The following is a 205348-nucleotide window of genomic DNA, read 5'->3' as shown; positions in this document are numbered from 1 at the left end:
AGAAAAAAAAAACATTATTTTGGTTTATTACTTAATGGAGAGGTGCTTATGAACCCTTTCAGTGCCCCCTATAATCAAATCCATCGCCTATCACATTTTAATTAATAAGCTGTTAATGCAAAGTGAGGCACGGAGAGCATAACAGAAGGAAAACAATAGAGAGAGCCACAGTAAGAGACCAGTGAGAGTCCCCTGATTCTGGTCTGCCGTGCTGTCAGGCTTCATGTGGCCTGTTTGTGACGATGCAATGTGACAGCAATGGAGACAGTGTGCTGGGGGCCATGTCCTTGTTGATGACCCCCCACCCCCCCTACACAACCACCACACACACCACACACACATAGACACCACATCCCCCAGCCCCTGCAGCACTCAGCGACCTACATCTGGTGTTGGAGAGTGCAGGGGCTAAGGTTGGCCCAGGCCAGCCAGCCCTAAGCAGACAGTGGAGAGGGTTCATGTAACGTGTGACGTGTCTGAATGGCTGAGTACTCCTGCTCTGCTCTTTCTCTTGAAATGAATGCCCCCAGCTTCATAGGGTACATACAAATATGTACACGATTGCACCCTGTCACATGGATGCACACGTGCAGATAAGCAAACACTAATACGTGCACTTAGACTTAAGAATAGTCTCTTAATAATTGCTGTTGTAGATCAGATTTGATGACATCTTGTCCCTTGCTCATTCAACTGCACGCTCTATAAGTTAATCATGCAGCCGCTCAGGTCATCCATGTAAAGACAGCGGACTGTGCTGCTAAGGGGAGCTTGTTAGTCTGATTATATCTGGTGGTGTCTCCACAGGAACGTGCAGGCAGGCTTCAGGAATACTGCCACACACAGTAAGGTTAGAAGTAGTCTGTCACTTATTATCAAAACATCCGTTTAAATCACCACAACCAAGCCTTTATCCACTACCAAGCTCCCATCAGCTGAGACATTACATCTCTTGTTCAGTCCAGCTACCTCTATCATCCAAACCAATGCTTTGCCCCAAGGACAGGCTGACATGTCATCTGTATACACACAAAACTCCCAGAATCTTTTCAGTGCAGAAATGATGCCGGTTTGTGAGTGATGTTTGATTGTACAAAAACCCATCTCATTAGGAGGAGGGGCATACTTAAATTCAGCAGTGTATTACATGGAAATGTTTCCAGTCTTCAGCGTGTTCTGTGCATAATGCCTACAAGTCTGCAATTAGACTTCAAGATGACAAGCATCAGCACCCTGCAGAGCATCTCATCGATCCACCGCTCAAAATTTACATTGTTGAATATTAATACAACTTGCACTCAAAGGGCACAGGCATAGATTTCCTCTGTGTAAAACAAATGTTCATTTTCTTGAAACCAGTGGACCAATAGAAGTAAACTCAAGAAATTTGGTTTATTTTATTTGCCATTGTGACCCCAGGCATGATGACTAAACTAGCTGATCTGATTTTATTAGAGTAAAGAAAGTCTGAATTACCACGCACTTTCTGAAGGAACATGATCGAAAATGCAACGGTTCAGTAACAGACCTTTGTCAGAAATAAAACTCACTATATGAAATTTCTGAATGATTATTTTTAAACCAGAGCCACAAACTGCAACAACCAATTAAGGAGTCAATTTACACCTGAGGCAATTACGCTATAAATAAAAGGTCTTTTTCACAGAAGACATTTTCACACGTCACAGTAGAAGAAGTACAGGTATATTGTTCATGCTGACTCACTGTCACACTCTCATGGCTTTCTGGGAAACTTGATAAGAACGGAGACATTGTTAATGTTATCAGTAACACCAGTGTTTTTCCTACAATGATAAGTCAAAGTGTCTGCTGTGAAAAAGGCCTAAATTGATTTTTTAAAAATCCATAAAACTAGACAATGTTGCTGAAGAACTGTGGAAAGGGTATGGAAGCCCATTACCGCCAACAAAAAAAGAAATAAAAATGTAAAAATAAGCATAATAAAAATGAAAAATAAAAATACTTCTGTTTAAGTCAAAATTTCACATACTAAATTAAAATTATATGATTAAAATTAATTAAAAACTTGTTTATTTATTTAATGTTTATTTGTATAGGGACAAGTTTATAGCATGAACTAATGCCACATACCACAGCATTTATAGCCTAAGCTAGTTTGCAATGTGCATTCCTAGATGGGCCTTTAAAATACATATAACTCAACAGTAAAATACATATGAAACTGCACAAGACTCAACCATACATACACATACATTTAAGCACAAAACACAAAACTCAATAAAAAAGTACATACAAAGCAGCACAAAATACAAACAACTTACATAACAACTATACCATGAAAGTTTAATTAATTGATTATCTTATTGTGTCATAATTAAGTATCTGATCATTCATCAGATACTTAATAATTAAGATATGAGTATTTTAGTTTTTATTATGCACAACATTATATCTATTCTTTCTTTTTCTGACAGAAATTGGCTTCCATATAATAGAAGAGAATTTGGAAATGGCCAAAATAAGTATTTCCAAATAAGGGATGGGAGGGGTATGAAGCTCAGACAACAACCAGTCTGAGTCTCATATCCAAATTGATAATAATCGTCATAAGCTTAACGAAAAACAAATTGTTAAGTGGATTACTGTGAAAATAAGTAAATAGTCTCATATTACACAACATATTGGCCTGATAAGTTGTCTCAGTGAGCGGGAATTCAGACTTTCCTACACACCTGTCTACCAGATGTGCACTGACATTTCATTTAACTGCCGTCTCCACTGTCACTATCATCATGATAGTATAAAAGTATATTTATGTAAAGCTTATGTTTTAGATAGTGAGACAGGTAAACAGCAGGTAATGACCCTCCTCTTCTCCTCTGAACAATAAAGTTCAGAAGTTTCAGTTGACGTGAACAAAGCACACACTCAACACCAAGTGATTCACCAGCATCTGGGGTTGTTAGTGACACTTACCACACAGTCCTATATATGTGCGTGGTGATTAATTACCCAAAAGTCTTACATCATTAGAATACAGATTACATAACTCCACCAGCTGGACAAGTAGGGACACACACATCCCTGCAGGTTGATGTGTGAAGTGGTCTGGACACGCACTCAGAGCTGGATCTCACACCAGAAAATTATGAATATATGTTTTTTTGTGTGTGAACAGAATATTTGAATAAGCAACCATGTAACAGCTCAGATTAATCACAGTGGTGAATTGCAGGAAAGGTTCCTCACCAAAGTCCAATTTCAGGATGACTGATTGAGCGTGGTCCTGGAATAACTTTATTCAGTTTTCAGGAAAATCTCCTAAAAAAGATTTTACAAATGACCTAATGTGGTTGGTTTAAATTAATCAGACTGCACAAAGGAAGATTGGAGATAAGGCAGGACTGATTGAAGCCTCAATTAACTAAATGTCTTTAGGCTGTAAATGAATATTAGACAAGCCATGGCCCCATTTTTGATTTTTCTCAATTTATGTAAATAATGTGAATGTAATTTAAATCTCTGCTGCAGTGATGTTTGCTTCATATCTGAGTGAATCTGAATGCTTTTGTTAAGTTGTGGGTTACATATACCAGAGGCACCTCAGTTAGTGGTTAGGCTAAAAATCAGGGGCCTGTTTTTTTTCAGCAAAGATATATTTTACAAATGAAAGTTAGATGCAAATTGCAGATACATTTCTGAGTGCTCTTGCATGCTCATGCATGGGCAGCAAGTAACGGATGCTTTCTGATTAGTTCAATGTGTCAAAATCAATAGGAGTAGAAATCTTGTTGCAAACCATAGCTTATATGTTGCAACTTTGGTGAAATGGGGCCCATTGCTTGTAAGACCTCCTCTATATCTAGTTTATACTCAGCTGGCCTCAGTGGTGGAAAGTAACTAAGTACATTTACTCAAGTACTGTACTTAAGTACAATTTTGAGGCATTTGGACTTTACTTTAGTATTTCCATTTGATGCTACTTTATACTTCCACTCCACTACATTTCAGAGGGCAATATTTTACTTTCTACTCCACTACATTTATTTGACAGCTTTAGTTAGTCAGATGAAGATTTGACACAAAGGATAATATAACAAGCTTTTAAAATACAACACATTGTTAAAGATGAAACCAGTGGTTTCCAAACTTTCTGGTTTTTGGTGTATTACAAAAAGCAGTGTGTAGTCGGGTCACATTTCAGATGTCTATGAGTTGTTCACAGCTCCACCAAATAGTGATTTTTCCTTCTAAACTTCTCACATGGTTTCATTTCAATAAATGTTCAAATGATCCAATATTTCACCAAAAATCAAAGATTAGAGAAAAAGTAAAAAAAAAAAAACAAAACTGAAAACAGATTTGTGTACCAGAACTTTGTTTTTCTTCTTTCCTCTCCCATTAATCATCTCACGACCTCTCAGATTTATCTGGTGACCCTTCAGAGGGGCCAGATCCCTAGGTTGGGAACCACTACTAGCTAACTGTATATAATGTAGTTCAGACTAGCTCCACCTCCAGCAGCTACAACAGTAACATGCTGCTTAAACATTGATGCTTCAGTATTGATAATATAATGATGTCATATGTAATAATATATCAGTCAGAGGGACCAAACCACCACTTTTACTTTGATACATTTACATGTTGCTGTTAATACTTATGTACTTTTACTTAAGTAGGATTTTTGATGCAGGACTTTTACTTGTAATGGAGTATTTTTATAGTGCTGTATTGGTACTTTTACTTAAGTAAAGGATCTGAGTACTTTACAGACACATTACAGCAGCTCTGTGATGCAGATACTTGGAGTAAAATGCTAAAGTCAACATGCTAATATAATCAAAAAAATGTGCGCAGGTTCAGGAGGATGCTCATCATCTTAGTTTAGTGTTTTAGCATGCTACCATTTGCAAGTTAGTGGTAAAAGTACAGCTGAGGCTGATGGGAAATTGTTTTATTTTACAAAATTTTAGTCATAAACCAAAAAAATGCTATTCCTCCTGAGTGTGACGTGAATGTTTGTACCAAATTTCATCTATTTAATAGTCAAGACATTTCACTCAAAACCTTTGTCTATTTTGTCTGGTTTGCTTATGGCAATGCAAGTCTGCCACAGAACCAAACAGCAACACTTCAGTCCTGTACAGTCACATGACATAGGTTGTCAAAAACAGCAGAGGCATAAATCCTCTCTCATGATGTCAGTGCTCAAGTAGATGGACAGAGAAAGACAGCCCATACTGCTGCTATCTACATCCACCCACACAAACACAGTCAGAAATACAAACACATACCAGAAAATCGCAAATGACTAATGTGGATTTGTAATCTAATAGCTGAGCTTGAGGTATTTACTCCTCCAAAGCTTCATATTTGCCTATTTAATGCTTCAGTATCAGAAGGAGCTTCCCTCCATCAACCCTATGAATACATTACAGTACTGAATACTTTTTTTGTTTTACACAACACAGGTGAGAGCAGGAGACTGTGTTAGTGCTATAGTCTATTTGTCCTCCTTGCATTTGAGCGTTTTGTACCTGGTGGGTGGAAAAAACCTGTCTCAAACTGATTTTCTTGGTTCTTTGTGTATTAAAGGCTATCTAAGTGGGCAGTCAGCAGAATAAGCTCTCAGGTCCCGGTGACTCAGCCTCTGCGGATCACTCTCTTCGTCAAAGCCCACTCACTGCCATCTAAAGTGGTCTTGTTTCCACCGCCTTTCTCATATGAATGTGCAGATTATGCAATTTTAAGAGCACTTCATCTCTGTGCTGTAGATGCAGCTTTCTTTTCTTTTCACTGGCATTGTGCTGCCAATAAGAACTGAACACATTCAAGAAATAATCTGGCATTAGGCTACTGATCTGGGATTTAGGAGGATCCAACTGAGGCTTAAATGACAATTCTGCTGCTTTTTTGCAGTACTATGATTTGAAGAACACTGTGTTTTGCTGCAAGTCAGGTGTCAGGTGATCTTCACTTGTAACATTCTAATAAAAGGATTTTTTTTTAATCAGACATCATTTTTGAGACACTGCAACAGTCACCTGAGCAAAATGATTCAAAATATTGCCAAAGGTTGATCCTCTATCAGTGATTCCCAACATGTTTGACCTCTTAAATTGAGGCTATTTCTACCTGCAACCCCTAATCATCATGTTTCTATCAGTTTTCTCTGTATAATGTCCCCTGTTGCTCTAGAGGAGTTTTATAATGTCTGGGGAAATAATCCCTAATGATATCATCTGAGTTACCTCGGTTTAGGTATGGAGAATCCACATTTACAACAGAAAACCTCTGGGGGTATAGAGCTTGAAAGGACTGTGCGTTTACCAGACAGGGAGAGTCTGAAGAGGAATTACATTATCAAACTTATAGGATTCAGTGGTTTTGAAGCTTGACTCAGCCTATAAGAACTTAAAGTCAGGATATCTTGGGCTCTGCTGCATCGATTTTTACCGTTCTTTTTAAAGATATGTGACTAGAAAGTCCCCCGACTTTATTGAGGTGAAGTACTAAATCGCTGAAGTGACCCTTTAAAGGCCAGATGAGGTAAAACAACCCAGGGAAGGAAAGTTTCAAAATGATTTTTCAGCAGAAATGTTGGATTGATGGATCAGTGATCCCTTACAGTTGCCAAATGGTGTGTGGAAAGATTTTGGAGTAGTTCAACTAATTTGAAAAAAAGAAGACAAATTATGATTGAATTTAGAAAAAAAAATGTGTGGAATATTTACACAAAGAAGCTTATAAATTGGTGTGATACTGATCTTTATGTTTAGTAAATCTTTTGTTACTAACCAATAAACCACCATGATAGGACAAATTTGAATCAGTTGTAACAGCTGAACATTTGCTGTGACTGAGGGTTTGTGAAAACATGTTAGCAAGTGAGCAGGGAAGTTAAACTGGTAACGGTAATGAATAATTGAAATGTCCAGCTTCTGCCGCTGATGCAAACTTGGTAAAAACCTTCTGGAAAAAAAATAAAGGACCAAGACTATGCAGCTACAATTCCACGATTACTATCTTGCATGAACCAATTATTGAAACAATATCCACTCTTTTTATAATTGAGTTGAATAAAATCTAGTCAAATACACACACAAGATAACAAGTTGGTGTCAAAGGAAGGTTTTATGAGTTCATCTAGATCATTCCACAACCCTCAAGCCAGGAACCATTGAGCTATCCTTCCTGCTCCCCAGTTATTCTAGTGGTGTGATAGCTGGCTGTGTGGAGTATCTGGCATCACCTAGTGACAGAAAGAGGAAACGTATAAACTCCACATTAACATCACCAGGAGTTTATAGAAGGAAACAATTCTGTGTTTTGACATTTTATTGCCAAAAAAACGATCATTTATTTAAACCATAAAAATCCTGAAACTTGTTTTTTTTTTTTTTTTACTTTAATGTAGTGCTAAGCAAACATAAAATCATAAATTACAGCATGTACCACTGACAACGTTACATTACACACATTGATCCTTATTACAATGCAAAAACGAAGTACTTGAAGATACCTGCAGAATAAATGATAACAGTGCACAATAAAAAATATGCAAATATACTTTCGGTAAATGCATCAGCAAAAACTGTGACAAAAAAAAAAAAAAAAAAAAAATCCAAGGAATCACGAGGCACTATATCTCCAGCAGTCCAGTCTTCCCAGCAGTCTGAGGTCTCCCTGGTTCAGTGCACCTGCATGACACCGTGTTAAGTCTAGGTGTAGTAGATGATCTCTGGTATCTGCCCATCCTCCACTGATGTACCATTGTTATTTCCAGGTGAGCTAAAAAAGAAAAACGTCATCTTGGTCCCTGTTGCCAATTCCTGGGTCACTTTCTTCAACCCTTTCGTGCCGTAATGGGAGTCTGGGCCCTGAGTTGTGAAATTAAAAAACAAAACAAAAACATCATTAATCCTCATTAGAGGTATAACAGATAATATCAATTTGTGCAATTTAGGATTTATCTGAAATCCAGCAGGTTCAGACTAACCTTTAAGGTGGCACATGCAGTGTAGCTGACATTAGGTAGGATTTCCACAGGCTCTTTGAACATCACTCTGAATGTGTTCGCTGTGCCGTCACAACTGAAGCCTGTGTCGTTCTGCCCGAGTGTGATGCGTTTGTCGCTCTCGATGATCTACAAAACAGAATAACATGTTAACTGAATGAACAAAAATGTGCAAATTTGCCATTTTGTATTGAAAAATGGGGCATTAACCTGTTTGCTGTTGGGCTAAGATGAAATTTTGTATGTTTAAATATTTTGAAAAGTCAGTTGTAAAGGAGCATATCTTACATATTTTTGTAAATATATTTATCTATTTGGAGAAAATATTGTACTTAAGACTGTAAAAAGATGCTTTTGATGTTGTTTAGAAGGCATACATGTATACAGATGGTTTGTAGGAGAAGAATTATGTGACGTGTTTAATTTTGAGTAACTTCCTTTGAAGCTCACACTGGTCTGCACCTCGACTGTATGTGCATTCTCAAACTTAGCATTTATCATCAGTATTTTGCATCATCAATGACACGTGTGGTGTTGTATGATTGGAATATTCAAATCAATCAATGGCAAAGAAGCACTGCATTGTGGGAATTATTGAGGGCATAAATTTTGTAATGAATATTCTGACACTCAAATAAAATGATGTATATTAAATCTAGTGCAGGAGGTGGCAAATAGGGAGAGATTTCAGATGTGGCTGAGGTCGTTGACCAAGCGTCAATTACCATCATGCACTGGGCCTTATTCAAGTAGATCTGTGCTACAGTTTTTAATAACTGACAATAACACCCTACACAGTTGAACCTTCTTGACCTCTGAAGCACTAGTTTGACAACAACAATCATAACTTGCAAGCTTTTTCCCCCCGAAAGCTTTCAACAGGATAAATAAATATATAATACAATACAATAAATATCAGGTTTTGGTATCTGTAACTCAGAGAGACATCAAAGAGGTTCAACAATCCTAAATCCAATGTAGAAAAAGGCAGAGAGACAAATTTCTTTCCCAGCAGTCGCCTTTATAGACCATAATGCGATGTTGACACAAGAGTCGGGGTAGGATGAGTAGATGAGTAGGACTGAGTACAACTCTTGCTTTTGCTTTTGCTTTTCTAATCTGTAAAAACAACTGGAATGCCTCTGGCTGCTTTGCTCTGTCTACAGTTTTGTCTACAGTCATTCTCTTCATCTTCACATCACTTTCAGCTAAATGCAACAAGTTCATACTTGTCCCCTAAAGTTAGGAATTACACACCACAGATTGAGGGTTCACCCAAAAAAAGAGTTGGGTTGCACCTCAATAGTTTGTTGGTATCTAACACTATCAAGTGCCAGAGCTGGTTCAGACTTGTACTCTTTTTTTTAATGATTTGATCAGAGAGTTTGTGATTTAAATTTTATACTGTATTTTATTCAGGCACGGTTCTTGTACAGCTGCTTGTACTTAGACAACACTCAACACAGGGCTTGACATTAACTTTTTGAGGCACCTGTCCTTTGGACAAGTAAATATGCTTTTCACTTGTCTGGGTAAAAATGACACAGTACAGAACTGGAACTTCAATGCTGCTGTTCATCATCTGTGATGTGAAAACATCAGATTTCCACACAGTTAGAGAAATAAAAAGTGTGCGTCTTGGTATTAGTTGAGTTATAAAATCTAAGTGCACCACGCAGTGTTTCTCCTGCCTGGCTGCTGACAGCGCTGTCAGCCGAAGAGTGAAGCACACTGGGTGGTAGAGGAGGCTGCACCAGCGTCTGGTTCAAACCTAGTTTAGCCGACTTTGCTATTTTATTATTATATTATATTACTGTTAGTCATTGACATTTACATTGATTAAGGTTAAACATGAAATATAAATATGATAATATTACTGAGGTTTCTCATGTCCTAGTCCCGAAAAAAAAATGTAAATGTAATTATTATTTATTGGTCAAAGCAAATTCTGTAAAATGTGCATCTACAGTACTTACTGACTGTCAGGTTTTGAAAGGGAATGGTTTGTCTGGTTGCATGACAGGTTCTATTGTGCTAGACTCACATACAGTTACAGTGCCTGGTGGGATTAATGCAGCGTAGGGGTGCTGAGCAAAACTCAGGAGAGACTCAGCAGCCACTCATTTCTCCTTTCTCTGTTTAGGAGCGGCTGTGATTGTCACTAAAATGAGAATAACTGGTCCACTTTAAAGGTCAGTCCACCTTCAGTGAACCTGGTCAGGTTAGACTGACCTCGGAGCTAACCCTCTTCACTTAATCAGCAGCTGGCAAGCAAGACGTGGGAACTTGGCTCGGGTCTTGAGGAGTTGTAGCATTTATTCACTGAAAAATAGCCTGAACTGTACACACAGTGCTCTGCTACGTTCACAGCTGTACTGCTGACTTCATACTCTCTGCTCCGGTCGCCAGTCTCACCTTCACACACACACACACACACACACACACACACACACACACACACACACACACTCTCGCTCCCTCTCTTTCTCTTGACTGAATGTATTCATTCAAATAAATAGCAGAGTAATGAGTGGCACATAACATGAAGACACAGGTTTTTTTATGACTTTTAACTTGTCCTGTGGGGAAAGTAAATTTGTCTTCCACTTGCCCTACAATAAATCTACTTGTCCTGGACAAGTGGACAAGCCTTAATGTCGAGCCCTGGAACATTTGAGAAGTTTGGCTTCTTTTTTTTTTTAATGAAAAGTGATTTTGTAGAAAAATGTTTATGTTCCTCAAATTAAGATATCGAAAAAGGACAATTTTTGGAATTGGTTCCTAAATTCAGACAACCTTTCAGCACTGGTTTTGAAACATTTTAAATGATTCCCATCCATACTAAAATGTGTAAATTACAAATTTCCATCACAAACACACTGTAGAGGTTTTCCTTGGACATCATGCATTATGCCTTAACGCCAGTAGTTACCTGTATGTTGACCTGATAGTCAGTGGGTCCATGTATTGAACCATACAAGCCAAAACCCACTATGGATATTCTTCTGTTAACATTGAATCTACAGAGGGAGACATGAAGATGGAATAAGAGAGAAAATTAGAAGAAAAAAAATTGCAACTTTAGCTGTCTGTCAATCCAACTGACCATCTCGGTCTCCTCACCTGATTCTGTCGCTGGTACCACTGTACCCCCATCGACTCTCAACCTGCTGGAATCTATTAATACTGCACTCCTCTCCCCTGAGGCAGCAGCGGGGCCTGTCAATGTAGTCGACCCGTGGTTTGGGGTTTACTGTAAAGTGTAAAAACAGATTTACCACCTCCCGATCGAACAATATTCCAGACTGGGCAGGCCCTGTTGCACAAGAAAGAATATCAAACTGGTTTCTGTGGTTTGAGCTGTATGGACATATGAGGAACATGCTGAATATGTTTAGTAATGGCTTCACTGGTCAGTACAGTGTTACAATAATAAAAGAAAAACTGTGCAGAGTATCGCTGCAGCATGAAAAACATGTTTTATGTTTGGGATGCGCTTACCTGCAGCAAACTCCTCAACAGTCATGAGTGGGAAGCGGATGAGCGGGAGGGCTTTCCCCAGAACCTTCTGTTTGTTCTCCGAGGTCAGGGGAAGCTGTTGTCTGTAACACTCGGCCTCTGCCCAGCGTACCACCGCCCCGAACAGACGGTTCTCCCTGATGCTTAGTGTGTCTCGTTCTAGCACTGCACATAAAGTGTCTACACACACACACACACAGACACTGATGAATTCAGATCCAAACAAGCAACAGAATATGAAATGTCACTTTAAGAAGACTCACATACCAAGGTCAATATCTGTAAAGCCCTCTGCGTTTATTGCGTCCGCAGTGCTTTTGTCTATGGTGTCTAGGCAGAGGCTGGCAAGCTGAGGCTCATCGAATAACCTTGCCTGTAACAAAAGCACAACAGAGAAAAACATGAGCTTCTTATGATAGATACAGATCATTTACTTTGCAAGCACCAAAAGAGAATAACAGAAGCAATAGCATTTTTTTACTATCTGGGAGTTTCAAAACATCTTTTCAGATGAACGCAAAAGATGTTAGGAGAAATGATGATTACGAAAACATTTAAAAGAGCAACAAACATGACCTGATTTAGATCATTCTGCATGCGAGTGTCAAAAACTGTCTGAGTTTGAAGCAAAAATGGACTTCAGATTTTATAAAATGAGAAGACAAGCAATGACACTGATAAGAGCACCCTGCTGCTTTATGTGAGTCGTATTAGTTGAAGTCTATTTTTACCATTGCAATGCTGGACAAAAAAAAAGCAGTGACTTTGATCAGAAAACTACTGAGCATGCAGCCTGAAGGCTCAGAAAATGTGGCACAGCCAGCAGCAGAACCCGAACAAATGGCAGCATAAACCAAAAATAGAACAACTAATGTCATTAAAACCCACCAATTGGTGGGTGGTAGATGGTCTGGTGTGGACGTAAAGAGAGAAACGTGGCTTCATCCTCCTCTGTAAGGGCCGAAGCCAGACAGTTTCCAACAGTTGGAAAGACGAGTAGGATGTGTGTGAAATTATGAAGCCACTGTTAACGGCACAAACTACACTGCGAGATTGTTATTACACTGTGACGCAGAAAACGCTTCCCCGAAATTAGACCAAGATGGCATTTAAACTTGCATCGCTGCCCTGACTTTAACTTATTTTATTTTGGTGCCTTATGTAAAAAAAAAAGAGTCAATTTAATTACAAAAAATATATTTTCTCAATTTTTCAAGTGATGTGTCTGGCCAAGAAGAGAGTTTTGGTTTTCTATGTTGACATTTGGAGATACCGGCAATACAAGGAGGTGAATACTGCTCAAAGCATAGAAATAAAACACATGAAAAACTCAACAGAACTGTGTCTCTAGAAAGATCCCAGTTATACATTATATAGACAGAGAGTCCTAGTTATACATTATATAGACAGAGGGTCCCAGTTATACAGACCTTGCAGTTTTCATAAGAACCATTTCTTTGGTAGAAAGTAGTTCCACTGAAAACCGGTGCATTATTTCTTCAAATGTCATTTCTCAATGCTGTGACACACCGCATATTAAATACTGTTCCCTTGTATTGAGGTGGAAGCAGAAATCTTATATATATTTATATAGATGTGTACACATGTTTTTGTTTTTAATGTGCTGAGGTTTCAGGATCTGTATCTGATAAATGTATTTTGGATAAAAACTGACACAAATGTAGATTTAACAAAGTTGAGTTTAAGTGTTTAAGTATTTTCTGGGCGAGTGAACGACATTAACCTGAGTGAGGAGCATGAACGCGTTGTCGGCTCTGAGGTGCTTGGTAAGGAACTCCACACAGTGACCCTCCAGCGCAGGGACAGCGTACTTCTTAGCTGTGTACAGAGTCGTCATCACAGTCTCTGGACCAATGTGGACCTCGTCAGAATACAGGAACCTGGGCAGAGGAAACAGACGCAACAGAACAGTGTTGTAAGTCAGATATTCATGTTGTTACCTGCACGATATTTCATAATGGTTTACCCACCATATTTTAGGCAATAAAGCTGGATATAGAACCTCAATACTATTTTGGTATTGAGGCAACTGTCATGTGTCAATAATCAAAAAATCGGCATTGAACGTCTGGTCAGATTTATAGGCTTGATGACTTCTTTGATGAAATACTTCCTGATTTAAAATCACAATTTTGCAAAGTTTACCCTGTATTTTATTAAGCTGCTTGTGTTCAGAACATTTATAGGAGCTGCAACAATTAGTTGATTGATTAATTAGTGAATTGAACCGTTGGCAACCAGTCATTTTTCAAGCAAAGACTCTAAATATGCTCCGTTTACTGCTTCTGCAATATGATGATTTGCTGCTTTTCTTAGTTTTATATCATTGTAAATTCCACATCTTTGGGTTTTGAAGTGTTGATCAGACAAAACAAAAACATCTGATGATGTCACCTTGCACTCTGAGTGAATTGTCGTGGGCATTTTCCATATTTTGTGGCATTTAATTAACCAACCAAAAAAATTGATTGATCAAAAAAAATAATCAGCAAATTAAACACTAATGAAAATAATCTTTACTTACAGCTTTAAACATTTAACATTTAATATATTTTGCTTCTTTAGAGAAATAGAAAACAATTGATTTAGTAGAAAGAGTTTATTTCAGCACTAGTATCTCTGAAAAGCATGTGAATGCTATTCTGAAAATACAGCTTACTGTATATAAATGATGCTTTTGAATCTGAGAATTTGTCGGTAATGATCACACATTTGATCTCACACTAGAGTTAAGTAAGAGTTAAGTCGTCACTGCAGATATTTTAAAGATGTCATACCAGGAAAAGTTAAGGTGTAACTGGTACAAATCATGGCGGATGCCATTTACGTGTGCAGGTTTCAGGGCCCCTAATCTGCATATTGGCTCACTGGGACACCTAAATGGAACAGAGCCATCATTCATTAGTTACATCTGCGCTTTTCCTGCTACTGTAAATAGCAAATTTACCTACGTCATGAGGTTCCCATTTGGTTGTTGTCAGTGTAAAGTCCAATTACCAAATGGGACTGAAGCTGAATGTTTCTAGAGGTTCAGTTTTTGTCCCCACTGATACTGGGTCAACACTAATACTGATATTTGAAAGTTAAAAACCTCTGATAACGAGGTATCAGCCAATAATATATATTTTTAACATGAACGTATGACATCATCAACATAATAAATCTTGATACAGATCCCTTAGACTATTTTTTTTTAAAGAATAGGTTCACAACTTTTCAAGTCTGTCTTAAAACAACAGTCAGGTGACCACATGAACACTGAAATAGTTTCTTCTTGCTGTAATCATTCCTGTTCATACTGGCTATTAAAAAATCCCCTTCAAATGTGAGTTTATCTGAAGCTTATATGAGGCTTCAGCAGTCTGAGTTAGTCATATCAAGTGGATATCTGCCACATTTACATTCTTTTTAGCATAAAATTCCCGCTTAGTGTTTTCCTGTTGAGCTGCGGTGGAAATATAGTAACAATAAGAGGAACTTTGGCACTAAAAACGCTGTGTACCACTGAGAGATATCTACTTGATTTGACTGATTTGGATGGCTGACGCTTCATATTAGCTTCAGATAAACTTTTAAATACATTTTTGCACAGAAGGAGACGTGTGGATTTTGTCCCCCATCACTTGTATTGTAAGTGCATTATGAAGAGATCTTCTAATGGTCAGTATGAACAGGAGGAATGATTATGGCACGAAAAACATATTTAAATGTTCATTTGGGCTCCTGACTGTTGTTTTAAGACAGACTTGAAAAACTGTGAACCTGTCCTTTAAGTATGACCAGGATACATATTGATCGAGACATTATGCAGCTGAAAAATCAACTTGTGCTCTCTGATGGACAAACTATGTAATGGTGACACCATATCTCAGTTACCTCAAACATAACTTTGTGTTAAAAAGAGCAAAAAGTACAGCTTGTTCTTCTTTTGATAAATTGAGATGCACACTTTGATTATACTGTTATTATTACTATTAGTATTATTTCAACAGATATTCAGAGGCAAGGATCATTTCATTGGTTAACACTACACCTGGCCGTCTACTGGTTGGGGGATTTTGACAGGTTTATTGCACAAACAATCCGAGAGCAGATGTTTTCGTGCGAGAAGGGCTGAAGCTTGAGAGCAGGAAATCATCTGTGCAAGCAACAACACATCTGAGTGCAAACACACAGTTTGCAGAAGCAGAACAAATCTTTAGCGCAAGCAGAGGCTATTTGAGTCAAAGGGAAAATCAATAAATCATGCTCTCAAATTGAAAGACATGAATAAAGATATCCCCATAGTCACCTGTCCTACCTGAGCAGAGCGAGAAAGGCTGCCGGTTCCACGTCGGGCAGCTCTATTTCAGCTGAAGTTGTGGCCATCCCTCCGTTGAACATGGCATCAAACACGGCGCTGCCAGCGGCCAGGACGAATTTATGGGCCGGTATCCTCTGGGCCTGCCTGCCCTTTCCCACTATGAACCTGACGTCGCTGAGCAGTTCGTTGTTGAAGAGGAAGGCGAAGCGCTCCTTCAGGGAGCTCTTCGTAGCCTGCCAGTTGTACATGGGCTCCCTGTGAAGGCCGAGGACATGCGGGGAGGCGGACGGGGCAGCACCGGTGGCGGCGGCGACGGCGACGGCGGGCACCGTGGAGAGCGACGCCGCAGCCAGCGCCGCTGCGTTGGATGCTGCTGCCTCCTGACCGTCATGGTTTGACGCTAAGCCTCCGCCGACACTGCTCCCGGTCGCCATCTGTTTTCTGTTTTCTCCTCTACTTCTATAAGGAGCCGTTCATAACACACTGACATACACCGACCGCTACGTGCCTGCAGCGGACGCCATCGCTCTTTGATGTTTTAGCTTTAGCTTCTTTAGCTTCGGTTGCGTCTCTCCAGAAATGACGCATGCGCACACTTCCTCCAAAACAATTTTTTTCTTCTTTTGTATTCATTTCTTTATTGATGAGTACAGGTTTAACAGACATCCTCAAGGTCTATTCCTCACATTTCCCTGTTTTTGACATTCTGTTGTGAAGATTTGGTTCAACATATTAAAGGAAAAATGTAATTTCAATACTCCCCCTTATTTGTTTACTCCAACACCCCCCCCCCCCCCCCCCCCCCCATCAACACTTCACCCCCCCACCCTCACCACAGCTGGAGCATTGCTGATAACTGTATGCTTCCCTTGCACATCTTAACAAACTCTCCATGTTGAAGGAGAAATAATAACACAAAGCAAAAAGCAAAATAAATTAATAAATTATAGAGAAAGAAGAAAAAAGAAAGGGGGAAGAAAAAGTAATACGTAGTAAGTTAAAAAAAAACTTAAAAATAATAATAACAACAATAATAATTATAATAATACAGGCATTATATCTGTATAAAACATACAAGAAATAATTAAAATAGCAGTGGCCTATAAACGGAATACTAACAAATAAATAAAGCAGCAGATAAAATGAACACAATAAAATACAAATAAAATAAAGATGTATTAAGAAAGAAAAAAGAAAAAGGGAGTGCTACACAAAATAAGACAATTTTCAACTTCAGGTTAGTTAAAACATTTTTTTAAATCATTCAAATCATTTTATCTGTTATCACAATGTTGTTACTTAAGTATGTAAAAAAAAAGGATTCAGTTTAATAATTTAGCATAGCCTTTGTCTAACTCCAGCACTTTAATTAATGTGCACTGCTCCTGTTACTATTAATAAACCAATCCCTAAATAAGTAATGTTAAATTGTTGAAAATCAGGAATTAAATTTTGGTGACAACCATAGAAAATGCACTCTGTATTTTATTTATTAGTTCACATTTTATGTTTATTATATATTTTATGTATATGTATTATGATGATTCATATACATCCTTCCTTTTTTATACGCACTTAATGTCATTCTATTGAAATAGACGTTTGAATATGGAATAACCTAATGAATTTATCTTGTGATCCATGTTGCCTGTATTGTGATATAAAGACACATTATTATTATTATTATTATTATTATTATTATTATTATTATTATTATAAAAGCTTGAAGTTATCCAACCAACCGCCAGATGTCAGTGTCCGCAGCGTCATTAAAAGAACACAAACCTTTTTATTTATAGTGATAATGAAAAGTAAACAATGATGAGGATTATCGATTCCACTAAACAGGATTAGCAGTAATTAAACCTGTGATATGAGAACATGAATCCTCAGTAATGACAATGATGGAACAGGTGTGTGTGTGTGTGTGTGTGTGTGTGTGTGTGTGTGTGTGTGTGTGTGTGTCAGAGATAGAGGGAGGGAGTTACAGCGAGACAGACCAGAATAACGAGACAGAGCATACCTGCTGGAGCTAGTCTGCAACTTTGTGGCGCTTTGTTTACAATGTTAGACACACCGTGACTTTTCCCCCCCATTCCGTGAAATATGAGTCGTAGACAAAATATGAGAGTTTACAGCTAAATTACGAGCCATTATTTGAAATTCTTAATTTTCAGACAAGGGGGGGAAAAAAACCTGGTCCGCAATGAACGCGTCTGCAGGGACGGGGGTGTTTGTGCTCTCCTTGATGTCCATCCCCATCTGCTATATCTTCAACTCCCTCATTTACAGCAACAGGTGAGTAACAAAATCTTACAATTTATGGATGTTACCTCTAATTTTTTCTGCCACCACATGAGCATTAGAGGAAAGCAGACTTCATTAGAGAGCCACACAGACAAACATCAGACATCTGTACACACACTGTGGACACACAATGTAAAAAAAAAAGGTCAATTACTAGCTTGCCTCATTTGAAAAGAGTGTCTGATTTTTAAAATTATACTTCTTGTTTGTTTGTTTTTTACATTGCCTGTAGTGCTGAAGCTTTCTTCTTCGCTGGGTGTGCCGCAGTCATCATCCTGGCCATTTCAGCACGTTTTATGCTCAAGAAGAAGACTCCAGCCGATCCTCTTTTCTATGGTATGAAGTTACTTAATGTCTGTTTCATGTTGGATTCAATTTGGTTTAATTTGAGAAAAGAACTAATAATTTTTCAAGCAAGTAATGAGCTAGCAATCCAAAGTTTTGTGTGAATTATATCTGCGTATTAACAGTTTTTGGAAGTTATTTTATGCTTTTGTAGTGTTTAATTGTAAGAAATCATGTGGGGTTAAATATTAGAAAACATTAAGTTTGTCTGGTGTCCATCCCAGATAAAATGTACAATGCCAACTTCAGCTGACAGTAGACATTAAGTGCTTGCTGCAGCTTTTATCAGCTGAAATAAATAAAATGTCTTCATCTGTCCAGTGTATGCAGTCTATGCATTCCTCAGTGTGGTGAATCTGATCATCGGGCTGGAGCAGGACAACATCATTGATGGATTTGTGACGTTTTACCTCAAAGAGGCAAGCATTGTGCTGCGTGTCCTGCTTGTGAAATGTCTATACAGTATTATTGGCTGATAAATATAACTGATAAATCTCCCCTGTGTTTCAGGCAGATCCGCATATTAATACCGCACATGGGCACATGATCTCCTATTGGGACGGCTGTGTGCACTATCTCATGTATTTGCTCATGATCGCTGCGATTACGTGGGGGTAAGTGCTGCATTGTCTTCAAGGCTGTTTTAAGAAAGTGTGAAGTCTATATTCAGAGGGAGTGTGTTCTATCTATCTATCTATCTATCTATCTACCTATCTATCCATCTATCTAATCTAATCTTCATCTATCTTGCACAGGGACAGTTACCGAGCCATTGGACTCTACTGGGTAGGATCTTTTCTCATGCGTGCCATAGTCTACATTCTTGGGAACGCTGTGGGTAAGTACACTAAAAATAATGGCATGCTTTTAGTTGGCTAGTGTAGGGTAGCCAATATAAACCCCTCCTCATACATATTTTCCCTGAGAATACTAAAATGGTCTGAATATTCTTGTTCTTTGTAGCCTGGAATTGAAAAAGATGCACATTTTACATGCTGCTTTTAGCATTTTGGCTTGTTTCTTTCCCATGATGAGATGTTTGTTATCTTATTCTGTGTTTTTCCAGGGAAGTATGGCACCCAAATCAGTCCTTTCTTCTTCCTCCACATGCTGTATATCTTAGTGTCTGTCTGGGCTTGTTTCCGTATCTTCAGCCAACCCTCCACACAGGACATTCAGTTGTCAGTAAGTCAAGATCAAACAGGCAGTTCTTTTATAAAGGAGACTGCTCCCACACATAGCTTTTAATGGATTGTAGGGAAATACAAAGTACGCAGAGCAGTTTCAAATGTTCAATTATCAAACATTAAAACAAAGCAAAAGACATAATGAAATTATACTATACAACAGATGCACACATGCACATGCAGTAGTAAAAGTAATTTACAGTGTGTCTAAACAGGCCAAGTTCACCTTGATGTTGTGTAAGTCCCCAAATACTTGAGAATTTTTTTCAGGGAACCGGTTCTCATAAACCATAATTTCCTGTCTCTACGATCGAGCCCGTTTCAGTCATCCACCTTTGAAAACATGCAAGAATTTTCAGTCCATTACCGTAAGTCTAGTCTCTCGGCTGTGATCAATCTGAGCATCAGTGTATGGTTGTAGATGCAATGTAGATTCTGAACAGCCAAAAAAAAAAACCCAAAAACAATGCAAGCTCAGCCTCTGGTACGATGTCTTTGTCACATCATGTCTTAAAGAGTACCAGCCTAAAATGTTTGATTGGTACCATGCCAATGTGTGACAGAGCTGTAAAGTGCACACTGTGTCATTGCTTCTTCTCTATCAGAGCATCCAGGAGGCTCAGAGGACAAGTTTGCTCAACAGACCTTTGGACTTAATGTTTATTATCTACCTCATCCCTGCTCTGGCTTTCTGCGTCTTCAGAGGACTGGTAATACGCACCGAGACAATCAACTCATTATCTTCATGTAGAGTGCCTCTCCATTTCAAACAGTTTGTGTTTTAGGTTGTCCTGGACTGTCCCGGTATATGGTGTCAGGGCTACACACAGCAGTATGAACCTTACCTGAAAGACCCTTCAGCCTACCCTAAAATACAGGTAAGTTATTGGCCACTGAAGTTATAAATCTTAACACTGTCATTACACTAATCTGTGAAGTAAGTTGTATCTATGTTTGTCAGATGCTGGTGAGCATGCTGTACTCTGGACCGTACTATGTCATTACTCTCTATGGGCTGTTGGTCCCAGGATGTGAGTGGATGCTGGACCTGACTCTTATACACTCAGGGGCACTGGCACAGGTAGGTACTGTAGTAAGACTAGAGGTCATTTGGGCAGACAAAAATAGTTAAAACATCTATTTTTTTGTGAATATTGTGAAGTATAAAATGACCTCTGTGTCCAATATTTCTTTAAATTTAAATTAGTAAACCAAATCTGTAGACAATGTCTTTAAATATTACAATATATTAGTGAGATACAGACGAAATACTGAAACAGTGAGTGTCTTTGCATGTACACTAGTATTCCAGTTGTAATTGAAGCATTTTGGTCGTGTTTTACGCATGTAAACACTGGTTTTGAGAAACCTGGATATGCCAGCTGGAGCAGTTTGATAGAAAGTGGGATACTGTAGCATGTAAACAACTTATACAGGTTTCTCATCGCTTTCTGTCCAGTGGCAGATCAAGTTATGTAGTAGTTGGTAAAACAAAAATATGATGCTATACAATTATAATGAAGGTCTACATGCTACAATTAAAGTGAAAGTCTGACTCTAGAGGATTCATTTTACTGTTGCTCTCGTTTTTCATTATTGAAAATTGTACTGAGAAGCTAAATCCAACAGAGTGGTTAAAAAAAAAAAGAATCCAAGCACTTAGAAACCAAACAGTCCGTCCTCAACTGTGGAGGAGTCAGTTTCATCAACTTGCACCTACACAGATGATCAGAAACCTGAAAAATATTACAATAATGTCTACAGGAGTATTATAACCAGGTTTTAAACAAGGATACTAGTGTGCATGTCAGCATACTCACACACATTGATTCTCTAACCTGTACCACTGCCAGGGTCAGTTATTCAGACACTGTAGTGGCTTTCATTGTTCACATGTACAGTGAGTCTCCCACATGAAGGATTTCAGCAAGATTTATTTTCCCTCATGACATCATCATACCAGGAGGATTAGGTAATGCTACACTGAGAGTGGGCACCAGCCCAAATCTAGGCTGTTCATTTCCCTAATTATCTCATACAAACATTGGTTTCTGTTCAGGTTCATCCTTAGTGCTTTCAAACACGAGTGTCTCTGTATGAACAGATATGGTATGAAGCATATACACTATCTATTCAAATCTAAACATGGAAACTCTAAAGAGTGGCGGGAGCAACTAGTGCACCAATCACATCTCGACAATATAAATCAGCTATTGTGTCGGAGCTGCAGGCTGACACATCACTCACCGATGGGATAAGGGCAGAGGCTGACTTCAGACGGAGAGGAATGGTGGTATTGGTGGTATTCACTTATACGTCAGCTGTTCCGCCGAGCTATAAATATGACAGCTGGTGCTCCGGCAGCCGTGGTTGCTATGAGACATGTCATGTGTCTTTTTTCAGTGACTTTCTATGAAAAGGCAACTGGCAGAAGTCTGTTGAGACGGAAAGATATTGAAGAAAAAAGAGTGGCAAAACCAGAATTTGACCAAGTTTTATGGTTCATGATTTAATTAGAGGAGTAATCCACCGTAAAACAACAGCTATCTGAGCTTATTTTGTTGTTTTACTTGTGTTTTCTTTGGTTCTTTCTTTGGTTTCAGAGGTGTTCCTTTTAAATCCATGAATTGGCTCTGATGTTTAAAACAATAAAACAGAGAGAAGAGAGAAATCTGTTGTAGAGGCAAAAAAACCAATTTCTCCACAAAAGCTACTCTCATTTGACCAGAAAGCAATGAGTTTATGTATATGATATGATTAATTTTAGATAAGGGGAGAAATAATTCTTTAACTTTCTTAATCCTTTAACTGCAAACATTACAGAGTGATGATGGTTAGTGTAACGGAGATTGAGTTTTTTCTTTATGAGGGATTCAATTCCAATAAGACTTAATTAAAAATAATAAATCAATGATAATGTAATACTTGGAAAACAAAACAATGTATTTAAAGTTTTGCAAGAAAACAGTTTTTTGGTTTCTTTCTTTCAGATATCAGTGATTCATCTGTTGCCTTGCGCATTGTGTCATGAAGTTGTCACATAAGGAGCACAAGGCACCTTTAAAAATAAATAAAATCTTATGAGCAGGTGATACAATGAAACTACAGTACGTTGTGTCATCTTTTATCATTTTCTTTCTGTTCTTCATTTGACAGGCCCAGTTCTCTCACATCGGTGCATCTCTTCACACACGGACGCCGTTCTCCTACAGAGTGCCTGCTGACAGCCAACCTGTCTTCTTGTTGGTCAACCTGCTGTACGCTCTGCTGCCTCAGGCTCTGTGCTACCGCTGCTCCACCACGCCCGCCTTCTTCCTCAGGCCCAAGCCAGACAAGAAAAGTGAATGACAAAGAGTGTCTGGGATGTCAAGGATGCCTGGATAAAAGGCTGAAATACTTGCTAAGGACCACTCTGTGTTTGCAGTTGTTAGCAGCTGCTATATTTGGAGAAGGAGCTGCCACCTGCAACCTTGCGTGGGCCTAAAATACAAAATATTCCAGTGTCAAACAGAGTTTATGTCAACTGGTATTTATATTCTGCTGTTTACTTTGAAAATATGCACATGAATTAAAATTAGGGCTGCAACTGATAATTATTTTCATAATTGATTAATCGATTAATTGTACACTCAACAGTCCAAAACCCAAAGAGCTGGGGAATGTTTGACATTTTTGAACAGTAAATGACTAAAACAATTCACCAAGTATAAAAATGGCTGGCAATTAATTTTCTGTCTAACTGATTAATCGAGTTGTTGCAGCAATAATTACAATATTACAGTTTTTCTCAATTGCTTTGGCACATTTCTCTCTTTAAAGTTGTCAGCACTGAAGATGTATTTCCCAAAACAGCTCATACGTGCAGCAAAACACTATAATTAACCTGCTAAAGGCTGTATCTCACCCAAACCATTAATTCATGTTTCCAAATTAAGCTATTGTGGCAATGAATAAATAATTGCCACTAAAATGACACATTCTGTAAAACCAATGTGGCCGAAATGTGTAGATGTTTTGTCAGAAGGACAGTGGACTCTGGAAGTGTGTTCCTCATCTCCTCATTTACTAACAGTCTCATCCATCATGTTTTCACTGACACTGAATGCCTACTCTACCAGACTGACACTAACTGACTGCTATTGTGTATCAAAGTGAACACTCTTCAGATGCTGATTTCACCAGTAAAAGGTTTCACATTCCACTTTTTAAAGCAAAAGAGCACTAAGATTTGCATGTAATGTGAGGAAAAAACTTTTTTATTTTCCTGCAGTGGTCTCACAACACAGTACAATACAGTAAACTGAAAAATAACTGAACGCTGAAACAACACATAGGCCTACTATATGCAGTAGTATAGTAACAAAATAAAGTTGCAGTGCTGGGAATCATGGGACATCCTGTCGACCTCATGCCTAATGTTCTCCCTTGTAATGCAGCAGGGGAAGAATCGTCTTGTAACCATCCTCTGCACGCTTCTGCTGTTATGTCTTCACAAGCAGCATCCATTACAGCAAGCAAAGACATTTAATTTTGTGGTCATTGATTGTACACTTTACACCTCTGATGCCCTTGTCCAATGTTCATCTCAGCAGGCTCCTCCATGTTCACAAACAGTTGTAACTCTGCTGCCCTCATGTGTTTTACACTCATGACTTACACCTGTAAGCTAACTGGACAAGCAACTGCCATTGGTTGAACAAAGATGTGTGAAATTCCCCATTCGTAAAAGAAGTTCGAGTTTCATCTGACAACAAATTTATCAATTAAGCAGACTTCATGACCACTCCTTTATGACAATTAGATGGACTATTCTGCATGTGATGACTTACACAATTTTTGAGAGTAAAACAGCTGAGAAGAAACATAATCTATTTTGATCTCAAAGACAAATACAACCAATAATTGTTCAAATTGTTGACAATTGTACAGTCATTTGCCTAAATGTGCTAAAACATTTGTAAATAGTAACAAAAAAATGAGAAATGCTCTTTTTGTTGTGCACAAGCAATAAAATGTTGTGAAGAAATTCACATATTGATTTCAGTTGTCATTCGAGAATTGAGCCAAAGCAACAGAAAAACTGTAGAGTGTGTGTTTGTGTGTGTAAAAGCAACAGCAAGTACAGGAAGGCACACACAGCATCACAGTATGTACAGATACTACTTTAAGACCTGTGTATGAGATTCAGACTACCTGACAATATTTTTCCTTTCTTGTTGACAATAAAGTTTCTGTGCAGTGCCTTTCTGCTAATGGGTTGGCAATAAAGGAATCATTCAAATGATTGTATGTGTTTGATAAACAAAAGTGGTGGTTACTGTGATTTTCAGAATTCAGTTTAAGGTGCCACTCACACTGATGGAAAATGCAATTATTGTTGATGCAGTTTCTGTATCTTTCATTTTATTGAGACTAATATTGCTAGCTCTATACAAGCATATTTATCTGATATATTCATATTAGGAATATGCTATATTAAGACAATATTACAATATTACACATAAGAAATGCTTTAAAGTTTACATAGTAAATGTTTGGGTAATCTTTACTTGTTAATATATAGTAGGAAAAGCAATCACAGTTGAAAAATGGGCTGGCTCTGATTGGAAAACACCCAGGTGGCAAATGTGAGTGTGGAGGCTCAGAGACAGTAAGACACATCCTCATCCAGTGCAAGAATTACTCCCACCAAAGGAGGAAGTTGTATAAAGACCCGGGAGCATTCGGAGAAACTGTTTTTACTCAGTTTGGATAACTGGAGTAAGATCAAAATCAGAATCAGAATCTGTTTTATAGGCCAAATATGCAAGCGTTTGCTCCCACAAACGCAACATACTGTTTTACTACTGTTTTACAGTAGTCCTCTGCCTTTTGGGCTCGGTCCCTAATAATAATGAAATAAACAAAGTAATATTAAAATTACATTTTCAATATAAAATCTCTTTAAGGAATGGAATAATAATAGTTTTGAAAAGAGATATAAAACTGAAATGAAATATTGACTGTACAAAGGAAATATGGACTGTGCTATGGACAAAGAAATGAAGTGTACTAAATTCATGAAGGTGAAAAGAGAAAAAATTATATGTGACATGTGCAATAAATAATTAAATCATGTAACAGTGGAGGTTGAATGCAATGTATAAAATGTTAAATCAAGTTTGATGAAATTGCAATTGAGAACCTGCTGGAATATCTGCACAGTGTTGGATTAACACAACAAAATATAAGGAACTGTCGAAAAAGAGCAAGAAATAACAAACAGCAGAGGGCAGCAATACGACACTTAACCAAAATAATAATAATAATCATAATAATACGGAAGTAAAAGGAAACTGTAAAACTGTAAAGGTTTTTTTTTATTTCCTGCATAATCGTTTGTCTCACACTCCAGTCCAGTTGGTGGCGGTAATGCGCCTTTAAGCTAATTTGCCAACCACCAATAAACACTAACGAAGAAGAAGACGGAAGTACTTAATGTTCGCTTAAACGTTTCCTCCGTCGGTTATAACGAAAACAAACCCGCATGCAGCCAACTCAAGTTTACAGCTAACAGAAATTATACAGTGAAAGAAGGAGCTTCACGGACCAACTAACTACAATTCAGAAACAACTTGTCCAATCATAGAGGATATATGGTTTACTTTTTTTTAATGAAACATTGGTAAGAAATAATAGCTAACCTGGCTAACGTTAGCTCTCTTTAGCTGGGATGGCAGCCTGCACTCCTCCACTGATCTCTCCTGCGTTAAGGTGCGTGTCTTTGTGATAATCTCATCATGCTTGTTATAATGGGATGAACTACAACAACATAAGAAATAGCATAAATGCCATTATCATGCCGTAAAATTCAACATATTAACGTCAGTTCTGCAACAGCTAAAAGGACGACTTCACAATTTTTGAAGTCTGTCTTAAAAACAACAGTCAGGAGCCCAAATGAACATTTAAATATGTTTTTCTTGCCATAATCATTCCTCCTGTTCAACGTGACCATTAGAAGATCCCTTTATAATGCACTTAACAATGTAAGTGACGGGGGACAATATCCACAAACCTACAAACATTATCAATGGCTTCATTCAAGTAATAATCGCAGCCCTTGCCCGGGCTTGCTGATCCCCCCACTGCATTGTTCTGTATAAATGTAAATGTGTTTTGTCTCGATGTTGTGTGTGAAATTATCTGCTGGATACACTCTAAAAGCAGCGCAGGGTACAGCTGTGCTCTTCTACTAGTCTTATGATAACTCAACTTCAACTGTCATCTCTTTCACTTCAGTCAAAAGCAACGCAAGGCTGCTCTGAGGAAAGAAAGGAGAAAACGGAAACGACAAGCTTTAGCCCAAGCCAGAGAATGTGGTATGAAGACAGCTGCCATATTGGCCTTCCTGTCAAATGTGATCATTTACACTTTCTACTGTTTCCTGTTACTGATACCCTGAACATTTGCACTGTCATAGATTTAAAAAATGGAGCAAGCCAAGAAGAAGAAGAAGAAGCAAATGATGAAGATGACGAAAATAACGATATTGCTGAGGAGGAAAGGTAAGATACAAATACTAATGTTACTCTGCTGTCCCGCACAACATATTCACTTATAGACAGCGCAGACACCTTGACTCTACAGTTCAGTCAGTCATCTGCGTCGTGTTTGATTCATGTCTCCCTCTTTTTCTCAGGCAGCGGCTACATGACAATTGGTTGGAAAGAGAGAGGCTCGCTCAGGAGGAATTCAGGCTGCAGTCTGAGAGGGAAGAAGCTGCACGGAAAAGAAAAGAAGATGAGGAGGTAATTGCTGTTTCTTTGCATACATCATCAAAAATTGAAAAATATTTGCAGCTTGTTCATGTTGCAGGTTATAGAGCTAGTTGCATAAGATTTTTATATGTTCATACTAATGATGTACTGAAGGTGTTAGCTGATTCACTCGATGTTGTTTCATAAAGCTTTAGCTCTACTTACACATGAACGAGCCATACTGTTGCACTGTGTGAATTGTTCTTTCTTTACCACAAACATAGGCACTGTAGTTTATTTTGACTCAATCCCACATACACAACTATGCTGCTATAAATTCTCAGTCGAGGACCAAATTTCTATTAATTCATTGCTGAATATTGTCCCCAACAAATGCACCATTTCCTCTTGTTGGACTAATATTTACTAAAAACTACAGTGCCCAGCTCTTTTAGGAAATTACAGATCCTTTTATAAAATTAAACTACATATTTTGAGTAGAAACAAAAGGGTTTGGATCTGAGTACAGCAGGCAGGGTAGGAAACTAACAAATTGTTGGTTGTGGTCTTTTCAACAACTTTTCTGACAGTTAAAAACAAAACAAAACAATAACACCAGTTTTATCCATTAAGGGTGTGTGTGTGTATGTGTGTGTGTGTGTGTGTGTGTGTCTGTGTGTGTGTGTGGCCCAAAGATAATTTGAGCTTGAACTTTAAGAACTAACATCTTAAAAAATCAAACTGCTACGTCAACACTTAACAAGGCTTTTTAACATTAGCCTAATTGACCATCATGTTACAGATGATGACAGTGACAATTTATGATTTACTACCAAATTATAACAATAATTGCTGCATCACACAGGGAATTACTGCTGTCAGTTGGGGCTGGTTGCTATGGTGAATAATTGGCTAATTGCTGAGTGCACCTGAGCCTGTTTGACAGAGACAGATTTTAAATAAAATGTTTATTAACCTGCCCAATGTCCTGTTATGTCCACAGCGGATGATAAAGGAGGAATGGGAGGCCCAGCAGAGGAGAGAAAAAGAAGAAAAAGAGCAGAAGCAGCAGGAGAAGCGAGACAGAGAGGTGAAACGGGCCCTAGGAGGATAAAACAAAGAGAAATATATCCTCTTCTACTTAATAAGTATTTACACTGTCCATCCAAAAGTGAAGATTCAGATAATCATACAGTTAAACATATCTCATGATTCATTATTTTGCTTTTAAAAGTGTGTTTTTGCCTTATACCCGATTGTTTTTAAATGTTTCCTTGACTGCGTGACACAAGCAGCCATCACACTCCTTAACAAAGATACACACAAAGAGAAAATCCCTTACCAGCACCTTCAGCTCTCACAACAAGGATGTATCTTTTACTTTGTTTGAAAACAAGTCTGTGAAATTGCTCTCCAAAAGTTCATAAATCTTGAAATTATCCTCCTAAAATGTTGACATATTTTTGTTCATATCAGCCCTTGTGAATGTGGTCTTAACCCGCAGTAACAGATATGCTGCAGTATGTTGACTTCTACACATGTTCACCAGCCGTGTCTTTACACCATTTGTAGGATGCTGTTCAGAAAATGTTGGATGAAGCTGAAAATCAGGTATAACACACATGAATGTCACATTATACAGATTGTTTTATGTTGACATGTTGTTTTTTTTAATTGTTTTTTTATATTAGGTTCAGCGACAGTAGTTAAAACTATTGCAGTTTAATACAACATCTCTGCAATATATTGTGCCCTCATTATGTAGATGGGGTGGACAAAATATGACCTCTTAGTAAGTTGCAATGAAATTTAAAATCATAGAAAGTACAGCCTCTCAACTCCTCTCTAAAACATTCAACAAACTGAAATTCAAAATCAGTCTAACCTTCATCATGATGGGATTTGTCGCAGAGCTGTTGTATTAGTCTGCATTAGTTTGAGCAAGGTGAACTTACTAAACTTACACATGTATTTAATATGCAGGTAAAAAAAACTGTTAGGAAATGTTTCTTGTGTTGCAAAGACATATTTAGCTTAGATATAAAAGTATGGAAAATCTAATGGAAACCAACCTGTGTTTCCCAAATGCTTGGGGTTATTCCATAGTATTTATATGGTTATATATTGTTATATGTAAAATTCAAGCAAGCGTACATTAAGAATAGTGCAAAACTAGGACATTATGTGGATTTTATAAATTCAGCTAATACCAATCAAGAGCATCAGTACAGAACAAACCCCACAATGTAAAGCCTGTCAGTGGCAAAATAACATTAAAATGTAAGTGTCCAAAATCTCAGTTTACTGCTCACTATAGAGTAAAACACAGAGTGTCTGTTATATAGGGAGCAAGGCAGTCTACATCCTCAACATGGAAATAAGGCATCCAGTCATAGATGAAAAGTCAGGATCACCAAAGTGATGCAGTCCACTGCCGGGGTACACACACGTGCCGAATCAATTTTCATGGCAGTCCATCCAATAGTTGTTGAGATATTTCAACCTGGACGGGCAGACGTTGCCATCCCTAGAGTCACACCGCTAGCGTGGCTAATAAATATTATAGTCTCAGGGTCGAGACTCTTATTCCCTGACAAGCCTTGTGACCATAGAGTGACCATGTAAGAGGTACATGGAACTTAAATCTCATTCTAGTGTGAAGTCAAACCATAAATATACTTTTTTTTCCATGTTGTCACTTCCAGCTCGATAACGGAGGGCCGTGGATGAATCCTGAGGCTCCAGTGAAGGAGAGCTCTGAGAATTACGGCACAGAACAGGACGTAGCCAACTGTCCGTTCTTCCTTAAGACCGGAGCGTGTCGATTTGGAGACAGGTGCTTTATTTCTTTCTCTATTTGACTGACTCGCTGAGTTAAATTCATACATCTGCTTCTGTGTGTGATAACTGAACAGACGCACAGGTGCATTAGATAAATCTTCCCTTCCCTTTTTCATCTCGTGAGTCCAGATGTTCTCGGAAACACGCTTATCCAACAGCCAGCCCTACTCTGATGATCCGCGGTATGTTTGTAACGTTCGGCATGGAGCAGTCTCGGCGCGACGATTACGACATAGATGCTTGTTTGGAACACAGCGAGGAGGAGCTTCAGGAGTCTTTCATCGAGTTTTACCACGATGTCCTGCCTGAGTTCAAGAGCGTTGGCAAAGTGTTGCAATTCAAGGTAAGATGGGACCAGGACGAGTCACTGTTCAGGAGAATGTTCAATCCCTGTGTCGTGATTAAATTATTACCACTAAATATGACCAAAATATCTAAACTGAAATGTTTTTTTCCTTTTTAGGTCAGCTGCAATTACGAACCACACTTAAGAGGAAATGTTTACATTCAGTTTGACACGTAAGCCATCGTAAAACTGCTCCACAAACAAATAAACTGTACTTTGATTTTGTTTTTGGGGGGATAAAACTCTTCATTCTTTGTCCTCTTATCTGTCTAGAGAGGAGCAGTGTAAAGAAGCCTTCATCAAGTTCAATGGGAGGTGGTACGCAGGCCGGCAGCTTCATTGTGAGATATGTCCTGTTACACGGTGGAAGAACGCTATATGTGGTGAGTTACTCATTCATACTGATAGAAGAAAGACCTTTTTTTTCCAACAGCAATACAACAATTGCACACGGTGGCGTCACTGCAGAGAGAGGCTGACAAGCAGTTTGGTTTATATATGATTCACATATCCTGGATCTGTCATTTTCTCTTTTCTCAGGATTGTTTGACAGACAGAAGTGCCCCAAAGGGAAGCACTGCAACTTCCTGCATGTATTTCGAAACCCTGGCAATGAATTCTGGGAGGCTGACAGGGACCTGCACATGTCACCCGACCGCAGCGTCAGGGGGAGTCACAGAGACGGGTGGCACTCGGAGCGATACGGAGACCGATCGCGGAGGCAGCGTCACTGCAGCAGAAGCCCGCCGAGGTCGGAGAGATCCCACGGCAGACGAGAAGACGACAGGCGGAGGAGCAGGAGCAGGGAGAGGAGGACCTCCCAGCACACGAGAGAGGACAGATGGTCGGTCAGATCCAGATACAGTGACAGGAGGAGAGACAGATATCGGAGCAGAAGTAGAGACAGGTCGAGGAGTAGAAGTAGAGACAGACTGAGAAAAAGGAGTAGAGATAAAGACAGAGAGCAAAAGAATCGGAGTAAAAGTGAAGAGAGAGATAGAGACAAGTCTAGAAGCACAAGCAGAGAAAGAAACAAGCAAAGTAGAGAAAGGAGCAAAAATCGGAGCCCGGAGAAACCAGATAAGAACGAGAAACCCACCAACGACGATACTAAAACACGTCACCGCTCCAAAAAACACTCCAAAAAAAGTAAGAAAAAGAGCAAGAAGAAGCATAAGAAGAAAAGCCATTTGCCTGAAGGGATGACATCATCAGGAGAGTCAGAAAAAGAGAAAGAATCAGATGAAGAGACAGCGGAGAGACATTCTGCGACAAGTCCGAGTCAAGAGATAAAAGAAACAGAGCTGCTTCAGAAAGACTTAGATGAAAGTGTCGACAGAGAGAAGAACTGTAGTCCAGAAGTGACAAGTGAAGAATCTAACACAGAAATCTCACATGAGCCGATAGGAAATGATGACATCAGTGCTTCTTAGTAGTATTTGAAAATATGTACATTAACTACGTGAATGTTAAGGAAATAGCATACATCCTTTTGAGCAGAGATACATCACTACCCATCACCAACATGTACATATGTGAATATTTTGCTGTTAGTAAATGGTCGATGTCGCTTTAATTACTGAACACTTCACCAGCTGGATTCGTAGCACCACATGGTCGTTAAGTAAAAACTATATTAAAAAAAAAAGATCAACAAGTGGCTTTTCTTTTTTAATACATTTATTGTTAATACCTTTCAAATATTTAAGAAAAAAATGTTGGCAAATGTGTTGGCAGTGTTAAATACAAAAGTAAGTGTTTTCTTTTTGCACAAATTAAAGATGAACATGATATTTGTTTGATCGTTAAACAAAAAAAAACATTTTTCTGATAAAAAAAAAAAAATGTGACTGCCATACAGTTTGGAATGAGCATTGATTCAGAAGTTGTGGGTTTGTTTTCTTGCTTCTTACTGGCAAGCGAACAAGCTGACAGTAATGAGTAGTAATGATGTACCCTGATATGTGCGGTTACTGTTCTCTTTGACTCACAAATAACTCAAGTTTCAGCTCCAGAAAGAAACACCTGTCTTCAGATGGATTGAAATAATTACATAATACTGGTATATTGTGGCCAAATAACCCTCAAAATACATTTATCAATAACACCCTGCAGCACTACATCCCTTTTCTGCCATGTCAGCCTTCCTTAGACACCATTACGAAGGTAAAACACAGTGTTCTTTGGTCATATATGTTAGTCTTTAAGAGTTAAGCCAAACTATCATAATACATACAATAGTGTTACTTTTATTTGGGTCACTATCCTATCCTGACCTAAGACTAAGAGAGGGACTGACCTAAGATATATCACCAGAGGTCATAACACAAAATTAAATGTTTTAACAAATTTTCTAGTCAGGAAAGAAAGTGCAGAAAAATAAAAGACAACTTAAGATGTCACAAACAGAACAATACACAGAAACAGCTAAAATTTTTTGAAGCAAAGGTAAACAATCAGTCTTGGAAAAAGGAAATATGGAATGATTTAACTTCTGGTGGGGAATCACTAAACACAAACTTATACAAATGTATTGATTACGGGTCATTGTTTAATTTCACTTATCTGGTGGGTTGAATTTACCCGTGTAGAATTGATTTTAACAGTGTCAGTGATTCCCATAAAACCCAAGCACCACTTTCTGCCTCATGTAATACATTCACATTTGAGTCACACAGGTAAGCATAACACCTGAGTCTGAATTACTAGATTTGTAAAACCAGAAGTTTTCATTTTGTTATGTAAATTTAGACAAATATAGCTGACTCCTTTCCAAATATTTAATATTTTATGTCATTCTGGCTGCATTGATTAGGTAAACAAAAAAAGAATTTGGCATAAAGCAGTTGAAATATGTTTTCATCCAGATAGAAGACACTTCAGAACTGTGGTAAGTGTTTTTAAATGATCCCCAGGAATTTATTTCTCAGAGAATTTGAGAATTAGACGCTCTGCTCTGTGACTCAAATGTATTGGTGACACATGAGATACACAAACTGGAGCTACTTCAGCACCTTTAAAAAGTCCTTTAAGCCAAACAGCACATACATCTCTGCAGTTGGTGGACGATGGATGATCTTAACGAGATGCTGGAGTCGTCATGTTGATGTCGTTGCTACATTGTTCTCTGTGGCGTTTCAAGAAGTGAGCGTTTCAAGAAGTTTCAAGTGAGGCGTTTCAAGAAGTAGTGGACTAATCGTACTGCAGAATACAGTGAGGGAGCTTTTACATGGGAGACACATTAAACCACGGTTGGCACCACATTCAAAGGACATTACGGGATAGTACAGTACAGAATAATACAGTACATAGATGGTGATTATATACATACAACACTGACACACTGACCAGGAGAAGACAAGAAAGAGACACGAAAGGTTGCCAGATCTGCATCTGGGAGAAAGTACTGCGAGGTAGCGTGATGATCTATGTCAGCCCAATTTCCTCTAAAACACTCCGCGGTGCCTCGGCCTCCTGCAGATGAGGAAGAGAAACAACAAAATGGACGTTTGACTATGTGGTGTTGTCACTGTGTTCATATGTTTATATAGCAAAGTACCCCTCCGCATCCAAATGAAGAACATGTGAGTCATAATTGCTAGTTATTAAATCTATGATGGAGACGGGAGGCCTCTCTAGCGTTATAAAGCTTTGACAGGCCTACAGAGTCAGCCATGTTGTAATAACAACAGTGCTGCATGCTTTGCTAAAAATAAATCACTGAGCACTGATTCTGTCTACTGTAAATGACCACAGCTGGACAGCCAACGCAGACACACAAGACAGCACTTGCTCTGGTGTGCTAGCAAGAGGGAGAGAGGTACTACTCAAACACCGCAGGTTTAAAAATAAACAGGTGACGACACGTGTAGATGGCTGCGAGGTGAAAAAGGCAATGCATAGATCTATCCTTCTGTCTGTAACACAAGTTAAAGCTGCAATGATTGACAGGAAATGACTAAGCGAAAATTAAAAAAAAAAAAATTCAAGCTAAAATGCCAAAAAATTAGCTTGTTTTTGCTTGTAATGAATGATTTCCTGCGTAAAGTAAAATATTTGTGGTCGGACAACAGGAAATAGTGATGGGCATTTTATAGATTAAACAAATCATACATTAATTAACTGAAAAAAAATCATTTGAAGATGAATAAACAGTGCTACTAGCTGCTACTGAGCTGTTCTGATCTGTTGATGAAACACTGTGTGTACCTCCTGCAGCAGGTCGGCCTGCTCGATTGCCTTCAGCACATTCTTCTTGGATGTCTCTTGCGCTTCTCCACCCAGCAGGAATTCATCCAGGATAAAGTACGCCTTCTCAAAGTTGAAGATAATATCCAGCTCGCACACCTGTGAGGCCACAACACCATAAATCAGCAGCAGATCAGAGGAGATCCTGTCCTGACTGGTACTCTTGGATTTTCTGCTGTAAATTTTCTTTTTTCCCTCCCTTCCACACCATCAATCAGAATATTACATGCGTATGACGATTAAGAGACTCACGCTGCCAAAGTACTTGTCCAGCAGCTCCACATATCTATGGATGATCTCCAGGGTGATCAGCTCGTTGTCCTGATCCTCCACTGCACAGCAGAAATACAGGCTAGCATATCTAGGATACAAAGAGAGGGAATAAAAGGCAGCAAAGTTTAACAAGGCAGTGATGTGTACAAATATAAGAGCCTTTGCCCACTTAGAACAGCAAGAGAGATGTATTAGTAACATGGATGGCAAAAAAAAGTGATGTCATTATTGTCCAAATTCAGGTCTGCAAATATTTAATAAAAGAAATCACAGACACTGAACACAGGCAGGTGACAACTGGTCTTTGAAGATAAAACTTTAAGTGTATGCAAGTATTTCATGCTCTTTTGTATTTTTTTTTATTGCATTTAAGTTACGATGAATCAAAAAATACATTTTTGAGTAATTTTTTTTTATGTAAGACTCCTATAAATGCCAAAAAAGCTTTAAAAATGTCTCTTTTCTGACTGCGCCAACAAAAAATGAACATTATAACCTTTACAAAGAGATGCAAGAAAACCCCTCCTCCAGTACTGCAGCACTGTACCGTCTCCTGGCTGTTTTGTTGTTTGTTTTTGTTTATTAGTTTTTTTTGTTTATTACAGTGAACACATGAAGATGTATCAGTTTGTATATTTATGGACCAGCAATCATACAGTATGTCCAGGACAAATCAGGCACTCCTTCCACATTTGTGTAATTGTTCTCCATTCTTCTGCAGTTGTTATGAAAGAGGGGGTGTAACTGGCGTTCACAACACACCAGAAGGTGAGATCTAAATGCCAGAAATTTCAGTGACTGACAAAATAATCACTGAATCATCAGTGGTTTTCACAAAGAACCCACCACAGAGACACAAGTGATGTAAAACGCCAAAAACTGACACATCCCTTTACTAGTATCATCCTTTGAAATACCTGGTATAAGAATCTTTACCAAAAAAATCAGAGTAGAGCTGCAACGATTTATAGAATAATCGACTAGCCGCAAACTATTTTGATAATAGATTCTTCGTTTTGAGTCACTGTTCATTGGGGAACATGATCTACATTTTTCAGCAAAGTAATCTTAACTCAAGATCCACTTGCTAGCTTTTTCCAGGGCTTTTAACCACATCTCACTGCCTTCACCAGCAGATAAAAGGCAGCTGCAATATCTCACAATAAGCAGCTAATCAGCAGCAGTTTACTATTTTTATATGCAAGAAGTGTGTGTGCATAAACAGCAACTTATACTGAACATGCCTCCTGAGAAAGAGGAAGTGAGGGACTGTAGAGGCATCACAGCCAATATCCACTTCCTTTATTCACTCACCTCTTGTACACAATCTTCAGGTCCCTCCACTCCAAGAAGCTGCACATCTTGGGCTTCCTGGCCAGTATGGTCTGGACCAGATCTCTGGAGATTTTCTTCCTCTCCTTGTCAGACAGAGGCACATACCATTTCTGTAACCGCAGCTTTCCCTGCCGGCTGAACAACAGCATGAACTGCATCTGAGGGAGGAAAGTTCAGTTGCAAGTTAATCGTAGTGAGAGACGAGAAATAAACATTAATTTACAATATTTGGAGAGAGTTATGAATTAGGATGAAATGAGTGGAAAGTGAAGAGAAGAGGGATGGAGAAAGGGGAGTGGAGAGGTCAGCAACGAGAAAGAGAAATGCTGTAGTAAGTCAGAAACGCCCGAGCAGGAATTACATGCATTATTTTCGAGGATAATACGACCTAGCCATCTGTTAAAATTTATTTTATATCTAGTGAATTGCACGTCCAAACAGCCCGGAGGCTTTAGTACAAAGTTTCATTAGCTTATGTTGGCTATCCTTGCTAAATGGACACATTTTAACATTATCAACACGTTATTATGTGTCATTTGCGCCCCCTCCCGCAACGCTTAGCTAGCTACAGTCGATAACAGACGTTATACCTTTCACCGGGCCTTCGGTGTAGTCACTTGGACGACAGATAACTTCAGTAAATTCAAGCAGAACGCATAACCAGAGTGTGAACAGACACTCCTGTGTTGTTGTTGTAGGTTAGCCTCCTGTCCAGCTAGATGCTAACGCAGCTAGCGGATGGTGGTTGACGGCGAGGCATCGATTAAAGCCAGCGGCGCTGTGATTGGCTGAAAAAACCGCATCTATGGAATTTTATTGGCTTAAAGATTCCGTTATTCGTGACGTTGCTCCCAGCACGCACGCAACCGTGGCTTCTTGTGAAAGTTTCATTTCTCTAATGATATCCTGAAAAATTACAGTTTACCCTAAAGAATGACATTTTATCTGTCTGTCAGCGTGATATTCCTACTGAAAGCCGCATGTATACTATAAATCCCAATGATGCAAAGTAACTAAGTACATTTACTCAAGTGGCTACTGTATGAGTACAATTTTGTATTTTTTGAGTATTTCCATGTCATGCTACTTTATACTCCCACTCCACTACATTTCAGAGGGAAATATTGTACTTTCTACTCCACTACATTTATTTGGCAGCTTTAGTTATCTTTCAAATGAAGATTTGACACAATGGATAATATAACAAGCTTTTAAAATACAACACATTGTTAAAGATGAAACCAGTGGTTTCCAACCTTTTTGTCTTTTGACATCTTATAAAAAGCAGTGTGTAGTCGGGTCACATTTCAGATATCTATGAGTTGTTAACAGCTCCACCAAATAATTATTTTTTCCCTCTAAGCTTCTCACATGGTTTAATTTCAATAAATGTTCAAATGATCCAAAGATTAGAGAAAAAGTCCAAAAACTGAAAACAGATTTGGTCTTTCTTCTTCAGAACTTTGTTTTTTTTCTTCTGTCCTCTCCCATTAATCATCCCACGACCCCTCAGATTTATCTGGTGACCTATTGGAGGGGCCCGACCCCTGGGTTGGGAACCACTGGACTAAACTAGCTAACTGTATATAAAGTAGTTGAAACTAGCTCCACGTCCAGCAGCTACAACAGTAACATGCTGCTTACACACTGATGCTTCAGTATTAATAATCTAATGATGTCATATATAATAATATATCAGTCAGAGGGACCAAACCACTACTTTTACTGCAATACTTTAACTACATCAAGCTGATGATACGTATGTACTTTTACTTAAGTAAAGGATCTGAATACTTCTTCCACCACTGATAAATTCATCATACTGTGATTATCAGTGGTAGTAGTTAAGTAGTTCAAATTAACTCCACCTCAACCTGCTACAACATTAAAGTGCTGCTTACATGTGATTGCATCAATAATATATTGATACAACACTGACAGAGACCAGTCTGCATAAAAAACACCTTTACTTTTGATGCTTCAAGTACATTTTGCTGATAATACTTTTAATCTTCTAATAATATCCTTATAAAAATAATAATAATAACCAACATGCCTGTGACTGTGAGAAGTGAAAAGCTATATTTACTAACAACAACACTTAACATTTACTCAAGTGGATGGTTGAAGTACTTGTATTTCAGTTTTATACTACTTACTTACTACATTTCAGAGGAAAATGTACTTTTTACTCTTTTACATTTATGTGATAGCTATAGGTACTAGAGGCTACTATACATACTATACAATTACAAAACATAAGAGGAGTTTATAAAATATGATGTATTGCTATATGAAGTGAAATGGAAACTTATTCCCGTGTTATACTGCCTTTATAGCCAAAAGCACATTGTAAGACTTTGTCTCTCTGCTTCTTGTGTGAAAATGTTTCCGACAGGCACCATCAAAGGTGAACTGTGGCACTCGGTCACCGTAACTTTTACTGCTCATCAGACAGAGGCAGGGAGAGAAAGTTCTTAGGGAGGAAAGACAGATAAGGATTTATCTTTCAACTCTTAATTCTCAGAAGGCTGAAAGAAACTCCTTAGAGAGATGGTGAATTAATTAAAAGAAACTTATCAGGGTGACTAATATGGGATGATTGTGACACACACAGTATGAACAAATAAGGACACTGAACTTCATACAGTATTTTTCAGCCCAGCAAACTGGGAGATCCACATTTACAAATATGGACTCTGTTTATTGCAATAAAACTCTGAAAGACAAGTTGCTCTCTGTGAATTCATCTTTAAATTTCCACCACAGAAGTGAGAAAAGCAACTGGTTTTGATTTATTTTAATAAAGAATCTGGGCACATCTTCCACCTCTACTATTCATATAAATGTATTTTTGTCTTCATTTACCTCTTCTCTTCTCCGTGTTTTCCTTCTGTTCTATTGACATATATCGTATTGTGTTTTGTTTCCCCTAAAGCAGCGGTTCTCAAACTTTTTCACATGAATGACCCCTAAACTGACACAAATTAGACCACAGACCGCCATTTGATAAGATTTTTGCTTTTAGATGCTTTATGACAGAAAATGTATGAAACCCATGACCAAAATAGTCATACATTCTGTAATTGTGTTACTTATAGATGAAATTATAGTGAAAATAAATGGTTCCCCTTTTTGCTGGGGACCCACTCAAGGACCCCTGGGGGCCCCCCGGGCCCCACTTTGAGAACAGCTGCCTTAAAGCACTTTGAATTGCATTTGTATGAAAAGCTTTTAAAAACATTCAAACAAACTTGAACTTTTTGAGAAAGGGGCTCTGTCCTTTTCACGTGTGTACCTTTAACCTTTAACAGGGGAGAAATAGAGGTCATTTGGCGCCCTCTGTGGACAAATATCGAAACAACAGGAACATAATGTATTTTTCAGGATGGATGTACAGTTGATCACAGGCTCACTTCGCCCGCAGATCGCTTTCCGTGAGACCTCGCGTGTCGCCATCTGCAAGGCCTGACTTGACTTTAACCGGAAACTCGGACTGTGTGTGTGTGTCTGTGCCTCTGCGTGTGTGTGTGTGTATATGAGTGTGAATACCGGCTGTGACTTTAACGTTGTTGTCGTTAAAACAGCTGGATGCTACGCGGCTAGCAGGCTTAGCAGCTTAGTGTCTGCAGAGCGGAGAAGGTGTCATATTCAGTCCGCGCTGCAGCTGCTGAAAGGATGGATCAGTGCATGGAAGGTTACGATGATTAAGCAAAAATCTACCAGCTGTACTTTTAATAGACAAACAGCAGTGCTGCTGCGTTCAGACATTAACTTGTTGTATGCGCAGTGATCAGTGAGGATGAGGAGCCGCAGTAACTCAGGAGTGAGGCTGGATGGATACGCCAGGCTGGTCCAAGAGACTATCCTGTGTCATCAGGTGAGTCCACACATATAAACAGCTGGATATACAGGAGAGCAGTCAGCTCTGGCAACTCATGCAGGGCGCATTTGCAAGCACATATGCCAGCATGGCAGCTCTAGTTGTGTCCACTTTTGTATGATTTTGCTTTATTTTTATTAAAATCCACCATTTTCTACTGTAGAACCATATTAAATATGCAGGTGTCATGTAGACTATGCAGGTTCAGATTCAACCGGTGTGAGCTGCATAGAAATAAACAAGGCGTGAGCAAAGTTCAGGTCCTGGAATAGGCTGAGGACCAGGAAACTATGCACCTTTATCTATCAGCACTTGAGCTCATTGAGTCACCAGCTGTCGAAGTTTAGAACTGTGACCCAGATGCAGCTGACAGAAACCAGTGTCAGCTTTCCTTAATATAGTATGTCTGTGCAAGGTTATATATTTGGTTTTAGGAGGAAGGGGACACAATGAGATCTTTAACCCACAAAATATATAAAAAATAAAAATTATTAATGTCACAACTCTACTTGAAATCACATTTAGTTTCATTGATAGAGACCTGATACTTTGATATTTGCATCTTCACTGAAATAAACACTGTCCTCCCTGCCTTGTCTTTGATTTATGTTTGATGCTAGTATTTTTTTTTTAGGAGAAAATAATAATTATAAATTATAATACAGATTAGATGATTTAGACCTGAAACTATTAGTCGATTAATTGTTTAGTCAATTGACAAAAAAATAATCTGCAACTATTTAATTGCTGAATCATTTTCCAAGAAAAAATTCCAAACATTTGCTGGTTCCAGCTTCTCAGATGTGAGGTTTATCTGAATATCATCGAGTTTTGGACTGTTTGGTCTGACAAAACAAGCATTTTGAACGTGATGCTTCAGCCTCTGGAAATGTGCAATTTCATTTTCTGAAAGTTTTCTTGGAAAACATGCAGAAGTGGTTTTTCTAGCCCCGAGTAGTGCATTAATGTAAATTTTGAATGCAGTCCCTTCACATGTAATGGAGTATTTATGTAGTTTGGTATTTCTACTTTTATTTAAGTAAATGACCTGAAAACTTCTTCCTCTACCAAATGCCATCTTTAATCTTCTGTCAAAGTTATATTCTTACAGATACTAAATATTATTTGGAAGCATCTGGTCAGTTGGCAGATGAACATAAAGGGTTCCACAAGGCGATAGCTTGTATTGACCTCCAACCAGAAGGTTAGAACAGCCTACGTGAGACACAAAATGCTTATTGCTGTGCGCATACAGTGACAGCTGGAAGTGGTCTACAGTAGATGAGCTTATAAACATTTTATTAACTCTCACAGTCACACCTTCTCCTTATCTGGATCATCTGGAAACACTTCAAAGTGTTGGTGGTGGGGACAAAAATAGGAGTTTGAAAAGTCCCTGGTGGAAATTACACCCTTGTGTGTCTGTTTCTGTGTTTCAGAACCCGGTCACAGGTCTACTTCCTGCCAGCGCCCAGAAGAAGGATGCCTGGGTGAGAGATAATGTGTACAGTGTGCTGGCCGTGTGGGGGCTGGGTATGGCCTACCGCAAGAACGCAGACCGAGATGAAGACAAAGCTAAGGCCTACGAACTGGAGCAGGTGTGTTTGTGACAGAGAGAGCGAGAGAGGAGGAGGAGGAGGGTTAATGTGTACACCAGGGCCTGTTTGTTCTACCTGTTATTTTGGGTTAAATATTTTCATGTAAGGCCCCACTGAGCTTCAGTCAGAGTCAGTAGAATCTATATAAACTATGTAAAACTAAACATTTTGCTCTCAATATTAATGTCTGTTAACATGTGTAATAACATGTGTATATGATAAATAATCAATAGAAAGTAGGATACAGTTCTGCAGTTTTAATTCTTCCTAATTTTTTTATGTTTTGGTGAAGGATTTGTTGATTGACAAAACTATTTGATCGCAATTTAGTTGTTTAAATTAGGTAAAAATAGCATTTGGTGGCTGCAACCTAACTAAGACAAAAAATAGCATTTTATTCATATATTTTATATTTCTAGTTGCATCACTTTGAGTTTGCAGCTGTCGGATTAAGTCAGCAAATTGAAGACATCACTTTTAATTCTTGTGACTTGTGATTTGTTTTTCAATTTAATGATAATCGATCAAGTTACTCAGAATTTGTATATGACTATAATATTATGTTTTACTATAATATCATTATATTATCATGGTTATTGATCTACAAAAGGACAACAGTTGATCATATGGAATAGTACTCAATCTTTAGGACACAAAAACAAGCCACAGCACATACATGTCATACATGAAACGCACAGATAAGAAGGTGAAATGTGTGGAAATGTAAATACAGCCACGAGAGACTATCAGTAGTTGTTTCCTGTTCTTCCCTTTTCACAGAATCACAGCATAGTTTACTGCACTACAAAATATAAGATGCTTTGGATTATATATAGTTAAGTGATGTAACTGATTGTGTCTTGGCAGAGTGTGGTGAAACTGATGCAGGGACTTCTGCAGTGCATGATGAGACAGGTAAGACACACCTGTGTTCGCAGTAAGTGTTTACATGTTCACCTGTGTTGCACATATAAACACACTTTCCACTGCCATGGAGTCTTTTTCGTATTGCTCGATCAAGAACACACAAAGACACAAGAGAGAGCATTAAACATTGTTAACTGTTTAAGCAGTTGTAAACACTGTACAATACTTTACACAATCAGTAATAATTAGATCATGTAAGCCAAATACAAAAATACAATTATCGTGTATTTTTGGAGAGAAAGCATGTTGTTCAGCCGGCCCTTTCTCTGAAGATTGTGAACACAAACCAGACAGCTTTATACCGCTACAGAAGCCAGGTTATAAACAGTCAGGTCCCTAAATGGACGCAAACTGTTACACTTACAACAGATATGGTCATACAATGATCTCAAAGAGACCTCATGGCTGGTCTATGTAGGGGTAGGGTGTCTTCACAGATTTGCAGTTGACCCCAAAGGTCAGTAAACAACCCATAGATAGAAGCATGTTCAATAGTTTCGGAGTAGGATTTCTTCACAGGCATATTACTGTATGCCAGAAGAGACACAGTGACATTAGTATCACATTGAGTTGAAACCAAACAACACTCCTCTAAAAGTTTGTCGGATCAACACATTAAAGAGACATAGATATCTACATAACTATGATTTGTTTTACTACGGTGTCAGACAAAAGCACAACCATATAAACTCACTGTTAAGAGTAGCCTTCCTATAGTCAGCTTAAAGATAGACACAGCAGGTTGATATGTAGAGCAGGCATCTAATGACAGACTAACATTGACCCCTTAGTTTGAAAACATTTGTAAAATATATATACATGAAATACATCAAATGATAACCACTCTTTAAAGCTCTCTCACACAGCTTATCCAGGTTTCTGCTATTATCTGCACAGGCATGTTTTCAACCCAAGTGACATAGAAGTTAGTCAGAAAAACAAACAAGCTACTGTTGAATCGTATGATAGTGATCATATGACTAGGACTTTCACTTCAATGTGGTGAACATGTTGAAGTGAAAGTCATTCAAAGCCTGGCTGCAGTAATAATAAGATGACAATGCCAAATTGACAGCATAGTGTTAAAATACCGCCGTAGTCTACAGGAGCCATAAAAAAGAGGCTTTGTCATCAGCTGCTGAAATATCAACATCAGTAGACCCAAAATTATGACTCTGCAGACTCACTGGGATGTAGATGAGTCAAAAACCTTTATTATGTTATGTCTATGATCAACCATGTTAATGTTATGTCCTGCATATGATCAAAAATGTGCATGTAAACACATCTTCAATGGCTTAATAAGAATAAAATATCCAATAATATTACATGAATCTGATACCGTGCACTTTGAAAACCTTGGATCCTGGATCTGGGGTTTAAGATGCTGCAACATCCCCACTTCAAATCCAGCCAGGAACCTTTTTGTTGCATGTCTCTTACACAATAATGGTTAAAATGCCCCCAAAATACCCAACAAACAAGAAAACCAGCAACAATTTAGGATTCTAAGTTTGCATTCTAGTCCTGCCATATCCCTCGTTGTTCTCTTCTTGCCTAAATGAAAACCACTGAGCTTTTGCATATTCATGTGTCTTCAGGTGGACAAGGTGGAGAAGTTCAAACACACCCAGAGTACAAAGGATTGCTTGCATGCCAAATACGATACTCCCACCTGCGCCACGGTGGTCGGGGACGATCAGTGGGGCCACCTACAAGTGGACGCCACCTCCATTTACCTGCTGATGCTGGCACAGATGACGGCCTCAGGTAGGCTCCGAGTGACGCAGAGTGGTGCTTATGTTTGTGTCTTTTTCTGTGTGTTTTTGTCTTCTCTCAGTGAATGTGTACTTAAAACTTAAATAAAGCTGAACAGAGACTTCAATTAAATTTAAAAGATTCGCTTGAAGCCCCGTATACACACTGAAAGTCAAGTATGTGTTCAAAAAAAACACAAATTTGACATTGAACAAAAGGTGGTGACTGAGTGTGTCGTGTTATCATGCAGGACTTCGTATCATCTCAAACCTGGATGAGGTAGCTTTTATCCAAAACTTGGTCTTCTACATAGAGGCTGCCTACAAAGTGGCGGTGAGTAGCATTTTCAGAGGTTTGGGGGTAAATGATGAGAGAAAAAAGTTAAAGGTGATGAGTTTAGAGATTGGAGAATTTGGTTAGAAATGATGTCATGGCCTTTTTTTCCCCTCCTGAAGGATTATGGGATGTGGGAGCGAGGTGACAAAACCAACCAGGGCATCCCTGAGCTCAATGCCAGCTCTGTAGGAATTGCTAAGGTACTGCAATCAGTCAGTTATTTTCAACATTTGTAAGATACTATACATTAAAGACCAAAGTGTTTTTGAAAATGTGCATATTGCTGCATAGATGGGTGTGTTGATTTGTGTGTGTATATGGGGGGGGGGTTCAGGCAGCTCTAGAGGCCCTAGACGAGCTGGATCTTTTTGGCGCCCATGGAGGCCCGAAGTCAGTCATCCATGTTCTTCCTGATGAAGTGGAACACTGTCAGGTACCGCTGGCTCTGCCTCCAGCCATCTCAGCATAGTGAACATTTGAGAGCCTGCCTCGTCACTGTCATATTTCTGCCGCTCAGTACGTCTTACTGTTTTCCCTCAGTCCATCCTGTGCTCCATGCTGCCAAGAGCTTCAACTTCAAAGGAGATAGATGCTGGTCTTCTGTCTGTTATTTCCTTCCCTTCCTTTGCTGTTGAAGATGCTGACCTGGTGGCCATCACCAAGTCGGAGATTATAAACAAACTGCAGGTACAGTCTAAGCACAGGAACCATTTGTTTTGGCCAACTCTGCACAGAACCACATGTAAGTCTCTTATAAAATTATAAAAATTTCTGCCCTTTGGTGTAATTTCAGGGACGCTACGGTTGCTGCCGCTTCATCAGGGATGGATATCGTTGTCCTAAAGAGGTCAGATATACTGCAATAGATTTATTTAGAAATCTAAATGCTGTTTTTAATATTCACGTTAGTTGCTGTAGAGAACATTTAGCAGTTGATGATACAAATGGACACTCATCACCTAAAGTATGACATGAGAGAAGAAATACACATTTTGAGTGGATGTCTTCGGTGATTTAGTCTGAATTTTTAAAACTCTTTTATGTAAGAGAAATGTGTATTGCCACATAAATTATAATTCTTCTGATTTATTATCTAGTTGGATTCTTGATATCTAATCTGATTTTTCTCTCACAGGACCCGTCTCGGCTGCACTACGATCCTGCAGAGCTCAAGCTGTTTGAGAATATTGAATGTGAGTGGCCTGTGTTCTGGACTTACCTCATCCTTGACGGTATCTTTAATGGAGACCATGTGCAGGTAATTAAATTAAGTCATGGAGAAAACTTGACTCTAAATGACTTGTCGCAGTGCTGCAGTTGTAATGCTGAACAAATTACTGTGTGCTCTGCACAGGTGCAGGAGTACCGTGAGGCGCTGGAGGGCATTTTGATAAGAGGGAAGAACGGCATCAAACTGGTGCCTGAACTTTATGCTGTGCCGAGTGAAAAGGTATCCCATAAGAAAAATATTGTACATATACCTTCTGTTCCAGCCGTCTTCTAGTTGCATGATCTGACAAAACCTACAAACCAATCTGAAGCAATTTCATGAAAGATATTAGATTAAATGTTTTATCAAGATGATGATAAAGACTGGTCCTCATCTTTTTAAATTTATGTTGTGATTTTCGACAGCATATCCATGTTTGTCATGGGGCCACCAGAAGCTAAATTGTACTGCATTGTATTCAATTGCTTTTATATTGTGTCTTAGCCACTGTACCTACATTTATCTTATAAACATGGCAACCATGTAAGAATGAGAGCATATTTCGTGTCTTGCAGGTGGAGGAGGAGTACAGTAACCCCCACTCGGTGGACAGAGTGGCCTTGGGGCAGCTTCCGCACATGTGGGGACAGTCACTCTACATCTTGAGTTGTCTTCTGGCTGAGGTATCTGATCACAGGATGTTTGCACAACACCTCTAATGTTAGCTTGCAACACTTGGCAGCAACTTGATATTACTACAGAATGACTGTCACTGCAATAGACTGTGTCAGAAATCAGGAATAATAAAGATTTTATATTGTGTTGTACTGCTACAAGATGTCCTCTGTAGACAATGGAGCATACAGACCACATCTCTCTCATAAACATATAATAAATCCACTGCTATGGCTTCCTTTTGTGATAATTCACTCTCTTTGTCTCTGTATCTCTTTTTCTTTCTGTTAAAAGGGCTTTTTGGCACCAGGAGAAATAGATCCTCTCAACAGGAGATTCTCTACAAACTTTAAACCAGATGTTGTGGTACAAGGTTGGTTTAAGGGGAAATATCAGCCCAGTGGTTGGATTATAAATAGTTTGCTTCCCAGAAAAACTGTGGAAATCTAGTACAGGAAATAAAGAAGAAGAAAGCAACAGTCCTGAACAGTCCTGAGTTTGGAAACTCATGATCATACCACCTACTAATTCTTGACAGACTTATGAGACTGTTGTGCTCATTTCACTCTAGAAAACCAAATTGTTGGATGGATTTAAAAAAATTAGAGAACTTAGCTTTTTTTATATTGACCGACCAATCATCACTAGCACTTGTTTTGTAACTTAAAAAATGTTACAAAACAAGAATTTCCTCAGACAATAACAGTGATGTCAGCAGTGTTTTATACAAGAATTGACATAGAGAAGACATAATATAAGCATGTAATGTATTTCTTTTCTTTCTTTTGTGTCAGTTTGTGTTCTAGCGGAGACAGAGGAGATCCAGGAGTTGTTGAGTGATCATGGGATTAAGGTCCAACTGATATCAGAAGTTCTGCCTATCAGGGTCATACCTGCTCGCATCCTGAGCCATGTATATGTCAGACTGGGTAAACAAACACCAAGCACTGCTTTCCTCAGTGTGTGTGTGTGTGTGTGTGTGAGTGGAATAATAAGAGTTACATCTTCTTGTGTCGTTGCCACAGGGAACTGCAAGAAATTAAACTTGAGCGGGAGGCCCTACAGACACATTGGAGTTCTGGGAACATCTAAATTCTATGAGATCAGAAACCGGACTTATATATTCACTCCTCAGGTAAAACTATTTTTTTGGTAATTCGTTCATTCATATCACTCTGAACTGTGATGTTCACAATCACCGTGAAGAAGCTAAGCAGACGGTGCTAGCTCTGAAAATGAAAAGATACTGATTAATACTTTGGTTTCTGTGTTTTTCTTTCTTTCTGCCTGTTGCTTTCTTCCCTGTCCTCTGTGCTCGCCGTGTAGTTTCTGGATCAGCACCATTTCTACTTGGCACTGGACAACCAGATGATTGTGGAGATGTTACGCACAGAGCTGGCATATCTCTCCTCTTGCTGGAGGATGACAGGACGGCCCACGCTCACATTCCCCATCACCCACAGCATGCTGGGTAAGAAGCTCAGAGCTCATCCAACTTTAACTCCATCCCAAATCCATACTAAATACTAACTGTATACTGTTCGTATTATGTACTAATCATTCAATCAGTTAATAAGAAATAAGCACACTTAAATGTTTTCAACTAACAGGAAATGATACAAAACTTTTTGCTGTCTGACTTGAATTGAACTGTAATGTTAGAATGACTATGCCAATTAAACTTACCAAAGAAAAAGCAAAATTAATTTACAAAAAAATTAGTTTTTGTTTTCTGTGTTCTTGCTGGAGGTGTTTCAGCACAATGCGCTTCAGTTCTAACTTTTTGAAGCTGTGAACAAGTCCTCCTTTTCCTTGTGTATTTCATTGTGGAACTGTAGTGTCAATCAACAGAACACTCAAAAATGTAAAGGTTTTTAAATTCACTTTTCCATTGTGAACACACAACCTTACATACCTGCATAGATTTATCATGTAGTATGGATTTGGGACACAAAGTTACATTACTGTAACATGTAATTTATTCTCATGTAGCCTTTGATCTTGAATTTATACATCCAGATTGTTATTTTGACAAATTATATCACTTTGGTTCAGTGTAACTGTGTTTTATGTCCAGTTGAAGATGGAGATACGATTGATCCGTGTATCCTAGCAACCCTCAGGAAACTACAGGATGGCTATTTTGCTGGAGCGAGGTCTGTTTCCATCTGTAACACACACACGACATCAAACTATTAGTGTACTGAAATGTTGAGGATAACAGACGCCTATTTCACGTGCAGATGTGGATATTTTGTGTGTATGTTTCTGCAGGGTGCAGATGTCAGACCTCTCCAGCTTCCAGACCACTTCCTCTCACACTAGCCTCAGCTTCCTGGATGAAGACAACAAAGACGGCTTACTTGAGGATGACGATGATGATGAAGATTATGGAGAAGAGTACAACACTTCTGGGCCCTCAGGTACTGTGTGTGTGTGTGTGCATCTTTCAGTAATATTTGATTCATTCAGTTGAACTGTAAGTAATGAAGTGTTATGTGTTTAACTCCAGTGAGCTCAAAGGACTCGTTTGACCAGTACCTCACCCAGCTCCTCCGCAGCACCACCACCACTAAGTGCCATCTTCCTCCCATCCAGAGGGGGCAGCACCATGTCTTCAGTGCTGAACACAGCACCAGAGATATCCTGTCTCTTATGGCCCAGGTTCAGGGCCTCAACATGCCCAGTGAGTTATTAGGAATCTAATGATTCAGCTTAGGTAGCAGGTGGAGCTGGTACAATACCTGAGAGGCACTTTTCCATAATAAAGTTGTCAAATGGAAAAATCAGGAGCCATCTGAACTAAGAATAAGTAAACAATATTCAGAAATTTGACCAGACATTACTTGACAGTTTCTGATACAAAAAAAGTATTGAGATTTGACACCCAACCCTAGTAGTAGGTAGTAAGTTTACAGCTTTATTGTATATTATCTTCAGTCGCTGGTGGTCTCACATAGATTAAAGACATATTAGATTAATAATAGATTGAAATAGAACCTTTATCTAGACCTTATTTACCATTCAAAACACATACAATAAGAAATAAATATTATAACAGATAGGTATACAAGTTTTTCTACCGACAGTAGCCATAATACTCCACAATGTGATGCAGCCACTTTTTCGCCACATGGAAAACTTTTTGCTTTCACTCCTTTCAGTTGCGAGTTTAACCTACACCTGAAAGCAACAAGTTGAGCAAAAAAAACGTTGTCTAGGGGTTGTCAAAAAGGTTACTAGGAAACGAAGACAAATCAGCTGAAGTGTATATACAAGAAATGTAAATTAATTGGCAGTAACTCAAAATTAATCCTGTTGTTTAGTAATACATTGTTTTAATTTGTGTGTGTTTCAGAGTCTTCTATGTATCTACCTGTGGCCCCGGTCATGACCAAACACCGCAAATCTCTCAACCTACTTGAAGTTCCTCACCCTCAGCAGGGCTCACATGCAAAGCAGCAGAAGGTACAGTAGACGCGGCAGATCCTCACACAAGTATCTTTGTTTTCTCTTGTGACTTCACTCTGGCTCTGAAGTGCGTTTGTCTTACTTTGGCATCCCTCACAAGCCCCACAGCGCTACTGATCTGCACCTGCCTCGAGACTCCCATGGCAACACAGACTTTGCAGCGCTGGTGAAGCAGCTGAAAGAATGTCCAACTCTGCAGGACCAGGCTGACATCCTCCACGTCCTTTACGTAATGAAGTACGGACACAGAGGCAACCATACACACACAGCTTATTGGCATGTCTTGGCATGTGTGATTTACATAACTTTTTGTAATTCCCTGTCCTGTGCTGTCTGCTGCTGACCAGGGGAGCTGATTGGCTGGTGGAGTTGTCAGGTCCTGGGCAGGGTGGGGTCAGTGTGCATTCCCTGTTGGAGGAGTTGTATATACAAGCTGGAGCCTGCAAGGAGTGGGGTCTCATCAGATACATCTCTGGAATACTACGCAAGAGAGTGGAGGTCCTGGCCGAGGTCAGTGAGAAGTGTTAGTAATATTTTATAATAGCAGTCAAACCAACAGGTGGCTTAACAGTTGATTAGAGACGATTTTATAACTGGAGAGTCATTTGTCAACAACAACTAGAAAATGAGAGGACCTGTGAGGACCTTTACTTCACCCACAGGGTTTTGAAAGGATGTTTGAAAGCCTGGAGTTTTTTAGGCCTTATTCTTGCTGAACGGTATTTTAAAACTCTTGCAAGGTCACTATTGATAATTCTTTTGGAAGTTTTCTTAGAGATCCCATCTGTAGCAGCAAATTCCACATTTATAGACGCTAAGCATGTTCAACATTTGCTGAGTTACTCATTGTTGAATTATTTTTGACAGCTGCCCGTTGTGATGATAGTGATGTCAGGGGAAGCTCAAAATTGATAATGTTTTACAAAGTGAAATAAAAGGCTTCTCCAGCTATTTACAAAAGTAGCTAAATAAAACACTTAACCATTACATTTTCATGTTCAATTCATGGATAAAATGTTACATTAGAATTAACAATGTTTTTTGCATCAGCTAGTGGTCATTAGAAAAACTGTATCTCAGCACATTGGCTTCAATATTCAGGTGTGGTGCATTGTCTCTGAGCAACATGCTTAACACCTGTCAAATACCTTTACTCCACAGGCCTGCACAGATCTTATTTCCCATCACAAGCAGCTGACAGTGGGTCTTCCTCCTGAACCCAGAGAAAGAGTCATCACAGTGTAAGTTATTGTCACAAGAACTGGTGTGGCTGCAGAGAATTTGTGCTCACTTTTAGGCTGAGTTGAATTAACTACTTGTAAATAAACCAACTCTTAACTCCTCTGTGTTTCTTTTTCAGTCCACTTCCTCCGGAGGAGCTGAACACTCTCATCTATGAAGCCAGTGGTCACGACATCAGTATAGCTGTACTCACTCAGGTACATCTTTAACAATTTCAACTACTACAGGAGTTTTTATGACACCAATCTTACAACTGTGAACTGTGTGTGTGTGTGTGTGTGTTGGTTATATAGGAAATCATGGTCTATCTAGCCATGTACATGCGCTCTCAGCCTGCTCTGTTCGGAGAAATGCTCCGACTCAGAATAGGACTCATCATGCAAGTGATGGCCACTGAGCTCGCTCGCAGCCTGCACTGCTCCGGTAGGAAAACTAAGCGCGCTTACACACACTTGTGCAGTGAACACAAACAAACTATCCTGCACAGTAAAAATGAAAAACGGTGTAATACTTTTGCAGGGGAGGAGGCATCTGAGAGCTTGATGAGCCTGAGTCCGTTCGACATGAAGAACCTGCTGCATCACATCCTCAGTGGCAAGGAGTTTGGGGTGGAGAGGAGCAGTGAGTTTCTCCCTTTTTCTGTGTCTTTCCCTGTTTTTATGCATATATGTGAGTGTGTGTGTTTAGATCATGTTTACACCAAGTAACAAAATGTTTCATCGTTGCATTTTAGTTTTTTTCTTCTTCTTTTTACAAACAAATTGACAGCTGTAAATATGAAGTCATATGGACTGACTGGTAACTCATTCATTGGACAGGTTTGTTGTTTTTCATCTCGCATCATCCGCTACATGGACTCATGTGATGAAATCAAATTTCAGAGACTGGCAGCAGCCCGTGTAGCACTTTACTTAATCTTATGTGATTATTTATATTCTCTGAAGAGCTCACACAATGACGGGCAGGAAGAGACAGGCCCATAATATTACGAGGTTATTGTGTGGTCATTACGTTTCACTCGTGTTTTATTGAGGAATGAATGAATGACTTTATTTTCATGTCATATTATTAAAATGGTCAATCCCACATGAGATTATGTGATACACAATAATACATTTAAATAACAACCTCCGGTGATATTATTATATTTACCATTTATAATTCCGCTTAGGTCTGATAGGCCTGGTTGTTTCTCCAGCTGTATGTGATCAGCTGAAAAACTAAAACAACAAGTGCCATGATGTTGTGTTTTTTTTCTCTGTGCATCAGTGCGTCCTATCCAGTCAACAGCCACTAGTCCTGCAATCTCCATCCATGAACTGGGCCACACCGGAGCCACCAAGACTGAACGCACAGGAATACACAAGCTCAAGAGTGAGATCAAACAGGTGGGAAATAAATATGTATAATGTTATATGTTGTGGCATGTGCTTCATCTCCTTTGATCTATCTATCTATCTATCATCTATCTATCTATCTATCTATCTATCTATCTATCTATCTATCTATCTATCATCTATCTATCATCTATCTATCTATCTATCTATCTATCTATCTATCTATCTATCTATCATCTATCTATCTATCTATCTATCTATCTATCTATCTATCTATATATCTATCTTCTCTGAATAACTGTGCTCTTGCTTCTGGTTGCAGCTGGATGAGTCTCGGCCTCTCAGTGTGGGTTGGGTTTGATAACTTCAAGCATGTGGCTGTTTCTAACGTCAGTCTAATCAACAAAACCGCCGGATAAATCGCGCTCATAAACCACTTGTCGGCTCTTAACATTTTTCGTGCCATAGCGCCCTCCATAGCTGGAAGGACTCTCACTTAATCACCGTCCTCATGGCAGTTGGAGAACCTGCTTTGCTACTGTCTCCGTCAAAGAGATTTAGCATTAGCATTTTAGCATGGAGTGGCACCATGTGTTTGTCGAATGGTCTTTCCTGTGGTTAGTCATCTTTCACACTAGTTGAGTTTAATTACACTTTGCATTGTACAGATCAAACATCTCTAGTTACATTTTACTCTCATTTGGCTGCAGTATCATCATAACTGAAATATGAGAACCATGTGGCATCTCAAACTGTTCTCTGTCATCTGTCAAACATGTCCATGTGTAGATCTTCAGCGGCGGCCATTCCATGAGTAGTAATGTCACTTCGCCTCGCTCCACGGTAAACCATTTCACCTCATCTGCTTCAAATGAACTTGGTTTGTCCGCCTGAAGGTTGCCATAGTTAGAATGTATGTATATACAGAGCAAAGTCGTCCTAAAAGCATTTTTCCACTCAGATTTCATGTTTCATGTTGACTAAAATAGGCACCATGTGTCTTGCTTTATTACCTTACTTAAAGAATAAGGCTGCGTTACTTTATCTTTACATAATTGTCAACAAATCTCCTACAGTGACCTAAACCAACAATGAGTTTATCCTTGTAACACATATTATCTGTGTAGCCAAAGCCTGATCTAAACTAGTAAAAGCTGTACAGTAGCACTGGGCCTCATATTTCTTCATTGTAATAATGGTGTAGTTTATTCTGAGCCTCTAACTCTCCAACTGCATTTTCAAGTCCTTCCTGAGGAGGGACCTCACTCCCTTGCTGCTCCTCTTGATGGTTCTCCCTTTTTTTTTTAACAGTTTTTCCTTAAAGCTCTTTGAGGCAAATTATATCAGCATATATCAGACTGTGGCTACACAGACATCACTTGTTAGGAGGATAAATTGGTGGTTTTAACATCTTAAGTGTAAAGAAGTTGTAATTTTAGAGTAATGACATGAAAACATGAAATAAAACCAGCCTTGTCCTTTAATGTGTCTGCTGAGGTTTCTTGTATTGTCAAATATGATACAGCATGATTAAATGATTGCATGGACTGTGCAGTTATAAATTAGAGTCTAAACTAATTTTCTATGTGAGAAAGAGAGACGACCACTACACTGAATATATCAACCTTATTTACATTTATTTGAAATAGAATGACACACCTGTATACATACTGTAGCTTGTAAACCTGATGATGTTTCTCTTGAAACTTACAAACTAGGACAACATTACATTAATTTGTCAGATGTGTGAGGTACAGACACCATTGACAATACATTTAAATTGAGATAAGGTTGAGAATCGGTGAAGTGGTCCGTTAAATAAATAAGATACCTCTAACAGTATCTTTCCATTGTCTCACCACAGCGTTGCAGCAGCCCCTCCACCCCTAGTGGGATCTTGTCCCCAGTGGGCCCTGGTCCTGGTGATGGACAGCTGCACTGGGAGGAGAAGCAAGGCCAGTGGCTGAGGAGACGCCGGCTGGATGGAGCTATCAACAGAGTACCAATGGGTTTCTACCAGAAGGTCTGGAAGATCCTGCAGAAGTGCCATGGCCTGTCCATTGATGGATATGTGTTGCCCTCCTCTACCACAAGAGAGGTATCTGCCTCTGTTTTTGATAAAAAATTAAACTTAGACTTGTTGCTAACTGGATTTAGGACTTTCTGCATGGATGTGGATGTCGGTTTAGCTCTCTGCTTTCTGTGTAGATGACAGAGGGAGAGATCAAGTTTGCGGTGCAGGTGGAGTCAGTCCTGAACCACGTCCCTCAACCAGAATACCGGCAGCTGCTGGTGGAGACTGTGATGGTTCTGGGCCTGGTAGCCGACGTGGACGTCGACAGCATTGGTGGCATCATCCACGTAGACCGCATCCTACATTTGGCCAACGACCTCTTCCTCAACGACCAGGTACTGTACTGCCACTGGCAAAAGACCAGATCAGTCAACAAGATGTACACGTATTTGTTCATCAGGTTTACTTTGTTCTCTCTCTACTCCCCTAGAAATCCCACAGTGTCAGTGATTATTTCCTTGAGAAGGAACCAGCGACTGGCATCTGCAACTTTTTCTATGATAGCGCCCCCAGTGGCAGCTATGGCACCATGACCTACTTGTCTAAAGCTACGATCACTTATGTCCAGGACTTCCTGCCAAGTACCAGCTGCCTGATGCAGTGAAAACTAGAGTTGTTCACTTCTCTTAAACACCTGAAGAGGCATGTTTTACAAGTGAAAGCTCAACTGTCCAAAAGCAGCAAAGCCTCTTATTATCATCTCATACAATTCATGCGGTGCTCTTAATTATCAGATTATCAATGAACTCTGTAGCTCTCATAATCTGATATAACATCATAGCCTCGGCAGCTGATTGCAAACCACTTCAGTATATAAGAATTTAGTTTTTGTTTGTGAGCAAGGACTGTGAACTTATTTATTACTTAAACATGCTGCTCAAAAGTATGTTTACAGGATTTACTAACATCCATTTCATGTGAACTGATATTTACTAAGATATAAGCACATCTGTGTGCTCTTGGTGTTGTGTGTAATAATATTATATCAACAGTTATCTCTCTTAATAATTGGATATGTCATATATGTTATAATTCTACTTAGCCTGGCAGTTATCAGAGTAAATATGTAGATAATTTGTGTGCACAAATTAGTAATTTGACCTCGAAAACTAATAATTTTGTCTCACAAATGATGAATTACCTCCCTAAAATCAGTAATTTGTAATTTTTTTTTCTTTTTTGTTGTTCTTTTAAATTGTATTAATTAAAACATTTATTGTTCTACATTATCTTACTTAAATATGTTGGAAAAATTATGATATATAATAATATAATATAATTTAAACCACTAAACAATGTTTACCCTCTTATTACTTGATTTTTCTTCACAAATGACTAATTTGTGTACATAAATTCACAAGATATCTTTCTGAAGATATCTGATATCTTCCAGGCTCTGTATAGTTGAGTGTCGGTGATACTGAGATATACTTGTTGTCTTGTGTTAACATTAATCTGTGTACGGGAACAAGAATCATAGTTTCCTTTGAATGCCAAGAAGCTGGTGATACTGTTTTTGTCTTTGTGTAAGTGTTGTGTGTTTAGTACAAGAAATGAAAATTCATCCATCTGCCTGCATATGAATGTCAAAATCTGAAGGTTATACTACTGAGAGACGAGTCAATAGTTTGCATGTACCTCAACATGACGAAGGTCTGACCATCTGTGTACAGTGAAGATACGTTTATTTACAGTACATCAGGGTAGAGGTGAGCTTTAATATACCAGTATATACTAGCGCTTATACAGTGTATATATAACTTATATGCATGATTTATATGCAGAGAATTAAATGGCAGCAGATACTGGTGAAGCACCTTGAAGGTCCAGTGAAAGTTGAAGAGGGTCTCTGTACGTCTGTCAGGAGTATTTTTACCACACTGTGGTAGTTCTGTGCAGAGAACACAGAGAGGAAATAGTTTAAAACTATTTTCATTCAAGTGCTTTAATTGTTTTTGAATGCAAAACAGAAGGAGACATAATAAACTGTGATATATTTTAATGCTAACCCAAACTTGGATATTTTTATGTACTTAAAAATAAGTAATGTGCTTAATTAAAAGAAATAATTATTTTACTAATACATTGTGCACTTTACTCATTAAACATTTAAAGATGTGCTCTGTTATTTCAAGGAAGCAGTTGCCCTTTATTTCCATAACAATAATCTGTTTATTAACACAATGTATAAGTTAATACAATAAAATCATTTGACCAATCATGGTAACTATATGAGTCATCTATTTACTGTTATTTACTGTTACTTTATTGTTATTTTACTGACACGTATCATTTTGAATCCAATCTCTCTCGTTGTTCTAATTTGCTAGTCTGACTGGTCAGACTCCTGCCAACATACAGCAGCTGGTCAATCAGAGCTCCAGATGTTACTCTATGGAGTCAATTTATTTATTATTTGAAAGAGAACTATCTTTAAATTAAAATTTATTGCAAATTGGAAACTGTAAAGGTTAAACAGGAAAGCAGACACACTTAGTAAATGGAATAAACAGTTAAATTTCACATTTTATCATTTAAAGACAGAATAAATATATTTGGCAAATTTTCTGGGATGCAGTGTTATATTAGCATACACTTGCATTAGGTTAAGTGTATATGCTACTGTCCCTGATGCTCTCTGACTGTCAGCTGAAGACATTTTTTCTTCAAGAAAACAGCAACATACTACTGTGGAAACCCTCTCAGCTCATGATATTTCTGCATGAAGGTTAAATAAATGGTTGTGGAGTTTGCATGGTTTCCTCTGATAACAGTTCCTCTTAAAGTTGGAGCAAACTATTTTAAGTTGCACTCAGTGGAAATAAGATATTTAATGTAAGCAAAATCATTGAGAAGCTCAAGATGCTTAGAAATTGTTATGAAATATTTAATTTCTTAATATTTAATTGAGCAATGACAACAGGAATTAATAATATACTTCACATGTGATCAAATTAATCAATCAATACATAATAAAGCATTTAATTAATTATAAAAATGTCTATAAAACTGGGATTATAATTTGCAAATGTATTAGACCATCAATAAGCAGGCAAACATGAAAAAAACAATATATTTATAAATACAATCATTATTAATTGATCAATTAATAACTAATAAATAATATGAATTCTAAGTCAACTGGAAAATAAAGTTTTAAAAGGGGAAATTAATGAATTCTCAAATCTGTTTAACAAGTGTGACAGATGGTTCACTAATTCACTTATAAACAGCCATGTGTTGGGAGCGAGTTTCACGGGTCAATTGGCTCTTCGATGTTTGCAGCCTGCACTCAGAGGATGATGTCACAAAACAGTGATACAGTATTAATGTGTGATTTCTTGTCTCTTTACACATGGAGACGACTAGAGGGACAGATTGTCGTACTCCAGCAGGGAGTCTATCTCAGGCCAGACTGAAGTGCTTTCCAGCTTAACCAGTAGTGTTCACTGTTGTCCTTAGTTGACATTTCTTCCAGCTGTAAGGGGAGAGGCGATGGGAGGCTGGGCAGGCGCATTTATATCCACCTTTTTGGTTCAAACACAGATGGGAACACCCTCCGTTCTTCCGACTGCACTCGTTAATGTCTGGAGAAGAAATGATGGAAATGATTAGGGGTTTCTCATGCACAATACATAATTAAAGTGAAACACATAAACTAAAATTTCACTCATTTGAACTTCCCTGTGGGCAGCTGTAAAGGACAGTGAAAAAACTTCACTGGACTGTAAAGACTGTATCCTGTAGTGGATAAAAGCATCCAGTTCCAGCCTCACTGGATTGAAAAAAATATTTAAAATAACATTGAATTTATTTTTGAATAGATTTCTTTAACTTTTCTACTCAATAATTAAATTTTTCTTGTTAAAGAAAAGCTGCACTTGCTGTATTATGTGGATGTCAATGATAAAGTCCTGCCAGTTTCTGCGTGCTGGGATTGTAAACATCTAACTCTATCAGTCAGCAATGCAAGAAAAGTTCTTATTTTTAACTGAATTAAAAATATGTATGCACTTCACCTATGAGTTAACATTTGGTTATCCTGTCTACTGAGGTGAAACTCATACTAATAAGGTTACTATCTCACCACAAAGCCATGTGCACACAAGGGTGGCAAAATTTGACTACATAATATTTACAATCCAAAGCATGATGCTTAAAACAACAACTTAATAAATCACTATGAAACTAATGGAGGGAATCTCAAGGTAGCTTTACAGTAAGTTATATGCTGCACTATTTCTTAGCTGTCTCCGCTGGTCACCTGGTGACCTCACAGCGGCAACTGGACTCTAAGCTGTTTCCCCGTGCTTCAAGTCTTTGTGCTTAGCTCAGCTAATTGGCTGCTCTGTAGCTTAATATTGAATGGACAGAGCCGAGGGTTGGTATAAATTTTCTCCCCTAACTTTCAGCAAGAACACGGACTATTCCTTTACATGAGTTTATATCAATTAGGCCACTAATAAATAACCATAATTATTTGCAAAACACTCATCTTCACTTGTCTTTAGACACAGTGACACATACGTCGTATCAATATAAATGTCTTAAATCAAGACGTTACTGTAATACTATTTTTTTTACATAGATGTAAATTTTGTGCAGCAAAGGTGCTCCAAAATGTAATCACATCATCTACAATTTTTGAAAAATAATAACCAGTATGATGTTTCTGCTTTGATGCATCATACAGACATGCTCTCATGCAATACAAATGTCCCCCATACCATACACCACACTGTATGCACGACCCCACCTACCCTTGCAACGTCGACCGTCTTTTTGCAGCGTGTATCCTCTGGGACAGATGCAGCGGTGAGAGCCTGGCAGGTTGACACACTGCCACTCACACTTTTCCTCCAGGCACTCATTTATATCTGTGTGGACACGACCAGACATTCCCTGACTTTTAACAGAAGTTGGAAAATATATTAATGATTTCTTTGTAGAAATATAGGAACATACCGTAAATAGTACACCTAAATTACATTTTTGTCCTACCTACACACTCCTCCCTGAGAGCTTGTGATGTTGAATTCTCAGGTGTTGTTGTTGGTTGCTTCCTGTACCCAGGTGGACACTCGGCGATGCAGCTGTGTCCGTCTCCAGCTAAGATGTTTCCGTATGTGCAGGAGCATCGGTAGGATCCTGGTGAGTTGTGGCACTGCTCCATACATGGCCCAAGCCCCTGATTAACAGCACACTCATCTATATCTGGATTAAAAAAGGAAGTTTAGGAGAAGATGACAACTAAGCCAGAATCTACACCTTTTCCATTTTATTTACATATTCTATCTTATTGCAATAATGTTATCAAATGTGCAGAGGCACTGGGAGCAAGTTGCACTAATAGAAAAATGTAATTCTTTAGTGTTAAATAGATCAAAATCTATTTGAAGTAGATAATACTACAATAATTTGATTTTTTCATGTAAAATAACCCTGAATGGAGTCATGTACGGATATGAACACTTTTGTATTAAATTAATACAACCAGTTTTGCTGCTGTACTAATACAATTACTAATACTTTACTAATAATTTAGTTTCAAAATTGAATTTTGAATGATTCACTTAATATTTTTCCTGCTGCACATCGAATTTTCTTTGAATACCTGCTTTACAATACAACTTTTCATATATTTTGGGTTAAGTATCTGGAGTTTTGAGTTATCTGTCAAGGAAACCACAAAAAAATGTCAGGTGTGATTTCACAGTAATATTTAATGAGTGTTTACTAACCTTGGCAGTGGCCATCTGCAGTCTGAAGGCTGTAGCCAGTAGGACACTGGCAGTGGAAGCTCCCAGGAGTGTTAACACAGCCGAACACACAACCTGTTACAGCTGCAGGCAGCAGACACTCATCAACATCTGGAAAGATGGAGAGTGGCAACGTAGAAAAACATTTTGTTCTTAGAAGGAAATGACACAAACAGACACACGTATAAATACACACAGCCAAACACACCTGTGCAGGAGGTCCGGTCGTGAGCTGGCTGATAGCCGTCATCACAGCTGCACTTAAAGGAGCCAAATGTGTTGATGCATCTCTGCTGACACTGATGCTGCCCCTCCACACACTCATCTAAATCTACACTCAAACACAAACCACAGCAAGAACAATTTAAGGTGAGTGCAAGCATTACATAAACAGATATCGTGCAATGGTTTGGATGGCAGGATGGACACAGATTTAATGAAACCTACACACTTGTGTGCAGTAAATCGGACAAAAATTTGCACTCCAGGCTGCATTGAGATGAAAGAACAGAGCAGCAGATGAAAGGTTGCTCTGAATCTGAGACCTCACTGATGTGTCTGCATGTTCGCCTGCTGCTTTAGCCGGTAATGAGCAAATCATAACGCAGATGTTTTCTGACTTCCTGTGTTTCACAGACAGGAAACAAAGGACTCAGTCAGCTTGTGTATCAGCTCTGCCCTTGTTTCCCTGGTTTCCCCAATTGTGATACTTGATATACCTGTCTTCTTTATTTATTCATGGTTCAACATCCTTCCAATTTCTGACACCTCCTTACATATTGACGACGACATGGACAATGTAAATGCTCTTTTTCCCTCAACTGGCTGTCAGATAGGAATGTTTACAAGCCTTTTTTCATCGCAGTGAAACTTTCAGGCTAAAACTAAACTATTACCTATGAGGACAGGGCTATCTGTCAAAGGACACACTGATAACACTGTTCAAAAATAATATCAACACCATCTCACTGATGGCTCTCACAAATGATAGGTTTTCTGTGAGCAGGCACATGTAACTTGAGACAATATATTTTGAACCTAGTAAATGTCAGCCTCCTAAAGTGCTACAAGGTGATCATTCTGCCATAAATTTCACAGTTCACTTATGCTTGTCTGGTGAGCTGTGAAACATGAAACACATAACATGTGAAGGAGATTCCCTGTTGTGCTGTGACATGCCTCGATGCACACTGTGTTGTTATTAGGAAGAGCCCGGGGCATCCACAGAGGATCCATAAAGAATGTTATAGTCCCGGTGAAAGCTTTGACAGCTCTGAGAAAAACAAAAAATAAAAAAATAAAAACATGCTCACCTCGACATGTTCGCCCGTCATCCACCAGAGTGAATCCAGGTCTGCAGTGGCACTGAGTCCTGGTCTGAGTCTGATTAGAAGTCTGGTTGTAGTGCTGGGAGTTAGAGCACAGCTGGGAACAGCCTCCGTTGTTAACTGAGCATGGTGTCAGCTCTGGAGACAGACAGTTGTAAGGATGGAGGTGTTACCAGAAAGAGATAGACGACCCAAACTGAGCAAAGACTCCAAGAAATGAACTCATATCAGGGTAAAATAATTTGTATAACAGATGCATTGATGTCACTGATGTAACTAATCTTTAAAACAGACAACTTGGACAGTGCTGCCCTCATTTTAGAGCAACAAGACATGTACACTTAACAAGAGACCAGAGTCTGAATCTGAAACAAATTTAATTTGTTTAATTTAATAAGCGCAAATGCGTTGCAGTGCACTGCTACCCTATAATGCTGCAATACATAAAATTATTTTGATTACTTTCTACTGCTGTAATAAACCTATTACCTTCCAGGAATCCAAAGTTTCAAATAGTTTTTGTGTTCTGACTTTATCCAGAAATTACTATTTTTTGTGTATATCCATCTTTCCTTGCAAAAAATACAGTTACAAAAGCCTTCAAGCAACTTTTAAAGCATCAAAAATTGTTCTAAGTGACTTGTCAGCTCCTGGATCCAGTGACAATATTGATGATATTAAAAATGATCAACAAAACAAAATTAAAGAAGGTAAAAACTCATATCAGCAGTGAACAATGTTGTTAATGTCTCCTATAAAAGGCCAGTATTAAGTAGTATTGAGGCAAATAAATATCTTGGGCTTGATCTTTCCTCCTCTTGTCAGTGAGCATTACTTCAGCGTATTCAAGTCAATCAAACAATCTAAGTCATGAAGCAGCAGCATCACTTACCCAGACAGACAGGTGTGACTCCGCTCCAGGTGCCGCCCTGCTGGCAGTAGCTGTGTATGTCTCCATGAGCCAGAGTATAACCAGGGTAGCAGGCGTACTGGATGTAATGCCTGTACTCTCTGGGACCTGGATTCTCTACATTACGAAAGTAGAAGGTCCCATGAGCAGGCACGGGAGGGTACGGGCACACAGGTCGTCTGCTGAGGCTCAGAGGTGGTTTTGCAGAGGAGTTCATGGTGACGTTGTGGTATTCAGTCCAGTGAGTTTTTTGCTCAGTGGGGGTGGAGGTGTGTGAAGGAGGGTTGAAGGAGGGAAGTATTTCTTTCGTATTAGACAAGGTGAAGTTGATACTTGAGGAAGTGGATGCAGAAAACAAGGGAAGGGTGATTGATGAGGATTGAGGAGAAGAGGCAGTAAGAGGAGGAGATGAAGTGAAGAAAGAAGAACTGGTAGAAACTGAATAACCAGATGTAGATGAAGTAGATGAAGTCTCTGTGGGCTCCTCTTCACCTTCAGAGCCAGATGGAGATGAAAGAGGATATGGGAGGTCAGTTGTAGCCTGTTGGTCTTCATCTGCACTCTTTGAAGAGCCAGCGGGAGTCACATCATCCTGAGATGTGACAGATACTCCCACAGTCAGAGCAGATTTGGTGTGGTGGAGTGGTGATGTAGGTGTAAACATCACAGTTTCTGTTGGGGGAATCTGCTTGACAGCAACTGTAGCTGATTTATGAGCTGTTGAAAGTGATGACAGTGAAGATGTTGATGTTGTTCTTAACACTAATGATAAGGTAGATGAGCCAGAAGCAGATAGGTGTGACTTAGAGGCAGTTTGTGTAACAGGTGTGGGAGTCACCTGTGTAACCTTTTCTGCTTCCTCACGTGAAGCTTTTTCCTTTGAGCCATGTCTCCCAGTTCCCGTTTCTGGTCCTGTACTGGTCCCACGTTGAGCCTCATCTGCATCCTGAGCTTTGAGATGAGTTGTCTGGACCCTGTCTTTGATTTTAGAATCAGGGTACTGATTATGCTGCTGCAGGTGGACTTTGGGGTCTATCACTTTAACCCTCTCGCTGTTTGACGTTTGGGATGGTGTGTGAGACAACAAGCCGAATTTGAGGTTCACTTCTTTGGAAGCGGTATTAGTGATGGTGTCGTAGTGGGATTGTTGCTGGGTCTTCAGAACTACGGCAGCTTGGTGGTTCAGGTGTATGTTTGCCTTTTGGATGTGGACACCTGAAACAGAGCTCATCATGTCGGACTCTAAGGGAGAGAAAAGAGAGGAAAAAACAAACAGGCTCTTCAGACGCCTTAAAGCAGCTATTATCAATGTTTTATTAATAGCAACATAGAAAATGACCGTGTGTAATGCCAAAGGGGTTGCTAATAGTGATAAATCCACAGTTTTTGTTCAAGCTCTTACCACTCTCATTTCAGATGCTGTAGGCAGTTGTTTTCACCAAAAAAGCTCAAAAAACCCACTGTGCACTCCTGGCTCAGCATCAAAACCACAGTCTGACAATGTTAGCGGCTAGTAGGTGAACACAGTAGAGCATTTAGCAGCTAAACAGCCAGATATTTAAAGTTAGTGGAGACCAAAACTAGAGCTAAAATGAGAGTGAATAGAGGACTTACATCCCCTAAGTGGTCAGAAATACCTTAAAAGTCCAAATGAATGCTAATGTTGCTCCGTATCTGCCAGATGTGTAAAATAGGCAGCTGTTTACTAACAAGCAGGTTTAACATAAGGCAGCAGGGAAAATATTTAAAAACACAACGAAGAGGAAAATAAAATCAATTATACATGAATAAAATAAAATAGACCAAAATTATAGACAATAATAGAGATTCAGTGCAGTTACAGAGCAGTAAAACATCATTGGAATCAGTGACTTGGGGAGAAATAAATAAATAAAAACATGATACAAACACAATTGCTCAACACAAGTTAAAATTTAATAGCTGAAGAGTTTTTTTATGCTCACCTTTGCATACTGGCTTTGTGCTATTCCAGATGTGGCCCTTACAGTACAACATTGAGGGCCCATGGAGCCAAAAGCCACTATTACAGCTGAAGACTGCCCAGGAGCCTTCATCATTCATGCTGCTTGTCCCGTGGGTGAGCAGACCTGGGCTGGGGCATCCAGAGCCTGAAAGAGAGGGAGGAAAACATGGACACTGGTTAAAAGTTGATACAAAAAGGGACGTCTGATGTCATCTGTCATCTAAATGCATCTACAGACAAAAACAGAAATTTAAATCTAAAATAAAAAGGTTTTACAGTATGCTCATGACTCAAACTCCTCACCGACACAGACTGGGGGGTCCCGGGACCATTGCCCAGACACACAACTGTTGGTTTTGTATCCATGGAGCTTGTAGCCAGGGTGACAGCTGAAGATCACCAACAGTCCACCGTAACGGAAAAACGTCCTCCCATTCTCCAGGTGTTTAAAACCACTGCATCCCTCGGCTCCACACACTGGAGACAGTTTCACAATGAATGCCTCCTGTTGTCTGAAAAAAACGGCTTCTCTGTTTGAAAATGAACTTGAAGAAAATACCATACCTGTTGCGTAGGTGCAGAGGAGAGCGACCAGTGTTACCAGTAGCCTCATCTGAGCTCCGATGAAGTGTGTGTACAGGATGGGAGGAAAAGTACTTGGAGAGTGAAAGTGGGAGATATATGAGAGGCTGAAGACTGAGGGGAGGGGAGATGTGGTCTGGGATTACTACAGGGTGGGCAGATGGGAGGAAGGAAGAGTAGATGGCGCATATGCACAGGAGAATACCAAAACAGTCTGACAGATGGGTAGGAAGTATCGAAGGAGCCGCTGTTTTTACCTGCTTTCTGAATTCATAGTGAGTAGCTCAAATTGTACTTGATGTTTTAATAGAAAAGTGACATCATACACTCATAAGAAGCAATCCTCAACAAAAAAGAGGGCAACATATGAGAACCCCAGCAGTAAAACAATCAGTTAAAAATGCTGTCCACACCTCCGTTTGTCTCTCGCTTCACTTCTGTGGCCGCTTGCAAGTGTGTGTGCACATGTTTTTTGAGTGTGTGTGTGTGTGCTGCATAAGAGGTTGACGCCTTCAGTAAAATCTAAACCCATTATTTACTCCAGCTGACAGGATGCCTGGGCCTGTTTAAGTACTTTCACTGGTAATTACAGTGGGTAGGATGCCAGAGTGAACACACACACAGACACACACACACACATTCACTCTCTAAAAATGCACAAATCAAGGATCACAAGAGATCATTTTTTAAAAAGCTGTTTTATTCCTTTTTTTAGTAAACAGTTGAACACACATCGGCTGCTGCACTAATATTAGCAGGAGTGTGTTTCTATTTTCTCTAATGCTGAAGCCTTCAATACTTGTAACTTACTGACTTACAGGTAACAGTTCTTCCACTGCTGTGAGAGGCACAAAGGCACATCTGCACTAAATCAAACTATCTAAAATATAATAACCCCAGAACCTGCTTCAGACTTCTGTATTTTACCTTTTCTAGCATTTTATTTTTACTTGGTAAAGGTTTATGTGGGTTTTTGGTCAAAGTTTGGTGCATCTTTATGCTCAGAAATCCATCCAATATTTGATATTTCAATAGATGTTTCACACTGTGTACATCAGCATGTCAACCTGCTGATGGTGTGAGATGAAAAGTCAGGTGATCACCAAAGTCAGTAGGATTCCTCCTGTGTGGACCATAAATGTCTGCACAAAATTTTGATTCAGTAGTTGAGATATTTTACTTTGGACTGGCAGCTAAAAACATACACCAATAAACAACAAAATGCACCAGTAATTCAATGCGAATCCAACAAATCACTGCTTTTATAATAGTGTCTGAGGGTGGATGTTTCCTTTAAAACATTAAGAAAGCATCTAATCTTAGCCTTGCTTTAATACTTTCCTTCCTAATTAGCTTCTCTACTCATCATCTGCAACACTTCCAGACTTTCATTCTCAGATTCTCCCCTTTACGAATACTTCTCTCCATCAATCTTCCCATTGAGTTGCTGATCCTTGTTGTCTAGTTTGTGTACCACTCTAAAGGCCTCCAGGAACTCAGTGAAGTCTATACTGCCGTCCTTGTTGAAGTCGATGCTGCGGGCCAGGTCATCGATGGCTCTGTCGTTGATGTCGACCCCCAGGTGGGCGCTGAAAAGACGCCAGGTATGACGGAACTCCTCGATGGAGATGAGACCTGAACATGACAACACACATGTCGCCCACATGATTGAATTGATTTTGAATTATTAACCACTTCAAAGAGATACAAGACTTCTTTACCTGAGTGGTCTTTGTCTATAATGTTGAATATGATCTCAATGTCTGTCCTGTATCTGAACAGAGTTTCAGCCAAGTTTGGAGTGACCTAAAAGGACAAGAAGAAATGAAATAAAGAGCAAAGACAGTACACAATTGAAACTCCAATACTCAAAACTCTACAATAGAAAATAGAGCTGCGTCAATTAGTTGATTAATCTATTAGTCGATTGACAGAAAATTAATCTGTTGTGGAATTTGTGGATATGGTTTGGACTTTAGGAATATGCAGGGATAAATGGCTGCGTTTTCAGTTGCTACTTTTTTGTTTCCATCACGTGTATTGTTTGTACAAAGGAAAGTGGATTCATAAACTTTTTTGCTTTCATTAACAAGTTGCTGAGAGCTGTGTGGATCACATGTTGAATAAAAGGTTACACTCTTCACTAAGTTTGGATCCTACATATATACTGCCAAATAGACAGTTTTTTCCCAAAAAACTTAACTTTTAAACAACTAACTGCAGCCATCAGATATTCTATATGTAATGTGGTCATATATACACTATTTTCTTCTGAAATGAAGTAAAGTTGAGGTATACAGTCTCCAAAAATAGAAATTTTCAAGTAAAAGACCAGGATTTCAAAACAGCCTTTAAGGACACTGCTTGAGTAAATGTACTTGGTTATTTTCCACCTTGGATAAGACAACTCCTACATTTCTAACCTGAGGCATCTGTGTCCCTGGTCCCATGTCCTCAAAGCAGGTCTGATACTCCACACTGCCATCTGCTGCCAGGTGGGCTAAGTGTGGGCGAAGTGTCCTCCAGGGCAGGTCCAACCTAAGCACAGACTCTAACACCAGAGCCCATTCACTGACTGACACACTACCTGGAAAAGATATGCTTCAATATAAAAACTATACAAGTCAAATGTATGAAAACATGTTGAAAAGGAAAACAAACAGGTAAAGCTCACCGGTGTTATTCTGGTCGTACTGCTGGAAGCCTGCCATCAGCTCAGAACGATGGGCGAACAGTTTCTCTTTCAGGGCCCTGAGAGCAGAGCCTTCAGCAGCTCGCACTCTGCAGAGACACATACAAGCACAGGTCAGGAACTTAACGACCTGTAACCTGGAGCTTCCTGTACCCTAAAACTATTGGAGCTCAAAGGGTTAAGGTGGCTGGTTCCAGTTATTGTATTTTATAAACCGGGAAGGATCAGATGTCTAAGTAAGACAATGTAAAATGAAATTACAATCAAAAAAAATGGTAAAGACAATGGTAATAAGAGGAAGGAGAAACCCTCACAATACATAAAATAATACATTAAAATAAAAGATTATGTTCTGAATATTTTCAAAAGTGTAGTTATATAACTGTGCATAGACTCTTTTTGTTTTGAGGACGTTTTGTAAAATATGTAAAATCATAGAAAAAAAATTGTTAATCTTTTCGAAAACGACATTGATAAATAAATAAAATAATTCTCATTATAACCATTACATTCACAATAAAATAAATCTTAGGGTCTTTGCATTTAAAATATGTTATATCATCTTTAATACTCAGAAAACAGTAAGGGAGGCGTCGAAAGTGAGACAATTTAATCTTCTCAACGTGAGCATGAACACAGGCACTAAATAGCATGAAGAACACAGAAAAGGTTTGGATCAGCTACTACTCAGGATTGCAACGTGTATCAAACACTTTTGGTGCCTGTTTACACCCGTAGCTTTGCTCTTCCACATGTTGTTGCCAAGTTATGAAGTAAATCCATTATCTTCAGTTCTTGTTTTTTGTATCTTACCTCCTACCTTTAATTTCTTTCATTCTCTTTTCTCCTGTTTCTTGTGCTGATAGGGAGTTAGGTCTACTATGGTAACCTTTTCTGTTGGGTGTTGTGTATTCAGTATTGTGGTTTTGTTTCTATTTCAGTCTGATTTATTTTGGCCAGAGCTCTTCCTGAAATTCAATTCATGCTTTCACATTTGGCCCCCCAGAGCACAATTATATTCCTTATTAATTGATTATTTAGTCTGTAAAATGTCATAAAATTGTAGAAAAAATGCTCACTACAGTTACAAAGGGCCCATGTTGTCTTGCTTGTTCTGTCTGCACAAGATTTTCAATTTACAGTGAAATGACAAAGTAGTGAAAGCAATTGTTTGACATTTGTGCTCGATAAACGACCAACAGGATTCATCAGTTATCAATATTGTTGGCGATTCATTTTCTTTCAATCAACCAATCAATGAATGGACTAACTGTTTCAGCTGATCTGCCCCGTCTCGCACACATACACACACATCAGACATTTGTACCTCTGTGTCAGGGTAAGTTTGCGTGTTGTGCGGCTGACTTGGTACTGGTAGAAGCGGGGAACCAGTTCTCTGCCCACTTTGATGTAGGCACCACGGTTGCTTCCCTCCTCATAATAGTTTGATGCAGAGAAGATAGTGATCACCTAAAGAACAAACGAGGCACAGATTTATTTCTCCAGACTTAAAAATGTGACACTTTTGGACAATTTGGATGAATTTACTTCAGCTTAGTCTACCTGTCCACCATGACAAAGCTCGTAGCCCTCCTGTTTGCACTCATGGGATCTGATGAGCAGCTGTAGTCCGTGCTGGTGCAGCAGTCTCTGGGTGACATCAGGGCCGAAGTAGCAGCCTCCTCCTCTGAATGTGTTGGGACTGCAGCCTTCTTGGGTTTTAGGGTCACTCCACAATATATCCACAATCTGCAGGAGAGAAGAGAAGAAAGAGGACATACAAGAGAAAATATGAAATAACACTGATGTGAAATTTAACAATATTCATTGTATCCAGTCCTCTGACCTGTTTCCATTCCCGTTCATGTTGTGGAGGTGAAGGAGGGGGCACAGAGGATAGAGAGTCCAGAAAAGGCACTTGGAGGACATTAATAGCGTAAGGCATTCTGGGAGAAGACGGGCATGGCCGAGGAGAGAGGCAGGAAGGAGTTCGAGGAGAGCAGAGAGAAGAGGAAGACGAGGACGAGGAGGATGAGGTGGAAGAAGAGGAGGCGGCGCTGTCTTGTCGGCTCAGCCCACAGTGCCTCTTTCTACAATGAAACACAGTCAAAGAAAGATTAATTTTTCACCGACATGAAGAGAAAATATCTGTAAGGGTTTTGGGGCTGTTGTCAGACCTTTGGTTGTGTGATCTTTGGTTCTTGTTGCGGCTGTGACTGCTGCTGGGACGAGAGCTGTCTGTTGATCTCATTCTCTTTGCCTGTCTGCAAGACTGACCGATGTCCAGCTGCTCCAGACTACGTCTCGGAAACCTCAGAGCAGATTTAACCTGGAAGAGCAAGAGAATTGGAGACAAATAAACTGAGAACAATGGTATTAACCTCATAATTGAGGCTCCGACTAACTTTTATTGACAAATTAGTACATAAAACCCTTGTATGAATCTTTAAAACCTTGTCTGGACTAGTTTGATATACATGATTCTGTGATGGTTCTACTTGAAGCAATAATTTGCTGAATTCCCCAGAATTACTTTCAATAATTAATTCAATAATTAATAATAATGAATAATAATTTAAATTGTTTTTTGTCTCTCTGTATTGTGCACATCTTGTCTATGATGGAAAATCTGGCCCCATGTTTGCTATGTGGTGATCTAGTCAGTCAGTCAGACAGAAAGATGGAATATTTTGTAATTCCTTGTTGTTGTTTTTTTAAAATTTAATTTGATTAAATAGAAGTGAAGTTAGGAGTATGCAACATGTAATGCAAAACTGAATTAACGAAGTTCTTGAAGCTAGATGATGACACAAAGATCCTCTTCAAGGCAGGGCCTCAAGATCAGATCTATATTATGGCCATTATCGTACCGGTTTATGTTGTGCTTTAGTGGTGCATGTTTCCAAAATAATTTGTGATTAAATTAGCACAAACAGGTTAACACACAGTAAGCCTCTGTTGTATTGCCACTATTGAATTCTTTGGTTAATTCAGCCTTGCAGCAAAGTTACAAACAGGCTGTTAAAGAAAGTTTAAAAATGAAAAACATTTTACTTTTTATGTTTTTCTGCCCCCTGCTGATCAAAAGAGATGAATGCAGTAAAAAAAAAAAAAACTGGATGAAGATTGCCACCCTCTGACCTTCTGCCTCTCTATGGAACTGAGGAAGTCCAGATCAGTCTGGTCCGATATCCCTCCGTGAACGATCAGGATCTTTCCGTCTATCACCGTGGCGACAGGCAGGAGGCTGAAGACGTCCTGAAACAGCTGGAGGATCTCACGGCCATGAGTCTGCACACAGACACACAGGAAACAAAGGAATTTATTTCACAGCTTTGGGACATTCAGCCACATTAACGAAACCAACAACAACCAGCAGTTACATACTACAACCTACAGAATGTAAGACATGTTTCTGGACTTTACTTTTACCTTGTACTTCTGCATGACTTCTTTTGTGAACCCATATCTGAAATGTAAAAACATCACACTGAGATATTGTTATTCTGATTTTACTGCCCTCGTGTTTGTGGTAAACCTACAGAGATAAATCTAATTTCTACTCTTCCTTGTATCAACCTGAGGTTCATTATGTGGTCTTCATGGTTTCCTCGATTCAGGTGCATGTAGTCGGGGTAAAGCAGAAGGTAGGCGAACAGGAGGATGACCACTTCAATCGATTTTTTCCCCCGGTCCACAAAGTCTCCGTTAAACACATACGGCGTCTCGGCAGAAGGAAGACCATTCTGAACAACATTGATGCAATGTAAAATCAAGGTTAAATGTTGTGTGTATTGTAAAAAATCAGATGTAGCCTCATGAAACATATTATATAGTAAAATAAGTAGTGACCAATGCTAAAGTGATGTTATATTGCCCCAAAAAAACCTAAAAAATTTTACCTTATAAAATATGAGAAGTAAGTCATCAAGCCTCCCATGCAGATCACCTGTACAAAAAAGAAAAATCTCATTAATCCTAACGCTGACAGAGGGTGTTTGGAATTCTTTAATAATATGAAAACGGGACAGTGAATTTCTCCACCTCAACCGCTGAATGGCATGTTTTTTGTTTTATTCACAAGTATTCTTGAGTTTAATGAGATGTAAGTTTACAGGAGGAGGCAGCCATGGAAGAGGAGTCAAGTGCCTGATCAGTGTGCAAATAAACCTCCTGTCTTGGAACGCTGCCAATAAGATTCAGTCACTGTACTTAAAATACGTTTACAGACATCTGCGACCATTTAACCAGCAGGCAGGTCATTAATTTATTCAGTGCCCCATTGTGTTTCCCTACTGAGGTGATGGCTGCCTACCGCATATAGTGATCTCTGTGTAGGATGTAGACAAGTGGATGATGTTGGGCATCTGTTTGAGGAGCTTCTTGGTCTCATACAGCAGCTGCAGCACATATCTGGCATGTAGAGACTGTGTTGAAGAAAAATAATGAGTCCCTAAAAGGTAGCCAAAATCTAATCCAGACAATCAAAAACAGTTAAGACCCCATATTACGTACTTGCTGCTCTTTAAATGCATTGAGGAGGGCATTCGTGTCAGAGACGGAGAGAGGGAACGACAGCCGGGGCCCAGTGTACGACTCTGGAACGGGGATCATGTCGTAGCAGGTCTCTCTGTCTAACCAGGGGTCGACAACAGGGTCCAGCAGCTGGGAGATCAAGTCTGAGAGGCACAGTGTGAAAAGCCGTGAACATACAGAGCTCAAGCCTCATTCTCAGTGATGTCATTTGGATGAAATGAAAGCTACAGATCCATAAAAATAAATGTGCCATTTAATTTTGTTAGAGGCACAATCTGTGACTGGTGTACAGCATCCTGTCTGCTCTTAATGTCGAATCACTGTAGAATCCACAACTAAAATGTTAGAAGGAGGCGATATTGGTGAAATCTTCTTTAACAATATATCAAGATTTCAATTTCACTACATTTTCTGGAATATCAATTGAGAAATTGTTGGATAAAATAGCCACATATGAATGTCTGGATCACAGTAGGCTGATACAGCAAATTTAATACCTGACAAATCAAGGTTATTTTATCACATTTGTTCAAAAATTCTAAAAAAATCCAATTTTGGAGCCCAAAACTGTGTTGTGTCTTTTTGTTGTTAATGTTTCTTGTTTTGTCCATCTTGGCACCTATTGGAAAAGTTGTTTGGATGTGTGCATCCTTCCTCTTCTACTAAAAGAGCTTTAGCTAACATGGGTGAACTAAAACGTTTTGGGGGAAAAATTAGGAGAGAACCACTGAACTAAAAAGGTATTATCCCACTTTTTCTTGCACATATTTTAATTTGTGGTTGACAAACACCATGTCCAGCTCTGTGTGACCCCACTGGCTAGTATTAAAAGACCACTCCAATATGCTAATGAGAACGGATGGCCTCTAATTTATGCCAACAAACAAGACATGAACAGACGTCTACCTACAGTATAGGCCCGTTTCTTTTGTGTATTTGCCTCTCTGTAATTCTTCTTTCCCTCACACACACACACACACACACATATAGATGATGTATATACTAAACAACAGAATCTGGCCTCTTCGCATCACTTATGTTGAGTCGTTGTAAAACCCGTGAAGAGGATGAACTGTGGATGTTTAGTAACAGGGCCGACCTAAGGATTAGCTTGTCAATGGAGCATTATGTTTTTTTAGCTGAATGAGTGGGTCATACACACTTAAGCCACAGCTGTGTCGGTGCAATGCACCAACACACTGTTCTCCACATTCATATTAGTTGCTAAGCAACAGGGTATACGCAATGGGTTTTCAAGACCAAAATACAAAACCATGACTAAAAACCTGGTGTTAATTTGATGGAAGTAAAAGAAATGTCTTCCTATGTTAGAATATGTACAAAAAAAGACACACGCACAGAAAAACAACCACTATAACACTAATTAATGATTCAACAACCAAATGATGATCACATGTTCATCTCTCACTATTTGTTTTCATCAAAAAAATAGTTGAAAGCATCCTTCTTTACTCATTCAACTACACATAATGGCACACTAGCATTAAAAAAAACAGTAAATTAGCATTAAAGCTCTATAAAACATGAATAAATGGCAGAATGCTGGAATTAAGCGTCAGTATATCTGACACACTGGCAGCCTTTGAAGGTGCAGTTATGACATTCACAGAGCAAGATAATGCAGTGTGACAAGATTTGTAGTTCCTGCATTTACAGCAGCACTGACTGCAATAACTTATCATATTTCTAAAATAAAACTAACTTTACCTTCAGCATTTGCAAATGTGAATCATTAAATAAAAGTCATATCACTCAATCTACATTTTGTATGGATAAGAATATTCTGGTTCCTCACCTGGCCCATTTCCATTCAGCTGAGTGAAGTTGTCGAGCATGAAACTGAAGAAACTAGAGAGCTGAGGGGAAAAAAAAGTTTTTAAAAAGCAAAGTTAATTAATTTGATAAAGCTCTGAGATGTTTCTGAAACTCACATACATATTGAATAAATGCCTGCGCTGAGAGTCACCTGTAGCTGGTCTTGCTCGCCCGCATATTCAATGGACTGGAAGATGTTCCAGGTGTACCTGCGCCTCATCTCAAGACGGGCCATGTAGCGCCGGTACCATCCCTGGATCAGAATAGCTGCCTTCATAGCTGCGACAAAATACCAGCCATTGTAATTTATTTACAGGGGAGATAAGTCCAAAAATCTGGAGTCATATACATGCATGAATGAGGCTGAGCACAGGAGGGCGCTTCTCAATTCTGCAAGAGTATCATAGCCACAGGAATAATTTCTTACATCTGTATCTATAATTCAGGAATGGTTTCTGATCTGAGGCTACTGCACCCTCTGTGAATGAGCACTGAGAAAGATCAGCTGGTGTGATGTAGGCTATAACGTCAAAATGTACACAGACACAAACACCACACGGATGGATGCACACATCATCTACAGTATGTCACACACTGATCTTAAGAGATGAACAAGGCCTTACTCAGAGCCGGGGTGGGAGTCTTAGCTGCTTCATCTGTGTGAAGAAAACTACAATTCAGCAGAAGAAACCGGTAATTGAGTGAAATCATTAGCAAGGCAACACACCACACACACACACACACGCACAGAGTTAACAAGACACAGGGGATGACATGAGCAACAGTGGGGCTGGAAAAACTAAGCAAATTAAAAGAGCTTTCGGAAGAAACGGCGCTCATTAAAGAGAGAAGACAGACAGAGAAGAAAGAAACGCACCATCTGTCAAACATCTGGTGTGTGTATTTGTGTGTGTAACAAGTCTGAGATAAATGTAACAATGTACAATACTAAACCATGATGCTACTGCCGTGTCTAGGGACGCGAGGAGGAGAAGCTGTTGTGCTGGGAACTGCTAATGGGAATCTAAATGAACAAAAACAAAACAAAAAAAAAGACTCCTGCTAATAACGAACAATTATTTATGGAGCATTTTCCAAATACTATCAGCAAGAAAACAACATAGCCAGACAATATAAACAATATAAATGGTGCAAAGCACAATTAGGATGTGAATATGTTAGAGTTTTAGTTGCTTAAAAAAGCACACAGAGAGATTTCTTCTGGTAAAGAGGTAAGACATTTTACACGACTGGATTGCAGCCTCACAGTCATCTATCGTGACTATAGCAATTTGATTTTTTTAATCAATGGTTTTTATAGATGTGACTGTCTTTTAATGCTGTTTTTGTCACCCTGCATTGGAAGCAATTTGTGCTCCTTGCTTGAAAAGTGCAGGAACATGAAGATCTATACAGCATTATAACAAAAAGATATACAAGATATTATTACCTAGCGTTTACATGTGATTTGTGAAATCTTAGAGGATGGGTTCAAGCTTGTCCTAAAACAACAGTCAGATGCCCAAATGACACGCTCACACATTTTTCTTGCCATAATCATTCCTCCTGTTTATACTGACCATTAGAAGATCCTTTTGAAATGCACTTACAATTGTAAATGATTGGGACAAATTCCACAGCCCGCCTACTGCGTAATAATGCATTTAAAAGTTTTTATCTGAAGCCAATATGAAGCTTCAGTCGTCCAAATTATTCAAATCAAGTCAATATCTTTCACAGTTACAATCTTTTTAGTGTCTTTTTAGTGTACTTCCACTGCAGCTGAACAGGGAGACACTGTCAGTCAATAGACGGAGGGATTTTTTTTTACTAAACAGAGTTAAATTGTGGAAGAAATCTGCTTTATTTGACTAACACAGACGGCTGAAGCCTCATGTTATCTTCAGATAAACTTTTAAACACAGTTTTTCTCAAAACGAGGGCTGTGGATTTGGTCTGCCATCAATTACTGTACATTGTAAGCACAGAGATCTTATAACAGCCAGTATGAACAGGAGGAATGATTACAGCAAGGAAAACCTCTTTTACTGTTTATATGACATGAAAAATTGTGAAGCTATCCTTTAGAGTAAAAACAACTCGAAATTTATATTTGTACTCGTTGCTAAAAGTCCAAGTCAAATGACTTTGGAGATTTAATTAGAATCTAACACCTGTGGGCTGTTTCTGCTGAGCTCGTCAGTCCTCAGACCAGCAGGTGTAGCACCTTTTATTTGATGCCTAAGCTTTTTTCACACCTCTCTCCTCAGGGGCCACGAGTCCCAATGTCAAAACTTTCCAGCTCGGACAGACAAAGAGGAGGAGAATACAGCCACACTTCTGTACCTGTCTCCACTCTTTTCCCTTGTGTCTCCGTGGCAACTGAGGTGCCGCATCCCATGATGACCAACGAGGAGGTCCAGGGGTCACATCAGTCAGTTTTTCCAGAGATGGTAGCGATGGGTCACATCTGGCTGGTGGCATGTGACTTCTTCTGTGAAACAAATACAGCACTGTGATACAAACGGAGTTCCTAGAAACCCTTTATCCAGTCTATCATCACTGTATGAAACTCCTCAGTTAGTCACAGCTCTCCTGGAAAACTGTAATCAAGGGGAGCGTGTCTTTCTTCCCACAGATCTGTACCCCCCACAATGAGGTGATGTTTTTTCCCCCTATCTGTTTGTTTGTTTGTCTGTCTGTCTGACCCCAACCCTCTAATCCTAACCCTAACCTTCTGATGCTGAGGGAACATATGGTTGACCCCCAATCGAGAACATGCAATTACTCAGATTTGAGCCAACATTTTAGGTTATGGTGTTATTATCTACTTCCATCCATTTCCCAGCTTATTTAAACCCTTTGGTTTCAGTTTACAAACCTTAAACCACTGACGAAGCCCTTCAATTAAGCATTGTAAATGGTTGCTAATCACACACTCATCAACTACAAGGAAAAGGCTGCTTATTGAGCTTCACTTCCCAACAGAATAACATCCAAACGACATCACAGCCAATGCAAACCAAACATCAGTGTCTGTGTGTGTGTGTGTGATGGTGCCCACCTGCAGCTTGAATCCGAGCGATCCGGAAATCATGAATGGGACACACGATCCAAGGAAAACTTGCATCGAAGCTGCGGGAGAGGTTTTGCGCTACATGTGCTCTATAAAATGACCGTCTGGAGAAGCTTTCATGGTAAAAATGGTAGCAGGTTAAAACGGTGAAGTGTCTCCACACAAGCTGCGGACGCTGCAGCTTCAGGATGAGATGATGCGCGCAGAGGAGGCGGAGGCATCAGGTGGATTTACAGAAACCCCAGCATAGTGTGGAGGGGGGGCCGCTGTTCCACCTTTTCTGCTGCTGCTGATGACACCTTTAATGCTCCCAGGTAATGATGACTGGATGCAGTCGGATAATTCATGTTAAATCCTTAATTCCGAGCCATGTTTTAAACTTTTGTGCACCAACTGATCCCTGAGAAATATATGACTTTTGCACAGATGTGTTGGGTCAGCCCTTTATTTTTTGACCAGATGTTATGGTGAGATGATTTTTTTTTGTGGGTAATCTGAGGTCCTCAGAGAATGAATTGCAATGATCTTTCCTCAGGCAACATTTATGTCCTCGTGTGTAAATAAGCATTTTAAATGGCTCCTTGGAGGTTATTACACCTTGTCTTGTTTAATACATGCAGTTCAAATCTGCATTTGAAAGGCAACGTCCACACGTGTGTGGGCACAGTGTTTAAATACTTATAGATTTTAATATGGCTGCAACTAACGATTGTTTTCACGATTAATCGTTTTGTCTATAAAATGTCAGACAATAGTGAAAAAAAAAAGCCTGTTATAATTTGTTTAGAGCTCATGGTGACGTCTTCAAATGTCTTTTGTCCAATCAACAAAGATTCAGATATATTCAGTTTACTGTCATGTATGACACAAAAGGTTTCAAATCCTCAAACTCGAGAAGCTGCAACAAGCAAATTATGACAATGACAAACAATTAGTTGATTATCAAAGTATTTGTCCATTACTTTTCTGTCAGTCGACTAGTAGTTGCAGAACCATAGATTTTAATCTTGGACACAATTGGAGCACCAGACAAACTATAAATTGAGATTTGAGAGGTAAATACTATTAACAGACAGGTTCATGTGAAAAACTCCCGTTTGCAGAAAGCAGAGCAGACTTCACTGGATTTAAACTGGAAGTGAGCTCACTTTCTAACTCCATTTTTAATTTGTCTAAGAGACTGCAAACAACAGCCAGATAATGTGTGTCCTACTGAGGCATGTTATCCGAAAAAATGTTAAACTGATTAACTGAAAAACACACCAAATCTGAGAAATGCAACCAGAGAAAACAGTTGTAAAACCAGCTCAAACAAAATCAAGGAATTTGCATCCAAAACTTTCAACAAAACCTGCCCCTAAACCTTCTTAACCTTTGAAATTTAGATTTTGCAACTTGTGCTAATCCAGTATGTTATCAAAAATCAATCCATAAATCAACTGTGTTTAACTTGACTGACTTAGCATCCACTTGGAAAAAAGGCAACGTATTGTAAGTTAAAATAAACTCTTTAATAAAACAGATAAAACTTTTTGTAGCTCAAATCCAACACTTCATGCAGCAGCTCTTGTACAAATCCTCTGTTGTACACGAGTGACAGCAGCATGGATCTCCTGTGGAGTGATGACTTTCAGTCTGTTGGTTTTTGACAACCGGGAAGCCTCCAGGCTCACCAGTCTGAGCAGGACTGGTCTGGGATAACCGAGCCGGCCGGACAGGATATCTGGACTCTTCATCCCAGCTGGATTTACCTGCAGGGGGAGATGAAAAATCACACTTAAACATTTAAAAACCAGAAGACTCTTGTCACAGTCACTGTATTAAAACCAGATATTAAAATCCCACTATATGTCCTTATAAATCACCACTTCTGCTGCTGTTCTGACCTCTTTATGAGCTCTGTAGATGAGAGTGGAGTAAACTCGAACCCTCCTCTTTGTTTGTTGAGGAATCCTGTGCGCTGCTCGAACAGGAGCCTTCATTATTTTGTTTCAGTTTTGTCAAAAAAAACCCAAAAACCACTCACAGAAAGAAATCAGCTGATGAAATTTACAGCAGCTTTTTCAGCTTAAGAACACCAGGAATGAAAGCAGAAGGAGGAAGGAGTGTGCGAGGGGTGAAAAGGATGTTTTAATGAACACAAATTGAAAACAGCTTCACTTAATTAGGCTTAATTACTCTCAGCCACCAGGCTTTGAAACTGCCAGTGTGAGCTCAGGCGTCTTTTTCATGAGATTTCTAGAGAGAAAAGTTGTGATCGAGTACAAACAGGAAGATTACTGTCACATTATTTTGTTTCAAACATCAAAGGTGATGCCATTTTTTAATTCACATTCACCACAAACACAAATCTAATCACTTAGATGACTGAAAATTTGCCATGATTCAGAGGGAATGGATACAAAAAGACAGAATTTCAACTCTTAATCTCCCTGCTTTACTCTCATCTTGTTATATTGACATTTACTCAACTTTTGGATGCATAAAATGTTGTTATCATTCCCTAATTGTCCTAGTTATAAAAGTGAAAAAGGAACATTAATGTATCTTTTTTGGTATAAAATTATGTGGCTTTTGGAAATCTATTTGTTCAAATCAGTGTCACAGATTACAGGTTAAATTTAGCCCAACACATGATGTTGCATGATCACATACTTTGCAAAGAAATGTACTTTATTATCGTAACCTCCTACACTTCAGCTTTTCCTTGATCCATTAGAGGAACATTTGGGATGTTTGTACTTGTCTGAATTGAGGGTCTAAGTATAGACGGCATGCTGTACAGATTGTAAAGCACCATGGGACATATGTGTGGTTTGTGATATATACTACCAGTCGAAAGTTTTAGCACACCTCAATTGTTCCTCAATGTCTCAATGTACTCTCAAATGAAAGCATTGAACAAATGAACAACTAGAGATGGAAAAAAAGTCAATCAAAGTGGCCACTTTTTGCAGATGTTGGAAAGTTGGAAAGTTGCCACAAATATGTGTTGCACTTGCAGGTTGTTTTGCTTCCACCTTTCTGTCCACTTTATCCCAAACCAGCTCCATGACTCAGACTCTTGTCATTCCATGATTTAAGGCCTACTGTGTTGTTCTTTTGGATGATTATCTTGCTGTGGGATGAATCCCTGACCAACAAGGTGTGGACCAGAGGGTTTTGCATAGCTCTGCAAAATGCTGTGGTAACCCTTTTGGTCACTTTGTTCAAGTCGCCAGCTCTGGATCCAGCAAAAGAGCCCCAGACCATCACACTTCCTTCTCCAAGCTTTTATAAAGACAGAGACGTCGGGACACCTGAAGGAATTGTTTGCATCAACTTTCAAGGCTTCATTTACTTCTATTGCTGCAGAATAGCTGTGAGTTGTTAACCCATTATTTGATTCCTGAGGGCCTTTTTTTTATAACTCTGAAATTATTTCTAATTATTTATTTTTCTTTACCTCTGGCAGTTTACTGCTTACCTTTGTACCATTTAAGGTTATTCACTGGACTTGAAAAAGCTTTGATTTCAATAAAAACTGGAAAAATGGGTGGTGTTCTAAAACCTTTGACTGGTAGTGTATATTGAGCTATATAAATATAACTGACTTGACTTTATCACAAAATTACAAGAGAAATTAACTTTAGAGAAGCAAAATTTGTGGGTTTCTGTCATATTTAGAAGTTTTCAGTTGTGAGGATTTGTAGATTTGCTTAAATGTAGAGGAGATGTTGAACTGCAGGGTGTTATTTTATTCCTTTATGACAGAAAATGAGGCCAGAGAGAGATGGGGCATGTCATGCAATAAAGGTCCTAGGCTAGACGCAAACTGGTTACCAGCAGCACCAGTACATCCTCATGTTTCTGTTTAAATTGCTTTTAATCTCCACTGGCAGTCAGATAACTACATTCTTTAAAAATTTGCTCCTTTATTTTATTAACTTATTATTATTATAACTGCTATATACCTATATCACAATAAATGTGCACCTTCTGGTCAATCATACGGTCCGCTAGGCCCAGCATAAGCCGTCAGCCCCCCCTTCTCTCTCTCTCTCTCTCTCCCTCTCTCTCTACCACACACAAGCACTTGGTTAATATTTTTGTTTTTTTCTGCAGGATTTTCACTTGACCCCTGCGACTGTTCAGTGATTTCAACAAACCTTCAGCAGAAAGCCTGCTGGTGTTACTGGTGCTACTGGTGGGTTTACAGCTGTAGGAGGGGCTTTATCAGATAAGGATGGCATTAGGTAAGGCCATTAGTGTCCTGTGGATTATTATAATCCAGCCTCTCTATCACTGCTGGCTTGGTTGCTCAGTCTACAGTCGGTCCCGTCTGGTTTGGAGCAGGTTGGAAGATGGCTCTCATCGTGCGGCGTTTCCTGTTGGCTCTGCTTCTTCTGGGAGCTAACGGTACGATTTCAGTCTTTACTTCCTGGTCTTTACACTGCTGTTGAGTTGTGAAGACATAATCTGGATTATAGTTAATTTACATGCTTGGATTGAAATTTGTAAAGTCAGAAGTATTTGAAACCATCTCAGATTGGATGATATTTTGAAGAAAACATCTGAAACTCTGGTATCAAATGTCAAACTAGTTGTTAACTGAGAATTTGACTTTTTTTTAGGTTTCTCTCGGTAATCCTTTTGATTATCATGCATGTTTTTGTTTAGCAACATCATACTTTATTATCTATGTCTGTGTTTATTTTACCTATTTTTGAATATGGTTACATTGACAGATTGATGCACAGATTTTGTTTGCTAGAATGAGTGAATACTGTGTCCTGACAGTCTTTTTTTCCTCTCCTCTGTGCTTCCCTGGCTGCTTGGCCCTTTTTCCTCTCTGTCCATCTGCCTGAACAGTGTTCATCAACGTTCATGCTCAAGAGGTACGAAGAAACCTCAGCAACACAGTAAAAATGTCAGGATTAGTTTAAGTCTGAGAGTGTTAAAACAATCAAACAATCTGTATAAAAGTACACAGATTAGAGTTAATTTTTAACACTTTTTGATGAGCTACACCAGAGACATCTCAACTGTTTAACATTGATTAACATTGATCAACTTAAAATAACATTTTCTTCTCTTCACCGCATCATTGCTTTTTTAGTCATTAATGAAATAATATACATGTGTATGTATGTATTTTGGTGTTTCTGTTGCCATGATTTTTTGATTGAGTCAATTTAAATGTTGTTTGTTTATGTTTATAGGAGGCGGAGGTGACAGAGGCGTGGACCAGCAGGTCTTGCAAATGTGATTGTGATGGAGGAGAATCCCCGACTGAGTTTTCCTCCATCGTGTCTCCAGCTGGTTCTCCCATGGTGCGCGGAGTGGACTGCATGCCAGGTAAGAGCCATCAAATACTGTCCTCGCCAAAACAAACATTCTGTTTTTGTGGCTGTGAAAATCTGACAGACATTTGACATTATTAAAAAAGTCCATTCACTGGTGCACAACAAAAGCTTTTGAGTTACTGCACTTGAACTCCAAAATAACATTTTTCTTTTTCCTTAAGTATAAGAAATGACACATTTCACATCACACGTGCAATTTACAACACAATGTGTTAAGTGGATTTGGTTGACCAGATGATCAAATTGTACGATTAAACCAATAATGGTACTTTTAATGCAGAGTATATCGTGATAGGAATGTACCAGATGATCCAAATAATGAGCTGACTGTATGAGAACCTGTATAACCTACTGGAAATGTACAACTAACAATTATTTTCACTATTGATAAATCGGATCATTATTTTCTCGATTCGTTGAATAATCGTTTGGTTTATGAAATGTCACAAAATAGTGAAAAATACCTGTCACAGTTTTTCAGACCCAAAGGTGACGTTTGAAGTTGCTGGTTTTGGGCAAAACTATAGAAAAACCCCAAAGAAAGCCAATTTAAATTAATAAAAGGCAAAATATAAGGCATATTTGAGAAGCTGAAACCAGCCATTTTTGGGGCATTTTGCTTGAAAAATAACCCAAATGGTTGCTGGTTATTTATTAATAGATAACCAGCATGTTTTCATCACCACCTAATCGAAGCTCTACAATGCTGATGAAGGAAGAGTCTGTTTTACTGTGTGTGTGTGTGTGAGAGAGAGAAAATAGATAAAGGGGATGTCTTTATGTAGATGCACATGCATGAGTGCATTAGAGTCCAGATTTGACACTGCAGGGAGGACATGCTCCAGTGGACATCCTCGGAGAAGGCTGATGGATGCAGATGGAGCCATAAACAGTCATTTATATTTGCCAGCTAGAAATGCCCCCACCAAGGCTGCACAGTCCTCTAAATTTACTATTTTAATGACAGAAAATGTAATCTACCGCTGGATCCTAGTCTGCATTCAGATACACATAAGAGGTAATAATAATGAGCAGTTCATGCTTAAAAAAATACCCCAAAATGCTCATGGATTCAGATACACACCCAAAAATAGAGCTTTTGATCATATCAGATATCATACTGTTTTCACTTGCAGATAGGATTGGCCCAGTTGAATTGTAGATGTTTAAATTAAAATGTTATGCTTCAAGGACTTCTCACCCCGTGTTTGGCCCGTGGCTTAACTTTCCACTAAATCTCCAGGAAATCTGTAAACCGATTTCTGAGATCTCTCTCTCTCGCTAAGAAACAAACAAAAAGCACCGAGGACAACCCCGTCGGGCGTTGGATACAAAGATCAGCACGTCAGACTTGCAAAAGAAGCGAAGCGAAGAAGAAGGAGGAAGAGTTTATGGACAGACAGCGAAAGGGTTTTCCTCAGTGAATCAGTGTGTGTCAACTGAGCCACAAATCACATGGCAACCGGTTACGGAGAGGAGAAAGAAGTTCAGAAGATAATCATTATCTCAGAACATGAAGCTCAGATTACGGGGCTTGTAATAGACTGTGCCTATCGTACAATCATAGAAACCAGTAATTACCATGACATGGACCCGTTGATGATAAATGATGAGCGAGACAGACTTTCCTGCACGGCTTCTGATTTTACATCACCTTAATTCATTGTGTCTCTCACCTCTTAGTTTTTCCCATTAATTCAGCAATCTGACTACATTTTATTTTAGTCGGGGGAATATATTAGGGAGGAATACAAATTCACTTGCCTTACTGTTATGTAAACACTTATCTCCTGACTCACACAGGCGCTGCTGCTGTATGCGTTGTAATACTGGGATTAGACAGGATGTGACCCTGTGCCAGATAGGCTTAAGCCAGTTGTAAACAAAAGTGCAGCAAGCTACTTCTGCTACAGTACATGTTTCTGCTCCATCTATCTGGGACATTAGAGTAAAAATCTCACTCGTGCAGCTTTTCTCTCTCCCCTGTTAATATATTTATAGCGTGCATTTATTAAGTCAACAGAGGACTTGTTTTCATGTGTTTTTTCATGGAAGTGAGAGGGCAGATTGACAGATCAAAGCTGTGGAGAGTAGAACACGGCCATCTGTCTGCCTGCTGCCCTAATGGACATCACTGATCTCTCACTGTGGAGAATTAAACTGCAGGCTTTTAGGACGGGATATGGGTCACACCGGGGCTGCTGACGGCGGGGGTTTTTGGGAGCGGGAGGGTGTGAGGATGGGAGTCAGTGGGAGTGAGGAGAGGAAAAGATGGATACAGAGATGGGGAGTTAAGTATCCAGAGAGGCTTAGTGATGATCATTTTCTGGTCACATTTCAGCTCTTCGCCAGGCAGACTTGTTTGTGTTTTCCTCTATCAGGGTTGTGACCTTGACATCAGTATAGCCAGGACGTCTTTAAATGAAAACAATTGCATTAGCTCAAACAGCAAAAGAGATTTAAACGATCTCTTTCAAAGGGAAATCTGTCTGAACTTTGTCTCCGATCCCCCTTGCAGAGTGTCCGTACCACAAACCTCTGGGCTTCGAGGCCGGATCAGTGAGTCCAGAGCAGATCTCCTGCTCCAACCAGGAACAGTACAGCGGCTGGTTCTCCTCATGGCTCCCAAGCAAGGCCCGGCTCAACAGTCAGGGCTTTGGGTAGGTACAGGTTAACGTAGATTAAGATTTGACAGAAGATGTAACGCTTGTGCAACTTGAACCGATGTCCACATAAAAACTCTGTATCGCTTTATGTCTGGGGATTTTTCTAAATAATTCAAACCTGCAATGGATTTAAATAAGTCCAGTCATACAGCAACATGTTCTTTTTTTTAATCCTTTTTAAACTCTTGCAGCATATTTTTAATTTGCTGCACATGATTGACCTATTCGGCCACAGGAGAAAGACCCCAATAAAGAAATGTCTGGAGTGGCATCAGAAAAGAAAAACAAACTCAATGAAACTTTAACCCATCTCTCATTATGTAAGATATATTTGATAAAGCTGACAGTAAGCTCCTTCTTAAAAGATTAATATATAAATAAGATAGGAAGTGCTAAATGAAACTGCCGACATGGAGGAGCTGTTTTCTCAGTATCTGTTTTTGCTTCTTTTTTTCTTTTTTTTTTCTTTTAACCGAACTGAATTGAACCTCAGTCTTTGTTTCCTTGTTCTTTTGGTGTCCTTTACTTTTTATTCTCTCAATATACGGGGAAAAATTTTGAATATATTCCCCAAAAAGAGAATCGTCAGCCCTGTATATTACCAAAAAAAGAGAGGAATAATTGAGAGCCCACAAAGCATAAATAAAAAGAGTGAATACATAAAATAAATAAATAACTATAACAAACTATACTTTTAAGTCCAATTTATTTCTTTAAGAAAATACTTTAATCCACCAATATCAAGCTTCATGGGGAAAGCTGGCTGAGAATAAAGAAAAGGGAAATATACTGTATACTACAAAGACTGAAATGTATCAATAGCATGGAGAATCAAAAACTTTTTAAAAAACACAAAAATTTCAAACAATAGACTTTTTTCACTGAAGCAATTTTGACTTTCCACAGTTGGACAGCACAAGTTATGTAATTAATGATGGCTGAACATGTAATGGCTTCAGTTTCAGAGTCCTGGTTTTGTGTATGTTGGCTCATTATCTCACTGAGACACTTGAACAGAGACGAACCATCATTAATGTTGTTAGTAACACCTGTTCTTTTTTAACTATGACAAGTCAAAATGTCTCCTGTGAAAAAGATCTCTACCCAGCTCTAGTTACATGCATTTTTCTATTTTAATGGGCCCTAATTTAAACATTTTTGTTAAATCCACCCTGAGCAAGTATCAGAAAATCAAACTGAACCACTGTGCATGTGTGCGTGTGTTGTAAACCAGCCTAACTGCAGCATTTACATCCAGTGTTTTTGTCCTGCAGGTGTGCCTGGCTGTCGAAATTCCAGGACAACAGTCAGTGGCTGCAGATTGACCTGACGGAGGTGATGGTGGTTTCAGGGATCCTCACTCAGGGCCGCTGTGACGCTGACGAATGGATCACCAAGTACAGCGTTCAGTACCGCACAGACTCACAACTCAACTGGATCTACTACAAAGACCAGACTGGAAACAACAGGGTCAGTCAAACTCAAAAACAACAGAAGAAACACTATACAGTATACATGTATACAGTATGTATGTGTAATCATCCTTTTGATAATGGCCCGAACAGTGAAGGCATCAAAAACATGATAACATAGATTCAGAATGCATCAGCGGTAACTTTACACAACTCTTGATGCTTAAAACTGGCCAATCAGAACAGAGTGGGCTCATCGCGAAGGGGGGCCTTAAAGAGACAGGAGCTAAGACTGCATGTTAAGAGACAGAGGCTGAACTGAGGGGCTGCATAAAGGGTCAGTATAAGATAAATGAGGAGTTTTTTGAACTGTAAATCATGCAAAGCTACTCTAGCAGAGTCCCAGAATAAAAAATATAGAGCTGGAAATGAGCATAATAGGTCCTCTTTAAGCTCATTTAAATCCTTGCTCTTAAACACCCATTTGAACTTCTTTCATTGCTTACTTGCATGCTTCATCCCTTTCCCACTTCTCCAACTATTCATACTACTTTAACTGCTTTTTCATTTATTTTCAACTCTTATCTACTGATTCATACCTCATTCAAACCCTAAAACGTTCCACGTCTTTCATACATAGCAGTTTTATTCATCTTTTAAATCCCATTAATACTTTTTGAAAATACTGAACACAGCTGGTTGAGATTTCCTAATTTGACTGACCCATCTCTCCCACTTTTCCAACTCATTCATATTCATTCAGCTGCTTTTTCATCCAAATTAAAGCCAGAAATCCAGTTTAGCATCAGCCAGCATTCACATCATAATTTCTTTTTCTAGTTTATGATGTTTTACCTACAAAGCTCTCTTGTGTGTTTGAGTTTACTGCATGATTAATTAGTTGATTGACATAAAAATTAACAGCCAATAATTTTGATTGAAATTTTGCTAATCGAATAATTTGTGAAATAATTTTGAAAGCAAAAATGCCAAACATTTGTGTCTCAAAATTGATATTTTGCTGCTTTTTTTTTTGCTTTATTTAAGTTGAAATTGAACCTTTTTTTATCATTTTGGACTGTAGGTCAAACAAAACAAGCAATTTCAAGACCTCTGGAAAATTGTTGTCTTGTTTGTCAAAATAATTGACAGATCACCTGATAATGAAAATAATCTTTTCGTTCCAACATTATTAGTATTTTTAATTGTATTAGTAGTAGTAACACTTGTAGTTTTAGTTTTAAAAAGCAACATATTGAGTCAGTTTCAGTCGCCTGACGTCACTCTAAACCAAATGATCTCCTGAGCTTTCACTCCTTTCTCTCCTCAGGTGTTTTACGGAAACTCTGACCGCTCCTCGTCTGTGCAGAACCTCCTGCGGCCGCCCATCGTGGCACGCTACATTCGCATCCTCCCCCTCGGATGGCACACACGCATCGCTCTGCGCATGGAGCTGCTGCTCTGCATGAGCAAATGCATCTGAACCTCTCCTCCCGCTCTCCTCGAGGCCTTGCCCCAAAAGTTCATCTGTACCTAAAGCCTCATCGTCAGAGTGTGTGGTCCGTGATTATATCCACAGATTTGGCCCCTTTTAGCTACATGTATTGAACCACAAGTTGAAACCAAAATATTCTGTTTGAAACCTTTTTTTTTTTTTTTTTCAAAACAAATTGACTTATGTGATTGCATTAAAATAGGTTTGTTTGATATGCACAATGAGCTTGCATTCACTCCACTCTCCATTGTCTGTGTTAAAGCAGTCTCACGCTGGAGGCTTTAATTCGGTGAGTTTTCAATAGATTGTTCCATTTGCAATGAAATGGCATAAATTCAAAGCAATAATTAGTCATGGAGAGGGAGAGGCAGCGTTGCTATGGAGGTCGTATCCACAGGTCTGGAGAAAAGCTCCTCCAGAACATCTGTTTCATTCTGTGACAGGTTGATGAAATGCTCACTGCTTCTTCTGATATTTACAGTAGTCAACAAGGAATTTACAGTTTTGCACCTGTCAGTCAGTCTCTCAACCTTACTTCCCTCAAAGGAAGGAAAGGTTGTATTCTATATTTTCCTTACTGTCAGCAAATCCCATAAAAAGACCAAAATGAACAATGAATTGATCCTACTAATTAATACTAACACATATTGCCTGATTTAGCTTATTCCTTTATTCTCCAAACCGTTAAAAACACACCAGTGAGCCATGCTGTTGCACTGGATGTTCCTTCATTACAAAAAAACAAATCCCACATACATGTCCTGCTGCTGTAAAATACTCACTATAGCTTGTGTATTAATCCACAGCTGAAAATAGTCCTCAACAAATGCATCATTTACTCCTGTTTGATTAATATTTGCTTAAAACTACAGTGACCACATGTTAAGTTATTAAGTCTTTTTAAAAGTGAAAGTATATCTATCTATATATCTGAAGCCTGTTTTCTTTAAAATGTCTTCAGGAAGGAACTATTGGGTTTTGGGGAGTCCAGCAGAACGTATTGTTGGTTTTGGTCTTTTCATTAGATTTGTTGATAATAAGAAAGAAATAGAATAACACCAGACTTTTTCTCTAAATATGTCTATGAACTTACTTCCCATTTTTTCCATTTATTCTTTTTTGTTGTTGTTAAATAATCAGCATTTTTTTTACCTCAGGCACATTTTTTTTAATATCAGTCATGGTGCCATATAAAGAGTGAGGGATGGAAAATTCACTAATATTCAGATGTGGTTTTGTATTGTGGTGAACTCCTGTTTTTTTTTTTTTTCTGTAACATTTCAATTCAATTTCCCATGGTGCTTTGGGGATGCATGTTCTTCTTTTTATTCTGGAGATGCATTATTTATTGTATTTTCAAACTATTTCCTTGATTAAAGAAACACTTGTATCATGCTTATTCTCGTGTCGTGTCTGTCTGTGCTACAAAACAAACACATGAGCCGTTCAAAAATGTACAGTTGGCTTTTATTATGAGACCCTATCATTTTAAAGTAGAATGGTCAGTATAGATACACTCTATTATTTCTATTTACACCCTGTAAGAAGTGGGAAACAGCTTAATGAAAAAAAGAACTGATGTTTTAGGAAACACATTCATATTTGTGAACAAAAATTCTTCTTCTTCTTCTTCCCATTTCAGTTCTTGTGTGTGACTTGCTGGGGGTTGAAGCCTCCATTTCCATCTGAAGTGTTGAGTCAGTAAGCTAATGTAAGGCTTCGGGTCACTGGCAAGGCAAGCTTTGTCATCACTCTGTCCCGTTAATGATATAAACAAACCCACGTCAGCAGTCATTTACAATCATTAGCAATAAGGATTTTCCATAATACACAACATGGGGCAGTTTTGCCTGTCCTGGGTCGTGTTCAAGGACAAATTGAAATAAAAAAATGTATTGCAGAGCGATGTCTTGATATTAAATGTGGACATTTCTCTTGCTTTAATCACAGTTTCCTGCTGGAAATCCTTCTCTGTGCTATATTTGGCTCAAATTTCACTAGCCACTGATCTGGCTAGCACAATCTGCATCCGTCTGAGTCTCTTTCTGAATGTTATTGCTTTCAATCAGCCAAGTAGTCAATTGGTTCAGTTGTTTTTTCTCTTTTTTTTGCGTATCTTTTCACCTTTTCGACAAATGAGGAACAAAACATGACATTCTCCAAACCAAATTCTCTTTTTTTAGTCCAGATGTCTTGAATTTAGCACAAATGTACCCATCCTTCTTTCCTTCATTCTCTCCTCCTGCGATGCTTTTCTCCATCGTTCTAAGCTTTCAAACCACATAGCAGGAAGGAACGAAGGATAAAGGGTAAGATTGGAAGGAAAACTATACTATATTTTGCCTAGGCCACAAATAGTGTTTTGTTCTATACAACTCAGTTTTTTTTTTCATCACAGGTCAGTAGACGACAAGTAAATGCTTTTATGAACAACCTAGTTAATTAAAATCATCCCTGATTATGGCTATTGATGTTACAAAGGAAAGTTGTAATGCAATTAGGAAAACCAAATTCAGATTTACAAAATGCATTTACAAAAACTTTTGATAACACAAGCTTTTAAAATACACACAGAAAAATGTAAACACGCATTAAAGGATGAGTCTGGTGTTATTCCATATCTTACTTATAGTCAACAAATCCCTTGAAAAGACCGAACATCAAACTTCCCTACCATGTTCGTGGCTCTCAGCCCATTTATTCTTACTGAAGATGTAAATCTTTAAAAACAGGTCACAAATATAGACTTTCATTTTTTAAAAATTAATAATTAATTTCCTGAAACAGGTGGGCACTGTCATTTTTAACAAAAGTTACATAAACAGGAGTAAATATTGCATTTGTTGGGGATTATTTTCAGTAGCGGATTGATACACAATTGGTGACAGCAGAATGATGTAGGTGGGACCGATTCAAAATAAACTACAGTGCCCATGCTAATCATAATAAAGGAAAGTGTCACCCAGTGCAATGGTGTGACTAAGTGATGTGTTTTTTAATAGTTTTTGGACAACAAATGAACTCTTTGGCACACAGGACAGGAAAATATCAGACCTTGGCTAGACAGGAAATAATTCATTAGTAGTTAGAAGGATCAATTAATCATTCATTTTTGTCTTTTCATGGGATTTGTTGACAATAAAAACACAGAACATTACCAGACCTATCCTTTAAGATCTTAAAGGTTGTAGGTGAGGTATGCCTTTTTGAAAAGGGCTCTCCTACTATCTTGAAGACTTTGATGTTGTATCTGAGTTAGTCAAACCCCATTTCAAGAGGCTAACTTTTCACCACCAACGGGCACCAAACTCTTGATGCCCGTTACTTGCTGTTAAGGCTGTCGACAAAACATGGCAGCAAGGAGCTGGAAAGCTGTTGTCACTGATAAAAGAACCGAGAGACTGAAAATGGGGCTTATTTTAAAAATCAGAGTGGGACATATAGTGAAGTGACAATTATGTAAAGCACAGAGCCTAACAGTCTCACTCTGGCTGTTCTGCTACCAAACCCTGTTGACAAATAGCCCAAAAATGTTCAAAACTGATGTCATGAAGGTGTTGGATAGGAGCATATCTGAACTAGATGTAATGTCAGAGTTTTTTTTTCCACTTCGGGCGATGAGTATTTTTAAATATTTCTTCACATCTCGATGAAACAAACAGGAAAAAGGGGGGAAATAACATGTTATAACATGAAAATCTGTTAATAAAATATCAAATTGAACAAAAAGAACATTCACCATTAAATATTCCTTGTGACATATTGTATTATCAACACATAAATATCTATGCATTTCTTTGTGTCGAAACTAAAGCTCTTGCAATTACACATTTAATTCTATATTACCTTATAATATTCCCATATAGCCTACATACTGTGTCATTTATAGCTTATATCCTTGAATTTAAAACAAATAAATATTTAATAAATAATGTTGATATAAATCTTTTTTTTTTTTTTTTGTTCTTATCAAATATCAGAGCTTGAAAAACATTTTGAGTTTATTGGCCACCGGTGTGACAGCGGTGGTCTGATGTGTTGCAGTAGTGTCTTGTGAGCAGAAGATGGCAGGAGAGAGGCCACATGGGCAGTGTCTCCTCGACAGGAAAGATCAGCTTGTTCTGATGTTCTAACCTTGTTAAGTAGAGAGAGAATAACATACAACTGATACCTGTCTTTGATTCCCTAAATGACACTGTTCCTGGTGTTTGTGTCTGGCCTGTCAGCGTCTAGTCTATGTAGGTTTCAGAGACATGAGCATCAACAGATAACTGCGTTTCTGAATGAGGACTTGATCCAGTGAAATAGGCTTTCATGTAAACTTTAACTACAGTACCGCGATGTCTGCATCCGGCAGATGCTTCCAGGATGGAGCCGTATTGGAGGTGGTATGGTTGGGAGGGGGAGGGGGGTTTACAGCGCGGTCTCCTTCAGGTCGTTGAGGTTTGGCATCCTGGTGCGAGAGGCGCGGGTAAAGGTGGGTCCGTTCTGCCCCGGTTTGATGCCCAGCTGCTCAGGGGTGAACTGTGCGCCCTCCGCCCGCTGTAAAGCGGACACGTGCCAGCTGGACTCGATCTGCCCAGGGAGGGGGTAGCTGGCCTTGCGGCTCTTAGCCTGGGATGAGCTGCTCACCCCGGAGTGCCCCCTGCTCTCTGCGTGCCCTCGGCTCTCAGGGTAGCCCGTTTTGGAGGAGGGCTGAGGCGGGTTGGGGAGGGGGGGTTGGAAGCGCAGGTCTGGAGGAGGAGGAGGAGGAGGCTGTCCTTGGTTTGAGGAAGAAGGGGAGAGGTGAAGGAGCCTGCGAAGTGACTTGAGTGGTTGGCTCTGGCAGAAAGAGAGAGATACAGAGATGAGCTGATAAATATAGTTCAGGTTTCTTTGTCATGTCAAATATTTGGCTCACCCCACCTGGGATTTCATATCCTGCTGTACACCAAACATAAAAAATAACACACTGTAACACATATACAAAGCAAAAAGAAAAGCATCAATCAAAATATTATATGTACTTTTACATACTTTCAAGTAACACGTGCTTATGTACAAAATTTCAAATGAATTTTGCACTAAATAGCAGAAGAGAGAGAAATGCTACAAGCCTAAAGTTAATCGTGATGAAGGCCTTTTTTTCCTCATCTCCCAGGCTTTCTCCTATTAACAGGCTAAACTAAATGTTTTGCTTGTGAATAGCCAACTCCGTGTTTGTGCATCCTCCATATAAAAAAATGTGTTTTATCTAACTAAATGTAATATTGCATGGATCCCAGTATAAAGGACAAGAGAAAAAACTTTTCTTTGGGGCGACTGTGACTCAGGAGGTAGACCAGGTCGTCCACTAATTGGAAGATGGGCGGTTCAATTTCCAGTCCCTCCAGTCCACGTGTTGAAGTGTCCTTGGGAAAGATACTGAACCCCTAATTGCTCCTGATGGCTGTGCCAGCCGTGTGTGAGTGTGTGTGTGTGACTGTGCATTAGATTAGATCCTGATCAATAGGTTGGCACCCTGCATGGCAGCCTCTGCCATCAGTGAATGAATGTGTGTGTGAATGTTGAGTGAGTTTCTATCCAATTTCAGTGGTAAACAACACTGCCACTTCCTAAATTAAATATGTTATGTTTGATTATTTAATTAAATTTGCTAATCTTAAACTCATCTATAAATGCCTGAATAACCAGGCTCCTAAGGTGCTCAGTGACCTGGTGGGTCCTCTCAGGGTTTTTGGCTCAGTATCATGAAGTGCGTCTACTGGGAATTGTAAGATACACTTCAGGATCAACTCCTTACCTACAGAACTCAAAATGGGTCATGGCGGGGGAACATTTTAAACTGAAGCAGTTTTTTTGAAGAGGTCTCAGTCATGTAGTCCCTGTGGCTTAAATAACATGTGTGACAGATGATAAGGGGCTGTGTTTTGATTAGTTAATTTTTCAGTATTTGCATATGTACCTGAGAGTGTGAGTCCACTGGTTTCTCTGGTGGCCAGTCATTCACTCTCTCTCTCTCCCTCCCTCTTTCCCTCTCTCTCTCCCTTTCCCTCTCTCTTTCTCTCTCCCGTTCTCTCTCCCTCTCTCTGTCTCGATCTCTGTCCCGGCTCTGTTCCCGTTCCCGGTCTCTGTCTCGGGATCGCTCACGGTTTTTCCGACGGCTGCCGTGGTGAGAGGACGACTTGGAGCTCCTCTGCAGGGACAGGTGTTCTTGTCCGTTACCAGGTACCTACCATTTCAGAAACAAAATACAGGGATATTATTAGTTATACTTCATATCTACTTTATGTAAATGTCCTCTCGACGGTGAGAATACCACACACACGGCATCGGCACACAACACATCTCACTCAAATCCTGGTGACGTTCTTCATGCATCCCTCTGGCAGCACCAGCCAAAACACCAGGAGGTGGTGATGGTGATTAGTGATGACTTCACACAGAAAAAATGCACAAGTTCTCCACAAGTTTTGTAAGTGTGTATTAACAACGTTAATGTACAGTATTGCTGCAACTAACAATTTTCCATAAATTAATCTATCTGCAATGGTGAGTGAAGTATAGATATTTAATCTGCAGTTTCAGATCTTTAGTTATAGAGTTGTTGATCTTTTATTTGCAGTTTCATATGTTTCAGTGTTTGTTTAAATTTAGCTTTTGCTTTTATTCCTGTATACAAAGGGCACCCATGCAAAGATACCTTATTGGACTACCCTGTATAAATAAAGGTTACATAGAACTGTATTCAAAATTTATTTTCTCAATTAATCAGTTAATGATTAATCAAATCTATAAAACATCAGAAAATACTGAAAAAATCTCCAAAAATCACAATTTTCCAGAGGTCAAGGTGATGTCTTCATATTGTTTTGTCTGACCAAAAAACAAATGAGGTTCAATTTTATGATATAAAACAAAGAAAAACAGGAAAATTCTATTTTTTCAATAAAAAAGCTGGAACCAGCTGTTAATTGACTTTAAATGGACAATTATTCAATTATCAATGAGTTCGATAACAAGATTGATACAACTCTCATATCTGGACAGTAAATATTAAGTTTCCACCAGCAGTGAGTTAGTTTAGCTTAACATAAAGAGTGGAAACAGGGGGAAACAGCTAGCCTGGCTGGTACAACAAAACAAAATCTGCATACCAACGCCTCTAAAGATCACTAATGAACACATTATATCTTGTTTGTTAATGTATACAAAAACTTAAGTGTAAAAACAACACATTTGAAGTTTTATGCACGGTTAAGTACCAGAATACACAGTAACTTCCTCAGGTCTTGTTGTCATTGAGGTTGCCAGGCAACCAGTGGTGCCTCCAGAAAGTTACTAACAGCATGTTTATTAGTGAGCTTCAGAGGTGCTGGTAGGCGGATTTTGTTACCTTCACACAGAGCCAGGTTAACTGTTTCCCCATCTAACTCTCGACAAGAAAGCGAATGAAACTATTCCTTTAATCAACTATTATTTCAGCACTTTTATACAGCACAGTGCACAGTGTATAAATGTCTACAGCATGTGTGGCTTTATATATTGGAAATGTTCATGACCCTCACATGAAATGATGATACTTTTATCTGAAAAGGATGAGATTCGATGCGCAGAAGTGTTCACAAACAGCATGAAATCAATCTCTTACAGCGCAATGTGAATGCAAAGTGACTGCACTGGACATGCATTATAGCAAGACAGTATGGATGCACATACAGCGTGCAGTTTTAGACTCAAGGCATATTTGAAATCCTTTCAATTTGGAATATTTTTCAAGTCAATCAATCATCAAGCGCTTGAGAGGATTTCAAACCAGGTGACGATCCTGGTGAGTGCAGTGTGAGAGTTAACATGCAGCCATAGTGTTGAGGTTAGATTACTGGTGAGGCAGGGTAGGGTGCAGTAGGCTGGTGTTGTACCATAGGCGAGGCGACTACAGGTAGGACTTTGACAGCTGAGTTGTGCTTTAAGCTATTCTTAGAGCTAAAGAGGGGGAAAAGGCTTTTCTTGATGCTGGGGTTCCTCCCGTCCTCCATGTCCGTCTGTGGAGCAGAAGACGCACAGCCAAAAACTCTCAACACAAATCTCAGAAAAACAACTGCTGCACCTGATCCTCAACCATCTATAGAAATACCATCTTGTTATAGATATAGAGAAAAAAAAATCAATGACACGCAGATTTGATTGTTATTCAGTTTAGTTCTTGTTATTGTAGTAGTTTTGACCATAGTTTTTATCAGGTATGATAACCAACTAATTATTACTAATAAAGTACCAAAGTAGATGCTGAGATAAGAAGTCTGACAGGGCAAGAATCGAGTGGTCAGACGATCAGCCACAGTATCTAAACCACTTTATTTGCAGGCAAAATCATATAGTAAGCACACAAAATAGTGATAATCTCTTTGTGTACAGAAAATGTTTGTTTGAAATCACTCCCTGTATGTAGCGCGCTGTATTTACTTATTTTCTTTTTTTATGTCTAAGTGTGAAATTTACAGGCTCTTTAAATCCCTAAAAGAAAAAAGGTAGTGTACATACGTGACATGAGCACTACTTTTTGCTAACAATCCCACAATGCAATGCATTGCATTGATATATGCAACAATGACTCTCTATGCCTGTCAGCGATGGCAGTGAAAAGAAATCTTAATTTACGGCTCCCTACAGAGTAAACTACTGAGTGTTTATTATATAGGGAATAGTGAATGAGTGGACGAGAGATGGGAGTCAGTCTAAAAACTGTGATGGATCTGTACAACAAACAGTTTGGATAATCTTTTTTTGTTTGTCTTAGTTTTAACCTCCAAATATGTTTGACTAACCTGCAGGTTACACCGGGTTATCTGACTGCTCGTGTTTGTTGCCCCGTCTGACTTCATCATAGCAATGTCGCAGTGTTACCACATTTCCGCAATTAACTTGGTGACTCCAATGTTATTATTACTGACAGAAATAATACCCAAAACAAGATATATAAGGCCCAAATTGTTACCCTTTAACACTCGTGGTGGCTAATATTAGCGCTCATTCAAACACTAAGTTCACAGAACAGCATAACACCAACGACACCGAAAATAATTGTTTTCCAAAGCACTGTTTTGAAAAGGCCCTCTGATCAGCATTTACTGCAAAGTAAAATAGACTTTTGCACAAAGGGAACAACACACAGAGCCAAAGAAGATATTTTTGTGTGCTAGATGAAATGACAGGTAACTTAAATGGTCTTACTATTTGTGTCTTCTTCTTTTTCTTTTTAATGGCTCTGAAGAAGCCTTGTTTCTCCTTCTCTTTGGTGGGCTCTGGAGGATTCATGACCATTGCTTCTGCGGCAGACCTACGTGGCAAATGAGGAAAGGATTCATATAAGTCATGTTTGTAATTTTAAGCTCAGGCATAAAAAGTTAATTGAACTCACGAACCGTAAATAGAACATATTCAATATGAAAAGACATGAGTCCTGAAATAATACCATTAGCATGGTGCACTCCTCTTGTGGTTTATCATGAATAAACAGACTGTCTCTATACAACTGTCAACACAATAAACGCAAGAAAGAAAATATTTTTTTCAACTAAATGACATACAATGGCACATTTAGAGACTGTGATACTTAATGTCACAGCAACATCACCAACTAATCTTTAAAAATTGAATGCAACTTAATTTGTGTTGTGACAAACCTTCATGTGACTAGAGACCTTATCATATAATTATGACATTGTTTTCTTATAATTATGAGATCTGGATCTCATAATTACATTAAAAGGTTATGGTAGTTATCGCTCTCTGAGAAGACAGAGGCATGATGATGCTACTTAATTTAATTTGCTTTCATTTCCTCCTTGGTTTGAGACACTAGGAAATACTAATGTCACTGAATAATGTGGATGATATTTATTAGTATGGATATTCTTTGACCTGAGTGAATAACCAATCAGATGTCCTGCCGTTATGTACAGGAAGTTGATGTGTTGATGGATATAAAACAAAGCAGTAGTATCCTGCACTTCTTTGTCAAAGACTTTTTGAAGTCCTTGTTCAGGAGTCCCGGATTCTTCATGGACACAAAGTCACACATCTGAAATGCCTCCAAGCTCTCAAAATTAGTGACCATTTCTAAATACTATGGTGCCATTTGGTAAAAGCTATCAAAATAAAGCATGCAATAAGGTATGATAAAAATGTTTGAAGTGGCAACATGGCTGAAATTCCTCATCAGGTCACAGAATCTGATCTGAAGAGGATATAATGTAAAAGCAAACGTAATTTTTTTCTCTTCTTTAATCTCTATAAACAGGTATCTGCACATGAATACAGATATCTGTAGGCAACAGGGTAAGATTTTGGTACTGGAAGCCTTCTGGTTTCCGTTTGTAGTCCGTTTGTAGTTTGTTTGTAGTCCAAGTAGTATTGACCAATCACGTTTGAGCAGGCTTTGGTTGCATGCAGGTAAACAGTGTGTGTGGAGAGCAAAAAAGGCGGAACACATTGACTGAGATGCAACCTCGGAACCCATCGGCTATTGTCTAACGATAATTTAGTTTTTTATTAGCTTTTTAAAAATGTATCTGTATTCACATGCATATTTCTGTTTATAAAGATTAGCTGAAAAGTCGTTTGGACTGTTTCAAGTTGCTAATCGGACTGTAAACAATGACTGGCGCATGGAAGAGGGAGTCTTGGCCTGGATATCTGTTATCCAGATATCCGCTGGCTACACCGGAAGCCCTGAAATACTGGCTGTTGCCCCCAGAGGCTAAATCATCGTCAGACAAATAGCTGATGGGTCTACTCTACATCTACTCTTAATGTCTCCATGGTCACAGTACTTTGTATTGTTGGAGCTCAGTGGCTAACAGTATGGAAATGTATCTGAATATTTCAGTTAAAGTTTCTGTCTTTCAAAAAAAATGAATTCTTACCAGTCAAAAGCAGTCTGGCGTTTGGAGTGATTGGCCATGGCAACAGGGTCACCGGGTACGACCGGCCCTCGACCCTGCCCAACACCATCATGGAAAGAAGAGGAGTTATCCGGTCTGGGGGAGGGAACTGAAGAGAAAGAAGGAGGAGAGAAAATGATTAAGAAACATTCATTGACAAATACTTGCTTGTATACTCTGAGAGGACAGCTGAAATGATTTTTGGTACACACATTTCTCAAAACCTCCACTGTCTGTCTCGTCTATGAGCTGCAGTTGATAAAGAAATGTGTATCTCTGCTTCTTTCATAACAGATTCCTTCCTGTATAATTGTATAATTAGTGAGTCTACACAGAAACACTTATTCTTTGAGTCTAAATCCTGACATTTATGACTAATTTCTCAGAAAGCCCAAAGCATTCTGCAATCAAATTCAATTATAGCCTCTTTGGAAATCTAAATGTGACTTCTTCTTGTTAACATTTGACCAGTCAACCGCACTGTAACTGCACTGTATTTTTTTTTTCCAAGCTAGCAGCATAGCTCTAGGCAAGGCAAAGCTGGTCTGTCTGACCACAACTTTGGTTCAGACTGAAACATCTCAGCTACTACTGGATGGATTGCCCCGAAATTACGAAGATGCATTCATGCCCCCCACAGGATGAATTGTAATCTCTTTAGTGATCCCTTAATTTTTCCTCTAGCACCATAAGGTCAAAATTTTAATTTGTCCAATACTTTGCTTTATGACCGAATTTGCACACATTTGCAATACTAATAATGTTCCCATCTACCTCAGCTGTACTTTGTGTTTGGTGGTAATTAGCAAATGTTAGCATCCTAATAAACTAAACTAAGATGATGAACATCCTCAGAACACAAAGTTCACCCCCATTCATTTTCTATGGGACACGAGCAAATTGTTTCGCCAGGCATTGTGGGATTCCAATTGACGTAGCACTGAACATCGGTGCGAAAAAAAGGGAGAGGTGGAGATGGATGTAATAAGGAGGAATGATACATGAGGTGGCTTGATGGTGCATCAGGAAGCTCCACTTCTGTACAACCCTTCCCTACCAGATTACAAGGACGAGGTCAAAAGAAATGAAACTTGGCACAAAGAAGCACAAATTGTCAGAGAAAACAGTGAGTTGTTTATTTATACAATGTTTGTTAAGCAATGCAAACAGACTAAACAACTTCTTGACATTGTGCCATTGTGTGTCCTTGTCAGCTGGTGTCGACATGCCCATAGTAATGAGTAAGAAGTGGCGGAGGCGATACGTGATTTGTTTGCTTCCAGTGGGTCTTAACCGACACATTTGTACCGGCTTTACATCAGATTGTTATTATTGTCAGAGCATGTTGAAAGCTGAAACAAGTACAGCTTCAATAGCACGGCTCTAGACTCTTTTTATCTTGTATTTTATTTTATTCTTTTAAATTCCTTTAGAGTATGCCTTTTCATACTACATTTTGTTGTTTCATATCTTGTTTTACTCCCTTTTAATGTTTTATGTACAGCAGTTTGAATTCCCTTGTTGTTGAAAGGTGCTATACAAATAAACTTGCCTTGCCTCGCCGAGCTAAAACAATTCACGTTTCTGATGCAATATGTGAAGCCTCATTACATGCAGTTTTTTTGGTGTTTCCTGTTCTTTACCTCTGTAGAAGCTGCCAACTCTTCGAGGCATGGACTCAGTGAAGATCATCCGGTTCTCCTTGGAGGACCCTCCATCCTCACCGTGAGGGTCGTGATACATACCAACCTGGGAAACACACACATCATGCAGACAATACAGACGCACACATACACAAATGCACACATGGACACAGGACGATACAAAGTGTCTCAATATCCTCATTTTTGTGAGAAATAATCTCATATGATCTCATTTCACCCTTTTTTTCATTAGCTATCACATTCTCTACTGGCTCACATCACAAGACATTCGAGACAATCTTAGAGCTTTTCAGTGAGGTTACATTTATACCAGCGACAACGTGCAGTGAGGCTGTTGACCTGAGTAAGAAACAGAAAAAGCTATGGGAACCAGCGGTCAGAAGAGCTACTGTCTGTGTTCGGTGAACTGGCTGGAGGTAGGGAGGAGTTAGGGGGTCGGACCTCATTTTTAGAGCGCTGTGTATGAAAAGCAGCAGTGTTGTCCCTCGTAGAGTCTTTGATGGGGCCACAAGGATGGCTCATGTCTTTAGGGGACTGCTCACTCTGTTGAGAAGACGGACAGGTGCAGGTCAAAGCAGACTGGAGAAGCAGCATGAAGCAGTGGCAATGATAATGTGAGACACTGACATTTCCTGCCCACACACATCAACTTGTAAAATACCCATACTCGCACGCATATACGCAGACACACACACACACACACACACAAAAGAAAATATCCACCTGTTAGCAATATCTTGAATATTTGAGCTACAATGCATTTCAGATCGTTTCTATACCAACCTGCCTCATCCTCTACTGCTTTAGTAATTTCCTACATTTCCCACAACTCTCAGAAAAGGGCATGAACTTGCTGCATTCAGAAGTGGGTTTTAATTGCAGAGGGAGAGCATCTGTGCTGATGGAACATGAGAGAGAGGGTTTTCCAAAACCTCCTCAAACCTCATCATCTTGTGGATTGCATTATGCATTATGGTCTATTGAAGCTATCGTTGGAAGAGAAATCAAGCTAAAATGTCAGGTTCCAGTAAAATTAAAGGATAGATTTGGGTTTTTTCAAGTCTTTCTTAATACAATACTGCCAATATGTATGTGGAAATGAGTCTTGGTCACTGTAACAATTCTTACTTTCTGTGTTGTCACTAAACCCACAGATTCCCAGAAATATTACTGATGATATGACCTCTGTTTTCAAGGTATTGCAGCTACAACTCTTTGTTGGATAAGATGCTCTTTTTTAGAGAACACTATCATCAACACTGGAACACTATTATCTACATTTGGCCCCCTAGCTCTGGGAATAAAAACAGTAAATTGACAGCTGATAGAATGGATGCTGAAAACAGCAGGTATGTTCATTTCCAACTTTCTGTACAATGGGAGAGTATTTTAGGGTAAACTTTTCCTTTAACCACAACCAGACACACAGGACTGTCTGCCACTAACCCTTGTCATGTCATCAGTGCAGTCCTCTCTTGAAGAGCTCACTGAGTGCCCAGTCAGGGTGGTCCGGTGCTGGAGTTGGGGGGAGAGGAGCTGCAAGCTGCTGGCACGTGTCGGTATCGCCTGTCCTGGTGGAGGCAAGCCTGCCATCCCACTTTCAACTCCATGAGGTCTGTGGCGCTCTCTTCTTACGTACATGGAGTGGCGCTGAGGCCTTTGCTGAGAGGAGAATGGGGACGTATAACCCAGTCCGTAATGGTAAGATTCATGTGGGGAAGGCAGGGTGTGAGTGGAGGGCATCCCCGGTCCTCCTGGGTCTAAGAGCTCCGGAGCATTGGCCTCCTCTGGAGAGGAGAGGAAAGATGTATTAATCTCAAGTAATGTTTATTTTCAGTATTGGTGTCAGTCATATCAGTAATTTATTATAAAAAATGTGAAATTTGTCCAACCAAATGTCCAAGATCAAAGGTATTTAATTTAAAATGATATAAAACAGAAAAAAGCAAAAAAATCCTCACATTTGCAAAGTCAGGACCAGTGAGTGTTTGCCACTTTTGCTTCATAAATTATATAAACAATTGTCAATTAATGTCCTGTTTATTGATTAATTAATTAATCAATTCATAATGACTGTACATGTCACCCAGTTTCTATTTTTGTTCCTCATCAGCTACTGTATTTGCTGTACCAACAATACAAACCGGTGATTTACTGGGAAGTTGTTATAAAAGGTACATTATGCTGCATTCCTGTCAAGTTGTCTTTATTACCATAATTACCAGTTTCCACTCTGTAAATACTGTTCACATCAACATCCAAGTTGGTATTATGACTGGGAAACTCATTCTCATTTTCCTGAAAGCTCTAAAAGCTCTGATAAAGCCGACCTGATAAAACTGACCCTAAATAATACAGATGTCCCTGTAAAAGCAGACAAACGGATGTCTATTAAGTCCGTGTTCAAGGTAGTTTAATGTACATTGAATGGATAAAATGTTATATTGGCCATGCACTGTATTTTTTAACACTAACATGACCAATTATGCAATCATACAACTGCTTTGAACAGTCGCAAGTTGTACAAATGGGAGTCTTGATATAACATGAACATGACATTAGTATTATGTGCAGCAATTCCTTCAATCCAAGACAATTTTCTATCTGGGGAGCCAATAAAAGCAAACTCGACATTGACCTACATTATGATATTGGCACATTTATTTATGTCTTGTGCATTAAAGACATTTGAGGCCAAAGCCAAGTCTCCATTCTTGATTCAGTGGACGATTAAGTTGAATCTAAAATACAAGCCTACCTGGTGCCATGGATTTATGTCTCGATTTGTGTCTGGAGGAAGAGTCAAGTGTGCTGCTCTCCATACGGACGTTGCCGCTGCTACGAGAGGCGGGGCTATGCCCGGAGCGATCACTGTGTCGTGCAGAGGGGCTGCCGGGCGGCCCTGGAGGACCTGAAGGGGTGTTGAGGTCTAAACAGCTAGCAGGGAAGAAGCGAGCGCCGGGTCCCACCCCAGCTGTCGTGTTGGAGTTTGGGTCATCTGGGTGGAGTCGGCCATCGCTGAGGTTCCCTACAGATTTGGCGTCACTCAGTGCGCTGTGGCTCTTGGACAGGCTGAGATAAGACGCTGAACTTTTAGAAGAGGAGGACATGGAACCATGAGCAGAGTCGGCCATACTGTGGGCATGTCGGCCATGTTGTTTCTCTCCTCCAGACTGCAGCGTGTTGGTCTTGCCTTCCAGGAAGGTGTGGCGGCCGGCCTGCTGCTGCTGAGAGCGGGAGGAACTGGGCTTGCTGTGGCCGTATTTTGCGCCGTGTCCCTGGTCTGACAGCTTTGGTGAGGGTCCTAAGCTGAAATCAAACTCTGTCTTGCCTTTGACTTCTTTAGGACTGAGGAGGTGTGGCAGGTTGTTATTAGCCAGATCTTTGCTGGATGAGGCAGAACGATTCAGAGTCTGGGACATGTACTGGCTCTTGGGGTGGAGCGTAGGACTTAAACTGGACGGGGCTGGTTTGTTACCATTGAGGAAACTCTCGTTGCCAAGGTGATGGAGGTCTCCATGGCGAGGGAGGCTTGAACATTCTTTGCTGTTGGAGCGACGGTGGCTCGTGCTTTTACTGTGACTCCTGGAAGGGCAGATAAGGGGATGTTTGTCAGTATGCTTACATTGTATTAGACTTCATATTTAAAACAGCCTTATTTGACTTTGTCCACTTGACGACAGCTAAACACTCTGTAAACACAGCATTGACTTTTTATCACCCTGTTTACACATCCACCAGACACGGAGCAACATTACTATTCATTTGCAGTTGTGTTTGTGTCCACTTGGTGAATGTAAGTCCAAAATTCGCTCTGCTTTTAGCTCATTGTTGGTATCAAGCGGGTAGCCAAGGGGAAGGGAAGGCCAATGCAGAAGTGACGTAAACCTGCATTCTTTCTAATGGCCAGCAGGGGGCAACGCCACTACCTCCAAAAAGAAGTCTGTTTGTATAGAAGTCTATGAGAAAATGACCCTATTTCTCACTTCGATTTATTATCTCAGTAAACACTTTCCTAATACGTTTATGGTCTCAATTGCTAGTTTCAAGTCTTCTTCAATACAGCATTTTAGTAAATTATGGTCCCATTTAGAGTAAAATAGACCATAAAGCAGGGTATGCTTTAGGGTGTGGCTACCTTGTGATTGACAAGTTGCTATCACGGCGGTGTGTGAGGTGCTGTGGTTGGACCCTAGGAAGCTCCTCCCTAGCTCCACGCTCTCGTCCAAATATGGTCACTTCTCATCACTTCTGGCTCCAAAAAACCAAGATGGCGATGATCAAAATGCCAATCTCCAGGCTTCAAAACAGGAGTCCACACACCAATGAGTGATGTCACAGTGACTATGTCCATTATTTTTATACAGTCTATGGTTGGTATCCACCAACTCCGAAGGGAACGCTGGCTCTTTAGCTCCTTTACTGAAAACAGCTGTCTGCAGCCTTCTTTGTGGGTTCGTCACTACGGGCGACATCTTTCCCATTACATCTAGTCATTTAAACCATTGTGTATACAAAAATTGTTTATAGTAGCTTTAAGTTCTCACAAGAACGTGATCTTCATGGATGGAAACTTTGTTTTCTTTTATGCTCATCAAGTTGTTGTATACCCAAAAGAACACTATTAACCTAAAAATATTCCCAAAAAATCAAGTTAGACCAGCTCAGCCTTTCGTCCAAACATCCTACAACTGACTGACTGAGAACCAGTTCAAATAATACTTGAAAAAATTCTATACCTTAAAAGATGGAATAAATGTATCCTTGGAGTGGACACCTTCTCATCTCTGGCAGCAATGATAGCAGCCATTATTACCAAACATGGTGTCACCCATGTCTCTTCTTAGACACTTCCCTTACCTCTCTGCCAGTCTGGGACAATGATTGGCCTGAAGCCACATGACCATATACCCAACCCATCTTTGTAGATGCCTCATTGGCCAATATGTGTCTGGATGTACATGATTGGTTGTCTTTTATATTTTTTTTGCCTTTTTGCTTCATACTTAACCTACTTTATTTAAATGTTGTTTGTTTTACGATGACCCTGATGGAAGCCACAAACCGAAACTATTAATAATAAAGTCTAATAATAAAGTTGTTCTATATACTACAAGTGTTGCTGGAGTTTTGACCTCAGCAGCCATAATTAGAAATTTAGGATTTATTAACATGTCTAATGTTTTATCTGAAAGTCATATTATTTTGTACAAAAAAGAAACATGATTGTGTCCGTACCTGCAATCATGTTGTATAATTGTAATGGTTGTGTTTTTTTCAGCGAGCTCCAAATGACATATCCTCTAAAAGTTATTCTGTTGATCATTTATAGTTCTATAATCATAAAAATTGGATGATATAAATGATGATAAAGATCCCCTATGTATGTATGTATGTATCCCCTGAGATTTCCTGGTCATCCTGTAACAGATTAACTTTCAGTATTTCTAATTCCTAAATTTACCCTGTAGTTCACAGCTGCCCTCAGATTTGTCTGATGTTGTCGATTTTGCTATAGTGACACTGTTATCCCTTTTAATATCTCTGGTTGTATGATTGTGGTATGGTATGGTTACTTTATCTATAAAAGGTTAAGCAATTTAAAAAAACAATATCATGACAAAATCAATATTGCATAATGTCTATTAATATGTATCCAAGATGTCTCTGTAAAATGACCTCAGGTACAGTGTACGCTGTGACAGAAGATGAAAATTAGACAACGTAGTTTGACCTTGTAGGAACTGTGTTTTCTCCGTGATGGTGTGTTTTCCTCTTGGAGGAGCGCGGCGGGTTGGGAGAGGCAGGAGGAGGCCTCTCTCTCTCTATCTGCCTCAGAGGCTGGAAGGCTGGATGGTTCAAACTCTGCTCCGTCAGATAACGCTCCGTAGGGTTTAGTAGCAGCAGGTTCTGATGGGGGAAAGACATACATATGATGCAAAGAAGGAACATTTTCTACTGGCTGTACAAATATAAAGTAAAACAAGAAGATAAGAGGAGAAGTTATATACTGTAACATACACACACGTATGTGTATTCTTGGTATTTTACCTTCATCAGATCCAACATCAAACCGCTTAAGATGCCTTGGTACCTTCTCTCCAAAGTCTGAGGATGAGTAACTGAGGGAAACTGACACACACAAAAAAAAACATTCAATCAATTTAATATCAAAACTTAACTTTTTTGTGCATAGAAAATTACTCTTTTGATACAGTAGACGTTCCAGCCCATAAGAAGAAACGATCAATTGAAATCACTGGATCACACTAAACAAACTACCAAACACACACTCGCATTAACACACACTCACACACAAAGTCTTTGCTCGGCCTTCTGGGACATTTTCTCTCGCTGCTAAACTGAACACCAACCACTTATCTCATGAGTCATAGCAATCCACTCAGTCATGGTGCTGGGAACGCTGCCACAAGAGAGAGAGAGAGAAAGAGAGAGAGAGAGAGAGAGAGAGAAGGAAAGGAGGTAAAAACAGAGAGGAGGAAGAGGAGGAGGGGGAGAAAGAAGGAGCAGAGAAGAGGAACAGAGGCGACTACAGGAAAGACAAAGGATGAATGTTTCCTACCCTGATTCCATGAAAGCGAGGGTTGTTGTAGAAGAGTTTCATCTGTTCAGCGGGAAGTGGCCCCAGGACCTTCTGGATGGTGAAGAGCTGGAGAGGAAATTAAATAGCATCATAATTAATAGTATGATACATAGTGTGTGAAACCAATAATTATGTTTAAATATGGACTTAACCATATACAATCAGTGACAATCAGTTGTAACTATACTTTACTTGAATATTTTTTGTTATATTTATGAAATTTGAAACCTGCGTTAACTGAATTTTTTTTTGGCAGAAAGAATCAGTTTTTAAGCCGATATGTTGAACTTGTTAGCAAACAGTTGCTTCTTTACACATCCAGCTGTTACAGAGCAACATTGTCATTTATTTGCAGCCGAGTTTCTGTCCACCTGGTGAATGTAAGTCCAATATTCACTCTCTTTTAGCTCTGTTTTTGCTCTCTACCAACTCCAGAGGGAAATATCTGGCTCTTTAGCTGATAAATGCTCCACTATTTTCACCAGCACTAGCTACAGCTAACTGTCTGTTTGCTGTTTGGCGCTGAGCAGGTAGCGTACAGTGGATTTTTAGAGTTTTTTCTCTGAAAACAGCTGCCTGCTCTGGCTGAAAACGGCACTATGAGAGAGGTGACAGTGAACCAAAACAGTTAAATTGCAGTCAGACAGCTAAACAATGAGCTGAAAATATAAAGCTCCGTAAAGCGAAGGGGAGCTGCAGATTCGGGTGATAATTCCCTGTAGGTTCATCACTACAAGCGATGCCTCTGACATTACCTATTATCATTTTATACATTCTTATTTTTAAACATATTTATTATAGCAGCTTTAACAAAGGCTGTAAGAATTATAGGGATATTGAGTTTATTCTTGACTTTGGATACAGCAGCTGCCAAAACAATCTCGCCTCAACACTAAACTTTTAAGTCAGACATACTCAGAAAGACTGATAAGTGGACATCTACATTTCCATGACAACTGGGCAAGCGCTATCTGCTATTGAAGATCGTGTGAAGTGATAGAAAGCTCCAGAACAGCAAATGGACCTTGAGGTGAGACAGCTTTATGAATTGTATGAATAGTGCTGTTGTCCCTGTTGATATTTTTGGATTAACTGTAATCGTGTTGACCTTTCTTTATGTTTTAACTGCATTTGAGCAGATCACACTTTATGATTCATCTGTTTTAACTCATAATATTTTCACCCAGCAGTGAAAATACTGTTATACTAAGCTTTATAGACCCCATCACAAGAAACAATATTCCTTTTAAGACCTGTTATTGTGGAGATACAATGATAAGATTGAGATACACTGGGATGGAAAAGGGGATACAAACAATAAATATAAAAAGTCTCATGGTGGTTTGGGATTAAAGCTGCAACTAATGATTATTGTCATTATTTAATCATTTTTAATTAATTACTAGAAAAAAGGCTACAAATCCCCACACGTGAGAAGCTTGGACCCCCAAATGTTTGGCAGTATTATTTGATAAATTGATTAAAGTGAATCAATCAATTATTAAAACTTATTTTCTGTCAGTATTTTCTTACTTTTTTTCAGCACTACTATGGGCTCACCAACCTGATCAATCTCACTTTCCCCTGGAAACAAAGGCTGTCCGTCACTCAGCTCCCCGAGGATACACCCCACCGACCACATGTCCACCGCCTTCCCATATGGAGCCCTGAGATGAAGAGACAAAAAAGAGACAAATAGATGATTTATGTGCGTCAAACCTATGACAGCACATGACGACCTTGCCTGTTAGATGGCAGGGGTGATGAGGGTGAAAATGAGAATAACAGGGGCGAAAATGAAGTCCCGCAAATGATTGTGAGAATGACAGTGATAATGATGATGGGTGTGACAATATTGTCGGTGGCGGCACCGGAAAGTAAAACGACGGGCGCTGTGTTACTGAAGGAGACGCTCATAAAGAAGATGGTCATTTCTGAAGGAATGGAGCTGAGGAGTCTGGTGAGAAATGGCAAGAGATCTGGCAGCAGAGAAGCAGAGGAGCGGTGGTGTTGGAGGGAGAGAGTATTTGAGTGGGCGGCATTCAAACGCTGTCTCAATAAATGTTCCAGGGCATTTACTAAATCAGGCTACAGCAGTGAGGCTGGATGACGTTCAGCTGTCTCCAAGCTAGAATGGACATTCAATGCAGCAAAAGCATCAAAAACAACTGCGAAACCGAAAATTTGATCTCAGGATACATTGTGTACACAGCGGTTCATGTCGTCATGCTGTAAAAGGTGAATCATTGCATCTGCTTCGGGAAACAGTAACACGTGATTGCACATGATCTGAATAATGGTAGCCTCTTAACATCCATCCTTTTTTTTTTTTTTTAATTTTCACCTATTGGCATACCCAAATGGAAAAGCTTATAACAGAAGAACTATAAAGGCCAAGATGCATGTATTAGGCTTCATTTGAATGGTAATATCTTCTAGTTTCTGGAAATGTGCTTGTTTAGCATGTGGCTAAAACACAACTAAAACTACATCATTTCCAATGTGGCTCAAAAAAGTGTTTTTGGTCCTTGTCTATAGTGAGTCATACATGAATAACAATAACTAGGACATGCTTTATGCCAGAACTATGCAGACATATCACCACATACCTTCTACATCTTGTCAACCACACCTGTATGAAATTCCAGACCTCTAGGCCTAACCTCATGTGAGCTGGTTTTTAGTTTCTGGTGTCACTGGTGTCTCCGAACCTCTCCAAAACGTCTCCAAATGGCCAAATTGTGACAATTGCTTTTATTCATTACTGCGTGATACTAAGCTGCTTACAACTGGCTTAAGCGGGTCGCCGGCGACCCGGTGGATGTTAAGATGTTAATGAGGATAAAAAAGGTGAACAGGGAAACTTATTTATGGACACACATGAAATGTAATATTACCAGATGGGTGCCTTTTCCACATACAACAAAGCTACAATTAAACCAGGACTTCATGAACCTTTTCTTATCAACAACCCTCCAAATACAGTAGATCCACTTTAGACTAAATTTAATACAATCTGAAATTCAATAAAATTTAATACAAAGTCATTTTTAAGCAAAAACCACCAACACACAGTAAAGCTGTATTGAAGGTGCAGTGCTTTATTGGAAACAACAACCAAGAGCAGAGTCGACATTTTCATGCATTTTCTTATTGGAGTAACTTCCATGGAGTGATCATAACCTACTGAAGAGCAGTTTCCAGTTTAGGAAACCACTGGTCTAAAGTACTAATATTTTTCTGGTACTCTACAGTATATGTAGGCTAAGTTAATATGATTTAGTATCTGGTGCTAGGGATGCACTGATCTGCAATGCCAGATCTTTATTGGCACCGATACTAATCTTATTACCGTGTATCGGCCGGATGTGACCGATCCAACACACAGTTTCCTCTTTTGCTTCCCTTTTAGTAGCATTATGGTTGTTAAATCACATCTAGTATCACATATATTGTGTATCAAGTTGTTGCAGCTCTTAATTGAAGCTCTATGATGTGCATTTATGTCTTTCATGGCTGCACCAGTCCATCAGATGGAAATATTTTCCATGTCAGCTGCAACATTTCCCCAAAATTCAACCTGATACATTTGGAATCTTAATTATTAAAATTCAGTGTTTTCGCTATCACCTACCTTCATTCAGTCATGGCGGGCCGCTGACTGAAGTTATTAGTGCCACAGCAATCCCTCATGTTACATAAAAATACGTAGAGCTGGTTATATATTTTTATGATGGTGGTTTTATGATGTGTCCTACTGGTTTTATGTCATGTGTGTTCTTATTGCCTTTGTTAGTACTCTGTGTTGTTTATTTGTTAATCTACGTATTGTGGAAATGCAGTATGGAGGTTGTCAAATATCCCCATGGGGACAAATAAAGTACATCTTGATCTTGACCTTGATCTTATATTTGGGAAATGAGAGCACTGGTATAGGATTGGTGCTCTGTATCGGCAGATATCCTGAATTAAGGTGCTGGAATCAGTATTGCACCCTCATCTGATATAATCACCCATTAAATAATCCACCCATCTGGTGCTCTGAGAAGATAAAGAAATAAATACTGAGAATTATTTGCATCAACCAACAGAACAACGGCCCTTTTTCTCTCCCTGTGTCTCACTGTGTCTCCCACACACACACACACACACACACACACACACACACACACACACACACACACACACACACACACACACACACACACACACACAGACTCACCCCAGCAGCAGCTCAGGTGAGCGGTACCACCTTGTGGCCACATACTCAGTATAATTGGCATCTGTTCCTTCAGACAGGTTACGAGCAAAACCTGAGAAACATGGAAATTACAAATAAATTAATAAATCAACCAGACCTGATTTTGTATGTTAGACATCCAGTAGACAGCATGCAGACTATTTACAATCCTTCACATGAGGGAAAAAAAAGTGGATAATTAGTAAGAATAAAGTAGGATCAACATTCAAATCGTTTGGACAGCTACAGTAACAACATGGCCATCATCCCATGTGACTGGACTCTAATTGGTTATGTCACTGCAGGCGGGCTGAGACTGTGTTTTAGATAACTGGTGTACAGAGAGTCCATTTTAAGCATGAAAAATCACAATAAACAGAATGCCAGAACCAACAGTGAATAACAAACAAATCTCACCCCAGTTGACTCAGTAGGGTTGCAAAAACCAATTATGCAAAGCTAACTGACCGTGTGATTTTGCAAAGACTCATCCAAACATAGAAAACGCACCTGGGAAAATGCAAAATGACAAAACTGTGTCGTAGCAGTACGAGTTATTAGACTTTTACAGGGGAGACAGGTGCCTAACATTAACCTGACTTTAATGAGATACGCTTTTGGCAAATCAATTGTGATAACAACCATGACAGTACATTTTATGGTGCCGGTTGGCTGCTTTCCAGTGGCAGAATTTATCCTCCTGATACACAACTTACAAGGTGACAAATAATGGTGGGATTTTTCACAGCAAACTGAGTCCAAGAAATCAAATTGGCAAAATTAAATCACAGATATAACAGCAAAAATCACAACTAATATGACAGCATCCCAATGAATTTGCACATAAAGAGGGATGTTTAATGAGTCACCATTCAGTCTGTAAAACAACTATGTTGATTTAACAAGCAATTACCTTACAGAGAGACTGTGTGGTTTTACTGCACTGCGCATGTAAGTCTCAACAACTCAGTGTGACAATATGGCTGCTATAAAGAACAGAAGAAGGCCAAAGACTCACCAAAGTCACAGAGTTTGAGAACATCCTCCGAGCTGATGAGGAGGTTCTCTGGTTTGATATCTAGAGGAGAGATGCAGACATAAACCTGTTAATGATGTTTTAATCTTATCACTATCCTACAATACTACAGTTCACTGTAATTAAACATGATGTCCATCTTTCTTAATGATAATCAGTCAAATGTACAGTATATGAATGTGGTTAGAGAGTGAGTTTGTGATCAGAAGGCTACTGGCACAAACATTTTTCACTTCCCCTGACTAAATTCTCCTGTCTTGAGAAACTAAGGTAGATTTGCTCACCAGCAAGAAGCGTTAAAGTGCTGAAAGACTCCCAGGTATAAATGTGTGTTTATGTGTACATATAAAGACAGAATAAACATACTTAAAACAAGTAATTTGAAGTATTGACTAAAGTAGCTGGCTAGCTATATGGGATGTTGACCCTTAATCCCGCCAACCAAGCTCTGATTGATCGACTGTTTCTTGAACCAGCGTTCAACTGGCACGACAACAGACTGATTTGAATCTTTGTACAAATCTGAAATGTGGGCAGTGATCCAAAGGTCTGGAACGAGGTTACCTTTAAAGGGGACATGCCACGCTTTTTTGGAATTTCCTGTTATTTTTATACTGTTGTGATGTTGAATGTCTATGTTAAACATGGTCAAAGTTTAGAAATTTGACGTTAACGTATGTAAACATGCTCCCTGAAAGTCAAAAGCCCAGACTCCAACCTGCTCTGAATGCTCTATTTGCAATGTTACCTCTACCTCCTCCTCATGATGACATCATTTTGTTCGCACATGTCCAACAATGGTCGTCTGTTGGTAGCCTTTGTTGCTAAGGTTGTTTGCCTTGTGCACTCACATTTTTTGGATCAGATTCGGACTTGAGTGGATGTATTTGAGAAGTTTCCATTTTGAGTAAAGAATGAAAAAAGAGAACAGAGTGGACTCTTTGAGGCCTTAAAGAGACAGGAGCTAAAACGGCCTGTTTCAGACAGAGGCTGAACTGAGGGGCTGCATAAAGGGCCAGTATAAGATAAATGAGTTTTTGAACTGTAAATCATGCAAAGATATTCCAGTAGAACCCAAGAATATAACTATAGACCTTAAATATCTACATTTGCTTTTTTGTTTTCTTTCTTTATAATTGTTGAATGTTAGTCCCCTAGTCCAGTGTCCCCAATATCTCCTGTTTCAAGAAAAACTTGTAATCAAGTAAGATCTGAAACAGAAATGATCTCTTCACATCACTTGAATCATTAGCAGATTTCTTCCCTTTTTTAAATAAGAAAAATGTCATTTTAAGACTCAACACCAGACAAAGTGGCATGGATATTTCTGCAGTATAGAAATAAAGATAAACTCTTCACCTCTGTGCACAATCTCATTCTTGTGACACCAGTTGATGGCTTTGATGAGCTGGTAGATGTAGCTGCGGACTTTATCAGGCGGTGCACCGTTGGGCAGTTCCTCTAACAGCTCCAGCATATTCTGTAAAAACCACAAACAACCACTTACACTGAGGACAGAGCTTGGAAATGTAGCCTTGTGGGATACACATAAAATAAACTGCTTGGCATGGTGAAGCGCTTTAAAATATGAATGCTGTTGAGCCTTTTTCAAGTATTTCCTAGATAATTTATAAAATGGGGATTCCTCTCCCTGGTCTTAGATTTTTTTTAACCCTGACAGGGGAGTGACACTCTAGCGAGGGGATACCAGGCTAAAATGACTAGATATCAGTATGAAAATAACACCTGTCGTGAAATAAACACTTGGCTGGATACCCTGGCAACTCAGTGGGGAATACCATTATTCACCAACAGCATAGTTCATGTGTTGCCATGGTGATGCTGTTTTATGCTTAACTGAGCAGTCTCAACATCCTGAAACTTAGAGTCTAGATACAGCAGAATAGAAATTTTGCTGACCCTCTCAACATATTCAAACACAAGGTAGAGTTTCCCCCTCCTGCGAAAGGCTTCCTTCAGCTCGACGATATTGTCCTGCTTCAGCGTCCGAAGCATCTTCAGCTCCCGAAGGGTCGTCTCCTTGACCTCCTCATTTTCTGTGCGGAAATTAAAGAGACAGTAATGATACTGCTGCTCGGTCTTTCCTCTTTCTCTCCCTCCCTTTCTCCCTCGTCGCTGCGTCACTCACCTTCGCTGTCTTTGAACTTCTTAATGGCCACCAGCTCGTTGGTTTCCTGTGAATAAATGAGGAGCGTGAGTTGTGTTAAGACAAAAGATTGCAATGTATGCAGTTAAAGAAAGCTCCCAGCTGCTTTCTAAAGAAAACCACCATATAGATAGATAAGAACAAAAGATGAAGAGGAGAAATAAGAGAAACAGTAAGAATATTTAAATGCATTTCCAGTACACCAACATAAGAGTCAGTTATTTTACCACAGGGCACTCGCACACAAAAAGCAGCACATCCTTGGCTAAGATGCATCTTAGGTCTTCTACAGCTTTTTGCAGGTTGCTAGATTGACCTTGCTGAATTTTACAGGCTGGTGTGACTGCAGATTCAGAGATTTACCATAGCTTTGTTTCAAAGGCTGTGATGCACCAGCAACTGAAATGCTGTTTTTAGTTGTTGTTTTCAGAGAAAACAGTTACAATAAAGGATAAGTTCGCTGTTGTGTTGTTTCTTATCATATAGTATATTTGTGCATACAGCAAATTCCCAGGTTGTGACTGTGAAACTTATGATTCTGTAGCAGCATTCTCACAGATCTTAAACACAGTCCAATTTGATGAATTGTCTTTGGCTTCAAAACCATCAAAAATCATTTTGCAGTCACGGGACGATCACACGTATGCATATAAGTTCAACAGTCACAAACTGCACTCTTTATGGAGATTTTAGTGACTGAGAGAAATCATGGTTTCACCACTCCTTTTCATATAGAAAGATATGAGACTATACTCAGAGCTTCTCGTTACTGAAAATTATATTTAGAATGGCTTTTGAAGGTTTAAATGATTACTGCACTGGACTGTGTTGAAGCACAGTGAGAAGCTGCAGCAGAAAGGAAATCATGAAGCCAATGAATTACACATGTTTATAAATTATGGGAATACGTTTAGTGAATGTGAACATCCACTCCAGACATGTTTTAAGATGTATGTAAAACACTCTACTTTGAATAATAATGTGTGTCTAATATGTTTTTTTCCACAAAATCTTCATTAATCTTCACCCTCTCCTTCATTAAAAATTCCAGATCTATTTATATGCAAATATTGCTTATTTCACAAGTTTAACTGCTTGTAATAAATCAATAAATCCAAGTTTCCACATCACACCTGTATAAGTATCATACTGGAGCACGACTGACTCTAAACTAGTTGTGATGTCACAAATCCTGCTCATTAGCCCCTTAAACTCTGATTTTCGAGCACAGAGAAACTTTCCACTTTCAGTAGATTAATGTGAAAACAGCCTTCTAGTATCAAACTCTGCACATACATCATTCTGCACAGTGAAACTCAAACATCCAACTGACGTAACAAGAAGAAAAACACATTTTTTAACTGGAGGGCTACTTTAAGTGACTAACGATTTGCATCTAGCAGTCTGGTCAGAGCTTTGGATTATAACTGGGTGGATGGTTTTGCTAAGAAATTGGTGAGGAAAAAAGATCTGGATTAAGGTATGATTACAGCATGGCTGGGTTAATATACAGTACAGTGCAGAAGCTTATGAGGCCACATAGAAACCCTGACATATGAGGAGGAAGGCTAATGGGTTGGGATGAAAAATGCATCATGTTAAGAAAGAAAAAACACGCTAACAGATGTCTATACATACATATTGCAGGGATGTGACATCATATGTTTTTAGATGTCTAGCATCAGTCTAATGTCTGGCATATTTTTCTGACAAATAACAGTAATTTTATACATGCTAATAATATTGTGTGAATCCTCTGTGCTGCTCTTTTCTTATCTGCAAATGTTTTTTTTTTGCTGTGTTAAAGTTACTGCTACTAGCTGCCATTTTTCACTGGAATTCCAATTGTCATGTTTGAACTAAAGCTGGCAGATGTCTCTCAATGTGTGTTGTGTCATAAAAACTGTCTCGCACAAACAAACATGAGAATGTCTGTTGTTTTCCAATTAAATTACAACATACAGACGAGTCTCCCTCTGTCCTCTGCTACTCTCGTGTCTTTGGTCGTTTCGTGTATGGAGGATTCAGACAACAGAGACGCCTCAGTGTTGACAAAGGTCACACAGTGAGGGGCTGCAAGCCACTGGCAGTGATATCTCTTACATAAGCCAATTGTTTGACTGAACATGCTTTTCACAAAGTGATCGTTTTTATATGAATCTTATCCAGGACAGAGAAATGTAATTAAACAACATGGGTTTACAGCTCTGACAGCACTTGATCCAGAGAGTGGAGTAAAATTTTCCAGTGAAGGGAAGCATATCTGAATAGAAAATGGGGAGATTTACTGTTGTTTACCAAGCAAAACAAAAAACACACATACCAACACCCATACAGCGCATGTGACTCCAAGCTCTGTGGCAACAACTTGCAACTTGCAGTGTGCTGATGAATCTCATGCTAATGTGTAGGGGTGGGAATCTTTGAGAATCTCACATTACTCAATTCAGAATTGATTCTTGATTGAATGAATAGAAAATGGGGTGGTGGGGGGTAACTGGCATAACTGGCAGATAAGATAAATGGTCCGCAGCCACATTCATTAACTGCATTAATGAATTAATGTGAAAGCATCTTACAGTCTTCTGCCTGTATGAGAATAACAAAATGAGGGGGAGGCGGAGTGCTCTGCTGTGTTGTTATTAACGTCAAGTCTCCAGCAGTGGAGAGCAGCCTCTCTGCTGCACCGTTAGCTCCGGGGAAAGGCATCGCTGTCTAACACGCTGAGCGGGTGCAGGGTTTTTGAGGTGAAACAGACTAAGCACCAACTTATTTTCTTCGCCTCAGACTTGGTTTAAGTTGTTAAATGCTGCAGTGTGTGTTGGTCAGCTGGTCTTGTTTGTTATTGCTGAAGTTTGCTGCTCTGCTCTGCTAACATTAGTCTCTGACTTCAAATTCGTCTCGGAAAGGTAATTATTTACTCATTAAATCAAAAAATGCTTGCAACTGCTGCCTTTTGTGAAGATGAACTCTAGCATTTGCGTGCTGTAGACTGTCCAGGTGCTGTACTACCCTTGCAGTTGAGTTTCGCCTTTTCGTTCCATAAACATCACGTTATGAAGTAACATTCAGAAAATCGATTTTTCTGAATTGATGCAGAATCGTCCACGTCTGCATCGGGATTCATCTTAGAATCGATTTTTTTCCCTACCCCTACTCATATGTGGTGTTACTGACCTCCACTGTTGAGTCAGCGCACCTATAAATAGCCTCAGGCTTGCTAATATTGGGCTGATGAAATGAGCAGGTCCAGATAAGATAAGGTCAACCACTTATCTTTTAATATGTCTGTTCTTCTTCTTCTTCTTTTTGGTTTTAACGGCATTTGGCAACCAGTGTGTTTGCCTGTTCTGCTACTCCCTGTCCCAAAATACCGTAGCTATTCAATTTACAATACAATCAATGGAATGAATCCTTTTGAAATGTCTGTTGTAAGCATGCGATGTACACAGTGACGTGTTATTGAATAACCAGTAAAAACCCTCAGCAGTTATCAAGTAAAGAGCACTACAGAAAACGGGGCTTTGCATTAGTTCTTCAGGTGGATCACATTAAAGATCGGCTGATCAGCTGACTCATTCATCCTCAGCATAAATTGACTCATTAATTCATCATCTGTTCGACTCATTAATTCATCACACCCCCCTGTCCCCCCGGCAGACGTCTTTGTGCGTGCCTTACATTTAAAGCTGGAGTGCGGGACTTTTACATATAAATGAACGTCTGTTACATTCAAGCCCTTGCCAAACGAGTTCACACAATGCTGATTAAGCCTATCACCACCAGGTTTTTCACAGTATACCAGAGTTTTTAATCTGGTGTTTGTGGCGACATTCCCGCGCTGTTGCACCGGTAGTGATGCGTTTTACGTCAACCAGCAATGATTTCTTTGCCAGAGCTGAAAGAGCTGAAGGGTGCCAATAGAGCATGTGCACCAGAGACATCTTCTGGCTAAACCGGCTAACTTTCAGTTTAGCCTGCTGCTAAATTGAGGGATAACATAATTTAATCTTGCAGTTCTTCTAGACTTTCCAAATGTTTGGAGTGAATGGATCAAATTCTGATATTGAAACGAGTCATTTCATGGGGGGCTGTGACGCTCAGAACAGTAGTGACGGGAACCGGCTCACGCATGAGCTCATAGAACTGTAGTTACATCCAGGTAAGTACTATTTACTCTCACTGTCAGAAGGGGGAGACAGAAGCTCCGCACTGCCGGTTTAAGTCCCAACTCTGTTACATGATCTATGGCAGCCGGGAGGGAGCGTAAAGTAAGAATTTCATTGAACAGTCCAACTGACTGTTCTCTGTGCATATGACAATGAAGATTTTATTTAATTGATTTGATTTTCCACCAAATCTGACTGTATAGTCAAGAAAAAAAAAGTGTTCATGGTGTGCTTGTGTGCCATTTTAACATAAGGCCTGTGTTATTAGCCGACAGTTACAGTTACAATTATTTTCATCATGCATTAATCTACTGTGCGAATACTTTTTTTTTGAGTAATCACAACTGTATCTAGAGTCTCTTCCAACTGCTAATTTTGTTTTACCAGCTTTTAACAGTCAAAATTAACATTCAGTTTGCAAAGGTGTGAAACAGAGAAAACCAAGCAAATCCTCACAGTGAGGATCTGCAACCAGCAAATATTTCTTTTTTTTTTTTACTTGTCCAAACTACTTAAACAATTATTCAATTATCAAAAGAGTAGCTGATTATGTTTCTGTTGATAAACTAATTAATTAACTAGTTTCAACTCTACATTACAGCATAGCGGTGAGAGATACTGTATAGGAACCAGGAAACACTGGCTAGCGTGTAGGTTGTGCTATTGTCACTCCCAAAACACAAATTCAAGATAACACATAAGCCTCCATACACACACCCACATACGCTAATACAACACTTGCATAAAGTGGCAGAACATTGCATAAACGCTGGCACACATTTGTTTGGCTAATTAAATGGTCCTTCAAACGCATACCGTACTGTAAAGTATACATAATTTATACATGCACATTTTAAATGCATTTCATTGCTTGTTAGTACAGTCGGAGTCTCTACTGAGTCACCTGGTTGGGTTTTAACCCAGTGCTCAGAGTCTCCAACCCCATCTTCCCATGATTTCTTCAACCATATACAGGTATATAACAACCATATAACAGGGTGACCCATTTACCATCAGCATAGTCTCCGTATTCAATGCCTCCCTCTGCACCTCCTCCTCTCCATCACACACACACACACACACACACACACACACACACACACACACACACACACACACACACACACACACACACACACACACACACACACACACACACACACACACACACATTGCTTCTCTCTCTCTTTTGCCCTCCTTCCAGCTGAGAAAAGTAAAAATAACTGCTCTCTTACAGCAAAGCTAAAAAGCTTTTATTACCATGGTCTGGTTCTCTGGCTCTACATGTGAAAATGAATCCCCTACACTGTTATACAAGTGGAGAACATGTCACATGTCACTTCTTAGTAACTTTGCGCAACAGAAAGGATACCTGGTATAATGTAACTACATTTTGATGGTAGGTATTTACATTTTTATGATGTGAAAAATTGCAGAAATTGCTCCATAGAATCAAAAGGAGATTAAGGGGGAAAAATTAACAATAAGGAAACAATAACTACTGTTGCAGTGCTGATTCAATTACCTAAAATGTTACTGGCTCGGTTTACTTGAGCTGTGGTACACACACAAAAACAGTTTACAGAGTAACGAGGTCAGATGTTTTTGAACACAAGGGCACAGTTTTAAAATGTGATGGCTAATTTTAAAGTCACAGCGTTAATGGGCAGGTAGTGTAATGTAGTTTTATCAGAACTTTTTGTTGGAAACTGCTTCCTATATGGGGTTGATGAGAACTGTGAATCTAAAGAATACTGTAAACATGCAAGCTGTAAAACCACAACAACAAGCTGAAATATCTTATAGAGTTGCAGAGCTGTATCATTATGGTTGTTTGACTGTAGATTAATTTAACTCTTCATGAGTTGAGAGATGGCTCCAGGATGTGGGTAGCCTTGCTTATATGGATAATATAATATGGAAGCAGAAGGAAACAGCCAGCCTTCACCAAAAGAGGAAAAATACTTCTAAAATTATCATAGCTCAGTAGCTCACAAACAATACATCCAGGAGTTACTTGTGCTTTTTTCACAGCGGGTAACTTGTGAACATGTGAACTGGTTTTTAATTTCATTTTTTTCTGTTTCTGTGTGTATAACCTACAAACTGTAAATAAGAAAACTTTGAAGAGCGCACATTTGACCTAATGCTAGGTTTTTAACCCTGAGTCTGAGTGTTTTTTTTCACTGTTTCTGCCCTGATGAAGATCCTGTGAGGTCGAAACCATTCTGCTAAATAAAGACTTTGAATATAAATTCCCTCCTTGCTCTTCCTGAAGAACGTTTTCTTTTCTGTTATAAAATTAATATTGTTTGAAAAAGCAAACAAGCGATATTGTAATGCCCCTCTGACCACCCCAAAAAGTTGTAAAAATGTACTTTTAAACAGCCATTCTTTTAAAAATTGAGCTTTGCTGTGTAAAAATGATGTGCACAACTGACTGCAAATAAAATCAAAGAAAATTAAACTGGTAAAACTTAAAGAATATATATTCTGTATTTTCTTCTTCTTATGTAAATCATATAATTATATACTATAGAAACCATAGAAAACCACAAGTATTAATTATAGGCTACTCATATTGTAACACTACAACTGAAGAGAAAGCTGTACTGTATAGTTTCAGCTGTTGGACACATGCTATCCACTGACCTTGCAGCCACCATCCTTTGTGTTTAGACAGATTAGTCATCTGTGCAGGTAGACGTGGCTAACTCTGCAAACATGCAGACATGAAGAGATTCTGAATCTCCTTCATCCAAAATTATATTAAATTACAATTACAGAATGATTTAAAATGTGTAAGAAATGAATAATGCAGGATTAGTTCATGGTTTATGTTGATGTTTATATGAATATGTTTGTTCCTCTCTGAACTACAGACACATTTGCCTCACAAATGACACTTATCTTTAGCCAACAAAGACCTTAATCAGAGCACAAACACTTAACATGTAGCGTTCCCCACACGACAGACATCTTTGGAAGATGAGACGAGGGAAATGTGACAACAAATTGCCACATTCACAGTCAGCTGCATTCTGCATCTTAACACATCCTATTATGCAGATTGTCCTTTAGTTTAGCCCTTATGTGCCTCTTTGTGGTTGCAATTTCCTCTCTCGGCCCGCCATGTACTGCTTACCATGTCATTTTGTTCATGGCTCCAGATTGCAAGCACTTGCATACTTAAAATTTCACTCAATGTACTGTATATAATTTATGGCTCTTTTAAAATTTTCATGAAGCATAGCGTTGAGAGAACTTGCGTTCAAGGGGCAAACGAAGGGTCTAAAATGAAAGAAACATGCACAAATGGCATGTATAGGAAAAGGGACCATGGAGCAAACACTAAGCACTCACACTGAACCATTTTAAATAAGGCAGTTTTAAATTCAGTGACACAAACTCATACTGGTTTCACCCCAGTTCAATTAGAATTTCCTCTATTATATATAAGCCTATAATAACCTAGATTTGTTTGCTATCAAGCACAGGATGTTTGATGAGATTTCTACATATGCTCTGCAAGAAACAATAATGATGTCAAAAAATGGAAAAGAGTTACTCTTTCTGAATGTAAATGCTCTCTGAGAAACATATTAGGACGGCAGCAGCATTAAACATTTAAACAATTTCTTTCCGCCTCCTCTGTCTCCTCTATTGTTGATTCCACTGCTACTTCTCACTCCTCCTGCTCCTGTCTCGCTCTACGTGTGGAGTCAGGAGTTTTTCGGAACAATATATTATGTTCAGAAATGTGGTGACAGAAAGAAAACAATGAGACTCACTGGTCTAACTGGCCACACCTGCTGTCATGACTCTACATTATCTACAATAACTGTGATGATCTAAAATAGCAACGCATATCTAGGATTACTTTTACCACTGAGTATTTTCAGAGTTTGAGGAAATACAGGTCGCTGATTTTTTTTTATCCTCTTTTTTTTGATTTATTACCGTTTTTGATATTTCCTTCCTGTGAAGTATATTCACCATATTGTTTTTGGAAGTAGTGGCGGTAAAGTTTAGAGGTTTAGTTGAAATTTTATATAGATTTATCAAGCACAACGTGGATCAAGTCATTTTAGTAGTAGCCGCATTGTCGATGGGTCACCTTTACAGTAGCTGTTCCTTTCACTCAGATTAAATCCTTCGTTAACATCATTTTATTAATGAGGCCTTGAATACAGGTGATAATAATAGCTGCACTAATCTGCCTTTAACCCCATTCCTGTCTCATCAAAGCAGATTATCAGTTTAGTGTTTAAATCACAACAAAGTTGATTGATTCCACGTTGTTTTAGTTAATTTGAGATTTTTTGCTAAGTGTGTGAACATAGTCACTCATGAATCCTGTCACTTTTTTGTAGCTTTAAATGTACAGTTAAAACATCACCCCTCAACACCACAAAGACAAAATGACTAACAATTACATCCAAAGATGGAATATCTTTGATTTACCAGCCATCCAACATCCAACAGTCAGTCTGGCAAAAACATCCATGAACCAACCTTATTTTATGTAAAAATCTGAATGAAAAGATGAATAGAAAACACTGGACACTCAAAACAAACCGTCTACTTTGGGAGGTTGTGGTCTGGTCAGCTGCTGAATGTACTGCAGTATTTCCATAGAAGTGGAGAGTTTGTGGACTGGACGGGACTTTGGATGGTATTGGTGAGACTTGAAGATTGATTGATGAAGTGCTAGATAAATTGCAGGTTTTTATTTTTAACCAGGTTATTTAAAAGGCTACAAGGTTCATGTCATAGGTGGGATTTTCCTGTCTTGCTGCAACCAGTAGCACTTTTAGTATATAGAAAACTATTTGGATCAGTTATTTAGGGCTGCTACATTTATTTATTAATTTAGTAGGTAATATTGAAGTAAGTTAGTAAAAAGCAGTTTACATTTTCACTTGAAGTATGATTAAGCAATAAAAAGTTTTAGAATTAGTTTTATAATTTAGACAAGAGCAAAGTTACCGTAACTTTTGAGAAATTAATAAGTTGAATTCATGAGAAATAAAAACACTTTTTATTTTCAATTTGAACTACTATTTGAACGTGGGGGAAAATGTAATATTCAATATGTAATGATTTGCTTTAATTCAAATTCACAATGTATAAGCACAACCTGCCGTGCTTTGCACTCCAGTGGGGATGCTTCTATAATGCACTGTCTGTCTGACCTGCATGCACAATAAACCAAAAAGGCTACTATTACTCTCTTTGCTAACATAAAATGGAGAAAACTAGTGAGCTGTGCTGAACAGATAATCATGACACCAAACTGAGAAGAATGTTTGGAAGCATTTCGAAATCTACTCCGTAGATGGAAAAATCGTGAATGAAGGTAAGACCGTTGACTTTGTAAAATCCAATGGCCTCACAGTAACGTTATCTTGTCACTTGAGTCAGTCCAATAAATAAATAGCTTGCCACTTTAAGGACATTTTGTGTCATGTCTACGCATTTTAAGCTTTTCATGTGTCATTTTCAACACGTCATTGGTAAGGTTTGGGCACAAAAACCACTTGGTTAGGGAAAGATCATGGTTTGAGTTAAAATAATCAGTAAATTGTGATAAAAATGTTCCGACGTGATGGTAAAAATGTCCCGTTTAATGGCAGTAAAATGCCTGACGTGACAGTAAAAATGCTTTAGCAACTTTTTGCCAACTATCTATCCATCCACCCAACCGCCTCCTCCCAATAAGCCAAAATCACCTCATAAAAGAAAAGAAAGTCACACTATATTGACGTAAGTAAGTAAGTAAGTAAACTTTATTTATAAAGCGCCTTTCAAAACCAGAGTTACAAGGTGCTTTACAATGCAAATAAAACAAGAGAGAAATAAAATAGAATAGTCACCGGAAATGCATCACTTCCCCTGTCAGTCAAACACAACTATAGGTCCCTTTTAGAGATTGAATTTACCACCTAAATGGTGTGAAATGACACAGAAAAAGCAAAAAATGCGTAGTGATAACATGCGAGATGACATAAGAAATTGGTGGGCTATTCATACGTAACTTGGTGAGACCAGGCTGGCCAGTCAACATCAATTCAACAATGTAGTTTAGGATTAGGTTACGTGGGTTGCGTTCAAATTAATTTGAAAAATATTAGTTCTCTATCATCCGAACTGAACTTTTTTGAAAAAGTGAAAGCTCTGCTCTGACACGACTGCTTATTGTAGCTAAAGTTAGCTAATGTTAGCCAACTTTAGACAGATATGTCTACACAACTGACAATACTGAGTCAGTTCACTGACTTTATGACTCTACTTGTGCCATTAGTGCAATACTTTTAGGATTTACCATTATCCAAGAATTGTCACTTGTGGCCACAGTGGCTACCACATAGCAAAAGTTAAAGGTTTCCATGTAAATGCAGTACAAATTGTAATCAAATTTACAGAAAATTGTCAAAAGAAAATTCAAATTAATGTGTGTTTCCATCCACTGTTGTTATGCAAATATCTGGAGGTCGGTTGTCAAGGTAAACAGCTGATGGCACTAATTTTCCAGTTGGGGCCATTAAACAATTGCAGAAGAAGAGGGCACAACAAGACATGATGACAAAATAAAAAGAGCGCCAGTCAAATCTCAAACAGTGGAAAACAATACAAACAACATGATGGAAATATGGTATTCATGTTAGTTTCATGAATTCATTTGAGGAACATTGCAGTTTCCTCATTGCTCTACACAGATCTGATGTATCATCAGGTGCTAAATCTGTTTCAATTGCACTTTGTTGCATTTTACTTTTATCGACACACCAACTTTTCATCCTCAGCCAAGCATAAAATGTTTTTTTTGCAATGAGATTGTCTTGAATTTTCTGCATTTTCACACACGTTCTTTTTTTTTAACTGCAAAATGAAAATGCGAATAAAAACAGTTGGATGTAAAGCTCCTACAGTCTAGCTGAGAACTGAAACAAATAAAACAGTGCGAGAGACAGGTTGATGAATATCAACTTTTCTTAGCTTTCATAAGAGTTTTAAAAGTTTTAAAATGCACCAAGCAACTTTAGGATTTGCAAGTCATAGCACACCACAGGTTGAAAACATTGCCTTTGCTTTCCACTGCAGAGAAATGTGAAGTAAAGAAAGATGTTACAGCAATACATGAGCTGGGAACCATGCAGTCAGGTATGGTAGGCTCTGTCAGATGAGTCATATCAGCAGGCCTTGCTTTCATGCATACCAAATACATTAATGGCATGAATATGAATACTTTCTGAAGCGCCACTGTTAGGACTGACATTAAACGCAATTCATGCATACAGTGTGACATAAAACCATATAAGAGAGTAGGTCAGTAACATGTGACTGAATTTTACGAGTTTGCACATCACCAGCAACTGGTGACATTAAAATGTCCCATCAGCCATATTTTTGGAATCCAGCCACCAAACAGTTTTGTGTTAACCCACTATTCATCTCTCTAGTTGCAGTTTAGAAGTCCCAGAAACACTATTGTTCATGCCATTTATAATCAATTAAAATCTTCCAATGAATATGAGGAAACAGGTTATTCAATATTGTAAAGTAACATCATATTTCCCACTAGTTGATGCAGATGTGATTGTTGGTTTCATTTTTCTATGATTTCAGACTCTCAGTGATAATAAACCTGAACACAAAAACCTCAAATCACGATAATGCAAACCATAAATTATCTAATACCAACAAATATCACCTGCCCACCATCCAGGACCTGTACACCTCTAGAGTCAGGAAACGGGCAGGAAAAATCACTGCAGACCTGGACATGACCTGTTCCAACTTCTCCCCTCTGGTAGATGCTACAGAACACTGGACACCAAAACTACCAAACACAGGAATAGCTTCTTTCTTCTCGCCGTCACACTTATGAACAGTTAACTCAGTCGCTGTGCAATAACACTACCACTTGTAACACTGTACCTACAAATAATATATATTTATTTTAGTTTAAAATACAAAATGTGCAATAACATATATACATATCATTCATTACTGTATATATATTTGAGCAGGCTGTATATACTGCACATAACCGCCTACTGTATGTAAATGAAGTTATCATTTTTTTACCCATTCAGTAGCACTCCTTGCACTCTTCACACCTTTGCACTATCTGTATCCTGTTTACAGTTTACAGAAACAGGTTCACCTGTATATAGATATTGTATGTCATTGTTAACTTGTTGTTTCTATATGTATGTATCTATTTTTTCACCCAATTGCTTGTACATAATAGTGATATGTTTATGTTTCATCATCTTTGTTCGGCTTGTTGTCCTTGTGTATCTTTCCTAAGATCATTGTGTGTGACTACATTGTGAGCCACCAGAAATCAAATTCTTTGTATGCGTAAATATATTTGTCCAATATAGGTGATTGTGATGGTGATGTTAGACCTACAGGAATGAGAAATGTCGTCTTACCTTATGCCTGCACTTAAGCACCACTCCATATGCTCCTGGACAGAGAAACAGAGAGAAGGGCACAAAAGATCAATAAAAAGTGAGACTGAGATGTGCTTTTAGGTTTCAACATCTTAATTATGTTTTGGCCTCCCAATCCAAACCTTGGACAAACATGTTCATAAAAAAAACAAAAAAACAAGTGCAAGTGCAGTAGGTGAGAACAACCAGAGAAACAACAGCTAATAGGTGAGGCGGAGCGGAGGCATACGCACTCTCCCACACACTCAGCACACATATGCCTTTACCTTTGACAACTAACACACACACACACACACACACACACACACACACACACACACACACACACGCAAACACACACACACAGTGTCCCTGTGTCTAAGCACGTCATGTTCTCTGTTGATCTTCCATATGTAAGATGCCAGGGCTTCAGCTATAAAGCTGTTTCTTGCATGTTTCACAACAGGACATTTTGATATTAATTGATTTCCACATTTTGCAAACTGTTTTAACTGCCATTCAAATCACATGTGCAACTTAAGGTTAGGTAAGGACTGATTATCCATTTAATTTCCACTTTCAGTTTCTATTCTATTTTAATTCAACTGAGCAAGACAACAACAAACAAATCATCCCATATGAAGGAATACGTCTCCCTAATACACCCTCTTGCTTTTACTAATGCACTTCCCTTGTGCCAAATATTACCTGACAATGACAAAACAGTGACATGCAACATGCTGTTTAACATGCAAGATAAAATCTTGTTCAAGGTCTTGTTAAATGTCTGATACATTGCAACACATAGACAAACAAGCAAACAAATCTATAGCCCTGCTTATTCCAATCAGTGCAATATAGACATTATAACTAAGTGTTGGCATGCATTATTCCCTCAGGTTTGTCAAAATCAGTGATATTGTGTGTGATGGACAGATGATTGGAGTGAGGAATGAGTGAAGCCCCTCCCTCAAATTTGAAAATTGAAATAATCTTGAGGACTGAATTTATACAGTCAATCATGTAATAGTTCTCATCTCACAGTTGGCTCAGAGCCTATATTTAACATTAAGGCTTTTAGAGGTAAAAAAACGCTTTTACAATTTTCTACATTTACAATGGTGACAGGCGGTTGGAGCACTTCCCAAGGCTTTGGATGAACATGAAAGGTACAAGATGCATACATAAAATTTAAAGCTGCTATAATAAAACTGTTTATATTAACAATGGATCAAATGACTATTCATCAAATGAAAAGTGTTGCTCGGAGTGACAAACCCATGGAGAATTATCACCCCACTCTACAGTTTCCCTCAGCTCTTCAGAGAGTTTCAGTATCTGTTAAGTTATTGTTTTGGCCCTGTTTTAGTTTACTCTCACCACTCTCACCAGCTTCATTTTCAGCCACAGCAGGCAGCTATTTTCATCAAAATAGCTCTAAAAGCCAACTGCACACTATCTGCCCGGCACCAAACAGCAGAGAGACAAAATTAGTCACTAGCCAGTGAACAAAGTGGAGCATTTAATGCTTAAGAACGACATTTCTCTCATGAGTTACTGAAGATCAACAAAGAGCTTAAGTAAATATTGAACTTACATTGTTGCTCTGTATCTGTTGGATATGTATAAGCAACTTAACTTAAAAAGTGATAATATGTCAATTTTGTGTTCACAGCTTGTTTCTGCCGCCCCCAACTGACCAAAACTTGGTTAATGCATGTTAACGGAGGATTTCTGTAAGTAAAATCCAATAACTCAGCATATAATTCTTTTGTGTGCACTGCTAACACTTGGCTGAAGCTGAAGATTACGCTTTGTAGAAACCCGATAATACAGTCGAGGTTTAAACCAGAGCTCTTTTCAAATTCTGGGTTAATTCTGAAAGAATGCAACAACGTGTTTTGTTGTTTTGAAGTTGTTTTGTTCTCTAAGTTGTTTTGTTCCTAATTGCAGCAACAAAATGTTCTGAATTTGGTACAGCTCTGATTTGCACTTCTGGCTTCTTCTCCATAGCAGCGTTGGCTGAGGTTCAGGGATATTGCTTTATTTAGAGGCATGCATTAAATTGATGGAAAAGACATGAAATCTCAGGAACAATCCTGAAATAATTCAAACTAATAACCATAACATAAACCTGTTAAGTTATCCAGAGTGTTTATGTATCCAAAAACACTGAGGATATTATTTAAAGAAGACTTTCAAATGTGATTTCATATATATAAATAACTAATTGTTCTACAAACAAAAAGTTATGCCACCAGAATAATTTTACAAGATGCTATAATCACAAAAACATGTAAAAGCTGAAGATAGCGCTTTGTAGAAACCTGATAATACAGGACGGCTGTGGCTAAGGAGGTAGAACGGGTCATCCACTAATTGAAAGATCAGTGGTTTGGTCCCCAGCTGATTCAGTCCGCATGTCGAAGTGTCCTTGGGCAAGATACTGAACCCCAAATTGCTCCTGATGGCTGTGCTGTGTGTGTGAATGGGTGAGCATAGAAACATTGTGGGGCGCTTTGGATAGAAAGTGCTCTATCGGTCTTGAGGAGCAGGTTGGCACCTTGCGTGGCAACCTCTGCCATCAGCGTATGAATGTATGGGTGAATATTGGCATGTATTGAAAAGTGCTTTGAGTGGTTGATAAAACTAGAAAAGTGTTATATAAATGCAGTCCATTTAAAAGGTAAGTAAAAAAAAACCATTGTAGTTGTTTTAAAACTTTGATCGTCTAACTTCAGTTCTTTTGGTTTCTAACTTTTTGATTAATGTACAATGACAAGCACTGATGTAGAACACAGTTAGTGAGAATTATGAACAGTACAATAAACACTTGGTTACTCTGTCCTCTCACATTAGAGTGAAGCCACGGATGCATGTCAGTCCAGCTCACTGAAATCAGCCACAAATGATGCTGCTGACTGAAAGAAATAATGGCTGGATGGTTTGATATGTGAGGGACCTGTGTTTGGAACATTTGTAACCAGACTTAAAATTTGATCCTCATTTATTTCATTTTCTGACCAGCCATCAATGTTGTCACTGTTCCCATGAGGCAAGGGCTGGCCAGCGTCTTATTCTTCTTCAGATCTCACAAACACACAAAGGGCTTCAGTATTTTAGATGTTCAAGGGGAAAATTACACTGTGAGAGGAATAATGATTTGGTCAGGAAAACCAAAATTTTAATTTTCCTTGGCTTAAAATTTGTTTAGATACTAAGTCTGAAAAAAATTATGTAAGTGATGTTAAAAACAAACAGCTCATCGCTACCCATTGAAAATATTGTATCTTCAAATATAGTGATTTTTCAAATCTACTGAAGGATCTGCCTTCAACAAAATGACCAATAACGTTGTCTGACTGCCTTTCAAAATAACCGCTAACCGCCCTATCGACAGCATATGTTTTCTAAAATGCCCCCTGAAATATGATTAAGGTTTGCACAAAAACTGCGTGGTTAAAGTTAGGAAAAGATCATGGTCATGGTTAAAAGAAAACAACGCTGACTGTTGGCAGGAAATGGGAAATGAACAGTGGTCTCTCTCATGTCATGATTTTAGGATCCAACCATTCACCCCACCCTTCGATAAGAAATTTTTGCGGTAAAATACCGCCATGAAACTACCTTCATATTTGTTCCTGACAGACAAGAGTTAATAATTCAAATGGTCACTAGAGGTCGTAGTCAGGTAACATAACAGCCTGTCCTCACAAGAAAAACAACAGTATAGGTTGGAAATTCAGTTGGCAAAAACGACCTATAGTTACGTTTGAGTAACAGACGCCATCTAGCGGCCCCGGTAATTATGTCCAGATGACGTCCATATAAGGTGACAAATGTCCACATTCAGAGGTGGTGGGTTGGTTGGATGCAGGAGACCGCTGTTCACTTCCCACCTCCAATCACAAGTGTCATGTTTCCAACCGCGAGTCGGGAGAATTTTTTAAAAACCGTAACTACAATTGTTTTCGCCATGACGACGAAGGTTGCCTAACTAATGAAGTAGTAACTTTAACGTTTACACCACATTTAAAGTGATCATATTAACCCAAACTGTAATATTTCCCAACCCTAACCAGGTGTTTTTTGTGCCTAAATCTAACTGGACCTTCACCACAGTGTTGGCACGCAATTAAAACATAATTATTTTTTAGGTATCGGCTATGGCTACAGAACCAGTGCAATAATTTACCAACTACTGACATGGAACTGGATTCCATGTCAGTAGTCCACAGGCTGTTGGTCCGGACTGGTAGTTTGTTGTATTGGTACGCACTCGACACAACACTGGACCTCTTGTACACCACTAACCGGACATTCTTTACCGTCACGTCGGGCATTTTAGTGCAATTAAATGACACATTCTTCTTGCATTTTACTGTTTTAACCCAAACCGTGATCTTTCCCTAACCCTAACCAAGTCATTTTTGTACCTAAACCTAACCATTTTAACCAAAACCATTCCTCCATTTTGAAACAACTTGAATTTGATCATGTGATCTTGTGCAATCAATACCAATGCACATGCCTATTAATTCCATACCAACAATTGCGTAATCTTGTTTAATTATTGAAACAGTATTGAAATAGTATTGAAACATACACATAGCTCGTTTGAGTCGTTTACCATACATTTTCAAATAAAAACCAGTATTCAAATAATAGCTACTACCAGTTACAGCCAATAAAACTCAAAACTGTCAATGAAATGAGTTTCATTGACAGTAACTTAACTGTGCTTTCAAAAGAGCCAAATGGAAGTAACTGGAAATAATTAATGAATAAAAAAGAAGAGAAAGATGAAAGAAAGATGCTGATAGAGGTAGTGCTGGAATTAGTGTAACATACATTATCAAGACAACAGGTAACCATGGAGGATGTTTTTAGTTTGCATCACCTGCAGATTAAAACAGCAGCAGATCAGGTAACAAGGAGGCTTCTTAATGAAAAATGATAACTTACAAAACAGGGCTGATTAGGAATGAAGGCTTGGTTGTGTCTTCAATTTGCAAAAATAAAGGCTCTGTCTATTTCCCACAATCTGAGAATTCACAGTAAACAAATGACTCATGCTGTCGTCTTTCTTGTGAGGAAAGTCTTGAAGGATTACATACTTCTCTATGAGTTGAAAAAATCCTGCTGCTATGTGATGCCAACATTGATTTAACCCTTACATACTGTTCGGAACAAATCTGACCCATTTTTGACATTTGAAAGCAGTAAAAACACCTTAAATGACATTCTTTGAGTCTGAAATTCCATGACTTTTCCTTAAGTGGCCCAGAATATACAAAAATATATAAGTATTTCAAAATTATTTATTATTATGATTGATGGTTTTAATGCTTATAATGGAACCTAATATTCAAAAATGTTGTTGCATCCCTCACTTTAAATAAAATTCATAGAAATAATTATAGCTATTATGTTCTCCTGTTTTAGATCACATAAGATCATAATATACCATGATTGTTAAAGTATTTCCTCTATAAACAAATAGTGTCAAACCTAAAGAGAACACTCTCTGCCCTCTGAAACATTAATGAAGGATAAATCACCCATTTATTAATGACTGATATGATATACTGTATATAGATGCAAAATACATTTGTGGTTCAAAATTTGGTATAGAGACTAATTATATAGGGATACTTGAGCCGGGTCAAAAATGACCCACTCCATAATGTGAAGGGTCAGAATATGAACAGTATGTAAGGGTTAAAGACTTAATTTTGGCAACAGTGATGTGCAGGTTTCAGCTGGACAATATAAACTGCACCTCGGGCTGCTAAAACACCCAAATTCCCATGAAAAATATGAAGGACATGACCTCTGTGTCCTCAGTGGCCCCAATCACCACAATCAGAGTTTTAGGTTAACAACAGTACTTGGAGTCCTCACAATCTTAAAAGACGCAGTAAAATCTTGTGTGTAAAACTACCCACCTTCTCCCACAATGCCAAGAACTTCAAACTTATTCATCACATCACCGAGGGCGGGGGTTCCTCCAGCAGGTGAAACAAGCTGCTCTGGTTTTAGAAGGGAGGCTCCTGCTTTGACCGGCGGCGTACGGAGTGAACTGTAGAGTCTGGGAGAAATGTGGCAACCGTCTGACCACACCCCATCTTCATTCCTCTTCGACTTCAGCTTCTCTCTTCGTCACGCTACAACCCCTCTTCAAGCCTTACGCTTCTAAATGTCAGTTTCTTTTATTTATGGCTCAGACTCAAGTTGTTTCAGTTGACTCTCTTTTTATTCCATTTCTTGGGGTTGTCCTTCTTGCGCTCTTATCCAAACGTCCACACAGTTGTACCTGGAAGACCAAAAGCAAGCAAGGTGTTAAAATATGCTGTTGAAAGGTCTTTTCAAGGTCCAACTGACCATGATTTCTTGTGTAAGTAGCATGCTGGTGGTATCCCTAGCACAGATGGTGGCTAACTAGGACATGTAGATGTACAGAGAGGCAGCATTTCCTTGAGGACACATTTAAATCATGGATGACTTGCATGACTTCCACACACTCATCCTACCCCATCTATTCCCATCCCATCAGTCTCACATTCAACGTGAAGCCGAGGACGTGCTGCAAAGATAACAATCTAGACTGACTGGCAGCACTATTAAGGCATGCTTTGTAGTTCTTAGACAGCAGCGTGGCTCAAGGGATCCCTGTCAGTCGGTCAGTCCAGCACTTTGGTCCAGACTGAAATATCTAAACAAATATTCGATGGGATTGCCATGAAATTTTGTACAGACATTCATGCTCCCTGGAGGATAAATTCTAATGGCTTTGGTGATCCCCTGACTTTTCATCTACTGACACAAGCAAACTTACCCAGTAAAATATCTCAACAAATATTGGATGTTTGCCATTAAGTTTGATATAGATGTTCATGGTTCCCATGGTTACTAAGTTTTGTGGATCCAAGTGAAATATCTCGAAAAATATTGGATGGATTGGTATGAATTCTGGTGAAATTTTGTCCCCCAGGACGAATTGTAGCTACTAATCTACACCATCATCAAGTCAAAATTTCTCTTTGTCCAATATTTTAGTTTATGACAAAACACCCACAAAACTAATGATATACTTTTTGTGATGTACTTTTTGTGCTAAATAGCACATTTTAGCAGGCTAAACTAAGATGGTTAACATGGTAAACAGCAACATGTTAGCATTTAGCAGTGTGAGCATGTCATGCTTGAATTACCATCTAGCTCAAAGCCTAAATACAGCATCACAGTGCCACTTGCATGGATGTAGACTGAGTCTTGTTTCTCTGCATTTTAAATTGTACCCACGGTGCAATTAACTGCACCCTCTGTTGCTGTCATACACAAAATGTTGAGCTGAATGTAAAAGAAAATGCTTGTCACAATAGTAATTGTTCCTGTGTGCTGAAATTGTTTATGTGCACTCCTCTTTTCCCCTTCAGTATCAACATTATTACATGCCTGTGCTAAACTATTTTGTTGTTTTGGGCAGGAAAAAAAAAATGCTCAGAATAATTATTTCCAAAGGCTCACAGCTCCTCCTGTCACAAATCCAAAAGTTGACCACGACTAATAAATGCCTCTTTTGTAATGTGAATGCTGTTGGATTGGAACCATCAAAGCTTCTCGCAGTGTCAGTCCAACTTAATTTGTATAACATTTGATTTATTCAGCCGTGCAAACACACTTTAATGTTGATTTGGCTCATGTGCCTGTGTGGGCGTTTTCCTATGCAGTGTACACTCCACACAGCTAAGTCTTTCCAGGGGAAGTGATAAGGTGGATGTTGAGGGCCATCCATGGCTCGTCATTTAAGGATATGGGGCTGCCACTGGGGAGTGATTATAGATCCATACTATCACGTCTAAAAAGGCAAACATACCCTAAAAGCCTCCAACTGGAGCAGCCTGGGATGCATTATTTCCTGTTCTGAAGGAAAAATATTCCTAAAAAATGGATATAGATAAGCTGCTGCTTCTCCTCGCACCCGTCAGGCAGACAGCTGGTAAATGGAAATAAGGTTGGGGAAAACATCACTGTGAAAGTCCTGAAAATATTGATAGGATAGACTGAAATCTTGCAACAAACGCCTGTTGTGCACACATGCGAGGAGAAGCATGAGTTTGGGAGTATGGATTTAATAGCCAGGTGCGTGCGTCCGCGTGCACGAGAGAGAGAGAGAGAGAGCATGTGCTCGTGTGTGTGTGTGTGTGTGTGTGTATGTGACAGAGAGAGAGAGAGAGAGAGAGAGAGAGAGAGAGGTGAGAGACAGAAATGAGAGAGAGAGAGAGAGAGAGAGAGAGAGAGAGAGAGAGAGAGAGAGAGAGAGAGAGAGTAATGCTGCTCTCTGCACCGAAACTGCGTCTCTCTCATCGCTGCGTCGCGGAGCGCACCACCACCATCATTCCATCGCTGTCCACGCGTTTCTCAGCCTACACAGCAACCAGTGCATACATTATAACGTAGTCCACGGACCATGTTCACGACAGTGTTGCACAACAAGACCCACAAATAGCGTTTACTCATAATCAGACAGATTTTCACGCACGCACAAACCCCCCCATAAAAGATAGAAAATGACCCATCACACCCAATCCATTATTAAACCAATGAACCCCCCCTTCTTTTTTTTTACCTGCAGATGTGATGTGTCGCCTGTGTGAGGTGAGAAAGCTCAGTCTGTGAAGCATAGAGCATCATACCCATGAAAATGATGATGTGGGAAGACGAAGAAACATCATGTGGAGCGACAGAGTGGGGTGGGTGGTGGTGGTGGGGTGGTGGAGAGGTGGGGGAACACCGGGCCTATGCGTCGTGACACGATGAAAAAATCCTACTCACTCAATTTCTGGATGGAGATGAGACCGAATCCGCGGGCATAACGTCGATGACTGGGTATCCATGTACCGTCAACAGTTCTTCAGAGGCTCCGTGTTCGTAGCCTCAGCATCAGCTGGTTATAGCAGCAAAATCGTCATTCCTGTGAGCGACGCTGCGGACAGCCAATAGAAACACGGACGTCTGCGCGTTCCAGCAGTGGTTTTACATCCAGTATGAGCTGTGATAAAATAAAACTTTGGGATGGAAATGAAATCTAGGACGCTGTTTGTTTAAGCCTAAATGTGCCTCATATTAACAACTGTCCCAATAACACAAAGATTTTAACTCCGTCTGCTCTTGATGAGGCTGTTGCAACCCCCCGTTTTGGTCAAATCCATGTTGTGTCACTGATTAAAAATGTTCCTGCAGCTTGTCTCCACTCTCCTCCACCTACACCTCCCCCTTCATGACTGCACTAATTGGCGAAATCAGCGTGAATTCACTGGATTCACAGACACCGGCTCGGTCTGTTTTATAATGAGCAGGTGTTATGAATATTTTTGTGCATTAAATTTGATGTAGCTCTACTGGCAGCTGTGCAAAAAACACAACTCTCTTACAAAGGCCATGTGTTCTGGGTTTGACCTCCACACCATGCTTTTGGCTCTTTACTGCCACAATTTTATCACAGAAAACTGTGAACACTCAACATCACGACATTATATTTGTGATATTTTTAAGCAGGTGTGATTTAGAGCTGCTGTATTCACTGATGCATGTAGAAGATGAATGTTTTTGCTAATTTGTGAAATAAAAGTGGCAATACTTTGTAGTGGAGTTAAGGGGGAAAAAAGCCCTGCAGTGAAAAATGTATTGAACTATAAAGTTACAGGAATATTATCAGCAAAAATACTTTACACAAGTCAAGTTTGTACTTCAGAAAATGAAACTACTTATTATGCAAAATGGCCCTTTTCATAATGTTATTATAACCACTAATATACAGTATATATATAGACACTTTATGTAGGCTTTTGTTTGACAGTTTAATTTATCAAGTATCATAATTCATAAGATGATATATTGTTTATTTAAAATATAAATCAGTAAATTCCACTGGAATGCAGTGAAGAAGTATAAAGTACAATAAAATGGAAATATTCATTAAGGTGCATCTTTTTAGAATATAATTTTGTGTTTTTTCTGTGCAACAGCCAGTGGTGGATGATTATTTCTGAAATGAAAGCATCAATGTGAAAAACAACAAAAAAACTATTAAAAGTTAAAGTCCTGTATTAAAAATAACTATTACATAAGAATTATCTGCAACATTCACATATAAAAATAAATGTTATGCTATACAGAATGTCCCTTTTCAGAATGTATTATCAAATTGGATCATATTGAAAAAGATATATATAAGCATCATATAAGCATTTTATTTCATTTTGGATACTTTAATCTATAAAAATGCCTCATAATTTATAAGATGATCATTTATTGTGTATCTTAAATCTTATAGCTATCTGTATAAGTCAGTTTAGCTGTATGTAATGTCTTCTGGAGTGTTGTGGAAAAGTATAAAGCAACATGTTGCTAAAGTACAAGTACCTCAAATCTGTAATAAAGTACAGTACTGCTTACTCGCATTGTCAGATATGCAACATTTTACATTTAGCTCTACAACAGTCATTACTCATAAAATGTGGATAATCTGGTCACAGTCCTTGCCAACTGATAAACTTTCTCACCTAGATTTGAAGGCATATTTGTTGTTTGAGAAGAACTTGAAAGATTTGAGAGATTAATTCTGTTGTTGGATGTGAAACTAGATGACAGTGTCCCTGCTGGAAAACCTGATGTCTTTGGAAGAGGTCTTTAGTCAGGAATATATGGACTTATTGGGCATGGATAGACTTTCCAGTTACAGCATTGAGTATTCAATGATTATCTTTTAGATAATAATCAACAGTGTGGGAAGTAACTAAATACAGTTTCTCAAGTACTGTGGTCCACTAAGAACATTTGAAGTACTTATACTGTACTTGAGTATTTTCTTTTTATGCTACTTTAGACTTGTATTCCATTATATTTTAGAGGCAAATATTGTACTTTTCACTCCACTAGATTATACTTCTAGTTACTTTAAAGATTAAGATTTTACACACAAACATATTATCATTTTAACATGAGATAAGATGAAAATTAATTGTATGTATTTTTTATTATTGATGTATTCCGTTGACAGGAACAGTGCTCATTAGTCTATAAAGATAAAACACTGTAGTCAGAATTAGCCTAAAAGGTTCATTTCAACTGTTGTTGATGACATTATGAAAAATGATATAATCTTATAAAATTCATAAACAAAACATTCACCAGTAAATACAGTGATGTCACAGTATATAGCACATGATAGTAAGCTACAATATATACTAAATAAAGATTATGAAACATTATAGGATACACTGAGAAAGATCAAACTATGCAACAGTCTATAAAGTACTATATAAACTTCAGCTACATGTTAATGCATCAATATCAACAATCTAATAAATTCTGCTTAATGAGAACTTTTACTTTTGATACTTAAGTACAATTTGCTGATAATACATGTGTACTAATATGTGAATGCAGTACTTTTGTAACTAACACTAGATGTGTGGTGTTACATCAGTTAGTCAATCAATCAATCAATCAATCCTGCATCAATTCTCATTATTTTTCCTTAATTGCACTGGTTTATTATAACTATTTAACCCAAATCCCACCAACATATTTAATATACAAGGACTACCAACTGGGGTCCCTGAAGACCCCCAGAAACTACTGTAAGAAACAACCATCACAGCAAAATGTTAACATATTTCTTTTCAAAACATTATTAGTTATGTCATAAATCATCTGGAAAAAAACAGGTTATTAATATTTCAGGAAAGTTAGTTAATTTGCATATTTTGTAAAACGAAAATATATACTTTACATACTATACTTTATATACAAATTGCAGTTTTTATCCCAAGTACAATCTTTTCACAAAGTCTTCAAAATAACTGACAGGGAGCCCCCGATAGTGTGTGATACTTTAAATTAGGACACATAGCAAACATTAACTCAATAAATAGTTCCATCTATTAAAACTACATAGCCAGAACTGGGTGCTTTTGACTGGAGTCCCCGAGGACCTCAATACGTTGGTATTTTTAAAAAGCACTAACTAAAACAGAAACAGAAAACGTCATTAGGAACAAATTGATTGACAAAGTCATGAACAATTGGAATGATAAATAATTGGTGATAAATCACCTGTGAGATATGACAAAAAGTAAACCTGTGAGGTCTGCGGGGACCTCAGTCGGTATGATTAAGGTTAATCCACTAATGGGATTTAGAAATAGACTGTTATTTAATTATTTTATCTAGTGTATATATAATTTTTCCATTTTCATACATTCCCCCGTCCAGACCTTCCAGGTGCATCAGCTCTGTCTTCTTCTCCTGCGTGAAAAACAGGAAGCTGCAACCAAACCAAACCCAAAAAAACCAACATGTTTTCGTTTCCACACGACATGTAGTTTATTATCCAACCCCAACACGTGACAATATCCGTGTTTATAAAACGACAAATGAATTATTTCCTCCCCATCTGTCTCTTTCTGTCTCTCTCTCTCTCTCTCTCTCTTTTTTTTTTCTTCTTTCTCCCACCTCTAGTGAAAAAATCTGAATTACAGCACTGCGCGGTGGACATGCGCGGAGCTGCAGCGAACATGGCGGCTTGCATCTGATAGAAAGTGAGGAATCTCCCATCAAAAAAACACCCCCACTGTTCAAACGGTTTGTACGGCTCATGTCTCTTTATTTCTCTCGTGTGCTGCAAATGACGGGTTTGTCTCTCGTTTGTCTTCCGCGCTGCGATGAAACGCGGTCAGTTTTCCTGCTGTGTGTCCATGCAGTGAAAAGGCAAGAGGAGCGTGTTTACTGTATTTCTGTGCAGGCGGAGAGCTTCGCTGCGTACAGTAGCTACATTCAACTCTGCAGATTTTCCCCCTCTCTCTCTCTCTTTTTTTGCTTTCTGTTTACCGGATTCCTGCAGAGGATTAGGCTGCTGCAACCGAGAAAAAAAAAACGTCTGGCTTGATCTCGCAGTCTTATAAGTATCACGCCTGATGTTGGAAAAAATGTAACGTTAGCAGTGTTTTAGCCTGTATATAATGAGCACTGTCCCGCCCACAAAATGTGATCATAAATGAAAATGCGTCACACACTTTTCTTCACATTTCATTTTTTTCATCTGCTGATTCTTCCCCCTTTCTCACAACCGAAATCCTTTTAAATGAAAGTCAAATATCTTATTTATGAGACACTCATGCTACCTATAATAACACAGAGGTTTGATGTCACATGCTGGCAGCTGTTTTTTTGGTGAGAAATAAGTGTGTGATGAAACTTGCTGGATATCCTAAGTTAACATGCTGAAGGTGACGCCCTGCAGCGGCTCACACCCCTCAGCCTCTCAGCTCTAATGTGAGCCTTTTACTCCAAACTGGCCTGCTTGCAGAGACTCTACCAGGCTGAGGCTGAGAAGATGCTTTTCAGTCTGGATTTGTAGGATGATCATAATATTGTCATGTTTAAATAAAGGGGCACATTTCCTCTTTAGTCCCACAGAGGGGTTTACTGCAGGGTGAACCTACCTAAACATCTCTTTATAAGTCTTTGCAATTTAAATACATTGCAAATGGTTTATAGCATTAAATAGAACTGAAAGTATTAGTTTTAATTGATTAATTGCTTGACAATACTGAGTCAAATAGCTGGATTGGTGTCAAAGGCATTGGATGACATTATTTTAATAAATAACAGTTCAGTAAAATTATATCGATGTATTAATTTGTTACATTTTGTTTTACAAAGTTAGGGAAGCAATGTTTATTTGTTTTAAATGATTGATAATTGATTAACTGTGCCATTTTTGCTTGCAGTAATTTTTCAAGCAAAAATGAGAAATGTTAACTACTACATGGTTCATACCTGCCAATGAAAAACTTTCTCCATTGGATTTGAAGTCACATTTATCATCAGAGGAATTTTTATTTATTTTATCATTTATTGAGTATTCAATGATTATCTTTTAGATAATAATCAGCAGCGTTGGAAGTAACTAAGGACATTTTCTCAAGTACTGTAGTCTACTTTAGAACAAAGTGAGGTACTTGTACTTTACTTTAGTATCTCCATTTTATGCTACTTTTTGTAGGGAAATATTGTACTTTTTACTCCACTAGATTACACTACAAGTTACTTTACATATTAAGAATTTTTACACAAAACATGTTATCATTTTAACATGAGGTAAGATGAACTTTACTTATCGCTATACTTCCAGGAAGATTATGAACTGTTGGTCGGACAAAAACCAGAATTTGGAAACCATCACGTTGGCCTTTAGAAAACTGTGATCGCATATTTCACCATTTTTCTGACATTTTACAGGCCAAATGATTCATTGTTTAATCATTTGGTCTGTACATCCAGCTCTAGTATCAAACTCATCTAAGTTAGAAGGGGCAGAAATCAATTAATGGCTTTTTGGAAAAAGATACTTGACATTTTTTTAATTGATTGCCTTTAACTTTGATGCAAAAACAGTAAACTTTATTTTGTGTTGTGCTGATATTTTAACAATTCTTTTGACATCTTACCATGGTCAGGCATCTTTTAATTATTTTAAACAAACTTTTCTTTCAGTTGTACAAAAACATCCACTTTTTATTCTGCATCATCAAAACGATTACGTATCTTAACGTTTCGCAAATGAAAACGTTTGTCTTACTTTTAGGTCACTGAAAACGTAAAAGAAACCTATATGATATGCAAATGTTATCAGCGCTGAAAAGATAAGTAGATTCCTCAATTACTGGTCGACAAAACACTTTTAATAATTGATAATCCATTAGCGTTAAGCCATATTTCAACTAAGAACAGCAAACATTTGCTGGCTTGTTGCTTTTCTCTGTTTTGTATCATGAATATTTTTGGATTTTTGGACTGTTGGTTGCATGAAACAAACAATTCAAAGACGTCACCTTGAGCTCTGGGACCTTGTGACAAACCTTTTTTCGCAACTGTCTTTTATAGACATTTTAAAGACTGCAAATTGTAAAAGTAATCAACATCATGATTGATTATTTGGCTATTCAATTCATCATCGGTTGCAGCTATGTTGTCAATGGAAAACATTCTAAGGAACGACTTTAAATAATGTTCTTTCATATAACTCAATGTGAAATTTATTTTGTATTCTGAAATAACAGTATTTGTTTGAGCATCAAGTAGAATAAAAATTCAAGACGTCTTCATATCTGCATTACATTATTGTTTTCAAAAATGAGCCTATTATAACAAGTATACATGTGCAAATTATAAACTTTTACCCTTTTTTTCCATCATGAAAAAATACTGTCACTAACTCTTCGACAGCTCCTCCTGTCAAGCAAGAGTTACGACCTCTCCTGACACCAGGTCTTGGGTCATTTTTCAGATCTTCTCCCTGTTGGAGTTTGTGAACATTACGCTAATCCCAGATCAGTGGCTGCCTTAGTGGAAATGGAGGCTGTAAAAATTAAGTGCTTCCTGGTCTGCCGAGCAGTTTTGTCTGACCTTCTTGAGCGAGGCAGACAGACCAGTACAAACAACTGAACCAGTCTGGAGCTGAGCGAGTAGCAGAGCTGGAATCCTTTTCATGTCGGCCAGCAGACGTCCCACATCCACACATCTTAATGGCTTTTTATGGCAGCTTGGAATCTTTATGGCTCCTTCTGACTCAATGGGATTCGCTGCTAAGACAGAAGGGTTTTCAGAGGGAGGGGCAGCCACAATACATTGCAGATGCTACAATTCTTAAAGATGTGGAAAGGAGACGTTATCTGGCTTCTGGGGAGATTTTAACCTTCGAAATTCTGGATTTTATTTGGAATTCTTTACATATTTTGATGCTCTTGCTCCTTGGATTACTTTTCTGCCTCATTTTGAGCGATCGCTATGTAAGGACTTTGCAGGAAGTGGGACTATGTTCAAACCTGATCTCTACCAGATTTTCAAGATAAACAGTGTGGTAACAACTTTATTATTAATTCTTACAGTGCATCATGAAAGTAGGGCTGCAACTAACAATTATTGTCATTATTGATTTATCTCAGAATTATTGTCTTGATTATTCAGCACAGTTTCTCACAGCCCAAGACGACGTCTTTAAATATCTTGTTTTGTTAAACCAACAGTCCACAGTCCAGTTTACTATCAGACATAACAAACAAAGCAGCAAATACTCGATATACGAAGATGAAACCTGAGAAAGTCTGCTTATAAAACGATTTAAACAATGAACTGGTTATCAGAATAGTTGCTGAATAAATTGCTCTTGATCAAACTCAAACTCTTTGGCTAAAGGTGTTTATATTAACAACAAATACCATTTGTTGGACACTTTTATTTTAAACCGCCTCACAAGTGTGCATGTTGGTGGTGTTTCTGGTGTATGACATTTCATAGGTTATAGTTTTTATTTTTATTTTATGCACAATTCAAGCAATGTATTCATTCCTTCAATCTTTATTTATACAGTGTGATCCAAAGAGAGCAGTTCACTGTGTTTTGTGTGTACGACAATCAAAGGAAAAGGAAAAAACAGCAACAACAAAAAAACAAACGAAAACAAAAAAAACAAAGACAAACATAGCACACAAAGCACATACTAAACTGTAAATTAGGGCTGCAACTAACGATTATTTTCATTATGGATTAATCTGTCGATTTTTCTCGATTGATCGTTTGGTCTATAAAATGTCAGAAAATGGTGAAAAATGTCAATAACCATTTCCCCAAGACCAAGATACAACCTAAGCTGCTCCTTTTGTCCCGACCAACAGTCCACAATCCAAACTTATTCAGTCTACTGTCATCGAAGACTAAAGAAACCAAAAAATATTCACAGTTAAGAAGCTGGAACCAGAGAAGTTTATTATTTTTTAAAAAAAACAAAAGACTCAAAACGATTAACGATTGTCAAAGTAGTCCAGTAAAGACAAGATTGTGGACTGATCCAGCTGTTATTGCTGCTGTTTTACTTTGATCAGCAAAGTTTCAATAGTTTAGGGAGAATTATAATCAGTTTATGAACAAGCTTTGAGAGATCAATTCAGTCTAACAGGATTAGAGTAATGCAGTCACAAAAGTGTTGATCATCTCGGTTCCCTGTGACTTTTACAACTTGAAATGAAACCAGGACAAAAACAGTGATGTATTTAAAGGTGCTGTGTGTAGAATTCAGTGGCATCTAGCAGAACGAACTTGGCAGAAATGGAATATAATATTCACAAGTATGTTTTCATTAGTGTATAATCACCTGAAAATAAGAAATCTTGTGTTTTTGTTACCTTGGAATTATTTAATTATTTATATCTACATAGAGAGCGGGTCTTCTTCCACGGAGCCCACCATGTTGCACCGCCATGTTTGTACAGTAGCCCAGAATGGGCAAACCAAACGCTGGCTATAGAGAGGGCCTTTTGTGTTTTTTTTGCGAGTTTTGCGGCCACCGTAGGTTATCCTACATACTTGGAAGGGGAGGGGGGAGGGGTAACAGTTGGTTGCAATCTGCAACCTCACTGCTAGATGTCACTAAATCCTACACACTCGTCCTTTAAAGGGAAGATGAAGAAATTTTGAAAGATAGCAGGACATGATTATATGAACACTCTCCAACAAAACAAAAACTGGAATTAATGTTTTATTGAACTTTATAATCTCTTTAGTTTGATGGGGATGTGTATTAAAATTAATCACTCACAATAATCCCAGTATTTAACCTAACGTTGAACATTCATTAACTGTTTTACATGTAAAAACAACAAATCTTGCTTGTGTCATTAATCAATCACCTATTGAAGGGGTGTAATAATACGCACATCACGTAGTCTATTAAAAAAAACTGCATCATAGGAAAAAAATGAAACGCCTGCACAGTAAGGTGTCATTTTTATTCACATAAACAACATTTTGATCCAAGTCAGGTCTTTGTCAGGTCAAAACGTTTTCAATGTTTTTATTGTTTCATCACCATCCAAAGCTTCTTTATCCACAGCATTTATTGTGCATTCTGCTGTTTTTCTAAATACTATGGATGAAGTTTCTGGACTGTTTTGTCTCTTCTTCAGTGTTTTTGTGGGTTACTTCCTGCCTGACTTCACTTCCTCTGCAGCAACACGTTTAACTCTTCATCATGGGACGAACACCGCACAGAGGTAGGCCTTTACTGTGGTTGTTATGTCATTATACTGACGATTCCTACCAGATAATTTGAGTTTTTTGAGTCTGGGATTTTTTTTTGTCACAAGCTTGTGTAGAACTGTTGTTCAATGTTTTATGCCTTCATATCCACAGTGATTAAAATCTGTGTATTAGCAGCTTTCAAATGCTGATGAGCGGTTCAATCATCTTTTGATTTCAGATCAAAAAGAGGAGAAGAAGGAGAGACGAAGCAGCATCACAGCTGGCTCTGCCCTCGACAAATCTAATGGTTGATGATTCTGATCTCATCACTGACGATCCTTTCATTAATCTAAAAGTTTTTGAGTTAAAAGCTTTTTTTATTCTGCCAGTTCTGTTTCAGTACTTGCCTTTACTGTGATCAGTCATCTATTTAGTCTGTTCAGTAACATCCGCGGCGTATTTGCAAAATATTATCATAAATGTTAAGCTTTGTCATCTGAAGGGGATTGCCCTCCATCCAAACATCCAAAGAATATGTGATAATTATGTAGGTTTGTTATATGTGATTTACCTGAAATGTTCAGATGTTGATTACTACTTTGTGGTTAAAGTCCAATAACATTCAAGTATTTTCACAAGATGTCAAATATTTCATTTGTCAAAAAATAGCACTACAGGAGGTTTATTCATGTTAGTAATTGTAGGTTATGGTTGTCACTTAACTGTGTTTTCTGTCACACTTTACAGTTACAATCTTTAAGTAATCACCAGTTTGTTTCTGTTGTTACTAGAACCGTTCAGTTGGGAAGAATATCTGAGAAAAACTTCCTCCACTGCAGCCTCGCCTACTTGCTTCAAACAGGTAGCTGATCATTAAGATGGATTTTTTAAGGTCCCATATCATTACTTTTCCTGATATTATTGTTTCCATTTATGTGTTCTTGATTTGTTAATATTGTTAAATGCAGTATGCCATGGCTCAGAACAAGTAGGCTGTTTCTGATGTATTGTAAATTGATTAGTTGATAAGTTTGGTGATATTGAAAATCTTTTTTACTGTCAACAAAGACTATGAATTGATTCATGACAGATAATATTAGACCTTCAAATGAATAAACCAGTCAGGTGATCTGATACAGTGAAGACCATGTCCAGTGTAACATTAACCAAGATGTCTGATATTGAAACACTCAAATGAAATAACAGTTAATCAGTGTCTCCTTTAATATTTGATCATACTGGTTTGTAACTAGAGGAAGATTTGATGAGTCATCCAATCATAGGTGTCCTCACAGTACGTGACCGTGATGGAAGGTCCGTTTGTGTGTCCCTCTGCAGTCCAGAGTCCCCCCATCCAATGACTTTAAGGCAGGTATGAAACTTGAGGCACGGGACCCCCGCAACTCTAACTCTGTGTGCATCGCAACGGTGATGGGCATGATGGGTACACGTCTACGCCTGCGTCTGGATGGTAGTGACAACACCAATGACTTCTGGAGACTGGTAGACTCGTCAGACATCCAACCAATAGGGACCTGTGAAAGGAACGGAGACATGCTCCAGCCGCCGCTGGGTGAGTGTTTCTTAAGCTTTTGAGTTTGTTTGTGAAGTGAAATACTGGAACAATTACAGTGCTTAGACAATGGCTCAAACAAATATACTCAAAATATGATAGATGCATATGCACTCAATTGAAAATATAAGCCCTGCCCCTAATAATTGGATTTTCAATGAGCACAGAGAAACTTTCCACTTTCAGGAGATGAATGTGAAAACAGCCTTCTAGTGTCAAACTCTGCACATACATCATTCCACACAGTGAAGCTCAAACATTCAACTGTAGGAACTAGAATAAAACCACAATTTTGAGTGAAGGGAGACTTTAACTTGTTTTGACCATGTGTTCAGGTTTCAGGATGAATGCCTCCTCGTGGCCCATGTTCCTCCTACGGACGCTGAGTGGAGCAGAGATGGCGCCTGCCTCTGCCTTTAAGAAGGTATTGTACTATATACTTACAATATATATATCATTTCTGAAGCTGTCGAAAATTTGAAGTCACCAATTTGTGCTGATATTCAGTATCTTTTAACGTGACCTTTTTCATGTCACAAAAATCCAAAGAAATCTGTTTTCACTTCCATAGTTTTTTTTGCAAAAGAGAGAAACAGCATTTGAAGTCATTGATTTAGTGTGTAGTTACCATTTAATTGGAAACAAGGTATCAGAATCCATTCATACAATGTTAAGGAAACCATTAACTCAATTCTTGCTTTCAAAAAATAAGAATACATTTAAATCAACTAGTAACCTGTGCAAAGTCCAATACTGACTTAAGGGCTGGGATGATGACTGACACAACTATAAATCTCAATTTAAAAATATGAAAGGTTATAATGTAGTTTATATTTCAGTTATTGCAGTAAACAGCACAGACACAAGGGGGAGCCACTCCTACTGTGTGTCACATACAGAAGTTCAGGCACAGCAGCATATTAGGACATACCTGAAGCATATATCATAGTAAAAAGTGGATAAAACAGTCCTTTGTCAGCAGAAGCAGAACATGAGACAATAGAGGTTGTTTTGTTTTTCATCAAAATTAAACTTTTTATTCAGTATTTAGTGTGTCCAAATACTTTCAAGATTTTTTTCCATAAATACTGAGTTAAGACTGATTAAAAAAAGATCACTCCGGCCAAGATATTCATACTATGAAATGTTTATTTTGGCACTCAATAATATTTTTGCATAGATATTGTTATTTATTTGCTTGTTTATTTGTATACATATATTGTATATGTGTGTGTGTGTGTGTGTGTGTAGGAACCAGCCAGTCCTGCTAAAAACTACTTCCAGCCTGGTATGAAGCTGGAGGCTGTGGACAGGAAGAACCCGTACCTGATTTGTCCCGCCACAGTCGGAGAGGTCAGAGGTCAGGAGATCTTTGTCATGTTTGACGGCTGGCGAGGGGCCTTTGACTACTGGTGCCCCTTCGACTCCAGAGACATCTTCCCGGTTGGCTGGTGCACACTGACGAAACATAGTTTACAGCCACCTGGAAACTTCTGTAAGTGATGCTTTGATTTGACTGTTATTTTTTCTTTGTCATGTGTTGTGTGGAGGGAGCAATCTGTTCTGACAGATACCAACTCATGAAAACTGTTTTGAGCAAATTTGTGTCTCAAAAACAATAGATGGGTACTACTAGCACTGATATCACAGGTTTCCAGTATAAAGTAGATGATGCAATTATATTTTGGATCGCCTTGCTGCATAAATTTGCATTTCGTAATGCTTCAGGATTTAATTGTAAACCCATATTAATATTAGCAAGGAGTTATTTGAAAACCTTATTAGTGGTCTAATTAGCTTTACTGGATATCATTAATATATCAAAGTGATTGTAAAAGGACATTACCATCCAAATCTTTCTGTGTTGACTCCTGAAAATTCAGAATATGGTTGTGTAATATGACAATACAGCACTGGGATTCTCAGTGGTCATCCGTAAAGCCAAAAGATGCTCATGTATAAGATTTGAGTCAACAGGAAGCTAATTTATTTCACAGACTTGTGTTGTATCTGATGTTTAGGTGACATTGCCCATCTTTCAACACTAGAGAGCAGCACAAGCAACACATTCATCATTACAGGCTGTGAACTGAGGTGTGACAAAGAGTAACAGACATCTGAGTTGAGTGGAGTCAACTTTGAGAGTCAAACAATATCTGAGAAGCTGTTCTGGGCCCTCACCCCACCTTAATCATCCCTGATACTGGGTGTCATCTTTCATCCCAGCTGTGAGGATCAGTGCACGTCAAACAAGACAGAGGAGGTCTGTTCAGAGAGTCTTGAAACCAGAGAGTGTCTGGAGCCAGTTTAGGCTGTATTCAGACCAAATCAGGCGTTGTGGCGCACCGCTGGAGGGTTGAGCGGAGGTGTGGGGGGGTGTTTGTGCTCTAGAATGTAACCACTGTGAAACAATCAGAAAATAACCCTTTATTGATCTGATTCACTGGCTTTCTCGCTACCACCACTCCCTCTATTCATTCACTGTCTAGCTCACTCGACCACAACTGCTCTCTCTTTTTCTCTTTCTCTCTCTCAGTCTCTCTCACTCTCTTTTTCTCTCATTTTTCAAAATGAGTTGCGAAACCGACAGCAAAACCAGACTTTACTTTTAACGATATCAAACGAAGAGAAATATCCTTCCCTGTTCCCCTCCCTCATGGCAGAGTTTAACAGCTCTGATCAGTCTGATCGCAGGCTAGGATTTGCCACCGCCGTGTGACGTTTGGTTGCGGTTCTTCAAAAGTTGACTCTGGATCAAGTTTCTCATTGCAGTCAGGTGTGGCACCGGTGCAGCCAAATAACCTGCAGCCTAAATGCACTACCCCCATTCAAATGAATGGGAGGACTTTCGCCGCACCACTTGATTTGGTCTGAATATGGTTACAGTTTGCAACACAATGTGTCTCAAACGCTTTTAGATTTAGCTGCCCAGGACGCATTTGACTTCATCTGTAGCAAACTGTGACAGCTGCAGAACAGACAAAATGTGTGTTTGCACTTGGCCTGCTGTGTCCAAATTGTCAGTTAAATGGGACACTAACTACATATATCCAGCTATCAAGTTTATTGTGCTGTAAACGCACAATAAAAAGATTATTAGATTTTGAAAGCTGGCAGGGACATATTTGCTTTCTCACCTGTATTTTAATTGTTCAGTTGCAGCCTGAGGCTGAAACTAATAATTACTGATTAATATAATGATGTTTTTTTAATGAATATATTAATCATTTAGTCTATAAAATGTCAGAAAATGAGAATCACACTTTCCTGAGCCTAAGGCTACATCCACACTAATATGTTTTCATTTTATAACAGCATTTTAAAACGAAAACGATCTCAGTCCACATGAGCATTTTAGCACCGTTTCAGAATTGATCTCCATCCTTACTAACACGCCTGAAAACAAATATCACATGACCATTCACATACACTTGGCATGCGCGTGCTGGTGTAGTTGTCCACAGCTGCTTTATACTGTATGAAAATTTTCTCCTTCAGTTCATTAAATCCCTGCAGCGTCCGAAGGCATCAGGACTGACATGTCGACAAATCTGCAGCCTCTGAGAAGTTTTGCACCAGAGCGCAGTGCCGTTACACACAGGGCTGTTATACAGGGCCGTTCACTGTGTTTACCTTCATTAAACCACCTTATGACACCAGGCTGCTACAGAATAACCACACAAACCTCTACACACATCAGACTAGTCGGTTATAATGTGATATTCTGACTTTTTATGAAGGAGACGTCGGGTTAGCAGAGCTCATCAGCCTCTTTTCCAACTTTCTCTTTAGCAAAAGTAGCGTCTTGTTTTATCCTGGAAACACATTGTGATGCAAAAGCTGTTGTGTAACATTAATTACTAAACTATGTGACCGTGTACGAGGTGAGATATATTATAATTATTGCTGAAATAGTGTAGGTCTGATATAATCATTTAAATGGCTTTATCAAATCAATTTCTTTATTTTTTTTATTTCTATCATTATTATAGTAACTAACTAACTACTACTCCATCTGTCTTTGGGTACAGATTTGTGGTGATATGTGTTCATGTTGTGACTCTCTGAACCGTTAATACATTTCCTGAAGAAAAGCTTTCCATTCGTTGAGCTGTTGTTATCACATTTAACTGTGATTGGTTCAGCTGTTTCAGAGCTATGAGAGTAGTGATGTGACTGGCTAAGAGAGTATTTAATAATCTGCTGATCTATATTCACCTTCACTCAGCCCTTTTTCACGTCACGTCGCTGCACATACATGAACCAAAATAACAGGTGTGCATAGAGACGCCACAGTCCATGCACCTCTTTGCTTGGCATTTATTGTTCAAATTTCAGCTGAAGGTGCAAAATATTAAACTGAGAGGGCAATGCATGCTTTTGCACCCTAGTAGAACCGGGTCTGTCCGAGTCATTGTTTTCAAAAGTCTTTATTTTAGAGGTTTGAAAACACCAGAGTAGTGTGGACACTAGGTGTAGTGTGGACACTAGGTGATGTTTTTCAAATTCATCATTTCATCCGACCAACAGTACAAAAACAAAAGATACTAAGAATGATATAAAACAGAGAAAGCGGCACATGTTAGTGTGATAAAATTACGTCTTATTATGAATGTCTGAGAGCAGTGGAGGCAACAGTGGTAACCACTCACTATTAAAACCACATTTACTGATAAATGTGAACAGAATTTTCTCATTCAAATTCATGAAATTCTTCCTCCAAGATTAGAGACCAAATAGGTCAGTTATTAAAATATTAAATATGTATACAAATTGTTATGTTTTTCTTGTGCTATACTTTTTAAAACAGACTTGTGGAAATATCTGAATGTGTGTGATAGTTTGGATCGTTTCTGGCTCCATTTTGCTCTTTTGAAAGACGAGAGAAAGCAGCATGACAGCAATGAGAGAGAGAAAGAGAACAATTACTATTTTTTTCCCATAGAGACACAGATTTAGTCATGTATGCCCAGACACAGAGAAAATCAGGTTATTATCCTCTGAATAGTGTTGTGTTTGTACTTGTCTTCTAATTTAAAAACTGCCTTAATCCTCTTTAAGGAGTCTTTTTTGTCTTGTTTTGCATCCAAGAAGAACTGTATTTCATGCAGAGGAAATACAATATTTTAGCTCTGTACTGTCATAAAATGTGTTTTTGATAGTTTAGTACATTTAGAGAAATATAATTGGGTGTTTCATTGAAAAGTATTGTCTTTAAGTGTAGCTCTGACTTAAAGGAAAGGAACCTATCTAGATAGAGACAGAAACAATTGAAAAAAATATCACCAAAGATAATTAGGTAATTTTGGTAATCCAAATAGGTAATCCAATTTTGATACATTTTTCAAATTCTGTTTATTTTAAAATAGTCTTGTTTACAGAGGATTGCAGTCTAATTAATCATAAAAAAGTTGTAACAGTAATAACCCTAATCAGTGTAAAACAGTTTGAAATCTCAGATTCTTTCAGGACTAATAATGTATATTTAATTTAATTATCCATAAGCTTGAGCGTAATCCACATGTACATTTAGGTCATTCAAAAAAATGAACCTATTTTAAAAATTCTGTGATGTTTGGTTTATTTTGAGGTTTTTAACCACACATCCAGTACTTATTTTCATAAAGAGGAGCTTGTTGCTTTGCTATGTAGTTGGTCTTTATTTTTACAACATCAAAGAAACAATCTTATTTACTTGTGGCTTTGTAGAAAACTCCTTTCTTGAAAAAGTTTGAGAACAGGCTATTATTTTTTTCAATCTTTATTTAACCAAGTAAATCCCTGTGAGGTTAGAAACCTCTCGGCCAAGATGGAAGCATAAAATGTCGCAGACAAAGCATTTCAAAACCAGGCAAAGGGTAAAAACTGATAACAATGCAAAATATATTTTAAGTAGATAAGAAAATGTAACTTAAAAGACCATAAAACACACTTATACTGACACAAACAAAATATTTGCTGCAATCATCTAAGTAACATTGTTGCAACAGTAATTTTCAGTTGATCTATTTTTACATAGCTTTTCAAACAATGTTAAATATGAAATAACTATTTGTTCGGTCTGTTACAAAAATGCTTGTTTTCTAAATACTATTACTAATTTTCAAGAGTTTCCTCTGATATTTGCCGTTTAAGTTCACTGTGACATTTGGCAGCTATCAGCAGTTTTAACACTTGAAAAGCTGCTGCTTTAAAAATATTTTAAAGTGTTTCTCAAACCAAAATGTGCAGATTTGTCTGCGCCCACCTCTCTTAGATAACAAAACACATTCTACTACTTCCCTCTGTGTGTTTATATACTCTTAATTTTTCCAGGGACCTCATGAGGGACCCCTGAGCAGTCCTGAACTCCACTTAGACAAAACATTCCCTGTATGCGCCTGCGGAAATTAGAGCTTTGGTTGATATTATTAAAGTGTGAGGGGAGTCCTGAACTATTAATTATCAATCAGTGTGTAATTATACGGTAATTACACTCAGCGGTTACAGAGTATGTCGCCATTTGCACTAATGCTGAAGCTTACTGTTCAAGGTTTAGCTGTTTAGTTTCTTTGGCAGATATTTAGACATTTGCCATCCATCAAAATCACTTTGACAAATGGCCCTGGAGTGAGTCTGTTCATTCTGAAATTTGGGGTTTTGATAAAGTTTAGCAGGTGTAATAAATATCAATCACCTTCATGTTTGCTGTCTCTGCATTACATCCAGCAATTTCCTGCCCTTTGCCCTGTTGTTGATTTCCACTGGTCAGGAAGCAAGAAGCTTTTAATTACCCAACAACCAGCTTGATTAATGGGAGGTGTGTGTGTGTGCATGTGGGTGTTTGTTTGGGTTTTTCTCCTCTGTGTTGATGGATGACAGCGGTTACATGTTTGTCAGAGCATGTTCTCAGTGCTCGGGCAGTCGAGTTTACAGTCTCCGTTGCAGTTTTTATGTCTACAGAAAGTCCTTAATGTCTGCTTCAGATGTAGTTCCACACAAGACTTCCCCGGCCCACAGATGACTTTAATCCTTGTGGGTGAGCGGAGTTGTCATGATGTGACGTCCTCACATCTGCTTCTGATCCCGGTGCCGACATACGTACCTCGCTGAGAGCTTACCAGGTCGCTGCTTGCAAAGAGACTTACTGTAGCACAGATTTACTCTTTGTGTGTGTGTGTGTGTGTGTGTGTGTGTAGTTTAGCAGAAAAAAAATAGGAAGAACGGATAATGTAAATTACCAGACAGCTACCATGTTTGTATGTGGATAAATGAATAAGTAGGGCTTGGTTGAGGTGTTAATGAGCTGATAATTAGCTGTACATGTGAGAGAGGGAGTGAGAGACTCTGTAATTACTACTACATTTAAAAATTCTAATTAGCTTTCATCAAAATTGTCCTGTTGTGACCTTGCTACATGCTTTTGTAAGAAGCCACAGAAAACCGCAAGCTTGGGTGTATAATTATTTTCTTTGTTGTACAGTAAGCGTTCATGTTTTTTTTTTTGTTTTTTTTCAACTTTTTGTGTGATACGTCTTCATCTTTTCTTGATGGTATTAAATTGGGTCAGAATGCAGAATGGTGTATTCTGAATAATGCATGAATAATTCAGTGTGTCTGTATTTTAGCAGACATAGACACACACACTCTAGTTGTTATTGTCTATTTAACACAAAACATTTTTTATGTTTTGTCACATTTGGCTGTTTTGCAACTATATATTCTACATTTTCAACAAATATTACCATGCACATGCATTTAAATTCTAAATATCTGGTTATTAATGTAGATGGAAACAGCATATTTATTAGTTTTTTTTAAATATTAAATATCATTGCGCATTTTTCTGAAATATCAAATGCATCAATTTACCACTGCCTTTTGTTGTAACTTTCTAGCTGCTCCTTTATTTTTTAAATCTTCAATCATCTTTGAGATTTGGCCCACATACAGACAACAAATTAAATCCTCCCTGGGGGTCCCTGCAAGAATAGACTTGAAAAATATATTATGAATGCAAGAATTGTGTCCAACAATTATATATCTATAAGCCAAAAAACACCACGCTGCACAGACTATTATCAAAGAGGTTTTTTTCTTTCTTGAATCAGCGACGTCAGCGCTCCTGTTTGTCCCTACTGAGGCAGATTAAGATGTCTGACAGAAGGGACTTTTCCCAGGCTTTCTCTGGCTGCTCTGTTCCACATTGTTCCAGAGCTGGGGTGATATCCGACTATGCCACTGTTTCCTGACGTTGGACCTGGCCATCTTTCATCAGGGAATGTCTGAATAGGCTAGGGTTACACTGAGGGGGCACCTCCTTCTCTGCTCTGTGTGTGTGTGTGTGTGTGTATGTTGAGGGAAAGCTTGCTTATGTGCACACCAACTCCAGGAGTTTGCCCCTTTTCACCCGTTTCAATCAAGAGTCTTCTGATCCAGTTTAACCTTTTACTCCCCCCCCACCCTCCCCAACCCCGCTCCCCATCCCCCATCCGCTCACAGGAGCCCCACCGTTAACCCTTCTCCCCCAGTCATCTCCCCCTCCCCCAGAGCCTTGCTGAGAAGCAGGTGACTGATGTAGACTGTCGATATGGCCTACAGATAACATGAATAAAGGGTTCAACTCAACCCCCCCCCTCATCCTCTCCCCACCACACCCACTCACTCTTCCTCCTCTCTACTCTACCCCTCCCCAGCCCCTATGCAAATCTAAATACCCTCCTCCTCCTCCTCCTCCTCCTGCTCATTCATTGGGAGGGAAGCTTTGCAGCGGCTTGAAGCAGCAGAAGCAGCAGCAGCAGCAGCAGCAGCAGCAGCAGTGTGGGCTTTGTTGTGGACTACTGCCGAAAGAAAGACGACAGCGGAGAGACACGCACGGAGAGAACTGAGAAAGACAGAAAACAGACAATGAAGTGCAGATGATGAGAGCATATTAGGGAAAAAGTTTGGAGAAGGGAAAAAAAATAAAGAACACAGGGTAGAAAACAAATCAGAAAGAAAGAGTTGTTTCAAAGAGGGAACCAGGAAGCAACTGTACTGAGTGTTTATTGTTACGGACATTAATAGTACTACTACTACTGCCGCCGCCGCTGCTCTCACCACTACTACTACTTCTACTGCTGCTACTATAAACGATAGAAGTGAAGTTCTGCTTTTTCTGGTCAGGATTTCCTGGTGAGTTTAATGTCTACGAAATGGTGTCTTTTTGCTCTTTTGTATAAAACTTTTTTGCAGATCTTTTACTTTTATATTACCTGTGTTTTACCTTTGCTGTGTTTTGAGTAATTCTCATGATTAGGTTTACCAATGTGATGATTCTCTGCAGTATACTGAAGTGAAGTGCAGACACATTTATGTAGCAACATGTTTCTGAACATGTATCATTAAACTTTACTTCTTGTGAAAGCGTATTAACCTGCTTTTCTAATTCGAGAGATTAATTTTCACTGAAACTTCCTTAAAATGTGCACCAGTGAATACGGCACTCACTCAAGTTAAGAAGATTTCAGTCAATCATTTGCTTAATTCAGGAAGTGCTAGCTATGTTTTGGAAAATGATCATTTATTTCGATTTGATCCTTTTGTTACTGGAAAGCTATAAAAAAAAAAAAGTTAAACTAGCAGCTGTGCGGTTTTGGTGAACCATAAAAAGGGAAGTGAAATCTGGTGCAGTCTCTCCCCTCGGGGTGTAAATGATTAAAGGTGTTTTCTTTGTTTAGCATAAAGAATTTTCGAGTGAGTTCATTGAAAGAGACTAGTCGCCACGGCTAGACAGAAAGACTAAAAGTTTGAAGTTTTAATAGCATTTCTTGACTGTAATTAAGTTTGGAGCTCCATGTGTTTTTGATCATGTGTTTTTTTTTTTGTCTGTAAAGCATCAGGAATTAGTTTGCAAAAGGCTCAGGCGAGGATTAGTGGATATCAAATATTTTCTGTTCTTTAGATGTTTTAAGCACTCGCCTTTTTCTTTTGTGAAGCTGTACGATCCACAGCAGTCACGGCTGAATGATTGTGATTTTATTCTTTTCTCGATGTGTGTTTTGTGGGCGGTGTGCCATGCTGACGACTTTGTGCAGGAAAACATTTTTGTGTTTACACTATTTAAGTTCTCTCTCTGCCACCTACATGCACCTGAATCAGCGGTTTATACTTACTCTCTATTCCTGAGCTTCAGATTCACTCAAAAGAACAACCTGTGTCTGTGTGTGTGTGTGTGTGTGTGTGTGTGGCTGAACGAACTGTTCGCTGTGAGAGTGCTCGGCATGTGAGGATGTGTGTGTGTGTGTGTGTGTGTTGGTGGGGGTTGGGGGGGGGTGTAATTAGATGAGAGGCAACTCTGTGGAGCCCCTCCCCCCACCCCCCAGACAGCAGACACACGTTCTCATGCATGCACGCACACACACACACACACACTTGCACATACACACGTTTCCTCGGGCTGTGGCTTACACAGGTCAATAGGTCGAGTTGGAATTATATAGCCATGATCAGTACCATATGTCTCTATTTTTTTCTATTTTTTTTTGTTCTATATTTTTTTATAAGGACTAATCATGCAATTTTATAGTTAACTTGATGTTACATATGTATACACTGTTATACAATTGGTTCATCTTGTTGGTCTTAAAGGAGCATAACAAGGGTTTTGCAAGTTGTTTACTTATTTGTATTTATTCTACAATTCCAAGCAGCCATAGTTTTCACACAGTATGACAACGGATGGAAACCAGTGATTGCCTGAAATGGGAGTTAAAATATACAAAAATCTAAGCAGAGCGGTAACTTCCTGGTACCCCTACTGGTTTCCTAGCAACGACTCCCAGTGCTGCAAACTGTCATTTTTGAACTTTGGTTTTTGTCTAGATGAAACAAACTAAATGTAACATATAACTTTAGAGGTGCTGGTAGGTGGTTTTTGTTTCCTTTGGACAGAGCCAGGCTACCTGTTTCCTGTCTTTGTGCTAAACTACACTAACAGGCTGCTGGCTGTACCTTCATGTTCACTGTGCAGATACGAGAGTGTTGTTTATTTGCTCATCTAACTCTCTGCCAGAAAGTGAATAAGCGTATTTCCCCAAATGTCGAACTATTGTTTTAAGTCATTGCTTTAAAGTAACACAGTAGACATTTGCTGGTTCCAGCTTCCTAAATGTGAAAAGCTTTTTGTCTGTTTTATATCATGTGAAATTGAATATTTTCAGGTTTTGGACTTTTGGTATGAAAGAAACAATCAATTTGTAAATCACTTTGGGCCCTAGGAAATTGTGATGGCGTTTTCTAGCATTTTATTGGGCTTTTTTTTTAAATTTAAAAATAATAGGCACATTAATCAGTAATGAAAATTATTGTTAGTTGCAATACTAATAGCATGCAAAATGGTCAAAATGTAAGCAATACATCATTTTTAGTGATGTGGTCCTTTAAATCTCTAAAAACAAGTAGAGGACCTCCACCTCAATCATTATAAGCTCATTTTTTGCAGCCAATCATTGTGCAGCGTCAAAGACCTTGATTTCAAATTCTGGTGGATATTGCTAAGTTTCCAAAGATACCAGATATATCAGGCTAAGTTTGGGGGCGTTGTGTCTAGAAAATATCCTTTTGGAGGAACGATGTAGCCATGAAAACATGGAGTCTTGGGTTTAAACATTTCACTCTGTGTAAAAAGCTTCAATGAAGGGCTTCAACAAGCTGATACTGTTAGGCAGTGTGGAATTAAATTATTTTATAAGATTTTTTTGCAAGTTGTAGTTGAAATGCAGACATGATCAGATTTTTAAAGAATAAATTTGTTGATAAACTAATATATATTAGAATATGATATTACTCACTGGTGTGGAAACATTACATGTTGCCTGCCTTGGTGGCTGTCATGCAATGTGAACGGATTAGATTTTTTTTTTTTATAACAGGGAAAGATCAAAGAAGGCCCCTGACTCAGATTTCCTGTGGTGAATTAAAACCCGCTGATACTGATTGGTACCCTGCAAACAAATTTTGATCTGCCTTTGTAGGGCTTACGGCTTCAAGCTCGGGGTGAATAAGTGTGCCACTGTGCACGCAGGTTGGTATTGCTGTTCCTCTGTGAGCACGCATTGTGTGACCGCTCCTGGTGAGCGAGTGAGCCCTCGCCCTCTGAAACAAAACACTGCTCTATTCTACGCCCACTTTCACTCATTTCCCAATTAAGCAGCTTTCAGGGTGCCCCGACTGGCCCCTCAGAGAATACTGTAAACCTTCCATAGTCTCTCCATATCGCCCCAGTCAAGGAGGTTCTCATGAAAGCCTTGGCCCCCTGAGAGCCTCCACATGCACTCTCAGACCCCTGCTCTCACCAAGCAATACGTTTGTATTGAAATAGGAGATGGTTATCTTTCTTTCTTTCTTTCTTTCTTCTTTCTTTCTTTCTTTCTTTCACACATGATGATTTTGTGATCATATCTCAGAGTCACGCTCAGGCTAATGAAGACAGAAGGGGGTGGTGATGCCACTGCTTTGTGTCTTCTTTCTTCTTAACAATGGCTATTGCTTTTTTTCTCACTTATTGTCACTTAATCTCTATTTTAACACCTAAACTGATTGGCACTTTGGATTTACATTTCTGTCCTGAGCAATATCTTGCAGTTAGAGGTTGTCTGTGATCCAAATAACATCTTCAAGCAGACTGCTAGATTTTATTTTCAAGTAATGTTAGCTGTGTTTTTTACCTTGTTTGATTGTGAGCAGTAGTAGCACATTAGGTGAGTGAGAGGGGGGATGGCACACAGTTGAGGTCTGCAGCTAGATTTGAACCTGGGATGTTGCGATGACATGACTACTGTCCCAAACCCCTCATTGGCTGATGTTGTTGGTTGATCACAGAGACAGTACTTATAAAATCTATTGAGCCCCTTTGGAAGTTTTCAAATTTGACAATTTTCATGCAAAAATATGTTGTCGCTGACAATCAACAGTGAAACTGTCATTAGACTCTAAAAAAACTAAATTGAGACTAATAAAATGTCTTTGAGTGGTTTGGTTCAGCTGTAGTGGTTATTTAAAAAATGTTGGGATACGTTAGATGTTTAAAAATTTGGAAAGGCTAATATGGTATTTCCAATATTCACACTATGTCTGCCAATATACACAAGAATATTGGTATCAGTGTGTAGGTCAGCTGCTGAGTTTATATAACTTGAAGTACAATTTCAAATGAGTCCTATCTGTTGATATAAAAACGGGTTGGAAAAAGCTTTCATTTGCTTCCATCACATAGACAGAAATAATGGTAAATAAATAACTGGTAAATAAAGGATAAATAAATACATTGAGATGAATTGGTAACAGACTATTTTAGCCACCAAAAATTAATTCATAATACAGGCTTATCCACACCACATCTTCATTTAATGTTTATTATAGCTAAGTATAATTTATCATAGTTTTGATTTTTAAATATTTTGTCTTTTTATAAGTTTGAGTCCTGTTTTTGTTTTTTATCTCAGCTTTAATATATCTTTTTGTATATTGTGTTTTTACAAGTAGGTATTATTGTTACTTGCTAAATATTCAGTAAAGTTTAATCTTTAAAATGTATTTATACGTGTTTGTTCATATTTCAACAGTAAAATGTATCTCTCAGTACACATCTTGGTCACAACTCTTAAAACTAAATTTAAGGGATTCTTTTGAAATATGATGTTGTATTTGTTTACTTTAAAAATAAATACTGCCTGATATATTGCTATCATATTTTTCAATTTCTCAAATACTAATTTTGGTGTCTGCCATAAAAGTCCAGTAATCTTATGAGCGCTATTTTTGTTGTGTTGATTGAAGCAGAAGGTTTGAGGAATCATCCAGCGGGCAGGTCTCTAGGGGTTTCTGACTTCTGACTCTGATTTCAGTGGAGGGAGGGGCTAAATACAAAGGACCTGCCAATCTCAGGGGACTGGGTAAATAAATAAGAAAATCCCTTGTGCAGGATTACTCAGTTACTCAGTTTTCCCTCTGTCTTTGTCTTCCCAAATTTTTCATCATTTGTGGTGAAAAATGTTCTGAAATTTGACATTTCTAATAATACAAACCATTCTTTGGCTCAAGGACCTACAGCAAAGTTGATTCTCTGAACATGTCTTTGTTTGGAGCCTCTGTGTATTGATGAAGGGCAAATCTAATTAGGATGTCGGGAGGTTGTGTTCACAAAATGACATTTTGTGCTGGGGATTTTTATTTTATTTGCTTCAACATATGTATCCCAATTTTTAATGTCCAAATTAAAATCATATCATCATGCTCTTTGATCATCTTTAATGCAATACAATCTTGCACGTGGATTGCAAGTAGAATAACAATAACATGTTTCTTTCGGTTTCTTCTCCTTCTCATATCCCATTTTTCCAGTTACCCTCCCTGGTGCGCTCCTCGCCCCCGTCTCTTCCACCTCATCCTCCCTCACTACACGTCGCTCCTCTTCCAACTCCTCCTCCGCCATGCAGACCTCATACCGACTTCCCAACCCCTTGCCACCCCTCCCCGTGCGCAAGGGTGTCCGAGGTCGTCGTCCCAAATCCCAGACTATTGCTTTGTTGAAGGCAGCGGCTGAGGCTGCTGCGGCGGCAGCAGCAGTAAATGGAGCATCACAGAGCCCTGCCAGAACTAGCTCTGGGGCTCAACTGGCCCCCAGACCACACAGGAAGAGAGGACCCAAGCCTGGGAGCAAGGTGAGATGTCACAAGAATTGTAATCTGTTAAACTGCGGTCCGCTGAACCTGCCATGTTATATTTTATGTATTATGGAAGAGCTGATTTTGATAAAGAGTAGACAAGGTCAGAGGTGGACTTTTTGAGAGAAGGAGGGAGGAGTTCTTGTGGATGTTTAGGCATGATAAAAAACCCACTGAGGAGAAGTGCTTCATTTTAGAAGCTGCTGTATATACTGCTGTGCTGTTCATTGGTAGTCGTTAAATAGTTAAAAACACCTTCAATAAATCATTAACTAACAGCCTTTGTAGGTTACAGAGAGTTAATGAGATAGGGTTTGTTTGTTTTTTGCTCCAGAGGAAACCTCGGGTGGTGCAATCCCTCGGGGCGTCGTCAGTTACAGCTCCGCCTCCAGAGACCAGACTGAGCTCCAGCCATGTCTCAGCGGACAACAACCATAGCAACAGCTCAAATGTAGTTTGCACAGGTAAATTGGATAACAGATGCAACTGAGTCTGATTCCTGAATGTATACTCATGTATATATGGTGGGTTTTAGCATCTGATGGTGAACTAGCTCGATTCTACAGTCAAGGATGAAAATGTCAAGTTGTCTTTGCTCTTGTTGATGTTTTTCTCTCATTGTGTCATCCCAGTGTGCGTCTATGTGAACAAACATGGTAACTACGGCCCCCATCTTGACCGAAAACTAGTGCAGCAGCTCCCAGACCACTTTGGCCCAGCTCCAGTCAACGCAGTGCTTCAGCAGGCTGTTCAGGCCTGCGTGGACTGCACGTACCAGCCCTCTGTGCTGCTGTCATTCCTACAGAGCCAATCCCACACAGGAGGAGAGGTCATCAGAGGTAAACATAGCGAACATCACAAACTATTCCCTCTGAGAGATGATGTCCTCAAATTGCTTGTTTTATTGGACTAACAGTGCAAACCCCAAATGTATTCACTGTGAAATGAGATGAAAAGGAGGAAATCCTCATTTGAAAAGCTGGAATCAGCAAATATTTGCCATTTTTGCCTGAAGAATTATTTCGAGGGTTAAACGGTCACCAAAATTGTTGATTAATAATCATTTTTACATTACTCCAGTGGATGTTAGACCACATACTGTGAAAGGAATAGTTCAACATTTTAAGAAATATGCTTCATTGCTCTCTTGCCAACAGTTACATAAAAAGATCAATAACATTCATGTCTGTACGGTAAATATGAAGCTATAGCCTGCAGCCAGTTAGCTTAGCTCAGCATTTTTACACTTACTTTGTACATATTAACCGAACAGGATATAACATGTTAATTAAGAGGCTTTAGAGGTGCTGGTAGGCTGATTTTGTTACCCTTAAGTAGGGTCAGGCTAGCTGTTTCCCTTTGCTTCCAGTGTTTATGCTAAGCTAAGCTAATCATCTTTTGGCTTCAGCCTCATTTTTTCCGTACATGAGAGATCTTCTCTCTCAAGTCCTAGCAAGAAAGCAAATAAGTGTACTTCCCAAAATGTCGAACTGTTACTTTAACTGTCACTGCTTCTTAAAAAGCAGTTCTAGATAAATTCTAATGTATTCCTGTAACGCCATATAGCCCGGATAGGCAATCAGCCAGGTGAAATTGGTTTAAGCACACACTTGTGGGGCATGAATGTTACTTGGCTGTGTGTGTGTGTGTGTGTGAGAGAGAGAGAGAGAGAGAAGGGGGAGGAGGAATAAAAGACAGTGCCTGTGGCAGCAGCTGATGTGAGCACTGTGTCTGTAATCAGAAGTGACATGTGCGTCTAACCTGGTTTGCGATGCTGGGATTGGGTCTCCCTTGGGGGGCCGGATTGGGAGGGTATGGGTGAGGTTGGGTGGGAAGGAGGGGGAGGGGAGGGGGTTAATTTGTGGATTTGTGCAAGCTTGGCTTGGGTGGGAGGGTGAGGTTCAGGGTGAGGGATGGGGTGAAAAGTGTGGGTTTGTGCTTATAAAGGGAGGGAGCTAACCCAAAACCATCTGCTGTTTTTCTTTAACTGTGAATACAAACAGCGTGTGTGAGCGGGTGTGTGTACATCTATACAGCACACAGAATAATAGCTGTTTGTGTTTTGCCCTCCAGTGCGGTCAGAGCATGGTATCCGCTATGTGAAACTGCCCTCTGCCTCCAGTGCTTCGTCTGTGCTGCGGTTCCTGGAGAACATGTGTCAACATCTGGAGAGTGACAGTCTGTTCAGTTCGCAGCCATTCAGCTCCTACAGCAAAAACACACGCTTCTACGACAGGACAAAGTCAGGTGGGCAAATGTGTGGATGCAGGAATTGAGAAGGGAGGGAGACTAAATATTTGACAAAAGGATTTAGCTTTTGATTCACTTCCTAAGAACAAAAGTGTCACCACACAAACAAAATGACTGCATTTCATCAATTTATGTAAAAGGCAAAAAAGATATAAGATTATATTAAAGACAGTTTGGTAGGCAGTTAGACTATGTTCCTAGGACAATCAATAATTATTTTTGTGTGGATATAGATTGATTTGTGGATTCAGAAATGTTTTAACAAATTTTTAAATATTGTTAGAGGGAATCTTTGAACAATTTTACATGATATACTGTATGTTTTTGATACAGGCTCTGATCTAAATGCAGATAAAAAGAAAACATTTTCTGTTAATAAAATAAGTTTAGAGGATTGTGCGACCTTTTTGGAGGTATGAGTTCTAAATGCTTTATACTAGAAGCTTTTATCTCCATCATTCTTGAAATGAGACATACATCAGACCTACTGAGTGAATCTCCTCGAGTCTTCCTACATATTATAAGTCAGTCATTTTATGAATGTTTGTATAGTCCTGTAATGAATGTGAAGCAACTTTCTGTTTTCTATTTGTGTTCGTGGTTTCTTTATCTCTCTTTATCCTTTCTTGAAACAGAACCACTGTCCCACACCGAGAACGGCCTGTCTAATGACGATTCCACAAAGGATCCTGCTCCCAGCACCCGATCCCTTCACACCGCGTCAGACTACCGAGCCACAAAGAAGGAGCGGCCATATTACCCTGGACACACACACACACCGCCACCCTTACGACGCGTCAGCTCCAACCCGACCGAAATTGGCCCAATACGTACACACAGACGAGTGGAGGGTAGGGTCAAGTACACACACACACAGTCACTAATACACACACCAGAGTAACATGATATTTATTTTATTTTTATTGCAACAGCTCAACACGTAACAGAACAACTCAAGCACAGAATGGTTCTGGGATAGCCTGTACAAGCGGGGTCTATCTCTCATAAAATATCTCTGTTGTTTTAACCTTTTCTCTCCACTTTTCACTTATTGGAGGTTGCAACTAAACCAGGAGACTGTGATCGTTTTTCCTATTGGAAGCAAAATCTTTAATGAATAACTTAAATTATTGTCTGGTACGTTCTGTGTTGCCTGTTGTCAGGGGATTTATTTTGTGGGACTTCCCATTTTAAAGTATGTCCTGCATTTTTCCTGGACCTTAAGAAAAAAGGATAGTTATCTTTTCCGCTAACAGTCCATCACCTCAATAGTTGATGTTTCCGCAACATTTTCGGGCATTTGAAAGGCATTTATGACCCAGGTATCATCAATATCTGACCTCAGTAAACAAATAAAATCATGAACAGATAGCATGATAATTGGTAAATATAGTTTGCAAACATGAGTCTGATTTGGTTCTCTGTTCTTTTGTCTTTACAATCTCCAGCAGCAAGCTCAACAACAGGCCCAGACCATGTGACACAGGAAAAGGAGAGTTCAGGGAACGACGCCTCCTCCTGGTCAGTTGGCGATGTTGTACGGTTTGTCCAAGAAGTTGATCCCCAAACTCTCGGCCCGCATGTTGAACTGTTCAGGAAACATGTGAGTAATTCTATTATACGAACTGTGTTCTTTGTCCTATTTACTTTAATTGTCAACATACTACAAGCCGCCGGTTCACCCCCTGTGTGTTTCATGCAATCGCCTGGTTAAATAAACTGTTCCAGACCTTTTTAGGGCCCCAATATACTCTACAGAAACTGCTTGCTGGATGGTCAAACATCTTTGAAAACTTCCCTTTTAAGCTTTTTTCTAAAAAAAAAATTTGTTGTGCAACTACTTCTGTCACTTCTGTTACTTTTTCTGACACTTGTCATGTTTGCAACGGAGTGCAACACTATGAATACCATCTAGCAGAGACTGTCAGAAATATTTAACAATTATCGCATCTCCCCTGAACTCTATGACGGGCAACTTTTCACTAATGGCCGGGTTATGCAAGAAAACGACTTAATTTGTATGATTTGTTGTCCGACCATGAAGGAAGGCAAAAGTGTTTATAGTTGCCCCGGATGGTCACAATAGAAGGCGGGGTGAAATAGAGTCATGGGGGGGAGATGAGATAATCGTTTACATCTGGGGATAACGGCACACATTTTCAGACGGTGCCTCCTGGAAGTCATGTTGCACTCAGTTGTAAACATGAAAAGTGACAGAAATAATTGTGGAACAAATAAAAAAAGAGAGCAACATTCAAATCCTGCTTAAATTCTCACCTCTGCACAGCTGGCCAATCACTGTCTGTTTGGGAAAGTTACAGATATTGTCGCAGCATTGGAAAGGTGTGGGAGGAGGAGGTTCCTGAAGCCATTTGACCAAACGACAAACACTTCTGATGAAGTATACTTATGCTTTTAGTGACCTTGCTCAATACAAACCAGTCTGGAATTTCCATCATTCAATGCCTTTATCAAGTCATCAGCGTTTTGATCAACTTGTTCTGAGAGATGTTTGTAGCCTGCCCTCCTGCTGACAGCATGTTCCTCTCTCCACAGGAGATTGATGGCACAGCTCTAATGCTGCTGCGCAGTGATGTCATAATGAAATACATGGGACTGAAGCTGGGCCCGGCGCTCAAACTCTGTCATCACATCGAGAAGCTGAAACAGACCAAACAATAGAGATGGAGGCGCTCTTCTCTCACTGGCAAACAAACACACAAACAAAGTCATTATTCTACAGGGAATTAGTGCAGTATAAACCCACCTGAACCAGGGTCGTAGCTACAAAGAAGACACTGAGGTCATGTCTTCCGTTTTTTTTTCTTTGTGAGTTTGGGGGTTTTAACAACCTGCAGGGAGTTCACTGATAAAAATGTACACATAGTGGGTATTTTATGAAGTGATTCCAGTATATTTATACTCAACCTGTTTAATTTGTCTTCTTTTAGGCCAACAGATGAATTAATCAATAAAAACATGAAAAATCTAAGTAATTAAAGAAATCAAGATCTTCTTTTTGGTTTCTGTTGATATCGATATTTATTTTGTTGTACTTTGGATGACTCGTGACCTCAGTGTTTCTAAAATCCTTGCTACGGCCCTGATCTGGTTTTTAAAAAATTTACAGACCACAGTTTACTTTTATATTAAAGCAGATACACAGTACATCAATTAATAATTTGCCTCAGTGTGATTAGTATCAAATTCCTGAGCATAGGTGTGAGTTTTGTTCATATTAGTGTCTTTTTGCCTTACTATGAACAACTAGAGGCCATATTTAAATCCACATTTTAATTTACCTCTACATTAACACTTTTACACACAAACGCAAGACATACACTGTAGGTTTTGCAGCTTTATCTCTTTGGATGTTTAGCTGTTTTTTTTTTTTTTTCCCTACTCATAATTTCAGGACGGAGCCTCTACATACAAGTTTGGGAAGGTTAGTTCAGGTACTGGCAGTGAATGTCTCACTGCATTCTTTCTACCAATGCAATAACAATTCTGACTGATTGCTCTTTTATAGACTGTCGTAAATGCAAGCCAGTGAATGTAAGAAGTCATGAGCATTATTACCAAGAGGTACTGAACAACTGGAGTGCCCCAGTTATCTGAATGAGAAGTGTTGCTCCCTAAAGTCAGTCAATCAATAAAAACAATTTTATTCATAAAAATCATTCATAAATTAACTATTCATAAATTAACTTTGGCAGAGAAGGCACAACTTGTGGATATCTTATTAAGAAAGAAAATGTTTCATTTGTTGTTGTTTTGCAGCGCGAGCTGTAGATGCAGAAAATCAGTCACTGAAGAGTTATTTTTTTATTCTTTATTTGTGTCTGTTTCATGTGCTGGAAGACATTCAAGCTGAACGATCTCAGCTTGAGCACTGACTTTGCTACATGATTGTATTATGCTTGGGCAGCCACACTATCAAACACACACACACAAACATAAGACATACACACACAATGACTGGAATACTAGAAATGTTGACATTAAAGGGGACCTATTATGCTTTTCCTTATTTTCAGTCATAGATATATAATGTTACAATGTCAGATGTTCACATTAAACGTGGCCAAAGTGTCAAATAATGAGGTAAACGTATGTAGAAATAATCTCTGTAAGCAAAAAGCACCAGCTTCAGAGTGCTCTGAATGCTTGGTTTTTTCTGCTTTCAGCCGGAGCTGATGTCAACTGGTGACGGATTTCTTCATATGGTCATCTGCTTCATGCACAGCATGCAAGATCACTGCTGGCATTCCCATTGTTTTGGGGGTAGTCACGCCGAGCCATGACTCAAGTTGAGCTGGCATGCTGTGAGTGTTTTTCCATTACACAGCATGGCAAACTAAAATAAGTAGTTAATCTGTTGGAGGTGTGCTGGTCGTCTGCAGTTCTTCATCAAACACCATCATCACTGCGGCTGTTTCTGCTTGTACTATTCCTCCGTGCATTATTTCCATCTGATCCGCTGAACAAATGGCTCCAAATATCTCTATGTTGTTGTGTCGCCTGGTTTTTAGCGCCGCTAATGAAGCTCTGCTTATTCGGTTAGGAACCCATTTCATTTCCTGTAAATTCTTCACAATAAAAGTTTCCCATTATTTAGTCATTTAAAGGCTTTTAATTTAAAGCAGTAAAGCGGGATTTGTTGGGTTTGCATCAGCAGTAACTTAAAACAATTCAGATACGGCTACTCCTCGGCAGGCTTCCGGAAAGCTGGCCAATCAGAACAGAGTGGGCTCATCGGGAGGGGGACCTTAAAGAGACAGGAGCTAAGACTGCCTGTTAGAGACAGAAGCTGAACTGAGGGGCTGCATAAAGGGCCAGTATAAGATATATAAGGAGCAAAAATCCCCGGCAGTGTATCAGGCAAAGCTACTTTAGTGAAGAATAAAGGTACAGAGGTGGAAATGAGCATATTAGGTCCCTTTTAAAGTAAAGGCAAGGTCATTAACTGTCAAGTTTGAATGCTGTACAGAAAAGTGCTCCTAAATGAGTACAAGATCGAGAAACTGTTTTGTATAAAGTAAAGCCAAAAGGTTGTTTTTTTGATATCATTTTGTACTGTAACAAAGTGTATCAACCTGTATCAAGCGTAAGTGTAATCAAGTTTAATTCTGCCTGAAATCGTTTTTGTGTGTACCATCAAATAACTACCTACAGGACGATGTTGTGTCAGAGTAATTATTCACTTCAGTCTCAAAGTATTTGTCTGTTTTCGATGGCAGAAATACTATTTTTCTGAACATTTCAGAACCATTTTCAAACCAAATCATGTCTGTTGTAGCTGCATTTCACACTGTTGCTCTCCCATAGTGGTAACAAGTTGATACTTGAAACCGTCTTGCTTTAATGTGAAACTCAGGTTTTAGTAGTTTCCTAGAAGATGTTTTACATCATTAGCATTTTGTGTTCATGATTACAACATAGAGGGACTGCACAATAACCAACTATGTATATTTTTATGCCTTGTCATCTATCGCTCCGCAGCATTTCATATGTATATATTCAACTTTTTACTGTAAGTTCAAAAAAAAAGATGTTTGTTAAATATGTTTGATATGCATTCACACAATTAAACATTTGTTTACATCATCTTAGTGTTTGAGACCCCAGCATAAGGCCACCATAGTAGATACTAGCACATTTATTTTTTATGCCCAGTCCAGTGGTTCCCAACCTTCTTGGAATGTGACCCCTTAAAACAAAAGAAGAGGATGACTTGTAACCCATCATCACTTTTTTTCTGTTTTATTTTTAGAGACCTGAAAAGCTAAGTTTTGAAATGAATAGCATAGCAAAAATGTTCTGCTTTCCTGTTCTGTCAATCCTCTTGCAACTCCTCAGCTTTTGAGGGGTTACAAGGGTCCGTAGTTTTGCAACCACTATTCAGTATCCTGAAACATTCAAGAGCACTGGCAGAGCTCAATGTTCTTAAAGTTTTGCTGGTTTTGTGTGTGAATCTGTTTGTGTGGGTATGGGGGTTGAGGGTCAAATGATCATGGATGTCTTATTTAAGGAGAGTGACAGGCCTATAGGAATCATTGTTCAAAAGATCAGCAGTTCAAATAGCTAGTCAGCAGCACTTGGGATAAACAGGCTCATTATGGCTCCTCTTGTAGATTCTTTATGAATGGTATATGCGGTTTCCTGGCTCTGAAGTCAGCTACAACTATAGCCTAGCCTGACCTACTGTTTCATCTGATAAACGTTTAATGTTGTCTGAAAGAAACTCTAAAATCAGGAGGCAAACTAAGGCTATGTACTGAGTGGCTTTTTAAAAAAGGTTGTGATGACTCCTGAAAAGAGAGTTATTGTCTCTGAAATGAAGACAGAGACATTGCCATAGCACACAGCCTATATGGCATCAAGTACCTGTAAGTTAAATGAATAAAAGATAAAGCGATAATAATAATAATAATAATAAAAAACTGGAATAATATAACTGTGGGTAAAAGTAGTGGTTACGACGGCGTATACAGTAGCATTCACTTAAGAAACATCGAGGCTGTTTGGTAATTAACACTACAGTATATGAATCTGCCAATTATCGATAAATCAAGAGGAACTTCTGTCACAGGTTGTTCAAACCGTCGGTTCAGTTAAGAGAGGACACCAGGACTATTGGCTAGAGGCTAACGGTTAACGCTATATGTCGGTGTGTTAACGTAAATAAACAAAACGCGGTGACAAGTTCCAAAGAGACAGCTGTCCTTGTCCTCAGGATAGTCTCCCATCAGAGTGAGTGTACACACAATAACCGCTCAGACACGGACACAAGTTAACTAGTTACCTAACTAGTTAGCTAGCCCGAAAGACGTTAACTGAAGGTGACTTGTGTTGCTAGGACACAGCTTGGCTCGTTTAGTTGTTGCCGATGGTTGACAAAATGGAACTTAGAACGTCTTTAACTCACTCACAGTTGTGCAGTCAAGACAGATCAAAAAACAGATAAGTACGTGCGTGACATTACTCAGTTCCTCAAATGTATCGAGACCAGGGAGGAAATAAAACCAAATTAATTCAGGTAATGTCATCATAATGCTGTTTCTTAACAGGCAACCCACAAATAATGTTAACATTTTATCAAAGGTATGAGAAGAGGTATGAGGTAGTTTTCTCACAATTCTGAAGTGCTCTGTGAAAATAATGAGATCTAGAACCAGATGTTTGAAGTTTTTAGGGGCTAAAGTTTAAGTTATGTCTCATTAAAAACGTATTTACACGTTTATTCACATTTTATACAGAAATTGTAAATACAGAAGTGATTCTAATCTGCTAAGTCCTAGCTAGAACCAGCTTTTTTTAGAAGTAAGTAAGTAAGTAAGTAATGTTAAGTAAGTTTTTAGGGGTAAAATGCAAGTTATGTCTCAAGTTAGTCAAGACAAGTCCAAGTAAAGTCTGATATCTTGTCAAAGCAAATCTCAAGTCTCAGGTTTTAAAAGTCCCTGTGGACAAGTTCAAGTCAAGTCACAAGTAAGCAAAATGCAAATTTGTCAGGTCTCTGAATACTTACCATTATAATTAATTGGCATTTAAACATTTTCCTTTCAAAGTTGTGGTCATACATACATAATTGACCAAGATCCATTGAATGCATCTGGTGTGCAGTTTCTGTCATTTATTTATTTTTCTTGCATTTCATCAGGTCAAAACTTGAGACTTGAATGTTTTCGCTCTCAAGTCAAATCTTTCAAGAGTCAGGTCTCAGAGCAGTTACTCTTAAGTCAAGTTTCAGTTTGACTTGACTCAAGTCTTAAGTCTACAGCCTTGAAGTTATAATTATGAGAAAACTCAAACATGTTTTTCTTTTGACCTGTTGAGCCTATTTTTCAGTTCACCCATAATGAGTCTAAGTTGAATCTTGTTTAATACTGGACTATTGGCGACAGCATTTTTAGGAGAAATTCTGTAATTAAGGCTGAAACTAGATAATATTAAAACACTGCCATCTAGTGGAGAGATTATCTCCATGCACTTGGTTCAGATTGGGAGGAAATGAAGTGTCACACAAAAGGCCTTCCGTTTCAACGCAATCACATTTATTGGCTTTTTTTCTATGCACAGTTACTAAGCAGCCTGATGAGCTGTTAAAATGAATTAGTAATAGAATAATGGAATTTTCACAATGTTGTACCCACCCCCCCAAAAAATAAATACAAGACTGAAGGTGTTGCACAGCTCCAAAAGATACAAAGGCTTGGAAATAATCATGTAAACTTTGAAAAAAAAACTTCTTTGTTTTTATTCTTTTATTTATTTATTTTACAAAAGAAAGAATTTGCAACATTTTTCTTCTTTAAAAACGTATTTACAGGTTTATACAAAAATACAAAAGTGATTCAAATCTGTTAAGTCCTAGCTAGTTTTAAACATGGAGCTTCTTTTAAATAGACAGTTACACTGTGTCTTCAACATCTGTGTTTTTTGTGTTCTCTAACACATATTTTAAAGTCTGTTTAGTGTTATTCCATACTGTACACCTTTGAAAAAATATCCAGTTGTTGTTGTCACACTTCCCTTTAGGGCAAAATTGCGTGCAGACATTGGAAAACAGGCTGGAACGAAAACTCTATAAAGGTTATAGATTTTTGTTTCGTTGTATTCCCAAGCTGCTGAGGACTGAGGTTTGAGAGGGCTAAATGAGTGCTAAACTAGAGTCTGTATGGCAACCTCACAGTTTGTCTTTCCAATCAAATTGTGTCAATCAATCAACTATCCACTGCTTTCAGAAATGAAAGAAACAGTAAAAATACCCTTATAGCATCAACGCCAGGTACAATATGGAAAAATCCCACTAAACAAATTGTCAATACTGAGTGTTTTTGTTATCAAACTTTTAAAATGGTATTTCACAGAGTCACATTGCATTATTCATGTAATACTGTATTAACCGTACAGATTCATTTATATTAATTATTCAATAATATTAAATGTTTTGTGGGAATCAGAAAATTCTGAAGTGAGTCAAAAGTAAAAACAATGACTTTTTGATCAGCTTTTGGGTCTATGAATGGTTACTTTTCCATTTCCATGTTTTGTTTTGTTTTTTTTATTTGTACATTTATTTTATCCAAAGAAGTTAGTCCAGATATGCACTTTAAAGTGAACCAGCAGTTTCTCCTGGAAAGTATGTCTCTCACTCCAACTTTCACAGCTCCAGCAAGACTAGGACCCAGCACCAAAAGTGTTCAGATTCTTCCTCCTGACAGATTCTATATAATTTTCTTTACAGTCTCTTAAACATATGATTGTCCAGTGAGTAGATATACAGTACAAGATAAACCCCTGTTTGTGATCACGACTATACAGAACAGAATTAGCCAGACAGTTTGTACATCTATAGAACACACTATTGAACTTGACATTTGAACGGAAAATACAAAATCTTTTCTCGTGTTATGGAGACATCCCTCAGATAAAAATAATGATATGGTGGTATCCTTTTCTTTTCTTCTTCTATTTTTTTCTTTACTTATTGCATGCGATAGAAAACACAACAAATAAAACAATGAACAGGAACAAGTGCGCTTCAGCATGGGTATGATGAATGTAAAATTCTAATAATCAGTTCACAGCTTTTTACTCTCTCCGTCTTACACAGTGTCAGTTCTGCAATTCAGATTCGCTGAGTATCAAACAGTTGTGGTTTTGCTATCTATCTATCTATCTATCTATCTATCTATTTATCTATCTATCTATCTATCTATCTATCTATAGCATTTACAATAAAACAGTAATATACTTGCTGAGGTATTCACAGAATACAGTGAATGGTTTCTATTGAAGTACGGTCTCTCAATGTAAGAAGTATATGTGTTGTGTTTGCTGTGGTAGGCAGGTGAGAGTTCAAACTTTAAACTGATGATCATTTCCTTCGGTAACACGTTTTACGCCAAACTCTGGTGTTAAGTAGAAAAGGTTGCAACAATGGATGCATTGCTGACGCTTAAATATTGATGATATCTAGACCTTTCCTCCTCTTGTCTCCTCTCTTGCAGATATTGTGATATAAAGCTTGGAGGGTAAGACAAAATGGTATACACCAGCCACTGGGTTGAGCTTTCACCTGTCTAATGCTACTGGGTCAGTGCAAATGAAGGAGAGGCAACAAGGAGAGGAGAACAGTGTATATTGTTGAGATTTGTGTGTAATGTCAGTGAGACCTGTTTTTCTTTGCTACACTCAGGTTGATTCCCTATAAAATTTCTGCTCATTGTTTTATATAGATATGATTTTATATTCAGTACAAATATACATATGCGATTTCATTATAAGATATATTTTCTTCTCAAGGAATATTCTTGAAGAATCATGAAGTGCAAAAGAGAGGTTGGTTCTTGGAAACCTTTCCAGATTAACCTCTAGTCAAACCGATTGAGGACCTTCTAAAGCATTTTCACCGTCTGCACTCAATGGTATCTTTAAAACTGCGTTGAAATGCACCTTTTCCACTTCAAGTCAGCACAGCGCAACTGGCCAGCAACTGGAAAAGCTCTAATCAGTCTATACATACTAGATTTTAAGGTTGAGTTTAAATAAGTATGTGATTCTGGTGGAACATGGCCCAAGTCCATGTATATGTGCAGGGACTTAAAATTGCCCTACTAACAACCACCTCTAGTAGAGAAAGGCCACTGTGCGATTGTCCAAAATTAGCCTGTTTCTTTGACAAATGGGCCCCATCTAGGCACAAGCCCTTGCTCCTTCTTGTTAGACACTCAAATCTGAGATAAATCAACTTAGATCACTGGCAATGTGGTACAGATATCACTAAAACCTTTCACAGTGAAAGATTAATTATTCTTATAATACAAAGGAACCACAAAAATGTCGACAGAAACCAGGATCCAGGGGATGTTTCCATATAGGGTCATGCAACATGGTGAAACTTTATCATCATGTTCTGAGGCGCAGTTTTACAAAAATACATGCATCATGTTATCTTTTTGGATATAATTTATGTGAAGAAATATATGATTGGCTCTGTGTGATATACTCTCTATGCCAGGTCTGCAGATGGAAATATAATAGATAAGTTGGTGCTGTGTTGAGATAATGTTGTTGGTAACTTCCTCAAGAAACAACCCTTGCTTGTTGGCAGGAATATTGAGTATGGACTCTGGGAAGTCTGGCCACTGCTTTGGGCACCAAAAATTGAAAGTATATTAAATTTCATAAGAATTTTTAATTTTCATGAGAAAGCAGTTCCTCAGCGACACACACACACCCACACCACTCAAAACACAAGAAGTAGAAATATCAGTGGATGTTGCATGTGTCTGTACATGCACGCGCACGTTGTCCATTCTCCACAAAATTTCTTTTCTTATCATAATTTACCAAACATTCTGGACTGTTTTTTTATTTTTAAAAAAAGACAGTTCAATCAAAATAGGTCTTAAGTTTTGCTCTTTTAACTATGAGGGAGCTATTCTTTTGATAATACAGTATTAAGGTATATTCTCAAAGTTTTCAAAATCATACCTTTATGATTCAGTAACTCACAACACTGTCTAACACCCTTAAATAGAATAGTAGATCCAAATACTGGGTGCATTTTAGCAACAGTCAGATTTTATGTGTTGCAAGCATTTGACAATTGGCCTTGATGAGACCCCTATCCAAGATTATAAAAGTAGAAGGGGCCATTTCAAATGTAGGGCACAGCCAAGAATAGAGGACATCTCTCATCGGGTGGTTTTAGGAGGATCTGTCATCATGGGGGCTCCCATCTGAGTTCTCTGTCTCCCCTTCAGAAATGGCTTGCATGGGGGCTGTGTAGAGGCGGCTGCGTGTACTGTAGCGACTGCTGTTGGCTACAGGGGGGATCCGAGAACGGCCCTGTCGAGATGCAGCTGACATGGGCAGGGTTTTGGGGGTGAAACTCTCAGAGTTGGCCCTGGGAAATAGACCTGTTATCTGGATTGGTTCCAGACCAGGAATGGGGGGCTCCTGGAGTGCAGAGGGTGGCTCCTCCACCTGTCTAATGGGCCCTTCCTGAAGGGACTCCCCTGGGGTCTTGGGGGTGATAGGGCTCTTCAGAATCTCTGTAGCAGACATGCGGTAGCTGGAATCAGACCTGCTGCCTTTCTTCAGCAAGAGGAGTTTGAACTCCTCATTGGACGTGCTGGATTTCTTGGCGCTGCGGTAGATGGGCACAGGGGCTCGTTGTGACCCAGCAGCAGTGGCCAAGGTGGCTGGGATGTTGAGAGGAGGGGCTGGCGGGATAATGATGGTGGAGACATTGCCAGGGGTCACTGGTGTTGTAGGGCAGAGACGGGACTTCACATTCAAGTCTCCCGAATCTTTACGGCCCAGGACCTTTCTCTTGGATCTATGAGGAAATGAGGGAACAGTTTAGTCATAATTAAGATTTAGACAGATAGTGGATAGATAAATGGTTGACAAAATAACATAAACATAATAAATTAAGTTTGAATCACCACTAAAAGACTGACAGCACCTGTGTATCATGGCAAACAGATCCTCAGTTGTACGGGTCTTGTTGGGTGATGTTATAATAATGTCATCATCCACTTTGGTGTCATCCGTCAGAGGGGAAAGTGAATTGTCACTGGGAGTGGAATCTGTAGCAAACGATATTCCTATCACATGTCATCTGGTTGTCTGATCATTTAGTATACAATTGGTGAAATAACCATCCTTTAAACCTTGTTCTCTGTTTATGATTAAAGGTTAATGCATGATTGACCAGCAGTTGAAGAGGTTATTAGCTCCATTTTTGGAAATTAGCATGTAACTGTTTTAAATCTTACCTTTACTGAAGTAGTCCTCAGTGTCAGGAGTGGTGGAGTCGTCTTTACTCTCCTGTGGCTGCTGATGGGCACTTCTGGTAGCACCTGATGTCACTTCCTCCTCTTCTTCCGGCTCTTCTTGTCCTCCTTTCCTTGCATCGCTGATTAGGTAAGGATGCGATGTTTCCACTGTGGTACCAGGCACTTTGACTGGACTAGCCCAGGGCCCTGAGTCTAAGTGGGATCCCCCAGCAAACTCATATGCTGGGGGTGGAGGGTGGTCTGATCGCATGCCTCCTCTGGAACATGCAGCCCTCGGCGGTTCTTTCACTTGCTCTTCCTCTTCTTCCTCATCATCTTCATCGTCATCATCATCCTGGGAGAACGAGCGTTCCCCCAAAACCCTAAACTCAGAGTGTGCATGAGCTGAGTGCGTGAGCCCTCTGAATTCTGTGTGTGAGTGGATATGTGTGTGTAGATCCACTGGTGAAGGGTGGGGAGCACGTGGCACGGGCCGATGCAAGGGTGAGCTGTCCTCAGAGTGTTCTGATGATGAGTCCATCCGGGTTCTGAAGGCCGTCATAGCCCAGAAGGTTCCAGGTCCATAGCGGTCTTGTCTGAGTAGTAGGCTTTCATAGGATGGAGGCCCATCAGGGTGGCGGCCAGGGGGAGGTGGTTGTGAATGTTCAGGGGAGGAAGTGTGGTCCTGAGCTGGGGGTCTGGGAGGTGGTCTGCGAGGAGGAAGAGGCCTAGTGTTAATAGGAGGTGGAGCCAGAGTAGAACCACTAGGAGGACATTTGGGTCTAGTAGCAGTCTCAGCTCCACTTGTTGATTCCTGGTCTGCAGTGGTAGCGCTGTCTGTAGATTGACTGATGGAGTGGAGCTGAACTGAACGAAGAGCAGACGGAGTTATCGCCAATAGATTTGAGCTGGGAATCAAAGGTGCAGAGTTTGAACTCAGCGGAGGGTTGGTATTTGATGCCTCAGGGGCCAACAACTTTGTACCGGTGGCTAAAACATTTGCAACTCTGTGTTTGCTGTGGTGGAGCGTGTGCATGTGGTGTGTCCTGTGGGATAGTGTGTGTCTGACATAGCCACCATGAAGAACATTGAGATCAAGTTGAGAAGGTGGAGGTGGGAAGTCTGGGTCTCTTTTATAGCCAGAGGAAATGGAAGCTCCATCTCTGGGGAAGTGTTGCAGCGAAGAGAGAGAAGACTTCCTCTCGGGCACTTTGGGCTTTCTCTTGCCAGTTGAGGGTGACAGAGGTCCTGGGAAGAATGCTGCCGAAGATGAGGGCAAGGTTGATGTTGGAGTCTCTGATTGACTGGAGTAGCCACTTGATGGTGAGGCCAGGCCAGCCAGCTTCTCAGGTGATCCAAGTTTGAAGTCTCCAGGTGGGAGAGGTGGACTACTTGCCCTAGTCTCTGAAGCCTGGGCAAGGGCCTGGGTTTGGGTTTCTGTGGAGGAGGAAGAGCTGTCTGGTGACTTGATACACTCCATGACAGTCGTACCTGTGGCGGTGCTTGAGTTGGACATGGACGCGTACTCACCATTGTTGGACTTCAGCTCAGTGTTGTGAAGCCACAGATCTGCATAGTCAGATTGCACAGCACCTTCATCCTTAAATGAATGTGTATCTGCAGAGCTGAAGGACATGGGCTCTACTATGTCCACAGTTTCACCCAACCCCATTCCCCATGTTCCCATAGGCTCTGCCACAAGACAAGATGTCTGTAATGGTTCTGGAGCACCTCCAAGCTCTAGATCCAGCTTCATATCTGTGGAAGACAAGGTAAGTTCTTGTTCACTAACCATCTTTGGTTGATCCTGATCTGCCTGCGTGTCTGTTCCGACATCAACGCTACTACTCGTGTCCCTAAGTGAGGAGGTTCGTTTGGGTGGTGGAGGTTTGACTTTTGGTTTCCTCAGTGGACGACTGGACCTCCCCAAGGTCATAGTGCCTGCTCTGAAGTCAGCTGAAGGCTGGGTGTAAACTCCATGGGATAGTGGTGCTGCCACAGTGTTTGATTGGCCACAATGAGGCCCTGGGTCTGCATAGTTATACATGTATCCTCTGTAACTCTGATTACACTCCCCAAAATGCACAGAAGAGGAGTAGAAACCCTCTGTGTCTGATGGGTAATGAGAGCCAGGGTCTTTTTCAGTGTTGATGGTCTTGTTGTCACTGAAACAGGTTTGGTCTTCTAGACCTTGTTTGGAGCTGTACTCCTGGGCTAACCCATGGCTCTGGCTTAGGTTGTGGGTCTGGTCAGGGTCTTGGTCTGGATCATTCTGGTCTTGGTCTGGAGGATATGTCCATTCCCCCTCACTGGCTGTACTGACCCCTGCATCATCCAGCTGGTCTGTGGCTGAGGATGTGAATGAACTTGACCTGTGGCCCTGGCCCTGGGGTCTGAGGTCAGAGTGGTATGAAGGATCCAGGGAAAATCCCTCATCAATGGCATTGGGCACAGTGTTGAGTGATAGCTCTGAGTCACAGTGGGATGAGCCTGTCAGTGGTGGAGAAGAGGGTGGGGGAATGGTTTCAGAGGTCTGAGAGGGGCAGGTGGAGCTGGAACCACTCCAGTTCCCGCTTGATGACTGGTGGTCCTCCTTGTGGTCAACATGGCTTCCCAGGACTCCTGTTGTAGACACAGAGTGAATAGGGCTGCTGAAAGTATCTGAACTCGATGAAATCTCACAGCTGCCCATGTCAGCCTTGCGGGGCAAGCGAGAACGGCCCCTCTCCATCCAGCTATGCTCTGGGCTCCCTCCTCCTCCACCCCCTCTGTCTCTCTCTCCAGATCGTTGCAACCTCTTTAGGCTTCCAAGTTGCAGTGGCTCAGGAGCTGCCTGGTCATCTGTGCTCTCTTCTTCATCCTTCATCATCATCATCTTCATCCTTGGACTAGGACCAGGTGGAATAAAGTCCTCTGCTTCATATGGTGACAACTCCTCATCGTCGTCGTCATCATCATAATTGTCATCGTCATCGTCATCACTGTCCATCAAGCGTCCACCTTCTCGCGGAAGGCTACGAGATCGCAAGCGTCCACCATGGGCTGCAGCACTAGTGTATGTGGAGTCTGACTGGTCACCAAGGGAAGAAATGTTGCCTGTTGAATGGGACAGAGAGGCAGGGATTCCCTGATGGCCACGTTGAGCTCTAATGCGTCGTCTGGAGGGAGCAGCTGTACCTGAAGAGGGAATGACAGAAAAGAGAGTGGGAAACAAAGGGAGACATATCTTAATTCACACTGATGTTGGCCATATGGACTACCCCATTTTAATAGCAGGGTGCCATTTATATACCATTTTAATCCCACTTTGATGAATCTAGTTTGAGGGTGACAGTATGCTGATTTGATATTATTGAAGGCCTACAGTTAGTTGTCCTGTTCAAACTTAGTAATGGCTAATAACCAGTTAGTCCTCTGAACATACTGTAAGTTTATCCAGCCATAAAAATGATCCTACAAAATCATCATAGCAAAGACTGCAAAGTCAGACATCTTAATTTATAGCTGGACTAAATTTAATAAACTTATTTTTAGTCTGTAGCACAATTATAAGAGCCTGACAGACTAAAGGGAACTGGGATAAAGAGGCAGACACACTTGTCCATTCTAAGGAACTTACATGCTATAAGGAAATCATCTGTCTGGCAGCCAGAGTCACGAGTGTGATGAAGGCGACCACTGATTGAGAGGTCTTCCTGACACAGAGAGAGTTGGTGTGGATTGGCATGGACGATCACTGTGCGCTCTCGGGCTACTGGTGATTCATCTGAGTCTGAATGCAAAGTGACAAAGCATGTTGGACATAATGTAAAAATCTTTTCATAAGACGATGTAAGGAAAAGATAACCAAACATAGTCTCCACATTTGGAGTTTTTTTCTGTGTCTGTGAACAACTTAATCTTTTTTTTGTAGTTTTGGTCATTAATCCTACAGGTAATGGTAACATTTTACTCACTAGCTTGCAGAGATTTAGGAGCTCCCTGACTGATTATCAGATTCTACACAAATTCACAGGTTAGCCATTTTTCTAAACCCGTATTTTTTGGATTCAAAAACAAATGTAAGGTGAAAGCATCTGAAATGCACATTACAATTGTCCCTTGCTTTGTAAAACTGCATGCATGTGTAACAGTCTATGGTAATTACAATTAAATAGGCCAAAGTTGAACCAAGAGAATTAACTAGCACAGTTTGGGTAACAGTCTTTTTGGGGCATTTTCTTGCCTTTAATAGGCAGTGACAGTGGACTGATGACAGGAGACGAGTGAGAGAGAAATAAAAAGGTTGGTTCATCGTCTGTGTTTCAACCCTTAAGTCACAGAGACATCCCAGGTAACAGTTTTAATGGGAGACCTAGTATTTTTGTTTGCATGTGATTGTTGCACATGCAAACAAAACAGAAAAACATTCAGCTTCCCATAATTGACACATGGATGTATTAGCATGGTCATGGCCCAGATCTCAGCAATTAAAGTTGTAAAATGTTGGTAAAATATGAATAAACAGCAACAATTGCCAAACCTACAAAATGAAGACCCATATAGACAGTAAAATAACCCTAAATTGTCCATCATGGAGCAGATGTGCACCATAACATACCCATGTCTTGTTGTACTCGTTTTGGTATTCCTGTAATAGTCTTCCTCCTCCTTAGCTTCCTTCTCCTCTGAAGAACGGACTGGGAATGGACTAGAGAGCAACGGGCACTTGCTTCCCTGTCAAATCCAACTCCTGAAATAACAACACAGAAGACATAAGCCATATAAATGCTGGTTCCTGTTTTATCCTTGCCAACTTTGCTCTTACTTAAAACTGGAGTGTGGGACTTTTGTCTTCCCCTTTTGGCAGTGAGAGTAATTACAAAAATACTGTCGACACATGCTTACATCAGGCTCCGCCGTAGCCTATTCCATTGCTACTGTTGCAGCTATAAAACGGTGGTTAAATTGTTTTGAGCATCAATCCCCATGAAATGACTTGTTTCACTATCAGAGTTTGATCCATTCGGCCTGATAACATTCGGGAAGTCTAGTAGAGTCACATGATTAAATTATTTTATCCCCATTCAAGTTAGTAGAGAGCTAATTGGAAGTTAGCCGGCTTGACTGGCAGAAGTCTTTGATGCGCTTGCCCTACCCATAGAGTATGCACAGTATGCATTCATCCATCCAGCGCGGCAATGTCAAACCTGATACCAGATACAGAGATTTATCTGGCAATGATAGGCTAATCAGCATTGTGTGAACTTGTTTGGCAAGGGCTTGAATGTAACAGACGCTCATTTATATGTAAAAGTTCTGCACTGCAGGTTAAATTTTTCTTTTTTCCCTTCTTTATCTTACCTGTGACATTGATGGGGATGATACAGGAGGAGATGGCATGAGAATCAGCATTTGTCTTCTTATCTGATGGTGGGAGGTTTTCCTTGGACCAGTTTGTCTGTTTATCCTGGGTCGAGGGAGCATTGGGAGCTGAGGCCTTGGCTCTGTGGCCTCCTAAGACCTCACCACCATCACCTTCCCCTGTCGAGGTAGCCTGGAAGAAAGGGATAGACAGCAGCAACATTATATACACTCTAAGTGTTGATTGAGTCCTATAGTATTAATACACAATTTAATTAGCTGGACAGATTAAAAACAAAATATTTAAACTGATGACATGTAGCCACTACTGTATATAACCATTTCTCTAACATCAGTAGATGCTATTAAATTAGACTGAACTAATCTGAGGACAAACAGAAAGTTAACACAACATAAATGTTCAATACCTTTCTATTCCATGGAATGAAGATGCAACCTTCATTAGGATAAAGTGAGTAAAAGCACTCAAACTATAAACACGAAGTACAACAAAAGAAAAACAGAACAGATGACATGACATGAGTAAAGATTAAAAAGATGTAAATAAAAAGGTTAAAGAAAGTCAAAAGGTGAAGGATGAATGAAACAATGTTTCGTTTCTCCAGTTACAGACCCAAAAATCTATGTTATACAGTATACTTATGTAAGTATATATATATTCTATGTTTTCTTTTCATATGTTAATACTTTTATCAAAATTCAGCCCAATTTAATTTGTCTTTCAACTACACAAGAAATATATGAGTTTAATTTTTTGGCTGTATAAGGCTGTATGAACTGTCAACTACTGTGTGTAGTTGACAGTTCATAATTCAAACATATTTATTACCTTTCTTTGGATCGTCTGAATATCTGCTTCTCTTCCTGGTCTCTCCTGTTGCAGCCGGAAAGCACACATGTAAACAAATATTTCTGTGTATGCAAACTGAAAAACTTAACAAGTAGTTTAGTGAGGATATTTAAAAATATTTTAACATCCGTCAGCGAATTTTCTTACTTTTCTCTGTATGGTCTGGATCTCTGTTTCTCTTACTGTCCTCTCCTTCAGAAGGTTGAGAGAGAAAGAAATGAAGGTAAAGTCAGTGTGACAAAAAAAGATAAATTCTTAACAGAACATGCCTTTCATGTATTTCTCTATATAGTAATAGGTACTAATAGTACCACATGATAAAAGAAACAAAATGTAAATAAAAAATGCGTTCATTGGTTCTACATGTGATGTTAGATGAACCCCAGACACAAAGCAGTGATTGTACACACAAACAGGTACCTATAATACAAATCGTACAGCAGGTGTCCTAAGTTAGACATTAGCAGACATGAACACACAGACGAACTTCTGTTTTACCTTCCTGGGCTGATAGTCTAACTCTCGCTCCCTCTCTGCTCTCTCTTGCTGCATGGCAACATCAAAATGAGATATTATGTCAGTTTGTTGCAAAACATGTAGAATCAAAGGTGTCAAATAAACAAAAAATATAAAATAAAAAAATATGATTTAGACAAATGTGTTCTACTTCATATGAACTGCAGTGTCTTCCTCTCTATTCCTTAGCTCACTTAACATGGAAAAGGCAAACTGTCCAGTTTTTAAATAATGACTGTTTCAAGTTAACTTTGTGTAAATGTTTTTGGTTTTTGCAATTTGATAAACTTTTTTTGAAGACTGAAATTGTCATGTGTGCCCATATTTTCTAATTAATGGACCTGTAAGAAATACAACCACATAATGTAATTTTAGTCCCTGCCATTAAGTGCATGATACTTACCGCTCGTGCCAGGCGACTCCTCTGTTGCCGGCGGATGGTGTGTGGTGAGGGGAATGTGGGCATGGGGGGCGCCACTGAGATAGAGATGGTCACCCTGTTCCTCTCCCGACTTGTGGACCGCTGGCTCTGTTGTTCGTCTGTGAAACACAAACATGAGCATGCACATGAAAACACATGCATATGCACAGAAATACGTACTCAACATAATACAACTATGCAGACTGTATTAGCCTCTCTTACCTCGGTGCAGGGCTCTGAGACTGAGCTGAGCGCTTCTGTGCAGCTCTTCCAGACATGGTGGTCGGGTACAAGGATGAAACACGTTGTGTTGCTGGTGCCATGGAGCCTGATAGTGAACCGACAGCTTGCTCTCTATATCCAGATTTGACACCGCTAAGATGAGAGAGAAGAGATACATATAACATGTAAAAGGGAATCTCTACAAACAAAACTGTTACTGTATGATTTTATACATTTTAACGCATCTTATTGAGCTAACATAAAGTGTATGCATGTATCTTAGCGTCCCACTTATTTTAACACAAGTATGATTATGTATAAAGTAAATTTTACTAGTGGGTGTTTTTTGTATCATGCATCATCAAACTTAAGGTGGAACTTTTCCCTGTGTCTAAATGGACTACTTTTTTGTTTTTTGTCTGAGGAAGACCTTGCTGGTTAAAATTCTGCATCAGTAAACTAAATACCGAGGAATTTGTAAAATTTAGACCTCTAGTTCACTCTAAAATGCTGATATTTTTCTGGCACCTTATCCAGACTTTGGAGGGGTGTACACACTCAAATCAAAGAAACATAAGAACATAACCTTATAGACACATGTCCAAATAATCATATAACTGACTATGGCTTCTTGGTAGGCTGAATGTCAGTTAGTCTGAGGCAATAGGATTAAACGCAAATTTCTTTTGGAATACGCAGCATGTGATTATCTTAAAGCTACATTTTGACATAGGATCCCTACAAGGGCATCAAGTTTAGGCAACAATACTGTATCTATCTTGAGGCCCTTAGTTGATATTGTGCTGTAGTGGTACATATTCCCAAACAAAACTGCAGTTAATCAAATTACTACAAACCATTGATGTACTTTTAATCTGAAGGGGCCCCTAGGTGTCTGGGGTTCTGATGCAGTTGTCCGAATTGTCCAGTTACTAACCCAGCCTTGTTTAGGCCAAAATATAATTCTTGTAAAAAATAAATAAATAAAACAAAACTAATAATTGTCACTTTAAGAAGTGGTTCTTGAAATAGTACATTTGATTGGCATGCCAACAAATGAGGCTCAACTCTCAGTGCCTGTTCCACCAACACCAGAAAGACAATAACAGAGAGAGAAACCTTCAAAAAGCTCACATCCAGGCCCGGCTTCACAATTTTCTACCAGCAGGCAGAGGTCTCACATTAAAGCCAGTCAACACATGAAAATACACAAAACAAAGGACAATAAGGAGAACAATAACTAGATATGCAAAAATCTTTTTAGAAATACTGGTATGAAAAATATCACAATCCTCAGTCTTTCTTTATTGTACATGAAAACATGAGATAAGGCCGTTCCTTGCCAGCAGGTGGCAGCTAAACCCACCTCACCAACTGTGCATACACCAGCAGACCACCATAAATTTCTCAGTCCTCCATGTTTATTTCCACTGCAATTTCTTATTACAGGGTGATCAGAAAACACAAAAATCCTGCTACTACAGTTTTACATGAATCATGTAAAACTGAGAATCTCTAACTTCATTTCCAGAGATTAAAATGGTTGATTTTCAGATGAGGAGCGTGAGAGAAGGACTGTGATTATCCATCTCTCTTATCTGCTCTCAGAGCCCCTTTAGCTTTTATTATGAATCCTATTTCCCTCTTTTAACTCAGAATTCAAAATGCGATTGTGTCCTTGAAAGCCACACTGTACATCAGTAGCCAGGCAACCTTTTGTTGCTCATCAAGGCTCGTATTTGCCTGCAATTAAATCAGCAAGCTCACATCTGCAGCATTCAGCCCATTTAAACTACTGGGTTAAAGAAGCACAGCTTATTCACGCTAAATAAACAATTACACAGCTTTCCCCCCCAAAGACTGTCATGTACAGTTACCTTCAAAGTTGTTTTCATGTTGCACATATCAAATCTTGTGTGTTTAACATTGATGAAAATAATGACTATTAAATACTTCATAGGAAAATATACGACCAGAAGACTCACTGGGCAAGTGCAATGATTTTATATATCAGTATAGACATAAAAGGGTTAGAAATGTTAAGATAAACTGAAATACATTCAAGAGAAATTTTTACAACTATGGGGTTAGTCACATTATTTTACCTTTCTCTGAAAGCTGAAATGAGGGAATAATATGGAAAGTGTGGTAGATCCTTGTCTTAGCTGAAAATAGCTTGTCTGCTCAATGAATTGACCTGCAAAATCTCCAAAAAAAGCATGCTATTATACTTTCTTAGTCCTGGTTGTGAGTAGTAATTACCATCAACAGAGCCAAGGAAGAGGTACAGAGAAGTAGAATATTGGAACCAGCCTGGAACAAAGGTGTTTCTATGAAAACAGTCTTCATAGAGTGCTGACCTAGTTGCTGTGATACAGTTAAATTGGTGGATTTGCTACTGTGACTTTACTCCCTGCCACTTGTTTCCCTCATCTTTCCTCTCATCATCCCTTCCCTCTCTTTTGTACTCATTTTTTCTTTATCTCTGGTTGCTGCTATGAAGGTGTCTTCTTATCATAATCATTATAGCATGATTATGATAAAAAGATAGCATTACTCAACAACATGTCCCGTGCTGCTTTACTCTATATGTGATCAAACAAGAGTAATAGTCTACAGCCAATGACTTTGCTAGCCACTCTTTGAGGCTGTACTTATACACAGCAGTGCTTTGAGCTAAATGCTAAAATGATCATGCTAACCACATCCATGAGGTTGACATGCTTACACTGACAATGCTAATGCTAAGGCTGATGCTAAGCATGTGTAATCTTTCCCATAATTGCCATCTTAGTTTAGCATATTTGTTTACGTTTCCTAATTAGCAAGTGCTTCCTCTGCCGGGGTCGTCATCATCTGGAGGATGATCATCTGTGCTGCATTTTATCAAGCCCAGCTGCCCTTCCCCCAACCTAGCACTGGTGGCAGAGGGCACGAAGGCTCCACCTAGGCCCTGGGTGGACTATAATAAGATGACCGCCGAGCCTATGACCTCGAGGACCCGATGGCTCTCTTTAAGGATGACAAGCCGCAGGTAGCCAATCGCTACCCACAGGATGACATGCCCGGCCTGTTTTGCTTCGGCTGCTGGCAGGATGGGAATCCCGCTGCCGCGGCAGCCATCCTCTTCCTGGGCTACTGACGAGGGTTTCACCGCAGGCCTCTGTGCCCAGCCCCATGGGAAGTCTTGCCCGCATGCGGTTTATCCCATGCTCCTGTGGCCACACATGACGTCAGTGGTAGTGAGGACTGGGGTCATGGTATCCCAGCTAACCCTTTGGCCCCTTATGGCAACCATAACACTGTGACAGTGGAGCATTTTTCCAGCAAAAACACCCCGCAGGTGAGTGTTTTTTTAAAATTATTATTATAGGTGATGGTGGTGGTTTTTTCATCTGTGAATGTGCACAGGGGACCTAAACAAGAGGCAGAGGCCTCACCTAGCCCATACAGGAAATTTTCCCCACTGTCCTCCGTGATCAGCTTGTGGGAGGATGAAGTGAGGAATTCAGCAGTATCAGTGCTGACTTTAGCCGCTTCCCAGCCATTTCAGTAGTGGTCCCCCAGGCACTCCCTCCTAGGACAGAAGGATTGGCACGGGTGGGCCTACTCTAACTCTCCCAGCCAAACCCGTTGCCCTGCCACTCAACGACAGTCACTGCTCAGCGGTATACATCAGACTTCCCTCTCCATCCTTGCAGAGAGAGTGGCTCTAGAGAAGGAGCTGCACTCAGGGGTTCACTCACAATCAGAGGTTCCCCACTTGGAGGCATGGAGAGGCTTCTTCTCCCCATACTTCTCTGTGCCCAAGAGGTTGGGGGGCATGAGGCTGATTTTGGACTTGCGCGTTCTGAACGGCTACATTGTACAGAGACCATTTCGCATGTTGATCATGTTGTTGGTCAATCAGCTATTGGCGTGCATCTGGCTGGATGACTAGATGACCTCAAAAGACCTGACCAATGCGTACTTCCATGTTCCCATCCTGCTGCACCACAGGAAGTACCTGTGCTTTGTGCAGACAACACTACGAGTACTGCTGCCTCCCGTTTGGATACTCCCCAGCTCTGCACACGCTCAAGGGTGTGGAAACAGTGCCACTGGTGCCACTCCAGGAGAGGAGTGTGAGAATCCCAACCTACATAGATGACTGGCTGATCCTCGCTGTGTCCAGGCAGGAGACGGAAGCCCACAAAGCACTGGTCATAAAGCATATCATGCAGCTGGGCTTTATGCAGTCGTATCTCAGGGACATGACTGCTGGTTCAGTGTCTCAGTGCTTGGTGCACTGTCTGGGGAGACCTTGTCTGGAACAGACTGAGGTGTTTTTTGGGTGGGTTCAGACAAGTGTTGGTTGGGGCCCAGCAGGGGTTATATATTATCCCTACGGCCTTCAACTCAGATTTTAACCAATAGCAGAGCTAGTTAGAGGGCAGAGCATGTACAACGTAGAAAAATACTCAAAGAACTGGAGCTTCATCCAGGTAAAAACTATATTTATGGTATAGGTACTATGGATGTCTGTACAAAATGTGTCAATCCATCCAATAGACGTTGAGATATTATAGTAAAATCTAAAACTGTCTTCTGCTGGTGACGCTCAGAGGATCACAGAGTCAGTAAGGTTCGTACACTGGAGACAATGAATGTCTGTACAAAATTTCAAGGCAATCCATCCAATAGAGTGTAGGATATTCAGGCTGGACCAAAGTAGTGGACCTACCTACCAACCGACTGCCAGTCCTCACTGTCATCCCTTGAGCCACACCATCACTAGCATGCATGGCTACAAACTCACACACAGAAGATTTCATACTTAACACATATTGCAGAATATGTGCATACTCAAGAATACATTAACAATTAATTTGCAATTGGTATTAAACACTAGACTGGTTCATACAGGGTGTATCAATGTTCCTCTCTTGACCACTCAGTCCAATACTTTGCCGACCTTCCCTCTGGTGGCAACTCTTATAGCCCTAAAAACACTGCAAAACATGACCAATACACTGCTGGATTCAATGGTAATCATATCTCACAAGAATCCACTGGGAATACAAGTAATTTCCCCAAATAGTTCTAAAAGCCAGTGATCAGTAGCATGTAACAAAATCTAAATTTTTGTAGCTCAAAACAGACTCCAGCTATCCTACCTGCATTGTCCTGCTCCCGCCTTGCTCTTGCTGTCCTGCTTCTCTTTTTCCTCATCTGCTTTTGATTGTAATGAAGCTTATGCTGGGAGTTACCCATTGCTAACATCAAGGACTAGCCAAAATATGGAGCACACATATACACTCATCTAATGCACTCTCCTTCTTACTATATTCCTCCATCTCTGTTTCCCCTCATCCTGAAATCTGCAGGTGCAGTGTCAGCAACTTGCAGTGTCATCATCAGGACTTGCATGCCAACAGCAGCAAGAGAGGAGAGGAGAGGAGAGGAGAGAGGAGGAGGTATGTGATAAAGAAATACAATGCAGTATGGAAAAGAGAGTAACGCAGCCAATTCATGGGATTCAAGCAATCACAAAACACAGTGGTGATGCAAATGCTTAACATCTTGATTGTGTATGAACTTTGATGCAATTTGGATTTTATGTGGGAAGTGGGATCAACGGCTGGATATAAGAATATATATGAATATGTTGTGCCCCTGTGAATCATCTCAATGGAAGCACTTGTGGTGAGGTGTCTAAAGGCGCCACTAAACTTCAACAGAACTGCTTGTTGGAAGGTCAAACAGTGTTTGAAACTCCCACCACACCTCTCAGACATCGGAAATTAGGCAACTGTGTCTTGAAATTTCTGTAACTTTCCCAAATTGGCAATCCAACATTTACACACACTTCATGCAACAGTTGGCCAGGTGTGGCAGAGGTGTCTCTTTTCATTCTTCATTCTTTACACAACTATTTTTTGTGTACTGCTGAGTGCAACACCCTGAATCCCTTCCAGGAGCGTCTGAAAGTGTTTGCCATTATATTCATATTTAAATGATATCACATTTTTCCCCTGTCTGTTATGTCCTGATTTTCATCCATCTTCAAGTGTTGCTGCTTGGAGTGGCTATGAATAGTTTCGCCTTCTGCTGTTCTGGGTTCTTATCTGTACCCTGAGTGTAAGGGCTTGAGGGTGTGTTCAAACTATAGTGGAGTCACAATACTCAGCCTCCCTGGGACCCAAAGCTAGCCTTAGTGCTGCATACTGGAGCTGATTCTCAGGCCAAATCAGACCAAGTTTTGGATACTTTCAGAAGTGTGGCAGCACTCAGCTGCAATCAGTTTGACTCAGCAGCAACTCCAAGGACCTCTGTGTCAAACTGCTGCTTTTTTGTGCTGAGATGACCCTGTCAAAGTGTTTTTTGCATCTTTTAAGGATGTCCCACCACACTGCAGGTGTTCTATACATGATCAACTGGCACAAGGACCCGTTGTAGGACCAGGAGGTGATAACACTTAAGGATCCCCCGAGAGGTGTTTTTGGGAAAAGGACCTTTGGGCTGCTCTTGTTGCTCTTTGGAATAGTAACTCATACCAAGAGTTTTTTCCTCATATCTGGGAGGTTTGGCTGATGTGGGCTCTTTTAGGGAAGAGAAAGAGGAAGAAGAAGACAGTGGAGAACAAGAATATGAACTAGAAATTAATTTCTTTCTTAGAAACTAAGAAATTGTAGAAAAAAAATCCTACCAGTGACTAGATGATTTTGATCATTTTGTGCTTACAAAATTATGGTATGAAGGTCGGTAGCAGACCACAGCAAACCAGTGAACAGCTCCAGCTTGTTTACAGATGTACAGAGGATACACTATAGTGTAAAAAAAAGCAGTGCCAACGACCTATAAAAACATCACAACCAGGCACAATCATCCATGACATTTGCAATGAGAACACTAACTCTCCACATGTCACTGCCTTAATAATGCTCTCTCTCTTTCTGCTACAGCTATATGATTTCTCTCTCTCCGGTCCAGATGTGAGTGAATGTAAGTCATTAGTAGAGAATGTATTAGGGTGTATCTGGGTCAGGCAGCACACTCCCTATGGCAGTAGCTGCAGAATCTTGTCATAGTAGACAGCTGTTATATAAGAAACACTAGCTGGCCATTTCTGCAGAGGAAAAACTGTATACTGTTAGTGGACCTCCAGTGGCTCAGCAGTCAAGCACACATTACCTCATCTCATCAACAGTAGTAAAATCGATTTTTCAAATGATAGCAGTGTTTAAACTGTAGCAACCACTGCAGGAATGACACTTAATGATTTGGAGAAATAATTGTTATTTATGAAATCCCTTCTGGCTGAGCGTACTGCACATAGTGGAATACAACCGCTGAAAAGTTACATATTCAGCAAAGCTGCTGTCAAGCTTAATATCCACTTGCACTTTTACCCTTTACCATACAGCCCCCCTTAAGTAGCTTTAAAGTTGTTAAAATTGCCTTATTCTGCACTGTCTGACAGAATCACATATATTTTCTGGATCAGCTTGCTCCAACGCTTCTTTGAAGCTATATGATGTTTACATTGAGTGAAATATTCAAACCTAAGACTCCATGTTTTTTTCATGGCTGCATGATTCTAGCAAATGGGAAAATTCTAGATATCTGTGCATCATTTTATGCAAATTTCCTTGACATTTAGCCTGATATATTTGATAGTGTTACTAACTTTGCGATTGGGGTGAACAGTTTTTTATCACATAATCAAAGTCTCAATAAAACAACTTCATGTCCATAATCCTGGAGTATGCAAATACTTAATTAGCTTACCTAAATTTGTCAAAATTGTATGTTATCAAAAATATATTGCCTGTCTATCTAGTGATATCTAGTATAATGTCTAGTGATATCTAGTGCGACGTAATCCACACAGCCATGAATATAGACAGAATGGTAACTATGTTTCCTCATGTGATCATTTGATGTCGCAACATTGCCACGGAGCAACTAATCCCAGTGATATCATAGTCACATACTGACTGATAAAAAGTTCAAAAAACAGTATAAACAATGCTAATAAATGCCACACACTAAACAGATTATTAAATAATATATTTTAAGAAACATACTGATATTACAGACAGTACCTTTGGACCGCACAGGGACACAGCCTAGACCTAGACAAGCCAAAGCCATGGTTAGCAGCTGTCCACTCTTTCTTCTTCTTCACCTCTTTTTTGTCTTTGTCTGTCGCTCCACCTTGTCTCTTGAAGGCTCCTAGTCATCGGTCTGCCAGTAACTTCACTTTGTTTACTCCTGCAGACTCAGAACCTTTCTAAAGCATTCCTGTGCAAGGCCAACATCCAGACTAGCAACATCTGCAGACACAGACCCTCCCCCTCCACCTCCTCACCCACCCACCTGCTGTCCCTGATTTCTCCTCCCTTCAGCTGGCCCAATACGTCACTGAAAAGAAATATTTCCTCTTTGTCTTTAGGATATGAGCAGAATTCACTTTGGCCCTCGCTGAGAGCTACATCGCATCACATGATGCGCCTATGCTTCATCACAAACTAAAAAACTTTACTGTCCCATCTCTGTTGTCCCTATGAATCACCCCCATTTGCCAGTGTCAGATGGTAGGATCCCGCCTGGGCATGGCTTGTCCCTGACCGTAATCTCTCTATGATGCAGTAATATGTGAAGGGAGGGGGATTCAGTCACAAAGTATTAATGTATTAATCCACCACATGCTGGGAATATGTATCACATGCTCAATCCTTCTATTGCTGCCACCAAAGAGTAATGATCTAAGAGTGTGTGAGTGTGTGTGTGTGTGTGTGTGTGTGTGTGTGTGTGTGTGTGTGTGAGAGAGAGAGAACACCTAATGTGTTTTTTTTTCCGTTAAATAGTTGATAAACATTACAACAATGAGGCAGAAAAGACCATCATTTGAAATCTGAAAGCAAATTAATCTCAATATCCTTCAGAATTTTCATTTAGGAAGTTTTGGCTTTGTCTACACCGATTGTTAGGCGTCAACATCCCCATGTGGTTGAAAAATAAACAGCATGACACACACACACATAGATGGAGACAGAGAGAGTGTATGAGCACCCTGCCCGGTAATCTGCTGTAATCTGGAGCTCTGGCAGTTCACTGACTTTGGAGTAGAGCTGGTGGAGCTGGCAGTCTGCTCGAGCAGCTTTCAGCCCCCCGCCGTGGCCGGGAACGACACAGACACACCGAAAATATCTGCACACGCATGCAAACCCACCACGTGTCTGCACGCACTCCAGTGCAGTGGTCAACATCAGGACAGAGGAGAACATGGTCGGGAATATTAAATGTACGGATGTTCCTTTGGCTTGCCTTAGTTATTTATTGCAAACAGGACTACTGGGAGGCCTTTAATAGCTTCTTGTCCCTTGGGTTATTTGCCAGTTGTGGTATTGAGTGATCTATGAAACATCAGGGCAGGATCACAGACCTTTTAACCGCATATGAACTGCATCGTAACCTGAGCTTCTTGGATAGGGCCTTAAAGGCTTGTCCTGCCTGAGGAGCTTAGGCTGAATCATTAATCAGTATCATCTTTTAAGTCACTTAAAACACACTTTTACAGGCTTGTTTTATGTAAGGACCATTCTTAATTGTCTTTTTACGTTTCACACTGATGCTTTTCTGTGTGTGAATGAAGTCTGAAACAGTGTAGATGATAAATAAATACTTCTATTTCTGTCACCTTCTGTTTCTCTTTTGTCTGCTCTTTTTTGCTCGATGTCTATATTTGTCTCTATATGTTTATCTCTACCCACCCTCCTCACAGAATGAATAAATCATACTATCCCCATTCCCTTTTCCCCAGCCCTATTTCCAGCTGCACACCTGCACTATTGTTCAGTCTCTCTCCTCCTCAACCCCTCTGACCTGCACAACATTAATGTTGTAACATGTGTGTATGACTGTGTGCACTTTGAAACAAAGTAATTTTTATATGGGTCTACGGCTTGTCTGTATTGGCTACGAGAGGTGAGTCACAGTGGCCAACAGTCCAACCAGAAAGCTTATTTATAGCATCCAGTACGTCACGGCGAGCACGACAAGCCAGAGAAAATATCAACAACATAACAGCAGGTTAAATGTTCAAGGGATTATTCCCTGGCCCTGCACACAATGTTTACCCCCTCACCAAAAATGCTCCTGTACTGCCCCTTAGTGGCACCGCATGAACACTACATAAACTCAGCAACAATGCCTGTATGTACAGTATATGTGGACTGAAAGCCGTTTCATTGAAATGCTCGGTGGATTTGTGAGGGCTGCCATATGTTTATCATACAGTTTCTATATGTTGAGGGTGAAAGATTTATCAAAGGGATGATCCAACTGAAAAACAAGTAAGCCAAAGTGTTCATACTATGGTAAACATCTTAATGGAGAAAATAAGGTCACTATTCTGTGGAACAAAACAACATTTTCTCAACTAATGGCTGGGAACCACTGTATGGGCATTGCTGTGTGCCATGCCTCATCCACTATTTTGCTTCAAAGGAATATTTTGACATTTTGGGAAAATACACTTTCTTTTCTAAATTTAGATGAGGCAATCAATATCACTCTCGTGTCCCTTATGTCATGTGCCAACATCTCTAAAGCTCACTAATTAATATGATGTATCTCATTTATTTAATCCATATACAAACAGTGAAGTTAAATTTGCCATGTTCTATAATTATTTTGAGAGTTGCTGGTAGGCAGACTTTGTAACTTTGGACAGAGACAGGTTAGCTGCCAGTCTAATGCCCTCCTGGCTCTAGTTCCACATTTATAGAAATAGTTCAACATTTTGGAAAATATGCTTAGAGTGAGTGTTCGGTGAGAAGATTGATACCACCCTAATGTGTGTATGGTAAATATGAACCTACTGCCTGTAGACTGATAGGTTAGTTAAGCATAAAGACTGGAAATGGGGAAACACCTAGCCTGACTCTGTCCAAAGATAACAAAATCTGCCTCTCAACTCATCTTAAGCTCACTAATTAAGGCACATATTATATCTTGTTTGTATACTCCGTACAAATAATAAGTGTGAAAACAACATGTTTGGATTTGGAAAAAGCAAACCAAACCAAGAAACAATTTGACAAAAGAAAAAGACTTGGCAGCTGTCTGGAAATGGAGTGTTTAAAACCTTTATACTGTATTTAACACATCAATGTAATGCACATAAACATTAACAAAACAAGTCAAAATACCACAAATATGTTTGTGTGTCAGTGGACACACAGTTCCTGAGAAAAGCAGCAGCAGGAGATCAATGTTTTATCATCTCATATTGTTGTAGGGCCTCATCTCCTCTCTCAACCTTTTTGAGGCTTCTGTGTTTCCCCAGTCCTCATCAATATTGCAGCATTGTTCCTAAAGAGGCAGTAATCAGGGAAGGAAATATGGAGAGAATAATAGAGTAGTGTAAACTGGAGGGAAAATTATTCTATTCCGTACTATTCTATTTGGTCAGTAGTAATTCTTGTACCTTTTGTATGAACAGTGTATTTAGTTTGAATGCATGCAGACAAATTAGCTTGCAATTAGTTTGCAAAGGTAGGCATACACTAATAATACACACACACACACACACACACACACACACACACACACACACACAAACACACACACAGTGTATGAGGTACCAAATGGGTCATCTGGGATCTTTGGGTTTGAATTAAATAGTTATGCCTGGTAAGTGACATGCTGTACACTTGTTTGCTTGCATAAGTTACTTAGCATGGATTTTGGTGAATAATAACTGATGACTAGAATAACAACAAGAAACAAATCCTTAGGTTCTCATTCTTTCTAGCTTCAACAACAACTGCATCAGATCACATATCAGCCAATTAACGTTTTCTGGCTGCTCTGTTATGTTTTGGCGAATGCTTACTTGCTACAGTAGGTGGTTTATTGTAACGTTATCCTCTTTGGATTTGGGACTCTGTATGGCAGTGTCTAGTGTGGCATTTAGTTTCTGTTTTTAGTCACACCAGTGGAATTAGCTCTAAGAATAGCAATGTTGGAAGGTTGGTCAGTCTTTCACTTTTGTCCAGACTGAAATATCTCTACAAATATCAATATTTATCGAATATCTCAACTATTGGATGGATTGCCCTGAAACTTTGTTAACACTTTGGTGGTCCACTGACTTTTCCTCTAACACCATTATAAGGTTGACATTTTTGTTTTTTATTGAAATATCTCAGCAACTATGGGACAGATTGTCATGAACTTTGGTACAGACATTCATGTCCTCCATAGGATAAATACTAATAACCCTGAATTTTCTTCTGATGCCATAATCAGGTCAAAATTTTAATCTGTACAGTACTGAAACACTTGCAACTACTAGTGACTACTAATGACATTCCCATCAGCTTCAACTATTTTGTATTTAATGCTAATTAGCAGATGTTAGCATGCTACCACGCTAAACTTAGATGGTGAACATGATAAACATTATAGCATCAGCATGTTAGCATTCGGCTCAAAGCACTGCTGTAACTATGAAGTACAGCCTCGCATAGCTGCTAGTGTGGCTGTACACTCATAGTATTGTTTCTTGAAATTTGATAAAGGGACCCTACTCTGAACCAGTGGTTCCTTTTGGCCAGTAACCCCTTAAAACATCATAATACCTACAAATTAACCAGATTAACAGGATTTTCACAATTTTTATTCCATTTGAGGAGACTAAGAAGCAGAGAACTTTTCTCAGATAAAAAAAAAATCTGACAAATGAGATATGGTGATATTTGTATGGTAGAAATATCTTTTGTTTTTCTATTCCACACATCTTGACCACCTACAGTAGAATTATCATGATCACAGATACAGAACCTCACACACACTTATTCTTGTGTGCCAAACACATACATTGTGTCCGTCCAAAAATATTAAAAACACACCAATGATCAACACCATTTCACTGCGTGACATGTTCCTTCATTGTGATGAACTGTACTCATTTTGTAGTTTATTTTGAGACAATCCTACATACACCATCCTGCTGACGTAAATGCTCATTAGCACGTATTAATCCACAGCTGAAAATAGTCCCCAACAGATGTAGTACGTACTGCTATTTGAGTAACATTTGCTATAACTACAGTGCCCAGGTGTTGTAGGAAATGACTGAGCCTTTTTAAAAATGAAATTATATATCAGTTAGCTGTTGTTGGAGATTTATGTATTCAGTAGGAAGGGTAGGAAAGTCGGAAAGACTTTAAAAAAAGACTAATGGATTGTTGTTTTTGGTCTTTTATTGGATTTGAAAGAATAAGTCTTCTCCTTCAAGCCAACAAATAACACTAACTATAGCAAGTCAATATTTTTACAGTAGTTTCATTTAGTGCACAACAGTAGGTTTCTTGTTTTCATCTCCTCTAAACATAACTTTTGATATCACCTCCGTGTAGACCAGCGGCAGGAGGGTGGGAATAAATGGCACGATCATGCCAGTAATGATGGTGCCAGTGTGTGTGTGTGTATGAGAGTATGTGAGTGTGTGTGTGTGTGTGTGTTTTCATATTGTTTTCTGTGTGTGCTTGTCAAACAGACTTCAGCCAGCATTTTTCTACCACTGTTTGTGTGTGTGTGTGTGTGTGTGTGTGTGTGTGTGTGTGTGTGTGAGTGTGTATGTGTCTGTGTTTGTGAATGCTTCAGCCATGTTGGTGGAATGGCACAAGACAAGCCATCGCCCATGTTATTTTTAACTGCGTGTCTCCATGGAAACCGGCACATATGCAGGGAGGGGGTGATCTCCTGCTGTGTGTGTGTTGAGGAAGACTCCAACCCCTGGTCATAGTGTGAATGGGAGTGTGTGTGTGTCTTCACTGAGTGTGTGTGTACAGGTGCGTGTGTGTATGTGTGAGTCTATAAATTGTTTTTGGAACAAATTAAAAGAGTATATTTTTACATTACTATGTTACAGTTTCTCTGCTTTGTGTGTATATGTAGCCATGTCATATCGGAAAGCGTGAGAGACAGAGAGAGAGCAGCGAAGGGAGGGCCTGAGGAAACACCAACATGCTGTACCTGACGACACGGGTGGGGGGGGGGTGGGGGGTCTGTTACCTGAACCTGAAGTAACCCAAGCTGGGCTCCAGGTTCACCAAACACATCATCTACCAAATGTCACTTCCCTGGTCTCTAATATGCAGGTGAGCTGTGACTAAGCTTCACTTTATAAACTGTGAATTATTGATCTGCTTTTCTCTGTTTTCTTCACAAAACCGTAATACCACTATAATCTAATGTGTAGTGAAAAGGTGGATAATTCTGACTCCAGAAATAAGAAAATCAACTGAATGCATTTATTTTGGTACTGCGTGCTTGGCATCATCAATACTGACTCTTCATTATTTATAATCAATGGATCAATGAGTCTACAGTGACTAAGACGTTCCTCTGTTGTTGGGTTGGGGGAGGGTTTATGTTCGGTGAGGACATTCTTCTATACGTCTCGCTTTAGAAGCCATCTGACAGTTATCAACTGAGTGAATGTAGTCGTTTCTATGGAAACAACTTAAAGATTAAAGCTGCGAAGAGCGAGAGCTGTGCCAGAGTGATTCCCATAATGCCTTGTGCCTGGGGATCTCAGGGAAAGAGAGAAAAGAGAGAGACAGAGTGGGACACATTGGCAGAGGAGGCAGTGTGTGAATATGTGTGTGTGCTTGTCAGCTCTAGAGGTGCTGTGCTACAAATCCCTGCTCTATTGTGACAGCTCACATGACCAGAGATACCAAACTCAGCATCCACGGAACAAACACACACAAATGTACGTGCACACACAGAAACTTGTTTTTGTCGCCTACGAAGACATGGCACTGACATTCATTCCCTGCAGACTTATTCTAACCTTTAACAGTTAGGTTACACCTAACCCTTATCCTTAACCATAACCACTACATCCTTGAACCCAACCCTTTACTTAACCTTAACACTAATCTTAGACTTAACCTTAAAATTTTAAGACTTACCTTGTAGGGACTATGACCAGCTTTTTGTCCCCAAGCAGGTGATGTCTCCTCACATTGTGACTGTGTGGACAGATTTTTCTCCCCAGAATGTGAGTTATACGAATCCCTGTTCTATTGTGACAGCTTTTATGACCATAGACACAAATATATGCGCTAATGCACGCACACCTAGATCACTTGTTTTTGTCACTTAGGAAGACATGGTTTTGACTAATATTAATACCTTGAAGATTTATTCTAACCTTATTAGTAACCACTACATGCCTAACCCCAACCCTTAGCCTAACTGCAAGTCTAACAAGAACAAACCCCTAAAATGAAATGGTTTACCTTATGGGGACCAGAATTTTCCAAAACAGGATAATGTGACTGTGTGAAACATATTTTTGTCCCCGAAATGTGAGTAATACAAAGCCCCATTTATTATGACAGCTCATATGACACCAAACTCAGTGTCCATGCACAAACACATGAATATACAGTATGTTCACATGCACAAACATACACACACACACATACACAGACACTTGTTTTTGTCGGAGATATGTGCCTAACCTTAACCAAAGTCTTAACACTAAAATTGAATGGTTTACACTGCTAAGTACCAGCTATTTGTCCCCAAATGGGAGACAAGTCTCTATAATGTGACTGTGTAAAACATATTTTTGCCCCCAAAATGTGAGTAATACACAAATACACACTCACACACAGACACACACATTCATAGTCTCACACACCTTCATTAGCATCACTGTTGCTAATTGGAGCCTTTTCCTCACTCTCACTCTTGTCTCTTTTCTCTTTCCATCCAATCATCTATTTGCATCTTTTCCTCTTTTGGATTTAATGTATGTGCCTCCTCCCCATGTCCTCCTCTTTCTCCCTCTTTCTCCCTCTCTCTCTCTCTCGCTCTCCCCTCCCCCTCCCCCTGGGTGATGCCAGTGCTGTTGTCAGGCTGGAGCTGAAAGCAGCCAATCGCGTGGCTCTGTGCTGAGGAGCTCTGGGGTGATGTTAGGCAGTTTCATGCTCATATGATGAGCTTTGCCAAATGTAGGTCATGCTTCTCCTCTCTCTCTCCCCCCCCTCTCTCTTTCTCTTTCTCTATCTCTCTCTCTCTCACTTTTCCAGACACACATACACACACATAAACCTCTTCACCCCTTCAAGAGACACACACACATACACAGAAAACAGATAAGGAAGTGTGTATCTTCATCACATAGGTATACATACATAGTCAGACACAAAAAGGTGTTCTCTCACGTATAAACACACACAAGTCATCCCTCCACACACACACGCACACACACACACACACACACGGTCTCATACAGGGTGTGGTGACATTGTGCTCAGTGGTAACACCCTCTGCTGTTTGGTAACAACTGGTGGATCGGTTCCCCACAGGACGGCTCACAAGAGGTTGGAATTCTTCTTCTTCAGCCAATATTTCTACTGATGATAAAAAATTGATTACAGAGTAAAATCACACTATGAAACAAAAACTACTCCTGCCTTCTCCTGAACTCTTGTTGAACTGCCACTGTCTGTGCTGCAGTATAGCACAAGCAGGATTATGATGCGAATAGCAACCATAGGAGCCAGCAGATTATATATAGACGGTAAATCAGAGACCTGCACTGAGCAGCATGCCTTGATTTGAAAATGATGCAATGGATGCAAGTTGTATTAGAGAAACCTATTCTTTTTTATGAAGTACTAGTACACTGGTGAGGCATAGCTAGGATGTCAGAAATCCTGAGGTCATTAGTCTATATTTCCCAAGTGCAACCCCACCTACTTAAGATATTTTTGATTTGCTACCAACCAAACTCTGTAAAAATGTTCTGAGTATGTTTTTTTAAATTACGCAATTTCCCATTTTAAGCCATTTCAAAGCCAGGTCCATAAAGAAATGATTTTCCCAGTCTAGAGTGAAAGAATTTGACCTCAACCCCATCCAACCTCAGTGCTTGACCTCACTAATGCTCTTGTGGCTGAATGGGTGCAAATCCCTGCAGCCAGGTTCCAAAATCTTGTGGAAAGCCTTCCCAGAAGAGTAGAGGGTGTAATCACAGAGTAGTGATTGGACACTGGACATTTATAACTTTCTGCAGTGCTCTTTATGGTTATAGTTAGATTATCTGCTAAAGTTTTGTACACAGTCTTTTCCATAATTCTTTTTGAACTGGAGATTTATTTTTTTTTACCATAGTTTCTCACTGTTCTTAATGATGATTCCACCTGGATATATTCAGGTCCTTTCAAGTGTTGGAAATGTGACAAATGGATAGCACTTTTACTTATGGAAACTTGACAATTTTCTCTGGTGGCTTCTCTCTTCTTCACTCTGTTTATTTCTCATATTAAACCTGTATCAATCACACCGAGGAAATAAGAGGAAGAGGAAAATCAGAAAAGGATTTGAGACAGTTGAGATAAAACGTGTGAGAGAGGGGCTGGGACAACTGAAAAATTGACTATTTCTAGTCAGATCCAGAATCAGAGGAGCTGTTTTTTTTACTTCAATGTGGGCCTCCAGCAAGAGGAACAAAAGGTTGAACAAATTTTGTTTTGTTTTTAACTAATAGTATAAAACCTTCACACACACATATATCACACCTCCTATGTCAAGAGCTCATCCTGTGATACAGAGGTCTTTTACTTAAGTAAAATTACAAATATAACAATATAAAAATACTCTATTACAAGTAAAAGCATTAAAAATACTGATTAAGTAAAAGTACAGACCAGCGAAATGTATGTTAAGTATCAAAAGTAAAAGTACCTATGATTATATATTCTATTATTAGATTGTTAATTCATAAACAGCATTTTACTGTTGCAGCTGGTCAAGGTGGAACTATTTTTGACTACTTTATATAGTTCATTAGTTTTGTCCATGGTTCCCAACCTACAGTATGGGTTGGACCCTTTCCAAAGTGTCAAAAGATAAATTTGAGGAGTCGTGAGATAATTAATAGTGGAGAAAAGAAGAAAAAACGTAAGTTTAGTGACACAAATCTGTATTAATTTTTTGGACTTTTCTCTAATCTTTGTGTTTTTTTGTGAAATCATGTATAATTTTGCCTCTTTGGGGCTTGAACAATTATTCAAATGAAACGATCTGTGATGTTGACTGCTACCAACTCAACTTAATCTGAAAAGTGATCAGTAACTACAGCTGTCAGATAAGTGTAGTGGGGTAAAAAGTTACATTTTTCCCTCTGAAGTGTGGTGGAGTACAAGTATAAAGTAGCGTACTTAAGTACAGCTCTGGAATAAATGCATTAGTACATTAATGCAAATTTTGTCACACCTTAAATTAATTGCACGTGCTGTTTCCAGAATAGATTCATTTCTTTGACAAGATCAACTTATGTGTTGACATTTAACTCCTTTTCATGGCTTATAGGGGGAACCTTTCCTCTTAAATTGCTTTGTTGTAGGATATGAATTAGCTTTACAACATGAGCTGCTAACAAATACACAGCCTTCCCTGACACACACACACACACACACACACACACACACACACACACACACACACACACACACACACACACACACACACACACACACACACACACACACACACACACACACACACATACATAAAGCTCCTCCTCAGAGAGAGAATAATTTCTACTTCCCTGGGTTGCCACTGCTAGGTTGACCTATTTTTGTCCAGACCTCTCTCTCTCTCTCTCTCTCTCTCTCTCCCCTCCTCTCTTTCTGTCTCTCTCTCTCACTCGCTCCAGCCCCATAATTCACCCTGCTTAATAATTCACTACAGCTTTATAAGCCTCTACTCTACTAAACGACAGGCTCAGGAAAACAACAACACAACAGATGCATTTTTACAAAGACACATAGATGGAACAATATGCACTTACTGCTTAATATAGGATGTACTGCAAATATTTGAGGTAGAATGTATAGTATATAGTATAAAAATAGACAAGTAGAAGGATATATGAGTTACTTGTAGCTGTAAGAAGTTTAAATTGGCAGGTAATTTACATTCACCACATGACATCACTTTTTGGAGGATGACAGATTGAGATTTGAACAAAGCAAGAAACAGAGAGATGGCGGTGGTGGTTGTGGGGTGTTATTGTAAAACCACAGATTATTTGCAAGTCTGTGCACAGACTCACTCTGCCTGATGTGATTGGATGGCCAGATTGGGCAGGAACCAATAAGGGCACCAGGAGGAAGAGAGCAGGCACAGAGAGTACTCTCGCTGATGCTGGGCACACCCTGTAGCTCTGTGTGTGTGTGTGTGTGTGTGTGTGTGTGTGTGTGTGTGTGTGTGTGTGTGTGTGCAAATGCCTATAAAATTAAGGTGTGGATAAAGTTTGTGATTATTTATATATTTTGCACACATGTTTGAAAGACAGTTTTCCCTATTTCCTTTCAACTAAAAATTCCAGGCTTTCTTATTTTACATCTACCCTGCCCCCTTTTTAAATCTCCTCCCAAGAGTCGATGCAGAACAAAGACAACAACTATAATATATTCTGTGCCCATATTGTCATTGCATTATAAATAACACTTGCACCTCTGCAATTTTTTTCAGAAGCCTGTGTACCGGTGTGAATCTTTAAATTTGATGCTATTATTTTTGAATTTCCTCTATTTCCTCTAGTCTATTCTTAAGAGTTGCAAGCTGCAGCAGATGATTCTGGCTTTAAGGGCTTTTAGTGGGAAGAATAACAAGGTTGGCAAAATGATCTGGTCCTAAAGGAATAGTTCAACATTTTTGGGAAATATGCTTTACACTTCAGTGTTCATATATAGAGGTTGAAATTTCAAATCCCTTTGCTGATTTGAATTGTTTCTTTCAGTTCAGTTTAAAGATTTATTATCACTATGTAGTTTGTTCACTTTTTTCTGTCATGTCCCCTTTGAAATGCAAATTCAATAGATACATAGGGTCAATAGGGTCCAAAAGTCTGAGACTGAATGGGAAAGTGGTCTCAGACTTTTGGACCCTACTCTACATTAGTAGAGTTCAGCACTGAACACAAGTCTGACTGTCTTCAGTTCAGTAGTAGATTCAATTAGTTGCTGGTTCAATATGGTGTGTTCAGTTCAGAACGAGGATGTCAGCAGTTAACCATTAATTGGTTAACCGCAGAGAATATTGTTGACCGGTTACGCATGTCAGTCTATAGGTTAATTTGCATATACACTCCGCTAACAATTACCTGTTCACAACATCAGATATTCTTTTTGAATGGATAAAGTACTGGTGTAAAACCGACTCCTGCATGGGGTGTTGAATTATGGGTTGTTTGTAGCCTCAATGTTACTAGGCTAGCAAGTGTCTTAAAGTCTGTTTATAGTGTGTGTGTTAGTCAGCCTTAAAAGTGTTTGTTTAGCTCACTTTAACCTGCAGGAGTTTCTGAAGGCTCATGTGTAACATGTTTTTCTGCCACAGAGGAAATAAATTCATGAAGAGTCCAAAGCATCTTCTGACGTTTCTACTGCTACCACTGTCACAGATGATAAGGAGCTCAAAAAGACAAACAGGCAGTCGTATAAATGCTAACTGCTGGAAAAAATCATTTTAGAGCGCTTCTAAGAGCCTGGTAGGAGTGTGTGAGTATGTAATTATACTATGATACAAGTCGTATTCAAAAACTAGCGTTATTTTTCCAAAAACAGCTGTTGGAAAAGGGGGGGTCATCTTATAATCAGGGTCACCTTATGTTCGGGCCAATGCAGTACTAGCACTATGCTGTACCACATTAAGAGCAAGC

At 39.2% G+C, this 205348-nt stretch overlaps 11 protein-coding genes across 30 annotated transcripts; 5 read left to right on the top strand and 6 right to left on the bottom strand.

Moving 5' to 3' along the window:
• Positions 1-7345: 7345 nt before the first annotated feature.
• On the bottom strand, positions 7346-16444 carry LOC121902315 (BTB/POZ domain-containing protein 1-like). Of its 2 annotated transcripts, none has more exons than XM_042419578.1 (8): positions 15843-16444; positions 13266-13422; positions 11789-11894; positions 11504-11701; positions 11126-11318; positions 10935-11022; positions 7985-8131; positions 7346-7865 (listed from the first exon to the last, which is right to left on the bottom strand). In XM_042419578.1, exons 1-8 carry the CDS (start codon positions 16277-16279, stop codon positions 7707-7709), a joined length of 1485 nt encoding a protein of 494 aa, XP_042275512.1. In that variant the 5' UTR covers positions 16280-16444; the 3' UTR covers positions 7346-7706. The 2 variants fall into 2 exon arrangements, with proteins under 2 accessions (XP_042275512.1, XP_042275519.1); XM_042419585.1 differs by having other exon boundaries at positions 7347-7865; positions 11126-11255; positions 15843-16443.
• A 1128-nt stretch (positions 16445-17572) lies between these two features.
• On the top strand, positions 17573-24714 carry LOC121895983 (transmembrane 6 superfamily member 1-like). Of its 3 annotated transcripts, XM_042409581.1 has the most exons (11): positions 17573-17758; positions 18023-18143; positions 18385-18488; positions 18819-18916; positions 19008-19111; positions 19253-19335; positions 19564-19682; positions 20290-20394; positions 20470-20562; positions 20646-20765; positions 22841-24714. In XM_042409581.1, exons 2-11 carry the CDS (start codon positions 18052-18054, stop codon positions 23030-23032), a joined length of 1110 nt encoding a protein of 369 aa, XP_042265515.1. In that variant the 5' UTR covers positions 17573-17758; positions 18023-18051; the 3' UTR covers positions 23033-24714. The 3 variants fall into 3 exon arrangements, with proteins under 3 accessions (XP_042265515.1, XP_042265507.1, XP_042265523.1); XM_042409573.1 differs by lacking the exon at positions 17573-17758 and having other exon boundaries at positions 17796-18143; XM_042409589.1 differs by lacking the exons at positions 17573-17758; positions 18023-18143; positions 18385-18488 and having other exon boundaries at positions 18833-18916; positions 19012-19111.
• A 1429-nt stretch (positions 24715-26143) lies between these two features.
• On the top strand, positions 26144-33400 carry zrsr2 (zinc finger (CCCH type), RNA-binding motif and serine/arginine rich 2). Its single transcript, XM_042402713.1, has 11 exons — positions 26144-26437; positions 26966-27045; positions 27147-27231; positions 27366-27474; positions 28427-28513; positions 28996-29034; positions 30129-30259; positions 30394-30607; positions 30728-30783; positions 30884-30993; positions 31151-33400. Exons 1-11 carry the CDS (start codon positions 26397-26399, stop codon positions 32041-32043), a joined length of 1845 nt encoding a protein of 614 aa, XP_042258647.1. The 5' UTR covers positions 26144-26396; the 3' UTR covers positions 32044-33400.
• A 105-nt stretch (positions 33401-33505) lies between these two features.
• Positions 33506-37245, bottom strand: LOC121890490 (AP-1 complex subunit sigma-2-like). Of its 2 annotated transcripts, XR_006093829.1 has the most exons (6): positions 37057-37245; positions 36446-36624; positions 35111-35219; positions 34820-34957; positions 33959-34084; positions 33506-33832 (listed from the first exon to the last, which is right to left on the bottom strand). XR_006093829.1 is itself a non-coding variant. In XM_042402829.1 (5 exons), the coding sequence occupies exons 2-5, from the start codon at positions 36622-36624 to the stop codon at positions 34037-34039; spliced, it is 474 nt and encodes a 157-aa protein (XP_042258763.1). In that variant the 5' UTR covers positions 37057-37245; the 3' UTR covers positions 33506-34036. The 2 variants fall into 2 exon arrangements, 1 of the variants encoding a protein (XP_042258763.1); XM_042402829.1 differs by having other exon boundaries at positions 33506-34084.
• A 2585-nt stretch (positions 37246-39830) lies between these two features.
• On the top strand, positions 39831-57105 carry phka2 (phosphorylase kinase, alpha 2 (liver)). 4 transcript variants are annotated; one of them, XM_042402458.1, is made up of 32 exons: positions 39831-40163; positions 40257-40346; positions 41789-41947; positions 42815-42862; positions 44476-44644; positions 44883-44965; positions 45088-45168; positions 45303-45401; positions 45509-45655; positions 45762-45815; positions 46104-46226; positions 46323-46418; positions 46754-46861; positions 47148-47226; positions 47648-47782; positions 47879-47988; positions 48180-48324; positions 48931-49009; positions 49128-49276; positions 49366-49539; positions 50212-50321; positions 50425-50561; positions 50672-50834; positions 51486-51565; positions 51685-51763; positions 51860-51989; positions 52086-52187; positions 52836-52954; positions 53693-53746; positions 54768-55001; positions 55112-55312; positions 55408-57105. In XM_042402458.1, exons 2-32 carry the CDS (start codon positions 40269-40271, stop codon positions 55579-55581), a joined length of 3699 nt encoding a protein of 1232 aa, XP_042258392.1. In that variant the 5' UTR covers positions 39831-40163; positions 40257-40268; the 3' UTR covers positions 55582-57105. The 4 variants fall into 4 exon arrangements, with proteins under 4 accessions (XP_042258392.1, XP_042258384.1, XP_042258453.1 ...); XM_042402593.1 differs by lacking the exon at positions 39831-40163 and adding an exon at positions 41447-41553 and having other exon boundaries at positions 40263-40346; XM_042402450.1 differs by having other exon boundaries at positions 39831-40346.
• A 1004-nt stretch (positions 57106-58109) lies between these two features.
• Positions 58110-65109, bottom strand: LOC121900279 (protein HEG). Its single transcript, XM_042416476.1, has 8 exons — positions 64939-65109; positions 62957-64216; positions 62050-62202; positions 60945-61067; positions 60719-60847; positions 59979-60191; positions 59738-59854; positions 58110-58564 (listed from the first exon to the last, which is right to left on the bottom strand). The coding sequence occupies exons 1-8, from the start codon at positions 65054-65056 to the stop codon at positions 58410-58412; spliced, it is 2268 nt and encodes a 755-aa protein (XP_042272410.1). The 5' UTR covers positions 65057-65109; the 3' UTR covers positions 58110-58409.
• Positions 65110-66219: 1110 nt separating this feature from the next.
• Positions 66220-77940, bottom strand: ppef1 (protein phosphatase, EF-hand calcium binding domain 1). 6 transcript variants are annotated; one of them, XM_042416525.1, is made up of 20 exons: positions 77669-77930; positions 76951-77098; positions 75559-75628; positions 75228-75274; positions 74756-74883; positions 74585-74645; positions 72748-72911; positions 72548-72659; positions 72135-72181; positions 71812-71978; positions 71665-71701; positions 71374-71523; positions 70410-70561; positions 70079-70322; positions 69796-69981; positions 69560-69702; positions 68215-68321; positions 67964-68127; positions 67262-67346; positions 66220-67175 (listed from the first exon to the last, which is right to left on the bottom strand). In XM_042416525.1, the coding sequence occupies exons 5-20, from the start codon at positions 74879-74881 to the stop codon at positions 66949-66951; spliced, it is 2172 nt and encodes a 723-aa protein (XP_042272459.1). In that variant the 5' UTR covers positions 74882-74883; positions 75228-75274; positions 75559-75628; positions 76951-77098; positions 77669-77930; the 3' UTR covers positions 66220-66948. The 6 variants fall into 6 exon arrangements, with proteins under 6 accessions (XP_042272459.1, XP_042272449.1, XP_042272422.1 ...); XM_042416515.1 differs by having other exon boundaries at positions 75228-75260; XM_042416488.1 differs by lacking the exon at positions 75559-75628 and having other exon boundaries at positions 75228-75260; positions 77669-77931.
• A 1934-nt stretch (positions 77941-79874) lies between these two features.
• Positions 79875-89357, top strand: rs1a (retinoschisin 1a). 3 transcript variants are annotated; one of them, XM_042416566.1, is made up of 9 exons: positions 79875-79990; positions 80895-81041; positions 81785-81866; positions 81985-82078; positions 82532-82557; positions 82882-83017; positions 85544-85685; positions 86966-87161; positions 88434-89357. In XM_042416566.1, the coding sequence occupies exons 4-9, from the start codon at positions 82024-82026 to the stop codon at positions 88584-88586; spliced, it is 708 nt and encodes a 235-aa protein (XP_042272500.1). In that variant the 5' UTR covers positions 79875-79990; positions 80895-81041; positions 81785-81866; positions 81985-82023; the 3' UTR covers positions 88587-89357. The 3 variants fall into 3 exon arrangements, with proteins under 3 accessions (XP_042272500.1, XP_042272482.1, XP_042272491.1); XM_042416548.1 differs by having other exon boundaries at positions 81785-81915; positions 82016-82078; XM_042416557.1 differs by lacking the exon at positions 80895-81041 and having other exon boundaries at positions 81785-81915; positions 82016-82078.
• A 1650-nt stretch (positions 89358-91007) lies between these two features.
• Positions 91008-137091, bottom strand: cdkl5 (cyclin-dependent kinase-like 5). Of its 3 annotated transcripts, none has more exons than XM_042418056.1 (21): positions 136686-137091; positions 133796-134163; positions 127848-127882; positions 115217-115262; positions 114988-115124; positions 114427-114547; positions 113050-113109; positions 112014-112104; positions 109356-109458; positions 107771-107857; positions 107239-107319; positions 106922-107097; positions 103946-104772; positions 102634-102974; positions 101629-101730; positions 101167-101272; positions 99506-99632; positions 97812-97917; positions 96461-96622; positions 94543-94809; positions 91008-93419 (listed from the first exon to the last, which is right to left on the bottom strand). In XM_042418056.1, the coding sequence occupies exons 2-21, from the start codon at positions 133830-133832 to the stop codon at positions 93012-93014; spliced, it is 3420 nt and encodes a 1139-aa protein (XP_042273990.1). In that variant the 5' UTR covers positions 133833-134163; positions 136686-137091; the 3' UTR covers positions 91008-93011. The 3 variants fall into 3 exon arrangements, with proteins under 3 accessions (XP_042273990.1, XP_042273997.1, XP_042274005.1); XM_042418063.1 differs by having other exon boundaries at positions 96500-96622; XM_042418071.1 differs by lacking the exon at positions 96461-96622.
• A 2304-nt stretch (positions 137092-139395) lies between these two features.
• On the top strand, positions 139396-168515 carry scml2 (Scm polycomb group protein like 2). 4 transcript variants are annotated; one of them, XM_042414887.1, is made up of 14 exons: positions 139396-140498; positions 145880-145966; positions 146173-146241; positions 146726-146796; positions 147273-147507; positions 147843-147931; positions 148759-149002; positions 161869-162188; positions 162526-162655; positions 162824-163030; positions 164265-164438; positions 165077-165292; positions 165893-166044; positions 166998-168515. In XM_042414887.1, exons 2-14 carry the CDS (start codon positions 145945-145947, stop codon positions 167121-167123), a joined length of 2055 nt encoding a protein of 684 aa, XP_042270821.1. In that variant the 5' UTR covers positions 139396-140498; positions 145880-145944; the 3' UTR covers positions 167124-168515. The 4 variants fall into 4 exon arrangements, with proteins under 4 accessions (XP_042270821.1, XP_042270816.1, XP_042270829.1 ...); XM_042414882.1 differs by having other exon boundaries at positions 139398-140498; positions 165890-166044; XM_042414895.1 differs by lacking the exons at positions 139396-140498; positions 145880-145966 and having other exon boundaries at positions 146234-146297; positions 165890-166044.
• A 4221-nt stretch (positions 168516-172736) lies between these two features.
• nhsb (Nance-Horan syndrome b (congenital cataracts and dental anomalies)) lies at positions 172737-194211 on the bottom strand. The gene is made up of 11 exons (XM_042408230.1): positions 192693-194211; positions 184606-184758; positions 184366-184502; positions 183594-183638; positions 183426-183470; positions 182576-182768; positions 181833-181964; positions 180852-181004; positions 177233-180409; positions 176920-177043; positions 172737-176790 (listed from the first exon to the last, which is right to left on the bottom strand). Exons 1-11 carry the CDS (start codon positions 192739-192741, stop codon positions 176157-176159), a joined length of 4842 nt encoding a protein of 1613 aa, XP_042264164.1. The 5' UTR covers positions 192742-194211; the 3' UTR covers positions 172737-176156.
• Positions 194212-205348: the final 11137 nt, after the last annotated feature.

This window comes from Thunnus maccoyii, chromosome 1 (genome assembly GCF_910596095.1).
Source record: "Thunnus maccoyii chromosome 1, fThuMac1.1, whole genome shotgun sequence".
In the NCBI taxonomy this organism is placed as follows: Eukaryota; Metazoa; Chordata; class Actinopteri; order Scombriformes; family Scombridae; genus Thunnus; species Thunnus maccoyii.
This window is presented reverse-complemented; position numbering and strand designations above follow the sequence as displayed.

What these genes read in the sequence shown, in the direction of transcription:
- LOC121902315 (XM_042419578.1), bottom strand. Translation starts at nt 16,279, where the DNA reads ATGGCGACCGGGAGCAGTGTCGGCGGAGGCTTAGCGTCAAACCATGAC. An exon ending in GCCTTTCTCGCTCTGCTCAG is followed by an intron (nt 13,423 to 15,842) that starts GTAGGACAGGTG and finishes TCCTCTGCCCAG; the next exon opens with GTTCCTGTATTCTGACGAGG. An exon ending in ACTATCAGGTCAACATACAG is followed by an intron (nt 8,132 to 10,934) that starts GTAACTACTGGC and finishes TCTGTTTTGTAG; the next exon opens with ATCATCGAGAGCGACAAACG.
- LOC121895983 (XM_042409581.1), top strand. Translation starts at nt 18,052, where the DNA reads ATGAACGCGTCTGCAGGGACGGGGGTGTTTGTGCTCTCCTTGATGTCC. An exon ending in TCTGCGTCTTCAGAGGACTG is followed by an intron (nt 20,395 to 20,469) that starts GTAATACGCACC and finishes TTTGTGTTTTAG; the next exon opens with GTTGTCCTGGACTGTCCCGG. An exon ending in ACTCAGGGGCACTGGCACAG is followed by an intron (nt 20,766 to 22,840) that starts GTAGGTACTGTA and finishes TTCATTTGACAG; the next exon opens with GCCCAGTTCTCTCACATCGG.
- zrsr2 (XM_042402713.1), top strand. Translation starts at nt 26,397, where the DNA reads ATGGCAGCCTGCACTCCTCCACTGATCTCTCCTGCGTTAAG. An exon ending in CTGATCTCTCCTGCGTTAAG is followed by an intron (nt 26,438 to 26,965) that starts GTGCGTGTCTTT and finishes CTTTCACTTCAG; the next exon opens with TCAAAAGCAACGCAAGGCTG. An exon ending in AAAGAAAAGAAGATGAGGAG is followed by an intron (nt 27,475 to 28,426) that starts GTAATTGCTGTT and finishes TTATGTCCACAG; the next exon opens with CGGATGATAAAGGAGGAATG.
- LOC121890490 (XM_042402829.1), bottom strand. Translation starts at nt 36,624, where the DNA reads ATGCAGTTCATGCTGTTGTTCAGCCGGCAGGGAAAGCTGCGGTTACAG. An exon ending in CTGAAGATTGTGTACAAGAG is followed by an intron (nt 35,220 to 36,445) that starts GTGAGTGAATAA and finishes TTTGTATCCTAG; the next exon opens with ATATGCTAGCCTGTATTTCT. An exon ending in AGGCCGACCTGCTGCAGGAG is followed by an intron (nt 34,085 to 34,819) that starts GTACACACAGTG and finishes CCTCATCTGCAG; the next exon opens with GAGGCCGAGGCACCGCGGAG.
- phka2 (XM_042402458.1), top strand. Translation starts at nt 40,269, where the DNA reads ATGAGGAGCCGCAGTAACTCAGGAGTGAGGCTGGATGGATACGCCAGG. An exon ending in AGACTATCCTGTGTCATCAG is followed by an intron (nt 40,347 to 41,788) that starts GTGAGTCCACAC and finishes TCTGTGTTTCAG; the next exon opens with AACCCGGTCACAGGTCTACT. An exon ending in ACCTCTTCCTCAACGACCAG is followed by an intron (nt 55,313 to 55,407) that starts GTACTGTACTGC and finishes CTACTCCCCTAG; the next exon opens with AAATCCCACAGTGTCAGTGA.
- LOC121900279 (XM_042416476.1), bottom strand. Translation starts at nt 65,056, where the DNA reads ATGAATGATGAAGGCTCCTGGGCAGTCTTCAGCTGTAATAGTGGCTTT. An exon ending in TGACGGGCGAACATGTCGAG is followed by an intron (nt 61,068 to 62,049) that starts GTGAGCATGTTT and finishes GTTTGAGTGTAG; the next exon opens with ATTTAGATGAGTGTGTGGAG. An exon ending in AGACGGTCGACGTTGCAAGG is followed by an intron (nt 58,565 to 59,737) that starts GTAGGTGGGGTC and finishes TTTCTTCTCCAG; the next exon opens with ACATTAACGAGTGCAGTCGG.
- ppef1 (XM_042416488.1), bottom strand. Translation starts at nt 77,005, where the DNA reads ATGGGATGCGGCACCTCAGTTGCCACGGAGACACAAGGGAAAAGAGTG. An exon ending in TACTTCTCATATTTTATAAG is followed by an intron (nt 71,979 to 72,134) that starts GTAAAATTTTTT and finishes AATGTTGTTCAG; the next exon opens with AATGGTCTTCCTTCTGCCGA. An exon ending in AGCTTTGTCATGGTGGACAG is followed by an intron (nt 69,703 to 69,795) that starts GTAGACTAAGCT and finishes TTTGTTCTTTAG; the next exon opens with GTGATCACTATCTTCTCTGC.
- rs1a (XM_042416557.1), top strand. An exon ending in GCTTCTTCTGGGAGCTAACG is followed by an intron (nt 82,079 to 82,531) that starts GTACGATTTCAG and finishes CTGCCTGAACAG; the next exon opens with TGTTCATCAACGTTCATGCT. An exon ending in TCAACGTTCATGCTCAAGAG is followed by an intron (nt 82,558 to 82,881) that starts GTACGAAGAAAC and finishes TTATGTTTATAG; the next exon opens with GAGGCGGAGGTGACAGAGGC.
- cdkl5 (XM_042418056.1), bottom strand. Translation starts at nt 133,832, where the DNA reads ATGAATAAGTTTGAAGTTCTTGGCATTGTGGGAGAAG. An exon ending in GGGAAAGTGAGATTGATCAG is followed by an intron (nt 107,858 to 109,355) that starts GTTGGTGAGCCC and finishes TTTCCTCTCCAG; the next exon opens with CTCTTCACCATCCAGAAGGT. An exon ending in CAGTGGACTCACACTCTCAG is followed by an intron (nt 93,420 to 94,542) that starts GTACATATGCAA and finishes TCTTTCTGCCAG; the next exon opens with AGCCAACCACTCAAGTCACT.
- scml2 (XM_042414882.1), top strand. Translation starts at nt 145,945, where the DNA reads ATGGGACGAACACCGCACAGAG. An exon ending in GACCCAAGCCTGGGAGCAAG is followed by an intron (nt 162,189 to 162,525) that starts GTGAGATGTCAC and finishes TTTTTGCTCCAG; the next exon opens with AGGAAACCTCGGGTGGTGCA. An exon ending in CTACGACAGGACAAAGTCAG is followed by an intron (nt 164,439 to 165,076) that starts GTGGGCAAATGT and finishes TTCTTGAAACAG; the next exon opens with AACCACTGTCCCACACCGAG.
- nhsb (XM_042408230.1), bottom strand. Translation starts at nt 192,741, where the DNA reads ATGGCTTTGGCTTGTCTAGGTCTAGGCTGTGTCCCTGTGCGGTCCAAA. An exon ending in CATCCCCATCAATGTCACAG is followed by an intron (nt 181,965 to 182,575) that starts GTAAGATAAAGA and finishes TTGTTATTTCAG; the next exon opens with GAGTTGGATTTGACAGGGAA. An exon ending in ACGAGTACAACAAGACATGG is followed by an intron (nt 181,005 to 181,832) that starts GTATGTTATGGT and finishes CTTTGCATTCAG; the next exon opens with ACTCAGATGAATCACCAGTA.